We start from the raw sequence: 288,358 nt of genomic DNA, 5'->3' as shown, positions 1-288,358 counted from the left end.
GAAAACACCCCAGAAATGTTGGCAGCTCAGAAAAAGCCTTAAAATACATTTTAGGCCTACAAAAATGTTGAAAACTTTGGAGGCCCAAAAAGGGGTTTACAGGCATCCTAGACCCCCTAAAATCCAAAAAATGTTGGTGGACCAAAAAATGTGTCAAAGATCTCTGAATGTCCCAAAAACATTTACAGCCTGAAATGGGCAGTAACCTGCATCTTAGACCACTGAAATTCCCAAAAATATTTTTGCCACGAAAAATGCAACCTACACCCCTGAAAGTTCAGAATAGGTTAGCACCCCAAAAAAGACCTTAAAATGCATGTTAGGCCTTCAAAAATGTTGAAAACTTTGGAGGCCCAAAAAAGGGGTTTACAGGCATCTGCGCACACGTGCAAACTAATCACTGCTTGCCGCCCCTTCTTATCTACGGACAATTGCTTGATCCTTGCCAGAACTCTCATCTTATCCAAAATTGATTACTGCAATGCCCTTTACTTGGGAACCAGTCAAAAAAACATTGACAAACTTCAGGTAACCCAGAATAACGCCATCAGGGCTGCTCTTAATATACCTAGGCGCACCCACATCTCCTCCACTAGACGCAACTTACGATGGCTCACCATCTCACGGCGCATTGCCCTCAAAACACTGGTTCTTAGTTACAAAGCACAGAACAACGCTGCACCAGCCTACCTGTCAGAGCGCTTCACACAACACACAGCCCACAGACCCCTAAGATCTGCACAAGCTAATACACTCATCATTCCTAGCTTCAAGCTCCAGACTGCCAGAGGCTCGAGCTTCCCAGTCCTGGCAGCCAAGCTCTGGAACTCACTTCCCAATGATCTCAGGAATGTCCCCTCCCTTCAATCCTTCAAAAATAGAGCAAAACAATGGCTTTATGAGCAAGACGAAGCTTCAGCCTCCTTTTTGTAAACACTCACTGCACGCTGTACCAATCCTATCACCTCTGTATATATTGGGTCGACTAACTACCTTGTAAATATATGTATATTTCTTTGCCTTATGTATATTTATACTTTGTAATATGTAACTGCCTTCCTGTAACTGTCTTTCTGTAACTTCTCATTGTAACCCTTCCAAACATGCGCCCTGATGCCCTTGGGCAGGCTGCGCAATATAAATAAACAAATACAAAATACAAATGCATCCTAGACCCCCTAAAGTCCAGAAAATGTTGCTGGATCAAAAACGGTGTCAGAGAGCTCTGAATGTCCCAAAAACATTTGCAGCCTGAAAGGGGCATTAACCAGCATCCTAGAACTCTGAAATTCCCAAAAATATTTTGTGCACGAAAAATGCATCCTACACCCCTGAACGTTCAGAAAATGTTGGCAGCTCAAGAAAAGGCCTTAAAATGCATGTTAGGCCTTCAAAAATGTTGAAAACTTTGGAGGCCCAAAAAAGGGGTTTACAGGCATCCTAGACCCCCTAAAGTCCAGAAAATGTTGTTGGACCAAAATCGATGTCAGAGAGCTCTGAATGTCCCAAAAATATTTGCAGCCTGAAAGGGGCATTAACCCGCATCCTAGACCACTGAAATTTCCCAAAATATTTTTTGCATGAAAAATGCATGCTACACCCCTGAAAGTTCAGAAAACACCCCAGAAATGTTGGCAGCTCAAAAAAGGCCTTAAAATGCATCTTAGGCCTGCAAAAATGTTAACAACTTTGGAGACCCAAAAAAAGGGGTTTACGGGCATTCTAGACCCCTTAAAGTCCAGAAAATGGTTGTGGCCCAAAAACGGTGTCAGAGAGCTCTGAATGTCCCAACCACATTTGCAGTCTGAACGGGGCATTAACCTGCATCCTAGACCTCTGAAATTCCCAAAAATATTTTGTGCACGAAAAATACATCCTATACCCCTGAAAGCTCAGAATATGTTAGCAGCCCAAAGAAGGCCTTAAAATGCATTTTAGGCATACAAAAATGTTGAAAACTTTGGAGGCCCAAAAAGGGGTTTACAGGCATCCTAGACCCCCTGAAGTCCAGAAAATGTTGTTGGACCAAAATCGGTGTCAGAGAGCTCTGAATGTCCCAAAAACATTTGCAGCCTGAAAGGGGCATTAACCCGCATCCTAGACCACTGAAATTTCCCAAAATATTTTTGGCACGAAAAATGCATGCTACACCCCTGAAAGTTCAGAAAACACCCCAGAAATGTTGGCAGCTCAAAAAAAGCCTTAAAATGCATGTTAGGCCTTCGAAAATGTGGAAAACTTTGGAGGCCCAAAAAAGGAGTTTACAGGCATCCTAGACCCCCTAAAGTCCAGAAAATGTTGGTGGACCAAAATCGGTGTCAGAGAGCTCTGAATGTCCCAACAACATTTGCAGTCTGAAGGGGGCGTTAACCTGAATCATAGACCACTGAAATTCCCAAAAATATTTTTGGCACGAAAAATGCATCCTACACCCCTGAAAGTTCAGAATAGGTTAGCAACCCAAAAAAGGCCTTAAAATGCATGTTAGGCCTTCAAAAATGTTGAAAACTTTGGACGCCCAAAAAAGGGGTTTACAGGCATCCTAGACCCCCTAAAGTCCAGAAAATGTTGTTGTACCAAAATCGGTGTCAGAGAGCTCTGAATGTCCCAAAAACATTTGCAGACTGAAAGGGGCATTAACCCGCATACTTGACCTCTGAAATTCCCAAAAATATTTTGTGCACGAAAAATGCATCCTATACCCCTGAAAGCTCAGAATATGTTAGCAGCCCAAAGGCCTTAAAATGCATTTTAGGCCTACAAAAATGTTGAAAACTTTGGAGGCCCAAAAAAGGGGTTTACAGGCATCCTAGACCCCCTAAAGTCCAGAAAATGTTGTTGGATCAAAAAATGTGTCAAAGATCTCTGAATGTCCCAAAAACATTTACAGCCTGAAATGGGCAGTAACCTGCATCTTAGACCACTGAAATTCCCAAAAATATTTTTGGCACAAAAAAATGCATCCTACACCCCTGAAAGTTCAGAATAGGTTACCAACCCAAAAAAGGCCTTAAAATGCATTATAGGCCTGCAAAAATGTTTAAAAAAACTTTGGAGGCCCAAAAAAGGGGTTTACAGGCATCCTAGACCCCCTAAAGTCCAGACAATGTTGGTGGACCGAAAACTGTGTCAGAGAGCTCTGAATGTCCCAAAAACATTTGCAGCCTGAAAGGGGCATTAACACGCATCCTAGACCACTGAAATTCCCAAAAATATTTTGTGCACGAAAAATGCATCCTACACCCCTGAAAGTTCAGAAAATGTTGGCAGCTCAAGAAAAGGCCTTAAAATGCATGTTAGGCCTTCAAAAATGTTGAAAACTTTGGAGGCCCAAAAAAGGGGTTTACAGGCATCCTAGACCCCCTAAAGTCCAGAAAATGTTGTTGGACCAAAATCGGTGTCAGAGAGCTCTGAATGTCCCAACAGCATTTGCAGTCTGAAGGGGGCATTAACCTGAATCCTAGACCGCTGAAATTCCCAAAAATATTTTGTGCACGAAAAATGCATCCTGTGCCCTTAAAAGCTCAGAATAGGTTAGCAACCCAAAAAAGGCCTTAAAATGCATGTTAGGCCTTCAAAAATGTTGAAAACTTTGGAGGCCCAAAAAGGGGTTTACAGGCATCCTAGACCCCCTAAAGTCCAGAAAATGTTGTTGGACCAAAATCGGTGTGTCAGAGAGCTCTGAATGTCCCAAAAGCATTTGCAGCCTGAAAGGGGCATTAACCCGCATCCTAGACCACTGAAATTTCCCAAAATATTTTTGGCACGAAAAAAATGCATGCTACACCTCTGAAAGTTCAGAAAACACCCCAGAAATGTTGGCAGCTCAGAAAAAGCCTTAAAATACATTTTAGGCCTACAAAAATGTTGAAAACTTTGGAGGCCCAAAAAGGGGTTTACAGGCATCCTAGACCCCCTAAAATCCAAAAAATGTTGGTGGACCAAAAAATGTGTCAAAGATCTCTGAATGTCCCAAAAACATTTACAGCCTGAAATGGGCAGTAACCTGCATCTTAGACCACTGAAATTCCCAAAAATATTTTTGCCACGAAAAATGCAACCTACACCCCTGAAAGTTCAGAATAGGTTAGCACCCCAAAAAAGACCTTAAAATGCATGTTAGGCCTTCAAAAATGTTGAAAACTTTGGAGGCCCAAAAAAGGGGTTTACAGGCATCTGCGCACACGTGCAAACTAATCACTGCTTGCCGCCCCTTCTTATCTACGGACAATTGCTTGATCCTTGCCAGAACTCTCATCTTATCCAAAATTGATTACTGCAATGCCCTTTACTTGGGAACCAGTCAAAAAAACATTGACAAACTTCAGGTAACCCAGAATAACGCCATCAGGGCTGCTCTTAATATACCTAGGCGCACCCACATCTCCTCCACTAGACGCAACTTACGATGGCTCACCATCTCACGGCGCATTGCCCTCAAAACACTGGTTCTTAGTTACAAAGCACAGAACAACGCTGCACCAGCCTACCTGTCAGAGCGCTTCACACAACACACAGCCCACAGACCCCTAAGATCTGCACAAGCTAATACACTCATCATTCCTAGCTTCAAGCTCCAGACTGCCAGAGGCTCGAGCTTCCCAGTCCTGGCAGCCAAGCTCTGGAACTCACTTCCCAATGATCTCAGGAATGTCCCCTCCCTTCAATCCTTCAAAAATAGAGCAAAACAATGGCTTTATGAGCAAGACGAAGCTTCAGCCTCCTTTTTGTAAACACTCACTGCACGCTGTACCAATCCTATCACCTCTGTATATATTGGGTCGACTAACTACCTTGTAAATATATGTATATTTCTTTGCCTTATGTATATTTATACTTTGTAATATGTAACTGCCTTCCTGTAACTGTCTTTCTGTAACTTCTCATTGTAACCCTTCCAAACATGCGCCCTGATGCCCTTGGGCAGGCTGCGCAATATAAATAAACAAATACAAAATACAAATGCATCCTAGACCCCCTAAAGTCCAGAAAATGTTGCTGGATCAAAAACGGTGTCAGAGAGCTCTGAATGTCCCAAAAACATTTGCAGCCTGAAAGGGGCATTAACCAGCATCCTAGAACTCTGAAATTCCCAAAAATATTTTGTGCACGAAAAATGCATCCTACACCCCTGAACGTTCAGAAAATGTTGGCAGCTCAAGAAAAGGCCTTAAAATGCATGTTAGGCCTTCAAAAATGTTGAAAACTTTGGAGGCCCAAAAAAGGGGTTTACAGGCATCCTAGACCCCCTAAAGTCCAGAAAATGTTGTTGGACCAAAATCGATGTCAGAGAGCTCTGAATGTCCCAAAAATATTTGCAGCCTGAAAGGGGCATTAACCCGCATCCTAGACCACTGAAATTTCCCAAAATATTTTTTGCATGAAAAATGCATGCTACACCCCTGAAAGTTCAGAAAACACCCCAGAAATGTTGGCAGCTCAAAAAAGGCCTTAAAATGCATCTTAGGCCTGCAAAAATGTTAACAACTTTGGAGACCCAAAAAAAGGGGTTTACGGGCATTCTAGACCCCTTAAAGTCCAGAAAATGGTTGTGGCCCAAAAACGGTGTCAGAGAGCTCTGAATGTCCCAACCACATTTGCAGTCTGAACGGGGCATTAACCTGCATCCTAGACCTCTGAAATTCCCAAAAATATTTTGTGCACGAAAAATACATCCTATACCCCTGAAAGCTCAGAATATGTTAGCAGCCCAAAGAAGGCCTTAAAATGCATTTTAGGCATACAAAAATGTTGAAAACTTTGGAGGCCCAAAAAGGGGTTTACAGGCATCCTAGACCCCCTGAAGTCCAGAAAATGTTGTTGGACCAAAATCGGTGTCAGAGAGCTCTGAATGTCCCAAAAACATTTGCAGCCTGAAAGGGGCATTAACCCGCATCCTAGACCACTGAAATTTCCCAAAATATTTTTGGCACGAAAAATGCATGCTACACCCCTGAAAGTTCAGAAAACACCCCAGAAATGTTGGCAGCTCAAAAAAAGCCTTAAAATGCATGTTAGGCCTTCGAAAATGTGGAAAACTTTGGAGGCCCAAAAAAGGAGTTTACAGGCATCCTAGACCCCCTAAAGTCCAGAAAATGTTGGTGGACCAAAATCGGTGTCAGAGAGCTCTGAATGTCCCAACAACATTTGCAGTCTGAAGGGGGCGTTAACCTGAATCATAGACCACTGAAATTCCCAAAAATATTTTTGGCACGAAAAATGCATCCTACACCCCTGAAAGTTCAGAATAGGTTAGCAACCCAAAAAAGGCCTTAAAATGCATGTTAGGCCTTCAAAAATGTTGAAAACTTTGGACGCCCAAAAAAGGGGTTTACAGGCATCCTAGACCCCCTAAAGTCCAGAAAATGTTGTTGTACCAAAATCGGTGTCAGAGAGCTCTGAATGTCCCAAAAACATTTGCAGACTGAAAGGGGCATTAACCCGCATACTTGACCTCTGAAATTCCCAAAAATATTTTGTGCACGAAAAATGCATCCTATACCCCTGAAAGCTCAGAATATGTTAGCAGCCCAAAGGCCTTAAAATGCATTTTAGGCCTACAAAAATGTTGAAAACTTTGGAGGCCCAAAAAAGGGGTTTACAGGCATCCTAGACCCCCTAAAGTCCAGAAAATGTTGTTGGATCAAAAAATGTGTCAAAGATCTCTGAATGTCCCAAAAACATTTACAGCCTGAAATGGGCAGTAACCTGCATCTTAGACCACTGAAATTCCCAAAAATATTTTTGGCACAAAAAAATGCATCCTACACCCCTGAAAGTTCAGAATAGGTTACCAACCCAAAAAAGGCCTTAAAATGCATTATAGGCCTGCAAAAATGTTTAAAAAAAACTTTGGAGGCCCAAAAAAGGGGTTTACAGGCATCCTAGACCCCCTAAAGTCCAGACAATGTTGGTGGACCGAAAACTGTGTCAGAGAGCTCTGAATGTCCCAAAAACATTTGCAGCCTGAAAGGGGCATTAACACGCATCCTAGACCACTGAAATTCCCAAAAATATTTTGTGCACGAAAAATGCATCCTACACCCCTGAAAGTTCAGAAAATGTTGGCAGCTCAAGAAAAGGCCTTAAAATGCATGTTAGGCCTTCAAAAATGTTGAAAACTTTGGAGGCCCAAAAAAGGGGTTTACAGGCATCCTAGACCCCCTAAAGTCCAGAAAATGTTGTTGGACCAAAATCGGTGTCAGAGAGCTCTGAATGTCCCAACAGCATTTGCAGTCTGAAGGGGGCATTAACCTGAATCCTAGACCGCTGAAATTCCCAAAAATATTTTGTGCACGAAAAATGCATCCTGTACCCTTAAAAGCTCAGAATAGGTTAGCAACCCAAAAAAGGCCTTAAAATGCATGTTAGGCCTTCAAAAATGTTGAAAACTTTGGAGGCCCAAAAAGGGGTTTACAGGCATCCTAGACCCCCTAAAGTCCAGAAAATGGTGTTGGACCAAAATCGGTGTGTCAGAGAGCTCTGAATGTCCCAAAAGCATTTGCAGCCTGAAAGGGGCATTAACCCGCATCCTAGACCACTGAAATTTCCCAAAATATTTTTGGCACGAAAAATGCATGCTACACCTCTGAAAGTTCAGAAAACACCCCAGAAATGTTGGCAGCTCAGAAAAAGCCTTAAAATACATTTTAGGCCTACAAAAATGTTGAAAACTTTGGAGGCCCAAAAAGGGGTTTACAGGCATCCTAGACCCCCTAAAATCCAAAAAATGTTGGTGGACCAAAAAATGTGTCAAAGATCTCTGAATGTCCCAAAAACATTTACAGCCTGAAATGGGCAGTAACCTGCATCTTAGACCACTGAAATTCCCAAAAATATTTTTGCCACGAAAAATGCAACCTACACCCCTGAAAGTTCAGAATAGGTTAGCACCCCAAAAAAGACCTTAAAATGCATGTTAGGCCTTCAAAAATGTTGAAAACTTTGGAGGCCCAAAAAAGGGGTTTACAGGCATCTGCGCACACGTGCAAACTAATCACTGCTTGCCGCCCCTTCTTATCTACGGACAATTGCTTGATCCTTGCCAGAACTCTCATCTTATCCAAAATTGATTACTGCAATGCCCTTTACTTGGGAACCAGTCAAAAAAACATTGACAAACTTCAGGTAACCCAGAATAACGCCATCAGGGCTGCTCTTAATATACCTAGGCGCACCCACATCTCCTCCACTAGACGCAACTTACGATGGCTCACCATCTCACGGCGCATTGCCCTCAAAACACTGGTTCTTAGTTACAAAGCACAGAACAACGCTGCACCAGCCTACCTCTCAGAGCGCTTCACACAACACACAGCCCACAGACCCCTAAGATCTGCACAAGCTAATACACTCATCATTCCTAGCTTCAAGCTCCAGACTGCCAGAGGCTCGAGCTTCCCAGTCCTGGCAGCCAAGCTCTGGAACTCACTTCCCAATGATCTCAGGAATGTCCCCTCCCTTCAATCCTTCAAAAATAGAGCAAAACAATGGCTTTATGAGCAAGACGAAGCTTCAGCCTCCTTTTTGTAAACACTCACTGCACGCTGTACCAATCCTATCACCTCTGTATATATTGGGTCGACTAACTACCTTGTAAATATATGTATATTTCTTTGCCTTATGTATATTTATACTTTGTAATATGTAACTGCCTTCCTGTAACTGTCTTTCTGTAACTTCTCATTGTAACCCTTCCAAACATGCGCCCTGATGCCCTTGGGCAGGCTGCGCAATATAAATAAACAAATACAAAATACAAATGCATCCTAGACCCCCTAAAGTCCAGAAAATGTTGCTGGATCAAAAACGGTGTCAGAGAGCTCTGAATGTCCCAAAAACATTTGCAGACTGAAAGGGGCATTAACCAGCATCCTAGAACTCTGAAATTCCCAAAAATATTTTGTGCACGAAAAATGCATCCTACACCCCTGAACGTTCAGAAAATGTTGGCAGCTCAAGAAAAGGCCTTAAAATGCATGTTAGGCCTTCAAAAATGTTGAAAACTTTGGAGGCCCAAAAAAGGGGTTTACAGGCATCCTAGACCCCCTAAAGTCCAGAAAATGTTGTTGGACCAAAATCGATGTCAGAGAGCTCTGAATGTCCCAAAAATATTTGCAGCCTGAAAGGGGCATTAACCCGCATCCTAGACCACTGAAATTTCCCAAAATATTTTTTGCATGAAAAATGCATGCTACACCCCTGAAAGTTCAGAAAACACCCCAGAAATGTTGGCAGCTCAAAAAAGGCCTTAAAATGCATCTTAGGCCTGCAAAAATGTTAACAACTTTGGAGACCCAAAAAAGGGGTTTACAGGCATTCTAGACCCCTTAAAGTCCAGAAAATGGTTGTGGCCCAAAAACGGTGTCAGAGAGCTCTGAATGTCCCAACCACATTTGCAGTCTGAACGGGGCATTAACCTGCATCCTAGACCTCTGAAATTCCCAAAAATATTTTGTGCACGAAAAATACATCCTATACCCCTGAAAGCTCAGAATATGTTAGCAGCCCAAAGAAGGCCTTAAAATGCATTTTAGGCATACAAAAATGTTGAAAACTTTGGAGGCCCAAAAAGGGGTTTACAGGCATCCTAGACCCCCTAAAGTCCAGAAAATGTTGTTGGACCAAAAAATGTGTCAAAGAGCTCTGAATATCCCAAAAACATTTGCAGCCTGAAACGGGCATTAACCTGCATCTTAGACCACTGAAATTCCCAAAAATGTTTTTGCCACGAAAAATGCATGCTACACCCCTGAAAGTTCAGAAAACACCCCAGAAATGTTGGCAGCTCAAAGAAGGCCTTAAAATGCATCTTAGGCCTAAAAAAATGTTAAAAACTTTGGAGACCCAAAAAAGGGGTTTGCAGGCATCCTAGACCCCCTAAAGTCCAGAAAATGGTTGTTGCCCAAAAACGGTGTCAGAGAGCTCTGAATGTCCCAACAACATTTGCAGTCTGAAGAGGGCATTAACCTGCATCCTAGACCTCTGAAATTCCCAAAAATATTTTGTGCACGGAAAATGCATCCTATACCCCTGAAAGCTCAGAATATGTTAGCAGCCCAAAGAAGGTCTTAAAATGCATTTTAGGCCTACAATAATGTTGAAAACTCTGGAGGCCCAAAAAAGGGGTTTACAGGCATCCTAGACCCCCTGAAGTCCAGTAAATGTTGTTGGACCAAAATCGGTGTCAGAGAGCTCTGAATGTCCCAAAAACATTTGCAGCCTGCAAGGGGCATTAACCCGCATCCTAGACCACTGAAATTTCCCAAAATATTTTTGACACGAAAAATGCATGCTACACCCCTGAAAGTTCAAAAAACACCCCAGAAATGTTGGCAGCTCAAAAAAGGCCTTAAAATGCATCTTAGGCATGCAAAAATGTTGAAAACTTTGGAGACCCAAAAAAGGGGTTTACAGGCATCTTAACCCCTTAAAGTCCAGAAAATGGTTGTGGCCCAAAAACGGTGTCAGAGAGCTCTGAATGTCCCAACAACATTTGCAGTCTGATGGGGGCATTAACCTGCTAGACCCCTGAAATTCCCAAAAATATTTTGTGCACGAAAAATGCATCCTACACCCCTGAAAGTTCAGAATACGTTAGCAACCCAAAAAAGGCCTTAAAATGCATTATATGCCTGCAAAAATGTTTTAAAAAAACTTTGGAGGCCCAAAAAAGGGGTTTACAGGCATCCTAGACCCCCTAAAGTGCTTAAGTGAAGACAATGTTGGTGAACCAAAAAATGTGTCAGAGAGCTCTGAATGTCCCAAAATCATTTGCAGCCTGAAAGGGGCATTAACCCGCATCCTTTCCTAGAGCACTGAAATTTCCCAAAATATTTTTGGCATGAAAAATGCATGCTACACCCCTGAAAGTTCAGAAAACACCCCAGAAATGTTGGCAGCTCAAAAAAGGCCTTAAAATGCATGTTAGGCCTTCAAAAATGTTGAAAACTTTGGAGGCCCAAAAAAAGGGGTTTACAGGCATCCTAGACCCCCTAAAGTCCAGAAAATGTTGGTGGACCAAATGTGGTGTCAGAGAGCTCTGAATGTCTCAAAAACATTTGCAGCCTGAAAGGGGCATTAACCCGCATCCTAGACCTCTTAAATTCCCAAAAATATTTTGTGCACGAAAAATGCATCCTACACCCCTGAAAGCTCAGAATATGTTTGCAACCCAAAGAAGGCCTTAAAATGCATTTTAGGCCTACAAAAATGTTGAAAACTTTGGAGGCCCAAAAAAGGGGTTTACAGGCATCCTAGACCCCCTAAAGTCCAGAAAATGTTGTTCGATCAAAAACAGTGTCAGAGAGCTCTGAATGTCCCAAAAACATTTGCAACCTGAAAGGGGCATTAACCCGCATCCTAGACCACTGAAATTCCCAAAAATATTTTTGGCACGAAAAATGCATCCTACACCCCTGAAAGTTCAGAAAATGTTGGCAGCTCAAGAAAAGGCCTTAAAATGCATCTTAGGCCTTCAAAATGTTGAAAACTTTGGAGGCCCAAAAAAGGGGTTTACAGGCATCCTAGACCCCCTAAAGTCCAGAAAATGTTGTTGTACCAAAATCGGTGTCAGAGAGCTCTGAATGTCCCAAAAACATTTGCAGACTGAAAGGGGCATTAACCCGCATACTTGACCTCTGAAATTCCCAAAAATATTTTGTGCACGAAAAATGCATCCTATACCCCTGAAAGCTCAGAATATGTTAGCAGCCCAAAGGCCTTAAAATGCATTTTAGGCCTACAAAAATGTTGAAAACTTTGGAGGCCCAAAAAAGGGGTTTACAGGCATCCTAGACCCCCTAAAGTCCAGAAAATGTTGTTGGATCAAAAACGGTGTCATAGAGCTCTGAATGTCCCAAAAACATTTGCAACCTGAAAGGGGCATTAACCCGCATCCTAGACCACTGAAATTCCCAAAAATATTTTTGGCACGAAAAATGCATCCTACACCGCCAAAAGTTCAGAAAATGTTGGCAGCTCAAGAAAAGGCCTTAAAATGCATGTTAGGCCTTCAAAAATGTTGAAAACTTTGGAGGCCCAAAAAAGGGGTTTACAGGCATCCTAGACCCCCTAAAGTCCAGAAAATGTTGTTGGACCAAAATCGGTGTCAGAGAGCTCTGAATGTCCCAAAAACATTTGCAGCCTGAAAGGGGCATTAACCCGCATCCTAGACCACTGAAATTTCCCAAAATATTTTTGGCACGAAAAATGCATGCTACACCCCTGAAAGTTCAGAAAACACCCCAGAAATGTTGGCAGCTCAAAAAAAGCCTTAAAATGCATGTTAGGCCTTCGAAAATGTTGAAAACTTTGGAGGCCCAAAAAAGGAGTTTACAGGCATCCTAGACCCCCTAAAGTCCAGAAAATGTTGGTGGACCAAAATCGGTGTCAGAGAGCTCTGAATGTCCCAACAACATTTGCAGTCTGAAGGGGGCGTTAACCTGAATCATAGACCACTGAAATTCCCAAAAATATTTTTGGCACGAAAAATGCATCCTACACCCCTGAAAGTTCAGAATAGGTTAGCAACCCAAAAAAGGCCTTAAAATGCATGTTAGGCCTTCAAAAATGTTGAAAACTTTGGACGCCCAAAAAAGGGGTTTACAGGCATCCTAGACCCCCTAAAGTCCAGAAAATGTTGTTGTACCAAAATCGGTGTCAGAGAGCTCTGAATGTCCCAAAAACATTTACAGCCTGAAATGGGCAGTAACCTGCATCTTAGACCACTGAAATTCCCAAAAATATTTTTGGCACAAAAAAATGCATCTTACACCCCTGAAAGTTCAGAATAGGTTAGCAACCCAAAAAAGGCCTTAAAATGCATTATAGGCCTGCAAAAATGTTTAAAAAAAACTTTGGAGGCCCAAAAAAGGGGTTTACAGGCATCCTAGACCCCCTAAAGTCACGACAATGTTGGTGGACCGAAAACTGTGTCAGAGAGCTCTGAATGTCCCAAAAACATTTGCAGCCTGAAAGGGGCATTAACACGCATCCTAGACCACTGAAATTCCCAAAAATATTTTGTGCACGAAAAATGCATCCTACACCCCTGAAAGTTCAGAAAATGTTGGCAGCTCAAGAAAAGGCCTTAAAATGCATGTTAGGCCTTCAAAAATGTTGAAAACTTTGGAGGCCCAAAAAAGGGGTTTACAGGCATCCTAGACCCCCTAAAGTCCAGAAAATGTTGTTGGACCAAAATCGGTGTCAGAGAGCTCTGAATGTCCCAACAGCATTTGCAGTCTGAAGGGGGCATTAACCTGAATCCTAGACCGCTGAAATTCCCAAAAATATTTTGTGCACGAAAAATGCATCCTGTACCCTTGAAAGCTCAGAATAGGTTAGCAACCCAAAAAAGGCCTTAAAATGCATGTTAGGCCTTCAAAAATGTTGAAAACTTTGGAGGCCCAAAAAAGGGGTTTACAGGCATCCTAGACCCCCTAAAGTCCAGAAAATGTTGTTGGACCAAAATCGGTGTGTCAGAGAGCTCTGAATGTCCCAAAAGCATTTGCAGCCTGAAAGGGGCATTAACCCGCATCCTAGACCACTGAAATTTCCCAAAATATTTTTGGCACGAAAAATGCATGCTACACCTCTGAAAGTTCAGAAAACACCCCAGAAATGTTGGCAGCTCAGAAAAAGCCTTAAAATACATTTTAGGCCTACAAAAATGTTGAAAACTTTGGAGGCCCAAAAAGGGGTTTACAGGCATCCTAGACCCCCTAAAATCCAAAAAATGTTGGTGGACCAAAAAATGTGTCAAAGATCTCTGAATGTCCCAAAAACATTTACAGCCTGAAATGAGCAGTAACCTGCATCTTAGACCACTGAAATTCCCAAAAATATTTTTGCCACGAAAAATGCAACCTACACCCCTGAAAGTTCAGAATAGGTTAGCACCCCAAAAAAGACCTTAAAATGCATGTTAGGCCTTCAAAAATGTTGAAAACTTTGGAGGCCCAAAAAAGGGGTTTACAGGCATTCTAGACCCCCTAAAGTCCAGAAAATGTTGCTGGATCAAAAACGGTGTCAGAGAGCTCTGAATGTCCCAAAAACATTTGCAACCTGAAAGGGGCATTAACCCGCATCCTAGACCACTGAAATTCCCAAAAATATTTTTGGCACAAAAAATGCATGCTACACCCCTGAAAGTTCACAAAACACCCCAGAAATGTTGGCAGCTCAAAAAAGGCCTTAAAATGCATCTTAGGCCTGCAAAAATGTTAAAAACTTTGGAGACCCAAAAAAGGGTTTACAGGCATCTTAACCCCTTAAAGTCCAGAAAATGGTTGTGGCCCAAAAACGGTGTCAGAGAGCTCTGAATGTCCCAACAACATTTGCAGTCTGATGGGGGCATTAACCTGCTAGACCCCTGAAATTCCCAAAAATATTTTGTGCACGAAAAATGCATCCTACACCCCTGAAAGTTCAGAATACGTTAGCAACCCAAAAAAGGCCTTAAAATGCATTATATGCCTGCAAAAATGTTTTTAAAAAACTTTGGAGGCCCAAAAAAGGGGTTTACAGGCATCCTAGAACCCCTAAAGTGCTTAAGTGAAGACAATGTTGGTGAACCAAAAAATGTGTCAGAGAGCTCTGAATGTCCCAAAATCATTTGCAGCCTGAAAGGGGCATTAGCCCGCATCCTAGATCACTGAAATTTCCCAAAATATTTTTGGCATGAAAAATGCATGCTACACCCCTGAAAGTTCAGAAAACACCCCAGAAATGTTGGCAGCTCAAAAAAGGCCTTAAAATGCATGTTAGGCCTTCAAAAATGTTGAAAACTTTGGAGGCCCAAAAAAAGGGGTTTACAGGCATCCTAGACCCCCTAAAGTCCAGAAAATGTTGGTGGACCAAATGTGGTGTCAGAGAGCTCTGAATGTCTCAAAAACATTTGCAGCCTGAAAGGGGCATTAACCCGCATCCTAGACCTCTTAAATTCCCAAAAATATTTTGTGCACGAAAAATGCATCCTACACCCCTGAAAGCTCAGAATATGTTTGCAACCCAAAGAAGGCCCTAAAATGCATTTTAGGCCTACAAAAATGTTGAAAACTTTGGAGGCCCAAAAAAGGGGTTTACAGGCATCCTAGACCCCCTAAAGTCCAGAAAATGTTGTTCGATCAAAAACAGTGTCAGAGAGCTCTGAATGTCCCAAAAACATTTGCAACCTGAAAGGGGCATTAACCCGCATCCTAGACCACTGAAATTCCCAAAAATATTTTTGGCACGAAAAATGCATCCTACACCCCTGAAAGTTCAGAAAACACCCCAAAAATGTTGGCAGCTCAATAAAAGGCCTTAAAATGCATCTTAGGCCTTCAAAAACGTTGAAAACTTTGGAGGCCCAAAAAAGGGGTTTACAGGCATCCTAGACCCCCTAAAGTCCAGAAAATGTTGTTTGAACAAAATCGGTGTCAGAGAGCTCTGAATGTCCCAAACACATTTGCAGCCTGAAAGGGGAATTAACCCGCATCCTAGACCACTGAAATTTCCCAAAAATATGTTTGCCACGAAAAATGCATGCTACTCCTCTGAAAGTTCAAAAAACACCCCAGAAATGTTTGCAGCTCAAAAAAGGCCTTAAAATGCATCTTAGGCCTGCAAAAATGTTAAAAACTTTGGAGACCCAAAAAAGGGGTTTACAGGCATCCTAGACCCCCTAAAGTCCAGAAAATGGTTGTGGCCCAAAAACCGTGTCAGAGAGCTCTGAATGTCCCAACAACATTTGCAGTCTGAACGGGGCATTAACCTGCATCCTAGACCTCTGAAATTCCCAAAAATATTTTGTGCACAAAACATGCATCCTATACCCCTGAAAGCTCAGAATATGTTAGCAGCCCAAAGAAGGCCTTAAAATGCCTTTTAGGCCTACAAAAATGTTGAAAACTTTGTAGGCCCAAAAAGGGGTTTACAGGGATCCTAGACCCCCTAAAGTCCAGAAAATGTTGTTGGATCAAAAACGTTGTCAGAGAGCTCTGAATGTCCCAAAAACATGTGCAACCTGAAAGGGGCATTAACCCGCATCCTAGACCACTGAAATTCCCAAAAATATTTTTGGCACAAAAAATGCATGCTACACCCCTGAAAGTTCACAAAACACCCCAGAAATGTTGGCAGCTCAAAAAAGGCCTTAAAATGCATCTTAGGCCTGCAAAAATGTTAAAAACTTTGGAGACCCAAAAAAGGGGTTTACAGACATTCTAGACCCCTTAAAGTTCAGAAAATGGTTGTGGCCCAAAAACGGTGTCAGAGAGCTCTGAATGTCCCAACCACATTTGCAGTCTGAACGGGGCATTAACCTGCATCCTAGACCTCTGAAATTCCCAAAAATATTTTGTGCACGAAAAATACATCCTATACCCCTGAAAGCTCAGAATATGTTAGCAGCCCAAAGAAGGCCTTAAAATGCATTTTAGGCATACAAAAATGTTGAAAACTTTGGAGGCCCAAAAAGGGGTTTACAGGCATCCTAGACCCCCTAAAGTCCAGAAAATGTTGTTGGACCAAAAAATGTGTCAAAGAGCTCTGAATATCCCAAAAACATTTGCAGCCTGAAACGGGCATTAACCTGCATCTTAGACCACTGAAATTCCCAAAAATGTTTTTGCCACGAAAAATGCATGCTACACCCCTGAAAGTTCAGAAAACACCCCAGAAATGTTGGCAGCTCAAAGAAGGCCTTAAAATGCATCTTAGGCCTAAAAAAATGTTAAAAACTTTGGAGACCCAAAAAAGGGGTTTACAGGCATCCTAGACCCCCTAAAGTCCAGAAAATGGTTGTTGCCCAAAAACGGTGTCAGAGAGCTCTGAATGTCCCAACAACATTTGCAGTCTGAAGAGGGCATTAACCTGCATCCTAGACCTCTGAAATTCCCAAAAATATTTTGTGCACGGAAAATGCATCCTATACCCCTGAAAGCTCAGAATATGTTAGCAGCCCAAAGAAGGTCTTAAAATGCATTTTAGGCCTACAATAATGTTGAAAACTCTGGAGGCCCAAAAAAGGGGTTTACAGGCATCCTAGACCCCCTGAAGTCCAGTAAATGTTGTTGGACCAAAATCGGTGTCAGAGAGCTCTGAATGTCCCAAAAACATTTGCAGCCTGCAAGGGGCATTAACCCGCATCCTAGACCACTGAAATTTCCCAAAATATTTTTGACACGAAAAATGCATGCTACACCCCTGAAAGTTCAAAAAACACCCCAGAAATGTTGGCAGCTCAGAAAAAGCCTTAAAATACATTTTAGGCCTACAAAAATGTTGAAAACTTTGGAGGCCCAAAAAGGGGTTTACAGGCATCCTAGACCCCCTAAAATCCAAAAAATGTTGGTGGACCAGAAAATGTGTCAAAGATCTCTGAATGTCCCAAAAACATTTACAGCCTGAAATGAGCAGTAACCTGCATCTTAGACCACTGAAATTCCCAAAAATATTTTTGCCACGAAAAATGCAACCTACACCCCTGAAAGTTCAGAATAGGTTAGCACCCCAAAAAAGACCTTAAAATGCATGTTAGGCCTTCAAAAATGTTGAAAACTTTGGAGGCCCAAAAAAGGGGTTTACAGGCATCCTAGACCCCCTAAAGTCCAGAAAATGTTGCTGGATCAAAAACGGTGTCAGAGAGCTCTGAATGTCCCAAAAACATTTGCAGCCTGCAAGGGGCATTAACCCGCATCCTAGACCACTGAAATTTCCCAAAATATTTTTGACACGAAAAATGCATGCTACACCCCTGAAAGTTCAAAAAACACCCCAGAAATGTTGGCAGCTCAAAAAAGGCCTTAAAATGCATCTTAGGCATGCAAAAATGTTGAAAACTTTGGAGACCCAAAAAAAGGGTTTACAGGCATCTTAACCCCTTAAAGTCCAGAAAATGGTTGTGGCCCAAAAACGGTGTCAGAGAGCTCTGAATGTCCCAACAACATTTGCAGTCTGATGGGGGCATTAACCTGCTAGACCCCTGAAATTCCCAAAAATATTTTGTGCACGAAAAATGCATCCTACACCCCTGAAAGTTCAGAATACGTTAGCAACCCAAAAAAGGCCTTAAAATGCATTATATGCCTGCAAAAATGTTTTTAAAAAACTTTGGAGGCCCAAAAAAGGGGTTTACAGGCATCCTAGAACCCCTAAAGTGCTTAAGTGAAGACAATGTTGGTGAACCAAAAAATGTGTCAGAGAGCTCTGAATGTCCCAAAATCATTTGCAGCCTGAAAGGGGCATTAGCCCGCATCCTAGATCACTGAAATTTCCCAAAATATTTTTGGCATGAAAAATGCATGCTACACCCCTGAAAGTTCAGAAAACACCCCAGAAATGTTGGCAGCTCAAAAAAGGCCTTAAAATGCATGTTAGGCCTTCAAAAATGTTGAAAACTTTGGAGGCCCAAAAAAAGGGGTTTACAGGCATCCTAGACCCCCTAAAGTCCAGAAAATGTTGGTGGACCAAATGTGGTGTCAGAGAGCTCTGAATGTCTCAAAAACATTTGCAGCCTGAAAGGGGCATTAACCCGCATCCTAGACCTCTTAAATTCCCAAAAATATTTTGTGCACGAAAAATGCATCCTACACCCCTGAAAGCTCAGAATATGTTTGCAACCCAAAGAAGGCCCTAAAATGCATTTTAGGCCTACAAAAATGTTGAAAACTTTGGAGGCCCAAAAAAGGGGTTTACAGGCATCCTAGACCCCCTAAAGTCCAGAAAATGTTGTTCGATCAAAAACAGTGTCAGAGAGCTCTGAATGTCCCAAAAACATTTGCAACCTGAAAGGGGCATTAACCCGCATCCTAGACCACTGAAATTCCCAAAAATATTTTTGGCACGAAAAATGCATCCTACACCCCTGAAAGTTCAGAAAACACCCCAAAAATGTTGGCAGCTCAATAAAAGGCCTTAAAATGCATCTTAGGCCTTCAAAAACGTTGAAAACTTTGGAGGCCCAAAAAAGGGGTTTACAGGCATCCTAGACCCCCTAAAGTCCAGAAAATGTTGTTTGAACAAAATCGGTGTCAGAGAGCTCTGAATGTCCCAAACACATTTGCAGCCTGAAAGGGGAATTAACCCGCATCCTAGACCACTGAAATTTCCCAAAAATATGTTTGCCACGAAAAATGCATGCTACTCCTCTGAAAGTTCAAAAAACACCCCAGAAATGTTTGCAGCTCAAAAAAGGCCTTAAAATGCATCTTAGGCCTGCAAAAATGTTAAAAACTTTGGAGACCCAAAAAAGGGGTTTACAGGCATCCTAGACCCCCTAAAGTCCAGAAAATGGTTGTGGCCCAAAAACCGTGTCAGAGAGCTCTGAATGTCCCAACAACATTTGCAGTCTGAACGGGGCATTAACCTGCATCCTAGACCTCTGAAATTCCCAAAAATATTTTGTGCACAAAACATGCATCCTATACCCCTGAAAGCTCAGAATATGTTAGCAGCCCAAAGAAGGCCTTAAAATGCCTTTTAGGCCTACAAAAATGTTGAAAACTTTGTAGGCCCAAAAAGGGGTTTACAGGGATCCTAGACCCCCTAAAGTCCAGAAAATGTTGTTGGATCAAAAACGTTGTCAGAGAGCTCTGAATGTCCCAAAAACATTTGCAACCTGAAAGGGGCATTAACCCGCATCCTAGACCACTGAAATTCCCAAAAATATTTTTGGCACAAAAAATGCATGCTACACCCCTGAAAGTTCACAAAACACCCCAGAAATGTTGGCAGCTCAAAAAAGGCCTTAAAATGCATCTTAGGCCTGCAAAAATGTTAAAAACTTTGGAGACCCAAAAAAGGGGTTTACAGACATTCTAGACCCCTTAAAGTTCAGAAAATGGTTGTGGCCCAAAAACGGTGTCAGAGAGCTCTGAATGTCCCAACCACATTTGCAGTCTGAACGGGGCATTAACCTGCATCCTAGACCTCTGAAATTCCCAAAAATATTTTGTGCACGAAAAATACATCCTATACCCCTGAAAGCTCAGAATATGTTAGCAGCCCAAAGAAGGCCTTAAAATGCATTTTAGGCATACAAAAATGTTGAAAACTTTGGAGGCCCAAAAAGGGGTTTACAGGCATCCTAGACCCCCTAAAGTCCAGAAAATGTTGTTGGACCAAAAAATGTGTCAAAGAGCTCTGAATATCCCAAAAACATTTGCAGCCTGAAACGGGCATTAACCTGCATCTTAGACCACTGAAATTCCCAAAAATGTTTTTGCCACGAAAAATGCATGCTACACCCCTGAAAGTTCAGAAAACACCCCAGAAATGTTGGCAGCTCAAAGAAGGCCTTAAAATGCATCTTAGGCCTAAAAAAATGTTAAAAACTTTGGAGACCCAAAAAAGGGGTTTACAGGCATCCTAGACCCCCTAAAGTCCAGAAAATGGTTGTTGCCCAAAAACGGTGTCAGAGAGCTCTGAATGTCCCAACAACATTTGCAGTCTGAAGAGGGCATTAACCTGCATCCTAGACCTCTGAAATTCCCAAAAATATTTTGTGCACGGAAAATGCATCCTATACCCCTGAAAGCTCAGAATATGTTAGCAGCCCAAAGAAGGTCTTAAAATGCATTTTAGGCCTACAATAATGTTGAAAACTCTGGAGGCCCAAAAAAGGGGTTTACAGGCATCCTAGACCCCCTGAAGTCCAGTAAATGTTGTTGGACCAAAATCGGTGTCAGAGAGCTCTGAATGTCCCAAAAACATTTGCAGCCTGCAAGGGGCATTAACCGGCATCCTAGACCACTGAAATTTCCCAAAATATTTTTGACACGAAAAATGCATGCTACACCCCTGAAAGTTCAAAAAACACCCCAGAAATGTTGGCAGCTCAAAAAAGGCCTTAAAATGCATCTTAGGCATGCAAAAATGTTGAAAACTTTGGAGACCCAAAAAAGGGGTTTACAGGCATCCTAGACCCCCTAAAGTCCAGAAAATGTTGTTGGACTAAAATCGGTGTCAGAGAACTCTGAATGTCCCAAAAATATTTGCAGCCTGAAAGGGGCATTAACCCGCATCCTAGACCACTGAAATTTCCCAAAATATTTTTGGCACGAAAAATGCATGCTACACCCCTGAAAGTTCAGAAAACACCCCAGAAATGTTGGCAGCTCAAAAAAGGCCTTAAAATGCATCTTAGGCATGCAAAAATGTTGAAAACTTTGGAGGCCCAAAAAATGAGTTTACAGGCATCTTAAACCCCCTAAAGCCCAGAAAATGGTTGTGGCCCAAAAACGGTGTCAGAGAGCTCTGAATGTCCCCACAACATTTGCAGTCTGATGGGGGCATTAACCTGCTAGACCACTGAAATTCCCAAAAATATTTTGTGCACGAAAAATGCATCCTACACCCCTGAAAGTTCAGAATAGGTTAGCAACCCAAAAAAGGCCTTAAAATGCATTATAGGCCTGCAAAAAAGTTTTAAAAAAACTTTGGAGGCCCAAAAAAGGGGTTTACAGGCATCCTAGACCCCCTAAAGTGAAGACAATGTTGGTGAACCAAAAAATGTGTCAGAGAGCTCTGAATGTCCCAAAAACATTTGCAGCCTGAAAGGGGCATTAACCCGCATACTAGACCACTGAAATTTCCCAAAATATTTTTGGCATGAAAAATGCATGCTACACCCCTGAAAGTTCAGAAAACACCCCAGAAATGTTGGCAGCTCAAAAAAGGCCTTAAAATGCATCTTAGGCCTGCATAAATGTTGAAAACTTTGGAGACCCAAAAAAGGGGTTTACAGGCATCCTAGACCCCCTAAAGTCCAGAAAATGTTGTTGGATCAAAAACGGTATCAGAGAGCTCTGAATGTCCCAAAAACATGTGCAGCCTGAAAGGGGCATTAACCCGCATCTAGACCTCTGAAATTCCCAAAAATATTTTCTGCACGAAAAATGCATACTACACCGCTGAAAGTTCAGAATTTGTTAGCAGCCCAAAAAAGGCATTAAAATGCATTTTAGGCCTGCAAAAATATAGAAAACTTTGGAGGCCCAAAAAAGGGGTTGACAGGAATCCTAGACCCCTAAAGTCCAGAAAATGTTGTTGGACCAAAAATGGTGTCAGAGAGCTCTGAATGTCCCAAAAACATTTGCAGCCTGAAAGGGGCATTAACCCGCATCCTAGACCACTGAAATTTCCCAAGATATTTTTGGCACGAAAAATGCATGCTACACCCCTGAAAGTTCAGAAAACACCCCAGAAATGTTGGCAGCTCAAAAAAGGCCTTAAAATGCATCTTAGGCATGCATAAATGTTGAAAACTTTGGAGACCCAAAAAAAGGGGTTTACAGGCATCTTAGACCCCCTAAAGTCCAGAAAATGTTGTTGGATCAAAAACGCTGTCAGAGAGCTCTGAATGTCCCAAAAACATTTGCAGCCTGAAAGGGGCATTAACCCGCATCCTAGACCTCGGAAATTCCCAAAAATATTTTGTGCACGAAAAATGCATCCTATACCCCTGAAAGCTCAGAATATGTTAGCAGCCCAAAGAAGGCCTTAAAATGCATTTTAGGCCTACAAAAATGTTGAAAACTTTGGAGGCCCAAAAAGGGGTTTACAGGCATCCTAGACCCCCTAAAATCCAAAAAATGTTGGTGGACCAAAAAATGTGTCAAAGATCTCTGAATGTCCCAAAAACATTTACAGCCTGAAATGGGCAGTAACCTGCATCTTAGACCACTGAAATTCCCAAAAATATTGTTGGCACGAAAAATGCATCCTACACCCCTGAAAGTTCAGAATAGGTTAGCAACCCAAAAAAGGCCTTAAAATGCATTATAGGGCTGCAAAACTGTTTAAAAAAAACTTTGGAGGCCCAAAAAAGGGGTTTACAGGCATCCTAGACCCCCTAAAGTCCAGAAAATGTTGTTGGATCAAAAACGGTGTCAGAGAGCTCTGAATGTCCCAAAAACATTTGGAGCCTGAAAGGGGCATTAACCCACATCCTAGACCACTGAAATTTCCCAAAATATTTTTGGCATGAAAAATGTATGCTACACCCCTGAAAGTTCAGAAAACACCCCAGAAATGTTGGCAGCTCAAAAAAGGCCTTAAAATGCATTTTAGGCCTACAAAAATGTTGAAAACTTTGGAGGCCCAAAAAGGGGTTTACAGCCATCCTAGACCCCCTAAAAACCAAAAAATGTTGGTGGACCAAAAAATGTGTCAAAGATCTCTGAATGTCCCAAAAACATTTACAGCCTGAAATGGGCAGTAACCTGCATCTTAGACCACTGAAATTCCCAAAAATATTTTTGGCACGAAAAATGCATCCTACACCCCTGAAAGTTCAGAATAGGTTAGCAACCCAAAAAAGGCCTTAAAATGCATTATAGGCCTGCAAAACTGTTTAAAAAAAACTTTGGAAGCCCAAAAAAGGGGTTTACAGGCATCCTAGACCCCCTAAAGTCCAAACAATGTTGGTGGACCGAAAACTGTGTCAGAGAGCTCTGAATGTCCCAAAACCATTTGCAGTCTGAAAGGAGCATTAACCCGCATCCTAGACCACTGAAATTCCCAAAAATATTTTGTGCACGAAAAATGCATACTACACCCCTGAAAGTTCAGAATATGTTAGCAGCCCAAAAAAGGCATTAAAATGCATCTTAGGCCTGCATAAATGTTGAAAACTTTGGAGACCCAAAAAAGGGGTTTACAGGCATCCTAGACCCCCTAAAGTCCAGAAAATGTTGTTGGACTAAAATCGGTGTCAGAGAGCTCTGAATGTCCCAAAAATATTTGCAGCCTGAAAGGGGCATTAACCCGCATCCTAGACCACTGAAATTTCCCAAAATATTTTTGGCACGAAAAATGCATGCTACACCCCTGAAAGTTCAGAAAACACCCCAGAAATGTTGGCAGCTCAAAAAAGGCCTTAAAATGCATCTTAGGCATGCAAAAATGTTGAAAACTTTGGAGACCCAAAAAAGGAGTTTACAGGCATCTTAAACCCCCTAAAGTCCAGAAAATGGTTGTGGCCCAAAAACGGTGTCAGAGAGCTCTGAATGTCCCCACAACATTTGCAGTCTGATGGGGGCATTAACCTGCTAGACCACTGAAATTCCCAAAAATATTTTGTGCACGAAAAATGCATCCTACACCCCTGAAAGCTCAGAATATGTTAGCAGCCCAAAGAAGGTCTTAAAATGCATTTTAGGCCTACAATAATGTTGAAAACTCTGGAGGCCCAAAAAAGGGGTTTACAGGCATCCTAGACCCCCTGAAGTCCAGTAAATGTTGTTGGACCAAAATCGGTGTCAGAGAGCTCTGAATGTCCCAAAAACATTTGCAGCCTGCAAGGGGCATTAACCCGCATCCTAGACCACTGAAATTTCCCAAAATATTTTTGACACGAAAAATGCATGCTACACCCCTGAAAGTTCAAAAAACACCCCAGAAATGTTGGCAGCTCAAAAAAGGCCTTAAAATGCATCTTAGGCATGCAAAAATGTTGAAAACTTTGGAGACCCAAAAAAGGGGTTTACAGGCATCTTAACCCCTTAAAGTCCAGAAAATGGTTGTGGCCCAAAAACGGTGTCAGAGAGCTCTGAATGTCCCAACAACATTTGCAGTCTGATGGGGGCATTAACCTGCTAGACCCCTGAAATTCCCAAAAATATTTTGTGCACGAAAAATGCATCCTACACCCCTGAAAGTTCAGAATACGTTAGCAACCCAAAAAAGGCCTTAAAATGCATTATATGCCTGCAAAAATGTTTTTAAAAAACTTTGGAGGCCCAAAAAAGGGGTTTACAGGCATCCTAGACCCCCTAAAGTGCTTAAGTGAAGACAATGTTGGTGAACCAAAAAATGTGTCAGAGAGCTCTGAATGTCCCAAAATCATTTGCAGCCTGAAAGGGGCATTAACCCGCATCCTAGATCACTGAAATTTCCCAAAATATTTTTGGCATGAAAAATGCATGCTCACCCCTGAAAGTTCAGAAAACACCCCAGAAATGTTGGCAGCTCAAAAAAGGCCTTAAAATGCATGTTAGGCCTTCAAAAATGTTGAAAACTTTGGAGGCCCAAAAAAAGGGGTTTACAGGCATCCTAGACCCCCTAAAGTCCAGAAAATGTTGGTGGACCAAATGTGGTGTCAGAGAGCTCTGAATGTCTCAAAAACATTTGCAGCCTGAAAGGGGCATTAACCGGCATCCTAGACCTCTTAAATTCCCAAAAATATTTTGTGCACGAAAAATGCATCCTACACCCCTGAAAGCTCAGAATATGTTTGCAACCCAAAGAAGGCCTTAAAATGCATTTTAGGCCTACAAAAATGTTGAAAACTTTGGAGGCCCAAAAAAGAGGTTTACAGGCATCCTAGACCCCCTAAAGTCCAGAAAATGTTGTTCGATCAAAAACAGTGTCAGAGAGCTCTGAATGTCCCAAAAACATTTGCAACCTGAAAGGGGCATTAACCCGCATCCTAGACCACTGAAATTCCCAAAAATATTTTTGGCACGAAAAATGCATCCTACACCCCTGAAAGTTCAGAAAATGTTGGCAGCTCAAGCAAAGGCCTTAAAATGCATCTTAGGCCTTCAAAATGTTAAAAACTTTGGAGGCCCAAAAAAGGGGTTTACAGGCATCCTAGACCCCCTAAAGTCCAGAAAATGTTGTGGGACCAAAATCGGTGTCAGAGAGCTCTGAATGTCCCAAAAACATTTGCAGCCTGAAATGGGCATTAACCCGCATCCCAGACCACTGAAATTTCCAAAAATATTTTTACCACGAAAAATGTATGCTACACTCCTGAAAGTTCAGAAAACATCCCAGAAATGTTGGCAGCTCAAAAAAGGCCTTAAAATGCATCTTAGGCCTGCAAAAATGTTGAAAACTTTGGAGACCCAAAAAAGGGGTTTACAGGCATCTTAGACCCCCTAAAGTCCAGAAAATGGTTGTGGCCCAAAAGCGGTATCAGAGAGCTCTGAATGTCACAACAACATTTGCAGTCTGAAGGGGGCATTAACCTGCATCCTAGACCGCTGAAATTCCCAAAAATATTTTGTGCACGAAAAATGCATCCTATACCCCTGAAAGCTCAGAATATGTTAGCAGCCCAAAAAGGCCTTAAAATGCATTTTAGGCCTACAGAAATGTTGAAAACTTTGGAGACCCAAAAAAGGGGTTTACAGGCATCTTAGACCCCCTAAAGTCCAGAAAATGGTTGTGGCCCAAAAGCGGTATCAGAGAGCTCTGAATGTCCCAACAACATTTGCAGTCTGAAGGGGGCATTAACCTGCATCCTAGACCGCTGAAATTCCCAAAAATATTTTGTGCACGAAAAATGCATCCTATACCCCTGAAAGCTCAGAATATGTTAGCAGCCCAAAAAGGCCTTAAAATGCATTTTAGGCCTACAAAAATGTTGAAAACTTTGGAGGCTCAAAAAGGGGTTTACAGGCATCCTAGACCCCCTAAAGTCCAGAAAATGTTGGTGGACCAAAAAATGTGTCAAAGATCTCTGAATATCCCAAAAACATTTGCAGCCTGAAACAGGCATTAACCTGCATCTTAGACCACTTAAATTTCCCAAAATATTTTTGGCATGAAAAATGCATGCTACACCCCTGAAAGTTCAGAAAACACCCCAGAAATGTTGGCAGCTCATAAAAGGCCTTAAAATGCATCTTAGGCCTGCAAAAATGTTGAAAACTTTGGAGACCCAAAAAAGGGGTTTACAGGCATCCTAGACCCCCTAAAGTCCAGAAAATGTTGTTGGACTAAAATCGGTGTCAGAGAACTCTGAATGTCCCAAAAATATTTGCAGCCTGAAAGGGGCATTAACCCGCATCCTAGACCACTGAAATTTCCCAAAATATTTTTGGCACGAAAAATGCATGCTACACCCCTGAAAGTTCAGAAAACACCCCAGAAATGTTGGCAGCTCAAAAAAGGCCTTAAAATGCATCTTAGGCATGCAAAAATGTTGAAAACTTTGGAGACCCAAAAAAGGAGTTTACAGGCATCTTAAACCCCCTAAAGTCCAGAAAATGGTTGTGGCCCAAAAACGGTGTCAGAGAGCTCTGAATGTCCCCACAACATTTGCAGTCTGATGGGGGCATTAACCTGCTAGACCACTGAAATTCCCAAAAATATTTTGTGCACGAAAAATGCATCCTACACCCCTGAAAGTTCAGAATAGGTTAGCAACCCAAAAAAGGCCTTCAAATGCATTATAGGCCTGCAAAAAAGTTTTAAAAAAACTTTGGCGGCCCAAAAAAGGGGTTTACAGGCATCCTAGACCCCCTAAAGTGAAGACAATGTTGGTGAACCAAAAAATGTGTCAGAGAGCTCTGAATGTCCCAAAAACATTTGCAGCCTGAAAGGGGCATTAACCCGCATCCTAGACCTCTTAAATTCCCAAAAATATTTTGTGCACGAAAAATGCATCCTATACCCCTGAAAGCTCAGAATATGTTAGCAACCCAAAGAAGGCCTTAAAATGCATTTTAAGCCTACAAAAATGTTGAAAACTTTGGAGGCCCAAAAAAGGGGTTTACAGGCATCCTAGACCCCCTAAAGTCCAGAAAATGTTGTTGGATCAAAAACAGTGTCAGAGAGCTCTGAATGTCCCAAAAACATTTGCAGCCTGAAAGGGGCATTAACCCGCATCCTAGACCACTGAAATTTCCCAAAATATGTTTGGCATGGAAAATGCATGCTACACCCCTGAAAGTTCAGAAAATATCCCAGAAATGTTGGCAGCTCAAAAAAGGCCTTAAAATGCATCTTAGGCCTGTAAAAATGTTGAAAACTTTGGAGACCCAAAAAGGGGGTTTACAGGCATCTTAGACCCCCTAAAGTCCAGAAAATGGTTGTGGCCCAAAAGCGGTATCAGAGAGCTCTGAATGTCACAACAACATTTGCAGTCTGAAGGGGGCATTAACCTGCATCCTAGACCGCTGAAATTCCCAAAAATATTTTGTGCACGAAAAATGCATCCTATACCCCTGAAAGCTCAGAATATGTTAGCAGCCCAAAAAGGCCTTAAAATGCATTTTAGGCCTACAAAAATGTTGAAAACTTTGGAGACCCAAAAAAGGGGTTTACAGGCATCTTAGACCCCCTAAAGTCCAGAAAATGGTTGTGGCCCAAAAGCGGTATCAGAGAGCTCTGAATGTCCCAACAACATTTGCAGTCTGAAGGGGGCATTAACCTGCATCCTAGACCGCTGAAATTCCCAAAAATATTTTGTGCACGAAAAATGCATCCTATACCCCTGAAAGCTCAGAATATGTTAGCAGCCCAAAAAGGCCTTAAAATGCATTTTAGGCCTACAAAAATGTTGAAAACTTTGGAGGCTCAAAAAGGGGTTTACAGGCATCCTAGACCCCCTAAAGTCCAGAAAATGTTGGTGGACCAAAAAATGTGTCAAAGATCTCTGAATATCCCAAAAACATTTGCAGCCTGAAACAGGCATTAACCTGCATCTTAGACCACTTAAATTTCCCAAAATATTTTTGGCATGAAAAATGCATGCTACACCCCTGAAAGTTCAGAAAACACCCCAGAAATGTTGGCAGCTCATAAAAGGCCTTAAAATGCATCTTAGGCCTGCAAAAATGTTGAAAACTTTGGAGACCCAAAAAAGGGGTTTACAGGCATCCTAGACCCCCTAAAGTCCAGAAAATGTTGTTGGACTAAAATCGGTGTCAGAGAGCTCTGAATGTCCCAAAAATATTTGCAGCCTGAAAGGGGCATTAACCCGCATCCTAGACCACTGAAATTTCCCAAAATATTTTTGGCACGAAAAATGCATGCTACACCCCTGAAAGTTCAAAGTTCAGAAAACACCCCAGAAATGTTGGCAGCTCAAAAAAGGCCTTAAAATGCATCTTAGGCATGCAAAAATGTTGAAAACTTTGGAGGCCCAAAAAAGGAGTTTACAGGCATCTTAAACCCCCTAAAGCCCAGAAAATGGTTGTGGCCCAAAAACGGTGTCAGAGAGCTCTGAATGTCCCCACAACATTTGCAGTCTGATGGGGGCATTAACCTGCTAGACCACTGAAATTCCCAAAAATATTTTGTGCACGAAAAATGCATCCTACACCCCTGAAAGTTCAGAATAGGTTAGCAACCCAAAAAAGGCCTTAAAATGCATTATAGGCCTGCAAAAAAGTTTTTAAAAAACTTTGGAGGCCCAAAAAAGGGGTTTACAGGCATCCTAGACCCCCTAAAGTGAAGACAATGTTGGTGAACCAAAAAATGTGTCAGAGAGCTCTGAATGTCCCAAAAACATTTGCAGCCTGAAAGGGGCATTAACCCGCATACTAGACCACTGAAATTTCCCAAAATATTTTTGGCATGAAAAATGCATGCTACACCCCTGAAAGTTCAGAAAACACCCCAGAAATGTTGGCAGCTCAAAAAAGGCCTTAAAATGCATCTTAGGCCTGCATAAATGTTGAAAACTTTGGAGACCCAAAAAAGGGGTTTACAGGCATCCTAGACCCCCTAAAGTCCAGAAAATGTTGTTGGACTAAAATCGGTGTCAGAGAGCTCTGAATGTCCCAAAAATATTTGCAGCCTGAAAGGGGCATTAACCCGCATCCTAGACCACTGAAATTTCCCAAAATATTTTTGGCACGAAAAATGCATGCTACACCCATGAAAGTTCAGAAAACACCCCAGAAATGTTGGCAGCTCAAAAAAGGCCTTAAAATGTATCTTAGGCATGCAAAAATGTTGAAAACTTTGCAGACCCAAAAAAGGAGTTTACAGGCATCTTAAACCCCCTAAAGTCCAGAAAATGGTTGTGGCCCAAAAACGGTGTCAGAGAGCTCTGAATGTCCCCACAACATTTGCAGTCTGATGGGGGCATTAACCTGCTAGACCACTGAAATTCCCAAAAATATTTTGTGCACGAAAAATGCATCCTACACCCCTGAAAGTTCAGAATAGGTTAGCAACCCAAAAAAGGCCTTCAAATGCGTTATAGGCCTGCAAAAAAGTTTTTAAAAAACTTTGGCGGCCCAAAAAAGGGGTTTACAGGAATCCTAGACCCCCTAAAGTGAAGACAATGTTGGTGAACCAAAAAATGTGTCAGAGAGCTCTGAATGTCCCAAAAACATTTGCAGCCTGAAAGGGGCATTAACCCGCATCCTAGACCTCTTAAATTCCCAAAAATATTTTGTGCACGAAAAATGCATCCTATACCCCTGAAAGCTCAGAATATGTTAGCAACCCAAAGAAGGCCTTAAAATGCATTTTAAGCCTACAAAAATGTTGAAAACTTTGGAGGCCCAAAAAAGGGGTTTACAGGCATCCTAGACCCCCTAAAGTCCAGAAAATGTTGTTGGATCAAAAACAGTGTCAGAGAGCTCTGAATGTCCCAAAAACATTTGCAGCCTGAAAGGGGCATTAACCCGCATCCTAGACCACTGAAATTTCCCAAAATATTTTTGGCATGGAAAATGCATGCTACACCCCTGAAAGTTCAGAAAATATCCCAGAAATGTTGGCAGCTCAAAAAAGGCCTTAAAATGCATCTTAGGCCTGTAAAAATGTTGAAAACTTTGGAGACCCAAAAAAGGGATTTACAGGCATCTTAGACCCCCTAAAGTCCAGAAAATGGTTGTGGCCCAAAAGCGGTATCAGAGAGCTCTGAATGTCACAACAACATTTGCAGTCTGAAGGGGGCATTAACCTGCATCCTAGACCGCTGAAATTCCCAAAAATATTTTGTGCACGAAAAATGCATCCTATACCCCTGAAAGCTCAGAATATGTTAGCAGCCCAAAAAGGCCTTAAAATGCATTTTAGGCCTACAAAAATGTTGAAAACTTTGGAGGCTCAAAAAGGGGGGCATCCTAGACCCCCTAAAGTCCAGAAAATGTTGGTGGACCAAAAAATGTGTCAAAGATCTCTGAATATCCCAAAAACATTTGCAGCCTGAAACAGGCATTAACCTGCATCTTAGACCACTTAAATTTCCCAAAATATTTTTGGCATGAAAAATGCATGCTACACCCCTGAAAGTTCAGAAAACACCCCAGAAATGTTGGCAGCTCATAAAAGGCCTTAAAATGCATCTTAGGCCTGCAAAAATGTTGAAAACTTTGGAGACCCAAAAAAGGGGTTTACAGGCATCCTAGACCCCCTAAAGTCCAGAAAATGTTGTTGGACTAAAATCGGTGTCAGAGAGCTCTGAATGTCCCAAAAATATTTGCAGCCTGAAAGGGGCATTAACCCGCATCCTAGACCACTGAAATTTCCCAAAATATTTTTGGCACGAAAAATGCATGCTACACCCCTGAAAGTTCAGAAAACACCCCAGAAATGTTGGCAGCTCAAAAAAGGCCTTAAAATGCATCTTAGGCATGCAAAAATGTTGAAAACTTTGGAGGCCCAAAAAATGAGTTTACAGGCATCTTAAACCCCCTAAAGCCCAGAAAATGGTTGTGGCCCAAAAACGGTGTCAGAGAGCTCTGAATGTCCCCACAACATTTGCAGTCTGATGGGGGCATTAACCTGCTAGACCACTGAAATTCCCAAAAATATTTTGTGCACGAAAAATGCATCCTACACCCCTGAAAGTTCAGAATAGGTTAGCAACCCAAAAAAGGCCTTAAAATGCATTATAGGCCTGCAAAAAAGTTTTAAAAAAACTTTGGAGGCCCAAAAAAGGGGTTTACAGGCATCCTAGACCCCCTAAAGTGAAGACAATGTTGGTGAACCAAAAAATGTGTCAGAGAGCTCTGAATGTCCCAAAAACATTTGCAGCCTGAAAGGGGCATTAACCCGCATACTAGACCACTGAAATTTCCCAAAATATTTTTGGCATGAAAAATGCATGCTACACCCCTGAAAGTTCAGAAAACACCCCAGAAATGTTGGCAGCTCAAAAAAGGCCTTAAAATGCATCTTAGGCCTGCATAAATGTTGAAAACTTTGGAGACCCAAAAAAGGGGTTTACAGGCATCCTAGACCCCCTAAAGTCCAGAAAATGTTGTTGGATCAAAAACGGTATCAGAGAGCTCTGAATGTCCCAAAAACATGTGCAGCCTGAAAGGGGCATTAACCCGCATCTAGACCTCTGAAATTCCCAAAAATATTTTCTGCACGAAAAATGCATACTACACCGCTGAAAGTTCAGAATTTGTTAGCAGCCCAAAAAAGGCATTAAAATGCATTTTAGGCCTGCAAAAATATAGAAAACTTTGGAGGCCCAAAAAAGGGGTTGACAGGAATCCTAGACCCCTAAAGTCCAGAAAATGTTGTTGGACCAAAAATGGTGTCAGAGAGCTCTGAATGTCCCAAAAACATTTGCAGCCTGAAAGGGGCATTAACCCGCATCCTAGACCACTGAAATTTCCCAAGATATTTTTGGCACGAAAAATGCATGCTACACCCCTGAAAGTTCAGAAAACACCCCAGAAATGTTGGCAGCTCAAAAAAGGCCTTAAAATGCATCTTAGGCATGCATAAATGTTGAAAACTTTGGAGACCCAAAAAAAGGGGTTTACAGGCATCTTAGACCCCCTAAAGTCCAGAAAATGTTGTTGGATCAAAAACGCTGTCAGAGAGCTCTGAATGTCCCAAAAACATTTGCAGCCTGAAAGGGGCATTAACCCGCATCCTAGACCTCGGAAATTCCCAAAAATATTTTGTGCACGAAAAATGCATCCTATACCCCTGAAAGCTCAGAATATGTTAGCAGCCCAAAGAAGGCCTTAAAATGCATTTTAGGCCTACAAAAATGTTGAAAACTTTGGAGGCCCAAAAAGGGGTTTACAGGCATCCTAGACCCCCTAAAATCCAAAAAATGTTGGTGGACCAAAAAATGTGTCAAAGATCTCTGAATGTCCCAAAAACATTTACAGCCTGAAATGGGCAGTAACCTGCATCTTAGACCACTGAAATTCCCAAAAATATTTTTGGCACGAAAAATGCATCCTACACCCCTGAAAGTTCAGAATAGGTTAGCAACCCAAAAAAGGCCTTAAAATGCATTATAGGGCTGCAAAACTGTTTAAAAAAAACTTTGGAGGCCCAAAAAAGGGGTTTACAGGCATCCTAGACCCCCTAAAGTCCAGAAAATGTTGTTGGATCAAAAACGGTGTCAGAGAGCTCTGAATGTCCCAAAAACATTTGCAGCCTGAAAGGGGCATTAACCCACATCCTAGACCACTGAAATTTCCCAAAATATTTTTGGCATGAAAAATGTATGCTACACCCCTGAAAGTTCAGAAAACACCCCAGAAATGTTGGCAGCTCAAAAAAGGCCTTAAAATGCATTTTAGGCCTACAAAAATGTTGAAAACTTTGGAGGCCCAAAAAGGGGTTTACAGGCATCCTAGACCCCCTAAAATCCAAAAAATGTTGGTGGACCAAAAAATGTGTCAAAGATCTCTGAATGTCCCAAAAACATTTACAGCCTGAAATGGGCAGTAACCTGCATCTTAGACCACTGAAATTCCCAAAAATATTTTTGGCACGAAAAATGCATCCTACACCCCTGAAAGTTCAGAATAGGTTAGCAACCCAAAAAAGGCCTTAAAATGCATTATAGGCCTGCAAAACTGTTTAAAAAAAACTTTGGAAGCCCAAAAAAGGGGTTTACAGGCATCCTAGACCCCCTAAAGTCCAAACAATGTTGGTGGACCGAAAACTGTGTCAGAGAGCTCTGAATGTCCCAAAACCATTTGCAGTCTGAAAGGAGCATTAACCCGCATCCTAGACCACTGAAATTCCCAAAAATATTTTGTGCACGAAAAATGCATACTACACCCCTGAAAGTTCAGAATATGTTAGCAGCCCAAAAAAGGCATTAAAATGCATCTTAGGCCTGCATAAATGTTGAAAACTTTGGAGACCCAAAAAAGGGGTTTACAGGCATCCTAGACCCCCTAAAGTCCAGAAAATGTTGTTGGACTAAAATCGGTGTCAGAGAGCTCTGAATGTCCCAAAAATATTTGCAGCCTGAAAGGGGCATTAACCCGCATCCTAGACCACTGAAATTTCCCAAAATATTTTTGGCACGAAAAATGCATGCTACACCCCTGAAAGTTCAGAAAACACCCCAGAAATGTTGGCAGCTCAAAAAAGGCCTTAAAATGCATCTTAGGCATGCAAAAATGTTGAAAACTTTGGAGACCCAAAAAAGGAGTTTACAGGCATCTTAAACCCCCTAAAGTCCAGAAAATGGTTGTGGCCCAAAAACGGTGTCAGAGAGCTCTGAATGTCCCCACAACATTTGCAGTCTGATGGGGGCATTAACCTGCTAGACCACTGAAATTCCCAAAAATATTTTGTGCACGAAAAATGCATCCTACACCCCTGAAAGTTCAGAATAGGTTAGCAACCCAAAAAAGGCCTTCAAATGCATTATAGGCCTGCAAAAAAGTTTTAAAAAAACTTTGGCGGCCCAAAAAAGGGGTTTACAGGCATCCTAGACCCCCTAAAGTGAAGACAATGTTGGTGAACCAAAAAATGTGTCAGAGAGCTCTGAATGTCCCAAAAACATTTGCAGCCTGAAAGGGGCATTAACCCGCATCCTAGACCTCTTAAATTCCCAAAAATATTTTGTGCACGAAAAATGCATCCTATACCCCTGAAAGCTCAGAATATGTTAGCAACCCAAAGAAGGCCTTAAAATGCATTTTAAGCCTACATAAATGTTGAAAACTTTGGAGGCCCAAAAAAGGGGTTTACAGGCATCCTAGACCCCCTAAAGTCCAGAAAATGTTGTTGGATCAAAAACAGTGTCAGAGAGCTCTGAATGTCCCAAAAACATTTGCAGCCTGAAAGGGGCATTAACCCGCATCCTAGACCACTGAAATTTCCCAAAATATTTTTGCCATGGAAAATGCATGCTACACCCCTGAAAGTTCAGAAAATATCCCAGAAATGTTGGCAGCTCAAAAAAGGCCTTAAAATGCATCTTAGGCCTGTAAAAATGTTGAAAACTTTGCAGACCCAAAAAAGGGGTTTACAGGCATCTTAGACCCCCTAAAGTCCAGAAAATGGTTGTGGCCCAAAAGCGGTATCAGAGAGCTCTGAATGTCACAACAACATTTGCAGTCTGAAGGGGGCATTAACCTGCATCCTAGACCGCTGAAATTCCCAAAAATATTTTGTGCACGAAAAATGCATACTATACCCCTGAAAGCTCAGAATATGTTAGCAGCCCAAAAAGGCCTTAAAATGCATTTTAGGCCTACAAAAATGTTGAAAACTTTGGAGACCCAAAAAAGGGGTTTACAGGCATCTTAGACCCCCTAAAGTCCAGAAAATGGTTGTGGCCCAAAAGCGGTATCAGAGAGCTCTGAATGTCCCAACAACATTTGCAGTCTGAAGGGGGCATTAACCTGCATCCTAGACCACTGAAATTCCCAAAAATATTTTGTGCACGAAAAATGCATCCTATACCCCTGAAAGCTCAGAATATGTTAGCAGCCCAAAAAGGCCTTAAAATGCATTTTAGGCCTACAAAAATGTTGAAAACTTTGGAGGCTCAAAAAGGGGTTTACAGGCATCCTAGACCCCCTAAAGTCCAGAAAATGTTGGTGGACCAAAAAATGTGTCAAAGATCTCTGAATATCCCAAAAACATTTGCAGCCTGAAACAGGCATTAACCTGCATCTTAGACCACTTAAATTTCCCAAAATATTTTTGGCATGAAAAATGCATGCTACACCCCTGAAAGTTCAGAAAACACCCCAGAAATGTTGGCAGCTCATAAAAGGCCTTAAAATGCATCTTAGGCCTGCAAAAATGTTGAAAACTTTGGAGACCCAAAAAAGGGGTTTACAGGCATCCTAGACCCACTAAAGTCCAGAAAATGTTGTTGGACTAAAATCGGTGTCAGAGAGCTCTGAATGTCCCAAAAATATTTGCAGCCTGAAAGGGGCATTAACCCGCATCCTAGACCACTGAAATTTCCCAAAATATTTTTGGCACGAAAAATGCATGCTACACCCCTGAAAGTTCAGAAAACACCCCAGAAATGTTGGCAGCTCAAAAAAGGCCTTAAAATGCATCTTAGGCATGCAAAAATGTTGAAAACTTTGGAGGCCCAAAAAAGGAGTTTACAGGCATCTTAAACCCCCTAAAGCCCAGAAAATGGTTGTGGCCCAAAAACGGTGTCAGAGAGCTCCGAATGTCCCCACAACATTTGCAGTATGATGGGGGCATTAACCTGCTAGACCACTGAAATTCCCAAAAATATTTTGTGCACGAAAAATGCATCCTACACCCCTGAAAGTTCAGAATAGGTTAGCAACCCAAAAAAGGCCTTAAAATGCATTATAGGCCTGCAAAAAAGTTTTTAAAAAACTTTGGAGGCCCAAAAAAGGGGTTTATAGGCATCCTAGACCCCCTAAAGTGAAGACAATGTTGGTGAACCAAAAAATGTGTCAGAGAGCTCTGAATGTCCCAAAAACATTTGCAGCCTGAAAGGGGCATTAACCCGCATACTAGACCACTGAAATTTCCCAAAATATTTTTGGCATGAAAAATGCATGCTACACCCCTGAAAGTTCAGAAAACACCCCAGAAATGTTGGCAGCTCAAAAAAGGCCTTAAAATGCATCTTAGGCCTGCATAAATGTTGAAAACTTTGGAGACCCAAAAAAGGGGTTTACAGGCATCCTAGACCCCCTAAAGTCCAGAAAATGTTGTTGGATCAAAAACGGTATCAGAGAGCTCTGAATGTCCCAAAAACATGTGCAGCCTGAAAGGGGCATTAACCCGCATCTAGACCTCTGAAATTCCCAAAAATATTTTCTGCACGAAAAATGCATACTACACCGCTGAAAGTTCAGAATTTGTTAGCAGCCCAAAAAAGGCATTAAAATGCATTTTATGCCTGCAAAAATATAGAAAACTTTGGAGGCCCAAAAAAGGGGTTGACAGGAATCCTAGACCCCTAAAGTCCAGAAATTGTTGTTGGACCAAAAATGGTGTCAGAGAGCTCTGAATGTCCCAAAAACATTTGCAGCCTGAAAGGGGCATTAACCCGCATCCTAGACCACTGAAATTTCCCAAGATATTTTTGGCACGAAAAATGCATGCTACACCCCTGAAAGTTCAGAAAACACCCCAGAAATGTTGGCAGCTCAAAAAAGGCCTTAAAATGCATCTTAGGCATGCAAAAATGTTGAAAACTTTGGAGGCCCAAAAAAGGAGTTTACAGGCATCTTAAACCCCCTAAAGCCCAGAAAATGGTTGTGGCCCAAAAACGGTGTCAGAGAGCTCTGAATGTCCCCACAACATTTGCAGTCTGATGGGGGCATTAACCTGCTAGACCACTGAAATTCCCAAAAATATTTTGTGCACGAAAAATGCATCCTACACCCCTGAAAGTTCAGAATAGGTTAGCAACCCAAAAAAGGCCTTAAAATGCATTATAGGCCTGCAAAAAAGTTTTTAAAAAACTTTGGAGGCCCAAAAAAGGGGTTTATAGGCATCCTAGACCCCCTAAAGTGAAGACAATGTTGGTGAACCAAAAAATGTGTCAGAGAGCTCTGAATGTCCCAAAAACATTTGCAGCCTGAAAGGGGCATTAACCCGCATACTAGACCACTGAAATTTCCCAAAATATTTTTGGCATGAAAAATGCATGCTACACCCCTGAAAGTTCAGAAAACACCCCAGAAATGTTGGCAGCTCAAAAAAGGCCTTAAAATGCATCTTAGGCCTGCATAAATGTTGAAAACTTTGGAGACCCAAAAAAGGGGTTTACAGGCATCCTAGACCCCCTAAAGTCCAGAAAATGTTGTTGGATCAAAAACGCTGTCAGAGAGCTCTGAATGTCCCAAAAACATTTGCAGCCTGAAAGGGGCATTAACCCGCATCCTAGACCTCGGAAATTCCCAAAAATATTTTGTGCACGAAAAATGCATCCTATACCCCTGAAAGCTCAGAATATGTTAGCAGCCCAAAGAAGGCCTTAAAATGCATTTTAGGCCTACAAAAATGTTGAAAACTTTGGAGGCCCAAAAAGGGGTTTACAGGCATCCTAGACCCCCTAAAATCCAAAAAATGTTGGTGGACCAAAAAATGTGTCAAAGATCTCTGAATGTCCCAAAAACATTTACAGCCTGAAATGGGCAGTAACCTGCATCTTAGACCACTGAAATTCCCAAAAATATTTTTGGCACGAAAAATGCATCCTACACCCCTGAAAGTTCAGAATAGGTTAGCAACCCAAAAAAGGCCTTAAAATGCATTATAGGGCTGCAAAACTGTTTAAAAAAAACTTTGGAGGCCCACAAAAGGGGTTTACAGGCATCCTAGACCCCCTAAAGTCCAGAAAATGTTGTTGGATCAAAAACGGTGTCAGAGAGCTCTGAATGTCCCAAAAACATTTGCAGCCTGAAAGGGGCATTAACCCACATCCTAGACCACTGAAATTTCCCAAAATATTTTTGGCATGAAAAATGTATGCTACACCCCTGAAAGTTCAGAAAACACCCCAGAAATGTTGGCAGCTCAAAAAAGGCCTTAAAATGCATGTTAGGCCTTCAAAAATGTTGAAACCTTTGGAGGCCCAATAACAGGGGTTTACAGGCATCCTAGACCCCCTAAAGTCCAGAAAATGTTGTTGGACCAAAAATGGTGTCAGAGAGCTCTGAATGTCCCAAAAACATGTGCAGCCTGAAAGGGGCATTAACCCGCATCTAGACCTCTGAAATTCCCAAAAATATTTTGTGCACGAAAAATGCCTACTACACCCCTGAAAGTTCAGAATATGTTAGCAGCCCAAAAAAGGCATTAAATTGCATGTTAGGCCTTCAAAAATGTTGAAAACTTTGGAGGCCCAAAAAAGGCGTTTACAGGCATCCTAGAACCCCTAAAGTCCAGAAAATGTTGTTGGATCAAAAATGCTGTCAGAGAGCTCTGAATGTCCCAAAACATGTGCAGCCTGAAAGGGGCATTAACCCGCATCCTAGACCTCTGAAATTCCCAAAAATGTTTTGTGCACGAAAAATGCATCCTATACCCCTGAAAGCTCAGAATATGTTAGCAGCCCAAAGAAGGCCTTAAAATGCATTTTAGGCCTACAAAAATGTTGAAAACTTTGGAGGCCCAGAAAAGGGGTTTACAGGCATCCTAGACCCCCTAAAGTCCAGAAAATGTTGCTGGATCAAAAAGGGTGTCAGAGAGCTCTGAATGTCCCAAAAACATTTGCAGCCTGAAAGGGGAATTAACCCGCATCCTAGACCTCTTAAATTCCCAAAAATATTTTGTGCACGAAAAATGCATCCTATACCCCTGAAAGCTCAGAATATGTTAGCAACCCAAAGAAGGCCTTAAAATGCATGTTAGGCCATCAAAAATGTTGAAAACTTTGGAGGCCCTACAAGGTGTTTACAGGCATCCTAGACCCCCTAAAGTCCAGAAAATGTTGTTGGACCAAAATCGGTGTCAGAGAGCTCTGAATGTCCCAACAAAATTTGCAGTCTGAAGGGGGCATTAACCTGAATCCTAGACCGCTGAAATTCCCAAAAATATTTTGTGCACTAAAAATGCATCCTGTATCCTTGAAAGCTCAGAATATGTTAGCAGCCCAAAGAAGGCCTTAAAATGCATTTTAGGCCTACAAAAATGTTGAAAACTTTGGAGGCCCAAAAAGGGGTTTACAGGCATCCTAGACCCCCTAAAATCCAAAAAATGTTGGTGGACCAAAAAATGTGTCAAAGATCTCTGAATGTCCCAAAAACATTTACAGCCTGAAATGGGCAGTAACCTGCATCTTAGACCACTGAAATTCCCAAAAATATTTTTGCCACGAAAAATGCATCCTACACCCCTGAAAGTTCAGAATAGGTTAGCAACCCAAAAAAGGCCTTAAAATGCATTATAGGCCTGCAAAAATGTTTTTAAAACACTTTGGAGGCCCAGAAAAGGTGGTTACAGGCACCCTAGACCCCCTAAAGTCCAGACAATGTTGGTGGACCGAAAACTGTGTCAGAGAGCTCTGAATGTCCCAAAACCATTTGCAGCCTGAAAGGGGCATTAACCCGCATCCTAGACCACTGAAATTCCCAAAAATATTTTGTGCACGAAAAATGCATCCTACACCCCTGAAAGTTCAGAAAATGTTGGCAGCTCAAGAAAAGGCCTTAAAATGCATGTTAGGCCTTCAAAAATGTTGAAAACTTTGGAGGCCCAAAAAAGGGGTTTACAGGCATCCTAGACCCCCTAAAGTCCAGAAAATGTTGTTGTACCAAAATCGGTGTCAGAGAGCTCTGAATGTCCCAAAAACATTTGCAGACTGAAAGGGGCATTAACCCACATACTTGACCTCTGAAATTCCCAAAAATATTTTGTGCACGAAAAATGCATCCTACACCCCTGAAAGTTCAGAATAGGTTAGCAACCCAAAAAAGGCCTTAAAATGCATTATAGGCCTGCAAAAAAGTTTTTAAAAAACTTTGGAGGCCCAAAAAAGGGGTTTATAGGCATCCTAGACCCCCTAAAGTGAAGACAATGTTGGTGAACCAAAAAATGTGTCAGAGAGCTCTGAATGTCCCAAAAACATTTGCAGCCTGAAAGGGGCATTAACCCGCATACTAGACCACTGAAATTTCCCAAAATATTTTTGGCATGAAAAATGCATGCTACACCCCTGAAAGTTCAGAAAACACCCCAGAAATGTTGGCAGCTCAAAAAAGGCCTTAAAATGCATCTTAGGCCTGCATAAATGTTGAAAACTTTGGAGACCCAAAAAAGGGGTTTACAGGCATCCTAGACCCCCTAAAGTCCAGAAAATGTTGTTGGATCAAAAACGCTGTCAGAGAGCTCTGAATGTCCCAAAAACATTTGCAGCCTGAAAGGGGCATTAACCCGCATCCTAGACCTCGGAAATTCCCAAAAATATTTTGTGCACGAAAAATGCATCCTATACCCCTGAAAGCTCAGAATATGTTAGCAGCCCAAAGAAGGCCTTAAAATGCATTTTAGGCCTACAAAAATGTTGAAAACTTTGGAGGCCCAAAAAGGGGTTTACAGGCATCCTAGACCCCCTAAAATCCAAAAAATGTTGGTGGACCAAAAAATGTGTCAAAGATCTCTGAATGTCCCAAAAACATTTACAGCCTGAAATGGGCAGTAACCTGCATCTTAGACCACTGAAATTCCCAAAAATATTTTTGGCACGAAAAATGCATCCTACACCCCTGAAAGTTCAGAATAGGTTAGCAACCCAAAAAAGGCCTTAAAATGCATTATAGGGCTGCAAAACTGTTTAAAAAAAACTTTGGAGGCCCACAAAAGGGGTTTACAGGCATCCTAGACCCCCTAAAGTCCAGAAAATGTTGTTGGATCAAAAACGGTGTCAGAGAGCTCTGAATGTCCCAAAAACATTTGCAGCCTGAAAGGGGCATTAACCCACATCCTAGACCACTGAAATTTCCCAAAATATTTTTGGCATGAAAAATGTATGCTACACCCCTGAAAGTTCAGAAAACACCCCAGAAATGTTGGCAGCTCAAAAAAGGCCTTAAAATGCATGTTAGGCCTTCAAAAATGTTGAAACCTTTGGAGGCCCAATAACAGGGGTTTACAGGCATCCTAGACCCCCTAAAGTCCAGAAAATGTTGTTGGACCAAAAATGGTGTCAGAGAGCTCTGAATGTCCCAAAAACATGTGCAGCCTGAAAGGGGCATTAACCCGCATCTAGACCTCTGAAATTCCCAAAAATATTTTGTGCACGAAAAATGCCTACTACACCCCTGAAAGTTCAGAATATGTTAGCAGCCCAAAAAAGGCATTAAATTGCATGTTAGGCCTTCAAAAATGTTGAAAACTTTGGAGGCCCAAAAAAGGCGTTTACAGGCATCCTAGAACCCCTAAAGTCCAGAAAATGTTGTTGGATCAAAAATGCTGTCAGAGAGCTCTGAATGTCCCAAAACATGTGCAGCCTGAAAGGGGCATTAACCCGCATCCTAGACCTCTGAAATTCCCAAAAATGTTTTGTGCACGAAAAATGCATCCTATACCCCTGAAAGCTCAGAATATGTTAGCAGCCCAAAGAAGGCCTTAAAATGCATTTTAGGCCTACAAAAATGTTGAAAACTTTGGAGGCCCAGAAAAGGGGTTTACAGGCATCCTAGACCCCCTAAAGTCCAGAAAATGTTGCTGGATCAAAAAGGGTGTCAGAGAGCTCTGAATGTCCCAAAAACATTTGCAGCCTGAAAGGGGAATTAACCCGCATCCTAGACCTCTTAAATTCCCAAAAATATTTTGTGCACGAAAAATGCATCCTATACCCCTGAAAGCTCAGAATATGTTAGCAACCCAAAGAAGGCCTTAAAATGCATGTTAGGCCATCAAAAATGTTGAAAACTTTGGAGGCCCTACAAGGTGTTTACAGGCATCCTAGACCCCCTAAAGTCCAGAAAATGTTGTTGGACCAAAATCGGTGTCAGAGAGCTCTGAATGTCCCAACAAAATTTGCAGTCTGAAGGGGGCATTAACCTGAATCCTAGACCGCTGAAATTCCCAAAAATATTTTGTGCACTAAAAATGCATCCTGTATCCTTGAAAGCTCAGAATATGTTAGCAGCCCAAAGAAGGCCTTAAAATGCATTTTAGGCCTACAAAAATGTTGAAAACTTTGGAGGCCCAAAAAGGGGTTTACAGGCATCCTAGACCCCCTAAAATCCAAAAAATGTTGGTGGACCAAAAAATGTGTCAAAGATCTCTGAATGTCCCAAAAACATTTACAGCCTGAAATGGGCAGTAACCTGCATCTTAGACCACTGAAATTCCCAAAAATATTTTTGCCACGAAAAATGCATCCTACACCCCTGAAAGTTCAGAATAGGTTAGCAACCCAAAAAAGGCCTTAAAATGCATTATAGGCCTGCAAAAATGTTTTTAAAACACTTTGGAGGCCCAGAAAAGGTGGTTACAGGCACCCTAGACCCCCTAAAGTCCAGACAATGTTGGTGGACCGAAAACTGTGTCAGAGAGCTCTGAATGTCCCAAAACCATTTGCAGCCTGAAAGGGGCATTAACCCGCATCCTAGACCACTGAAATTCCCAAAAATATTTTGTGCACGAAAAATGCATCCTACACCCCTGAAAGTTCAGAAAATGTTGGCAGCTCAAGAAAAGGCCTTAAAATGCATGTTAGGCCTTCAAAAATGTTGAAAACTTTGGAGGCCCAAAAAAGGGGTTTACAGGCATCCTAGACCCCCTAAAGTCCTAAAAAATGTTGTTGGACCAAAATCGTGTCAGAGAGCTCTGAATGTCCCAACATTTCCAGTCTGAAGGGGGCATTAACCTAAATCCTAGACCGCTGAAATTCCCAAAAATATTTTGTGCACGAAAAATGCATCCTGTACCATTGAAAGCTCAGAATATGTTAGCAGCCCAAAGAAGGCCTTAAAATGCATTTTAGGCCTACAAAAATGTTGAAAACTTTGGAGGCCCAAAAAGGGGTTTACAGGCATCCTAGACCCCCTAAAATCCAAAAAATGTTGGTGGACCAAAAAATGTGTCAAAGATCTCTGAATGTCCCAAAAACATTTACAGCCTGAAATGGGCAGTAACCTGCATCTTAGACCACTGAAATTCCCAAAAATATATTTGGCACAAAAAATGCATCCTACACCCCTGAAAGTTCAGAATAGGTTAGCAACCCAAAAAAGGCCTTAAATTGCATTATAGGCCTGCAAAAATGTTTTAAAAAACTTTGGAGGCCCAAAAAAGGGGTTTACAGGCATCCCAGACCCCCTAAAGTCCAGACAATGTTGGTGGACCGAAAACTGTGTCAGAGAGCTCTGAATGTCCCAAAAACATTTGCAGCCTGAAAGGGGCATTAACCCGCATCCTAGACCACTGAAATTTCCCAAAATATTTTTGGCACGAAAAATGCATGCTGCACCCTTGAAAGTTCAGAAAACACCCCAGAAATGTTGGCAGCTCAAGAAAAGGCCTTAAAATGCATGTTAGGCCTTCAAAAATGTTGAAAACTTTGGAGGCCCAAAAAAGGGGTTTACAGGCATCCTAGACCGCCTAAAGTCCAGAAAATGTTGTTGGACCAAAATCGGTGTCAGAGAGCTCTGAATGTCCCAACAGCATTTGCAGTCTGAAGGGGGCATTAACCTGAATCCTAGACCGCTGAAATTCCCAAAAATATTTTGTGCACGAAAAATGCATCCTGTACTCTTGAAAGCTCAGAATATGTTAGCAGCCCAAAGAAGGCCTTAAAATGCATTTTAGGCCTACAAAAATGTTGAAAACTTTGGAGGCCCAAAAAGGGGTTTACAGGCATCCTAGACCCCCTAAAATCCAAAAAATGTTTGTGGACCAAAAAATGCGTCAAAGATCTCTGAATCTCCCAAAAACATTTGCAGCCTGAAAGGGGCATTAACCCGCATCCTAGACCTCTGAAATTCCCAAAAATATTTTGTGCACGAAAAATGCATCCTATACCCCTGAAAGCTCAGAAAATGTTGGCAGCTCAAGAAAAGGCCTTAAAATGCATGTTAGGCCTTCAAAAATGTTGAAAACTTTGGAGGCCCAAAAAAGAGGTTTACAGGCATCCTAGACCCCCTAAAGTCCAGAAAATGTTGTTGGACCAAAATCGGTGTCAGAGAGCTCTGAATGTCCCAAAAACATTTGCAGCCTGAAAGGGGCATTAACCCGCATCCTAGACCACTGAAATTTCCCAAAATATTTTTGGCACGAAAAATGCATGCTACACCCCTGAAAGTTCAGAAAACAAACCAGAAATGTTGGCAGCTCAAAAAAAGCCTTAAAATGCATGTTAAGCCTTCAAAAATGTTGAAAACTTTGGAGGCCCAAAAAAGGAGTTTACAGGCATCCTAGACCCCCTAAAGTCCAGAAAATGTTGGTGGACCAAAATCGGTGTCAGAAAGCTCTGAATGTCCCAAAAACATTTGCAACCTGAAAGGGGCATTAACCCGCATCCTAGACCACTGAAATTCCCAAAAAATATTTTTGGCACGAAAAATGCATCCTACACCCCTGAACGTTCAGAAAATGTTGGCAGCTCAAGAAAAGGCCTTAAAATGCATGTTAGGCCTTCAAAAATGTTGAAAACTTTGGAGGCCCAAAAAAGGGGTTTACAGGCATTCTAGACCCCCTAAAGTCCAGAAAATGTTGTTGGACCAAAACCGGTGTCAGAGAGCACTGAATGTCCCAAAAATATTTGCAGCCTGAAAGGGGCATTAACCCGCATCCTAGACCACTGAAATTTCCTAAAATATTTTTGGCATGAAAAATGCATGCTACACCCCTGAAAGTTCAGAAAACACCCCAGAAATGTTGGCAGCTCAAAAAAGGCCTTAAAATGCATGTTAGGCCTTCAAAAATGTTGAAAACTTTGGAGGCCCAAAAAAGGGGTTTACAGGCATCCTAGACCCCCTAAAGTCCAGAAAATGTTGTTGGACCAAAATCGGTGTCAGAGAGCTCTGAATGTCCCAACAGCATTTGGAGTCTGAAGGGGGCATTAACCTGAATCCTAGACCGCTGAAATTCCCAAAAATATTTTGTGCACGAAAAATGCATCCTGTACCCTTGAAAACTCAGAATATGTTAGCAGCCCAAAGAAGGCCTTAAAATGCATTTTAGGCCTACAAAAATGTTGAAAACTTTGGAGGCCCAAAAAGGGGTTTACAGGCATCCTAGACCCCCTAAAATCCAAAAAATGTTGGTGGACCAAAAAATGTGTCAAAGATCTCTGAATGTCCCAAAAACATTTACAGCCTGAAATGGGCAGTAACCTGCATCTTAGACCACTGAAATTCCCAAAAATATTTTTGCCACGAAAAATGCATCCTACACCCCTGAAAGTTCAGAATAGGTTAGCAACCCAAAAAAGGCCTTAAAATGCATTATAGGCCTGCAAAAATGTTTAAAAAAAACTTTGGAGGCCCAGAAATGGGGTTTACAGGCATCCTAGACCCCCTAAAGTCCAGACAATGTTGGTGGACAGAAAACTGTGTCAGAGAGCTCTGAATGTCCCAAAACCATTTGCAGCCTGAAAGGGGCATTAACCCGCATCCTAGACCACTGAAATTCCCAAAAATATTTCGTGCACGAAAAATGCATACTACACCCCTGAAAGTTCAGAATATGTTAGCAGCCCAAAAAAGGCATTAAAATGCATGGTAGACCTTCAAAAATGTTGAAAACTTTGGAGGCCCAAAAAAGGGGTTTACAGGCATCCTAGACCCCCCTAAAGTCCAGAAAATGTTGTTGGATCAAAAACGCTGTCAGAGAGCTCTGAATGTCCCAAAAACATTTGCAGCCTGAAAGGGGCATTAACCCGCATCCTAGACCTCTGAAATTCCAAAAATATTTTGTGCACGAAAAATGCATCCTATACCCCTGAAAGCTCAGAATATGTTAGCAGCCCAAAGAAGGCCTTAAAACGCATTATAGGCCTACAAAAATGTTGAAAACGTTGGAGGCCCAAAAAAGGGGTTTACAGGCATCCTAGACCCCCTAAAGTCCAGAAAATGTTGTTGGACCAAAATCGGTGTCAGAGAGCTCTGAATGTCCCAAAAACATTTGCAGCCTGAAAGGGGCATTAACCCGCATCCTAGACCGCTGAAATTCCCAAAAATATTTTGTGCACGAAAAATGTATCCTATACCCCTGAAAGCTCAGAATATGTTAGCAGCCCAAAAAGGCCTTAAAATGCATTTTAGGCCTACAAAAATGTTGAAAACTTTGGAGACCCAAAAAAGGGGTTTACATGCATCCTAGACCCCCCCTAAAGTCCAGAAAATGTTGCTGGATCAAAAACGGTGTCAGAGAGCTCTGAATCTCCCAAAAAAATTTGCAGCCTGAAAGGGGCATTAACCCGCATCCTAGACCTCTGAAATTCCCAAAAATATTTTGTGCACGAAAAATGCATCCTATACCCCTGAAAGCTCAGAATATGTTAGCATCCCAAAGAAGGCCTTAAAACACATTTTAGGCCTACAAAAATGTTGAAAACTTTGGAGGCCCAAAGAAGGGGTTTACAGGCATCCTAGACCCCCTAAAGTCCAGAAAATGTTGTTGGATCAAAAACGGTGTCAGAGAGCTCTGAATGTCCCAAAAACATTTGCAACCTGAAAGGGGCATTAACACGCATCCTAGACCACTGAAATTCCCCAAAAAATTTTTGGCACGAAAAATGCATCCTACACCGCTGAAAGTTCAGAAAATGTTGGCAGCTCAAGAAAAGGCCTTAAAATGCATGTTAGGCCTTCAAAAATGTTGAAAACTTTGGAGGCCCAAAAAAGGGGTTTACAGGCATCCTAGACCCCCTAAAGTCCAGAAAATGTTGTTGGACCAAAATCGGTGTCAGAGAGCTCTGAATGTCCCAAAAACATTTGCAGCCTGAAAGGGGCATTAACCCGCATATTAGACCACTGAAATTTCCCAAAATATTTTTGGCACGAAAAATGTATGCTACACCCCTGAAAGTTCAGAACATGTTAGCAACCCAAAAAAGGCATTAAAATGCATGGTAGGCCTTCAAAAATGTTGAAAACTTTGGAGGCCCAAAAAAGGGGTTTACAGGCATCCTAGACCCCCCTAAAGTCCAGAAAATGTTGCTGGATCAAAAACAGTGTCAGAGAGCTCTGAATGTCCCAAAAACATTTGCAGCCTGAAAGGGGCATTAACCCGCATCCTAGACCTCTGAAATTCCCAAAAATATTTTGTGCACGAAAAATGCATACCACACCCCTGAAAGTTCAGAATATGTTAGCAGCCCAAAAAAGGCATTAAAATGCATGTTGGGCCTTCAAAAATGTTGAAAACTTTGGAGGCCCAAAAAAGGGGTTTACAGGCATCCTAGAACCCCTAAAGTCCAGAAAATGTTGTTGGATCAAAAACGCTGTCAGAGAGCTCTGAATCTCCCAAAAACATTTGCAGCCTGAAAGGGGCATTAACCCGCATCCTAGACCTCTGAAATTCCCAAAAATATTTTGTGCAAGAAAAATGCATCCTACACCGCTGAAAGTTCAGAAAATGTTGGCAGCTCAAGAAAAGGCCTTAAAATGCATGTTAAGCCTTCAAAAATGTTGAAAACTTTGGAGGCCCAAAAAAGGGGTTTACAGGTATCCTAGACCCCCTAAAGTCCAGAAAATGTTGTTGGACCAAAATCGGTGTTAGAGAGCTCTGAATGTCCCAAAAACATTTGCAGCCTGAAAGGGGCATTAACCCGCATCCTAGACCACTGAAATTCCCAAAAATATTTTGTGCACGAAAAATGCATACTACACCCCTGAAAGTTCAGAATATGTTAGCAGCCCAAAAAAGGCATTAAAATGCATGGTAGGCCTTCAAAAATGTTGAAAACTTTGGAGGCCCAAAAAAGGGGTTTACAGGCATCCTAGACCCCCCTAAAGTCCAGAAAATGTTGTTGGATCAAAAACGCTGTCAGAGAGCTCTGAATGTCCCAAAAACATTTGCAGCCTGAAAGGGGCATTAACCCGCATCCTAGACCTCTGAAATTCCCAAAAATATTTTGTGCACGAAAAATGCATCCTATACCCCTGAAAGCTCAGAATATGTTAGCAGCCCAAAGAAGGCCTTAAAACGCATTATAGGCCTACAAAAATGTTGAAAACGTTGGAGGCCCAAAAAAGGGGTTTACAGGCATCCTAGACCCCCTAAAGTCCAGAAAATGTTGTTGGACCAAAATTGGTGTCAGAGAGCTCTGAATGTCCCAAAAACATTTGCAGCCTGAAAGGGGCATTAACCCGCATCCTAGACCACTGAAATTTCCCAAAATATTTTTGGCACGAAAAATGCATGCTACACCCCTGATAGTTCAGAAAACACCCCAGAAATGTTGGCAGCTCAAAAAAGGCCTTAAAATGCATGTTAGGCCTTCAAAAATGTTGAAAACCTTGGAGGCCCAAAAAAGGGGTTTACAGGCTCCCAGACCCCCTAAAGTCCAGAAAATGTTGGTGGACCAAAATCGGTGTCAGAGAGCTCTGAATGTCCCAACAACATTTGCAGTCTGAAGGGGGCATTAACCCGCATCCTAGACCGCTGAAATTCCCAAAAATATTTTGTGCACGAAAAATGCATCCTGTACCCTTGAAAGCTCAGAATATGTTAGCAGCCCAAAGAAGGCCTTAAAATGCATTTTAGGCCTACAAAAATGTTGAAAACTTTGGAGGCCCAAAAAAGGGTTTACAGGCATCCTAGACCCCCTAAAATCCAAAATATGTTGGTGGACCAAAAAATGTGTCAAAGATCTCTGAATGTCCCAAAAACATTTGCAGCCTGAAAGGGGCATTAACCCGCATCCTAGACCTCTGAAATTCCCAAAAATATTTTGTGCACGAAAAATGCATACTACACCCCTGAAAGTTCAGAATATGTTAGCAGCCCAAAAAAGGCATTAAAATGCATGTTAGGCCTTCAAAAATGTTGAAAACTTTGGAGGCCCAAAAAAGGGTTTACAGGCATCCTAGACCCCCTAAAATCCAAAATATGTTGGTGGACCAAAATCGGTGTCAGAGAGCTCTGAATGTCCCAACAACATTTGCAGTCTGAAGGGGGCATTAACCCGCATCCTAGACCGCTGAAATTCCCAAAAATATTTTGTGCACGAAAAATGCATCCTGTACCCTTGAAAGCTCAGAATATGTTAGCAGCCCAAAGAAGGCCTTAAAATGCATTTTAGGCCTACAAAAATGTTGAAAACTTTGGAGGCCCAAAAAAGGGTTTTACAGGCATCCTAGATCCCCTAAAGTCCAGAAAATGTTGTTGTACCAAAATCGGTGTCAGAGAGCTCTGAATGTCCCAAAAACATTTGCAGACTGAAAGGGGCATTAACCCGCATCCTAGACCACTGAAATTTCCCAAAATATTTTTGGCACGAAAAATGCATGCTACACCCCTGAAAGTTCAGAAAACACCCCAGAAATGTTGGCAGCTCAAAAAAAGCCTTAAAATGCATGTTAGGCCTTCAAAAATGTTGAAAACTTTGGAGGCCCAAAAAAGGAGTTTACAGGCATCCTAGACCCCCTAAAGTCCAGAAAATGTTGGTGGACCAAAATCGGTGTCAGAGAGCTCTGAATGTCCCAACAACATTTGCAGTCTGAAGGGGGCATTAACCTGAATCCTAGACCACTGAAATTCCCAAAAATATTTTGTGCACGAAAAATGCATACTATACTCCTGAAAGTTCAGAATATGTTAGCAGCCCAAAAAAGGCATTAAAATGCATGTTAGGCCTTCAAAAATGTTGAAAACTTTGGAGGCCCAAAAAAGGGGTGGGGTTTACAGGCATCCTAGACCCCCTAAAGTCCAGAAAATGTTGTTGTACCAAAATCGGTGTCAGAGAGCTCTGAATGTCCCAAAAACCTTTGCAGACTGAAAGGGGCATTAACCCGCATACTAGACCTCTGAAATTCCCAAAAATATTTTGTGCACGAAAAATGCATCCTATACCCCTGAAAGCTCAGAATATGTTAGCAGCCCAAAGGCCTTAAAATGCATTTTAGGCCTACAAAAATGTTGAAAACTTTGGAGGCCCAAAAAAGGGGTTTACAGGCATCCTAGACCCCCTAAAGTCCAGAAAATGTTGTTGGATCAAAAACGGTGTCAGAGAGCTCTGGATGTCCCAAAAACATTTGCAACCTGAAAGGGGCATTAACCCGCATCCTAGACCACTGAAATTCCCAAAAATATTTTTGGCACGAAAAATGCATCCTACACCCCTGAACGTTCAGAAAATGTTGGCAGCTCAAGAAAAGGCCTTAAAATGCATGTTAGGCCTTCAAAAATGTTGAAAACTTTGGAGGCCCAAAAAAGGGGTTTACAGGCATCCTAGACCCCCTAAAATCCAGAAAATGTTGTTGGACCAAAATCGGTGTCAGAGAGCTCTGAATGTCCCAAAAATATTTGCAGCCTGAAAGGGGCATTAACCCGCATCCTAGACCACTGAAATTTCCCAAAATATTTTTGGCATGAAAAATGCATGCTACACCCCTCAAAGTTCAGAAAACACCCCAGAAATGTTGGCAGCTCAAAAAAGGCCTTAAAATGCATGTTAGGCCTTCAAACATGTTGAAAACTTTGGAGGCCCAAAAAAGGGGTTTACAGGCATCCTAGACCCCCTAAAATCCAGAAAATGTTGTTGGACCAAAATCGGTGTCAGAGAGCTCTGAATGTCCCAAAAACATTTGCAGCCTGAAAGGGGCATTAACCCGCATCCTAGGCCACTGAAATTCCCAAAAATATTTTGTGTACGAAAAATGCATACTACACCCCTGAAAGTTCAGAATATGTTAGCAACCCAAAAAAGGCATTAAAATGCATGGTAGGCCTTCAAAAATGTTGAAAACTTTGGAGGCCCAAAAAAGGGGTTTACATGCATCCTAGACCCCTCCTAAAGTCCAGAAAATGTTGCTGGATCAAAAACGGTGTCAGAGAGCTCTGAATCTCCCAAAAACATTTGCAGCCTGAAAGGGGCATTAACCCGCATCCTAGACCTCTGAAATTCCCAAAAATATTTTGTGCACGAAAAATGCATCCTATACCCCTGAAAGCTCAGAATATGTTAGCAGCCCAAAGAAGGCCTTAAAACGCATTTTAGGCCTACAAAAATGTTGAAAACTTTGGAGGCCCAAAAAAGGGGTTTACAGGCATCCTAGACCCCCTAAAGTCCAAAATATGTTGGTGGACCAAAAAATGTGTCAAAGATCTCTGAATGTCCCAACAACATTTGCAGTCTGAAGGGGGCATTAACCTGAATCCTAGACCACTGAAATTCCCAAAAATATTTTGTGCACGAAAAATGCATACTACACCCCTGAAAGTTCAGAATATGTTAGCAGCCCAAAAAAGGCATTAAAATGCATGTTAGGCCTTCAAAAATGTTGAAAACTTTGGAGGCCCAAAAAAGGGGTGGGGTTTACAGGCATCCTAGACCCCCTAAAGTCCAGAAAATGTTGTTGTACCAAAATCGGTGTCAGAGAGCTCTGAATGTCCCAAAAACATTTGCAGACTGAAAGGGGCATTAACCCGCATCCTAGACCACTGAAATTCCCAAAAATATTTTGTGCACGAAAAATGCATCCTATACCCCTGAAAGCTCAGAATATGTTAGCAACCCAAAGGCCTTAAAATGCATTTTAGGCCTACAAAAATGTTGAAAACTTTGGAGGCCCAAAAAAGGGGTTTACAGGCATCCTAGACCCCCTAAAGTCCAGAAAATGTTGTTGGATCAAAAACGGTGTCAGAGAGCTCTGGATGTCCCAAAAACATTTGCAACCTGAAAGGGGCATTAACCCGCATCCTAGACCACTGAAATTCCCAAAAATATTTTTGGCACGAAAAATGCATCCTACACCGCTGAAAGTTCAGAAAATGTTGGCAGCTCAAGAAAAGGCCTTAAAATTCATTTTAGGCCTACAAAAATGTTGAAAACTTTGGAGGCCCAAAAAGGGGTTTACAGGCATCCTAGACCCCCTAAAATCCAAAAAATGTTGGTGGACCAAAAAATGTGTCAAAGATCTCTGAATGTCCCAAAAACATTTACAGCCTGAAAGGAGCATTAACCCGCATCCTAGACCACTGAAATTTCCCAAAATATTTTTGGCATGAAAAATGCATGCTACACCCCTGAAAGTTCAGAAAACACCCCAGAAATGTTGGCAGCTCAAAAAAGGCCTTAAAATGCATGTTAGGCCTTCAAACATGTTGAAAACTTTGGAGGCCCAAAAAAGGGGTTTACAGGCATCCTAGACCCCCTAAAGTCCAGAAAATGTTGTTGGACCAAAATCGGTGTCAGAGAGCTCTGAATGTCCCAAAAACATTTGCAGCCTGAAAGGGGCATTAACCCGCATCCTAGGCCACTGAAATTCCCAAAAATATTTTGTGTACGAAAAATGCATACTACACCCCTGAAAGTTCAGAATATGTTAGCAACCCAAAAAAGGCATTAAAATGCATGTAGGCCTTCAAAAATGTTGAAAACTTTGGAGGCCCAAAAAAGGGGTTTAAATGCATCCTAGACCCCTCCTAAAGTCCAGAAAATGTTGCTGGATCAAAAACGGTGTCAGAGAGCTCTGAATCTCCCAAAAACATTTGCAGCCTGAAAGGGGCATTAACCCGCATCCTAGACCTCTGAAATTCCCAAAAATATTTTGTGCACGAAAAATGCATCCTATACCCCTGAAAGCTCAGAATATGTTAGCAGCCCAAAGAAGGCCTTAAAACGCATTTTAGGCCTACAAAAATGTTGAAAACTTTGGAGGCCCAAAAAAGGGGTTTACAGGCATCCTAGACCCCCTAAAGTCCAGAAAATGTTGTTGGATCAAAAACGGTGTCAGAGAGCTCTGAATGTCCCAAAAACATTTGCAACCTGAAAGGGGCATTAACACGCATCCTATACCACTGAAATTCTCCAAAAAATTTTTGGCACGAAAAATGTATCCTACACCGCTGAAAGTTCAGAAAATGTTGGCAGCTCAAGAAAAGGCCTTAAAATGCATGTTAGGCCTTCAAAAATGTTGAAAACTTTGGAGGCCCAAAAAAGGGGTTTACAGGCATCCTAGACCCCCTAAAGTCCAGAAAATGTTGTTGGACCAAAATCGGTGTCAGAGAGCTCTGAATGTCCCAAAAACATTTGCAGCCTGAAAGGGGCATTAACCCGCATCCTAGACCACTGAAATTTCCCAAAATATTTTTGGCACAAAAAATGTATGCTACACCCCTGAAAGTTCAGAACATGTTAGCAACCCAAAAAAGGCATTAAAATGCATGGTAGGCCTTCAAAAATGTTGAAAACTTTGGAGGCCCAAAAAAGGGGTTTACAGGCATCCTAGACCCCCTAAAGTCCAGAAAATGTTGCTGGATCAAAAACGGTGTCAGAGAGCTCTGAATGTCCCAAAAACATTTGCAGCCTGAAAGGGGCATTAACCCGCATCCTAGACCTCTGAAATTCCCAAAAATATTTTGTGCACGAAAAATGCATACCACACCCCTGAAAGTTCAGAATATGTTAGCAGCCCAAAAAAGGCATTAAAATGCATGTTAGGCCTTCAAAAATGTTGAAAACTTTGGAGGCCCAAAAAGGGGTTTACAGGCATCCTAGAACCCCTAAAGTCCAGAAAATGTTGTTGGATCAAAAACGCTGTCAGAGAGCTCTGAATCTCCCAAAAACATTTGCAGCCTGAAAGGGGCATTAACCCGCATCCTAGACCTCTGAAATTCCCAAAAATATGTTGTGCACGAAAAATGCATCCTATACCCCTGAAAGCTCAGAATATGTTAGCAGCCCAAAGAAGGCCTTAAAACGCATTTTAGGCCTACAAAAATGTTGAAAACTTTGGAGGCCCAAAAAAGGGGTTTGCAGGCATCCTAGACCCCCTAAAGTCCAGAAAATGTTGTTGGATCAAAAACGGTGTCAGAGAGCTCTGAATGTCCCAAAAACATTTGCAACCTGAAAGGGGCATTAACACGCATCCTAGACCACTGAAATTCCCCAAAAACTTTTTGGCACGAAAAATGCATCCTACACCGCTGAAAGTTCAGAAAATGTTGGCAGCTCAAGAAAAGGCCTTAAAATGCATGTTAAGCCTTCAAAAATGTTGAAAACTTTGGAGGCCCAAAAAAGGGGTTTACAGGTATCCTAGACCCCCTAAAGTCCAGAAAATGTTGTTGGACCAAAATCGGTGTCAGAGAGCTCTGAATGTCCTAAAACATTTGCAGCCTGAAAGGGGCATTAACCCGCATCCTAGACCACTGAAATTTCCCAAAATATTTTTGGCACGAAAAATGCATGCTACACCCCTGAAAGTTCAGAAAACAAACCAGAAATGTTGGCAGCTCAAAAAAAGCCTTAAAATGCATGTTAAGCCTTCAAAAATGTTGAAAACTTTGGAGGCCCAAAAAAGGAGTTTACAGGCATCCTAGACCCCCTAAAGTCCAGAAAATGTTGGTGGACCAAAATCGGTGTCAGAGAGCTCTGAATGTCCCAAAAACATTTGCAACCTGAAAGGGGCATTAACCCGCATCCTAGACCACTGAAATTCCCAAAAATATTTTGTGCACGAAAAATGCATCCTATACCCCTGAAAGCTCAGAATATGTTAGCAGCCCAAAGGCCTTAAAATGCATGTTAGGCCTTCAAAAATGTTGAAAACTTTGGAGGCCCAAAAAAGGGGTTTACAGCATCCTAGACCCCCTAAAGTCCAGAAAATGTTGTTGTACCAAAATCGGTGTAAGAGAGCTCTGAATGTCCCAAAAACATTTGCAGACTGAAAGGGGCATTAACCCGCATACTAGACCTCTGAAAATCCCAAAAATATTTTGTGCACGAAAAATGCATCCTATACCCCTGAAAGCTCAGAATATGTTAGCAGCTCAAAGGCCTTAAAATGCATGTTAGGCCTTCAAAAATGTTGAAAACTTTGGAGGCCCAAAAAAGGGGTTTACAGGCATCCTAGACCCCCTAAAGTCCAGAAAATGTTGTTGGATCAAAAACGGTGTCAGAGAGCTCTGAATGTCCCAAAAACATTTGCAACCTGAAAGGGGCATTAACCCGCATCCTAGAGCACTGAAATTCCCAAAAATATTTTTGGCATGAAAAATGCATCCTACACCCCTGAAAGTTCAGAAAATGTTGGCAGCTCAAGAAAAGGCCTTAAAATGCATGTTAGGCCTTCAAAAATGTTGAAAACTTTGGAGGCCCAAAAAAGGGGTTTACAGGCATTCTAGACCCCCTAAAGTCCAGAAAATGTTGTTGGACCAAAATCGGTGTCAGAGAGCTCTGAATGTCCCAAAAATATTTGCAGCCTGAAAGGGGCATTAACCCGCATCCTAGACCACTGAAATTTCCCAAAATATTTTTGGCACGAAAAATGCATGCTACACCCCTGAAAGTTCAGAAAACACCCCAGAAATGTTGGCAGCTAAAAAAAAGCCTTAAAATGCATGTTAGGCCTTCAAAAATGTTGAAAACTTTGGAGGCCCAAAAAAGGGGTTTACAGGCATCCTAGACCCCCTAAAGTCCAGAAAATGTTGGTGGACCAAAATCGGTGTCAGAGAGCTCTGAATGTCCCAAAAACATTTGCAACCTGAAATGGGCATTAACCCGCATCCTAGACCACTGAAATTCCCAAAAATATTTTGTGCACGAAAAAAGCATCCTATCCCCTGAAAGCTCAGAATATGTTAGCAGCCCAAAGGCCTTAAAATGCATTTTAGGCCTACAAAAATGTTGAAAACTTTGGAGGCCCAAAAAAGGGGTTTACAGGCATCCTAGACCCCCTAAAGTCCAGAAAATGTTGTTGGATCAAAAACGGTGTCAGAGAGCTCTGAATGTCCCAAAAACATTTGCAACCTGAAAGAGGCATTAACCCGCATCCTAGACCACTGAAATTCCCAAAAATATTTTTGCCACGAAAAATTCATCCTACACCCCTGAAAGTTCAGAATAGGTTAGCACCCCAAAAAAGGCCTTAAAATGCATGTTAGGCCTTCAAAAATGTTGAAAACTTTGGAGGCCCAAAAAAGGGGTTTACAGGCATCCTAGACCCCCTAAAGTCCAGAAAATGTTGCTGGATCAAAAACGGTGTCAGAGAGCTCTGAATGTCCCAAAAACATTTGCAGCCTGAAAGGGGCATTAACCAGCATCCTAGAACTCTGAAATTCCCAAAAATATTTTGTGCACGAAAAATGCATCCTACACCCCTGAACGTTCAGAAAATGTTGGCAGCTCAAGAAAAGGCCTTAAAATGCATGTTAGGCCTTCAAAAATGTTGAAAACCTTGGAGGCCCAAAGAAGGGGTTTACAGGCATCCTAGACCCCCTAAAGTCCAGAAAATGTTGTTGGACCAAAATCGGTGTCAGAGAGCTCTGAATGTCCCAAAAATATTTGCAGCCTGAAAGGGGCATTAACCCGCATCCTAGACCACTGAAATTTCCCAAAATATTTTTGGCATGAAAAATGCATGCTACACCCCTGAAAGTTCAGAAAACACCCCAGAAATGTTGGCAGCTCAAAAAAGGCCTTAAAATGCATGTTAGGCCTTCAAAAATGTTGAAAACTTTGGAGGCCCAAAAAAGGGGTTTACAGGCATCCTAGACCCCCTAAAGTCCAGAAAATGTTGTTGGACCAAAATCGGTGTCAGAGAGCTCTGAATGTCCCAACAACATTTGCAGTCTGAAGGGGGCATTAACCTGAATCTTAGACCGCTGAAATTCCCAAAAATATTTTGTGCACGAAAAATGCATCCTGTACCCTTGAAAGCTCAGAATATGTTAGCAGCCCAAAGAAGGCCTTAAAATGCATTTTAGGCCTACAAAAATGTTGAAAACTTTGGAGGCCCGTAAAGGGGTTTACAGGCATCCTAGACCCACTAAAATCCAAAAAATGTTGGTGGACCAAAAAATGTGTCAAATATCTCTGAATGTCCAAAAACATTTACAGCCTGAAATGGGCAGTAACCTGCATCTTAGACCACTGAAATTCCCAAAAATATTTTTGGCACAAAAAAATGCATCCTACACCCCTGAAAGTTCAGAATAGGTTAGCAACCCAAAAAAAGGCCTTAAAATGCATTATAGGCCTGCAAAAATGTTTAAAAAAAACTTTGGAGGCCCAAAAAAGGGGTTTACAGGCATCCTAGACCCCGTAAAGTCCAGACAATGTTGGTGGACCGAAAACTGTGTCAGAGAGCTCTGAATGTCCCAAAAACATTTGCAGCCTGAAAGGGGCATTAACCCGCATCCTAGACCACTGAAATTCCCAAAAATATTTTGTGCACGAAAAATGCATCCTACACCCCTGAAAGTTCAGAAAATGTTGGCAGCTCAAGAAAAGGCCTTAAAATGCATGTTAGGCCTTCAAAAATGTTGAAAACTTTGGAGGCCCAAAAAAGGGGTTTACAGGCATCCTAGACCCCCTAAAGTCCAGAAAATGTTGTTGGACCAAAATCGGTGTCAGAGAGCTCTGAATGTCCCAACAGCATTTGCAGTCTGAAGGGGGCATTAACCTGAATCCTAGACCGCTGAAATTCCCAAAAATATTTTGTGCACGAAAAATGCATCCTGTACCCTTGAAAGCTCAGAATAGGTTAGCAACCCAAAAAAGGCCTTAAAATGCATGTTAGGCCTTCAAAAATGTTGAAAACTTTGGAGGCACAAAAAAAGGGGTTTACAGGCATCCTAGACCCCCTAAAGTCCAGAAAATGTTGTTGGACCAAAATCGGTGTCAGAGAGCTCTGAATGTCCCAAAAGCATTTGCAGCCTGAAAGGGGCATTAACCCGCATCCTAGACCACTGAAATTTCCCAAAATATTTTTGGCACGAAAAATGCATGCTACACCCCTGAAAGTTCAGAAAACACCCCAGAAATGTTGGCAGTTCAAAAAAAGCCTTAAAATGCATGTTAGGCCTTCAAAAATGTTGAAAACTTTGGAGGCCCAAAAAAGGGGTTTACAGGCATCCTAGACCCCCTAAAGTCCAGAAAATGTTGGTGGACCAAAATCGGTGTCAGAGAGCTCTGAATGTCCCAAAAACATTTGCAACCTGAAATGGGCATTAACCCGCATCCTAGACCACTGAAATTCCCAAAAATATTTTGTGCACGAAAAAAGCATCCTATCCCCTGAAAGCTCAGAATATGTTAGCAGCCCAAAGGCCTTAAAATGCATTTTTGGCCTACAAAAAAGTTTGAAAACTTTGGAGGCCCAAAAAAGGGGTTTACAGGCATCCTAGACCCCCTAAAGTCCAGAAAATGTTGTTGGATCAAAAACGGTGTCAGAGAGCTCTGAATGTCCCAAAAACATTTGCAACCTGAAAGGGGCATTAACCCGCATCCTAGACCACTGAAATTCCCAAAAATATTTTTGCCACGAAAAATGCATCCTACACCCCTGAAAGTTCAGAATAGGTTAGCACCCCAAAAAAGGCCTTAAAATGCATGTTAGGCCTTCAAAAATGTTGAAAACTTTGGAGGCCCAAAAAAGGGGTTTACAGGCATCCTAGACCCCCTAAAGTCCAGAAAATGTTGCTGGATCAAAAACGGTGTCAGAGAGCTCTGAATGTCCCAAAAACATTTGCAGCCTGAAATGGGCATTAACCAGCATCCTAGAACTCTGAAATTCCCAAAAATATTTTGTGCACGAAAAATGCATCCTACACCCCTGAACGTTCAGAAAATGTTGGCAGCTCAAGAAAAGGCCTTAAAATGCATGTTAGGCCTTCAAAAATGTTGAAAACTTTGGAGGCCCAAAGAAGGGGTTTACAGGCATCCTAGACCCCCTAAAGTCCAGAAAATGTTGTTGGACCAAAATCGGTGTCAGAGAGCTCTGAATGTCCCAACAACATTTGCAGTCTGAAGGGGGCATTAACCTGAATCTTAGACCACTGAAATTCCCAAAAATATTTTGTGCACGAAAAGTGCATACTACACCCCTGAAAGTTCAGAATATGTTAGCAGCCCAAAAAAGGCATTAAAATGCATGTTAGGCCTTCAAAAATGTTGAAAACTTTGGAGGCCCAAAAAAGGGGTTTACAGGCATCCTAGACCCCTTAAAGTCCAGAAAATGTTGCTGGATCAAAAACGGTGTCAGAGAGCTCTGAATGTCCCAAAAACATTTGCAGCCTTAAAGGGGCATTAACCCGCATCCTAGACCTCTGAAATTCCCAAAAATATTTTTGGCATGAAAAATGCATGCTACACCCCTGAAAGTTCAGAAAACACCCCAGAAATGTTGGCAGCTCAAAAAAGGCCTTAAAATGCATGTTAGGCCTTCAAAAATGTTGAAAACTTTGGAGGCCCAAAAAAGGGGTTTACAGGCATCCTAGACCCCTTAAAGTCCAGAAAATGTTGCTGGATCAAAAACGGTGTCAGAGAGCTCTGAATGTCCCAAAAACATTTGCAGCCTTAAAGGGGCATTAACCCGCATCCTAGACCTCTGAAATTCCCAAAAATATTTTGTGCACGAAAAATGCATACTACACCCCTGAAAGTTCAGAATATGTTAGCAGCCCAAAAAAGGCATTAAAATGCATGTTAGGCCTTCAAAAATGTTGAAAACTTTGGAGGCCCAAAAAAGGGGTTTACAGGCATCCTAGAACCCCTAAAGTCCAGAAAATGTTGTTGGATCAAAAACGCTGTCAGAGAGCTCTGAATGTCCCAAAAACATTTGCAGCCTGAAAGGGGCATTAACCCGCATCCTAGACCTCTGAAATTCCCAAAAATATTTTGTGCACGAAAAATGCATCCTACACCCCTGAAAGTTCAGAATAGGTTAGCAACCCAAAAAAGGCATTAAAATGCATGTTAGGCCTGCAAAAATGTTAAAAAAAAACTTTGGAGGCCCAAAAAAGGGGTTTACAGGCATCCTAGACCCCCTAAAGTCCAGACAATGTTGGTGGACCGAAAACTGTGTCAGAGAGCTCTGAATGTCCCAAAAACATTTGCTGCCTGAAACGGGCATTAAGCCGCATCCTAGACCACTGAAATTCCCAAAAATATTTTGTGCACGAAAAAGGCATCCTACACCCCTGAAAGTTCAGAAAATGTTGGCAGCTCAAGAAAAGGCCTTAAAATGCATGTTAGGCCTTCAGAAATGTTGAAAACTTTGGAGGCCCAAAAAAGGGGTCTACAGGCATCCTAGACCCCCTAAAGTCCAGAAAATGTTGTTGGACCAAAATCGGTGTCAGAGAGCTCTGAATGTCCCAAAAATATTTGCAGCCTGAAAGGGGCATTAACCCGCATCCTAGACCACTGAAATTTCCCAAAATATTTTTGGCATGAAAAATGCATGCTACACCCCTGAAAGTTCAGAAAACACCCCAGAAATGTTGGCAGCTCAAAAAAGGCCTTAAAATGCATGTTAGGCCTTCAAAAATGTTGAAAACTTTGGAGGCCCAAAAAAGCGGTTTACAGGCATCCTAGACCCCCTAAAGTCCAGAAAATGTTGTTGGACCAAAATCGGTGTCAGAGAGCTCTGAATGTCCCAACAACATTTGCAGTCTGAAGGGGGCATTAACCTGAATCTTAGACCGCTGAAATTCCCAAAAATGTTTTGTGCACGAAAAATGCATCCTGTACCCTTGAAAGCTCAGAATATGTTAGCAGCCCAAAGAAGGCCTTAAAATGCATTTTAGGCATACAAAAATGTTGAAAACTTTGGAGGCCCAAAAAGGGGTTTACAGGCATCCTAGACCCCCTAAAGTCCAGAAAATGTTGTTGGACCAAAAAATGTGTCAAAGAGCTCTGAATATCCCAAAAACATTTGCAGCCTGAAACGGGCATTAACCTGCATCTTAGACCACTGAAATTCCCAAAAATATTTTTGCCATGAAAAATGCATGCTACACCCCTGAAAGTTCAGAAAACACCCCAGAAATGTTGGCAGCTCAAAAAAGGCCTTAAAATGCATGTTAGGCCTTCAAAAATGTTGAAAACTTTGGAGGCCCAAAAAAGGGGTTTACAGGCATCCTAGACCCCCTAAAGTCCAGAAAATGTTGTTGGACCAAAATCGGTGTCAGAGAGCTCTGAATGTCCCAACAACATTTGCAGTCTGAAGGGGGCATTAACCTGAATCTTAGACCGCTGAAATTCCCAAAAATATTTTGTGCACGAAAAATGCATCCTGTACCCTTGAAAGCTCAGAATAGGTTAGCAACCCAAAAAAAGCCTTAAAATGCATGTTAGGCCTTCAAAAATGTTGAAAACTTTGGAGGCCCAAAAAAGGGGTTTACAGGCATCCTAGACCCCCTAAAGTCCAGAAAATGTTGGTGGACCAAAATCGGTGTCAGAGAGCTCTGAATGTCCCAAAAACATTTGCAACCTGAAATGGGCATTAACCCGCATCCTAGACCACTGAAATTCCCAAAAATATTTTGTGCACGAAAAAAGCATCCTATCCCCTGAAAGCTCAGAATATGTTAGCAGCCCAAAGGCCTTAAAATGCATTTTTGGCCTACAAAAAAGTTTGAAAACTTTGGAGGCCCAAAAAAGGGGTTTACAGGCATCCTAGACCCCCTAAAGTCCAGAAAATGTTGTTGGATCAAAAACGGTGTCAGAGAGCTCTGAATGTCCCAAAAACATTTGCAACCTGAAAGGGGCATTAACCCGCATCCTAGACCACTGAAATTCCCAAAAATATTTTTGCCACGAAAAATGCATCCTACACCCCTGAAAGTTCAGAATAGGTTAGCACCCCAAAAAAGGCCTTAAAATGCATGTTAGGCCTTCAAAAATGTTGAAAACTTTGGAGGCCCAAAAAAGGGGTTTACAGGCATCCTAGACCCCCTAAAGTCCAGAAAATGTTGCTGGATCAAAAACGGTGTCAGAGAGCTCTGAATGTCCCAAAAACATTTGCAGCCTGAAATGGGCATTAACCAGCATCCTAGAACCCTGAAATTCCCAAAAATATTTTGTGCACGAAAAATGCATCCTACACCCCTGAACGTTCAGAAAATGTTGGCAGCTCAAGAAAAGGCCTTAAAATGCATGTTAGGCCTTCAAAAATGTTGAAAACTTTGGAGGCCCAAAGAAGGGGTTTACAGGCATCCTAGACCCCCTAAAGTCCAGAAAATGTTGTTGGACCAAAATCGGTGTCAGAGAGCTCTGAATGTCCCAACAACATTTGCAGTCTGAAGGGGGCATTAACCTGAATCTTAGACCACTGAAATTCCCAAAAATATTTTGTGCACGAAAAGTGCATACTACACCCCTGAAAGTTCAGAATATGTTAGCAGCCCAAAAAAGGCATTAAAATGCATGTTAGGCCTTCAAAAATGTTGAAAACTTTGGAGGCCCAAAAAAGGGGTTTACAGGCATCCTAGACCCCTTAAAGTCCAGAAAATGTTGCTGGATCAAAAACGGTGTCAGAGAGCTCTGAATGTCCCAAAACATTTGCAGCCTTAAAGGGGCATTAACCCGCATCCTAGACCTCTGAAATTCCCAAAAATATTTTTGGCATGAAAAATGCATGCTACACCCCTGAAAGTTCAGAAAACACCCCAGAAATGTTGGCAGCTCAAAAAAGGCCTTAAAATGCATGTTAGGCCTTCAAAAATGTTGAAAACTTTGGAGGCCCAAAAAAGGGGTTTACAGGCATCCTAGACCCCCTAAAGTCCAGAAAATGTTGTTGGACCAAAATCGGTGTCAGAGAGCTCTGAATGTCCCAACAACATTTGCAGTCTGAAGAGGGCATTAACCTGAATCTTAGACCACTGAAATTCCCAAAAATATTTTGTGCACGAAAAGTGCATACTACACCCCTGAAAGTTCAGAATATGTTAGCAGCCCAAAAAAGGCATTAAAATGCATGTTAGGCCTTCAAAAATGTTGAAAACTTTGGAGGCCCAAAAAAGGGGTTTACAGGCATCCTAGACCCCTTAAAGTCCAGAAAATGTTGCTGGATCAAAAACGGTGTCAGAGAGCTCTGAATGTCCCAAAAACATTTGCAGCCTTAAAGGGGCATTAACCCGCATCCTAGACCTCTGAAATTCCCAAAAATATTTTGTGCACGAAAAATGCATACTACACCCCTGAAAGTTCAGAATATGTTAGCAGCCCAAAAAAGGCATTAAAATGCATGTTAGGCCTTCAAAAATGTTGAAAACTTTGGAGGCCCAAAAAAGGGGTTTACAGGCATCCTAGACCCCCTAAAGTCCAGACAATGTTGGTGGACCGAAAACTGTGTCAGAGAGCTCTGAATGTCCCAAAAACATTTGCTGCCTGAAACGGGCATTAAGCCGCATCCTAGACCACTGAAATTCCCAAAAATATTTTGTGCACGAAAAAGGCATCCTACACCCCTGAAAGTTCAGAAAATGTTGGCAGTTCAAGAAAAGGCCTTAAAATGCATGTTAGGCCTTCAGAAATGTTGAAAACTTTGGAGGCCCAAAAAAGGGGTCTACAGGCATCCTAGACCCCCTAAAGTCCAGAAAATGTTGTTGGACCAAAATCGGTGTCAGAGAGCTCTGAATGTCCCAAAAATATTTGCAGCCTGAAAGGGGCATTAACCCGCATCCTAGACCACTGAAATTTCCCAAAATATTTTTGGCATGAAAAATGCATGCTACACCCCTGAAAGTTCAGAAAACACCCCAGAAATGTTGGCAGCTCAAAAAAGGCCTTAAAATGCATGTTAGGCCTTCAAAAATGTTGAAAACTTTGGAGGCCCAAAAAAGGGGTTTACAGGCATCCTAGACCCCCTAAAGTCCAGAAAATGTTGTTGGACCAAAATCGGTGTCAGAGAGCTCTGAATGTCCCAACAACATTTGCAGTCTGAAGGGGGCATTAACCTGAATCTTAGACCGCTGAAATTCCCAAAAATGTTTTGTGCACGAAAAATGCATCCTGTACCCTTGAAAGCTCAGAATATGTTAGCAGCCCAAAGAAGGCCTTAAAATGCATTTTAGGCATACAAAAATGTTGAAAACTTTGGAGGCCCAAAAAGGGGTTTACAGGCATCCTAGACCCCCTAAAGTCCAGAAAATGTTGTTGGACCAAAAAATGTGTCAAAGAGCTCTGAATATCCCAAAAACATTTGCAGCCTGAAACGGGCATTAACCTGCATCTTAGACCACTGAAATTCCCAAAAATATTTTTGCCATGAAAAATGCATGCTACACCCCTGAAAGTTCAGAAAACACCCCAGAAATGTTGGCAGCTCAAAAAAGGCCTTAAAATGCATGTTAGGCCTTCAAAAATGTTGAAAACTTTGGAGGCCCAAAAAAGGGGTTTACAGGCATCCTAGACCCCCTAAAGTCCAGAAAATGTTGTTGGACCAAAATCGGTGTCAGAGAGCTCTGAATGTCCCAACAACATTTGCAGTCTGAAGAGGGCATTAACCTGAATCTTAGACCACTGAAATTCCCAAAAATATTTTGTGCACGAAAAGTGCATACTACACCCCTGAAAGTTCAGAATATGTTAGCAGCCCAAAAAAGGCATTAAAATGCATGTTAGGCCTTCAAAAATGTTGAAAACTTTGGAGGCCCAAAAAAGGGGTTTACAGGCATCCTAGACCCCTTAAAGTCCAGAAAATGTTGCTGGATCAAAAACGGTGTCAGAGAGCTCTGAATGTCCCAAAAATATTTGCAGCCTTAAAGGGGCATTAACCCGCATCCTAGACCTCTGAAATTCCCAAAAATATTTTGTGCACGAAAAATGCATACTACACCCCTGAAAGTTCAGAATATGTTAGCAGCCCAAAAAAGGCATTAAAATGCATGTTAGGCCTTCAAAAATGTTGAACACTTTGGAGGCCCAAAAAAGGGGTTTACAGGCATCCTAGAACCCCTAAAGTCCAGAAAATGTTGTTGGATCAAAAACGCTGTCAGAGAGCTCTGAATGTCCCAAAAACATTTGCAGCCTGAAAGGGGCATTAACCCGCATCCTAGACCTCTGAAATTCCCAAAAATATTTTGTGCACGAAAAATGCATCCTACACCCCTGAAAGTTCAGAATAGGTTAGCAACCCAAAAAAGGCATTAAAATGCATGTTAGGCCTGCAAAAATGTTAAAAAAAAACTTTGGAGGCCCAAAAAAGGGGTTTACAGGCATCCTAGACCCCCTAAAGTCCAGACAATGTTGGTGGACCGAAAACTGTATCAGAGAGCTCTGAATGTCCCAAAAACATTTGCTGCCTGAAACGGGCATTAAGCCGCATCCTAGACCACTGAAATTCCCAAAAATATTTTGTGCACGAAAAAGGCATCCTACACCCCTGAAAGTTCAGAAAATGTTGGCAGCTCAAGAAAAGGCCTTAAAATGCATGTTAGGCCTTCAGAAATGTTGAAAACTTTGGAGGCCCAAAAAAGGGGTCTACAGGCATCCTAGACCCCCTAAAGTCCAGAAAATGTTGTTGGACCAAAAAATGTGTCAAAGAGCTCTGAATATCCCAAAAATATTTGCAGCCTGAAAGGGGCATTAACCTGCATCTTAGACCACTGAAATTCCCAAAAATATTTTTGCCATGAAAAATGCATGCTACACCCCTGAAAGTTCAGAAAACACCCCAGAAATGTTGGCAGCTCAAAAAAGGCCTTAAAATGCATGTTAGGCCTTCAAAAATGTTGAAAACTTTGGAGGCCCAAAAAAGGGGTTTACAGGCATCCTAGACCCCCTAAAGTCCAGAAAATGTTGTTGGACCAAAATCGGTGTCAGAGAGCTCTGAATGTCCCAAAAATATTTGCAGCCTGAAAGGGGCATTAACCCGCATCCTAGACCACTGAAATTTCCCAAAATATTTTTGGCATGAAAAATGCATGCTACAACCCTGAAAGTTCAGAAAACACCCCAGAAATGTTGGCAGCTCAAAAAAGGCCTTAAAATGCATGTTAGGCCTTCAAAAATGTTGAAAACTTTGGAGGCCCAAAAAAGGGGTTTACAGGCATCCTAGACCCCCTAAAGTCCAGAAAATGTTGGTGGACCAAAATCGGTGTCAGAGAGCTCTGAATGTCCCAACAACATTTGCAGTCTGAAGGGGGCATTAACCTGAATCCTAGACCACTGAAATTCCCAAAAATATTTTTGGCACGAAAAATGCATCCTGTACCCTTGAAAGCTCAGAATAGGTTAGCAACCCAAAAAAGGCCTTAAAATGCATGTTAGGCCTTCAAAAATGTTGAAAACTTTGGAGGCCCAAAAAAGGGGTTTACAGGCATCCTAGAGCCTCTAAAGTGTAGAAAATGTTGTTGTACCAAAATCGGTGTCAGAGAGCTCTGAATGTCCCAAAAACATTTGCAGACTGAAAGGGGCATTAACCCGCATACTAGACCTCTGAAATTCCCAAAAATATTTTGTGTACGAAAAATGCATCCTATACCCCTGAAAGCTCAGAATATGTTAGCAGCTCAAAGGCCTTAAAATGCATTTTAGGCCTACAAAAATGTTGAAAACTTTGGAGGCCCAAAAAAGGGGTTCACAGGCATCCCAGACCCCCTAAAGTCCAGAAAATGTTGTTGGATCAAAAACTGTGTTAGAGAGCTCTGAATGTCCCAAAAACATTTGCAACCTGAAAGGGGCATTAACCCGCATCCTAGACCACTGAAATTCCCAAAAATATTTTTGGCACGAAAAATACATCCTACACCCCTGAAAGTTCAGAAAATGTTGGCAGCTCAAGAAAAGGCCTTACAATGCATGTTAGGCCTTCAAAAATGTTGAAAACTTTGGAGGCCCAAAAAAGGGGTTTACAGGCATCCTAGACCCCCTAAAATCCAGAAAATGTTGTTGGACCAAAATCGGTGTCAGAGAGCTCTGAATGTCCCAAAAACATTTGCAACCTGAAAGGGGCATTAACCCGCATCCTAGACCACTGAAATTCCCAAAAATATTTTGTACACGAAAATTGCATCCTGTACCCTTGAAAGCTCAGAATATGTTAGCAGCCCAAAGAAGGCCTTAAAATGCATTTTAGGCCTACAAAAACGTTGAAAACTTTGGAGGCCCGTAAAGGGGTTTACAGGCATCCTAGACCCACTAAAATCCAAAAAATGTTGGTGGACCAAAAAATGTGTCAAAGATCTCTGAATGTCCAAAAACATTTACAGCCTGAAATGGGCAGTAACCTGCATCTTAGACCACTGAAATTCCCAAAAATATTTTTGGCACAAAAAAATGCATCCTACACCCCTGAAAGTTCAGAATAGGTTAGCAACCCAAAAAAGGCCTTAAAATGCATTATAGGCCTGCAAAAACGTTTTAAAAAACTTTGGAGGCCCAAAAAAGGGGTTTACAGGCATCCTAGACCCCGTAAAGTCCAGACAATGTTGGTGGACCGAAAACTGTGTCAGAGAGCTCTGAATGTCCCAAAACATTTGCAGCCTGAAAGGGGCATTAACCCGCATCCTAGACCACTGAAATTCCCAAAAATATTTTGTGCACGAAAAATGCATCCTACAACCCTGAAAGTTCAGAAAATATTGGCAGCTCAAGAAAAGGCCTTAAAATGCATGTTAGGCCTTCAAAAATGTTGAAAACCTTGGAGGCCCAAAAAAGGGGTTTACAGGCATCCTAGATCCCCTAAAGTCCAGAAAATGTTGTTGGACCAAAATCGGTGTCAGAGAGCTCTGAATGTCCCAACAGCATTTGCAGTCTGAAGGGGGCATTAACCTGAATCCTAGACCGCTGAAATTCCCAAAAATATTTTGTGCACGAAAAATGCATCCTGTACCCTTGAAAGCTCAGAATAGGTTAGCAACCCAAAAAAGGCCCTAAAATGCATGTTAGGCCTTCAAAAATGTTCAAAACTTTGGAGGCCCAAAAAAGGGGTTTACAGGCATCCTAGACCCCCTAAAGTCCAGAAAATGTTGTTGGAACAAAATCGGTGTCAGAGAGCTCTGAATGTCCCAAAAGCATTTGCGGCCTGAAAGGGGCATTAACCCACATCCTAGACCACTGAAATTTCCCAAAATATTTTTGGCACGAAAAATGCATGCTACACCCCTGAAAGTTCAGAAAACACCCCAGAAATGTTGGCAGCTCAAAAAAAGCCTTAAAATGCATGTTAGGCCTTCAAAAATGTTGAAAACTTTGGAGGCCCAAAAAAGGAGTTTACAGGCATCCTAGACCCCCTAAAGTCCAGAAAATGTTGGTGGACCAAAATCGGTGTCAGAGAGCTCTGAATGTCCCAAAAACATTTGCAACCTGAAAGGGGCATTAACCCGCATCCTAGACCACTGAAATTCCCAAAAATATTTTGTGCATGAAAAATGCATCCTATACCCCTGAAAGCTCAGAATATGTTAGCAGCCCAAAGGCCTTAAAATGCATTTTAGGCCTACAAAAATGTTGAAAACTTTGGATGCCCAAAAAAGGCGTTTACAGGCATCCCAGTCCCCCTAAAGTCCAGAAAATGTTGTTGGATCAAAAACGGTGTCAGAGAGCTCTGAATGTCCCAAAAACATTTGCAACCTGAAAGGGGCATTAACCCGCATCCTAGACCACTGAAATTCCCAAAAATATTTTTGGCACGAAAAATGCATCCTACACCGCTGAAAGTTCAGAAAATGTTGGCAGCTCAAGAAAAGGCCTTAAAATACATTTTAGGCCTACAAAAATGTTGAAAACTTTGGAGGCCCAAAAAGGGGTTTACAGGCATCCTAGACCCCCTAAAATCCAAAAAATGTTGGTGGACCAAAAAATGTGTCAAAGATCTCTGAATGTCCCAAAAACATTTACAGCCTGAAATGGGCAGTAACCTGCATCTTAGACCACTGAAATTCCCATAAATATTTTTGCCACGAAAAATGCATCCTACACCCCTGAAAGTTCAGAATAGGTTGGCACCCCAAAAAAGGCCTTAAAATGCATGTTAGGCCTTCAAAAATGTTGAAAACTTTGGAGGCCCAAAAAAGGGGTTTACAGGCATCGTAGAACCCCTAAAGTCCACAAAATGTTGTTGGATCAAAAACGCTGTCAGAGAGCTCTGAATGTCCCAAAAACATTTGCAGCCTGAAAGGGGCATTAACCAGCATCCTAGAACTCTGAAATTCTCAAAAATATTTTGTCCACGAAAATTGCATCCTACACCCCTGAACGTTCAGAAAATGTTGGCAGCTCAAGAAAAGGCCTTAAAATGGATGTTAGGCCTTCAAAAATGTTGAAAACTTTGGAGGCCCAAAAAAGGGGTTTACAGGCATCCTAGACCCCCTAAAGTCCAGAAAATGTTGGTGGACCAAAATCGGTGTCAGAGAGCTCTGAATGTCCCAAAAACATTTGCAACCTGAAATGGGCATTAACCCGCATCCTAGACCACTGAAATTCCCAAAAATATTTTGTGCACGAAAAATGCATGCTACACCCCTGAAAGTTCAGAAAACACCCCAGAAATGTTGGCAGCTCAAAAAAAGCCTTAAAATGCATGTTAGGCCTTCAAAAATGTTGAAAACTTTGGAGGCCCAAAAAAGGGGTTTACAGGCATCCTAGACCCCCTAAAGTCCAGAAAATGTTGGTGGACCAAAATCGGTGTCAGAGAGCTCTGAATGTCCCAAAAACATTTGCAACCTGAAATGGGCATTAACCCGCATCCTAGACCACTGAAATTCCCAAAAATATTTTGTGCACGAAAAAAGCATCCTATCCCCTGAAAGCTCAGAATATGTTAGCAGCCCAAAGGCCTTAAAATGCATTTTTGGCCTACAAAAATGTTGAAAACTTTGGAGGCCCAAAAAAGGGGTTTACAGGCATCCTAGACCTCCTAAAGTCCAGAAAATGTTGTTGGATCAGAAACGGTGTCAGAGAGCTCTGAATGTCCCAAAAACATTTGCAACCTGAAAGGGGCATTAACCCGCATCCTAGACCACTGAAATTCCCAAAAATATTTTTGCCACGAAAAATGCATCCTACACCCCTAAAAGTTCAGAATAGGTTAGCACCCCAAAAAAGGCCTTAAAATGCATGTTAGGCCTTCAAAAATGTTGAAAACTTTGGAGGCCCAAAAAAGGGGTTTACAGGCATCCTAGACCCCCTAAAGTCCAGAAAATGTTGCTGGATCAAAAACGGTGTCAGAGAGCTCTGAATATCCCAAAAACATTTGCAGCCTGAAAGGGGCATTAACCAGCATCCTAGAACTCTGAAATTCCCAAAAATATTTTGTGCATGAAAAATGCATCCTACAACCCTGAAAGTTCAGAAAATATTGGCAGCTCAAGAAAAAGCCTTAAAATGCATGTTAGGCCTTCAAAAATGTTGAAAACCTTGGAGGCCCAAAAAAGGGGTTAACAGGCATCCTAGATCCCCTAAAGTCCAGAAAATGTTGTTGGACCAAAATCGGTGTCAGAGAGCTCTGAATGTCCCAACAGCATTTGCAGTCTGAAGGGGGCATTAACCTGAATCCTAGACCGCTGAAATTCCCAAAAATATTTTGTGCACGAAAAATGCATCCTGTACCCTTGAAAGCTCAGAATAGGTTAGCAACCCAAAAAAAGGCCCTAAAATGCATGTTAGGCCTTCAAAAATGTTCAAAACTTTGGAGGCCCAAAAAAGGGGTTTACAGGCATCCTAGACCCCCTAAAGTCCAGACAATGTTGGTGGACCGAAAACTGTGTCAGAGAGCTCTGAATGTCCCAAAAACATTTGCTGCCTGAAACGGGCATTAAGCCGCATCCTAGACCACTGAAATTCCCAAAAATATTTTGTGCACGAAAAAGGCATCCTACACCCCTGAAAGTTCAGAAAATGTTGGCAGCTCAAGAAAAGGCCTTAAAATGCATGTTAGGCCTTCAGAAATGTTGAAAACTTTGGAGGCCCAAAAAAGGGGTCTACAGGCATCCTAGACCCCCTAAAGTCCAGAAAATGTTGTTGGACCAAAATCGGTGTCAGAGAGCTCTGAATGTCCCAAAAATATTTGCAGCCTGAAAGGGGCATTAACCCGCATCCTAGACCACTGAAATTTCCCAAAATATTTTTGGCATGAAAAATGCATGCTACACCCCTGAAAGTTCAGAAAACACCCCAGAAATGTTGGCAGCTCAAAAAAGGCCTTAAAATGCATGTTAGGCCTTCAAAAATGTTGAAAACTTTGGAGGCCCAAAAAAGGGGTTTACAGGCATCCTAGACCCCCTAAAGTCCAGAAAATGTTGGTGGACCAAAATCGGTGTCAGAGAGCTCTGAATGTCCCAACAACATTTGCAGTCTGAAGGGGGCATTAACCTGAATCCTAGACCACTGAAATTCCCAAAAATATTTTTGGCACGAAAAATGCATCCTGTACCCTTGAAAGCTCAGAATAGGTTAGCAACCCAAAAAAGGCCTTAAAATGCATGTTAGGCCTTCAAAAATGTTGAAAACTTTGGAGGCCCAAAAAAGGGGTTTACAGGCATCCTAGAGCCTCTAAAGTGTAGAAAATGTTGTTGTACCAAAATCGGTGTCAGAGAGCTCTGAATGTCCCAAAAACATTTGCAGACTGAAAGGGGCATTAACCCGCATACTAGACCTCTGAAATTCCCAAAAATATTTTGTGTACGAAAAATGCATCCTATACCCCTGAAAGCTCAGAATATGTTAGCAGCTCAAAGGCCTTAAAATGCATTTTAGGCCTACAAAAATGTTGAAAACTTTGGAGGCCCAAAAAAGGGGTTCACAGGCATCCCAGACCCCCTAAAGTCCAGAAAATGTTGTTGGATCAAAAACTGTGTTAGAGAGCTCTGAATGTCCCAAAAACATTTGCAACCTGAAAGGGGCATTAACCCGCATCCTAGACCACTGAAATTCCCAAAAATATTTTTGGCACGAAAAATACATCCTACACCCCTGAAAGTTCAGAAAATGTTGGCAGCTCAAGAAAAGGCCTTACAATGCATGTTAGGCCTTCAAAAATGTTGAAAACTTTGGAGGCCCAAAAAAGGGGTTTACAGGCATCCTAGACCCCCTAAAATCCAGAAAATGTTGTTGGACCAAAATCGGTGTCAGAGAGCTCTGAATGTCCCAAAAACATGTGCAACCTGAAAGGGGCATTAACCCGCATCCTAGACCACTGAAATTCCCAAAAATATTTTGTACACGAAAATTGCATCCTGTACCCTTGAAAGCTCAGAATATGTAAGCAGCCCAAAGAAGGCCTTAAAATGCATTTTAGGCCTACAAAAACGTTGAAAACTTTGGAGGCCCGTAAAGGGGTTTACAGGCATCCTAGACCCACTAAAATCCAAAAAATGTTGGTGGACCAAAAAATGTGTCAAAGATCTCTGAATGTCCAAAAACATTTACAGCCTGAAATGGGCAGTAACCTGCATCTTAGACCACTGAAATTCCCAAAAATATTTTTGGCACAAAAAAATGCATCCTACACCCCTGAAAGTTCAGAATAGGTTAGCAACCCAAAAAAGGCCTTAAAATGCATTATAGGCCTGCAAAAATGTTTTAAAAAACTTTGGAGGCCCAAAAAAGGGGTTTACAGGCATCCTAGACCCCGTAAAGTCCAGACAATGTTGGTGGACCGAAAACTGTGTCAGAGAGCTCTGAATGTCCCAAAACATTTGCAGCCTGAAAGGGGCATTAACCCGCATCCTAGACCACTGAAATTCCCAAAAATATTTTGTGCACGAAAAATGCATCCTACAACCCTGAAAGTTCAGAAAATATTGGCAGCTCAAGAAAAGGCCTTAAAATGCATGTTAGGCCTTCAAAAATGTTGAAAACCTTGGAGGCCCAAAAAAGGGGTTTACAGGCATCCTAGATCCCCTAAAGTCCAGAAAATGTTGTTGGACCAAAATCGGTGTCAGAGAGCTCTGAATGTCCCAACAGCATTTGCAGTCTGAAGGGGGCATTAACCTGAATCCTAGACCGCTGAAATTCCCAAAAATATTTTGTGCACGAAAAATGCATCCTGTACCCTTGAAAGCTCAGAATAGGTTAGCAACCCAAAAAAGGCCCTAAAATGCATGTTAGGCCTTCAAAAATGTTCAAAACTTTGGAGGCCCAAAAAAGGGGTTTACAGGCATCCTAGACCCCCTAAAGTCCAGAAAATGTTGTTGGACCAAAATCGGTGTCAGAGAGCTCTGAATGTCCCAAAAGCATTTGCAGCCTGAAAGGGGCATTAACCCGCATCCTAGACCACTGAAATTTCCCAAAATATTTTTGGCACGAAAAATGCATGCTACACCCCTGAAAGTTCAGAAAACACCCCAGAAATGTTGGCAGCTCAAAAAAAGCCTTAAAATGCATGTTAGGCCTTCAAAAATGTTGAAAACTTTGGAGGCCCAAAAAAGGAGTTTACAGGCATCCTAGACCCCCTAAAGTCCAGAAAATGTTGGTGGACCAAAATCGGTGTCAGAGAGCTCTGAATGTCCCAAAAACATTTGCAACCTGAAAGGGGCATTAACCCGCATCCTAGACCACTGAAATTCCCAAAAATATTTTGTGCACGAAAAATGCATCCTATACCCCTGAAAGCTCAGAATATGTTAGCAGCCCAAAGGCCTTAAAATGCATTTTAGGCCTACAAAAATGTTGAAAACTTTGGATGCCCAAAAAAGGGGTTTACAGGCATCCCAGTCCCCCTAAAGTCCAGAAAATGTTGTTGGATCAAAAACGGTGTCAGAGAGCTCTGAATGTCCCAAAAACATTTGCAACCTGAAAGGGGCATTAACCCGCATCCTAGACCACTGAAATTCCCAAAAATATTTTTGGCACGAAAAATGCATCCTACACCGCTGAAAGTTCAGAAAATGTTGGCAGCTCAAGAAAAGGCCTTAAAATACATTTTAGGCCTACAAAAATGTTGAAAACTTTGGAGGCCCAAAAAGGGGCTTACAGGCATCCTAGACCCCCTAAAATCCAAAAAATGTTGGTGGACCAAAAAATGTGTCAAAGATCTCTGAATGTCCCAAAAACATTTACAGCCTGAAATGGGCAGTAACCTGCATCTTAGACCACTGAAATTCCCATAAATATTTTTGCCACGAAAAATGCATCCTACACCCCTGAAAGTTCAGAATAGGTTGGCACCCCAAAAAAGGCCTTAAAATGCATGTTAGGCCTTCAAAAATGTTGAAAACTTTGGAGGCCCAAAAAAGGGGTTTACAGGCATCCTAGAACCCCTAAAGTCCACAAAATGTTGTTGGATCAAAAACGCTGTCAGAGAGCTCTGAATGTCCCAAAAACATTTGCAGCCTGAAAGGGGCATTAACCAGCATCCTAGAACTCTGAAATTCTCAAAAATATTTTGTGCACGAAAAATGCATCCTGTACCCTTGAAAGCTCAGAATAGGTTAGCAACCCAAAAAAGGCCCTAAAATGCATGTTAGGCCTTCAAAAATGTTCAAAACTTTGGAGGCCCAAAAAAGGGGTTTACAGGCATCCTAGACCCCCTAAAGTCCAGAAAATGTTGTTGGACTAAAATCGGTGTCAGAGAGCTCTGAATGTCCCAAAAGCATTTGCAGCCTGAAAGGGGCATTAACCCGCATCCTAGACCACTGAAATTTCCCAAAATATTTTTGGCACGAAAAATGCATGCTACACCCCTGAAAGTTCAGAAAACACCCCAGAAATGTTGGCAGCTCAAAAAAAGCCTTAAAATGCATGTTAGGCCTTCAAAAATGTTGAAAACTTTGGAGGCCCAAAAAAGGAGTTTACAGGCATCCTAGACCCCCTAAAGTCCAGAAAATGTTGGTGGACCAAAATCGGTGTCAGAGAGCTCTGAATGTCCCAAAAACATTTGCAACCTGAAAGGGGCATTAACCCGCATCCTAGACCACTGAAATTCCCAAAAATATTTTGTGCACGAAAAATGCATCCTATACCCCTGAAAGCTCAGAATATGTTAGCAGCCCAAAGGCCTTAAAATGCATTTTAGGCCTACAAAAATGTTGAAAACTTTGGATGCCCAAAAAAGGGGTTTACAGGCATCCCAGTCCCCCTAAAGTCCAGAAAATGTTGTTGGATCAAAAACGGTGTCAGAGAGCTCTGAATGTCCCAAAAACATTTGCAACCTGAAAGGGGCATTAACCCGCATCCTAGACCACTGAAATTCCCAAAAATATTTTTGGCACGAAAAATGCATCCTACACCGCTGAAAGTTCAGAAAATGTTGGCAGCTCAAGAAAAGGCCTTAAAATACATTTTAGGCCTACAAAAATGTTGAAAACTTTGGAGGCCCAAAAAGGGGCTTACAGGCATCCTAGACCCCCTAAAATCCAAAAAATGTTGGTGGACCAAAAAATGTGTCAAAGATCTCTGAATGTCCCAAAAACATTTACAGCCTGAAATGGGCAGTAACCTGCATCTTAGACCACTGAAATTCCCATAAATATTTTTGCCACGAAAAATGCATCCTACACCCCTGAAAGTTCAGAATAGGTTGGCACCCCAAAAAAGGCCTTAAAATGCATGTTAGGCCTTCAAAAATGTTGAAAACTTTGGAGGCCCAAAAAAGGGGTTTACAGGCATCCTAGAACCCCTAAAGTCCACAAAATGTTGTTGGATCAAAAACGCTGTCAGAGAGCTCTGAATGTCCCAAAAACATTTGCAGCCTGAAAGGGGCATTAACCAGCATCCTAGAACTCTGAAATTCTCAAAAATATTTTGTGCACGAAAAATGCATCCTACACCCCTGAACGTTCAGAAAATGTTGGCAGCTCAAGAAAAGGCCTTAAAATGGATGTTAGGCCTTCAAAAATGTTGAAAACTTTGGAGGCCCAAAAAAGGGGTTTACAGGCATCCTAGACCCCCTAAAGTCCAGAAAATGTTGTTGGACCAAAATCGGTGTCAGAGAGCTCTGAATGTCCCAAAAATATTTGCAGCCTGAAAGGGGCATTAACCCGCATCCTAGACCACTGAAATTTCCCAAAATATTTTTGGCATGAAAAATGCATGCTACACCCCTGAAAGTTCAGAAAACACCCCAGAAATGTTGGCAGCTCAAAAAAAGCCTTAAAATGCATGTTAGGCCTTCAAAAATGTTGAAAACTTTGGAGGCCCAAAAAAGGGGTTTACAGGCATCCTAGACCCCCTAAAGTCCAGAAAATGTTGGTGGACCAAAATCGGTGTCAGAGAGCTCTGAATGTCCCAAAAACATTTGCAACCTGAAATGGGCATTAACCCGCATCCTAGACCACTGAAATTCCCAAAAATATTTTGTGCACGAAAAAAGCATCCTATCCCCTGAAAGCTCAGAATATGTTAGCAGCCCAAAGGCCTTAAAATGCATTTTTGGCCTACAAAAATGTTGAAAACTTTGGAGGCCCAAAAAAGGGGTTTACAGGCATCCTAGACCTCCTAAAGTCCAGAAAATGTTGTTGGATCAGAAACGGTGTCAGAGAGCTCTGAATGTCCCAAAAACATTTGCAACCTGAAAGGGGCATTAACCCGCATCCTAGACCACTGAAATTCCCAAAAATATTTTTGCCACGAAAAATGCATCCTACACCCCTAAAAGTTCAGAATAGGTTAGCACCCCAAAAAAGGCCTTAAAATGCATGTTAGGCCTTCAAAAATGTTGAAAACTTTGGAGGCCCAAAAAAGGGGTTTACAGGCATCCTAGACCCCCTAAAGTCCAGAAAATGTTGCTGGATCAAAAACGGTGTCAGAGAGCTCTGAATATCCCAAAAACATTTGCAGCCTGAAAGGGGCATTAACCAGCATCCTAGAACTCTGAAATTCCCAAAAATATTTTGTGCACGAAAAATGCATCCTACAACCCTGAAAGTTCAGAAAATATTGGCAGCTCAAGAAAAGGCCTTAAAATGCATGTTAGGCCTTCAAAAATGTTGAAAACCTTGGAGGCCCAAAAAAGGGGTTAACAGGCATCCTAGATCCCCTAAAGTCCAGAAAATGTTGTTGGACCAAAATCGGTGTCAGAGAGCTCTGAATGTCCCAACAGCATTTGCAGTCTGAAGGGGGCATTAACCTGAATCCTAGACCGCTGAAATTCCCAAAAATATTTTGTGCACGAAAAATGCATCCTGTACCCTTGAAAGCTCAGAATAGGTTAGCAACCCAAAAAAAGGCCCTAAAATGCATGTTAGGCCTTCAAAAATGTTCAAAACTTTGGAGGCCCAAAAAAGGGGTTTACAGGCATCCTAGACCCCCTAAAGTCCAGAAAATGTTGTTGGACCAAAATCGGTGTCAGAGAGCTCTGAATGTCCCAAAAGCATTTGCAGCCTGAAAGGGGCATTAACCCGCATCCTAGACCACTGAAATTTCCCAAAATATTTTTGGCACGAAAAATGCATGCTACACCCCTGAAAGTTCAGAAAACACCCCAGAAATGTTGGCAGCTCAAAAAAAGCCTTAAAATGCATGTTAGGCCTTCAAAAATGTTGAAAACTTTGGAGGCCCAAAAAAGGAGTTTACAGGCATCCTAGACCCCCTAAAGTCCAGAAAATGTTGGTGGACCAAAATCGGTGTCAGAGAGCTCTGAATGTCCCAAAAACATTTGCAACCTGAAAGGGGCATTAACCCGCATCCTAGACCACTGAAATTCCCAAAAATATTTTGTGCACGAAAAATGCATCCTATACCCCTGAAAGCTCAGAATATGTTAGCAGCCCAAAGGCCTTAAAATGCATTTTAGGCCTACAAAAATGTTGAAAACTTTGGATGCCCAAAAAAGGGGTTTACAGGCATCCTAGTCCCCCTAAAGTCCAGAAAATGTTGTTGGATCAAAAACGGTGTCAGAGAGCTCTGAATGTCCCAAAAACATTTGCAACCTGAAAGGGGCATTAACCCGCATCCTAGACCACTGAAATTCCCAAAAATATTTTTGGCACGAAAAATGCATCCTACACCGCTGAAAGTTCAGAAAATGTTGGCAGCTCAAGAAAAGGCCTTAAAATACATTTTAGGCCTACAAAAATGTTGAAAACTTTGGAGGCCCAAAAAGGGGTTTACAGGCATCCTAGACCCCCTAAAATCCAAAAAATGTTGGTGGACCAAAAAATGTCTCAAAGATCTCTGAATGTCCCAAAAACATTTACAGCCTGAAATGGGCAGTAACCTGCATCTTAGACCACTGAAATTCCCAAAAATATTTTTGCCACGAAAAATGCATCCTACACCCCTGAAAGTTCAGAATAGGTTGGCACCCCAAAAATGGCCTTAAAATGCATGTTAGGCCTTCAAAAATGTTGAAAACTTTGGAGGCCCAAAAAAGGGGTTTACAGGCATCCAAGACCCCCTAAAGTCCAGAAAATGTTGCTGGATCAAAAACGGTGTCAGAGAGCTCTGAATGTCCCAAAAACATTTGCAGCCTGAAAGGGGCATTAACCAGCATCCTAGAATTCTGAAATTCTCAAAAATATTTTGTGCACGAAAAATGCATCCTACACCCCTGAACGTTCAGAAAATGTTGGCAGCTCAAGAAAAGGCCTTAAAATGGATGTTAGGCCTTCAAAAATGTTGAAAACTTTGGAGGCCCAAAAAAGGGGTTTACAGGCATCCTAGACCCCCTAAAGTCCAGAAAATGTTGTTGGACCAAAATCGGTGTCAGAGAGCTCTGAATGTCCCAAAAATATTTGCAGCCTGAAAGGGGCATTAACCCGCATCCTAGACCACTGAAATTTCCCAAAATATTTTTGGCATGAAAAATGCATGCTACACCCCTGAAAGTTCAGAAAACACCCCAGAAATGTTGGCAGCTCAAAAAAAGCCTTAAAATGCATGTTAGGCCTTCAAAAATGTTGAAAACTTTGGAGGCCCAAAAAAGGGGTTTACAGGCATCCTAGACCCCCTAAAGTCCAGAAAATGTTGGTGGACCAAAATCGGTGTCAGAGAGCTCTGAATGTCCCAAAAACATTTGCAACCTGAAATGGGCATTAACCCGCATCCTAGACCACTGAAATTCCCAAAAATATTTTGTGCACGAAAAAAGCATCCTATCCCCTGAAAGCTCAGAATATGTTAGCAGCCCAAAGGCCTTAAAATGCATTTTTGGCCTACAAAAATGTTGAAAACTTTGGAGGCCCAAAAAAGGGGTTTACAGGCATCCTAGACCTCCTAAAGTCCAGAAAATGTTGTTGGATCAGAAACGGTGTCAGAGAGCTCTGAATGTCCCAAAAACATTTGCAGCCTGAAAGGGGCATTAACCAGCATCCTAGAACTCTGAAATTCTCAAAAATATTTTGTGCACGAAAAATGCATCCTACACCCCTGAACGTTCAGAAAATGTTGGCAGCTCAAGAAAAGGCCTTAAAATGGATGTTAGGCCTTCAAAAATGTTGAAAACTTTGGAGGCCCAAAAAAGGGGTTTACAGGCATCCTAGACCCCCTAAAGTCCAGAAAATGTTGTTGGACCAAAATCGGTGTCAGAGAGCTCTGAATGTCCCAAAAATATTTGCAGCCTGAAAGGGGCATTAACCCGCATCCTAGACCACTGAAATTTCCCAAAATATTTTTGGCATGAAAAATGCATGCTACACCCCTGAAAGTTCAGAAAACACCCCAGAAATGTTGGCAGCTCAAAAAAAGCCTTAAAATGCATGTTAGGCCTTCAAAAATGTTGAAAACTTTGGAGGCCCAAAAAAGGGGTTTACAGGCATCCTAGACCCCCTAAAGTCCAGAAAATGTTGGTGGACCAAAATCGGTGTCAGAGAGCTCTGAATGTCCCAAAAACATTTGCAACCTGAAATGGGCATTAACCCGCATCCTAGACCACTGAAATTCCCAAAAATATTTTGTGCACGAAAAAAGCATCCTATCCCCTGAAAGCTCAGAATATGTTAGCAGCCCAAAGGCCTTAAAATGCATTTTTGGCCTACAAAAATGTTGAAAACTTTGGAGGCCCAAAAAAGGGGTTTACAGGCATCCTAGACCTCCTAAAGTCCAGAAAATGTTGTTGGATCAGAAACGGTGTCAGAGAGCTCTGAATGTCCCAAAAACATTTGCAACCTGAAAGGGGCATTAACCCGCATCCTAGACCACTGAAATTCCCAAAAATATTTTTGCCACGAAAAATGCATCCTACACCCCTAAAAGTTCAGAATAGGTTAGCACCCCAAAAAAGGCCTTAAAATGCATGTTAGGCCTTCAAAAATGTTGAAAACTTTGGAGGCCCAAAAAAGGGGTTTACAGGCATCCTAGACCCCCTAAAGTCCAGAAAATGTTGCTGGATCAAAAACGGTGTCAGAGAGCTCTGAATATCCCAAAAACATTTGCAGCCTGAAAGGGGCATTAACCAGCATCCTAGAACTCTGAAATTCCCAAAAATATTTTGTGCACGAAAAATGCATCCTACAACCCTGAAAGTTCAGAAAATATTGGCAGCTCAAGAAAAGGCCTTAAAATGCATGTTAGGCCTTCAAAAATGTTGAAAACCTTGGAGGCCCAAAAAAGGGGTTAACAGGCATCCTAGATCCCCTAAAGTCCAGAAAATGTTGTTGGACCAAAATCGGTGTCAGAGAGCTCTGAATGTCCCAACAGCATTTGCAGTCTGAAGGGGGCATTAACCTGAATCCTAGACCGCTGAAATTCCCAAAAATATTTTGTGCACGAAAAATGCATCCTGTACCCTTGAAAGCTCAGAATAGGTTAGCAACCCAAAAAAAGGCCCTAAAATGCATGTTAGGCCTTCAAAAATGTTCAAAACTTTGGAGGCCCAAAAAAGGGGTTTACAGGCATCCTAGACCCCCTAAAGTCCAGAAAATGTTGTTGGACCAAAATCGGTGTCAGAGAGCTCTGAATGTCCCAAAAGCATTTGCAGCCTGAAAGGGGCATTAACCCGCATCCTAGACCACTGAAATTTCCCAAAATATTTTTGGCACGAAAAATGCATGCTACACCCCTGAAAGTTCAGAAAACACCCCAGAAATGTTGGCAGCTCAAAAAAAGCCTTAAAATGCATGTTAGGCCTTCAAAAATGTTGAAAACTTTGGAGGCCCAAAAAAGGAGTTTACAGGCATCCTAGACCCCCTAAAGTCCAGAAAATGTTGGTGGACCAAAATCGGTGTCAGAGAGCTCTGAATGTCCCAAAAACATTTGCAACCTGAAAGGGGCATTAACCCGCATCCTAGACCACTGAAATTCCCAAAAATATTTTGTGCACGAAAAATGCATCCTATACCCCTGAAAGCTCAGAATATGTTAGCAGCCCAAAGGCCTTAAAATGCATTTTAGGCCTACAAAAATGTTGAAAACTTTGGATGCCCAAAAAAGGGGTTTACAGGCATCCTAGTCCCCCTAAAGTCCAGAAAATGTTGTTGGATCAAAAACGGTGTCAGAGAGCTCTGAATGTCCCAAAAACATTTGCAACCTGAAAGGGGCATTAACCCGCATCCTAGACCACTGAAATTCCCAAAAATATTTTTGGCACGAAAAATGCATCCTACACCGCTGAAAGTTCAGAAAATGTTGGCAGCTCAAGAAAAGGCCTTAAAATACATTTTAGGCCTACAAAAATGTTGAAAACTTTGGAGGCCCAAAAAGGGGTTTACAGGCATCCTAGACCCCCTAAAATCCAAAAAATGTTGGTGGACCAAAAAATGTCTCAAAGATCTCTGAATGTCCCAAAAACATTTACAGCCTGAAATGGGCAGTAACCTGCATCTTAGACCACTGAAATTCCCAAAAATATTTTTGCCACGAAAAATGCATCCTACACCCCTGAAAGTTCAGAATAGGTTGGCACCCCAAAAATGGCCTTAAAATGCATGTTAGGCCTTCAAAAATGTTGAAAACTTTGGAGGCCCAAAAAAGGGGTTTACAGGCATCCAAGACCCCCTAAAGTCCAGAAAATGTTGCTGGATCAAAAACGGTGTCAGAGAGCTCTGAATGTCCCAAAAACATTTGCAGCCTGAAAGGGGCATTAACCAGCATCCTAGAATTCTGAAATTCTCAAAAATATTTTGTGCACGAAAAATGCATCCTACACCCCTGAACGTTCAGAAAATGTTGGCAGCTCAAGAAAAGGCCTTAAAATGGATGTTAGGCCTTCAAAAATGTTGAAAACTTTGGAGGCCCAAAAAAGGGGTTTACAGGCATCCTAGACCCCCTAAAGTCCAGAAAATGTTGTTGGACCAAAATCGGTGTCAGAGAGCTCTGAATGTCCCAAAAATATTTGCAGCCTGAAAGGGGCATTAACCCGCATCCTAGACCACTGAAATTTCCCAAAATATTTTTGGCATGAAAAATGCATGCTACACCCCTGAAAGTTCAGAAAACACCCCAGAAATGTTGGCAGCTCAAAAAAAGCCTTAAAATGCATGTTAGGCCTTCAAAAATGTTGAAAACTTTGGAGGCCCAAAAAAGGGGTTTACAGGCATCCTAGACCCCCTAAAGTCCAGAAAATGTTGGTGGACCAAAATCGGTGTCAGAGAGCTCTGAATGTCCCAAAAACATTTGCAACCTGAAATGGGCATTAACCCGCATCCTAGACCACTGAAATTCCCAAAAATATTTTGTGCACGAAAAAAGCATCCTATCCCCTGAAAGCTCAGAATATGTTAGCAGCCCAAAGGCCTTAAAATGCATTTTTGGCCTACAAAAATGTTGAAAACTTTGGAGGCCCAAAAAAGGGGTTTACAGGCATCCTAGACCTCCTAAAGTCCAGAAAATGTTGTTGGATCAGAAACGGTGTCAGAGAGCTCTGAATGTCCCAAAAACATTTGCAACCTGAAAGGGGCATTAACCCGCATCCTAGACCACTGAAATTCCCAAAAATATTTTTGCCACGAAAAATGCATCCTACACCCCTAAAAGTTCAGAATAGGTTAGCACCCCAAAAAAGGCCTTAAAATGCATGTTAGGCCTTCAAAAATGTTGAAAACTTTGGAGGCCCAAAAAAGGGGTTTACAGGCATCCTAGACCCCCTAAAGTCCAGAAAATGTTGCTGGATCAAAAACGGTGTCAGAGAGCTCTGAATATCCCAAAAACATTTGCAGCCTGAAAGGGGCATTAACCAGCATCCTAGAACTCTGAAATTCCCAAAAATATTTTGTGCACGAAAAATGCATCCTACACCCCTGAACGTTCAGAAAATGTTGGCAGCTCAAGAAAAGGCCTTAAAATGCATGTTAGGCCTTCAAAAATGTTGAAAACTTTGGAGGCCCAAAGAAGGGGTTTACAGGCATCCTAGACCCCCTAAAGTCCAGAAAATGTTGTTGGACCAAAATCGGTGTCAGAGAGCTCTGAATGTCCCAAAAATATTTGCAGCCTGAAAGGGGCATTAACCCGCATCCTAGACCACTGAAATTTCCCAAAATATTTTTGGCATGAAAAATGCATGCTACACCCCTGAAAGTTCAGAAAACACCCCAGAAATGTTGGCAGCTCAAAAAAGGCCTTAAAATGCATGTTAGGCCTTCAAAAATGTTGAAAACTTTGGAGGCCCAAAAAAGGGGTTTACAGGCATCCTAGACCCCCTAAAGTCCAGAAAATGTTGTTGGACCAAAATCGGTGTTAGAGAGCTCTGAATGTCCCAACAACATTTGCAGTCTGAAGGGGGCATTAACCTGAATCTTAGACCACTGTAATTCCCAAAAAATATTTTGTGCACGAAAAGTGCATACTACACCCCTGAAAGTTCAGAATATGTTAGCAGCCCAAAAAAGGCATTAAAATGCATGTTAGGCCTTCAAAAATGTTGAAAACTTTGGAGGCCCAAAAAAGGGGTTTACAGGCATCCTAGACCCCTTAAAGTCCAGAAAATGTTGCTGGATCAAAAACGGTGTCAGAGAGCTCTGAATGTCCCAAAAACATTTGCAGCCTTAAAGGGGCATTAACCCGCATCCTAGACCTCTGAAATTCCCAAAAATATTTTGTGCACGAAAAATGCATACTACACCCCTGAAAGTTCAGAATATGTTAGCAGCCCAAAAAAGGCATTAAAATGCATGTTAGGCCTTCAAAAATGTTGAAAACTTTGGAGGCCCAAAAAAGGGGTTTACAGGCATCCTAGAACCCCTAAAGTCCAGAAAATGTTGTTGGATCAAAAACGCTGTCAGAGAGCTCTGAATGTCCCAAAAACATTTGCAGCCTGAAAGGGGCATTAACCCGCATCCTAGACCTCTGAAATTCCCAAAAATATTTTGTGCACGAAAAATGCATCCTACACCCCTGAAAGTTCAGAATAGGTTAGCAACCCAAAAAAGGCATTAAAATGCATGTTAGGCCTGCAAAAATGTTAAAAAAAAACTTTGGAGGCCCAAAAAAGGGGTTTACAGGCATCCTAGACCCCCTAAATTCCAGACAATGTTGGTGGACCGAAAACTGTGTCAGAGAGCTCTGAATGTCCCAAAAACATTTGCTGCCTGAAAGGGGCATTAAGCCGCATCCTAGACCACTGAAATTCCCAAAAATATTTTGTGCACGAAAAATGCATCCTACACCCCTGAAAGTTCAGAAAATGTTGGCAGCTCAAGAAAAGGCCTTAAAATGCATGTTAGACCTTCAGAAATGTTGAAAACTTTGGAGGCCCAAAAAAGGGGTCTACAGGCATCCTAGACCCCCTAAAGTCCAGAAAATGTTGTTGGACCAAAATCGGTGTCAGAGAGCTCTGAATGTCCCAAAAATATTTGCAGCCTGAAAGGGGCATTAACCCGCATCCTAGACCATTGAAATTTCCCAAAATATTTTTGGCATGAAAAATGCATGCTACACCCCTGAAAGTTCAGAAAACACCCCAGAAATGTTGGCAGCTCAAAAAAGGCCTTAAAATGCATGTTAGGCCTTCAAAAATGTTGAAAACTTTGGAGGCCCAAAAAAGGGGTTTACAAGCATCCTAGACCCCCTAAAGTCCAGAAAATGTTGTTGGACCAAAATCGGTGTCAGAGAGCTCTGAATGTCCCAACAACATTTGCAGTCTGAAGGGGGCATTAACCTGAATCTTAGACCGCTGAAATTCCCAAAAATGTTTTGTGCACGAAAAATGCATCCTGTACCCTTGAAAGCTCAGAATATGTTAGCAGCCCAAAGAAGGCCTTAAAATGCATTTTAGGCATACAAAAATGTTGAAAACTTTGGAGGCCCAAAAAGGGGTTTACAGGCATCCTAGACCCCCTAAAGTCCAGAAAATGTTGTTGGACCAAAAAATGTGTCAAAGAGCTCTGAATATCCCAAAAACATTTGCAGCCTGAAACGGGCATTAACCTGCATCTTAGACCACTGAAATTCCCAAAAATATTTTTGCCATGAAAAATGCATGCTACACCCCTGAAAGTTCAGAAAACACCCCAGAAATGTTGGCAGCTCAAAAAAGGCCTTAAAATGCATGTTAGGCCTTCAAAAATGTTGAAAACTTTGGAGGCCCAAAAAAGGGGTTTACAGGCATCCTAGACCCCCTAAAGTCCAGAAAATGTTGTTGGACCAAAAACGCTGTCAGAGAGCTCTGAATCTCCCAAAAACATTTGCAGCCTGAAAGGGGCATTAACCCGCATCCTAGACCTCTGAAATTCCCAAAAATATTTTGTGCACGAAAAATGCATCCTATACCCCTGAAAGCTCAGAATATGTTAGCAGCCCAAAGAAGGCCTTAAAACGTATTTTAGGCCTACAAAAATGTTGAAAACTTTGGAGGCCCAAAAAAGGGATTTACAGGCATCCTAGACCCCCTAAAGTCCAGAAAATGTTGTTGTACCAAAATCCGTGTCAGAGAGCTCTGAATGTCCCAAAAACATTTGCAGACTGAAAGGGGCATTAACCCGCATACTAGACCTCTGAAATTCCCAAAAATATTTTGTGCACGAAAAATGCATCCTATACCCCTGAAAGCTCAGAATATGTTAGCAGCTCAAAGGCCTTAAAATGCATTTTAGGCCTACAAAAATGTTGAAAACTTTGGAGGCCCAAAAAAGGGGTTCACAGGCATCCCAGACCCCCTAAAGTCCAGAAAATGTTGTTGGATCAAAAACTGTGTTAGAGAGCTCTGAATGTCCCAAAAACATTTGCAACCTGAAAGGGGCATTAACCCGCATCCTAGACCACTGAAATTCCCAAAAATATTTTTGGCACGAAAAATGCATCCTACACCCCTGAAAGTTCAGAAAATGTTGGCAGCTCAAGAAAAGGCCTTAAAATGCATGTTAGGCCTTCAAAAATGTTGAAAACTTTGGAGGCCCAAAAAAGGGGTTTACAGGCATCCTAGACCCCCTAAAGTCCAGAAAATGTTGTTGGACCAAAATCGGTGTCAGAGAGCTCTGAATGTCCCAAAAACATTTGCAACCTGAAAGGGGCATTAACCCGCATCCTAGACCACTGAAATTCCCAAAAATATTTTGTGCACGAAAAATGCATCCTATACCCCTGAAAGCTCAGAATATGTTAGCAGCCCAAAGGCCTTAAAACGCATTTTAGGCCTACAAAAATGTTGAAAACTTTGGAGGCCCAAAAAAGGGGTTTACAGGCATCCTAGACCCCCTAAAGTCCAAAATATGTTGGTGGACCAAAAAATGTGTCAAAGATCTCTGAATGTCCCAACAACATTTGCAGTCTGAAGGGGGCATTAACCTGAATCCTAGACCACTGAAATTCCCAAAAATATTTTTGGCACAAAAAAATGCATCCTACACCCCTGAAAGTTCAGAATAGGTTAGCAACCCAAAAAAGGCCTTAAAATGCATTTTAGGCCCACAAAAACGTTGAAAACTTTGGAGGCCCGTAAAGGGGTTTACAGGCATCCTAGACCCACTAAAATCCAAATAATGTTGGTGGACCAAAAAATGTGTCAAAGATCTCTGAATGTCCAAAAACATTTACAGCCTGAAATGGGCAGTAACCTGCATCTTAGACCACTGAAATTCCCAAAAATATTTTTGGCACAAAAAAATGCATCCTACACCCCTGAAAGTTCAGAATAGGTTAGCAACCCAAAAAAGGCCTTAAAATGCATTATAGGCCTGCAAAAATGTTTTAAAAAACTTTGGAGGCCCAAAAAAGGGGTTTACAGGCATCCTAGACCCCGTTAAGTCCAGACAATGTTGGTGGACCAAAATCGGTGTCAGAGAGCTCTGAATGTCCCAAAAATATTTGCAGCCTGAAAGGGGCATTAACCCGCATCCTAGACCACTGAAATTTCCCAAAATATTTTTGGCATGAAAAATGCATGCTACACCCCTGAAAGTTCAGAAAACACCCCAGAAATGTTGGCAGCTCAAAAAAGGCCTTAAAATGCATGTTAGGCCTTCAAAAATGTTGAAAACTTTGGAGGCCCAAAAAAGGGGTTTACAGGCATCCTAGACCCCCTAAAGTCCAGAAAATGTTGTTGGACCAAAATCGGTGTCAGAGAGCTCTGAATGTCCCAACAACATTTGCAGTCTGAAGGGGGCATTAACCTGAATCTTAGACCGCTGAAATTCCCAAAAATGTTTTGTGCACGAAAAATGCATACTGTACCCTTGAAAGCTCAGAATATGTTAGCAACCCAAAGAAGGCCTTAAAATGCATTTTAGGCATACAAAAATGTTGAAAACTTTGGAGGCCCAAAAAGGGGTTTACAGGCATCCTAGACCCCCTAAAGTCCAGAAAATGTTGTTGGACCAAAAAATGTGTCAAAGAGCTCTGAATCTCCCAAAAACATTTGCAGCCTGAAAGGGGCATTAACCCGCATCCTAGACCTCTGAAATTCCCAAAAATATTTTGTGCACGAAAAATGCATCCTATACCCCTGAAAGCTCAGAATATGTTAGCAGCCCAAAGAAGGCCTTAAAACGCATTTTAGGACTACAAAAATGTTGAAAACTTTGGAGGCCCAAAGAAGGGGTTTACAGGCATCCTAGACCCCCTAAAGTCCAGAAAATGTTGTTGGATCAAAAACGGTGTCAGAGAGTTCTGAATGTCCCAAAAACATTTGCAACCTGAAAGGGGCATTAACAGGCATCCTAGACCACTGAAATTCCCCAAAAAATTTTTGGCACGAAAAATGCATCCTACACCGCTGAAAGTTCAGAAAATGTTGGCAGCTCAAGAAAAGGCCTTAAAATTCATGTTAGGCCTTCAAAAATGTTGAAAACTTTGGAGGCCCAAAAAAGGGGTTTACAGGCATCCTAGACCCCCTAAAGTCCAGAAAATGTTGGTGGACCAAAATCGGTGTCAGAGAGCTCTGAATGTCCCAACAACATTTGCAGTCTGAAGGGGGCATTAACCTGAATCCTAGACCACTGAAATTCCCAAAAATATTTTTGGCACGAAAAATGCATCCTGTACCCTTGAAAGCTCAGAATAGGTTAGCAACCCAAAAAAGGCCTTAAAATGCATGTTAGGCCTTCAAAAATGTTGAAAACTTTGGAGGCCCAAAAAAGGGGTTTACAGGCATCCTAGACCCCCTAAAGTCCAGAAAATGTTGTTGTACCAAAATCGGTGTCAGAGAGCTCTGAATGTCCCAAAAACATTTGCAGACTGAAAGGGGCATTAACCCGCATGCTAGACCTCTGAAATTCCCAAAAATATTTTGTGCACGAAAAATGCATCCTATACCCCTGAAAGCTCAGAATATGTTAGCAGCTCAAAGGCCTTAAAATGCATTTTAGGCCTACAAAAATGTTGAAAACTTTGGAGGCCCAAAAAAGGGGTTCACAGGCATCCCAGACCCCCTAAAGTCCAGAAAATATTGTTGGATCAAAAATTGTGTTAGAGAGCTCTGAATGTCCCAAAAACATTTGCAACCTGAAAGGGGCATTAACCCGCATCCTAGACCACTGAAATTCCCAAAAATATTTTTGGCACGAAAAATGCATCCTACACCCCTGAAAGTTCAGAAAATGTTGGCAGCTCAAGAAAAGGCCTTAAAATGCATGTTAGGCCTTCAAAAATGTTGAAAACTTTGGAGGCCCAAAAAAGGGGTTTACAGGCATCCTAGACCCCCTAAAGTCCAGAAAATGTTGTTGGACCAAAATCGGTGTCAGAGAGCTCTGAATGTCCCAAAAACATTTGCAACCTGAAAGGGGCATTAACCCGCATCCTAGACCACTGAAATTCCCAAAAATATTTTGTGCACGAAAAATGCATCCTGTACCCTTGAAAGCTCAGAATATGTTAGCAGCCCAAAGAAGGCCTTAAAATGCAATTTTAGGCCTACAAAAACGTTGAAAACTTTGGAGGCCCGTAAAGGGGTTTACAAGCATCCTAGACCCACTAAAATCCAAAAAATGTTGGTGGACCAAAAAATGTGTCAAAGATCTCTGAATGTCCAAAAACATTTACAGCCTGAAATGGGCAGTAACCTGCATCTTAGACCACTGAAATTCCCAAAAATATTTTTGGCACAAAAAAATGCATCCTACACCCCTGAAAGTTCAGAATAGGTTAGCAACCCAAAAAAGGCCTTAAAATGCATTATAGGCCTGCAAAAATGTTTTAAAAAACTTTGGAGGCCCAAAAAAGGGGTTTACAGGCATCCTAGACCCCGTAAAGTCCAGACAATGTTGGTGGACCGAAAACTGTGTCAGAGAGCTCTGAATGTCCCAAAAACATTTGCAGCCTGAAAGGGGCATTAACCCGCATCCTAGACCACTGAAATTCCCAAAAATATTTTGTGCACGAAAAAGGCAACCTACAACCCTGAAAGTTCAGAAAATATTGGCAGCTCAAGAAAAGGCCTTAAAATGCATGTTAGGCCTTCAAAAATGTTGAAAACCTTGGAGGCCCAAAAAAGGGGTTTACAGGCATCCTAGATCCCCTAAAGTCCAGAAAATGTTGTTGGACCAAAATCGGTGTCAGAGAGCTCTGAATGTCCCAACAGCATTTGCAGTCTGAAGGGGGCATTAACCTGAATCCTAGACCGCTGAAATTCCCAAAAATATTTTGTGCACGAAAAATGCATCCTGTACCCTTGAAAGCTCAGAATAGGTTAGCAACCCAAAAAAGGCCCTAAAATGCATGTTAGGCCTTCAAAAATGTTCAAAACTTTGGAGGCCCAAAAAAGGGGTTTACAGGCATCCTAGACCCCCTAAAGTCCAGAAAATGTTGTTGGACCAAAATCGGTGTCAGAGAGCTCTGAATGTCCCAAAAGCATTTGCAGCCTGAAAGGGGCATTAACCCGCATCCTAGACCACTGAAATTTCCCAAAATATTTTTGGCACGAAAAATGCATGCTACACCCCTGAAAGTTCAGAAAACACCCCAGAAATGTTGGCAGCTCAAAAAAAGCCTTAAAATGCATGTTAGGCCTTCAAAAATGTTGAAAACTTTGGAGGCCCAAAAAAGGAGTTTACAGGCATCCTAGACCCCCTAAAGTCCAGAAAATGTTGGTGGACCAAAATCGGTGTCAGAGAGCTCTGAATGTCCCAAAAACATTTGCAGACTGAAAGGGGCATTAACCCGCATACTAGACCTCTGAAATTCCCAAAAATATTTTGTGCACGAAAAATGCATCCTATACCCCTGAAAGCTCAGAATATGTTAGCAGCTCAAAGGCCTTAAAATGCATTTTAGGCCTACAAAAATGTTGAAAACTTTGGAGGCCCAAAAAAGGAGTTCACAGGCATCCCAGACCCCCTAAAGTCCAGAAAATGTTGTTGGATCAAAAACTGTGTTAGAGAGCTCTGAATGTCCCAAAAACATTTGCCACCTGAAAGGGGCATTAACCCGCATCCTAGACCACTGAAATTCCCAAAAATATTTTTGGCACGAAAAATGCATCCTACTCCCCTGAAAGTTCAGAAAATGTTGGCAGCTCAAGAAAAGGCCTTAAAATGCATGTTAGGCCTTCAAAAATGTTGAAAACTTTGGAGGCCCAAAAAAGGGGTTTACAAGCATTCTAGACCCCCTAAAGTCCAGAAAATGTTGTTGGACCAAAATCGGTGTCAGAGAGCTCTGAATGTCCCAAAACATTTGCAACCTGAAAGGGGCATTAACCCGCATCCTAGACCACTGAAATTCCCAAAAATATTTTGTGCACGAAAAATGCATCCTATACCCCTGAAAGTTCAGAAAATATTGGCAGCTCAAGAAAAGGCCTTAAAATGCATGTTAGGCCTTCAAAAATGTTGAAAACCTTGGAGGCCCAAAAAAGGGGTTTACAGGCATCCTAGATCCCCTAAAGTCCAGAAAATGTTGTTGGACCAAAATCGGTGTCAGAGAGCTCTGAATGTCCCAACAGCATTTGCAGTCTGAAGGGGGCATTAACCTGAATCCTAGACCGCTGAAATTCCCAAAAATATTTTGTGCACGAAAAATGCATCCTGTACCCTTGAAAGCTCAGAATAGGTTAGCAACCCAAAAAAGGCCCTAAAATGCATGTAAGGCCTTCAAAAATGTTCAAAACTTTGGAGGCCCAAAAAAGGGGTTTACAGGCATCCTAGACCCCCTAAAGTCCAGAAAATGTTGTTGGACCAAAATCGGTGTCAGAGAGCTCTGAATGTCCCAAAAGCATTTGCAGCCTGAAAGGGGCATTAACCCGCATCCTAGACCACTGAAATTTCCCAAAATATTTTTGGCACGAAAAATGCATGCTACACCCCTGAAAGTTCAGAAAACTCCCCAGAAATGTTGGCAGCTCAAAAAAAGCCTTAAAATGCATGTTGAAAACTTTGGAGGCCCAAAAAAGGAGTTTACAGGCATCCTAGACCCCCTAAAGTCCAGAAAATGTTGGTGGACCAAAATCGGTGTCAGAGAGCTCTGAATGTCCCAAAAACATTTGCAACCTGAAAGGGGCATTAACCCGCATCCTAGACCACTGAAATTCCCAAAAATATTTTATGCACGAAAAATGCATCCTATACCCCTGAAAGCTCAGAATATGTTAGCAGCCCAAAGGCCTTAAAATGCATTTTAGGCCTACAAAAATGTTGAAAACTTTGGAGGCCCAAAAAAGGGGTTTACAGGCATCCTAGTCCCCCTAAAGTCCAGAAAATGTTGTTGGATCAAAAACGGTGTCAGAGAGCTCTGAATGTCCCAAAAACATTTGCAGCCTGAAAGGGGCATTAACCCGCATCCTAGACCACTGAAATTCCCAAAAATATTTTTGGCACGAAAAATGCATCCTACTCCCCTGAAAGTTCAGAAAATGTTGGCAGCTCAAGAAAAGGCCTTAAAATGCATGTTAGGCCTTCAAAAATGTTGAAAACTTTGGAGGCCCAAAAAAGGGGTTTACAGGCATTCTAGACCCCCTAAAGTCCAGAAAATGTTGTTGGACCAAAATCGGTGTCAGAGAGCTCTGAATGTCCCAAAACATTTGCAACCTGAAAGGGGCATTAACCCGCATCCTAGACCACTGAAATTCCCAAAAATATTTTGTGCACGAAAAATGCATCCTATACCCCTGAAAGTTCAGAAAATATTGGCAGCTCAAGAAAAGGCCTTAAAATGCATGTTAGGCCTTCAAAAATGTTGAAAACCTTGGAGGCCCAAAAAAGGGGTTTACAGGCATCCTAGATCCCCTAAAGTCCAGAAAATGTTGTTGGACCAAAATCGGTGTCAGAGAGCTCTGAATGTCCCAACAGCATTTGCAGTCTGAAGGGGGCATTAACCTGAATCCTAGACCGCTGAAATTCCCAAAAATATTTTGTGCACGAAAAATGCATCCTGTACCCTTGAAAGCTCAGAATAGGTTAGCAACCCAAAAAAGGCCCTAAAATGCATGTAAGGCCTTCAAAAATGTTCAAAACTTTGGAGGCCCAAAAAAGGGGTTTACAGGCATCCTAGACCCCCTAAAGTCCAGAAAATGTTGTTGGACCAAAATCGGTGTCAGAGAGCTCTGAATGTCCCAAAAGCATTTGCAGCCTGAAAGGGGCATTAACCCGCATCCTAGACCACTGAAATTTCCCAAAATATTTTTGGCACGAAAAATGCATGCTACACCCCTGAAAGTTCAGAAAACTCCCCAGAAATGTTGGCAGCTCAAAAAAAGCCTTAAAATGCATGTTAGGCCTTCAAAAATGTTGAAAACTTTGGAGGCCCAAAAAAGGAGTTTACAGGCATCCTAGACCCCCTAAAGTCCAGAAAATGTTGGTGGACCAAAATCGGTGTCAGAGAGCTCTGAATGTCCCAAAAACATTTGCAACCTGAAAGGGGCATTAACCCGCATCCTAGACCACTGAAATTCCCAAAAATATTTTATGCACGAAAAATGCATCCTATACCCCTGAAAGCTCAGAATATGTTAGCAGCCCAAAGGCCTTAAAATGCATTTTAGGCCTACAAAAATGTTGAAAACTTTGGAGGCCCAAAAAAGGGGTTTACAGGCATCCTAGTCCCCCTAAAGTCCAGAAAATGTTGTTGGATCAAAAACGGTGTCAGAGAGCTCTGAATGTCCCAAAAACATTTGCAGCCTGAAAGGGGCATTAACCCGCATCCTAGACCACTGAAATTCCCAAAAATATTTTTGGCACGAAAAATGCATCCTACACCGCTGAAAGTTCAGAAAATGTTGGCAGCTCAAGAAAAGGCCTTAAAATACATTTTAGGCCTACAAAAATGTTGAAAACTTTGGAGGCCCAAAAAGGGGTTTACAGGCATCCTAGACCCCCTAAAATCCAAAAAATGTTGGTGGACCAAAAAATGTGTCAAAGATCTCTGAATGTCCCAAAAACATTTACAGCCTGAAATGGGCAGTAACCTGCATCTTAGACCACTGAAATTCCCAAAAATATTTTTGCCACGAAAAATGCATCCTACACCCCTGAAAGTTCAGAATAGGTTAGCACCCCAAAAAAGGCCTTAAAATGCATGTTAGGCCTTCAAAAATGTTGAAAACTTTGGAGGCCTAAAAAAGGGGTTTACAGGCATCCGAGACCCCCTAAAGTCCAGAAAATGTTGCTGGTTCAAAAACGGTGTCAGAGAGCTCTGAATGTCCCAAAAACATTTGCAGCCTGAAAGGGGCATTAACCAGCATCCTAGACCACTGAAATTCCCAAAAATATTTTGTGCACGAAAAAAGCATCCTATCCCCTGAAAGCTCAGAATATGTTAGCAGCCCAAAGGCCTTAAAATGCATTTTTGGCCTACAAAAATGTTGAAAACTTTGGAGGCCCAAAAAAGGGGTTTACAGGCATCCTAGACCCCCTAAAGTCCAGAAAATGTTGTTGGATCAAAAACGGTGTCAGAGAGCTCTGAATGTCCCAAAAACATTTGCAGCCTGAAAGGGGCATTAACCAGCATCCTAGAACTCTGAAATTCCCAAAAATATTTTGTGCACGAAAAATGCATCCTACACCCCTGAACGTTCAGAAAATGTTGGCAGCTCAAGAAAAGGCCTTAAAATGCATGTTAGGCCTTCAAAAATGTTGAAAACTTTGGAGGCCCAAAGAAGGGGTTTACAGGCATCCTAGACCCCCTAAAGTCCAGAAAATGTTGTTGGACCAAAATCGGTGTCAGAGAGCTCTGAATGTCCCAAAAATATTTGCAGCCTGAAAGGGGCATTAACCCGCATCCTAGACCACTGAAATTTCCCAAAATATTTTTGGCATGAAAAATGCATGCTACACCCCTGAAAGTTCAGAAAACACCCCAGAAATGTTGGCAGCTCAAAAAAGGCCTTAAAATGCATGTTAGGCCTTCAAAAATGTTGAAAACTTTGGAGGCCCAAAAAAGGGGTTTACAGGCATCCTAGACCCCCTAAAGTCCAGAAAATGTTGTTGGACCAAAATCGGTGTCAGAGAGCTCTGAATGTCCCAACAACATTTGCAGTCTGAAGGGGGCATTAACCTGAATCTTAGACCACTGAAATTCCCAAAAATATTTTGTGCACGAAAAGTGCATACTACACCCCTGAAAGTTCAGAATATGTTAGCAGCCCAAAAAAGGCATTAAAATGCATGTTAGGCCTTCAAAAATGTTGAAAACTCTGGAGGCCCAAAAAAGGGGTTTACAGGCATCCTAGACCCCTTAAAGTCCAGAAAATGTTGCTGGATCAAAAACGGTGTCAGAGAGCTCTGAATGTCCCAAAAACATTTGCAGCCTGAAAGGGGCATTAACCCGCATCCTAGAACTCGGAAATTCCCAAAAATATTTTGTGCCACGAAAAATGCATCCTACACCCCTGAAAGTTCAGAATATGTTAGCAGCCCAAAAAAGGCATTAAAATGCATGTTAGGCCTTCAAAAATGTTGAAAGCTTTGGAGGCCCAAAAAAGGGGTTTACAGGCATCCTAGACCCCCTAAAGTCCAGAAAATGTTGTTGTACCAAAATCGGTGTCAGAGAGCTCTGAATGTCCAAAAAACATTTGCAGACTGAAAGGGGCATTAACCCGCATACTTGACCTCTGAAATTCCCAAAAATATTTTGTGCACGAAAAATGCATCCTATACCCCTGAAAGCTCAGAATATGTTAGCAGCCCAAAGGCCTTAAAATGCATTTTAGGCCTACAAAAATGTTGAAAACTTTGGAGGCCCAAAAAAGGGGTTTACAGGCATCCTAGACCCCCTAAAGTCCAGAAAATGTTGTTGGATCAAAAAATGTGTCAAAGATCTCTGAATGTCCCCAAAACATTTACAGCCTGAAATGGGCAGTAACCTGCATCTTAGACCACTGAAATTCCCAAAAATATTTTTGGCACAAAAAAATGCATCCTACACCCCTGAAAGTTCAGAATAGGTTAGCAACCCAAAAAAGGCCTTAAAATGCATTATAGGCCTGCAAAAATGTTTAAAAAAAACTTTGGAGCCCCAAAAAAGGGGTTTACAGGCATCCTAGACCCCCTAAAGTCCAGACAATGTTGGTGGACCGAAAACTGTGTCAGAGAGCTCTGAATGTCCCAAAAACATTTGCAGCTTGAAAGGGGCATTAACACGCATCCTAGACCACTGAAATTCCCAAAAATATTTTGTGCACGAAAAGTGCATCCTACACCCCTGAAAGTTCAGAAAATGTTGGCAGCTCAAGAAAAGGCCTTAAAATGCATGTTAGGCCTTCAAAAATGTTGAAAACTTTGGAGGCCCAAAAAAGGGGTTTACAGGCATCCTAGACCCCCTAAAGTCCAGAAAATGTTGTTGGACCAAAATCGGTGTCAGAGAGCTCTGAATGTCCCAACAGCATTTGCAGTCTGAAGGGGGCATTAACCTGAATCCTAGACCGCTGAAATTCCCAAAAATATTTTGTGCACGAAAAATGCATCCTGTACCCTTGAAAGCTCAGAATAGGTTAGCAACCCAAAAAAGGCCTTAAAATGCATGTTAGGCCTTCAAAAATGTTGAAAACTTTGGAGGCCCAAAAAGGGGTTTACAGGCATCCTAGACCCCCTAAAATCCAAAAAATGTTGGTGGACCAAAAAATGTGTCAAAGATCTCTGAATGTCCCAAAAACATTTACAGCCTGAAATGGGCAGTAACCTGCATCTTAGACCACTGAAATTCCCAAAAATATTTTTGCCACGAAAAATGCAACCTACACCCCTGAAAGTTCAGAATAGGTTAGCACCCCAAAAAAGACCTTTAAATGCATGTTAGGCCTTCAAAAATGTTGAAAACTTTGGAGGCCCAAAAAAGGGGTTTACAGGCATCCTAGACCCCCTAAAGTCCAGAAAATGTTGTTGGATCAAAAAATGTGTCAAAGATCTCTGAATGTCCCCAAAACATTTACAGCCTGAAATGGGCAGTAACCTGCATCTTAGACCACTGAAATTCCCAAAAATATTTTTGGCACGAAAAATGCATCCTATACCCCTGAAAGCTCAGAATATGTTAGCAGCCCAAAGGCCTTAAAATGCATTTTAGGCCTACAAAAATGTTGAAAACTTTGGAGGCCCAAAAAAGGGGTTTACAGGCATCCTAGACCCCCTAAAGTCCAGAAAATGTTGTTGGATCAAAAAATGTGTCAAAGATCTCTGAATGTCCCCAAAACATGTACAGCCTGAAATGGGCAGTAACCTGCATCTTAGACCACTGAAATTCCCAAAAATATTTTTGGCACAAAAAAATGCATCCTACACCCCTGAAAGTTCAGAATAGGTTAGCAACCCAAAAAAGGCCTTAAAATGCATTATAGGCCTGCAAAAATGTTTAAAAAAAACTTTGGAGGCCCAAAAAAGGGGTTTACAGGCATCCTAGACCCCCTAAAGTCCAGACAATGTTGGTGGACCGAAAACTGTGTCAGAGAGCTCTGAATGTCCCAAAAACATTTGCAGCCTGAAAGGGGCATTAACACGCATCCTAGACCACTGAAATTCCCAAAAATATTTTGTGCACGAAAAATGCATCCTACACCCCTGAAAGTTCAGAAAATGTTGGCAGCTCAAGAAAAGGCCTTCAAAAATGTTGAAAACTTTGGAGGCCCAAAAAAGGGGTTTACAGGCATCCTAGACCCCCTAAAGTCCAGAAAATGTTGTTGGACCAAAATCGGTGTCAGAGAGCTCTGAATGTCCCAACAGCATTTGCAGTCTGAAGGGGGCATTAACCTGAATCCTAGACCGCTGAAATTCCCAAAAATATTTTGTGCACGAAAAATGCATCCTGTACCCTTGAAAGCTCAGAATAGGTTAGCAACCCAAAAAAGGCCTTAAAATGCATGTTAGGCCTTCAAAAATGTTGAAAACTTTGGAGGCCCAAAAAGGGGTTTACAGGCATCCTAGACCCCCTAAAATCCAAAAAATGTTGGTGGACCAAAAAATGTGTCAAAGATCTCTGAATGTCCCAAAAACATTTACAGCCTGAAATGGGCAGTAACCTGCATCTTAGACCACTGAAATTCCCAAAAATATTTTTGCCACGAAAAATGCAACCTACACCCCTGAAAGTTCAGAATAGGTTAGCACCCCAAAAAAGACCTTAAAATGCATGTTAGGCCTTCAAAAATGTTGAAAACTTTGGAGGCCCAAAAAAGGGGTTTACAGGCATCCTAGACCCCCTAAAGTCCAGAAAATGTTGCTGGATCAAAAACGGTGTCAGAGAGCTCTGAATGCCCCAAAAACATTTGCAGCCTGAAAGGGGCATTAACCAGCATCCTAGAACTCTGAAATTCACAAAAATATTTTGTGCACGAAAAATGCATCCTACACCCCTGAACGTTCAGAAAATGTTGGCAGCTCAAGAAAAGGCCTTAAAATGCATGTTAGGCCTTCAAAAATGTTGAAAACTTTGGAGGCCCAAAAAAGGGGTTTACAGGCATCCTAGACCCCCTAAAGTCCAGAAAATGTTGTTGGACCAAAATCGATGTCAGAGAGCTCTGAATGTCCCAAAAATATTTGCAGCCTGAAAGGGGCATTAACCCGCATCCTAGACCACTGAAATTTCCCAAAACATTTTTGGCATGAAAAATGCATGCTACACCCCTGAAAGTTCAGAAAACACCCCAGAAATGTTGGCAGCTCAAAAAGGCCTTAAAATGCATGTTAGGCCTTCAAAAATGTTGAAAACTTTGGAGGCCCAAAAAAGGGGTTTACAGGCATCCTAGACCCCCTAAAGTCCAGAAAATGTTGTTGGACCAAAATCGGTGTCAGAGAGCTCTGAATGTCCCAACAACATTTGCAGTCTGAAGGGGGCATTAACCTGAATCTTAGACCCCTGAAATTCCCAAAAATATTTTGTGCACGAAAAATGCATCCTGTACCCTTGAAAGCTCAGAATATGTTAGCAGCCCAAAGAAGGCCTTAAAATGGATTTTAGGCCTACAAAAATGTTGAAAACATTGGAGGCCCCTAAAGGGGTTTACAGGCATCCGAGACCCACTAAAATCCAGAAAATGTTGCGGACCAAAAAATGTGTCAAAGATCTCTGAATGTCCCAAAAACATTTACAGCCTGAAATGGGCAGTAACCTGCATCTTAGACCTCTGAAATTCCCAAAAATATTTTTGGCACGAAAAATGCAACCTACACCCCTGAAAGTTCAGAATAGGTTAGCACCCCAAAAAAGACCTTAAAATACATGTTAGGCCTTCAAAAATGTTGAAAACTTTGGAGGCCAAAAAAAGGGGTTTACAGGCATCCTAGACCCCCTAAAGTCCAGAAAATGTTGCTGGATCAAAAACGGTGTCAGAGAGCTCTGAATGTCCCAAAAACATTTGCAGCCTGAAAGGGGCATTAACCAGCATCCTAGACCTCTGAAATTCCCAAAAATATTTTGTGCACGAAAAATGCATACTACACCCCTGAAAGTTCAGAATATGTTAGCAGCCCAAAAAAGGCATTACAATGCATGTTAGGCCTTCAAAAATGTTGAAAACTTTGGAGGCCCAAAAAAGGGGTTTACAGGCATCCTAGACCCCCTAAAGTCCAGAAAATGTTGTTGGACCAAAATCGGTGTCAGAGAGCTCTGAATGTCCCAAAAATATTTGCAGCCTGAAAGGGGCATTAACCCGCATCCGAGACCACTGAAATTTCCCAAAATATTTTTGGCATGAAAAATGCATGCTACACCCCTGAAAGTTCAGAAAACACCCCAGAAATGTTGGCAGCTCAAAAAAGGCCTTAAAATGCATGTTAGGCCTTCAAAAATGTTGAAAACTTTGGAGGCCCAAAAAAGGGGTTGACAGGCATCCTAGACCCCCTAAAGTCCAGAAAATGTTGTTGGACCAAAATCGGTGTCAGAGAGCTCTGAATGTCCCAACAACATTTGCAGTCTGAAGGGGGCATTAACCTGAATCTTAGACCGCTGAAATTCCCAAAAATAGTTTTTGTGCACCAAAAATGCATATTGTACCCTTGAAAGCTCAGAATATGTTAGCAGCCCAAAGAAGGCCTTAAAATGCATTTTAGGCCTACAAAAATGTTGAAAACTTTGGAGGCCCGTAAAGGGGTTTACAGGCATCCTAGACCCACTAAAATCCAAAAAATGTTGGTGGACCAAAAAATGTGTCAAAGATCTCTGAATGTCCCAAAAACATTTACAGCCTGAAATGGGCAGTAACCTGCATCTTAGACCACTGAAATTCCCAAAAATATTTTTGGCACAAAAAAATGCATCCTACACCGCTGAAAGTTCAGAAAACACCCCAGAAATGCTGGCAGCTCAAAAAAGGCCTTAAAATGCATGTTAGGCCTTCAAAAATGTTGAAAACTTTGGAGGCCCAAAAAAGGGGTTTACAGGCATCCTAGACCCCCTAAAGTCCAGAAAATGTTGTTGGACCAAAAACGCTGTCAGAGAGCTCTGAATCTCCCAAAAACATTTGCAGCCTGAAAGGGGCATTAACCCGCATCCTAGACCTCTGAAATTCCCAAAAATATTTTGTGCACGAAAAATGCATCCTATACCCCTGAAAGCTCAGAATATGTTAGCAGCCCAAAGAAGGCCTTAAAACGCATTTTAGGCCTACAAAAATGTTGAAAACTTTGGAGGCCCAAAAAAGGGGTTTACAGGCATCCTAGACCCCCTAAAGTCCAGAAAATGTTGTTGGATCAAAAACGGTGTCAGAGAGCTCTGAATGTCCCAAAAACATTTGCAGCCTGAAAGGGGCATTAACCAGCATCCTAGACCTCTGAAATTCCCAAAAATATTTTGTGCACGAAAAATGCATACTACACCCCTGAAAGTTCAGAATATGTTAGCAGCCCAAAAAAGGCATTAAAATGCATGTTAGGCCTTCAAAAATGTTGAAAACTTTGGAGGCCCAAAAAAGGGGTTTACAGGCATCCTAGACCCCCTAAAGTCCAGAAAATGTTGTTGGACCAAAATCGGTGTCAGAGAGCTCTGAATGTCCCAAAAATATTTGCAGCCTGAAAGGGGCATTAACCCGCATCCGAGACCACTGAAATTTCCCAAAATATTTTTGGCATGAAAAATGCATGCTACACCCCTGAAAGTTCAGAAAACACCCCAGAAATGTTGGCAGCTCAAAAAAGGCCTTAAAATGCATGTTAGGCCTTCAAAAATGTTGAAAACTTTGGAGGCCCAAAAAAGGGGTTGACAGGCATCCTAGACCCCCTAAAGTCCAGAAAATGTTGTTGGACCAAAATCGGTGTCAGAGAGCTCTGAATGTCCCAACAACATTTGCAGTCTGAAGGGGGCATTAACCTGAATCTTAGACCGCTGAAATTCCCAAAAATAGTTTTTGTGCACCAAAAATGCATATTGTACCCTTGAAAGCTCAGAATATGTTAGCAGCCCAAAGAAGGCCTTAAAATGCATTTTAGGCCTACAAAAATGTTGAAAACTTTGGAGGCCCGTAAAGGGGTTTACAGGCATCCTAGACCCACTAAAATCCAAAAAATGTTGGTGTACCAAAAAATGTGTCAAAGATCTCTGAATGTCCCAAAAACATTTACAGCCTGAAATGGGCAGTAACCTGCATCTTAGACCACTGAAATTCCCAAAAATATTTTTGGCACAAAAAAATGCATCCTACACCGCTGAAAGTTCAGAAAACACCCCAGAAATGCTGGCAGCTCAAAAAAGGCCTTAAAATGCATGTTAGGCCTTCAAAAATGTTGAAAACTTTGGAGGCCCAAAAAAGGGGTTTACAGGCATCCTAGACCCCCTAAAGTCCAGAAAATGTTGTTGGACCAAAAACGCTGTCAGAGAGCTCTGAATCTCCTAAAAACATTTGCAGCCTGAAAGGGGCATTAACCCGCATCCTAGACCTCTGAAATTCCCAAAAATATTTTGTGCACGAAAAATGCATCCTATACCCCTGAAAGCTCAGAATATGTTAGCAGCCCAAAGAAGGCCTTAAAACGCATTTTAGGCCTACAAAAATGTTGAAAACTTTGGAGGCCCAAAAAAGGGGTTTACAGGCATCCTAGACCCCCTAAAGTCCAGAAAATGTTGTTGGATCAAAAACGGTGTCAGAGAGCTCTGAATGTCCCAAAAACATTTGCAACCTGAAAGGGGCATTAACACGCATCCTAGACCACTGAAATTCCCCAAAAATTTTTTGGCACGAAAAATGCATCCTACACCGCTGAAAGTTCAGAAAATGTTGGCAGCTCAAGAAAAGGCCTTAAAATGCATGTTAGGCCTTCAAAAATGTTGAAAACTTTGGAGGCCCAAAAAAGGGGTTTACAGGCATCCTAGACCCCCTAAAGTCCAGAAAATGTTGTTGGATCAAAAACGGTGTCAGAGAGCTCTGAATGTCCAAAAAACATTTGCAACCTGAAAGGGGCATTAACACGCATCCTAGACCACTGAAATTCCCCAAAAATTTTTTGGCACGAAAAATGCATCCTACACCGCTGAAAGTTCAGAAAATGTTGGCAGCTCAAGAAAAGGCCTTAAAATGCATGTTAGGCCTTCAAAAATGTTGAAAACTTTGGAGGCCCAAAAAAGGGGTTTACAGGCATCCTAGACCCCCTAAAGTCCAGAAAACGTTGTTGGACCAAAATCGGTGTCAGAGAGCTCTGAATGTCCCAAAAACATTTGCAGACTGAAGGGGGCATTAACCCGCATCCTAGACCACTGAAATTTCCCAAAATATTTTTGGCACGAAAAATGCATGCTACACCCCTGAAAGTTCAGAAAACAAACCAGAAATGTTGGCAGCTCAAAAAAAGCCTTAAAATGCATGTTAAGCCTTCAAAAATGTTGAAAACTTTGGAGGCCCAAAAAAGGAGTTTACAGGCATCCTAGACCCCCTAAAGTCCAGAAAATGTTGGTGGACCAAAATCGGTGTCAGAGAGCTCTGAATGTCCCGACAACATTTGCAGACTGAAGGGGGCATTAACCTGAATCCTAGACCACTGAAATTCCCAAAAATATTTTTGGCACGAAAAATGCATCCTACACCCCTGAAAGTTCAGAAAATGTTGGCAGCTCAAGAAAAGGCCTTAAAATGCATGTTAGGCCTTCAAAAATGTTGAAAACTTTGGAGGCCCAAAAAAGGGGTTTATAGGCATTCTAGACCCCCTAAAGTCCAGAAAATGTTGTTGGACAAAAATCGGTGTCAGAGAGATCTGAATGTCCCAAAAATATTTGCAGCCTGAAAGGGGCATTAACCCGCATTCTAGACCACTGAAATTTCCCAAAATATTTTTGGCATGAAAAATGCATGCTACACCCCTGAAAGTTCAGAAAACACCCCAGAAATGTTGGCAGCTCACAAAAAGGCCTTAAAATGCATGTTAGGCCTTCAAAAATGTTGAAAACTTTGGAGGCCCAAAAAAGGGGTTTACAGGCATCCTAGACCCCCTAAAGTCCAGAAAATGTTGGTGGACCAAAATCGGTGTCAGAGAGCTCTGAATGTCCCGACAACATTTGCAGACTGAAGGGGGCATTAACCTGAATCCTAGACCACTGAAATTCCCAAAAATATTTTTGGCACGAAAAATGCATCCTGTACCCTTGAAAGCTCAGAATAGGTTAGCAACCCAAAAAAGGCCTTAAAATGCATGTTAGGCCTTTAAAAAATGTTGAAAACTTTGGAGGCCCAAAAAAGGGGTTTACAGGCATCCTAGACCCCCTAAAGTCCATAAAATGTTGTTGTACCAAAATCGGTGTCAGAGAGCTCTGAATGTCCCAAAAACATTTGCAGACTGAAAGGGGCATTAACCCGCATACTAGACCTCTGAAATTCCCAAAAATATATTTTGTGCACGAAAAATGCATCCTATACCCCTGAAAGCTCAGAATATGTTAGCAGCTCAAAGGCCTTAAAATGCATTTTAGGCCTACAAAAATGTTGAAAACTTTGGAGGCCCAAAAAAGGGGTTTACAGGCATCCTAGACCCCCTAAAGTCCAGAAAATGTTGTTGGATCAAAAACGGTGTCAGAGAGCTTTGAATGTCCCAAAAACATTTGCAACCTGAAAGGGGCATTAACCCGCATCCTAGACCACTGAAATTCCCAAAAATATTTTTGGCACGAAAAATGCATCCTACACCCCTGAAAGTTCAGAAAATGTTGGCAGCTCAAGAAAAGGCCTTAAAATGCATGTTAGGCCTTCAAAAATGTTGAAAACTTTGGAGGCCCAAAAAAGGGGTTTATAGGCATTCTAGACCCCCTAAAGTCCAGAAAATGTTGTTGGACAAAAATCGGTGTCAGAGAGATCTGAATGTCCCAAAAATATTTGCAGCCTGAAAGGGGCATTAACCCGCATTCTAGACCACTGAAATTTCCCAAAATATTTTTGGCATGAAAAATGCATGCTACACCCCTGAAAGTTCAGAAAACACCCCAGAAATGTTGGCAGCTCACAAAAAGGCCTTAAAATGCATGTTAGGCCTTCAAAAATGTTGAAAACTTTGGAGGCCCAAAAAAGGGGTTTACAGGCATCCTAGACCCCCTAAAGTCCAGAAAATGTTGTTGGACCAAAATCGGTGTCAGAGAGCTCTGAATGTCCCAACAACATTTGCAGTCTGAAGGGGGTATTAACCTGAATCTTAGACCGCTGAAATTCCCAAAAATATTTTGTGCACGAAAAATGCATCCTGTACCCTTGAAAGCTCAGAATATGTTAGCAGCCCAAAGAAGGCCTTAAAATACATTTTAGGCCTACAAAAATGTTGAAAACTTTGGAGGCCCGTAAAGGGGTTTACAGGCATCCTAGACCCACTAAAATCCAAAAAATGTTGGTGGACCAAAAAATGTGTCAAAGATCTCTGAATGTCCAAAAACATTTACAGCCTGAAATGGGCAGTAACCTGCATCTTAGACCACTGAAATTCCCAAAAATATCTTTGGCACAAAAAAATGCATCCTACACCCCGGAAAGTTCAGAATAGGTTAGCAACCCAAAAAAGGCCTTAAAATGCATTATAGGCCTGCAAAAATGTTTTAAAAAAACTTTGGAGGCCCAAAAAAGGGGTTTACAGGCATCTAGACCCCGTAAAGTCCAGACAATGTTGGTGGACCGAAAACTGTGTCAGAGAGCTCTGAATGTCCCAAAAACATTTGCAGCCTGAAAGGGGCATTAACCCGCATCCTAGACCACTGAAATTCCCAAAAATATTTTGTGCACGAAAAATGCATCCTACACCCCTGAAAGTTCAGAAAATGTTGGCAGCTCAAGAAAAGGCCTTAAAATGCATGTTAGGCCTTCAAAAATGTTGAAAACTTTGGAGGCCCAAAAAAGGGGTTTACAGGCATATTAGACCCCCTAAAGTCCAGAAAATGTTGTTGGACCAAAATCGGTGTCAGAGAGCTCTGAATGTCGCAAAAGCATTTGCAGCCTGAAAGGGGCATTAACCCGCATCCTAGACCACTGAAATTTCCCAAAATATTTTTGGCACGAAAAATGCATGCTACACCTCTGAAAGTTCAGAAAACACCCCAGAAATGTTGGCAGCTCAGAAAAAGCCTTAAAATACATTTTAGGCCTACAAAAATGTTGAAAACTTTGAAGGCCCAAAAAGGGGTTTACAGGCATCCTAGACCCCCTAAAATCCAAAAAATGTTGGTGGACCAAAAAATGTGTCAAAGATCTCTGAATGTCCCAAAAACATTTACAGCCTGAAATGGGCAGTAACCTGCATCTTAGACCACTGAAATTCCCAAAAATATTTTTGCCACGAAAAATGCAACCTACACCCCTGAAAGTTCAGAATAGGTAAGCACCCCAAAAAAGACCTTAAAATGCATGTTAGGCCTTCAAAAATGTTGAAAACTTTGGAGGCCCAAAAAAGGGGTTTACAGGCATCCTAGACCCCCTAAAGTCCAGAAAATGTTGCTGGATCAAAAACGGTGTCAGAGAGCTCTGAATGTCCCAAAAACATTTGCAGCCTGAAAGGGGCATTAACCAGCATCCTAGAACTCTGAAATTCCCAAAAATATTTTGTGCACGAAAAATGCATCCTACACCCCTGAACGTTCAGAAAATGTTGGCAGCTCAAGAAAAGGCCTTAAAATGCATGTTAGGCCTTCAAAAATGTTGAAAACTTTGGAGGCCCAAAAAAGGGGTTTACAGGCATCCTAGACCCCCTAAAGTCCAGAAAATGTTGTTGGACCAAAATCGATGTCAGAGAGCTCTGAATGTCCCAAAAATATTTGCAGCCTGAAAGGGGCATTAACCCGCATCCTAGACCACTGAAATTTCCCAAAATATTTTTGGCATGAAAAATGCATGCTACACCCCTGAAAGTTCAGAAAACACCCCATCACTGTTGGCAGCTCAAAAAAGGCCTTACAATGCATGTTAGGCCTTCAAAAATGTTGAAAACTTTGGAGGCCCAAAAAAGGGGTTTACAGGCATCCTAGACCCCCTAAAGTCCAGAAAATGTTGTTGGACCAAAATCGGTGTCAGAGAGCTCTGAATGTCCCAACAACATTTGCAGTCTGAAGGGGGCATTAACCTGAATCTTAGACCCCTGAAATTCCCAAAAATATTTTGTGCACGAAAAATGCATCCTGTACCCTTGAAAGCTCAGAATATGTTAGCAGCCCAAAGAAGGCCTTAAAATGGATTTTAGGCCTACAAAAATGTTGAAAACTTTGGAGGCCCGTAAAGGGGTTTACAGGCATCCTAGACCCACTAAAATCCAGAAAATGTTGCGGACCAAAAAATGTGTCAAAGATCTCTGAATGTCCCAAAAACATTTACAGCCTGAAATGGGCAGTAACCTGCATCTTAGACCACTGAAATTCCCAAAAATATTTTTGGCACAAAAAAATGCATCCTACACCCCTGAAAGTTCAGAATAGGTTAGCAGCCCAAAGAAGGCCTTAAAATGCATTTTAGGCATACAAAAATGTTGAAAACTTTGGAGGCCCAAAAAGGGGTTTACAGGCATCCTAGACCCCCTAAAGTCCAGAAAATGTTGTTGGACCAAAAAATGTGTCAAAGAGCTCTGAATATCCCCAAAACATTTGCAGCCTGAAACGGGCATTAACCTGCATCTTAGACCACTGAAATTCCCAAAAATATTTTTGCCATGAAAAATGCATGCTACACCCCTGAAAGTTCAGAAAACACCCCAGAAATGCTGGCAGCTCAAAAAAGGCCTTAAAATGCATGTTAGGCCTTCAAAAATGTTGAAAACTTTGGAGGCCCAAAAAAGGGGTTTACAGGCATCCTAGACCCCCTTAAGTCCAGAAAATGTTGTTGGACCAAATACGCTGTCAGAGAACTGTGAATCTCCCAAAAACATTTGCAGCCTGAAAGGGGCATTAACCCGCATCCTAGACCTCTGAAATTCCCAAAAATATTGTGTGCACGAAAAATGCATCCTATACCCCTGAAAGCTCAGAATATGTTAGCAGCCCAAAGAAGGCCTTAAAACGCATTTTAGGCCTACAAAAATGTTGAAAACTTTGGAGGCCCAAAAAAGGGGTTTACAGGCATCCTAGACCCCCTAAAGTCCAGAAAATGATGTTGGATCAAAAACGGTGTCAGAGAGCTCTGAATGTCCCAAAAACATTTGCAACCTGAAAGGGGCATTAACACGCATCCTAGACCACTGAAATTCCCCCAAAAATTTTTGGCACGAAAAATGCATCCTACACCGCTGAAAGTTCAGAAAATGTTGGCAGCTCAAGAAAAGGCCTTAAAATGCATGTTAGGCCTTCAAAAATGTTGAAAACTTTGGAGGCCCAAAAAAGGGGTTTACAGGCATCCTAGACCCCCTAAAGTCCAGAAAATGTTGTTGGACCAAAATCGGTGTCAGAGAGCTCTGAATGTCCCAAAAACATTTGCAGCCTGAAAGGGGCATTAACCCGCATCCTAGACCACTGAAATTTCCCAAAATATTTTTGGCACGAAAAATGCATGCTACACTCCTGAAAGTTCAGAAAACAAACCAGAAATGTTGGCAGCTCAAAAATAGCCTTAAAATGCATGTTAAGCCTTCAAAAATGTTGAAAACTTTGGAGGCCCAAAAAAGGAGTTTACAGGCATCCTAGACCCCCTAAAGTCCAGAAAATGTTGGTGGACCAAAATCGGTGTCAGAGAGCTCTGAATGTCCCAACAACATTTGCAGACTGAAGGGGGCATTAACCTGAATCCTAGACCACTGAAATTCCCAAAAATATTTTTGGCACGAAAAATGCATCCTGTACCCTTGAAAGCTCAGAATAGGTTAGCAACCCAAAAAAGGCCTTAAAATGCATGTTAGGCCTTTAAAAAATGTTGAAAACTTTGGAGGCCCAAAAAAGGGGTTTACAGGCATCCTAGACCCCCTAAAGTCCATAAAATGTTGTTGTACCAAAATCGGTGTCAGAGAGCTCTGAATGTCCCAAAAACATTTGCAGACTGAAAGGGGCATTATCCCGCATACTAGACCTCTGAAATTCCCAAAAATATATTTTGTGCACGAAAAATGCATCCTATACCTCTGAAAGCTCAGAATATGTTAGCAGCTCAAAGGCCTTAAAATGCATTTTAGGCCTACAAAAATGTTGAAAACTTTGGAGGCCCAAAAAAGGGGTTTACAGGCATCCTAGACCCCCTAAAGTCCAGAAAATGTTGTTGGATCAAAAACGGTGTCAGAGAGCTCTGAATGTCCCAAAAACATTTGCAACCTGAAAGGGGCATTAACCCGCATCCTAGACCACTGAAATTCCCAAAAATATTTTTGGCACGAAAAATGCATCCTACACCCCTGAAAGTTCAGAATAGGTTAGCACCCCAAAAAAGGCCTTAAAATGCATGTTAGGCCTTCAAAAATGTTGAAAACTTTGGAGGCCCAAAAAAGGGGTTTACAGGCATCCGAGACCCCCTAAAGTCCAGAAAATGTTGCTGGATCAAAAACGGTGTCAGAGAGCTCTGAATGTCCCAAAAACATTTGCAGCCTGAAAGGGGCATTAACCAGCATCCTAGAACTCTGAAATTCTCAGAAATATTTTGTGCACGAAAAATGCATACTACACCCTTGAAAGTTCAGAATATGTTAGCAGCCCAAAAAAGGCATTAAAATGCATGTTAGGCCTTCAAAAATGTTGAAAACTTTGGAGGCCCAAAAAAGGGGTTTACAGGCATCCTAGACCCCCTAAAGTCCAGAAAATGTTGTTGTACCAAAATCGGTGTCAGAGAGCTCTGAATGTCCCAAAAACATTTGCAGACTGAAAGGGGCATTAACCCACATACTTGACCTCTGAAATTCCCAAAAATATTTTGTGCACGAAAAATGCATCCTATACCCCTGAAAGCTCAGAATATGTTAGCAGCCCAAAGGCCTTAAAATGCATTTTAGGCCTACAAAAATGTTGAAAACTTTGGAGGCCCAAAAAAGGGGTTTACAGGCATCCTAGACCCCCTAAAGTCCAGAAAATGTTGTTGGATCAAAAACGGTGTCATAGAGCTCTGAATGTCCCAAAAACATTTGCAACCTGAAAGGGGCATTAACCCGCATCCTAGACCACTGAAATTCCGAAAAATATTTTTGGCATGAAAAATGCATGCTACACCCCTGAAAGTTCAGAAAACACCCCAGAAATGTTGGCAGCTCAAAAAAGGCCTTAAAATGCATGTTAGGCCTTCAAAAATGTTGAAAACTTTGGAGGCCCAAAAAAGGGGTTTACAGGCATCCTAGACCCCCTAAAGTCCAGAAAATGTTGGTGGACCAAAATCGGTGTCAGAGAGCTCTGAATGTCCCAACAACATTTGCAGTCTGAAGGGGGCATTAACCTGAATCCTAGACCGCTGAAATTCCCAAAAATATTTTGTGCGCGAAAAATGCATCCTGTACCCTTGAAAGCTTAGAATATGTTAGCAGCCCAAAGAAGGCCTTAAAATGCATTTTAGGCCTACAAAAATGTTGAAAACTTTGGAGGCCCAAAAAGGGGTTTACAGGCATCCTAGACCCACTAAAATCCAAAAAATGTTGGTGGACCAAAAAATGTGTCAAAGATCTCTGAATGTCCCAAAAACATTTACAGCCTGAAATGGGCAGTAACCAGCATCTAAGACCACTGCAATTCCCAAAAATATTTTTGACACGAAAAATGCATCCGACACCCCTGAAAGTTCAGAATAGGTTAGCAACCCAAAAAAGGCCTTAAAATGCATTATAGGCCTGCAAAAATGTTTTAAAAAAACTTTGGAGGCCCAAAAAAGGGGTTTACAGGCATCCTAGACCCCCTAAAGTCCAGACAATGTTGGTGGATCAAAAACGGTGTCAGAGAGCTCTGAATGTCCCAAAAACATTTGCAACCTGAAAGGGGCATTAACCCGCATCCTAGACCACTGAAATTCCCCAAAAAATATTTGGCACGAAAAATGCATCCTACACCGCTGAAAGTTCAGAAAATGTTGGCAGCTCAAGAAAAGGCCTTAAAATGCATGTTACGCCTTTGAAAATGTTGAAAACTTTGGAGGCCCAAAAAAGGGGTTTACAGGCATCCTAGACCCCCTAAAGTCCAGAAAATGTTGGTGGAGCAAAATCTGTGTCAGAGAGCTCTCAATGTCCCAACAACATTTGCAGTCTGAAGGGGGCATTAACCCGCATCCTAGACCGCTGAAATTCCCAAAAATATTTTTGGCACGAAAAATGCAACCTACACCCCTGAAAGTTCAGAATAGTTTAGCAACCCAAAAAAGGCCTTAAAATGCATGTTAGGCCTTCAAAAATGTTGAAAACGTTGGAGGGCCCAAAAAGGGGTTTAAAGGCATCCTAGACCCCCTAAAGTCCAAACAATGTTGGTGGACCGAAATCGGTGTCATAGAGCTCTGAATGTCCCAACAACATTTGCAGACTGAAAGGGGCATTAACCCGCATACTAGAACTCTGAAATTCCCAAAAATATTTTGTGCACGAAAAATGCATCCTACACCCCTGAAAGTTCAGAATAGGTTAGCAACCCAAAAAAGGCCTTAAAATGCATGTTAGGCCTACAAAAATGTTGAAAACTTTGGAGGCCCCAAAAAGGGGTTTACAGGCATCCTATACCCCCTAAAGTCCAGAAAATGTTGTTGGATCAAAAACGGTGTCAGAGAGCTCTGAATGTCCCAAAAACATTTGCAACCTGAAAGGGGCATTAACCCGCATCCTAGACCACTGAAATTCCCAAAAATATTTTTGGCACGAAAAATGCATCCTACACCGCTGAAAGTTCAGAAAATGTTGGCAGCTCACGAAAAGGCCTTAAAATGCATGTTAGGCCTTCAAAAATGTTGAAAACTTTGGAGGCCCAAAAAAGGGGTTTACAGGCATCCTAGACCCCCTAAAGTCCAGAAAATGTTGCTGGATCAAAAACAGTGTCAGAGAGCTCTGAATGTCCCAAAAACATTTGCAGCCTGAAAGGGGCATTAACCAGCATCCTAGAACTCTGAAATTCCCAAAAATATTTTGTGCACGAAAAATGCATCCTACACCCCTGAACGTTCAGAAAATGTTGGCAGCTCAAGAAAAGGCCTTAAAATGCATGTTAGGCCTTCAAAAATGTTGAAAACTTTGGAGGCCCAAAAAAGGGGTTTACAGGCATCCTAGACCCCCTAAAGTCCAGAAAATGTTGTTGGACCAAAATCGGTGTCAGAGAGCTCTGAATGTTCCAAAAATATTTGCAGCCTGAAAGGGGCATTAACCCGCATCCTAGACCACTGAAATTCCGAAAAATATTTTTGGCATGAAAAATGCATGCTACACCCCTGAAAGTTCAGAATATGTTAGCAGCCCAAAGGCCTTAAAATGCATTTTAGGCCTACAAAAATGTTGAAAACTTTGGAGGCCCAAAAAAGGGGTTTACAGGCATCCTAGACCCCCTAAAGTCCAGAAAATGTTGTTGGATCAAAAACGGTGTCATAGAGCTCTGAATGTCCCAAAAACATTTGCAACCTGAAAGGGGCATTAACCCGCATCCTAGACCACTGAAATTCCGAAAAATATTTTTGGCATGAAAAATGCATGCTACACCCCTGAAAGTTCAGAAAACACCCCAGAAATGTTGGCAGCTCAAAAAAGGCCTTAAAATGCATGTTAGGCCTTCAAAAATGTTGAAAACTTTGGAGGCCCAAAAAAGGGGTTTACAGGCATCCTAGACCCCCTAAAGTCCAGAAAATGTTGGTGGACCAAAATCGATGTCAGAGAGCTCTGAATGTCCCAACAACATTTGCAGTCTGAAGGGGGCATTAACCTGAATCCTAGACCGCTGAAATTCCCAAAAATATTTTGTGCGCGAAAAATGCATCCTGTACCCTTGAAAGCTTAGAATATGTTAGCAGCCCAAAGAAGGCCTTAAAATGCATTTTAGGCCTACAAAAATGTTGAAAACTTTGGAGGCCCAAAAAGGGGTTTACAGGCATCCTAGACCCACTAAAATCCAAAAAATGTTGGTGGACCAAAAAATGTGTCAAAGATCTCTGAATGTCCCAAAAACATTTACAGCCTGAAATGGGCAGTAACCAGCATCTAAGACCACTGCAATTCCCAAAAATATTTTTGACACGAAAAATGCATCCGACACCCCTGAAAGTTCAGAATAGGTTAGCAACCCAAAAAAGGCCTTAAAATGCATTATAGGCCTGCAAAAATGTTTTAAAAAAACTTTGGAGGCCCAAAAAAGGGGTTTACAGGCATCCTAGACCCCCTAAAGTCCAGACAATGTTGGTGGATCAAAAACGGTGTCAGAGAGCTCTGAATGTCCCAAAAACATTTGCAACCTGAAAGGGGCATTAACCCGCATCCTAGACCACTGAAATTCCCCAAAAAATATTTGGCACGAAAAATGCATCCTACACCGCTGAAAGTTCAGAAAATGTTGGCAGCTCAAGAAAAGGCCTTAAAATGCATGTTACGCCTTTGAAAATGTTGAAAACTTTGGAGGCCCAAAAAAGGGGTTTACAGGCATCCTAGACCCCCTAAAGTCCAGAAAATGTTGGTGGAGCAAAATCTGTGTCAGAGAGCTCTCAATGTCCCAACAACATTTGCAGTCTGAAGGGGGCATTAACCCGCATCCTAGACCGCTGAAATTCCCAAAAATATTTTTGGCACGAAAAATGCAACCTACACCCCTGAAAGTTCAGAATAGTTTAGCAACCCAAAAAAGGCCTTAAAATGCATGTTAGGCCTTCAAAAATGTTGAAAACGTTGGAGGGCCCAAAAAGGGGTTTAAAGGCATCCTAGACCCCCTAAAGTCCAAACAATGTTGGTGGACCGAAATCGGTGTCATAGAGCTCTGAATGTCCCAACAACATTTGCAGACTGAAAGGGGCATTAACCCGCATACTAGAACTCTGAAATTCCCAAAAATATTTTGTGCACGAAAAATGCATCCTACACCCCTGAAAGTTCAGAATAGGTTAGCAACCCAAAAAAGGCCTTAAAATGCATGTTAGGCCTACAAAAATGTTGAAAACTTTGGAGGCCCCAAAAAGGGGTTTACAGGCATCCTATACCCCCTAAAGTCCAGAAAATGTTGTTGGATCAAAAACGGTGTCAGAGAGCTCTGAATGTCCCAAAAACATTTGCAACCTGAAAGGGGCATTAACCCGCATCCTAGACCACTGAAATTCCCAAAAATATTTTTGGCACGAAAAATGCATCCTACACCGCTGAAAGTTCAGAAAATGTTGGCAGCTCACGAAAAGGCCTTAAAATGCATGTTAGGCCTTCAAAAATGTTGAAAACTTTGGAGGCCCAAAAAAGGGGTTTACAGGCATCCTAGACCCCCTAAAGTCCAGAAAATGTTGCTGGATCAAAAACAGTGTCAGAGAGCTCTGAATGTCCCAAAAACATTTGCAGCCTGAAAGGGGCATTAACCAGCATCCTAGAACTCTGAAATTCCCAAAAATATTTTGTGCACGAAAAATGCATCCTACACCCCTGAACGTTCAGAAAATGTTGGCAGCTCAAGAAAAGGCCTTAAAATGCATGTTAGGCCTTCAAAAATGTTGAAAACTTTGGAGGCCCAAAAAAGGGGTTTACAGGCATCCTAGACCCCCTAAAGTCCAGAAAATGTTGTTGGACCAAAAAATGTGTCAAAGATCTCTGATTGCCCCAAAAACATTTACAGCCTGAAATGGGCAGTAACCTGCATCTTAGACCACTGAAATTCCCAAAAATATTTTTGGCACGAAAAATGCATCCTACACCCCTGAAAGTTCAGAATAGGTTAGCAACCCAAAAAAGGCCTTAAAATGCATGTTAGGCCTTCAAAAATGTTGAAAACTTTGGAGGCCCAAAAAAGGGGTTTACAGGCATCCTAGACCCCCTAAAGTCCAGAAAAAGTTGCTGTATCAAAAACCGTGTCAGAGAGCTCTGAATGTCCCGAAAACATTTGCAGCCTGAAAGGGGCATTAACCCGCATCCTAGACCTCTGAAATTCCCAAAAATATTTTGTGCACGAAAAATGCATACTACACCCCTGAAAGTTCAGAATATGTTAGCAGCCCAAAAAAGGCATTAAAATGCATGTTAGGCCTTCAAAAATGTTGAAAACTTTGGAGGCCCAAAAAAGGGGTTTACAGGCATCCTAGACCCCCTAAAGTCCAGAAAATGTTGTTGGACCAAAATCGGTGTCAGATAGCTCTGAAAGTCCCAACAACATTTGCAGTCTGAAGGGGGCATTAACCCGCATCCTAGACCGCTGAAATTCCCAAAAATATTTTGTGCACGAAAAATGCATCCTGTACCCTTGAAAGCTCAGAATATGTTAGCAGCCCAAAGAAGGCCTTAAAATGCATTTTAGGCCTACAAAAATGTTGAAAACTTTGGAGGCCCTTAAAGGGGTTTACAGGCATCCTAGACCCACTAAAATCCAAAAAATGGTGGTGGACCAAAAAATGTGTCAAAGATCTCTGAATGTCCCAAAAACATTTACAGCCTGAAATGGGCAGTAACCTGCATCTTAGACCACTGAAATTCCCAAAAATATTTTTGGCACAAAAAAATGCATCCTACACCCCTGAAAGTTCAGAATAGGTTAGCAACCCAAAAAAGGCCTTAAAATGCATTATAGGCCTGCAAAAATGTTTAAAAAAACTTTGGAGGCCCAAAAAAGGGGTTTACAGGCATCCTAGACCCCCTAAAGTCCGGAAAAGGTTGCTTTCAAAAACGGTGTCAGAGAGCTCTGAATGTCCCAAAAACATTTGCAGTCTGAAGGGGGCATTAACCCGCATCCTAGACCTCTGAAATTCTCAAAAATATTTTGTGCACGAAAAATGCATACTACACCCCTGAAAGTTCAGAATATGTTAGCAGCCCAAAAAGGCATTAAAATGCATGTTAGGCCTTCAAAAATGTTGAAAACTTTGGAGGCCCAAAAAGGGGGTTTACAGGCATCCTAGAACCCCTAAAGTCCAGAAAATGTTGTTGGATCAAAATCGGTGTCAGAGAGCTCTGAAAGTCCCAACAACATTTGCAGTCTGAAGGGGGCATTAACCCGCATCCTAGACCGCTGAAATTCCCAAAAATATTTTGTGCACGAAAAATGCATCCTGTACCCTTGAAAGCTCAGAATATGTTAGCAGCCCAAAGAAGGCCTTAAAATGCATTTTAGGCCTACAAAAATGTTGAAAACTTTGGAGGCCCAAAAAGGTGTTTACAGGCATCCTAGACCCCCTAAAATCCAAAAAATGTTGGTGGACCAAAAAATGTGTCAAAGATCTCTGAATGTCCCAAAAACATTTACAGCCTGAAATGGGCAGTAACCTGCATCTTAGACCACTGAAATTACCAAAAATATTTTTGGCACGAAAAATGCATCCTACACCCCTGGAAGTTCAGAATAGGTTAGCAACCCAAAAAAGGCCTTAAAATGCATGTTAGGCCTTCAAAAATGTTGAAAACTTTGGAGGCCCAAAAAAGGGGTTTACAGGCATCCTAGACCCCCTAAAGTCCAGAAAATGTTGTTGTACCAAAATCGGTGTCAGAGAGCTCTGAATGTCCCAAAAACATTTGCAGACTGAAAGGGGCATTAACCCGCATACTAGACCTCTGAAATTCCCAAAAATATTTTGTGCACGAAAAATGCATCCTATACCCCTGAAAGCTCAGAATATGTTAGCAGCCTAAAGGCTTTAAAATGCATTTTAGGCCTTCAAAAATGTTGAAAACTTTGGAGGCCCAAAAAAGGGGTTTACAGGCATCCTAGACCCCCTAAAATCCAGAAAATGTTGGTGGACCAAAATCGGTGTCAGAGAGCTCTGAATGTCCCAACAACATTTGCAGTCTGAAGGGGGCATTAACCTGAATCCTAGACCGCTGAAATTCCCAAAAATATTTTGTGCGCGAAAAATGCATCCTGTACCCTTGAAAGCTCAGAATATGTTAGCAGCCCAAAGAAGGCCTTAAAATGCATTTTAGGCCTACAAAAATGTTGAAAACTTTGGAGGCCCAAAAAGGGGTTTACAGGCATCCTAGACCCCCTAAAATCCAAAAAATGTTGGTGGACCAAAAAATGTGTCAAAGATCTCTGAATGTCCCAAAAACATTTACAGCCTGAAATGGGCAGTAACCAGCATCTAAGACCACTGCAATTCCCAAAAATATTTTTGACACGAAAAATGCATCCTACACCCCTGAAAGTTCAGAATAGGTTAGCAACCCAAAAAAGGCCTTAAAATGCATTATAGGCCTGCAAAAATGTTTTAAAAAAACTTTGGAGGCCCAAAAAAGGGGTTTACAGGCATCCTAGACCCCCTAAAGTCCAGACAATGTTGGTGGACCGAAAACTATGTCAGAGAGCTCTGAATGTCCCAAAACCATTTGCACCCTGAAAGGGGCATGAACCCGCATCCTAGACCTCTGAAATTCCCAAAAATATTTTGTGCACGAAAAATGCATCTTATACCCCTAAAAGCTCAGAATATGTTAGCAGCCCAAAGAAGGCCTTAAAACGCATTTTAGGCCTACAAAAATGTTGAAAACTTTGGAGGCCCAAAAAAGGGGTTAACAGGCATCCTAGACCCCCTAAAGTCCAGAAAATGTTGTTGGATCAAAAACGGTGTCAGAGAGCTCTGAATGTCCCAAAAACATTTGCAACCTGAAAGGGGCATTAACCCGCATCCTAGACCACTGAAATTCCCCAAAAAATATTTGGCACGAAAAATGCATCCTACACCGCTGAAAGTTCAGAAAATGTTGGCAGCTCAAGAAAAGGCCTTAAAATGCATGTTACGCCTTCGAAAATGTTGAAAACTTTGGAGGCCCAAAAAAGGGGTTTACAGGCATCCTAGACCCCCTAAAGTCCAGAAAATGTTGATGGAACAAAATCGGTGTCAGAGAGCTCTGAATGTCCCAAAAACATTTGCAGCCTGAAAGGGGCATTAACCCGCATCCTAGACCACTGAAATTTCCCAAAATATTTTTGGCACGAAAAATGCATGCTACACCCCTGAAAGTTCAGAAAACACCCCAGAAATATTGGCAGCTCAAAAAAGGCCTTAAAATGCATGTTAGGCCTTCAAAAATGTTGAAAACCTTGGAGGCCCAAAAAAGGGGTTTACAGGCACCCTAGACCCCCTAAAGTCCAGAAAATGTTGGTGGACCAAAATCGGTGTCAGAGAGCTCTCAATGTCCCAACAACATTTGCAGTCTGAAGGGGGCATTAACCCGCATCCTAGACCGCTGAAATTCCCAAAAATATTTTTGGCACGAAAAATGCATCCTGTACCCTTGAAAGCTCAGAATATGTTAGCAGCCCAAAGAAGGCCTTAAAATGCATTTTAGGCCTACAAAAATGTTGAAAACTTTGGAGGCCCAAAAAGGGGTTTACAGGCATCCTAGACCCCCTAAAAGCCAAAAAATGTTGGGTGGACCAAAAAATGTGTCAAAGATCTCTGAATACCCCAAAAACATTTACAGCCTGAAATGGGCAGTAACCTGCATCTTAGACCACTGAAATTCCCAAAAATATTTTTGGCACGAAAAATGCAACCTACACCCCTGAAAGTTCAGAATAGTTTAGCAACCCAAAAAAGGCCTTAAAATGCATGTTAGGCCTTCAAAAATGTTGAAAACTTTGGAGGCCCCAAAAAGGGGTTTAAAGGCATCCTAGACCCCCTAAAGTCCAAACAATGTTGGTGGACCGAAATCGGTGTCATAGAGCTCTGAATGTCCCAACAACATTTGCAGACTGAAAGGGGCATTAACCCGCATACTAGAACTCTGAAATTCCCAAAAATATTTTGTGCACGAAAAATGCATCCTACACCCCTGAAAGTTCAGAATAGGTTAGCAACCCAAAAAAGGCCTTAAAATGCATGTTAGGCCTACAAAAATGTTGAAAACTTTGGAGGCCCCAAAAAGGGGTTTACAGGCATCCTATACCCCCTAAAGTCCAGAAAATGTTGTTGGATCAAAAACGGTGTCAGAGAGCTCTGAATGTCCCAAAAACATTTGCAACCTGAAAGGGGCATTAACCCGCATCCTAGACCACTGAAATTCCCAAAAATATTTTTGGCACGAAAAATGCATCCTACACCGCTGAAAGTTCAGAAAATGTTGGCAGCTCACGAAAAGGCCTTAAAATGCATGTTAGGCCTTCAAAAATGTTGAAAACTTTGGAGGCCCAAAAAAGGGGTTTACAGGCATCCTAGACCCCCTAAAGTCCAGAAAATGTTGCTGGATCAAAAACGGTGTCAGAGAGCTCTGAATGTCCCAAAAACATTTGCAGCCTGAAAGGGGCATTAACCAGCATCCTAGAACTCTGAAATTCCCAAAAATATTTTGTGCACGAAAAATGCATCCTACACCCCTGAACGTTCAGAAAATGTTGGCAGCTCAAGAAAAGGCCTTAAAATGCATGTTAGGATTTCAAAAATGTTGAAAACTTTGGAGGCCCAAAAAAGGGGTTTACAGGCATCCTAGACCCCCTAAAGTCCAGAAAATGTTGTTGGACCAAAATCGGTGTCAGAGAGCTCTGAATGTTCCAAAAATATTTGCAGCCTGAAAGGGGCATTAACCCGCATCCTAGACCACTGAAATTCCCAAAAATATTTTGTGCACGAAAAATGCATCCTGTACCCTTGAAAACTCAGAATATGTTAGCAGCCCAAAGAAGGCCTTAAAATGCATTTTAGGCCTACAAAAATGTTGAAAACTTTGGAGGCCCGTAAAGGGGTTTACAGGCATCCTAGACCCACTAAAATCCAAAAAATGTTGGTGGACCAAAAAATGTGTCAAAGATCTCTGAATGTCCCAAAAACATTTACAGCCTGAAATGGGCAGTAACCTGCATCTTAGACCACTGAAATTCCCAAAAATATTTTTGGCACAACAAAATGCATCCTACACCCCTGAAAGTTCAGAATAGGTTAGCAACCCAAAAAAGGCCTTAAAATGCATTATAGGCCTGCAAAAATGTTTAAAAAAAACTTTGGAGGCCCAAAAAAGGGGTTTACAGTCATCCTAGACCCCCTAAAGTCCGGAAAAGGTTGCTATCAAAAACGGTGTCAGAGAGCTCTGAATGTCCCAAAAACATTTGCAGCCTGAAAGGGGCATTAACCCGCATCCTAGACCTCTGAAATTCTCAAAAATATTTTGTGCACGAAAAAATGCATACTACACCCCTGAAAGTTCAGAATATGTTAGCAGCCCAAAAAAGGCATTAAAATGCATGTTAGGCCTTCAAAAATGTTGAAAACTTTGGAGGCCCAAAAAAGGGGTTTACAGGGATCCTAGAACCCCTAAAGTCCAGAAAATGTTGTTGGATCAAAATCGGTGTCAGAGATCTCTGAAAGTCCCAACAACATTTGCAGTCTGAAGGGGGCATTAACCCGCATCCTAGACCGCTGAAATTCCCAAAAATATTTTGTGCACGAAAAATGCATCCTGTACCCTTGAAAGCTCAGAATATGTTAGCAGCCCAAAGAAGGCCTTAAAATGCATTTTAGGCCTACAAAAATGTTGAAAACTTTGGAGGCCCAAAAAGGTGTTTACAGGCATCCTAGACCCCCTAAAATCCAAAAAATGTTGGTGGACCAAAAAATGTGTCAAAGATCTCTGAATGTCCCAAAAACATTTACAGCCTGAAATGGGCAGTAACCTGCATCTTAGACCACTGAAATTACCAAAAATATTTTTGGCACGAAAAATGCATCCTACACCCCTGGAAGTTCAGAATAGGTTAGCAACCCAAAAAAGAACTTAAAATGCATGTTAGGCCTTCAAAAATGTTGAAAACTTTGGAGGCCCAAAAAAGGGGTTTACAGGCATCCTAGACCCCCTAAAGTCCAGAAAATGTTGTTGTACCAAAATCGGTGTCAGAGAGCTCTGAATGTCCCAAAAACATTTGCAGACTGAAAGGGGCATTAACCCGCATACTAGACCTCTGAAATTCCCAAAAATATTTTGTGCACGAAAAATGCATCCTATACCCCTGAAAGCTCAGAATATGTTAGCAGCCTAAAGGCCTTAAAATGCATTTTAGGCCTTCAAAAATGTTGAAAACTTTGGAGGCCCAAAAAAGGGGTTTACAGGCATCCTAGACCCCCTAAAGTCCAGAAAATGTTGGTGGACCAAAATCGGTGTCAGAGAGCTCTGAATGTCCCAACAACATTTGCAGTCTGAAGGGGGCAGTAACCAGCATCTAAGACCACTGCAATTCCCAAAAATATTTTTGACACGAAAAATGCATCCTACACCCCTGAAAGTTCAGAATAGGTTAGCAACCCAAAAAAGGCCTTAAAATGCATTATAGGCCTGCAAAAATGTTTTAAAAAAACTTTGGAGGCCCAAAAAAGGGGTTTACAGGCATCCTAGACCCCCTAAAGTCCAGACAATGTTGGTGGACCGAAAACTGTGTCAGAGAGCTCTGAATGTTCCAAAACCATTTGCATCCTGAAAGGGGCATTAACCCGCATCCTAGACCACTGAAATTCCCAAAAATATTTTGTGCACGAAAAATGCATACTACACCCCTGAAAGTTCAGAATATGTTAGCAGCCCAAAAAAGGCATTAAAATGCATGGTAGGCCTTCAAAACTGTTGAAAACTTTGGAGGCCCAAAAAAGGGGTTTACAGGCATCCTAGAACCCTTAAAGTCCAGAAAATGTTGTTGGATCAAAAACGCTGTCAGAGAGCTCTGAATGTCCCAAAAACATTTGCAACCTGAAAGGGGCATTAACCCACATCCTAGACCACTGAAATTCCCCAAAAAATCTTTGGCACGAAAAATGCATCCTACACCGCTGAAAGTTCAGAAAATGTTGGCAGCAGCTCAAGAAAAGGCCTTAAAATGCATGTTAGGCCTTCAAAAATGTTGAAAACTTTGGAGGCCCAAAAAAGGGGTTTACAGACATCCTAGACCGCCTAAAGTCCAGAAAATGTTGTTGGACCAAAATCGGTGTCAGAGAGCTCTGAAGGTCCCAAAAACATTTGCAGCCTGAAAGGGGCATTAACCCGCATCCTAGACCACTGAAATTTCCCAAAATATTTTTGGCACGAAAAATGCATGCTACACCCCTGAAAGTTCAGAAAACACCCCAGAAATGTTGGCGGCTCAAAAAAGGCCTTAAAATGCATGTTAGGCCTTCAAAAATGTTGAAAACCTTGGAGGCCCAAAAAAGGGGTTTACAGGCATCCTAGACCCCCTAAAGTCCAGAAAATGTTGGTGGACCAAAATCGGTGTCAGAGAGCTCTGAATGTCCCAACAACATTTGCAGTCTGAAGGGGGCATTAACCCGCATCCTAGACCGCTGAAATTCCCAAAAATATTTTGTGCACGAAAAATGCATCCTGTACCCTTGAAAGCTCAGAATATGTTAGCAGCCCAAAGAAGGCCTTAAAATGCATTTTAGGCCTACAAAAATGTTGAAAACTTTGGAGGCCCAAAAAAGGGGTTTACAGACATCCTAGACCCCCTAAAGTCCAGAAAAAGTTGTTGGACCAAAATCGGTGTCAGAGAGCTCTGAAGGTCCCAAAAACATTTGCAGCCTGAAAGGGGCATTAACCCGCATCCTAGACCACTGAAATTTCCCAAAATATTTTTGGCACGAAAAATGCATGCTACACCCCTGAAAGTTCAGAAAACACTCCAGAAATGTTGGCGGCTCAAAAAAGGCCTAAAAATGCATGTTAGGCCTTCAAAAATGTTGAAAACCTTGGAGGCCCAAAAAAGGGGTTTACAGGCATCCTAGACCCCCTAAAGTCCAGAAAATGTTGGTGGACCAAAATCGGTGTCAGAGAGCTCTGAATGTCCCAACAACATTTGCAGTCTGAAGGGGGCATTAACCCGCATCCTAGACCGCTGAAATTCCCAAAAATATTTTGTGCACGAAAAATGCATCCTGTACCCTTGAAAGCTCAGAATATGTTAGCAGCACAAAGAAGGCCTTAAAATGCATTTTAGGCCTACAAAAATGTTGAAAACTTTGGAGGCCCAAAAAAGGGTTTACAGGCATCCTAGACCCCCTAAAATCCAAAAAATGTTGGTGGACCAAAAAATGTGTCAAAGATCTCTGAATGTCCCAAAAACATTTACAGCCTGAAATGGGCAGTAACCTACATCTTAGACTACTGAAATTCATCCTACACCCCTGAAAGTTCAGAATAGTTTAGCAACCCAAAAAAGGCCTTAAAATGCATAATAGGCCTGCAAAAATGTTTTAAAAAAACTTTGGAGGCCCAAAGAAGGGGTTTACAGGCATCCTAGACCCCCTAAAGTCCAGACAATGTTGGTGGACTTAAAACTGTGTCAGAGAGCTCTGAATGTCCCAAAAACATTTGCAACCTGAAAGGGGCATTAACCCGCATCCTAGACCACTGAAATTCCCAAAAATATTTTTGGCACGAAAAATGCATGCTACACCCCTGAAAGTTCAGAAAACACCCGAGAAATGTTGGCAGCTCAAAAAAAGCCTTAAAATGCATGTTAGGCCTTCAAAAATGTTGAAAACTTTGGAGGCCCAAAAAAGGAGTTTACAGGCATCCTAGACCCCCTAAAGTCCAGAAAATGTTGTTGGACCAAAATCGGTGTCAGAGAGCTCTGAATGTCCCAAAAACATTTGGAGCCTGAAATGGGCATTAACCCGCATCCTAGACCACTGAAATTTCCCAAAATATTTTTGGCACGAAAAATGCATGCTACACCCCTGAAAGTTCAGAAAACACCCTAGAAATGTTGGCAGCTCAAAAAAAGCCTTAAAATGCATGTTAGGCCTTCAAAAATGTTGAAAACTTTGGAGGCCCAAAAAAGGAGTTTACAGGCATCCTAGACCCCCCAAAGTCCAGAAAATGTTGGTGGACCAAAATCGGTGTCAGAGAGCTCTGAATGTCCCAAAAACATTTGCAGCCTGAAAGGGGCATTAACCCGCATCCTAGACCTCTGAAATGCCCAAAAATATTGTGTGCACGAAAAATGCATGCTACACCCCTGAAAGTTCAGAATATGTTAGCAGCCCAAAAAAGGCATTAAAATGCATGTTAGGCCTTCAAAAATATTGAAAACTTTGGAGGCCCAAAAAAGAGGTTTACAGGCATCCTAGAACCCCTAAAGTCCAGAAAATGTTGTTGGATCAAAAACGCTGTCAGAGAGCTCTGAATGTCCCAAAAACATTTGCAGCCTGAAAGGGGCATTAACCCGCATCCTAGACCTCTGAAATGCCCAAAAATATTTTGTGCACGAAAAATGCATCCTGTACCCTTGAAAGCTCAGAATATGTTAGCAGCCCAAAGAAGGCCTTAAAATGCATTTTAGGCCTACAAAAATGTCAAAAACTTTGGCAGCCCAAAAAGGGGTTACAGGCATCCTAGACCCCCTAAAATCCAAAAAATGTTGGTGGACCAAAAAATGTGTCAAAGATCTCTGAATGTCCCAAAAACATTTACAGCCTGAAATGGGCAGTAACCTGCATCTTAGACCACTGAAATTCCCAAACATATTTTTGGCACGAAAAATGCATTCTACACCCCTGACAGTTCAGAATAGGTAAGCAACACAAAAAGGCCTTAAAATGCATTATAGGCCTGCAAAAATGTTTAAAAAAAACTTTGGAGGCCCAAAAAAGGGGTTTACAGGCATCCTAGACCCCCTAAAGTCCAGACAATGTTGGTGGACCGAAAACTGTGTCAGAGAGCTCTGAATGTCCCAAAACCATTTTCAGCCTGAAAGGGGCATTAACCCGCATCCTAGACCACTGAAATTCCCAAAAATATTTTGTGCACGAAAAATGCATACTACACCCCTGAAAGTTCAGAATATGTTAGCTGCCCAAAAAAGGCATTAAAATGCATGTTAGGCCTTCAAAAATGTTGAAAACTTTGGAGGCCCAAAAAAGGGGGTTACAGGCATCCTAGACCCCCTAAAGTCCAGAAAATGTTGCTGGATCAAAAACGGTGTCAGAGAGCTCTGAATGTCCCAAAACCATTTGCAGCCTGAAAGGGGCATTAACCCGCATCCTAGACCACTTAAATTCCCAAAAATATTTTTGGCACGAAAAATGCATCCTACACCCCTGAAAGTTCAGAAAATGTTTGCAGCTCTAGAAAAGGCCTTAAAATGCATGTTAGGCCTTCAAAAATGTTGAAAACTTTGGAGGCCCAAAAAAGGGGTTTACAGGCATCCTAGACCCCCTAAAGTCCAGAAAATGTTGTTGGACCAAAATCGGTGTCAGAGAGCTCTGAATGTCCCAAAAACATTTGCAGCCTGAAAGGGGCATTAACCCGCATCCTAGACCACTGAAATTTCCGAAAATATTTTTGGCAGGAAAAATGCATCCTGTACCCTTGAAAGCTCAGAATATGTTAGCAGCCCAAAGAAGGCCTTAAAATGCATTATAGGCCTGCAAAAATGTTTTTAAAAAACTTTGGAGGCCCAAAAAAGGGGTTTACAGGCATCCTAGACCCCCTAAAGTCCAGACAATGTTGGTGGACCGAAAACTGTGTCAGAGAGCTCTGAATGTCCCAAAAACATTTACAGCCTGAAATGGGCAGTAACCTGCATCTTAGACCACTGAAATTCCCAAAAATATTTTTGGCACGAAAAATGCATCCTACACCCCTGAAAGTTCAGAATAGGTTAGCAACCCAAAAAAGGCCTTAAAATGCATGTTAGGCCTTCAAAAATGTTGAAAAATTTGGAGGCCCAAAAAAGGGGGTTACAGGCATCCTAGACCCCCTAAAGTCCAGAAAATGTTGCTGGATCAAAAACGGTGTCAGAGAGCTCTGAATGTCCCAAAAACATTTGCAGCCTGAAAGGGGCATTAACCCGCATCCTTGACCACTGAAATTCCCAAAAATATTTTTTGCACGAAAAATGCATACTACACCCCTGAACGTTCAGAATATGTTAGCAGCCCAAAAAAGGCATTAAAATGCATGTTAGGCCTTCCAAAATGTTGAAAACTTTGGAGGCCCAAAAAAGGGGTTTACAGGCATCCTAGAACCCCTAAAGTCCAGAAAATGTTGTTGGATCAAAAACGCTGTCAGAGAGCTCTGAATGTCCCAAAAACATTTGCAGCCTGAAAGGGGCATTAACCCGCATCCTAGACCTCTGAAATTCTCAAAACTATTTTGTGCACGAAAAATGCATGCTACACCCCTGAAAGTTCAGAATATGTTAGCAGCCCAAAAAAGGCATTAAAATGCATGTTAGGCCTTCAAAAATGTTGAAAACTTTGGAGGCCCAAAAAAGGGGTTTACAGGCATCCTAGAACCCCTAAAGTCCAGAAAATGTTGCTGGATCAAAAACAGTGTCAGAGAGCTCTGAATGTCCCAAAAACATTTGCAGCCTGAAAGGGGCATTAACCCACATCCTAGACCTCTGAAATTCCCAAAAATATTTTGTGCACGAAAAATACATCCTATACCCCTGAAAGCTCAGAATATGTTAGCAGCCCAAAGAAGGCCTTAAAATGCATTTTAGGCCTACAAAAATGTTGAAAACTTTGGAGGCCCAAAAAGGGGTTTACAGGCATCCTAGACCCCTAAAATCCAAAAAATGTTGGTGGACCAAAAAATGTGCCAAAGATCTCTGAATGTCCCAAAAACATTTACAGCCTGAAATGGGCAGTAACCTGCATCTTAGACCACTGAAATTCCCAAAAATATTTTTGGCACGAAAAATGCATCCTACACCCCTGAAAGTTCAGAATAGGTTAGCAACCCAAAAAAGGCCTTAAAAAGCATTATAGGCCTGCAAAAATGTTTTAAAAAACTTTGGAGGCCCAAAAAAGGGGTTTACAGGCATTCTAGACCCCCTAAAGTCCAAACAATTTTGGTGGACCGAAAACTGTCAGAGAGCTCTGAATGTCCCAAAACCATTTGCAGTCTGAAAGGGGCATTAACCCGCATCCTAGGCCACTGAAATTCCCAAAATTATTTTGTGCACGAAAAATGCATACTACACCCCTGAAAGTTCAGAATATGTTAGCAGCCCAAAAAAGGCATTAAAATGCATGTTAGGCCTTCAAAAATGTTGAAAACTTTGGAGGCCCAAAAAAGGGGTTTACAGGCATCCTAGACCCCGTAAAGTCCGGAAAAGGTTGCTATCAAAAACGGTGTCAGAGAGCTCTGAATGTCCCAAAAACATTTGCAGCCTGAAAGGGGCATTAACCCGCATCCTAGAACTCTGAAATTCCCAAAAATATTTTGTGCACGAAAAATGCATACTACACCCCTGAAAGTTCAGAATATGTTAGCAGCTCAAAAAAGGCATTAAAATGCATGTTAGGCCTTCAAAAATGTTGAAAACTTTGGAAGCCCAAAAAAGGGGTTTACAGGCATCCTAGAACCCCTAAAGTCCAGAAAATGTTGTTGGATCAAAATCGGTGTCAGAGAGCTCTGAATGTCCCAAAAACATTTGCAGCCTGAAAGGGGCATTAACCCGCATCCTAGACCTCTGAAATTCTCAAAAATATTTTGTGCACGAAAAATGCATACTACACCCCTGAAAGTTCAGAATATGTTAGCAGCCCAAAAAAGGCATTAAAATGCATGTTAGTACTTCAAAAATGTTGAAAACTTTGGAGGCCCAAAAAAGGGGTTTACAGGCATCCTAGAACCCCTAAAGTCCAGAAAATGTTGTTGGATCAAAATCGGTGTCAGAGAGCTCTGAATGTCCCAACAACATTTGCAGTCTGAAGGGGGCATTAACCTGAATCCTAGACCGCTGAAATTCCCAAACATATTTTGTTCATGAAAAATGCATCCTGTACCCTTGAAAGCTCAGAATATGTTAGCAGCCCAAAGAAGGCCTTAAAATGCATTTTAGGCCTACAAAAATGTTGAAAACTTTGGAGGCCCAAAAAGGGGTTTACAGGCATCCTAGACCCCCTAAAGTCCAGAAAATGTTGCTGGTTCAAAAACGGTGTCAGAGAGCTCTGAATGTCCCAAAAACATTTGCAGCCTGAAAGGGGCATTAACCCGCATCCTAGAACTCTGAAATTCCCAAAAATATTTTGTGCACGAAAAATGCATACTACACCCCTGAAAGTTCAGAATATGTTAGCAGCTCAAAAAAGGCATTAAAATGCATGTTAGGCCTTCAAAAATGATGAAAACTTTGGAGGCCCAAAAAAGGGGTTTACAGGCATCCTAGAACCCCTAAAGTCCAGAAAATGTTGTTGGATCAAAAACGCTGTCAGAGAGCTCTGAATGTCCCAAAAACATTTGCAGCCTGAAAGGGGCATTAACCCGCATCCTAGACCTCTGAAATTCCCAAAAATATTTTGTGCACGAAAAATACATCCTATACCCCTGAAAGCTCAGAATATGTTAGCAGCCCAAAGAAGGCCTTAAAATGCATTTTAGGCCTACAAAAATGTTGAAAACTTTGGAGGCCCAAAAAGGGGTTTACAGGCATCCTAGACCCCCTAAAATCCAAAAAATGTTGGTGGACCAAAAAATGTGTCAAAGATCTCTGAATATCCCAAAAACATTTACAGCCTGAAATGGGCAGTAACCTGCATCTTAGACCACTGAAATTCCCAAAAATATTTTTGGCAAGAAAAATGCATCCTACACCCCTGAAAGTTCAGAAAATGTTGGCAGCTCAAGAAAAGGCCTTAAAATGCATGTTAGGCCTTCAAAAATGTTGAAAACTTTGGAGGCCCAAAAAGGGTTTACAGGCATCCTAGACCCCCTAAAGTCCAGAAAATGTTGTTGGACCAAAATCGTTGTCAGAGAGCTCTGAATGTCCCAACAACATTTGCAGTCTGAAGGGGGCATTAACCTGAATCCTAGACCGCTGAAATTCCCAAAAATATTTTGTGCACGAAAAATGCATCCTGTACCCTTGAAAGCTCAGAATATGTTAGCAGCCCAAAGAAGGCCTTAAAATGCATTTTAGGCCTACAAAAATGTCAAAAACTTTGGCAGCCCAAAAAGGGGTTACAGGCATCCTAGACCCCCTAAAATCCAAAAAATGTTGGTGGACCAAAAAATGTGTCAAAGATCTCTGAATGTCCCAAAAACATTTACAGCCTGAAATGGGCAGTAACCTGCATCTTAGACCACTGAAATTCCCAAACATATTTTTGGCACGAAAAATGCATTCTACACCCCTGACAGTTCAGAATAGGTAAGCAACACAAAAAGGCCTTAAAATGCATTATAGGCCTGCAAAAATGTTTAAAAAAAACTTTGGATGCCCAAAAAAGGGGTTTACAGGCATCCTAGACCCCCTAAAGTCCAGACAATGTTGGTGGACCGAAAACTGTGTCAGAGAGCTCTGAATGTCCCAAAACCATTTTCAGCCCGAAAGGGGCATTAACGCGCATCCTAGACCACTGAAATTCCCAAAAATATTTTGTGCACGAAAAATGCATACTACACCCCTGAAAGTTCAGAATATGTTAGCAGCCCAAAAAAGGCATTAAAATGCATGTTAGGCCTTCAAAAATGTTGAAAACTTTGGAGGCCCAAAAAAGGGGGTTACAGGCATCCTAGACCCCCTAAAGTCCAGAAAATGTTGCTGGATCAAAAACGGTGTCAGAGAGCTCTGAATGTCCCAAAACCATTTGCAGCCTGAAAGGGGCATTAACCCGCATCCTAGACCACTGAAATTCCCAAAAATATTTTTGGCACGAAAAATGCATCCTACACCCCTGAAAGTTCAGAAAATGTTTGCAGCTCTAGAAAAGGCCTTAAAATGCATGTTAGGCCTTCAAAAATGTTGAAAACTTTGGAGGCCCAAAAAAGGGGTTTACAGGCATCCTAGACGCCCTAAAGTCCAGAAAATGTTGTTGGACCAAAATCGGTGTCAGAGAGCTCTGAATGTCCCAAAAACATTTGCAGCCTGAAAGGGGCATTAACCCGCATCCTAGACCACTGAAATTTCCGAAAATATTTTTGGCAGGAAAAATGCATCCTGTACCCTTGAAAGCTCAGAATATGTTAGCAGCCCAAAGAAGGCCTTAAAATGCATTATAGGCCTGCAAAAATGTTTTAAAAAAACTTTGGACGCCCAAAAAAGGGGTTTACAGGCATCCTAGACCCCCTAAAGTCCAGACAATGTTGGTGGGCCGAAAACTGTGTCAGAGAGCTCTGAATGTCCCAAAAACATTTACAGCCTGAAATGGGCAGTAACCTGCATCTTAGACCACTGAAATTCCCAAAAATATTTTTGGCACGAAAAATGCATCCTACACCCCTGAAAGTTCAGAATAGGTTAGCAACCCAAAAAAGGCCTTAAAATGCATGTTAGGCCTTCAAAAATGTTGAAAAATTTGGAGGCCCAAAAAAGGGGGTTACAGGCATCCTAGACCACCTAAAGTCCAGAAAATGTTGCTGGATCAAAAACGGTGTCAGAGAGCTCTGAATGTCCCAAAAACATTTGCAGCCTGAAAGGGGCATTAACCCGCATCCTTGACCACTGAAATTCCCAAAAATATTTTTGGCACGAAAAATGCATCCTACACCCCTGAAAGTTCAGAATATGTTAGCAGCCCAAAAAAGGCATTAAAATGCATGTTAGGCCTTCAAAAATGTTGAAAACTTTGGCGGCCCAAAAAAGGGGTTTACAGGCATCCTAGACCCCCTAAAGTCCAGAAAATGTTGCTGGATCAAAAACGGTGTCAGAGAGCTCTGAATGTCCCAAAAACATTTGCAGCCTGAAAGGGGCATTAACCCGCATCCTAGAACTCTGAAATTCCCAAAAATATTTTGTGCGCGAAAAATGCATACTACACCCCTGAAAGTTCAGAATATGTTAGCAGCTCAAAAAAGGCATTAAAATGCATGTTAGGCCTTCAAAAATGTTGAAAACTTTGGAGGCCCAAAAAAGGGGTTTACAGGCATCCTAGAACCCCTAAAGTCCAGAAAATGTTGTTGGATCAAAAACGCTGTCAGAGAGCTCTGAATGTCCCAAAAACATTTGCAACCTGAAAGGGGCATTAACCCGCATCCTAGACCTCTGAAATTCCCAAAAATATTTTTGCACGAAAAATACATCCTATACCCCTGAAAGCTCAGAATATGTTAGCAGCCCAAAGAAGGCCTTCAAATGCATTTTAGGCCTACAAAAATGTTGAAAACTTTGGAGGCCCAAAAAGGGGTTTACAGGCATCCTAGACCCCCTAAAATCCAAAAAATGTTGGTGGACCAAAAAATGTGTCAAAGATCTCTGAATGTCCCAAAAACATTTACAGCCTGAAATGGGCAGTAACCTGCATCTTAGACCACTGAAATTCCCAAAAATAATTTTGGCACGAAAAATGCATCCTACACCCCTGAAAGTTCAGAATAGGTTAGCAACCCAAAAAAGGCCTTAAAATGCATTATAGGCCTGCAAAAATGTTTAAAAAAAACTTTGGAGGCCCAAAAAAGGGATTTACAGGCATCCTAGACCCCCTAAAGTCCAAACAATGTTGGTGGACTGAAAACTGTGTGAGAGAGCTCTGAATGTCCCAAAACCATTTGCAGTCTGAAAGGGGCATTAACCCGCATCCTAGACCACTGAAATTCCCAAAATTATTTTGTGCACGAAAAATGCATACTACACCCCTGAAAGTTCAGAATATGTTAGCAGCTCAAAAAAGGCATTAAAATGCATGTTAGGCCTTCAAAAATGATGAAAACTTTGGAGGCCCAAAAAAGGGGTTTACAGGCATCCTAGAACCCCTAAAGTCCAGAAAATGTTGTTGGATCAAAAACGCTGTCAGAGAGCTCTGAATGTCCCAAAAACATTTGCAGCCTGAAAGGGGCATTAACCCACATCCTAGACCTCTGAAATTCTCAAAAATATTTTGTGCACGAAAAATGCATACTACACCCCTGAAAGTTCAGAATATGTTAGCAGCCCAAAAAAGGCATTAAAATGCATGTTAGGCCTTCAAAAATGTTGAAAACTTTGGAGGCCCAAGAAAGGGGTTTACAGGCATCCTAGAACCCCTAAAGTCCAGAAAATGTTGTTGGATCAAAATCAGTGTCAGAGAGCTCTGAATGTCCCAACAACATTTGCAGTCTGAAGGGGGCATTAACCTGAATCCTAGACCGCTGAAATTCCCAAAAATATTTTGTGCACGAAAAATGCATCCTGTACCCTTGAAAGCTCAGAATATGTTAGCAGCCCAAAGAAGGCCTTAAAATGCATTTTAGGCCTACAAAAATGTTGAAAACTTTGGAGGCCCAAAAAGGGGTTTACAGGCATCCTAGACCCCCTAAAATACAAAAAATGTTGGTGGACCAAAAAATGTGTCAAAGATCTCTGAATGTCCCAAAAACATTTACAGCCTGAAATGGGCAGTAACCTGCGTCTTAGACCACTGAAATTTCCAAAAATATTTTTGGCACAAAAAAATGCATCCTACACCCCTGAAAGTTCAGAATAGGTTAGCAACCCAAAAAAGGCCTTAAAATGCATTATAGGCCTGCAAAAATGTTTTTTAAAAACTTTGGAGGCCCAAAAAAGGGGTTTACAGGCATCCTAGAACCCCTAAAGTCCAGACAATGTTGGTGGACCAAAAACTGTGTCAGAGAGCTCTGAATGTCCCAAAACCATTTGCAGCCTGAAAGGGGAATTAAGCTGCATCCTAGACCACTGAAATTCCCAAAAATATTTTGTGCACGAAAAATGCATACTACACCCCTGAAAGTTCAGAATATGTTAGCAGCCCAAAAAAGGCATTAAAATGCATGTTAGGACTTCAAAAATGTTGAAAACTTTGGCGGCCCAAAAAAGGGGTTTACAGGCATCCTAGACCCCCTAAAGTCCAGAAAATGTTGTACCAAAATCGGTGTCAGAAAGCTCTGAATGTCCCAAAAACATTTGCAGACTGAAAGGGGCATTAACCCGCATCCTAGACCTCTGAAATTCCCAAAAATATTTTGTGCACGAAAAATGCATCCTATACCCCTGAAAGCTCAGAATATTTTAGCAGCCTAAAGGCCGTAAAAAGCATTTTAGGCCTACAAAAATGTTGAAAACTTTGGAGGCCCAAAAAAGGGGTTTACAGGCATCCTAGACCCCCTAAAGTCCAGAAAATGTTGTTGGACCAAAATCGGTGTCAGAGAGCTCTGAATGTCCCAAAAACATTTGCAGCCTGAAAGGGGCATTAACCCGCATCCTAGACCACTGAAATTTCCGAAAATATTTTTGGCAGGAAAAATGCATCCTGTACCCTTGAAAGCTCAGAATATGTTAGCAGCCCAAAGAAGGCCTTAAAATGCATTATAGGCCTGCAAAAATGTTTTAAAAAAACTTTGGAGGCCCAAAAAAGGGGTTTACAGGCATCCTAGACCCCCTAAAGTCCAGACAATGTTGGTGGACCGAAAACTGTGTCAGAGAGCTCTGAATGTCCCAAAAACATTTACAGCCTGAAATGGGCAGTAACCTGCATCTTAGACCACTGAAATTCCCAAAAATATTTTTGGCACGAAAAATGCATCCTACACCCCTGAAAGTTCAGAATAGGTTAGCAACCCAAAAAAGGCCTTAAAATGCATGTTAGGCCTTCAAAAATGTTGAAAAATTTGGAGGCCCAAAAAAGGGGGTTACAGGCATCCTAGACCCCCTAAAGTCCAGAAAATGTTGCTGGATCAAAAACGGTGTCAGAGAGCTCTGAATGTCCCAAAAACATTTGCAGCCTGAAAGGGGCATTAACCCGCATCCTTGACCACTGAAATTCCCAAAAATATTTTTGGCACGAAAAATGCATCCTACACCCCTGAAAGTTCAGAATATGTTAGCAGCCCAAAAAAGGCATTAAAATGCATGTTAGGCCTTCAAAAATGTTGAAAACTTTGGCGGCCCAAAAAAGGGGTTTACAGGCATCCTAGACCCCCTAAAGTCCAGAAAATGTTGCTGGATCAAAAACGGTGTCAGAGAGCTCTGAATGTCCCAAAAACATTTGCAGCCTGAAAGGGGCATTAACCCGCATCCTAGAACTCTGAAATTCCCAAAAATATTTTGTGCGCGAAAAATGCATACTACACCCCTGAAAGTTCAGAATATGTTAGCAGCTCAAAAAAGGCATTAAAATGCATGTTAGGCCTTCAAAAATGTTGAAAACTTTGGAGGCCCAAAAAAGGGGTTTACAGGCATCCTAGAACCCCTAAAGTCCAGAAAATGTTGTTGGATCAAAAACGCTGTCAGAGAGCTCTGAATGTCCCAAAAACATTTGCAGCCTGAAAGGGGCATTAACCCGCATCCTAGACCTCTGAAATTCCCAAAAATATTTTTGCACGAAAAATACATCCTATACCCCTGAAAGCTCAGAATATGTTAGCAGCCCAAAGAAGTCCTTCAAATGCATTTTAGGCCTACAAAAATGTTGAAAACTTTGGAGGCCCAAAAAGGGGTTTACAGGCATCCTAGACCCCCTAAAATCCAAAAAATGTTGGTGGACCAAAAAATGTGTCAAAGATCTCTGAATGTCCCAAAAACATTTACAGCCTGAAATGGGCAGTAACCTGCATCTTAGACCACTGAAATTCCCAAAAATAATTTTGGCACGAAAAATGCATCCTACACCCCTGAAAGTTCAGAATAGGTTAGCAACCCAAAAAAGGCCTTAAAATGCATTATAGGCCTGCAAAAATGTTTAAAAAAAACTTTGGAGGCCCAAAAAAGGGATTTACAGGCATCCTAGACCCCCTAAAGTCCAAACAATGTTGGTGGACTGAAAACTGTGTGAGAGAGCTCTGAATGTCCCAAAACCATTTGCAGTCTGAAAGGGGCATTAACCCGCATCCTAGACCACTGAAATTCCCAAAATTATTTTGTGCACAAAAAATGCATACTACACCCCTGAAAGTTCAGAATATGTTAGCAGCCCAAAAAAGGCATTAAAATGCATGTTAGGCCTTCAAAAATGTTGAAAATTTTGGAGGCCCAAAAAAGGGGTTTACAGGCATCCTAGACCCCCTAAAGTCCGGAAAAGGTTGCTATCAAAAACGGTGTCAGAGAGCTCTGAATGTCCCAAAAACATTTGCAGCCTGAAAGGGGCATTAACCCACATCCTAGACCTCTGAAATTCTCAAAAATATTTTGTGCACGAAAAATGCATACTACACCCCTGAAAGTTCAGAATATGTTAGCAGCCCAAAAAAGGCATTAAAATGCATGTTAGGCCTTCAAAAATGTTGAAAACTTTGGAGGCCCAAGAAAGGGGTTTACAGGCATCCTAGAACCCCTAAAGTCCAGAAAATGTTGTTGGATCAAAATCAGTGTCAGAGAGCTCTGAATGTCCCAACAACATTTGCAGTCTGAAGGGGGCATTAACCTGAATCCTAGACCGCTGAAATTCCCAAAAATATTTTGTGCACGAAAAATGCATCCTGTACCCTTGAAAGCTCAGAATATGTTAGCAGCCCAAAGAAGGCCTTAAAATGCATTTTAGGCCTACAAAAATGTTGAAAACTTTGGAGGCCCAAAAAGGGGTTTACAGGCATCCTAGACCCCCTAAAATACAAAAAATGTTGGTGGACCAAAAAATGTGTCAAAGATCTCTGAATGTCCCAAAAACATTTACAGCCTGAAATGGGCAGTAACCTGCGTCTTAGACCACTGAAATTCCCAAAAATATTTTTGGCACAAAAAAATGCATCCTACACCCCTGAAAGTTCAGAATAGGTTAGCAACCCAAAAAAGGCCTTAAAATGCATTATAGGCCTGCAAAAATGTTTTTTAAAAACTTTGGAGGCCCAAAAAAGGGGTTTACAGGCATCCTAGACCCCCTAAAGTCCAGAAAATGTTGTACCAAAATCGGTGTCAGAAAGCTCTGAATGTCCCAAAAACATTTGCAGACTGAAAGGGGCATTAACCCGCATCCTAGACCTCTGAAATTCCCAAAAATATTTTGTGCACGAAAAATGCATCCTATACCCCTGAAAGCTCAGAATATTTTAGCAGCCTAAAGGCCGTAAAAAGCATTTTAGGTCTACAAAAATGTTGAAAACTTTGGAGGCCCAAAAAAGGGGTTTACAGGCATCCTAGACCCCCTAAAGTCCAGAAAATGTTGTTGGATCAAAAACGGTGTCAGAGAGCTCTGAATGTCCCAAAAACATTTGCAACCTGAAAGGGGCATTAACCGGCATCCTAGACCACTGAAATTCCCAAAAATATTTTTGGCACGAAAAATGCATCCTACACCGCTGAAAGTTCAGAAAATGTTTGCAGCTCAAGAAAAGGCCTTAAAATGCATGTTAGGCCTTCAAAAATGTTGAAAACTTTGGAGGCCCAAAAAAGGGTTTTACAGGCATCCTAGACCCCCTAAAGTCCAGAAAATGTTGGTGGACCAAAATCGGTTTCAGAGAGCTCTGAATGTCCCAACAACATTTGCAGTCTGAAGGGGGCATTAAGCCGCATCCTAGACCACTGAAATTCCCAAAAATATTTTTTGCACGAAAAATGCATACTACACCCCTGAAAGTTCAGAATATGTTAGCAGCCCAAAAAAGGCATTAAAATGCATGTTAGGCCTGCCAAAATGTTGAAAACTTTGGAGGCCCAAAAAAGGGGTTTACAGGCATCCTAGAACCCCTAAAGTCCAGAAAATGTTGTTGGATCAAAAACGCTGTCAGAGAGCTCTGAATGTCCCAAAAACATTTGCAGCCTGAAAGGGGCATTAACCCGCATCCTAGACCTCTGAAATTCTCAAAACTATTTTGTGCACGAAAAATGCATGCTACACCCCTGAAAGTTCAGAATATGTTAGCAGCCCAAAAAAGGCATTAAAATGCATGTTAGGCCTTCAAAAATGTTGAAAACTTTGGAGGCCCAAAAAAGGGGTTTACAGGCATCCTAGACGCCCTAAAGTCCAGAAAATGTTGCTGGATCAAAAACGGTGTCAGAGAGCTCTGAATGTCCCAAAAACATTTGCAGCCTGAAAGGGGCATTAACCCGCATCCTAGAACTCTGAAATTCCCAAAAATATTTTGTGCACGAAAAATGCATACTACACCCCTGAAAGTTCAGAATATGTTAGCAGCTCAAAAAAGGCATTAAAATGCATGTTAGGCCTTCAAAAATGTTGAAAACTTTGGAGGCCCAAAAAAGGGGTTTACAGGCATCCTAGAACCCCTAAAGTCCAGAAAATGTTGCTGGATCAAAAACAGTGTCAGAGAGCTCTGAATGTCCCAAAAACATTTGCAGCCTGAAAGGGGCATTAACCCACATCCTAGACCTCTGAAATTCCCAAAAATATTTTGTGCACGAAAAATACATCCTATACCCCTGAAAGCTCAGAATATGTTAGCAGCCCAAAGAAGGCCTTAAAATGCATTTTAGGCCTACAAAAATGTTGAAAACTTTGGAGGCCCAAAAAGGGGTTTACAGGCATCCTAGACCCCTAAAATCCAAAAAATGTTGGTGGACCAAAAAATGTGCCAAAGATCTCTGAATGTCCCAAAAACATTTACAGCCTGAAATGGGCAGTAACCTGCATCTTAGACCACTGAAATTCCCAAAAATATTTTTGGCACGAAAAATGCATCCTACACCCCTGAAAGTTCAGAATAGGTTAGCAACCCAAAAAAGGCCTTAAAAAGCATTATAGGCCTGCAAAAATGTTTTAAAAAACTTTGGAGGCCCAAAAAAGGGGTTTACAGGCATTCTAGACCCCCTAAAGTCCAAACAATTTTGGTGGACCGAAAACTGTCAGAGAGCTCTGAATGTCCCAAAACCATTTGCAGTCTGAAAGGGGCATTAACCCGCATCCTAGGCCACTGAAATTCCCAAAATTATTTTGTGCACGAAAAATGCATACTACACCCCTGAAAGTTCAGAATATGTTAGCAGCCCAAAAAAGGCATTAAAATGCATGTTAGGCCTTCAAAAATGTTGAAAACTTTGGAGGCCCAAAAAAGGGGTTTACAGGCATCCTAGACCCCGTAAAGTCCGGAAAAGGTTGCTATCAAAAACGGTGTCAGAGAGCTCTGAATGTCCCAAAAACATTTGCAGCCTGAAAGGGGCATTAACCCGCATCCTAGACCTCTGAAATTCTCAAAAATATTTTGTGCACGAAAAATGCATACTACACCCCTGAAAGTTCAGAATATGTTAGCAGCCCAAAAAAGGCATTAAAATGCATGTTAGTACTTCAAAAATGTTGAAAACTTTGGAGGCCCAAAAAAGGGGTTTACAGGCATCCTAGAACCCCTAAAGTCCAGAAAATGTTGTTGGATCAAAATCGGTGTCAGAGAGCTCTGAATGTCCCAACAACATTTGCAGTCTGAAGGGGGCATTAACCTGAATCCTAGACCGCTGAAATTCCCAAAAATATTTTGTTCACAAAAAATGCATCCTGTACCCTTGAAAGCTCAGAATATGTTAGCAGCCCAAAGAAGGCCTTAACATGCATTTTAGGCCTACAAAAATGTTGAAAACTTTGGAGGCCCAAAAAGGGGTTTACAGGCATCCTAGACCCCCTAAAGTCCAGAAAATGTTGTTGGTTCAAAAACGGTGTCAGAGAGCTCTGAATGTCCCAAAAACATTTGCAGCCTGAAAGGGGCATTAACCCGCATCCTAGAACTCTGAAATTCCCAAAAATATTTTGTGCACGAAAAATGCATACTACACCCCTGAAAGTTCAGAATATGTTAGCAGCTCAAAAAAGGCATTAAAATGCATGTTAGGCCTTCAAAAATGTTGAAAACTTTGGAGGCCCAAAAAAGGGGTTTACAGGCATCCTAGAACCCCTAAAGTCCAGAAAATGTTGTTGGATCAAAAACGCTGTCAGAGAGCTCTGAATGTCCCAAAAACATTTGCAGCCTGAAAGGGGCATTAACCCGCATCCTAGACCTCTGAAATTCCCAAAAATATTTTGTGCACGAAAAATACATCCTATACCCCTGAAAGCTCAGAATATGTTAGCAGCCCAAAGAAGGCCTTAAAATGCATTTTAGGCCTACAAAAATGTTGAAAACTTTGGAGGCCCAAAAAGGGGTTTACAGGCATCCTAGACCCCCTAAAATCCAAAAAATGTTGGTGGACCAAAAAATGTGTCAAAGATCTCTGAATGTCCCAAAAACATTTACAGCCTGAAATGGGCAGTAACCTGCATCTTAGACCACTGAAATTCCCAAAAATATTTTTGGCACAAAAAAATGCATCCTACACCCCTGAAAGTTCAGAATAGGTTAGCAACCCAAAAAAGGCCTTAAAATGCATTATAGGCCTGCAAAAATGTTTTTTAAAAACTTTGGAGGCCCAAAAAAGGGGTTTACAGGCATCCTAGAACCCCTAAAGTCCAGACAATGTTGGTGGACCGAAAACTGTGTCAGAGAGCTCTGAATGTCCCAAAACCATTTTCAGCCTGAAAGGGGCATTAACCCGCATCCTAGACCACTGAAATTCCCAAAAATATTTTGTGCACGAAAAATGCATACTACACCCCTGAAAGTTCAGAATATGTTAGCAGCCCAAAAAAGGCATTAAAATGCATGTTAGGCCTTCAAAAATGTTGAAAACTTTGGAGGCCCAAAAAAGGGGGTTACAGGCATCCTAGACCCCCTAAAGTCCAGAAAATGTTGCTGGATCAAAAACGGTGTCAGAGAGCTCTGAATGTCCCAAAACCATTTGCAGCCTGAAAGGGGCATTAACCCGCATCCTAGACCACTGAAATTCCCAAAAATATTTTTGGCACGAAAAATGCATCCTACACCCCTGAAAGTTCAGAAAATGTTTGCAGCTCTAGAAAAGGCCTTAAAATGCATGTTAGGCCTTCAAAAATGTTGAAAACTTTGGAGGCCCAAAAAAGGGGTTTACAGGCATCCTAGACCCCCTAAAGTCCAGAAAATGTTGTTGGACCAAAATCGGTGTCAGAGAGCTCTGAATGTCCCAAAAACATTTGCAGCCTGAAAGGGGCATTAACCCGCATCCTAGACCACTGAAATTTCCGAAAATATTTTTGGCAGGAAAAATGCATCCTGTACCCTTGAAAGCTCAGAATATGTTAGCAGCCCAAAGAAGGCCTTAAAATGCATTATAGGCCTGCAAAAATGTTTTTAAAAAACTTTGGAGGCCCAAAAAAGGGGTTTACAGGCATCCTAGACCCCCTAATGTTCAGACAATGTTGGTGGACCGAAAACTGTGTCAGAGAGCTCTGAATGTCCCAAAAACATTTACAGCCTGAAATGGGCAGTAACCTGCATCTTAGACCACTGAAATTCCCAAAAATATTTTTGGCACGAAAAATGCATCCTACACCCCTGAAAGTTCAGAATAGGTTAGCAACCCAAAAAAGGCCTTAAAATGCATGTTAGGCCTTCAAAAATGTTGAAAAATTTGGAGGCCCAAAAAAGGGGGTTACAGGCATCCTAGACCCCCTAAAGTCCAGAAAATGTTGCTGGATCAAAAACGGTGTCAGAGAGCTCTGAATGTCCCAAAAACATTTGCAGCCTGAAAGGGGCATTAACCCGCATCCTTGACCACTGAAATTCCCAAAAATATTTTTGGCACGAAAAATGCATCCTACACCCCTGAAAGTTCAGAATATGTTAGCAGCCCAAAAAAGGCATTAAAATGCATGTTAGGCCTTCAAAAATGTTGAAAACTTTGGCGGCCCAAAAAAGGGGTTTACAGGCATCCTAGACCCCCTAAAGTCCAGAAAATGTTGGTGGACCGAAAACTGTGTCAGAGAGCTCTGAATGTCCCAAAACCATTTTCAGCCTGAAAGGGGCATTAACCCGCATCCTAGACCACTGAAATTCCCAAAAATATTTTTGGCACGAAAAATGCATCCTACACCCCTGAAAGTTCAGAAAATGTTTGCAGCTCTAGAAAAGGCCTTAAAATGCATGTTAGGCCTTCAAAAATGTTGAAAACTTTGGAGGCCCAAAAAAGGGGTTTACAGGCATCCTAGACCCCCTAAAGTCCAGAAAATGTTGTTGGACCAAAATCGGTGTCAGAGAGCTCTGAATGTCCCAAAAACATTTGCAGCCTGAAAGGGGCATTAACCCGCATCCTAGACCACTGAAATTTCCGAAAATATTTTTGGCAGGAAAAATGCATCCTGTACCCTTGAAAGCTCAGAATATGTTAGCAGCCCAAAGAAGGCCTTAAAATGCATTATAGGCCTGCAAAAATGTTTTAAAAAAACTTTGGAGGCCCAAAAAAGGGGTTTACAGGCATCCTAGACCCCCTAATGTTCAGACAATGTTGGTGGACCGAAAACTGTGTCAGAGAGCTTCGAATGTCCCAAAAACATTTACAGCCTGAAATGGGCAGTAACCTGCATCTTAGACCACTGAAATTCCCAAAAATATTTTTGGCACGAAAAATGCATCCTACACCCCTGAAAGTTCAGAATAGGTTAGCAACCCAAAAAAGGCCTTAAAATGCATGTTAGGCCTTCAAAAATGTTGAAAAATTTGGAGGCCCAAAAAAGGGGGTTACAGGCATCCTAGACCCCCTAAAGTCCAGAAAATGTTGCTGGATCAAAAACGGTGTCAGAGAGCTCTGAATGTCCCAAAAACATTTGCAGCCTGAAAGGGGCATTAACCCGCATCCTTGACCACTGAAATTCCCAAAAATATTTTTGGCACGAAAAATGCATCCTACACCCCTGAAAGTTCAGAATATGTTAGCAGCCCAAAAAAGGCATTAAAATGCATGTTAGGCCTTCAAAAATGTTGAAAACTTTGGCGGCCCAAAAAAGGGGTTTACAGGCATCCTAGACCCCCTAAAGTCCAGAAAATGTTGCTGGATCAAAAACGGTGTCAGAGAGCTCTGAATGTCCCAAAAACATTTGCAGCCTGAAAGGGGCATTAACCCGCATCCTAGAACTCTGAAATTCCCAAAAATATTTTGTGCGCGAAAAATGCATACTACACCCCTGAAAGTTCAGAATATGTTAGCAGCTCAAAAAAGCCATTAAAATGCATGTTAGGCCTTCAAAAATGTTGAAAACTTTGGAGGCCCAAAAAAGGGGTTTACAGGCATCCTAGAACCCTTAAAGTCCAGAAAATGTTGTTGGATCAAAAACGCTGTCAGAGAGCTCTGAATGTCCCAAAAACATTTGCAGCCTGAAAGGGGCATTAACCCGCATCCTAGACCTCTGAAATTCCCAAAAATATTTTTGCACGAAAAATACATCCTATACCCCTGAAAGCTCAGAATATGTTAGCAGCCCAAAGAAGGCCTTCAAATGCATTTTAGGCCTACAAAAATGTTGAAAACTTTGGAGGCCCAAAAAGGGGTTTACAGGCATCCTAGACCCCCTAAAATCCCAAAAATGTTGGTGGACCAAAAAATGTGTCAAAGATCTCTGAATGCCCAAAAACATTTACAGCCTGAAATGGGCAGTAACCTGCATCTTAGACCACTGAAATTCCCAAAAATAATTTTGGCACGAAAAATGCATCCTACACCCCTGAAAGTTCAGAATAGGTTAGCAGCCCAAAAAAGGCATTAAAATGCATGTTAGGCCTGCAAAAATGTTTAAAATTTTGGAGGCCCAAAAAAGGGGTTTACAGGCATCCTAGACCCCCTAAAGTCCGGAAAAGGTTGCTATCAAAAACGGTGTCAGAGAGCTCTGAATGTCCCAAAAACATTTGCAGCCTGAAAGGGGCATTAACCCACATCCTAGACCTCTGAAATTCTCAAAAATATTTTGTGCACGAAAAATGCATACTACACCCCTGAAAGTTCAGAATATGTTAGCAGCCCAAAAAAGGCATTAAAATGCATGTTAGGCCTTCAAAAATGTTGAAAACTTTGGAGGCCCAAGAAAGGGGTTTACAGGCATCCTAGAACCCCTAAAGTCCAGAAAATGTTGTTGGATCAAAATCAGTGTCAGAGAGCTCTGAATGTCCCAACAACATTTGCAGTCTGAAGGGGGCATTAACCTGAATCCTAGACCGCTGAAATTTCCAAAAATATTTTGTGCACGAAAAAAAGCATCCTGTACCCTTGAAAGCTCAGAATATGTTAGCAGCCCAAAGAAGGCCTTAAAATGCATTTTAGGCCTACAAAAATGTTGAAAACTTTGGAGGCCCAAAAAGGGGTTTACAGGCATCCTAGACCCCCTAAAATCCAAAAAATGTTGGTGGACCAAAAAATGTGTCAAAGATCTCTGAATGTCCCAAAAACATTTACAGCCTGAAATGGGCAGTAACCTGCATCTTAGACCACTGAAATTCCCAAAAATATTTTTGGGACAAAAAAATGCATCCTACACCCCTGAAAGTTCAGAATAGGTTAGCAACCCAAAAAAGGCCTTAAAATGCATTATAGGCCTGCAAAAATGTTTTTTTAAAAACTTTGGAGGCCCAAAAAAGGGGTTTACAGGCATCCTAGAACCCCTAAAGTCAAGACAATGTTGGTGGACCGAAAACTGTGTCAGAGAGCTCTGAATGTCCCAAAACCATTTGCAGCCTGAAAGGGGAATTAAGCCGCATCCTAGACCACTGAAATTCCCAAAAATATTTTGTGCACGAAAAATGCATACTACACCCCTGAAAGTTCAGAATATGTTAGCAGCCCAAAAAAAGCATTAAAATGCATGTTAGGACTTCAAAAATGTTGAAAACTTTGGCGGCCCAAAAAAGGGGTTTACAGGCATCCTAGACCCCCTAAAGTCCAGAAAATGTTGTACCAAAATCGGTGTCAGAAAGCTCTGAATGTCCCAAAAACATTTGCAGACTGAAAGGGGCATTAACCCGCATCCTAGACCTCTGAAATTCCCAAAAATATTTTGTGCACGAAAAATGCATCCTATACCCCTGAAAGCTCAGAATATTTTAGCAGCCTAAAGGCCTTAAAATGCATTTTAGGCCTACAAAAATGTTGAAAACTTTGGAGGCCCAAAAAAGGGGTTTACAGGCATCCTAGACCCCCTAAAGTCCAGAAAATGTTGTTGGATCAAAAACGGTGTCAGAGAGCTCTGAATGTCCAAAAACATTTGCAACCTGAAAGGGGCATTAACCGGCATCCTAGACCACTGAAATTCCCAAAAATATTTTTGGCACGAAAAATGCATCCTACACCGCTGAAAGTTCAGAAAATGTTGGCAGCTCAAGAAAAGGCCTTAAAATGCATGTTAGGCCTTCAAAAATGTTGAAAACTTTGGAGGCCCAAAAAAGGGTTTTACAGGCATCCTAGACCCCCTAAAGTCCAGAAAATGTTGGTGGACCAAAATCGGTTTCAGAGAGCTCTGAATGTCCCAACAACATTTGCAGTCTGAAGGGGGCATTAAGCCGCATCTTAGACCACTGAAATTCCCAAAAATATTTTTTGCACGAAAAATGCATACTACACCCCTGAAAGTTCAGAATATGTTAGCAGCCCAAAAAAGGCATTAAAATGCATGTTAGGCCTTCAAAAATGTTGAAAACTTTGGAGGCCCAAAAAAGGGGTTTACAGGCATCCTAGACGCCCTAAAGTCCAGAAAATGTTGCTGGATCAAAAACGGTGTCAGAGAGCTCTGAATGTCCCAAAAACATTTGCAGCCTGAAAGGGGCATTAACCCGCATCCTAGAACTCTGAAATTCCCAAAAATATTTTGTGCACGAAAAATGCATACTACACCCCTGAAAGTTCAGAATATGTTAGCACCTCAAAAAAGGCATTAAAATGCATGTTAGGCCTTCAAAAATGTTGAAAACTTTGGAGGCCCAAAAAAAGGGTTTACAGGCATCCTAGAACCCCTAAAGTCCAGAAAATGTTGCTGGATCAAAAACAGTGTCAGAGAGCTCTGAATGTCCCAAAAACATTTGCAGCCTGAAAGGGGCATTAACCCACATCCTAGACCTCTGAAATTCCCAAAAATATTTTGTGCACGAAAAATACATCCTATACCCCTGAAAGTTCAGAATAGGTTAGCAACCCAAAAAAGGCCTTAAAAAGCATTATAGGCCTGCAAAAATGTTTAAAAAAACTTTGGAGGCCCAAAAAAGGGGTTTACAGGCATTCTAGACCCCCTAAAGTCCAAACAATTTTGGTGGACCGAAAACTGTCAGAGAGCTCTGAATGTCCCAAAACCATTTGCAGTCTGAAAGGGGCATTAACCCGCATCCTAGGCCACTGAAATTCCCAAAATTATTTTGTGCACGAAAAATGCATACTACACCCCTGAAAGTTCAGAATATGTTAGCAGCCCAAAAAAGGCATTAAAATGCATGTTAGGCCTTCAAAAATGTTGAAAACTTTGGAGGCCCAAAAAAGGGGTTTACAGGCATCCTAGACCCCGTAAAGTCCGGAAAAGGTTGCTATCAAAAACGGTGTCAGAGAGCTCTGAATGTCCCAAAAACATTTGCAGCCTGAAAGGGGCATTAACCCGCATCCTAGACCTCTGAAATTCTCAAAAATATTTTGTGCACGAAAAATGCATACTACACCCCTGAAAGTTCAGAATATGTTAGCAGCCCAAAAAAGGCATTAAAATGCATGTTAGTACTTCAAAAATGTTGAAAACTTTGGAGGCCCAAAAAAGGGGTTTACAGGCATCCTAGAACCCCTAAAGTCCACAAAATGTTGTTGGATCAAAATCGGTGTCAGAGAGCTCTGAATGTCCCAACAACATTTGCAGTCTGAAGGGGGCATTAACCTGAATCCTAGACCGCTGAAATTCCCAAAAATATTTTGTTCACGAAAAATGCATCCTGTACCCTTGAAAGCTCAGAATATGTTAGCAGCCCAAAGAAGGCCTTAAAATGCATTTTAGGCCTACAAAAATGTTGAAAACTTTGGAGGCCCAAAAAGGGGTTTACAGGCATCCTAGACCCCCTAAAGTCCAGAAAATGTTGCTGGTTCAAAAACGGTGTCAGAGAGCTCTGAATGTCCCAAAAACATTTGCAGCCTGAAAGGGGCATTAACCCGCATCCTAGAACTCTGAAATTCCCAAAAATATTTTGTGCACGAAAAATGCATACTACACCCCTGAAAGTTCAGAATATGTTAGCAGCTCAAAAAAGGCATTAAAATGCATGTTAGGCCTTCAAAAATGTTGAAAACTTTGGAGGCCCAAAAAAGGGGTTTACAGGCATCCTAGAACCCCTAAAGTCCAGAAAATGTTGTTGGATCAAAAACGCTGTCAGAGAGCTCTGAATGTCCCAAAAACATTTGCAGCCTGAAAGGGGCATTAACCCGCATCCTAGACCTCTGAAATTCCCAAAAATATTTTGTGCACGAAAAATACATCCTATACCCCTGAAAGCTCAGAATATGTTAACAGCCCAAAGAAGGCCTTAAAATGCATTTTAGGCCTACAAAAATGTTGAAAACTTTGGAGGCCCAAAAAGGGGTTTACAGGCATCCTAGACCCCCTAAAATCCAAAAAATGTTGGTGGACCAAAAAATGTGTCAAAGATCTCTGAATGTCCCAAAAACATTTACAGCCTGAAATGGGCAGTAACCTGCATCTTAGACCACTGAAATTCCCAAAAATATTTTTGGCACAAAAAAATGCATCCTACACCCCTGAAAGTTCAGAATAGGTTAGCAACCCAAAAAAGGCCTTAAAATGCATTATAGGCCTGCAAAAATGTTTTTTAAAAACTTTGGAGGCCCAAAAAAGGGGTTTACAGGCATCCTAGACGCCCTAAAGTCCAGAAAATGTTGCTGGATCAAAAACGGTGTCAGAGAGCTCTGAATGTCCCAAAAACATTTGCAGCCTGAAAGGGGCATTAACCCGCATCCTAGAACTCTGAAATTCCCAAAAATATTTTGTGCACGAAAAATGCATACTACACCCCTGAAAGTTCAGAATATGTTAGCAGCTCAAAAAAGGCATTAAAATGCATGTTAGGCCTTCAAAAATGTTGAAAACTTTGGAGGCCCAAAAAAGGGGTTTACAGGCATCCTAGAACCCCTAAAGTCCAGAAAATGTTGCTGGATCAAAAACAGTGTCAGAGAGCTCTGAATGTCCCAAAAACATTTGCAGCCTGAAAGGGGCATTAACCCACATCCTAGACCTCTGAAATTCCCAAAAATATTTTGTGCACGAAAAATACATCCTATACCCCTGAAAGTTCAGAATAGGTTAGCAACCCAAAAAAGGCCTTAAAAAGCATTATAGGCCTGCAAAAATGTTTAAAAAAACTTTGGAGGCCCAAAAAAGGGGTTTACAGGCATTCTAGACCCCCTAAAGTCCAAACAATTTTGGTGGACCGAAAACTGTCAGAGAGCTCTGAATGTCCCAAAACCATTTGCAGTCTGAAAGGGGCATTAACCCGCATCCTAGGCCACTGAAATTCCCAAAATTATTTTGTGCACGAAAAATGCATACTACACCCCTGAAAGTTCAGAGTATGTTAGCAGCCCAAAAAAGGCATTAAAATGCATGTTAGGCCTTCAAAAATGTTGAAAACTTTGGAGGCCCAAAAAAGGGGTTTACAGGCATCCTAGACCCCGTAAAGTCCGGAAAAGGTTGCTATCAAAAACGGTGTCAGAGAGCTCTGAATGTCCCAAAAACATTTGCAGCCTGAAAGGGGCATTAACCCGCATCCTAGACCTCTGAAATTCTCAAAAATATTTTGTGCACGAAAAATGCATACTACACCCCTGAAAGTTCAGAATATGTTAGCAGCCCAAAAAAGGCATTAAAATGCATGTTAGTACTTCAAAAATGTTGAAAACTTTGGAGGCCCAAAAAAGGGGTTTACAGGCATCCTAGAACCCCTAAAGTCCAGAAAATGTTGTTGGATCAAAATCGGTGTCAGAGAGCTCTGAATGTCCCAACAACATTTGCAGTCTGAAGGGGGCATTAACCTGAATCCTAGACCGCTGAAATTCCCAAAAATATTTTGTTCACGAAAAATGCATCCTGTACCCTTGAAAGCTCAGAATATGTTAGCAGCCCAAAGAAGGCCTTAAAATGCATTTTAGGCCTACAAAAATGTTGAAAACTTTGGAGGCCCAAAAAGGGGTTTACAGGCATCCTAGACCCCCTAAAGTCCAGAAAATGTTGCTGGTTCAAAAACGGTGTCAGAGAGCTCTGAATGTCCCAAAAACATTTGCAGCCTGAAAGGGGCATTAACCCGCATCCTAGAACTCTGAAATTCCCAAAAATATTTTGTGCACGAAAAATGCATACTACACCCCTGAAAGTTCAGAATATGTTAGCAGCTCAAAAAAGGCATTAAAATGCATGTTAGGCCTTCAAAAATGTTGAAAACTTTGGAGGCCCAAAAAAGGGGTTTACAGGCATCCTAGAACCCCTAAAGTCCAGAAAATGTTGTTGGATCAAAAACGCTGTCAGAGAGCTCTGAATGTCCCAAAAACATTTGCAGCCTGAAAGGGGCATTAACCCGCATCCTAGACCTCTGAAATTCCCAAAAATATTTTGTGCACGAAAAATACATCCTATACCCCTGAAAGCTCAGAATATGTTAACAGCCCAAAGAAGGCCTTAAAATGCATTTTAGGCCTACAAAAATGTTGAAAACTTTGGAGGCCCAAAAAGGGGTTTACAGGCATCCTAGACCCCCTAAAATCCAAAAAATGTTGGTGGACCAAAAAATGTGTCAAAGATCTCTGAATGTCCCAAAAACATTTACAGCCTGAAATGGGCAGTAACCTGCATCTTAGACCACTGAAATTCCCAAAAATATTTTTGGCACAAAAAAATGCATCCTACACCCCTGAAAGTTCAGAATAGGTTAGCAACCCAAAAAAGGCCTTAAAATGCATTATAGGCCTGCAAAAATGTTTTTTAAAAACTTTGGAGGCCCAAAAAAGGGGTTTACAGGCATCCTAGAACCCCTAAAGTCCAGACAATGTTGGTTGGCCCGAAAACTGTGTCAGAGAGCTCTGAATGTCCCAAAACCATTTGCAGCGTGAAAGGGGAATTAAGCTGCATCCTAGACCACTGAAATTCCCAAAAATATTTTGTGCACGAAAAATGCATACTACACCCCTGAAAGTTCAGAATATGTTAGCAGCCCAAAAAAGGCATTAAAATGCATGTTAGGACTTCAAAAATGTTGAAAACTTTGGCGGCCCAAAAAAGGGGTTTACAGGCATCCTAGACCCCCTAAAGTCCAGAAAATGTTGTACCAAAATCGGTGTCAGAAAGCTCTGAATGTCCCAAAAACATTTGCAGACTGAAAGGGGCATTAACCCGCATCCTAGACCACTGAAATTCCCAAAAATATTTTGTGCACGAAAAATGCATCCTATACCCCTGAAAGCTCAGAATATTTTAGCAGCCCAAAGGCCTTAAAATGCATTTTAGGCCTACAAAAATGTTGAAAACTTTGGAGGCCCAAAAAAGGGGTTTACAGGCATCCTAGACCCCCTAAAGTCCAGAAAATGTTGTTGGATCAAAAACGGTGTCAGAGAGCTCTGAATGTCCCAAAAACATTTGCAACCTGAAAGGGGCATTAACCGGCATCCTAGACCACTGAAATTCCCAAAAATATTTTTGGCACAAAAAATGCATCCTACACCGCTGAAAGTTCAGAAAATGTTGGCAGCTCAAGAAAAGGCCTTAAAATGCATGTTAGGCCTTCAAAAATGTTGAAAACTTTGGAGGCCCAAAAAAGGGTTTTACAGGCATCCTAGACCCCCTAAAGTCCAGAAAATGTTGGTGGACCAAAATCGGTTTCAGAGAGATCTGAATGTCCCAACAACATTTGCAGTCTGAAGGGGGCATTAAGCCGCATCCTAGACCACTGAAATTCCCAAAAATATTTTGTGCACGAAAAATGCATACTACACCCCTGAAAGTTCAGAATATGTTAGCAGCCCAAAAAAGGCATTAAAATGCATGTTAGGCCTTCCAAAATGTTGAAAACTTTGGAGGCCCAAAAAAGGGGTTTACAGGCATCCTAGAACCCCTAAAGTCCAGAAAATGTTGTTGGATCAAAAACGCTGTCAGAGAGCTCTGAATGTCCCAAAAACATTTGCAGCCTGAAAGGGGCATTAACCCGCATCCTAGACCTCTGAAATTCTCAAAACTATTTTGTGCACGAAAAATGCATGCTACACCCCTGAAAGTTCAGAATATGTTAGCAGCCCAAAAAAGGCATTAAAATGCATGTTAGGCCTTCAAAAATGTTGTAAACTTTGGAGGCCCAAAAAAGGGGTTTACAGGCATCCTAGACGCCCTAAAGGCCAGAAAATGTTGCTGGATCAAAAACGGTGTCAGAGAGCTCAGAATGTCCCAAAAACATTTGCAGCCTGAAAGGGGCATTAACCCGCATCCTAGAACTCTGAAATTCCCAAAAATATTTTGTGCACGAAAAATGCATACTACACCCCTGAAAGTTCAGAATATGTTAGCAGCTCAAAAAAGGCATTAAAATGCATGTTAGGCCTTCAAAAATGTTGAAAACTTTGGAGGCCCAAAAAAGGGGTTTACAGGCATCCTAGAACCCCTAAAGTCCAGAAAATGTTGCTGGATCAGAAACGGTGTCAGAGAGCTCTGAATGTCCCAAAAACATTTGCAGCCTGAAAGGGGCATTAACCCGCATCCTAGACCTCTGAAATTCCCAAAAATATTTTGTGCACGAAAAATACATCCTATACCCCTGAAAGCTCAGAATATGTTAGCAGCCCAAAGAAGGCCTTAAAATGCATTTTAGGCCTACAAAAATGTTGAAAACTTTGGAGGCCCAAAAAGGGGTTTACAGGCATCCTAGACCCCCTAAAATCCAAAAAATGTTGGTGGACCAAAAAATGTGCCAAAGATCTCTGAATGTCCCAAAAACATTTACAGCCTGAAATGGGCAGTAACCTGCATCTTAGACCACTGAAATTCCCAAAAATATTTTTGGCACGAAAAATGCATCCTACACCGCTGAAAGTTCAGAAAATGTTGGCAGCTCAAGAAAAGGCCTTAAAATGCATGTTAGGCCTTCAAAAATGTTGAAAACTTTGGAGGCCCAAAAAAGGGTTTTACAGGCATCCTAGACCCCCTAAAGTCCAGAAAATGTTGGTGGACCAAAATCGGTTTCAGAGAGCTCTGAATGTCCCAACAACATTTGCAGTCTGAAGGGGGCATTAAGCCGCATCTTAGACCACTGAAATGCCCAAAAATATTTTTTGCACGAAAAATGCATACTACACCCCTGAAAGTTCAGAATATGTTAGCAGCCCAAAAAAGGCATTAAAATGCATGTTAGGCCTTCCAAAATGTTGAAAACTTTGGAGGCCCAAAAAAGGGGTTTACAGGCATCCTAGAACCCCTAAAGTCCAGAAAATGTTGTTGGATCAAAAACGCTGTCAGAAAGCTCTGAATGTCCCAAAAACATTTGCAGCCTGAAAGGGGCATTAACCCGCATCCTAGACCTCTGAAATTCTCAAAACTATTTTGTGCACGAAAAATGCATGCTACACCCCTGAAAGTTCAGAATATGTTAGCAGCCCAAAAAAGGCATTAAAATGCATGTTAGGCCTTCCAAAATGTTGAAAACTTTGGAGGCCCAAAAAAGGGGTTTACAGGCATCCTAGAACCCCTAAAGTCCAGAAAATGTTGTTGGATCAAAAACGCTGTCAGAAAGCTCTGAATGTCCCAAAAACATTTGCAGCCTGAAAGGGGCATTAACCCGCATCCTAGACCTCTGAAATTCCCAAAAATATTTTGTGCACGAAAAATACATCCTATACCCCTGAAAGTTCAGAATAGGTTAGCAACCCAAAAAAGGCCTTAAAAAGCATTATAGGCCTGCAAAAATGTTTAAAAAACTTTGGAGGCCCAAAAAAGGGGTTTACAGGCATTCTAGACCCCCTAAAGTCCAAACAATTTTGGTGGACCGAAAACTGTCAGAGAGCTCTGAATGTCCCAAAACCATTTGCAGTCTGAAAGGGGCATTAACCCGCATCCTAGGCCACTGAAATTCCCAAAATTATTTTGTGCACGAAAAATGCATACTACACCCCTGAAAGTTCAGAATATGTTAGCAGCCCAAAAAAGGCATTAAAATGCATGTTAGGCCTTCAAAAATGTTGAAAACTTTGGAGGCCCAAAAAAGGGGTTTACAGGCATCCTAGACCCCGTAAAGTCCGGAAAAGGTTGCTATCAAAAACGGTGTCAGAGAGCTCTGAATGTCCCAAAAACATTTGCAGCCTGAAAGGGGCATTAACCCGCATCCTAGACCTCTGAAATTCTCAAAAATATTTTGTGCACGAAAAATGCATACTACACCCCTGAAAGTTCAGAATATGTTAGCAGCCCAAAAAAGGCATTAAAATGCATGTTAGTACTTCAAAAATGTTGAAAATTTTGGAGGCCCAAAAAAGGGGTTTACAGGCATCCTAGAACCCCTAAAGTCCAGAAAATGTTGTTGGATCAAAATCGGTGTCAGAGAGCTCTGAATGTCCCAACAACATTTGCAGTCTGAAGGGGGCATTAACCTGAATCCTAGACCGCTGAAATTCCCAAAAATATTTTGTTCACGAAAAATGCATCCTGTACCCTTGAAAGCTCAGAATATGTTAGCAGCCCAAAGAAGGCCTTAAAATGCATTTTAGGCCTACAAAAATGTTGAAAACTTTGGAGGCCCAAAAAGGGGTTTACAGGCATCCTAGACCCCCTAAAGTCCAGAAAATGTTGCTGGTTCAAAAACGGTGTCAGAGAGCTCTGAATGTCCCAAAAACATTTGCAGCCTGAAAGGGGCATTAACCCGCATCCTAGAACTCTGAAATTCCCAAAAATATTTTGTGCACGAAAAATGCATACTACACCCCTGAAAGTTCAGAATATGTTAGCAGCTCAAAAAAGGCATTAAAATGCATGTTAGGCCTTCAAAAATGTTGAAAACTTTGGAGGCCCAAAAAAGGGGTTTACAGGCATCCTAGAACCCCTAAAGTCCAGAAAATGTTGTTGGATCAAAAACGCTGTCAGAGAGCTCTGAATGTCCCAAAAACATTTGCAGCCTGAAAGGGGCATTAACCCGCATCCTAGACCTCTGAAATTCCCAAAAATATTTTGTGCACGAAAAATACATCCTATACCCCTGAAAGCTCAGAATATGTTAACAGCCCAAAGAAGGCCTTAAAATGCATTTTAGGCCTACAGAAATGTTGAAAACTTTGGAGGCCCAAAAAGGGGTTTACAGGCATCCTAGACCCCCTAAAATCCAAAAAATGTTGGTGGACCAAAAAATGTGTCAAAGATCTCTGAATGTCCCAAAAACATTTACAGCCTGAAATGGGCAGTAACCTGCATCTTAGACCACTGAAATTCCCAAAAATATTTTTGGCACAAAAAAATGCATCCTACACCCCTGAAAGTTCAGAATAGGTTAGCAACCCAAAAAAGGCCTTAAAATGCATTATAGGCCTGCAAAAATGTTTTTTAAAAACTTTGGAGGCCCAAAAAATGGGTTTACAGGCATCCTAGACCCCCTAAAGTCCAGAAAATGTTGTACCAAAATCGGTGTCAGAAAGCTCTGAATGTCCCAAAAACATTTGCAGACTGAAAGGGGCATTAACCCGCATCCTAGACCACTGAAATTCCCAAAAATATTTTGTGCACGAAAAATGCATCCTATACCCCTGAAAGCTCAGAATATTTTAGCAGCCCAAAGGCCTTAAAATGCATTTTAGGCCTACAAAAATGTTGAAAACTTTGGAGGCCCAAAAAAGGGGTTTACAGGCATCCTAGACCCCCTAAAGTCCAGAAAATGTTGTTGGATCAAAAACGGTGTCAGAGAGCTCTGAATGTCCCAAAAACATTTGCAACCTGAAAGGGGCATTAACCGGCATCCTAGACCACTGAAATTCCCAAAAATATTTTTGGCACAAAAAATGCATCCTACACCGCTGAAAGTTCAGAAAATGTTGGCAGCTCAAGAAAAGGCCTTAAAATGCATGTTAGGCCTTCAAAAATGTTGAAAACTTTGGAGGCCCAAAAAAGGGTTTTACAGGCATCCTAGACCCCCTAAAGTCCAGAAAATGTTGGTGGACCAAAATCGGTTTCAGAGAGCTCTGAATGTCCCAACAACATTTGCAGTCTGAAGGGGGCATTAAGCCGCATCCTAGACCACTGAAATTCCCAAAAATATTTTGTGAACGAAAAATGCATACTACACCCCTGAAAGTTCAGAATATGTTAGCAGCCCAAAAAAGGCATTAAAATGCATGTTAGGCCTTCCAAAATGTTGAAAACTTTGGAGGCCCAAAAAAGGGGTTTACAGGCATCCTAGAACCCCTAAAGTCCAGAAAATGTTGTTGGATCAAAAACGCTGTCAGAGAGCTCTGAATGTCCCAAAAACATTTGCAGCCTGAAAGGGGCATTAACCCGCATCCTAGACCTCTGAAATTCTCAAAACTATTTTGTGCACGAAAAATGCATGCTACACCCCTGAAAGTTCAGAATATGTTAGCAGCCCAAAAAAGGCATTAAAATGCATGTTAGGCCTTCAAAAATGTTGAAAACTTTGGAGGCCCAAAAAAGGGGTTTACAGGCATCCTAGACGCCCTAAAGGCCAGAAAATGTTGCTGGATCAAAAACGGTGTCAGAGAGCTCAGAATGTCCCAAAAACATTTGCAGCCTGAAAGGGGCATTAACCCGCATCCTAGAACTCTGAAATTCCCAAAAATATTTTGTGCACGAAAAATGCATACTACACCCCTGAAAGTTCAGAATATGTTAGCAGCTCAAAAAAGGCATTAAAATGCATGTTAGGCCTTCAAAAATGTTGAAAACTTTGGAGGCCCAAAAAAGGGGTTTACAGGCATCCTAGAACCCCTAAAGTCCAGAAAATGTTGCTGGATCAGAAACGGTGTCAGAGAGCGCTGAATGTCCCAAAAACATTTGCAGCCTGAAAGGGGCATTAACCCGCATCCTAGACCTCTGAAATTCCCAAAAATATTTTGTGCACGAAAAATACATCCTATACCCCTGAAAGCTCAGAATATGTTAGCAGCCCAAAGAAGGCCTTAAAATGCATTTTAGGCCTACAAAAATGTTGAAAACTTTGGAGGCCCAAAAAGGGGTTTACAGGCATCCTAGACCCCCTAAAATCCAAAAAATGTTGGTGGACCAAAAAATGTGCCAAAGATCTCTGAATGTCCCAAAAACATTTACAGCCTGAAAGGGGCATTAACCCGCATCCTAGACCTCTGAAATTCTCAAAAATATTTTGTGCACGAAAAATGCATACTACACCCCTGAAAGTTCAGAATATGTTAGCAGCCCAAAAAAGGCATTAAAATGCATTTTAGGCCTACAAAAATGTTGAAAACTTTGGAGGCCCAAAAAGGGGTTTACAGGCATCCTAGACCCCCTAAAGTCCAGAAAATGTTGCTGGATCAAAAACGGTGTCAGAGAGCTCTGAATGTCCCAAAAACATTTGCAGTCTGAAGGGGGCATTAACCTGAGTCCTAGACCGCTGAAATTCCCAAAAATATTTTGTTCACGAAAAATGCATCCTGTACCCTTGAAAGCTCAGAATATGTTAGCAGCCCAAAGAAGGCCTTAAAATGCATTTTAGGCCTACAAAAATGTTGAAAACTTTGGAGGCCCAAAAAGGGGTTTACAGGCATCCTAGACCCCCTAAAGTCCAGAAAATGTTGCTGGATCAAAAACGGTGTCAGAGACCTCTGAATGTCCCAAAAACATTTGCAACCTGAAAGGGGCATTAACCCGCATCCTAGACCACTGAAATTCCCAAAAATATTTTGTGCACGAAAAATGCATCCTATACCCCTGAAAGCTCAGAATATGTTAGCAGCCCAAAGGCCTTAAAATGCATGTCAGGCCTTCAAAAATGTTGAAAACTTTGGAGGCCCAAAAAAGGGGTTTACGGGCATCCTAGACCCCCTAAAGTCCAGAAAATGTTGTTGTACCAAAATCGGTGTCAGAGAGCTCTGAATGTCCCAAAAACATTTGCAGACTGAAAGGGGCATTAACCCGCATCCTAGACCACTGAAATTCCCAAAAATATTTTTGGCACGAAAAATGCATCCTACACCCCTGAAAGTTCAGAAAATGTCGGCAGCTCAAGAAAAGGCCTTAAAATGCATGTTAGGCCTTCAAAAATGTTGAAAACTTTGGAGGCCCAAAAAAGGGGTTTACAGGCATCCTAGACCCCCTAAAGTCCAGAAAATGTTGTTGGACCAAAATCGGTGTCAGAGAGCTCTGAATGTCCCAAAAATATTTGCAGCCCGAAAGGGGCATTAACCCGCATCCTAGACCAATGAAATTTCCCAAAATATTTTTGGCATGAAAAATGCATGCTACACCCCTGAAAGTTCAGAAAACACCCCAGAAATGTTGGCAGCTCAAAAAAGGCCTTAAAATGCATGTTAGGCCTTCAAAAACGTTGAAAACTTTGGAGGCCCAAAAAAGGGGTTTACAGGCATCCTAGACCCCCTAAAGTCCAGAAAATGTTGTTGGACCAAAATCGGTGTCAGAGAGCTCTGAATGTCCCAACAACATTTGCAGTCTGAAGGGGGCATTAACCTGAATCTTAGACCACTGAAATTCCCAAAAATATTTTGTGCACGAAAAATGCATCCTGTACCCTTGAAAGCTCAGAATATGTTAGCAGCCCAAAGAAGGCCTTAAAATGCATTTTAGGCCTACAAAAATGTTGAAAACTTTGGAGGCCCAAAAAGGGGTTTACAGGCATCCTAGACCCCCTAAAGTCCAGAAAATGTTGCTGGATCAAAAACGGTGTCAGAGAGCTCTGAATGTCCCAAAAACATTTGCAGCCTGAAAGGGGCATTAACCCGCATCCTAGACCACTGAAATTCCCAAAAATATTTTGTGCACGAAAAATGCATCCTATACCCCTGAAAGCTCAGAATATGTTAGCAGCCCAAAGGCCTTAAAATGCATGTTAGGCCTTCAAAAATGTTGAAAACTTTGGAGGCCCAAAAAAGGGGTTTACAGGCATCCTAGACCCCCTAAAGTCCAGAAAATGTTGTTGGACCAAAATCGGTGTCAGAGAGCTCTGAATGTCACAACAACATTTGCAGTCTGAAGGGGGCATTAACCTGAATCTTAGACCGCTGAAATTCCCAAAAATGTTTTGTGCACGAAAAATGCATCCTGTACCCTTGAAAGCTCAGAATATGTTAGCAGCCCAAAGAAGGCCTTAAAATGCATTTTAGGCCTACAAAAATGTTGAAAATTTTGGAGGCCCGTAAAGGGGTTTACAGGCATCCTAGACCCACTAAAATCCAAAAAATGTTGGTGGACCAAAAAATGTGTCAAAGATCTCTGAATGTCCCAAAAACATTTACAGCCTGAAATGGGCAGTAACCTGCATCTTAGACCACTGAAATTCCCAAAAATATTTTTGCCACGAAAAATGCATACTACACCCCTGAAAGTTCAGAATAGGTTAGCAACCCAAAAAAGGCCTTAAAATGCATGTTAGGCCTTCAAAAATGTTGAAAATTTTGGAGGCCCAAAAAAGGGGTTTACAGGCATCCTATACCCCCTAAAGTCCAGAAAATGTTGTACCAAAATCGGTGTCAGAGAGCTCTGAATGTCCCAAAAACATTTGCAGACTGAAAGGGGCATTAACCCGCATACTAGACCTCTGAAATTCCCAAAAATATTTTGTGCACGAAAAATGCATCCTATACCCCTGAAAGCTCAGAATATGTTAGCAGCCCAAAGGCCTTAAAATGCATTTTAGGCCTACAAAAATGTTGAAAACTTTGGAGGCCCAAAAAAGGGGTTTACAGGCATCCTAGATCCCCTAAAGTCCAGAAAATGTTGTTGGACCAAAATCGGTGTCAGAGAGCTCTGAATGTCCCAAAAACATTTGCAGCCTGAAAGGGGCATTAACCCGCATCCTAGACCTCTGAAATACCCAAAACTATTTTGTGCACGAAAAATGCATACCACACCCCTGAAAGTTCAGAATATGTTAGCAGCCCAAAAAAGGCATTAAAATGCATGTTAGGCCTTCAAAAATGTTGAAAACTTTGGAGGCCCAAAAAAGGGGTATACAGGCATCCTAGAACCCCTTAAGTCCAGAAAATGTTGTTGGATCAAAAACGCTGTCAGAGAGCTCTGAATCTCCCAAAAACATTTGCAGCCTGAAAGGGGCATTAACCCGCATCCTAGACCTCTGAAATTCCCAAAAATATTTTGTGCATGAAAAATGCATCCTATACCCCTGAAAGCTCAGAATATGTTAGCAGCCCAAAGAAGGCCTTAAAACGCATTTTAGGCCTACAAAAATGTTGAAAACTTTGGAGGCCCAAAAAAGGGGTTTACAGGCATCCTGACCCCCTAAAGTCCAGAAAATGTTGTTGGATCAAAAAATGTGTCAGAGAGCTCTGAATGTCCCAAAAACATTTGCAACCTGAAAGGGGCATTAACCCGCATCCTAGACCACTGAAATTCCCAAAAATATTTTTGGCACGAAAAATGCATCCTACACCGCTGAAAGTTCAGAAAATGTTGGCAGCTCAAGAAAAGGCCTTAAAATGCATTTTAGGCCTACAAAAATGTTGAAAACTTTGGAGGCCGAAAAAGGGGTTTACAGGCATCCTAGACCCCCTAAAATCCAAAAAATGTTGGTGAACCAAAAAATGTGTCAGAGAGCTCTGAATGTCCCAAAACCATTTGCAGCCTGAAAGGGGCATTAACCAGCATCCTAGAACTCTGAAATTCCCAAAAATATTTTGTGCACGAAAAATGCATCCTACACCCCTGAACGTTCAGAAAATGTTGGCAGCTCAAGAAAAGGCCTTAAAATGCATGTTAGGCCTTCAAAAATGTTGAAAACTTTGGAGGCCCAAAAAAGGGGTTTACAGGCATCCTAGACCCCCTAAAGTCCAGAAAATGTTGCTGGATCAAAATCGGTGTCAGAGAGCTCTGAATGTCCCAAAAACATTTGCAGCCTGAAAGGGGCATTAACCCGCATCCTAGAACTCGGAAATTCCCAAAAATATTTTGTGCCACGAAAAATGCATACTACACCCCTGAAAGTTCAGAATATGTTAGCAGCCCAAAAAAGGCATTAAAATGCATGTTAGGCCTTCAAAAATGTTGAAAACTTTGGAGGCCCAAAAAAGGGGTTTACAGGCATCCTAGACCCCCTAAAGTCCAGAAAATGTTGTTGTACCAAAATCGGTGTCAGAGAGCTCTGAATGTCCCAAAAACAATTGCAGACTGAAAGGGGCATTAACCCGCATACTTGACCTCTGAAATTCCCAAAAATATTTTGTGCACGAAAAATGCATCCTATACCCCTGAAAGCTCAGAATATGTTAGCAGCCCAAAGGCCTTAAATTGCATTTTAGGCCTACAAAAATGTTGAAAACTTTGGAGGCCCAAAAAAGGGGTTTACAGGCATCCTAGACCCCCTAAAGTCCAGAAAATGTTGTTGGATCAAAAACGGTGTCATAGAGCTCTGAATGTCCCAAAAACATTTGCAACCTGAAAGGGGCATTAACCCGCATCCTAGACCACTGAAATTCCCAAAAATATTTTTGGCACGAAAAATGCATCCAACACCGCTGAAAGTTCAGAAAATGTTGGCAGCTCAAGAAAAGGCCTTAAAATGCATGTTAGGCCTTCAAAAATGTTGAAAACTTTGGAGGCCCAAAAAAGGGGTTTACAGGCATCCTAGACCCCCTAAAGTCCAGAAAATGTTGTTGGACCAAAATCGGTGTCAGAGAGCTCTGAATGTCCCAAAAACATTTGCAGCCTGAAAGGGGCATTAACCCGCATCCTAGAACTCGGAAATTCCCAAAAATATTTTGTGCCACGAAAAATGCATACTACACCCCTGAAAGTGCAGAATATTTTAGCAGCCCAAAAAAGGCATTAAAATGCATGTTAGGCCTTCAAAAATGTTGAAAACTTTGGAGGCCCAAAAAAGGGGTTTACAGGCATCCTAGACCCCCTAAAGTCCAGAAAATGTTGCTGTATCAAAAACGGTGTCAGAGAGCTCTGAATGTCCCAAAAACATTTGCAGCCTGAAAGGGGCATTAACCCGCATCCTAGACCTCTGAAATTCCCAAAAATATTTTGTGCACGAAAAATGCATACTACACCCCTGAAAGTTCAGAATATGTTAGCAGCCCAAAAAAGGCATTAAAATGCATGTTAGGCCTTCAAAAATGTTGAAAACTTTGGAGGCCCAAAAAAGGGGTTTACAGGCATCCTAGACCCCCTAAAGTCCAGAAAATGTTGTTGGACCAAAATCGGTGTCAGAGAGCTCTGAATGTCCCAAAAATATTTGCAGCCTGAAAGGGGCATTAACCCGCATCCTAGACCACTGAAATTTCCCAAAATATTTTTGGCACGAAAAATGCATGCTACACCCCTGAAAGTTCAGAAAACACCCCAGACATGTTGGCAGCTCAAAAAAGGCCTTAAAATGCATGTTAGGCCGTCAAAAATGTTGAAAACCTTGGAGGCCCAAAAAAGGGGTTTACAGGCATCCTAGATCCCCTAAAGTCCAGAAAATGTTGGTGGCCCAAAATCGGTGTCAGAGAGCTCTGAATGTCCCAACAACATTTTCAGTCTGAAGGGGGCATTAACCCGCATCCTAGACCGCTGAAATTTCCAAAAATATTTTGTGCACGAAAAATGCATCCTGTACACTTGAAAGCTCAGAATATGTTAGCAGCACAAAGAAGGCCTTAAAATGCATTTTAGGCCCACAAAAATGTTGAAAACTTTGGAGGCCCAAAAAAGGGTTTACAGGCATCCTAGACCCCCTAAAATCCAAAAAATGTTGGTGGACCAAAAAATGTGTCAAAGATCTCTGAATGTCCCAAAAACATTTACAGCCTGAAATGGGCAGAAACCTGCATCTTAGACCACTGAAATTCCCAAAAATATTTTTGGGACGAAAAATGCATCCTACACCCCTGAAAGTTCAGAATAGGTTAGCAACCCAAAAAAGGCCTTAAAATGCATGTTAGGCCTTCAAAAATGTTGAAAACTTTGGAGGCCCAAAAAAGGGGTTTACAGGCATCCTAGACCCCCTAAAGTCCAGAAAATGTTGCTGGATCAAAAACGGTGTCAGAGAGCTCTGAATGTCCCAAAAACATTTGCAGCCTGAAGGGGCATTAACCCGCATCCTAGAACTCGGAAATTCCCAAAAATATTTTGTGCCACGAAAAATGCATACTACACCCCTGAAAGTTCAGAATATGTTAGCAGCCCAAAAAAGGCATTAAAATGCATGTTAGGCCTTCAAAAATGTTGAAAAGTTTGGAGGCCCAAAAAAGGGGTTTACAGGCATCCTAGACCCCCTAAAGTCCAGAAAATGTTGTTGTACCAAAATCGGTGTCAGAGAGCTCTGAATGTCCCAAAAACATTTGCAGCCTGAAATGGGCAGAAACCTGCATCTTAGACCACTGAAATTCCCAAAAATATTTTTGGGACGAAAAATGCATCCTACACCCCTGAAAGTTCAGAATAGGTTAGCAACCCAAAAAAGGCCTTAAAATGCATGTTAGGCCTTCAAAAATGTTGAAAACTTTGGAGGCCCAAAAAAGGGGTTTACAGGCATCCTAGACCCCCTAAAGTCCAGAAAATGTTGCTGGATCAAAAACGGTGTCAGAGAGCTCTGAATGTCCCAAAAACATTTGCAGCCTGAAGGGGCATTAACCCGCATCCTAGAACTCGGAAATTCCCAAAAAATATTTTGTGCCACGAAAAATGCATACTACACCCCTGAAAGTTCAGAATATGTTAGCAGCCCAAAAAAGGCATTAAAATGCATGTTAGGCCTTCAAAAATGTTGAAAAGTTTGGAGGCCCAAAAAGGGGGTTTACAGGCATCCTAGACCCCCTAAAGTCCAGAAAATGTTGTTGTACCAAAATCGGTGTCAGAGAGCTCTGAATGTCCCAAAAACATTTGCAGACTGAAAGGGGCATTAACCCGCATACTTGACCTCTGAAATTCCCAAAAATATTTTGTGCAGGAAAAATGCATCCTATACCCCTGAAAGCTCAGAATATGTTAGCAGCCCAAAGGCCTTAAAATGCATTTTAGGCCTACAAAAATGTTGAAAACTTTGGAGGCCCAAAAAAGGGGTTTACAGGCATCCTAGACCCCCTAAAGTCCAGAAAATATTGTTGGATCAAAAACGGTGTCATAGAGCTCTGAATGTCCCAAAAACATTTGCAGCCTGAAAGGGGCATTAACCCGCATCCTAGAACTCGGAAATTCCCAAAAATATTTTGTGCACGAAAAATGCATACTACACCCCTGAAAGTTCAGAATATGTTAGCAGCCCAAAAAAGGCATTAAAATGCATGTTAGGCCTTCAAAAATGTTGAAAACTTTGGAGGCCCAAAAAAGGGGTTTACAGGCATCCTAGACCCCCTAAAGTCCAGAAAATGTTGTTGTACCAAAATCGGTGTCAGAGAGCTCTGAATGTCCCAAAAACATTTGCAGACTGAAAGGGGCATTAACCCGCATACTTGACCTCTGAAATTCCCAAAAATATTTTGTGCACGAAAAATGCATCCTATACCCCTGAAAGCTCAGAATATGTTAGCAGCCCAAAGGCCTTAAAATGCATTTTAGGCCTACAAAAATGTTGAAAACTTTGGAGGCCCAAAAAGGGTTTACAGGCATCCTAGACCCCCTAAAGTCCAGAAAATGTTGTTGGATCAAAAACGGTGTCATAGAGCTCTGAATGTCCCAAAAACATTTGCAACCTGAAAGGAGCATTAACCCGCATCCTAGACCACTGAAATTCCCAAAAATATTTTTGGCACGAAAAATACATCCTACACCGCTGAAAGTTCAGAAAATGTTGGCAGCTCAAGAAAAGGCCTTAAAATGCATGTTAGGCCTTCAAAAATGTTGAAAACTTTGGAGGCCCAAAAAAGGGGTTTACAGGCATCCTAGACCCCCTAAAGTCCAGAAAATGTTGTTGGACCAAAATCGGTGTCAGAGAGCTCTGAATGTCCCAAAAACATTTGCAGCCTGAAAGGGGCATTAACCCGCATCCTAGACCACTGAAATTTCCCAAAATATTTTTGGCACGAAAAATGCATGCTACACCCCTGAAAGTTCAGAAAACACCCCAGAAATGTTGGCAGCTCAAAAAAAGCCTTAAAATGCATGTTAGGCCTTCGAAAATGTTGAAAACTTTGGAGGCCCAAAAAAGGAGTTTACAGGCATCCTAGACCCCCTAAAGTCCAGAAAATGTTGGTGGACCAAAATCGGTGTCAGAGAGCTTTGAATGTCCCAACAACATTTGCAGTCTGAAGGGGGCGTTAACCTGAATCCTAGACCACTGAAATTCCCAAAAATATTTTTGGCACGAAAAATGCATCCTACACCCCTGAAAGTTCAGAATAGGTTAGCAACCCAAAAAAGGCCTTAAAATGCATGTTAGGCCTTCAAAAATCTTGAAAACTTTGGACTCCCAAAAAAGGGGTTTACAGGCATCCTAGACCCCCTAAAGTCCAGAAAATGTTGCTGGATCAAAAACGGTGTCAGAGAGCTCTGAATGTCCCAAAAACATTTGCAGCCTGAAAGGGGCATTAACCCGCATCCTAGAACTCGGAAATTCCCAAAAATATTTTGTGCCACGAAAAATGCATACTACACCCCTGAAAGTTCAGAATATGTTAGCAGCCCAAAAAAGGCATTAAAATGCATGTTAGGCCTTCAAAAATGTTGAAAACTTTGGAGGCCCAAAAAAGGGGTTTACAGGCATCCTAGACCCCCTAAAGTCCAGAAAATGTTGTTGGATCAAAAACGGTATCATAGAGCTCTGAATGTCCCAAAAACATTTGCAACCTGAAAGGGGCATTAACCCACATCCTAGACCACTGAAATTCCCAAAAATATTTTTGGCACGAAAAATGCATCCTACACCGCTGACAGTTCAGAAAATGTTGGCAGCTCAAGAAAAGGCCTTAAAATGCATGTTAGGCCTTCAAAAATGTTGAAAACTTTGGAGGCCCAAAAAAGGGGTTTACAGGCATCCTAGACCCCCTAAAGTCCAGGAAATGTTGTTGGACCAAAATCGGTGTCAGAGAGCTCTGAATGTCCCAAAAACATTTGCAGCCTGAAAGGGGCATTAACCCGCATCCTAGACCACTGAAATTTCCCAAAATATTTTTGGCACGAAAAATGCATGCTACACCCCTGAAAGTTCAGAAAACACCCCAGAAATGTTGGCAGCTCAAAAAAAGCCTTAAAATGCATGTTAGGCCTTCGAAAATGTTGAAAACTTTGGAGGCCCAAAAAAGGAGTTTACAGGCATCCTAGACCCCCTAAAGTCCAGAAAATGTTGGTGGACCAAAATCGGTGTCAGAGAGCTCTGAATGTCCGAACAACATTTGCAGTCTGAAGGGGGCGTTAACCTGAATCCTAGACCACTGAAATTCCCAAAAATATTTTTGGCACGAAAAATGCATCCTGTACCCTTGAAAGCTCAGAATAGGTTAGCAACCCAAAAAAGGCCTTAAAATGCATGTTAGGCCTTCAAAAATGTTGAAAACTTTGGAGGCCCAAAAAAGGGGTTTACAGGCATCCTAGACCCCCTAAAGTCCAGAAAATGTTGTTGTACCAAAACGGTGTCAGAGAGCTCTGAACGTCCCAAAAACATTTGCAGACTGAAAGGGGCATTAACCCGCATACTAGACCTCTGAAATTCGCAAAAATATTTTGTCCACGAAAAATGCATCCTATACCCCTGAAAACTCAGAATATGTTAGCAACCCAAAGGCCTTAAAATGCATTTTAGGCCTACAAAAATGTTGAAAACTTTGGAGGCCCAAAAAAGGGGTTTACAGGCATCCTAGACCCCCTAAAGTCCAGAAAATGTTGTTGTACCAAAACGGTGTCAGAGAGCTCTGAACGTCCCAACAACATTTGCAGTCTGAAGGGGGCATTAACCTGAATCCTAGACCGCTGAAATCCCCAAAAATATTTTGTGCACGAAAAATGCATCCTGTACCCTTGAAAGCTCAGAATATGTTAGCAGCCCAAAGAAGGCCTTAAAATGCATTTTAGGCCTACAAAAATGTTGAAAACTTTGGAGGCCCAAAAAGGGGTTTACAGGCATCCTAGACCCCCTAAAATCCAAAAAATGTTGGTGGACCAAAAAATGTGTCAAAGATCTCTGAATGTCCCAAAAACATTTACAGCCTGAAATGGGCAGTAACCTGCATCTTAGACCACTGAAATTCCCCAAAAAATTTTTGGCACGAAAAATGCATCCTACACCCCTGAAAGTTCAGAATAGGTTAGCAACCCAAAAAAGGCCTTAAAATGCATGTTAGGCCTTCAAAAATGTTGAAAACTTTGGAGGCCCAAAAAAGGAGTTTACAGGCATCCTAGACCCCTTAAAGTCCAGAAAATGTTGGTGGACCAAAATCGGTGTCAGAGAGCTCTGAATGTCCCAACAACATTTGCAGTCTGAAGGGGGCATTAACCTGAATCCTAGACCGCTGAAATTCCCAAAAATATTTTGTGCACGAAAAATGCATCCTGTACCCTTGAAAGCTCAGAATATGTTAGCAGCCCAAAGAAGGCCTTAAAATGCATTTTAGGCCTACAAAAATGTTGAAAACTTTGGAGGCCCAAAAAAGGGGTTTACAGGCATCCTAGACCCCCTAAAGTCCAGAAAATGTTGGTGGACCAAAATCGGTGTCAGAGAGCTTTGAATGTCCCAACAACATTTGCAGTCTGAAGGGGGCGTTAACCTGAATCCTAGACCACTGAAATTCCCAAAAATATTTTTGGCACGAAAAATGCATCCTACACCCCTGAAAGTTCAGAATAGGTTAGCAACCCAAAAAAGGCCTTAAAATGCATGTTAGGCCTTCAAAAATCTTGAAAACTTTGGACGCCCAAAAAAGGGGTTTACAGGCATCCTAGACCCCCTAAAGTCCAGAAAATGTTGCTGGATCAAAAACGGTGTCAGAGAGCTCTGAATGTCCCAAAAACATTTGCAGCCTGAAAGGGGCATTAACCCGCATCCTAGAACTCGGAAATTCCCAAAGATATTTTGTGCCACGAAAAATGCATACTACACCCCTGAAAGTTCAGAATATGTTAGCAGCCCAAAAAAGGCATTAAAATGCATGTTAGGCCTTCAAAAATGTTGAAAACTTTGGAGGCCCGAAAAAGGAGTTTACAGGCATCCTAGACCCCTTAAAGTCCAGAAAATGTTGGTGGACCAAAATCGGTGTCAGAGAGCTCTGAATGTCCCAACAACATTTGCAGTCTGAAGGGGGCGTTAACCTGAATCCTAGACCACTGAAATTCCCAAAAATATTTTTGGCACGAAAAATGCATCCTGTACCCTTGAAAGCTCAGAATAGGTTAGCAACCCAAAGGCCTTAAAATGCATTTTAGGCCTACAAAAATGTTGAAAACTTTGGAGGCCCAAAAAGGGGTTTACAGGCATCCTAGACCCCCTAAAATCCAAAAAATGTTGGTGAACCAAAAAATGTGTCAGAGAGCTCTGAATGTCCCAAAACCATTTGCAGCCTGAAAGGGGCATTAACCAGCATCCTAGAACTCTGAAATTCCCAAAAATATTTTGTGCACGTAAAATGCATCCTACACCCCTGAACGTTCAGAAAATGTTGGCAGCTCAAGAAAAGGCCTTAAAATGCATCTTAGGCCTTCAAAAATGTTGAAAACTTTGGAGGCCCAAAAAAGGGGTTTACAGGCATCCTAGACCCCCTAAAGTCCAGAAAATGTTGTTGTACCAAAACGGTGTCAGAGAGCTCTGAACGTCCCAACAACATTTGCAGTCTGAAGGGGGCATTAACCTGAATCCTAGACCGCTGAAATCCCCAAAAATATTTTGTGCACGAAAAATGCATCCTGTACCCTTGAAAGCTCAGAATATGTTAGCAGCCCAAAGAAGGCCTTAAAATGCATTTTAGGCCTACAAAAATGTTGAAAACTTTGGAGGCCCAAAAAGGGGTTTACAGGCATCCTAGACCCCCTAAAATCCAAAAAATGTTGGTGGACCAAAAAATGTGTCAAAGATCTCTGAATGTCCCAAAAACATTTACAGCCTGAAATGGGCAGTAACCTGCATCTTAGACCACTGAAATTCCCAAAAATATTTTTGGCACGAAAAATGCATCCTACACCCCTGAAAGTTCAGAATAGGTTAGCAACCCAAAAAAGGCCTTAAAATGCATGTTAGGCCTTCAAAAATGTTGAAAACTTTGGAGGCCCAAAAAAGGAGTTTACAGGCATCCTAGACCCCTTAAAGTCCAGAAAATGTTGGTGGACCAAAATCGGTGTCAGAGAGCTCTGAATGTCCCAACAACATTTGCAGTCTGAAGGGGGCATTAACCTGAATCCTAGACCACTGAAATTCCCAAAAATATTTTGTGCACGAAAAATGCATCCTGTACCCTTGAAAGCTCAGAATATGTTAGCAGCCCAAAGAAGGCCTTAAAATGCATTTTAGGCCTACAAAAATGTTGAAAACTTTGGAGGCCCAAAAAAGGGGTTTACAGGCATCCTAGACCCCCTAAAGTCCAGAAAATGTTGCTGGATCAAAAACGGTGTCAGAGAGCTCTGAATGTCCCAAAAACATTTGCAGCCTGAAAGGGGCATTAACCCGCATCCTAGAACTCTGAAATTCCCAATAATATTTTGTGCACGAAAAATGCATACTACACCCCTGAAAGTTCAGAATATGTTAGCAGCTCAAAAAAGGCATTAAAATGCATGTTAGGCCTTCAAAAATGTTGAAAACTTTGGAGGCCCAAAAAAGGGGTTTACAGGCATCCTAGAACCCCTAAAGTCCAGAAAATGTTGGTGGACCAAAATCGGTGTCAGAGAGCTCTGAATGTCCCAAAAACATTTGCAGCCTGAAAGGGGCATTAACCCGCATCCTAGAACTCTGAAATTCCCAAAAATATTTTGTGCACGAAAAATGCATCCTATACCCCTGAAAGCTCAGAATATGTTAGCAGCCCAAAGAAGGCCTTAAAATGCATTTTAGGCCTACAAAAATGTTGAAAACTTTGGAGGCCCAAAAAGGGGTTTACAGGCATCCTAGACCCCATAAAATCCAAAAAATGTTGGTGGACCAAAAAATGTGTCAAAGATCTCTGAATGTCCCAAAAACATTTACAGCCTGAAATGGGCAGTAACCTGCATCTTAGACCACTGAAATTCCCAAAAATATTTTTGGCACGAAAAATGCATCCTACACCCCTGAAAGTTCAGAATAGGTTAGCAACCCAAAAAAGGCCTTAAAATGCATTATGGGCCTGCAAAAATGTTTAAAAAAAACTTTGGAGGCCCAAAAAAGGGGTTTACAGGCAATCTAGACCCCCTAAAGTCCAAACAATGTTGGTGGACCGAAAACTGTGTCAGAGAGCTCTGAATGTCCCAAAACCATTTGCAGTCTGAAAGGGGCATTAACCCGCATCCTAGACCACTGAAATACCCAAAAATATTTTGTGCACGAAAAATGCATACTACACCCCTGAAAGTTCAGAATATGTTAGCAGCCCAAAAAAGGCATTAAAATGCATGTTAGGCCTTCAAAAATGTTGAAAACTTTGGAGGCCCAAAAAAGGGGTTTACAGGCATCCTAGACCCCCTAACGTCCGGAAAAGGTTGCTGGATCAAAAACGGTGTCAGAGAGCTCTGAATGTCCCAAAAACATTTGCAGCCTGAAAGGGGCATTAATCTGCATCCTAGACCTCTGAAATTCCCAAAAATATTTTGTGCACGAAAAATGCATACTACACCCCTGAAAGTTCAGAATATGTTAGCAGCCCAAAAAAGGCATTAAAATGCATGTTAGGCCTTCAAAAATGTTGAAAACTTTGGAGGCCCAAAAAAGGGGTTTACAGGCATCCTAGACCCCCTAAAGTCCAGAAAATGTTGTTGGATCAAAATCGGTGTCAGAGAGCTCTGAATGTCCCAAAAACATTTGCAGTCTGAAGGGGGCATTAACCTGAATCCTAGACCGCTGAAATTCCCAAAAATATTTTGTGCACGAAAACTGCATCCTGTACCCTTGAAAGTTCAGAATATGTTAGCAGCCCCAAGAAGGCCTTAAAATGCATTTTAGGCCTACAAAAATGTTGAAAACTTTGGAGGCCCAAAAAGGGGTTTACAGGCATCCTAGACCCCCTAAAATCCAAAAAATGTTGGTCGACCAAAAAATGTGTCAAAGATCTCTGAATGTCCCAAAAACATTTACAGCCTGAAATGGGCAGTAACCTGCATCTTAGACCACTGAAATTCCCAAAAATATTTTTGGCACGAAAAATGCATCCTACACCCCTGAAAGTTCAGAATAGGTTAGCAACCCGAAAAAGGCCTTAAAATGCATTATAGGCCTGCAAAAATGTTTTAAAAAACTTTGGAAGCCCAAAAAAGGGGTTTACAGGCATCCTAGACCCCCTAAAGTCCAGACAATGTTGGTGGACCGAAAACTGTGTCAGAGAGCTCTGAATGTCCCAAAACCATTTGCAGCCTGAAAGGGGCATTAAGCCGCATCCTAGACCACTGAAATTCCCAAAAATATTTTGTGCACGAAAAATGCATCCTACACCCCTGAAAGTTCAGAAAATGTTGGCAGCTCAAGAAAAGGCCTTAAAATGCATGTTAGGCCTTCAAAAATGTTGAAAACTTTGGAGGCCCAAAAAAGGGGTTTACAGGCATCCTAGACCCCCTAAAGTCCAGAAAATGTTGTTGGACCAAAATCAGTGTCAGAGAGCTCTGAATGTCCCAAAAACATTTGCAGCCTGAAACGGGCATTAACCTGCATCATAGACCACTGAAATTTCCCAAAATATTTTTGGCACGAAAAATGCATGCTACACCCCTGAAAGTTCAGAAAACACCCCAGAAATGTTGGCAGCTCAAAAAAAGCCTTAAAATGCATGTTAGGCCTTCAACAATGTTGAAAACTTTGGAGGCCCAAAAAAGGAGTTTACAGGCATCCTAGACCCCCTAAAGTCCAGAAAATGTTGGAGGACCAAAATCGGTGTCAGAGAGCTCTGAATGTCCCAACAACATTTGCAGTCTGAAGGGGGCATTAACCTGAATCCTAGACCGCTGAAATTCCCAAAAATATTTTGTGCACGAAAAATGCATCCTGTACACTTGAAAGCTCAGAATATGTTAGCAGCCCAAAGAAGGCCTTAAAATGCATTTTAGGCCTACAAAAATGTTGAAAACTTTGGAGGCCCAAAAAGGGGTTTACAGGCATCCTAGACCCCCTAAAATCCAAAAAATGTTGGTGGACCAAAAAATGTGTCAAAGATCTCTGAATGTCCGAAAAACATTTACAGCCTGAAATGGGCAGTAACCTGCATCTTAGACCACTGAAATTCCCAAAAATATTTTTTGCACGAAAAATGCATCCACACCCCTGAAAGTTCAGAATATGTTAGCAGCCCAAAGGCCTTAAAATGCATTTTAGGCCTACAAAAATGTTGAAAACTTTGGAGGCCCAAAAAAGGGGTTTACAGGCATCCTAGACCCCCTTAAGTCCAGAAAATGTTGTTGGACCAAAATCGGTGTCAGAGAGCTCTGAATGTCCCAAAAACATTTGCAGCCTGAAAGGGGCATTAACCCGCATCCTAGACCACTGAAATTTCCCAAAATATGTTTGGCACGAAAAATGCATGCTACACCACTGAAAGTTCAGAAAACACCCCAGAAATGTTGGCAGCTCAAAAAAAGCCTTAAAATGCATGTTAGGCCTTCAAAAATGTTGAAAACTTTGGAGGCCCAAAAAAGGGGTTTACAGGCATCCTAGACCCCCTAAAGTCCAGAAAAAGTTGTTGTACCAAAATCGGTGTCAGAGAGCTCTGAATGTCCCAAAAACATTTGCAGCCTGAAAGGGGCATTAACCCGCATCCTAGAACTCTGAAATTCCCAAAAATATTTTGTGCACGAAAAATGCATACTACACCCCTGAAAGTTCAGAATATGTTAGCAGCTCAAAAAAGGCATTAAAATGCATGTTAGGCCTTCAAAAATGTTGAAAACTTTGGAGGCCCAAAAAAGGGGTTTACAGGCATCCTAGAACCCCTAAAGTCCAGAAAATGTTGTTGGATCAAAAACGCTGTCAGGGAGCTCTGAATGTCCTAAAAACATTTGCAGCCTGAAAGGGGCATTAACCCGCATCCTAGACCTCTGAAATTCCCAAAAATATTTTGTGCACGAAAAATGCATCCTGTACCCTTGAAAGCTCAGAATATGTTAGCAGCCCCAAGAAGGCCTTAAAATGCATTTTAGGCCTACAAAAATGTTGAAAACTTTGGAGGCCCAAAAAGGGGTTTACAGGCATCCTAGACCCCCTAAAATCCAAAAAATGTTGGTCGACCAAAAAATGTGTCAAAGATCTCTGAATGTCCCAAAAACATTTACAGCCTGAAATGGGCAGTAACCTGCATCTTAGACCACTGAAATTCCCAAAAATATTTTTGGCACGAAAAATGCATCCTACACCCCTGAAAGTTCAGAATAGGTTAGCAACCCGAAAAAGGCCTTAAAATGCATTATAGGCCTGCAAAAATGTTTTTAAAAAACTTTGGAAGCCCAAAAAAGGGGTTTACAGGCATCCTAGACCCCCTAAAGTCCTAGACCCCCTAAAGTCCAGACAATGTTGGTGGACCGAAAACTGTGTCAGAGAGCTCTGAATGTCCCAAAACCATTTGCAGCCTGAAAGGGGCATTAAGCCGCATCCTAGACCACTGAAATTCCCAAAAATATTTTGTGCACGAAAAATGCATCCTACACCCCTGAAAGTTCAGAAAATGTTGGCAGCTCAAGAAAAGGCCTTAAAATGCATGTTAGGCCTTCAAAAATGTTGAAAACTTGGAGGCCCAAAAAAGGGGTTTACAGGCATCCTAGACCCCCTAAAGTCCAGAAAATGTTGTTGGACCAAAATCAGTGTCAGAGAGCTCTGAATGTCCCAAAAACATTTGCAGCCTGAAACGGGCATTAACCTGCATCCTAGACCGCTGAAATTCCCAAAAATATTTTGTGCACGAAAAATGCATCCTGTACACTTGAAAGCTCAGAATATGTTAGCAGCCCAAAGAAGGCCTTAAAATGCATTTTAGGCCTACAAAAATGTTGAAAACTTTGGAGGCCCAAAAAGGGGTTTACAGGCATCCTAGACCCCCTAAAATCCAAAAAATGTTGGTGGACCAAAAAATGTGTCAAAGATCTCTGAATGTCCCAAAAACATTTACAGCCTGAAATGGGCAGTAACCTACATCTTAGACCACTGAAATTCCCAAAAATATTTTTGGCACGAAAAATGCATCCAACACCCCTGAAAGTTCAGAAGAGGTTAGCAACCCAAAAAAGTCCTTAAAATGCATGTTAGGCCTTCAAAAATGTTGAAAACTTTGGAGGCCCAAAAAAGGGGTTTACAGGCATCCTAGACCCCCTAAAGTCCAGAAAATGTTGTTGTACCAAACTCGGTGTCAGAGAGCTCTGAATGTCCCAAAAACATTTGCAGACTGAAAGGGGCATTAACCCGCATACTAGACCTCTGAAATTCCCAAAAATATTTTGTGCACGAAAAATGCATCCTATACCCCTGAAAGCTCAGAATATGTTAGCAGCCCAAAGGCCTTAAATGCATTTTAGGCCTACAAAAATGTTGAAAACTATGGAGGCCCAAAAAAGGGGTTTACAGGCATCCTAGACCCCCTAAAGTCCAGAAAATGTTGTTGGACCAAAATCGGTGTCAGAGAGCTCTGAATGTCCCAAAAACAAATGCAGCCTGAAAGGGGCATTAACCCGCATCCTAGACCACTGAAATTTCCCAAAACATTTTTGGCACGAAAAATGCATGCTACACCCCTGAAAGTTCAGAAAACACCCCAGAAATGTTGGCAGCTCAAAGAAAGCCTTAAAATGCATGTTAGGCCTTCAAAAATGTTGAAAACTTTGGAGGCCCAAAAAAGGAGTTTACAGGCATCCTAGACCCCTTAAAGTCCAGAATATGTTGTTGGACCAAAATCGGTGTCAGAGAACTCTGAATGTCCCAACAACATTTGCAGTCTGAAGGGGGCATTAACCTGAATCCTAGACCGCTGAAATTCCCAAAAATATTTTGTGCACGAAAAATGCATCCTGTACCCTTGAAAGCTCAGAATATGTTAGCAGCCCAAAGAAGGCCTTAAAATGCATTTTAGGCCTACACAAATGTTGAAAACTTAGGAGGCCCAAAAAGGGGTTTACAGGCATCCTAGACCCCCTAAAATCCAAAAAATGTTGGTGGACCAAAAAATGTGTCAAAGATCTCTGAATGTCCCAAAATCATTTACAGCCTGAAATGGGCAGTAACCAGCATCTAAGACCACTGCAATTCCCAAAAATATTTTTGACACGAAAAATGCATCCTACACCCCTGAAAGTTCAGAATAGGTTAGCAACCCAAAAAAGGCCTTAAAATGCATTATAGGCCTGCAAAAATGTTTAAAAAAAACTTTGGAGGCCCAAAAAAGGGGTTTACAGGCATCCTAGACCCCCTAAAGTCCAGACAATGTTGGTGGACCGAAAACTGTGTCAGAGAGCTCTGAATGTCCCAAAACCATTTGCAGCCTGAAAGGGGCATTAACCCGCATCCTAGACCACTGAAATTCCCAAAAATATTTTGTGCACGAAAAATGCATACTACACCCCTGAAAGTTCAGAATATGTTAGCAGCCCAAAAAAGGCATTAAAATGCATGGTAGGCCTTCAAAAATGTTGAAAACTTTGGAGGCCCAAAAAAGGGGTTTACAGGCATCCTAGACCCCCCTAAAGTCCAGAAAATGTTGCTGGATCAAAAACGGTGTCAGAGAGCTCTGAATGTCCCAAAAACATTTGCAGCCTGAAAGGGGTATTAACCCGCATCCTAGACCTCTGAAATTCCCAAAAATATTTTGTGCACGAAAAATGCATCCTACACCCCTGAAAGTTCAGAATATGTTAGCAGCCCAAAAAAGGCATTAAAATGCATGGTAGGCCTTCAAAAATGTTGAAAACTTTGGAGGCCCAAAAAAGGGGTTTACAGGCATCCTAGACCCCCTAAAGTCCAGACAATGTTGGTGTACCAAAAAATGTGTCAAAGATCTCTGAATGTCCCAAAAACATTTACAGCCTGAAATGGGCAGTAACCTGCATCTTAGACCACTGAAATTCCCAAAAATATTTTTGGCACAAAAAATGCATCCTACACCCCTGAAAGTTCAGAATATGTTAGCAGCCCAAAAAAGGCATTAAAATGCATGTTAGGCCTTCAAAAATGTTGAAAACTTTGGAGGCCCAAAAAAGGGGTTTACAGGCATCCTAGAACCCCTAAAGTCCAGAAAATGTTGTTGGATCAAAATCGGTGTCAGAGAGCTCTGAATGTCCCAACAACATTTGCAGTCTGAAGGGTGCATTAACCTGAATCCTAGACCGCTGAAATTCCCAAAAATATTTTGTGCACGAAAAATGCATCCTGTACCCTTGAAAGCTCAGAATATGTTAGCAGCCCCAAGAAGGCCTTAAAATGCATTTTAGGCCTACAAAAATGTTGAAAACTTTGGAGGCCCAAAAAGGGGTTTACAGGCATCCTAGACCCCCTAAAATCCAAAAAATGTTGGTCGACCAAAAAATGTGTCAAAGATCTCTGAATGTCCCAAAAACATTTACAGCCTGAAATGGGCAGTAACCTGCATCTTAGACCACTGAAATTCCCAAAAATATTTTTGGCACGAAAAATGCATCCTACACCCCTGAAAGTTCAGAATAGGTTAGCAACCCGAAAAAGGCCTTAAAATGCATTATAGGCCTGCAAAAATGTTTTAAAAAAACTTTGGAAGCCCAAAAAAGGGGTTTACAGGCATCCTAGACCCCCTAAAGTCCAGACAATGTTGGTGGACCGAAAACTGTGTCAGAGAGCTCTGAATGTCCCAAAACCATTTGCAGCCTGAAAGGGGCATTAAGCCGCATCCTAGACCACTGAAATTCCCAAAAATATTTTGTGCACGAAAAATGCATCCTACACCCCTGAAAGTTCAGAAAATGTTGGCAGCTCAAGAAAAGGCCTTAAAATGCATGTTAGGCCTTCAAAAATGTTGAAAACTTTGGAGGCCCAAAAAAGGGGTTTACAGGCATCCTAGACCCCCTAAAGTCCAGAAAATGTTGTTGGACCAAAATCAGTGTCAGAGAGCTCTGAATGTCCCAAAAACATTTGCAGCCTGAAACGGGCATTAACCTGCATCCTAGACCACTGAAATTTCCCAAAATATTTTTGGCACGAAAAATGCATGCTAAACCCCTGAAAGTTCAGAAAACACCCCAGAAATGTTGGCAGCTCAAAAAAAGCCTTAAAATGCATGTTAGGCCTTCAACAATGTTGAAAACTTTGGAGGCCCAAAAAAGGAGTTTACAGGCATCCTAGACCCCCTAAAGTCCAGAAAATGTTGGAGGACCAAAATCGGTGTCAGAGAGCTCTGAATGTCCCAACAACATTTGCAGTCTGAAGGGGGCATTAACCTGAATCCTAGACCGCTGAAATTCCCAAAAATATTTTGTGCACGAAAAATGCATCCTGTACCCTTGAAAGCTCAGAATATGTTAGCAGCCCAAAGAAGGCCTTAAAATGCATTTTAGGCCTACAAAAATGTTGAAAACTTTGGAGGCCCAAAAAGGGGTTTACAGGCATCCTAGACCCCCTAAAATCCAAAAAATGTTGGTGGACCAAAAAATGTGTCAAAGATCTCTGAATGTCCCAAAAACATTTACAGCCTGAAATGGGCAGTAACCTGCATCTTAGACCACTGAAATTCCCATAAATATTTTTGGCACGAAAAATGCATCCTACACCCCTGAAAGTTCAGAAGAGGTTAGCAACCCAAAAAAGTCCTTAAAATGCATGTTAGGCCTTCAAAAATGTTGAAAACTTTGGAGGCCCAAAAAAGGGGTTTACAGGCATCCTAGACCCCCTAAAGTCCAGAAAATGTTGTTGTACCAAACTCGGTGTCAGAGAGCTCTGAATGTCCCAAAAACATTTGCAGACTGAAAGGGGCATTAACCCGCATACTAGACCTCTGAAATTCCCAAACATATTTTGTGCACGAAAAATGCATCCTATACCCCTGAAAGCTCAGAATATGTTAGCAGCCCTAAGGCCTTAAATGCATTTTAGGCCTACAAAAATGTTTTGGGAAATTTCAGTGGTCTAGGATGCGGGTTAATGCCCCTTTCAGGCTGCATTTGTTTTTGGGACATTCAGAGCTCTCTGACACCGATTTTGGTCCAACAACATTTTCTGGACTTAAGGGGGTCTAGGATGCCTGTAAACCCCTTTTTTGGGCCTCCAAAGTTTTCAACATTTTTGAAGGCCTAACATGCATTTTAAGGCCTTTTCTTGAGCTGCCAACATTTTCTAAACGTGCAGGGTTGTAGGATGCATTTTTCGTGCACAAAATATTTTTGGGAATTTCAGAGTTCTAGGATGCAAAAAATATTTGCAGCCTGAAAGGGGCATTAACCCGCATCCTAGACCACTGAAATTTCCCAAAATATTTTTGGCATGAAAAATGCATGCTACACCCCTGAAAGTTCAGAAAACACCCCAGAAATGTTGGCAGCTCAAGAAAGGCCTTAAAATGCATGTTAGGCCTTCAAAAATGTTGAAAACTTTGGAGGCCCAAAAAAGGGGTTTACAGGCATGCTAGACCCCCTAAAGTCCAGAAAATGTTGTTGGACCAAAATCGGTGTCAGAGAGCTCTGAATGTCCCAACAACATTTGCAGTCTGAAGGGGGCATTAACCTGAATCTTAGACCGCTGAAATTCCCAAAAATATTTTGTGCACGAAAAATGCATCCTGTACCCTTGAATGCTCAGAATATGTTAGCAGCCCAAAGAAGGCCTTAAAATGCATTTTAGGCCTACAAAAATGTTGAAAACTTTGGAGGCCCGTAAAGGGGTTTACAGGCATCCTAGACTCACTAAAATCCAAAAAATGTTGGTGGACCAAAAAATGTGTCAAAGATCTCTGAATGTCCCAAAAACATTTACAGCCTGAAATGGGCAGTAACCTGCATCTTAGACCACTGAAATTCCCAAAAATATTTTTGGCACAAAAAATGCATCCTACACCCTTGAAAGTTCAGAATAGGTTAGCAACCCAAAAAAGGCCTTAAAATGCATTACAGGCCTGCAAAAATGTTTAAGAAAAACTTTGGAGGCCCAAAAAAGGGGTTTACAGGCATCCTAGACCCCCTAAAGTCCAGACAATGTTGGTGGACCGAAAACTGTGTCAGAGAGCTCTGAATGTCCCAAAACCATTTGCAGCCTGAAAGGGGCATTAACCCGCATCCTAGACCACTGAAATTCCCAAAAATATTTTGTGCACGAAAAATGCATACTACACCCCTGAAAGTTCAGAATATGTTAGCAGCCCAAAAAAGGCATTAAAATGCATGGTAGGCCTTCAAAAATGTTGAAAACTTTGGGGGCCCAAAAAAGGGGTTTAAAGGCATCCTAGACCCCCCTAAAGTCCAGAAAATGTTGCTCGATCAAAAACGGTGTCAGAGAGCTCTGAATGTCCCAAAAACATTTGAAGCCTGAAAGGGGCATTAACCCGCATCCTAGACCTCTGAAATTCCCAAAAATATTTTGTGCACGAAAAATGCATACTACACCCCTGAAAGTTCAGAATATGTTAGCAGCCCAAAAAAGGCATTAAAATGCATGATAGGCCTTCAAAAATGTTGAAAACTTTGGAGGCCCAAAAAAGGGGTTTACAGGCATCCTAGAAACCCTAAAGTCCAGAAAATGTTGTTGGATCAAAAACGCTGTCAGAGAGCTCTGAATGTCCCAAAAACATTTGAAGCCTGAAAGGGGCATTAACCCGCATCCTAGACCTCTGAAATTCCCAAAAATATTTTGTGCACGAAAAATGCATCCTACACCCCTGAAAGTTCAGAAAATGTTGGCAGCTCAAGAAAAGGCCTTAAAATGCATGTTAGGCCTTCAAAAATGTTGAAAACTTTGGAGGCCCAAAAAAGGGGTTTACAGGCATCCTAGACCCCCTAAAGTCCAGAAAATGTTGTTGGACCAAAATCGGTGTCAGAGAGCTCTGAATGTCCCAAAAACATTTGCAGCCTGAAAGGGGCATTAACCCGCATCCTAGACCACTGAAATTTCCCAGAATATTTTTGGAACGAAAAATGCATGCTACACCCCTGAAAGTTCAGAAAACACCCCAGAAATGTTGGCAGCTCAAAAAAAGCCTTAAAATGCATGTCAGGACTTCAACAATGTTGAAAACTTTGGAGGCCCAAAAAAGGAGTTTACAGGCATCCTAGACCCCCTAAAGTCCAGAAAATGTTGGAGGACCAAAATCGGTGTCAGAGAGCTCTGAATGTCCCAACAACATTTGCAGTCTGAAGGGGGCATTAACCTGAATCCTAGACCGCTGAAATTCCCAAAAATATTTTGTGCACGAAAAATGCATCCTGTACACTTGAAAGCTCAGAATATGTTAGCAGCCCAAAGAAGGCCTTAAAATGCATTTTAGGCCTACAAAAATGTTGAAAACTTTGGAGGCCCAAAAAGGGGTTTACAGGCATCCTAGACCCCCTAAAATCCAAAAAATGTTGGTGGACCAAAAAATGTGTCAAAGATCTCTGAATGTCCGCAAAACATTTACAGCCTGAAATGGGCATTAACCCGCATCCTAGACCTCTGAAATTCCCAAAAATATTTTGTGCACGAAAAATGCATACTACACCCCTGAAAGTTCAGAATATGTTAGCAGCCCAAAAAAGGCACTAAAATGCATGTTAGGCCTTCAAAAATGTTGAAAACTTTGGAGGCCCAAAAAAGTGGTTTACAGGCATCCTAGTACCCCTAAAGTCCAGAAAATGTTGTTGGATCAAAATCGGTGTCAGAGAGCTCTGAATGTCCCAACAACATTTGCAGTCTGAAGGGGGCATTAACCTGAATCCTAGACCGCTGAAATTCCCAAAAATATTTTGTGCACGAAAACTGCATCCTGTACCCTTGAAAGCTCAGAATATGTTAGCAGCCCAAAGAAGGCCTTAAAATGCATTTTAGGCCTACAAAAATGTTGAAAACTTTGGAGGCCCAAAAAGGGGTTTACAGGCATCCTAGACCCCCTAAAATCCAAAAAATGTTGGTGGACCAAAAAATGTGTCAAAGATCTCTGAATGTCCCAAAAATATTTACAGCCTGAAATGGGCAGTAACCTGCATCTTAGACCACTGAAATTCCCAAAAATATTTTTGGCACGAAAAATGCATCCTACACCCCTGAAAGTTCAGAATAGGTTAGCAACCCAAAAAAGGCCTTAAAATGCATTATAGGCCTGCAAAAATGTTTAAAAAAAACTTTGGAAGCCCAAAAAAGGGGTTTACAGGCATCCTAGACCCCCTAAAGTCCAGACAATGTTGGTGGACCGAAAACTGTGTCAGAGAGCCTTGAATGTCCCAAAACCATTCGCAGCCTGAAAGGGGCATTAAGCCGCATCCTAGACCACTGAAATTCCCAAAAATATTTTGTGCACGAAAAATGCATCCTACACCCCTGAAAGTTCAGAAAATGTTGGCAGCTCAAGAAAAGGCCTTAAAATGCATGTTAGGCCTTCAAAAATGTTGAAAACTTTGGAGGCCCAAAAAAGGGGTTTACAGGCATCCTAGACCCCCTAAAGTCCAGAAAATGTTGTTGGACCAGAATCGGTGTCAGAGAGCTCTGAATGTCCCAAAAACATTTGCAGCCTGAAACGGGCATTAACCCACATCCTAGACCACTGAAATTTCCCAAAATATTTTTGGCACGAAAAATGCATGCTACACCCCTGAAAGTTCAGAAAACACCCCAGAAATGTTGGCATCTCAAAAAAAGCCTTAAAATGCATGTTAGGCCTTCAACAATGTTGAAAACTTTGGAGGCCCAAAAAAGGAGTTTACAGGCATCCTAGACCCCCTAAAGTCCAGAAAATGTTGGTGGATCAAAATCGGTGTCAGAGAGCTCTGAATGTCCCAACAACATTTGCAGTCTGAAGGGGGCATTAACCTGAATCCTAGACCGCTGAAATTCCCAAAAATATTTTGTGCACGAAAACTGCATCCTGTACCCTTGAAAGCTCAGAATATGTTAGCAGCCCAAAGAAGGCCTTAAAATGCATTTTAGGCCTACAAAAATGTTGAAAACTTTGGAGGCCCAAAAAGGGGTTTACAGGCATCCTAGACCCCCTAAAATCCAAAAAATGTTGGTGGACCAAAAAATGTGTCAAAGATCTCTGAATGTCCCAAAAACATTTACAGCCTGAAATGGGCAGTAACCTGCATCTTAGACCACTGAAATTCCCAAAAATATTTTTTGCACGAAAAATGCATCCACACCCCTGAAAGTTCAGAATAGGTTAGCAACCCAAAAAAGGCCTTAAAATGCATGTTAGGCCTTCAAAAATGTTGAAAACTTTGGAGGCCCAAAAAAGGGGTTTACAGGCATCCTAGACCCCCTAAAGTCCAGAAAAAGTTGTTGTACCAAAATCGGTGTCAGAGAGCTCTGAATGTCCCAAAAACATTTGCAGACTGAAAGGGGCATTAACCCACATACTAGACCTCTGAAATTCCCAAAAATATTTTGTGCACGAAAAATGCATCCTATACCCCTGAAAGCTCAGAATATGTTAGCAGCCCAAAGGCCTTAAAATGCATTTTAGGCCTACAAAAATGTTGAAAACTTTGGAGGCCCAAAAAAGGGGTTTACAGGCATCCTAGACCCCCTAAAGTCCAGAAAATGTTGGTGGACCAAAATCGGTGTCAGAGAGCTCTGAATGTCCCAACAACATTTGCAGTCTGAAGGGGGCATTAACCTGAATCCTAGACCGCTGAAATTCCCAAAAATATTTTGTGCACGAAAAATGCATCCTGTACCCTTGAAAGCTCAGAATATGTTAGCAGCCCAAAGAAGGCCTTAAAATGCATTTTAGGCCTACAAAAATGTTGAAAACTTTGGAGGCCCAAAAAAGGGGTTTACAGGCATCCTAGACCCCCTAAAGTCCAGAAAATGTTGTTGGACCAAAATCGGTGTCAGAGAGCTCTGAATGTCCCAAAAACATTTGCAGCCTGAAAGGGGCATTAACCCGCATCCTAGACCACTGAAATTTCCCAAAATATGTTTGGCACGAAAAATGCATGCTACACCCCTGAAATTTCAGAAAACACCCCAGAAATGTTGGCAGCTCAAAAAAAGCCTTAAAATGCATGTTAGGCCTTCAAAAATGTTGAAAACTTTGGAGGCCCAAAAAAGGGGTTTACAGGCATCCTAGACCCCCTAAAGTCCAGAAAAAGTTGTTGTACCAAAATCGGTGTCAGAGAGCTCTGAATGTCCCAAAAACATTTGCAGCCTGAAAGGGGCATTAACCCGCATCCTAGAACTCTGAAATTCCCAAAAATATTTTGTGCACGAAAAATGCATACTACACCCCTGAAAGTTCAGAATATGTTAGCAGCTCAAAAAAGGCATTAAAATGCATGTTAGGCCTTCAAAAATGTTGAAAACTTTGGAGGCCCAAAAAAGGGGTTTACAGGCATCCTAGAACCCCTAAAGTCCAGAAAATGTTGTTGGATCAAAAACACTGTCAGGGAGCTCTGAATGTCCTAAAAACATTTGCAGCATGAAAGGGGCATTAACCCGCATCCTAGACCTCTGAAATTCCCAAAAATATTTTGTGCACGAAAAATGCATCCTATACCCCTGAAAGCTCAGAATATGTTAGCAGCCCAAAGAAGGCCTTAAAATGCATTTTAGGCCTACAAAAATGTTGAAAACTTTGGAGGCCCAAAAAGGGGTTTACAGGCATCCTAGACCCCCTAAAATCCAAAAAATGTTGGCGCACCAAAAAATGTGTCAAAGATCTCTGAATGTCCCAAAAACATTTACAGCCTGAAATGGGCAGTAACCTGCATCTTAGACCACTGAAATTCCCAAAAATATTTTTGGCACGAAAAATGCATCCGACACCCCTGAAAGTTCAGAATAGGTTAGCAACCCAAAAAAGGCCTTAAAATGCATTATGGGCCTGCAAAAATGTTTAAAAAAAACTTTGGAGGCCCAAAAAAGGGGTTTACAGGCATCCTAGACCCCCTAAAGTCCAAACAATGTTGGTGGACCGAAAACTGTGTCAGAGAGCTCTGAATGTCACAAAACCATTTGCAGTCTGAAAGGGGCATTAACCCGCATCCTAGACCACTGAAATACCCAAAAATATTTTGTGCACGAAAAATGCATACTACACCCCTGAAAGTTCAGAATATGTTAGCAGCCCAAAAAAGACATTAAAATGCATGTTAGGCCTTCAAAAATGTTGAAAACTTTGGAGGCCCAAAAAAGGGGTTTACAGGCATCCTAGACCCCCTAACGTCCGGAAAAGGTTGCTGGATCAAAAACGGTGTCAGAGAGCTCTGAATGTCCCAAAAACATTTGCAGCCTGAAAGGGGCATTAACCCGCATCCTAGACCTCTGAAATTCCCAAAACTATTTTGTGCACGAAAAATGCATACTACACCACTGAAAGTTCAGAATATGTTAGCAGCCCAAAAAAGGCATTAAAATGCATGTTAGGCCTTCAAAAATGTTGAAAACTTTGGAGGCCCAAAAAAGGGGTTTACAGGCATCCTAGAACCCCTAAAGTCCAGAAAATGTTGTTGGATCAAAATCGGTGTCAGAGAGCTCTGAATGTCCCAACAACATTTGCAGTCTGAAGGGGGCATTAACCTGAATCCTAGACCGCTGAAATTCCCAATAATATTTTGTACACGAAAACTGCATCCTGTACCCTTGAAAGCTCAGAATATGTTAGCAGCCCCAAGAAGGCCTTAAAATGCATTTTAGGCCTACAAAAATGTTGAAAACTTTGGAGGCCCAAAAAGGGGTGTACATGCATCCTAGACCCCCTAAAATCCAAAAAATGTTGGTCGACCAAAAAATGTGTCAAAGATCTCTGAATGTCCCAAAAACATTTACAGCCTGAAATGGGCAGTAACCTGCATCTTAGACCACTGAAATTCCCAAAAATATTTTTGGCACGAAAAATGCATCCTACACCCCTGAAAGTTCAGAATAGGTTAGCAACCCGAAAAAGGCCTTAAAATGCATTATAGGCCTGCAAAAATGTTTTAAAAAAAACTTTGGAAGCCCAAAAAAGGGGTTTACAGGCATCCTAGACCCCCTAAAGTCCAGAAAATGTTGTTGGACCAAAATCAGTGTCAGAGAGCTCTGAATGTCCCAAAAACATTTGCAGCCTGAAACGGGCATTAACCTGCATCCTAGACCACTGAAATTTCCCAAAATATTTTTGGCACGAAAAATGCATGCTACACCCCTGAAAGTTCAGAAAACACCCCAGAAATGTTGGCAGCTCAAAAAAAGCCTTAAAATGCATGTTAGGCCTTCAACAATGTTGAAAACTTTGGAGGCCCAAAAAAGGAGTTTACAGGCATCCTAGACCCCCTAAAGTCCAGAAAATGTTGGAGGACCAAAATCGGTGTCAGAGAGCTCTGAATGTCCCAACAACATTTGCAGTCTGAAGGGGGCATTAACCTGAATCCTAGACCGCTGAAATTCCCAAAAATATTTTGTGCACGAAAAATGCATCCTGTACCCTTGAAAGCTCAGAATATGTTAGCAGCCCAAAGAAGGCCTTAAAATGCATTTTAGGCCTACAAAAATGTTGAAAACTTTGGAGGCCCAAAAAGGGGTTTACAGGCATCCTAGACCCCCTAAAATCCAAAAAATGTTGGTGGACCAAAAAATGTGTCAAAGATCTCTGAATGTCCCAAAAACATTTACAGCCTGAAATGGGCAGTAACCTGCATCTTAGACCACTGAAATTCCCAAAAATATTTTTGGCACGAAAAATGCATCCAACACCCCTGAAAGTTCAGAAGAGGTTAGCAACCCAAAAAAGTCCTTAAAATGCATGTTAGGCCTTCAAAAATGTTGAAAACTTTGGAGGCCCAAAAAAGTGGTTTACAGGCATCGTAGACCCCCTAAAGTCCAGAAAATGTTGTTGGATCAAAAACGGTGTCAGAGAGCTCTGAATGTCCCAAAAACATTTGCAGACTGAAAGGGGCATTAACCCGCATACTAGACCTCTGAAATTCCCAAAAATATTTTGTGCACGAAAAATGCATCCTATACCCCTGAAAGCTCAGAATATGTTAGCAGCCCAAAGGCCTTAAATGCATTTTAGGCCTACAAAAATGTTGAAAACTTTGGAGGCCCAAAAAAGGGGTTTACAGGCATCCTAGACCCCCTAAAGTCCAGAAAATGTTGTTGGACCAAAATCGGTGTCAGAGAGCTCTGAATGTCCCAAAAACAAATGCAGCCTGAAAGGGGCATTAACCCGCATCCTAGACCACTGAAATTTCCCAAAATATTTTTGGCACGAAAAATGCATGCTACACCCCTGAAAGTTCAGAAAACACCCCAGAAATGTTGGCAGCTCAAAGAAAGCCTTAAAATGCATGTTAGGCCTTCAAAAATGTTGAAAACTTTGGAGGCCCAAAAAAGGAGTTTACAGGCATCCTAGACCCCTTAAAGTCCAGAAAATGTTGTTGGACCAAAATCGGTGTCAGAGAGCTCTGAATGTCCCAAAAACATTTGCAGACTGAAAGGGGCATTAACCCGCATACTAGACCTCTGAAATTCCCAAAAATATTTTGTGCACGAAAAATGCATCCTACACCCCTGAAAGTTCAGAATATGTTAGCAGCCCAAAAAAGGCATTAAAATGCATGGTAGGCCTTCAAAAATGTTGAAAACTTTGGAGGCCCAAAAAAGGGGTTTACAGGCATCCTAGACCCCCTAAAGTCCAGACAATGTTGGTGTACCAAAAAATGTGTCAAAGATCTCTGAATGTCCCAAAAACATTTACAGCCTGAAATGGGCAGTAACCTGCATCTTAGACCACTGAAATTCCCAAAAATATTTTTGGCACAAAAAATGCATCCTACACCCCTGAAAGTTCAGAATATGTTAGCAGCCCAAAAAAGGCATTAAAATGCATGTTAGGCCTTCAAAAATGTTGAAAACTTTGGAGGCCCAAAAAAGGGGTTTACAGGCATCCTAGAACCCCTAAAGTCCAGAAAATGTTGTTGGATCAAAATCGGTGTCAGAGAGCTCTGAATGTCCCAACAACATTTGCAGTCTGAAGGGGGCATTAACCTGAATCCTAGACCGCTGAAATTCCCAAAAATATTTTGTGCACGAAAAATGCATCATGTACCCTTGAAAGCTCAGAATATGTTAGCAGCCCCAAGAAGGCCTTAAAATGCATTTTAGGCCTACAAAAATGTTGAAAACTTTGGAGGCCCAAAAAGGGGTTTACAGGCATCCTAGACCCCCTAAAATCCAAAAAATGTTGGTCGACCAAAAAATGTGTCAAAGATCTCTGAATGTCCCAAAAACATTTACAGCCTGAAATGGGCAGTAACCTGCATCTTAGACCACTGAAATTCCCAAAAATATTTTTGGCACGAAAAATGCATCCTACACCCCTGAAAGTTCAGAATAGGTTAGCAACCCGAAAAAGGCCTTAAAATGCATTATAGGCCTGCAAAAATGTTTTAAAAAAACTTTGGAAGCCCAAAAAAGGGGTTTACAGGCATCCTAGACCCCCTAAAGTCCAGACAATGTTGGTGGACCGAAAACTGTGTCAGAGAGCTCTGAATGTCCCAAAACCATTTGCAGCCTGAAAGGGGCATTAAGCCGCATCCTAGACCACTGAAATTCCCAAAAATATTTTGTGCACGAAAAATGCATCCTACACCCCTGAAAGTTCAGAAAATGTTGGCAGCTCAAGAAAAGGCCTTAAAATGCATGTTAGGCCTTCAAAAATGTTGAAAACTTTGGAGGCCCAAAAAAGGGGTTTACAGGCATCCTAGACCCCCTAAAGTCCAGAAAATGTTGTTGGACCAAAATCAGTGTCAGAGAGCTCTGAATGTCCCAAAAACATTTGCAGCCTGAAACGGGCATTAACCTGCATCCTAGACCACTGAAATTTCCCAAAATATTTTTGGCACGAAAAATGCATGCTAAACCCCTGAAAGTTCAGAAAACACCCCAGAAATGTTGGCAGCTCAAAAAAAGCCTTAAAATGCATGTTAGGCCTTCAACAATGTTGAAAACTTTGGAGGCCCAAAAAAGGAGTTTACAGGCATCCTAGACCCCCTAAAGTCCAGAAAATGTTGGAGGACCAAAATCGGTGTCAGAGAGCTCTGAATGTCCCAACAACATTTGCAGTCTGAAGGGGGCATTAACCTGAATCCTAGACCGCTGAAATTCCCAAAAATATTTTGTGCACGAAAAATGCATCCTGTACCCTTGAAAGCTCAGAATATGTTAGCAGCCCAAAGAAGGCCTTAAAATGCATTTTAGGCCTACAAAAATGTTGAAAACTTTGGAGGCCCAAAAAGGGGTTTACAGGCATCCTAGACCCCCTAAAATCCAAAAAATGTTGGTGGACCAAAAAATGTGTCAAAGATCTCTGAATGTCCCAAAAACATGTACAGCCTGAAATGGGCAGTAACCTGCATCTTAGACCACTGAAATTCCCAAAAATATTTTTGGCACGAAAAATGCATCCTACACCCCTGAAAGTTCAGAAGAGGTTAGCAACCCAAAAAAGTCCTTAAAATGCATGTTAGGCCTTCAAAAATGTTGAAAACTTTGGAGGCCCAAAAAAGGGGTTTACAGGCATCCTAGACCCCCTAAAGTCCAGAAAATGTTGTTGTACCAAACTCGGTGTCAGAGAGCTCTGAATGTCCCAAAAACATTTGCAGACTGAAAGGGGCATTAACCCGCATACTAGACCTCTGAAATTCCCAAAAATATTTTGTGCACGAAAAATGCATCCTATACCCCTGAAAGCTCAGAATATGTTAGCAGCCCAAAGGCCTTAAATGCATTTTAGGCCTACAAAAATGTTTTGGGAAATTTCAGTGGTCTAGGATGCGGGTTAATGCCCCTTTCAGGCTGCATTTGTTTTTGGGACATTCAGAGCTCTCTGACACCGCTTTTGGTCCAACAACATTTTCTGGACTTTAGGGGGTCTAGGATGCCTGTAAACCCCTTTTTGGGCCTCCAAAGTTTTCAATATTTTTGAAGGCCTAACATGCATTTTAAGGCCTTTTCTTGAGCTGCCAACATTTTCTGAACGTGCAGGGTTGTAGGATGCATTTTTCGTGCACAAAATATTTTTGGGAATTTCAGAGTTCTAGGATGCAAAAAATATTTGCAGCCTGAAAGGGGCATTAACCCGCATCCTAGACCACTGAAATTTCCCAAAATATTTTTGGCATGAAAAATGCATGCTACACCCCTGAAAGTTCAGAAAACACCCCAGAAATGTTGGCAGCTCAAGAAAGGCCTTAAAATGCATGTTAGGCCTTCAAAAATGTTGAAAACTTTGGAGGCCCAAAAAAGGGGTTTACAGGCATCCTAGACCCCCTAAAGTCCAGAAAATGTTGAACCAAAATCGGTGTCAGAGAGCTCTGAATGTCCCAAAAACATTTGCAGACTGAAAGGGGCATTAACCCGCATACTAGACCTCTGAAATTCCCAAAAATATTTTGTGCACGAAAAATGCATCCTATACCCCTGAAAGCTCAGAATATGTTAGCAGCCCAAAGGCCTTAAATGCATTTTAGGCCTACAAAAATGTTGAAAACTTTGGAGGCCCAAAAAAGGGGTTTACAGGCATCCTAGACCCCCTAAAGTCCAGAAAATGTTGTTGGACCAAAATCGGTGTCAGAGAGCTCTGAATGTCCCAAAAACAAATGCAGCCTGAAAGGGGCATTAACCAGCATCCTAGAACTCTGAAATTCCCAAAAATATTTTGTGCACGAAAAATGCATCCTACAACCCTGCACGTTCAGAAAATGTTGGCAGCTCAAGAAAAGGCCTTAAAATGCATGTTAGGCCTTCAAAAATGTTGAAAACTTTGGAGGCCCAAAAAAGGGGTTTACAGGCATCCTAGACCCCCTAAAGTCCAGAAAATGTTGTTGGACCAAAATCGGTGTCAGAGAGCTCTGAATGTCCCAACAACATTTGCAGTCTGAAGGGGGCATTAACCTGAATCTTAGACCGCTGAAATTCCCAAAAATATTTTGTGCACGAAAAATGCATCCTGTACCCTTGAATGCTCAGAATATGTTAGCAGCCCAAAGAAGGCCTTAAAATGCATTTTAGGCCTACAAAAATGTTGAAAACTTTGGAGGCCCGTAAAGGGGTTTACAGGCATCCTAGACTCACTAAAATCCAAAAAATGTTGGTGGACCAAAAAATGTGTCAAAGATCTCTGAATGTCCCAAAAACATTTACAGCCTGAAATGGGCAGTAACCTGCATCTTAGACCACTGAAATTCCCAAAAATATTTTTGGCACAAAAAATGCATCCTACACCCTTGAAAGTTCAGAATAGGTTAGCAACCCAAAGAAGGCCTTAAAATGCATTACAGGCCTGCAAAAATGTTTAAGAAAAACTTTGGAGGCCCAAAAAAGGGGTTTACAGGCATCCTAGACCCCCTAAAGTCCAGACAATGTTGGTGGACCGAAAACTGTATCAGAGAGCTCTGAATGTCCCAAAACCATTTGCAGCCTGAAAGGGGCATTAACCCGCATCCTAGACCACTGAAATTCCCAAAAATATTTTGTGCACGAAAAATGCATACTACACCCCTGAAAGTTCAGAATATGTTAGCAGCCCAAAAAAGGCATTAATATGCATGGTAGGCCTTCAAAAATGTTGAAAACTTTGGAGGCCCAAAAAAGGGGTTTAAAGGCACCCTAGACCCCCCTAAAGTCCAGAAAATGTTGCTCGATCAAAAACGGTGTCAGAGAGCTCTGAATGTCCCAAAAACATTTGAAGCCTGAAAGGGGCATTAACCCGCATCCTAGACCTCTGAAATTCCCAAAAATATTTTGTGCACGAAAAATGCATACTACACCCCTGAAAGTTCAGAATATGTTAGCAGCCCAAAAAAGGCATTAAAATGCATGATAGGCCTTCAAAAATGTTGAAAACTTTGGAGGCCCAAAATAGGGGTTTACAGGCATCCTAGAAACCCTAAAGTCCAGAAAATGTTGTTGGATCAAAAACGCTGTCAGAGAGCTCTGAATGTCCCAAAAACATTTGCAGCCTGAAAGGGGCATTAACCCGCATCCTAGACCTCTGAAATTCCCAAAAATATTTTGTGCACGAAAAATGCATCCTACACCCCTGAAAGTTCAGAAAATGTTGGCAGCTCAAGAAAAGGCCTTAAAATGCATGTTAGGCCTTCAAAAATGTTGAAAACTTTGGAGGCCCAAAAAAGGGGTTTACAGGCATCCTAGACCCCCAAAAGTCCAGAAAATGTTGTTGGACCAAAATCGGTGTCAGAGAGCTCTGAATGTCCCAAAAACATTTGCAGCCTGAAATGGGCAGTAACCTGCATCTTAGACCACTGAAATTCCCAAAAATATTTTTGGCACAAAAAATGCATCGTACACCCTTGAAAGTTCAGAATAGGTTAGCAACCCAAAAAAGGCCTTAAAATGCATTACAGGCCTGCAAAAATGTTTAAGAAAAACTTTGGAGGCCCAAAAAAGGGGTTTACAGGCATCCTAGACCCCCTAAAGTCCAGACAATGTTGGTGGACCGAAAACTGTGTCAGAGAGCTCTGAATGTCCCAAAACCATTTGCAGCCTGAAAGGGGCATTAACCCGCATCCTAGACCACTGAAATTCCCAAAAATATTTTGTGCACGAAAAATGCATACTACACCCCTGAAAGTTCAGAATATGTTAGCAGCCCAAAAAAGGCATTAAAATGCATGTTAGGCCTTCAAAAATGTTGAAAACTTTGGAGGCCCAAAAAAGGGGTTTACAGGCATCCTAGAACCCCTAAAGTCCAGAAAATGTTGTTGGATCAAAATCGGTGTCAGAGAGCTCTGAATGTCCCAACAACATTTGCAGTCTGAAGGGGGCATTAACCTGAATCCTAGACCGCTGAAATTCCCAAAAATATTTTGTGCACGAAAAATGCATCCTGTACCCTTGAAAGCTCAGAATATGTTAGCAGCCCCAAGAAGGCCTTAAAATGCATTTTAGGCCTACAAAAATGTTGAAAACTTTGGAGGCCCAAAAAGGGGTTTACAGGCATCCTAGACCCCCTAAAATCCAAAAAATGTTGGTCGACCAAAAAATGTGTCAAAGATCTCTGAATGTCCCAAAAACATTTACAGCCTGAAATGGGCAGTAACCTGGATCTTAGACCACTGAAATTCCCAAAAATATTTTTGGCACGAAAAATGCATCCTACACCCCTGAAAGTTCAGAATAGGTTAGCAACCCGAAAAAGGCCTTAAAATGCATTATAGGCCTGCAAAAATGTTTTAAAAAAACTTTGGAAGCCCAAAAAAGGGGTTTACAGGCATCCTAGACCCCCTAAAGTCCAGACAATGTTGGTGGACCGAAAACTGTGTCAGAGAGCTCTGAATGTCCCAAAACCATTTGCAGCCTGAAAGGGGCATTAAGCCGCATCCTAGACCACTGAAATTCCCAAAAATATTTTGTGCACGAAAAATGCATCCTACACCCCTGAAAGTTCAAAAAATGTTGGCAGCTCAAGAAAAGGCCTTAAAATGCATGTTAGGCCTTCAAAAATGTTGAAAACTTTGGAGGCCCAAAAAAGGGGTTTACAGGCATCCTAGACCCCCTAAAGTCCAGAAAATGTTGTTGGACCAAAATCAGTGTCAGAGAGCTCTGAATGTCCCAAAAACATTTGCAGCCTGAAACGGGCATTAACCTGCATCCTAGACCACTGAAATTTCCCAAAATATTTTTGGCACGAAAAATGCATGCTAAACCCCTGAAAGTTCAGAAAACACCCCAGAAATGTTGGCAGCTCAAAAAAAGCCTTAAAATGCATGTTAGGCCTTCAACAATGTTGAAAACTTTGGAGGCCCAAAAAAGGAGTTTACAGGCATCCTAGACCCCCTAAAGTCCAGAAAATGTTGGAGGACCAAAATCGGTGTCAGAGAGCTCTGAATGTCCCAACAACATTTGCAGTCTGAAGGGGGCATTAACCTGAATCCTAGACCGCTGAAATTCCCAAAAATATTTTGTGCACGAAAAATGCATCCTGTACCCTTGAAAGCTCAGAATATGTTAGCAGCCCAAAGAAGGCCTTAAAATGCATTTTAGGCCTACAAAAATGTTGAAAACTTTGGAGGCCCAAAAAGGGGTTTACAGGCATCCTAGACCCCCTAAAATCCAAAAAATGTTGGTGGACCAAAAAATGTGTCAAAGATCTCTGAATGTCCCAAAAACATTTACAGCCTGAAATGGGCAGTAACCTGCATCTTAGACCACTGAAATTCCCAAAAATATTTTTGGCACGAAAAATGCATCCTACACCCCTGAAAGTTCAGAAGAGGTTAGCAACCCAAAAAAGTCCTTAAAATGCATGTTAGGCCTTCAAAAATGTTGAAAACTTTGGAGGCCCAAAAAAGGGGTTTACAGGCATCCTAGACCCCCTAAAGTCCAGAAAATGTTGTTGTACCAAACTCGGTGTCAGAGAGCTCTGAATGTCCCAAAAACATTTGCAGACTGAAAGGGGCATTAACCCGCATACTAGACCTCTGAAATTCCCAAAAATATTTTGTGCACGAAAAATGCATCCTATACCCCTGAAAGCTCAGAATATGTTAGCAGCCCAAAGGCCTTAAATGCATTTTAGGCCTACAAAAATGTTTTGGGAAATTTCAGTGGTCTAGGATGCGGGTTAATGCCCCTTTCAGGCTGCATTTGTTTTTGGGACATTCAGAGCTCTCTGACACCGATTTTGGTCCAACAACATTTTCTGGACTTTAGGGGGTCTAGGATGCCTGTAAACCCCTTTTTGGGCCTCCAAAGTTTTCAACATTTTTGAAGGCCTAACATGCATTTTAAGGCCTTTTCTTGAGCTGCCAACATTTTCTGAACGTGCAGGGTTGTAGGATGCATTTTTCGTGCACAAAATATTTTTGGGAATTTCAGAGTTCTAGGATGCAAAAAATATTTGCAGCCTGAAAGGGGCATTAACCCGCATCCTAGACCACTGAAATTTCCCAAAATATTTTTGGCATGAAAAATGCATGCTACACCCCTGAAAGTTCAGAAAACACCCCAGAAATGTTGGCAGCTCAAGAAAGGCCTTAAAATGCATGTTAGGCCTTCAAAAATGTTGAAAACTTTGGAGGCCCAAAAAAGGGGTTTACAGGCATGCTAGACCCCCTAAAGTCCAGAAAATGTTGTTGGACCAAAATCGGTGTCAGAGAGCTCTGAATGTCCCAACAACATTTGCAGTCTGAAGGGGGCATTAACCTGAATCTTATACCGCTGAAATTCCCAAAAATATTTTGTGCACGAAAAATGCATCCTGTACCCTTGAATGCTCAGAATATGTTAGCAGCCCAAAGAAGGCCTTAAAATGCATTTTAGGCCTACAAAAATGTTGAAAACTTTGGAGGCCCGTAAAGGGGTTTACAGGCATCCTAGACCCACTAAAATCCAAAAAATGTTGGTGGACCAAAAAATGTGTCAAAGATCTCTGAATGTCCCAAAAACATTTACAGCCTGAAATGGGCAGTAACCTGCATCTTAGACCACTGAAATTCCCAAAAATATTTTTGGCACAAAAAATGCATCCTACACCCCTGAAAGTTCAGAATAGGTTAGCAACCCAAAAAAGGCTTTAAAATGCATTACAGGCCTGCAAAAATGTTTAAAAAAAACTTTGGAGGCCCAAAAAAGGGGTTTACAGGCATCCTAGACCCCCTAAAGTCCAGAAAATGTTGTTGGATCAAAAACGGCGTCAGAGAGCTCTGAATGTCCGAAAAACATTTGCAACCTGAAAGGGGCATTAACCCGCATCCTAGACCACTGAGATTCCCCAGAAAATTTTTGGCATGAAAAATGCATCCTACACCGCTGAAAGTTCAGAAAATGTTGGCAGCTCAAGAAAAGGCCTTAAAATGCATGTTAGGCCTTCGAAAATGTTGAAAACTTTGGAGGCCCAAAAAAGGGGTTTACAGGCATCCTAGACCCCCTAAAGTCCAGAAAATGTTGTTGGACCAAAATCGGTGTCAGAGAGCTCTGAATGTCCCAAAAACATTTGCAGCCTGAAAGGGGCATTAACCCGCATCCTAGACCACTGAAATTTCCCAAAATATTTTTGGCATGAAAAATGCATGCTACACCCCTGAAAGTTCAGAAAACACCCCAGAAATGTTGGCAGCTCAAAAAAGGCCTTAAAATGCATGTTAGGCCTTCAAAAATGTTGAAAACCTTGGAGGCCCAAAAAAGGGGTTTACAGGCACCCTAGACCCCCTAAAGTCCAGAAAATGTTGGTGGACCAAAATCGGTGTCAGAGAGCTCTGAATGTCCCAACAACATTTGCAGTCTGAAGGGGGCATTAACCTGAATCTTATACCGCTGAAATTCCCAAAAATATTTTGTGCACGAAAAATGCATCCTGTACCCTTGAATGCTCAGAATATGTTAGCAGCCCAAAGAAGGCCTTAAAATGCATTTTAGGCCTACAAAAATGTTGAAAACTTTGGAGGCCCGTAAAGGGGTTTACAGGCATCCTAGACCCACTAAAATCCAAAAAATGTTGGTGGACCAAAAAATGTGTCAAAGATCTCTGAATGTCCCAAAAACATTTACAGCCTGAAATGGGCAGTAACCTGCATCTTAGACCACTGAAATTCCCAAAAATATTTTTGGCACAAAAAATGCATCCTACACCCTTGAAAGTTCAGAATAGGTTAGCAACCCAAAAAAGGCCTTAAAATGCATTACAGGCCTGCAAAAATGTTTAAGAAAAACTTTGGAGGCCCAAAAAAGGGGTTTACAGGCATCCTAGACCCCCTAAAGTCCAGACAATGTTGGTGGACCGAAAACTGTGTCAGAGAGCTCTGAATGTCCCAAAACCATTTGCAGCCTGAAAGGGGCATTAACCCGCATCCTAGACCACTGAAATTCCCAAAAATATTTTGTGCACGAAAAATGCATACTACACCCCTGAAAGTTCAGAATATGTTAGCAGCCCAAAAAAGGCATTAAAATGCATGGTAGGCCTTCAAAAATGTTAAAAACTTTGGGGGCCCAAAAAAGGGGTTTAAAGGCATCCTAGACCCCCCTAAAGTCCAGAAAATGTTGCTCGATCAAAAACGGTGTCAGAGAGCTCTGAATGTCCCAAAAACATTTGAAGCCTGAAAGGGGCATTAACCCGCATCCTAGACCTCTGAAATTCCCAAAAATATTTTGTGCACGAAAAATGCATACTACACCCCTGAAAGTTCAGAATATGTTAGCAGCCCAAAAAAGGGATTAAAATGCATGATAGGCCTTCAAAAATGTTGAAAACTTTGGAGGCCCAAAAAAGGGGTTTACAGGCATCCTAGAAACCCTAAAGTCCAGAAAATGTTGTTGGATCAAAAATGCTGTCAGAGAGCTCTGAATGTCCCAAAAACATTTGCAGCCTGAAAGGGGCATTAACCCGCATCCTAGACCTCTGAAATTCCCAAAAATATTTTGTGCACGAAAAATGCATCCTACACCCCTGAAAGTTCAGAAAATGTTGGCAGCTCAAGAAAAGGCCTTAAAATGCATGTTAGGCCTTCAAAAATGTTGAAAACTTTGGAGGCCCAAAAAAGGGGTTTACAGGCATCCTAGACCCCCTAAAGTCCAGAAAATGTTGTTGGACCAAAATCGGTGTCAGAGAGCTCTGAATGTCCCAAAAACATTTGCAGCCTGAAAGGGGCATTAACCCGCATCCTAGACCACTGAAATTTCCCAAAATATTTTTGGCACGAAAAATGCATGCTACACCCCTGAAAGTTCAGAAAACACCCCAGAAATGTTGGCAGCTCAAAAAAAGCCTTAAAATGCATGTTAGGCCTTCAACAATGTTGAAAACTTTGGAGGCCCAAAAAAGGAGTTTACAGGCATCCTAGACCCCCTAAAGTCCAGAAAATGTTGGTGGACCAAAATCGGTGTCAGAGAGCTCTGAATGTCCCAACAACATTTGCAGTCTGAAGGGGGCATTAACCTGAATCATAGACCGCTGAAATTCCCAAAAATATTTTGTGCACGAAAAATGCATCCTGTACCCTTGAAAGCTCAGAATATGTTAGCAGCCCAAAGAAGGCCTTAAAATGCATTTTAGGCCTACAAAAATGTTGAAAACTTTGGAGGCCCAAAAAGGGGTTTACAGGCATCCTAGACCCCCTAACTTCCAAAAAATGTTGGTGGACCAAAAAATGTGTCAAAGATCTCTGAATGTCCCAAAAACATTTACAGCCTGAAATGGGCAGTAACCTGCATCTTAGACCACTGAAATTCCCAAAAATATTTTTGGCACGAAAAATGCATCCTACACCCCTGAAAGTTCAGAATAGGTTAGCAACCCAAAAAAGGCCTTAAAATTCATGTTAGGCCTTCAAAAATGTTGAAAACTTTGGAGGCCCAAAAAAGGGGTTTACAGGCATCCTAGACCCCCTAAAGTCCAGAAAATGTTGAACCAAAATCGGTGTCAGAGAGCTCTGAATGTCCCAAAAACATTTGCAGACTGAAAGGGGCATTAACCCGCATACTAGACCTCTGAAATTCCCAAAAATATTTTGTGCACGAAAAATGCATCCTATACCCCTGAAAGCTCAGAATATGTTAGCAGCCCAAAGGCCTTAAATGCATTTTAGGCCTACAAAAATGTTGAAAACTTTGGAGGCCCAAAAAAGGGGTTTACAGGCATCCTAGACCCCCTAAAGTCCAGAAAATGTTGTTGGACCAAAATCGGTGTCAGAGAGCTCTGAATGTCCCAAAAACAAATGCAGCCTGAAAGGGGCATTAACCAGCATCCTAGAACTCTGAAATTCCCAAAAATATTTTGTGCACGAAAAATGCATCCTACAACCCTGCACGTTCAGAAAATGTTGGCAGCTCAAGAAAAGGCCTTAAAATGCATGTTAGGCCTTCAAAAATGTTGAAAACTTTGGAGGCCCAAAAAAGGGGTTTACAGGCATCCTAGACCCCCTAAAGTCCAGAAAATGTTGTTGGACCAAAATCGGTGTCAGAGAGCTCTGAATGTCCCAACAACATTTGCAGTCTGAAGGGGGCATTAACCTGAATCTTAGACCGCTGAAATTCCCAAAAATATTTTGTGCACGAAAAATGCGTCCTGTACCCTTGAATGCTCAGAATATGTTAGCAGCCCAAAGAAGGCCTTAAAATGCATTTTAGGCCTACAAAAATGTTGAAAACTTTGGAGGCCCGTAAAGGGGTTTACAGGCATCCTAGACCCACTAAAATCCAAAAAATGTTGGTGGACCAAAAAATGTGTCAAAGATCTCTGAATGTCCCAAAAACATTTACAGCCTGAAATGGGCAGTAACCTGCATCTTAGACCACTGAAATTCCCAAAAATATTTTTGGCACAAAAAATGCATCCTACACCCTTGAAAGTTCAGAATAGGTTAGCAACCCAAAGAAGGCCTTAAAATGCATTACAGGCCTGCAAAAATGTTTAAGAAAAACTTTGGAGGCCCAAAAAAGGGGTTTACAGGCATCCTAGACCCCCTAAAGTCCAGACAATGTTGGTGGACCGAAAACTGTATCAGAGAGCTCTGAATGTCCCAAAACCATTTGCAGCCTGAAAGGGGCATTAACCCGCATCCTAGACCACTGAAATTCCCAAAAATATTTTGTGCACGAAAAATGCATACTACACCCCTGAAAGTTCAGAATATGTTAGCAGCCCAAAAAAGGCATTAATATGCATGGTAGGCCTTCAAAAATGTTGAAAACTTTGGAGGCCCAAAAAAGGGGTTTAAAGGCACCCTAGACCCCCCTAAAGTCCAGAAAATGTTGCTCGATCAAAAACGGTGTCAGAGAGCTCTGAATGTCCCAAAAACATTTGAAGCCTGAAAGGGGCATTAACCCGCATCCTAGACCTCTGAAATTCCCAAAAATATTTTGTGCATGAAAAATGCATACTACACCCCTGAAAGTTCAGAATATGTTAGCAGCCCAAAAAAGGCATTAAAATGCATGATAGGCCTTCAAAAATGTTGAAAACTTTGGAGGCCCAAAAAAGGGGTTTACAGGCATCCTAGAAACCCTAAAGTCCAGAAAATGTTGTTGGATCAAAAACGCTGTCAGAGAGCTCTGAATGTCCCAAAAACATTTGCAGCCTGAAAGGGGCATTAACCCGTATCCTAGACCACTGAAATTTCCCAAAATATTTTTGGCACGAAAAATGCATGCTACACCCCTGAAAGTTCAGAAAACACCCCAGAAATGTTGGCAGCTCAAAAAAAGCCTTAAAATGCATGTTAGGCCTTCAACAATGTTGAAAACTTTGGAGGCCCAAAAAAGGAGTTTACAGGCATCCTAGACCCCCTAAAGTCCAGAAAATGTTGGTGGACCAAAATCGGTGTCAGAGAGCTCTGAATGTCCCAACAACATTTGCAGTCTGAAGGGGGCATTAACCTGAATCCTAGACCGCTGAAATTCCCAAAAATATTTTGTGCACGAAAAATGCATCCTGTACCCTTGAAAGCTCAGAATATGTTAGCAGCCCAAAGAAGGCCTTAAAATGCATTTTAGGCCTACAAAAATGTTGAAAACTTTGAAGGCCCAAAAAAGGGGTTTACAGGCATCCTAGACCCCCTAAAGTCCAGAAAATGTTGTTGGATCAAAAACGGTGTCAGAGAGCTCTGAATGTCCCAAAAACATTTGCAACCTGAAAGGGGCATTAACCAGCATCCTAGAACTCTGAAATTCCCCAAAATATTTTGTGCACGAAAAATGCATCCTACAACCCTGAACGTTCAGAAAATGTTGGCAGCTCAAGAAAAGGCCTTAAAATGCATGTTAGGCCTTCAAAAATGTTGAAAACTTTGGAGGCCCAAAAAAGGGGTTTACAGGCATCCTAGACCCCCTAAAGTCCAGAAAATGTTGTTGGACCAAAATCGGTGTCAGAGAGCTCTGAATGTCCCAAAAATATTTGCAGCCTGAAAGGGGCATTAACCCGCATCCTAGACCACTGAAATTTCCCAAAATATTTTTGGCATGAAAAATGCATGCTACACCCCTGAAAGTTCAGAAAACACCCCAGAAATGTTGGCAGCTCAAAAAAGGCCTTAAAATGCATGTTAGGCCTTCAAAAATGTTGAAAACTTTGGAGGCCCAAAAAAGGGGTTTACAGGCATCCTAGACCCCCTAAAGTCCAGAAAATGTTGTTGGACCAAAATCGGTGTCAGAGAGCTCTGAATGTCCCAACAACATTTGCAGTCTGAAGGGGGCATTAACCTGAATCTTAGACCGCTGAAATTCCCAAAAATATTTTGTGCACGAAAAATGCATCCTGTACCCTTGAATGCTCAGAATATGTTAGCAGCCCAAAGAAGGCCTTAAAATGCATTTTAGGCCTACAAAAATGTTGAAAACTTTGGAGGCCCGTAAAGGGGTTTACAGGCATCCTAGACCCACTAAAATCCAAAAAATGTTGGTGGACCAAAAAATGTGTCAAAGATCTCTGAATGTCCCAAAAACATTTACAGCCTGAAATGGGCAGTAACCTGCATCTTAGACCACTGAAATTCCCAAAAATATTTTTGGCACAAAAAATGCATCCTACACCCCTGAAAGTTCAGAATAGGTTAGCAACCCAAAAAAGGCTTTAAAATGCATTACAGGCCTGCAAAAATGTTTAATAAAAACTTTGGAGGCCCAAAAAAGGGGTTTACAGGCATCCTAGACCCCCTAAAGTCCAGAAAATGTTGTTGGATCAAAAACGGCGTCAGAGAGCTCTGAATGTCCGAAAAACATTTGCAACCTGAAAGGGGCATTAACCCGCATCCTAGACCACTGAGATTCCCCAGAAAATTTTTGGCATGAAAAATGCATCCTACACCGCTGAAAGTTCAGAAAATGTTGGCAGCTCAAGAAAAGGCCTTAAAATGCATGTTAGGCCTTCGAAAATGTTGAAAACTTTGGAGGCCCAAAAAAGGGGTTTACAGGCATCCTAGACCCCCTAAAGTCCAGAAAATGTTGTTGGACCAAAATCGGTGTCAGAGAGCTCTGAATGTCCCAAAAACATTTGCAGCCTGAAAGGGGCATTAACCCGCATCCTAGACCACTGAAATTTCCCAAAATATTTTTGGCATGAAAAATGCATGCTACACCCCTGAAAGTTCAGAAAACACCCCAGAAATGTTGGCAGCTCAAAAAAGGCCTTAAAATGCATGTTAGGCCTTCAAAAATGTTGAAAACCTTGGAGGCCCAAAAAAGGGGTTTACAGGCACCCTAGACCCCCTAAAGTCCAGAAAATGTTGGTGGACCAAAATCGGTGTCAGAGAGCTCTGAATGTCCCAACAACATTTGCAGTCTGAAGGGGGCATTAACCCGCATCCTAGACCGCTGAAATTCCCAAAAATATTTTGTGCACGAAAAATGCATCCTGTACCCTTGAAAGCTCAGAATATGTTAGCAGCCCAAAGAAGGCCTTAAAATGCATTTTAGGCCTACAAAAATGTTGAAAACTTTGGAGGCCCAAAAAGGGGTTTACAGGCATTCTAGACCCCCTAAAATCCAAAAAATGTTGGGTGGACCAAAAAATGTGTCAAAGATCTCTGAATGCCCCAAAAACATTTACAGCCTGAAATGGGCAGTAACCTGCATCTTAGACCACTGAAATTCCCAAAAATATTTTTGGCACGAAAAATGCATCCTACACCCCTGAAAGTTCAGAATAGTTTAGCAACCCAAAAAAGGCCTTAAAATGCATGTTAGGCCTTCAAAAATTTTGAAAACTTTGGAGGCCCAAAAAAGGGGTTTACAGGCATCCTAGAACCCCTAAAGTCCAGAAAATGTTGTTGGATCAAAAACGCTGTCAGAGAGCTCTGAATGTCCCAAAAACATTTGCAGCCTGAAAGGGGCATTAACCCGCATCCTAGACCTCGGAAATTCCCAAAAATATTTTGTGCACGAAAAATGCATCCTATACCCCTGAAAGCTCAGAATATGTTAGCAGCCCAAAAAAGGCCTTAAAATGCATTTTAGGCCTACAAAAATGTTGAAAACTTTGGAGGCCCAAAAAGGGGTTTACAGGCATCCTAGACCCCCTAAAATCCAAAAAATGTTGGTGGACCAAAAAATGTGTCAAAGATCTCTGAATGTCCCAAAAACATTTACAGCCTGAAATGGGCAGTAACCTGCATCTTAGACCACTGAAATGCCCAAAAATATTTTTGGCACGAAAAATGCATCCTACACCCCTGAAAGTTCAGAATAGGTTAGCAACCCAAAAAAGGCCTTAAAATGCATTATAGGCCTGCAAAACTGTTTAAAAAAACTTTGGAAGCCCAAAAAAGGGGTTTACAGGGATCCTAGACCCCCTAAAGTCCAAACAATGTTGGTGGACCGAAAACTGTGTCAGAGAGCTCTGAATGTCCCAAAACCATTTGCAGTCTGAAAGGGGCATTAACCCGCATCCTAGACCACTGAAATTCCCAAAAATATTTTGTGCACGAAAAATGCATACTTCACCCCTGAAAGTTCAGAATATGTTAGCAGCCCAAAAGAGGCATTAAAATGCATGTTAGGCCTTCAAAAATGTTGAAAACTGTGGAGGCCCAAAAAAGGGGTTTACAGGCATCCTAGACCCCCTAAAGTCCAGAAAATGTTGCTGGGTCAAAAACGGTGTCAGAGAGCTCTGAATGTCCCAAAAACATTTGCAGCCTGAAAGGGGCATTAACCCGCATCCTAGACCACTGAAATGTCCCAAAATATTTTTGGCATGAAAAATGCATGCTACACCCCTGAAAGTTCAGAAAACACCCCAGAAATGTTGGCAGCTCAGAAAAGGCCTTAAAATGCATTATAGGCCTGCAAAAACGTTTAAAAAAAACTTTGGAGGCACAAAAAAGGGGTTTACAGGCATCCTAGACCCCCTAAAGTCCAGACAATGTTGGTGGACCGAAAACTGTGTCAGAGAGCTCTGAATGTCCCAAAAACATTTGCAGCCTGAAAGGGGCATTAACCCGCATCCTAGACCACTGAAATTCCCAAAAATATTTTGTGCACGAAAAATGCATCCTACACCCCTGAAAGTTCAGAAAATGTTGGCAGCTCAAGAAAAGGCCTTAAAATGCATGTTAGGCCTTCAAAAATGTTGAAAACTTTGGAGGCCCAAAAAAGGGGTTTACAGGCATCCTAGACCCCCTAAAGTCCAGAAAATGTTGTTGGACCAAAATCGGTGTCAGAGAGCTCTGAATGTCCAAACAGCATTTGCAGTCTGAAGGAGGCATTAACCTGAATCCTAGACCGCTGAAATTCCCAAAAATATTTTGTGCACGAAAAATGCATCCTGTACCCTTGAAAGCTCAGAATATGTTAGCAGCCCAAAGAAGGCCTTAAAATGCATTTTAGGCCTACAAAATTGTTGAAAACTTTGGAGGCCCAAAAAGGGGTTTACAGGCATCCTAGACCCCCTAAAATCCAAAAAATGTTGGTGGACGAAAAAATGTGTCAAAGATCTCTGAATGTCCCAAAAACATTTACAGCCTGAAATGGGCAGTAACCAGCATCTAAGACCACTGCAATTCCCAAAAATATTTTTGACACGAAAAATGCATCCTACACCCCTGAAAGTTCAGAATAGGTTAGCAACCCAAAAAAGGCCTTAAAATGCATTATAGGCCTGCAAAAATGTTTAAAAAATACTTTGGAGGCCCAAAAAAGGGGTTTACAGGCATCCTAGACCCCCTAAAGTCCAGACAATGTTGGTGGACCGAAAACTGTGTCAGAGAGCTCTGAATGTCCCAAAACCATTTGCAGCCTGAAAGGGGCATTAACCCGCATCCTAGACCACTGAAATTCCCAAAAACATTTTGTGCACGAAAAATGCATACTACACCCCTGAAAGCTCAGAATATGTTAGCAGCCCAAAGAAGGCCTTAAAATGCATTTTAGGCCTACAAAAATGTTGAAAACTTTGGAGGCCCAAAAAGGGGTTTACAGGCATCCTAGACCCCCTAAAATCCAAAAAATGTTGGTGGACCAAAAAATGTGTCAAAGATCTCTGAATGTCCCAAAAACATTTACAGCCTGAAATGGGCAGTAACCTGCATCTTAGACCACTGAAATTCCCAAAAATATTTTTGGCACGAAAAATGCATCCTACACCCCTGAAAGTTCAGAATAGGTTAGCAACCCAAAAAAGGCCTTAAAATGCATTATAGGCCTGCAAAACTGTTTAAAAAAAACTTTGGAAGCCCAAAAAAGGGGTTTACAGGCATCCTAAACCCCCTAAAGTCCAAACAATGTTGGTGGACCGAAAACTGTGTCAGAGAGCTCTGAATGTCCCAAAACCATTTGCAGTCTGAAAGGGGCATTAACCCGCATCCTAGACCACTGAAATTCCCAAAAATATTTAGTGCACGAAAAATGCATACTACACCCCTGAAAGTTCAGAATATGTTAGCAGCCCAAAAGAGGCATTAAAATGCATGTTAGGCCTTCAAAAATGTTGAAAACTTTGGAGGCCCAAAAAAGGGGTTTACAGGCATCCTAGACCCCCTAAAGTCCAGAAAATGTTGCTGGATCAAAAACGGTGTCAGAGAGCTCTGAATGTCCCAAAAACATTTGCAGCCTGAAAGGGGCATTAACCCGCATCCTAGACCTCTGAAATTCCCAAAAATATTTTGTGCACGAAAAATGCATACTACACCCCTGAAAGTTCAGAATATGTTAGCAGCCCAAAAAAGGCATTAAAATGCATGTTAGGCCTTCAAAAATGTTGAAAACTTTGGAGGCCCAAAAAAGGGGTTTATAGGCATCCTAGAACCCCTAAAGTCCAGAAAATGTTGTTGGACCAAAATCAGTGTCAGAGAGCTCTGAATGTCCCAAAAACATTTGCAGCCTGAAAGGGGCATTAACCCGCATCCTAGACCACTGAAATTTCCCAAAATATTTTTGGCATGAAAAATGCATGCTACACCCCTGAAAGTTCAGAAAACACCCCAGAAATGTTGGCAGCTCAGAAAAGGCCTTAAAATGCATTATAGGCCTGCAAAAACGTTTAAAAAAAACTTTGAAGGCCCAAAAAAGGGGTTTACAGGCATCCTAGACCCCCTAAAGTCCTGACAATGTTGGTGGACCGAAAACTGTGTCAGAGAGCTCTGAATGTCCCAAAAACATTTGCAGCCTGAAAGGGGCATTAACCCGCATCCTAGACCACTGAAATTCCCAAAAATATTTTGTGCACGAAAAATGCATCCTACACCCCTGAAAGTTCAGAAAATGTTGGCAGCTCAAGAAAAGGCCTTAAAATGCATGTTAGGCCTTCAAAAATGTTGAAAACTTTGGAGGCCGAAAAAAGGGGTTTACAGGCATCCTAGACCCCCTAAAGTCCAGAAAATGTTGTTGGACCAAAATCGGTGTCAGAGAGCTCTGAATGTCCAAACAGCATTTGCAGTCTGAAGGGGGCATTAACCTGAATCCTAGACCGCTGAAATTCCCAAAAATATTTTGTGCACGAAAAATGCATCCTGTACCCTTGAAAGCTCAGAATATGTTAGCAGCCCAAAGAAGGCCTTAAAATGCATTTTAGGCCTACAAAATTGTTGAAAACTTTGGAGGCCCAAAAAGGGGTTTACAGGCATCCTAGACCCCCTAAAGTCCAGACAATGTTGGTGGACCGAAAACTGTGTCAGAGAGCTCTGAATGTCCCAAAAACATTTGCAGCCTGAAAGGGGCATTAACCCGCATCCTAGACCACTGAAATTTCCCAAAATATTTTTGGCACGAAAAATGCATGCTACACCCCTGAAAGTTCAGAAAACACCCCAGAAATGTTGGCAGCTCAAAAAAAGCCTTAAAATGCATGTTAGGCCTTCAACAATGTTGAAAACTTTGGAGGCCCAAAAAAGGGGTTTACAGGCATCCTAGACTCCCTAAAGTCCAGAAAATGTTGCTGGATCAAAAACGGTGTCAGAGAGCTCTGAATGTTCCAAAAACATTTGCAGCCTGAAAGGGGCATTAACCAGCATCCTAGAACTCTGAAATTCCCAAAAATATTTTGTGCACGAAAAATGCATCCTACACCCCTGAACGTTCAGAATAGGTTAGCAACCCAAAGAAGGCCTTAAAATGCATTATAGGCCTGCAAAAATGTTTAAAAAAACTTTGGAGGCCCAAAAAAGTGGTTTACAGGCATCGCAGACCCCCTAAAGTCCAAACAATGTTGGTGGACCGAAAACTGTGTCAGAGAGCTCTGAATGTCCCAAAAACATTTGCAGCCCGAAAGGGGCATTAACCCGCATCCTAGACTACTGAAATTCCCAAAAATATTTTGTGCACGAAAAATGCATCCCACACCCCTGAAAGTTCAGAAAATGTTGGCAGCTCAAGAAAAGGCATTAAAATGCATGTTAGGCCTTCAGAAATGTTGAAAACTTTGGAGGCCCAAAAAAGGGGTTTACAGGCATCCTAGACCCCCTAAAGTCCAGAAAATGTTGTTGTACCAAAATCGGTGTCAGAGAGCTCTGAATGTCCCAAAAACATTTGCAGACTGAAAGGGGCATTAACCCGCATACTAGACCTCTGAAATTCCCAAAAATATTTTGTGCACGAAAAATGCATCCTATAACCCTGAAAGCTCAGAATATGTTAGCAGCCCAAAGGCCTTAAAATGCATTTTAGGCCTACAAAAATGTTGAAAACTTTGGAGGCCCAAAAAAGGGGTTTACAGGCATCCTAGACCCCCCAAAGTCCAGAAAATGTTGTTGGATCAAAAACGGTGTCAGAGAGCTCTGGATGTCCCAAAAACATTTGCAACCTGAAAGGGGCATTAACCTGCATCCTAGACCACTGAAATTCCCAAAAATATTTTGTGTACGAAAAATGCATACTACACCCCTGAAAGTTCAGAATATGTTAGCAACTCAAAAAAGGCATTAAAATGCATGGTAGGCCTTCAAAAATGTTGAAAACTTTGGAGGCCCAAAAAAGGGGTTTTCATGCATCCTAGACCCCCCCTAAAGTCCAGAAAATGTTGCTGGATCAAAAATGGTGTCAGAGAGCTCTGAATGTCCCAAAAACATTTGCAGCCTGAAAGGGGCATTAACCCGCATCCTAGACCTCTGAAATACCCAAAACTATTTTGTGCACGAAAAATGCATACCACACCCCTGAAAGTTCAGAATATGTTAGCAGCCCAAAAAAGGCATTAAAATGCATGTTAGGCCTTCAAAAATGTTGAAAACTTTGGAGGCCCAAAAAAGGGGTTTACAGGCATCCTAGAACCCCTAAAGTCCAGAAAATGTTGTTGGATCAAAAACGCTGTCAGAGAGCTCTGAATCTCCCAAAAACATTTGCAGCCTGAAAGGGGCATTAACCCGCATCCTAGACCTCTGAAATTCCCAAAAATATTTTGTGCATGAAAAATGCATCCTATACCCCTGAAAGCTCAGAATATGTTAGCAACCCAAAGAAGGCCTTAAAACGCATTTTAGGCCTACAAAAATGTTGAAAACTTTGGAGGCCCAAAAAAGGGGTTTACAGGCATCCTAGAACCCCTAAAGTCCAGAAAATGTTGTTGGATCAAAAACGCTGTCAGAGAGCTCTGAATGTCCCAAAAACATTTGCAGCCTGAAAGGGGCATTAACCCGCATCCTAGACCGCTGAAATTCCCAAAAATATTTTGTGCACGAAAAATGCATACTACACCCCTGAAAGTTCAGAATATGTTAGCAGCCCAAAAAAGGCATTAAAATGCATGTTAGGCCTTCAAAAATGTTGAAAACTTTGGAGGCCCAAAAAAGGGGTTTACAGGCATCCTAGAACCCCTAAAGTCCAGAAAATGTTGTTGGATCAAAAACGCTGTCAGAGAGCTCTGAATGTCCCAAAAACATTTGCAGCCTGAAAGGGGCATTAACCTGCATCCTAGACCACTGAAATTTCCCAAAATATTTTTGGCATGAAAAATGCATGCTACATCCCTGAAAGTTCAGAAAACACCCCAGAAATGTTGGCAGCTCAAAAAAGGCCTTAAAATGCATGTTAGGTCTTCAAAAATGTTGAAAACTTTGGAGGCCCAAAAAAGGGGTTTACAGGCATCCTAGACCCACTAAAGTCCAGAAAATGTTGCTGGATCAAAATCGGTGTCAGAGAGCTCTGAATGTCCCAACAACATTTGCAGTCTGAAGGGGGCATTAACCTGAATCTTAGACCGCTGAAATTCCCAAAAATGTTTTGTGCACGAAAAATGCATCCTGTACCCTTGAAAGCTCAGAATATGTTAGCAGCACAAAGAAGGCCTTAAAACGCATTTTAGGCCTACACAAATGTTGAAAACTTTGGAGGCCCAAAAAAGGGGTTTACAGGCATCCTAGTCCCCCTAAAGTCCAGAAAATGTTGTTGGATCAAAAACGGTGCAGAGAGCTCTGAATGTCCCAAAAACATTTGCAACCTGAAAGGGGCATTAACACGCATCCTAGACCACTGAAATTCCCCAAAAGATTTTTGGCACGAAAAATGCATCCTACACCGCTGAAAGTTCAGAAAATGTTGGCAGCTCAATAAAAGGCCTTAAAATGCATGTTAGGCTTTCAAAAATGTTGAAAACTTTGGAGGCCCAAAAAAGGGGTTTACAGGCATCCTAGACCCCCTAAAGTCCAGAAAATGTTGTTGGACCAAAATCGGTTTCAGAGAGCTCTGAATGTCCCAAAAACATTTGCAGCCTGAAAGGGGCATTAACCCGCATCCTAGACCACTGAAATTCCCAAAAATATTTTGTGCACGAAAAATGCATACCACACCCCTGAAAGTTCAGAATATGTTAGCAGCCCAAAAAAGGCATTAAAATGCATGTTAGGCCTTCAAAAATGTTGAAAACTTTGGAGGCCCAAAAAAGGGGTTTACAGGCATCCTAGAACCCCTAAAGTCCAGAAAATGTTGTTGGATCAAAAACGCTGTCAGAGAGCTCTGAATCTCCCAAAAACATTTGCAGCCTGAAAGGGGCATTAACCCGCATCCTAGACCTCTGAAATTCCCAAAAATATTTGGTGCACGAAAAATGCATCCTATACCCCTGAAAGCTCAGAATATGTTAGCAGCCCAAAGAAGGCCTTAAAACGCATTTTAGGCCTACAAAAATTTTGAAAACTTTGGAGGCCCAAAAAGGGGGTTTACAGGCATCCTAGACCCCCTAAAGTCCAGAAAATGTTGTTGGATCAAAAACGGTGTCAGAGAGCTCTGAATGTCCCATAAACATTTGCAACCTGAAAGGGGCATTAACACGCATCCTAGACCACTGAAATTCCCCAAAAAACTTTTGGCACGAAAAATGCATCCTACACCGCTGAAAGTTCAGAAAATGTTGGCAGCTCAAGAAAAGGCCTTAAAATGCATGTTAGACCTTCAAAAATGTTGAAAACTTTGGTGGCCCAAAAAAGGGGTTTGCAGGCATCCTAGACACCCTAAAGTCCAGAAAATGTTGTTGGACCAAAATCGGTGTCAGAGAGCTCTGAATGTCCCAAAAACATGTGCAGCCTGAAAGGGGCATTAACCTGCATCCTAGACCACTGAAATTTCCCAAAATATTTTTGGCAAGAAAAATGCATGCTACACCCCTGAAAGTTCAGAAAACAAACCAGAAATGTTGGCAGCTCAAAAAAAGCCTTAAAATGCATGTTAAGCCTTCAAAAATGTTGAAAACTTTGGAGGCCCAAAAAAGGAGTTTACAGGCATCCTAGACCCCCGAAAGTCCAGAAAATGTTGGTGGACCAAAATCGGTTTCAGAGAGCTCTGAATGTCCCAAAAACATTTGCAACCTGAAAGGGGCATTAACCCGCATCCTAGACCACTGAAATTCCCAAAAATATTTTGTGCACGAAAAATGCATCCTATACCCCTGAAAGCTCAGAATATGTTAGCAGCCCAAAGGACTTAAAATGCATGTTAGGCCTTCAAAAATGTTGAAAACTTTGGAGGCCCAAAAAAGGGGTTTACAGGCATCCTAGACCCCCTAAAGTCCAGAAAATGTTGTTGTACCAAAATCGGTGTCAGAGAGCTCTGAATGTCCCAAAAACATTTGCAGACTGAAAGGGGCATTAACCCGCATACTAGACCTCTGAAATTCCCAAAAATATTTTGTGCACGAAAAATGCATCCTATACCCCTGAAAGTTCAGAAAATGTTGGCAGCTCAAGAAAGGCCTTAAAATGCATGTTAGACCTTCAAAAATGTTGAAAACTTTGGAGGCCCAAAAAAGGGGTTTACAGGCATTCTAGACCCCCTAAAGTCCAGAAAATGTTGTTGGACCAAAATCGGTGTCAGAGAGCTCTGAATGTCCCAAACATATTTGCAGCCTGAAAGGGGCATTAACCCGCATCCTAGACCACTGAAATTTCCCAAAATATTTTTGGCATGAAAAATGCATGCTACACCCCTGAAATTTCAGAAAACACCCCAGAAATGTTGGCAGCTCAAAAAAGGCCTTAAAATGCATGTTAGGCCTTCAAAAATGTTGAAAACTTTGGAGGCCCAAAAAAGGGGTTTACAGGCATCCTAGACCCCCTAAAGTCCAGAAAATGTTGTTGGACCAAAATCGGTGTCAGAGAGCTCTGAATGTCCCAACAACATTTGCAGTCTGAAGGGGGCATTAACCTGAATCTTAGACCGCTGAAATTCCCAAAAATATTTTGTGCACGAAAAATGCATCCTGTACCCTTGAAAGCTCAGAATATGTTAGCAGCCCAAAGAAGGCCTTAAAATGCATTTTAGGCCTACAAAAATGTTATAAACTTTGGAGGCCCGTAAAGGGGTTTACAGGCATCCTAGACCCACTAAAATCCAAAAAATGTTGGTGGACCAAAAAATGTGTCAAAGATCTCTGAATGTCCAAAAACATTTACAGCCTGAAATGGGCAGTAACCTGCATCTTAGACCACTGAAATTCCCAAAAATATTTTTGGCACAAAAAAATGCATCCTACACCCCTGAAAGTTCAGAATAGGTTAGCAACCCAAAAAAGGCCTTAAAATGCATTATAGGCCTGCAAAAATGTTTAAAAAAAACGTTGGAGGCCCAAAAAAGGGGTTTACAGGCATCCTAGACCCCGTAAAGTTCAGACAATGTTGGTGGACCGAAAACTGTGTCAGAGAGCTCTGAATGTCCCAAAAACATTTGCAGCCTGAAAGGGGCATTAACCCGCATCCTAGACCACTGAAATTCCCAAAAATATTTTGTGCACGAAAAATGCATCCTACACCCCTGAAAGTTCAGAAAATGTTGGCAGCTCAAGAAAAGGCCTTAAAATGCATGTTAGGCCTTCAAAAATGTTGAAAACTTTGGAGGCCCAAAAAAGGGGTTTACAGGCATCCTAGACCCCCTAAAGTCCAGAAAATGTTGTTGGACCAAAATTGGTGTCAGAGAGCTCTGAATGTCCCAAAAATATTTGCAGCCTGAAAGGGGCATTAACCCGCATACTAGACCTCTGAAATTCCCAAAAATATTTTGTGCACGAAAAATGCATCCTATACCCCTGAAGCTCAGAATATGTTAGCAGCCCAAAGGCCTTAAAATGCATTTTAGGCCTACAAAAATGTTGAAAACTTTGTAGGCCCAAAAAAGGGGTTTACAGGCATCCTAGACCCCCTAAAGTCCAGAAAATGTTGTTGGACCAAAATCGGTGTCAGAGAGCTCTGAATGTCCCAAAAACATTTGCAGCCTGAAAGGGTCATTAACCCGCATCCTAGACCTCTGAAATTCCCAAAAATATTTTGTGCACGAAAAATGCATACCACACCCCTGAAAGTTCAGAATATGTTAGCAGCCCAAAAAAGGCATTAAAATGCATGTTAGGCCTTCAAAAATGTTGAAAACTTTGGAGGCCCAAAAAAGGGGTTTACAGGCATCCTAGAACCCCTAAAGTCCAGAAAATGTTGTTGGATCAAAAACGCTGTCAGAGAGCTCTGAATCTCCCAAAAACATTTGCAGCCTGAAAGGGGCATTAACCCGCATCCTAGACCACTGAAATTTCCACAAATATTTTTGGCACGAAAAATGCATGCTACACCCCTGAAAGTTCAGAAAACACCCCAGAAATATTGGCAACTCAAAAAAGGCCTTAAAATGCATGTTAGGCCTTCAAAAATGTTGAAAACCTTGGAGGCCCAAAAAAGGGGTTTAGAGGCATCCTAGACCCCCTAAAGTCCAGAAAATGTTGGTGGACCAAAATCGGTGTCAGAGAGCTCTGAATGTCCCAACAACATTTGCAGTCTGAAGGGGGCATTAACCCGCATCCTAGACCGCTGAAATTTCCAAAAATATTGTGTGCACGAAAAATGCATCCTGTACCCTAGAAAGCTCAGAATATGTTAGCAGCCCAAAGAAGGCCTTAAAATGCATTTTAGGCCTACAAAAATGTTGAAAACTTTGGAGGCCCAAAAAAGGGGTTTACAGGCATCCTAGACCCCCTAAAGTCCAGACAATGTTGGTGGACTGAAAACTGTGTCAGAGAGCTCTGAATGTCCCAAAACCATTTGCAGCCTGAAAGGGGCATTAACCCGCATCCTAGACCACTGAAATTCCCAAAAATATTTTGTGCACGAAAAATGCATACTACACCCCTGAAAGTTCAGAATATGTTAGCAGCCCAAAAAAAGGAATTAAAATGCATGGTAGGCCTTCAAAAATGTTGAAAATTTTGGAGGCCCAAAAAAGGGGTTTACAGGCATCCTAGACGCCCCTAAAGTCCACAAAATGTTGCTGGATCAAAAACGGTGTCAGTGAGCTCTGAATGTCCCAAAAACATTTGCAGCCTGAAAGGGGCATTAACCCGCATCCTAGACCACTGAAATTTCCCCAAATATTTTTGGCACGAAAAATGCATGCTACACCCCTGAAAGTTCAGAAAACACCCCAGAAATATTGGCAGCTCAAAAAAGGCCTTAAATGCATGTTAGGCCTTCAAAAATGTTGAAAACCTTGGAGGCCCAAAAAAGAGGTTTAGAGGCATCCTAGACCCCCTAAAGTCCAGAAAATGTTGGTGGACCAAAATCGGTGTCAGAGAGCTCTGAATGTCCCAACAACATTTGCAGTCTGAAGGGGGCATTACCCCGCATCCTAGACCGCTGAAATTTCCAAAAATATTTTGTGCACGAAAAATGCATCCTGTACCCTTGAAAGCTCAGAATATGTTAGCAGCCCAAAGAAGGCCTTAAAATGCATTTTAGGCCTACAAAAATGTTGAAAACTTTGGAAGCCCAGAAAAGGGGTTTACAGGCATCCTAGAACCCCTAAAGCCCAGAAAATGTTGTTGGATCAAAAACGCTGTCAGAGAGCTCTGAATGTCCCAAAAACATTTGCAGCCTGAAAGGGGCATTAACCCGCATCCTAGACCTCTGAAATTCCCAAAAATATTTTGTGCACGAAAAATGCATACTACACCCCTGAAAGTTCAGAATATGTTAGCAGCCCAAAAAAGGCATTAAAATGCATGTTAGGCCTTCAAAAATGTTGAAAACTTTGGAGGCCCAAAAAAGGGGTTTACAGGCATCCTAGACCCCCTAAAGTTCAGAAAATGTTGTTGGACCAAAATCGGTGTCAGAGAGCTCTGAATGTCCCCAAAGTATTTGCAGCCTGAAAGGGGCATTAACCCGCATCCTAGACCACTGAAATTTCCCAAAATATTTTTGGCATGAAAAATGCATGCTACACCCCTGAAAGTTCAGAAAACACCCCAGAAATGTTGGCAGCTCAAAAAAGGCCTTTAAATGCATGTTAGGCCTTCAAAAATGTTGAAAACTTTGGAGGCCCAAAAAAGGGGTTTACAGGCATCCTAGACCCCCTAAAGTCCAGAAATTGTTGTTGGACCAAAATCGGTGTCAAAGAGCTCTGAATGTCCCAACAACATTTGCAGTCTGAAGGGGGCATTAACCTGAATCTTAGACTGCTGAAATTCTCAAAAATATTTTGTGCACGAAAAATGCATCCTGTACCCTAGAAAGCTCCGAATATGTTAGCAGCCCAAAAAAGGCCTTAAAATGCATTATAGGCCTGCAAAAATGTTTAAAAAAAACTTTGGAGGCCCAAAAAAGGGGTTTACAGGCATCCTAGACCCCCTAAAGTCCAGACAATGTTGGTGGACCGAAAACTGTGTCAGAGAGCTCTGAATGTCCCAAAAACATTTGCAGCCTGAAAGGGGCATTAACCCGCATCCTAGACCTCTGAAATTCCCAAAAATATTTTGTGCACGAAAAATGCATACTACACCCCTGAAAGTTCAGAATATGTTAGCAGCCCAAAAAAGGCCTTAAAATGCATGTTAGGCCTGCAAAAATGTTTAAAAAAAAACTTTGGAGGCCCAAAAAAGGGGTTTACAGGCATCCTAGACCCCCTAAAGTCCAGAAAATGTTGGTGGACCAAAAACGGTGTCAGAGAGCTCTGAATGTCCCAAAAATATTTGCAACCTGAAAGGGGCATTAACCCGCATCCTAGACCACTGAAATTCCCAAAAATATTTTTGGCACAAAAAATGCATCCTACACCCCTGAAAGTTCAGAAAATGTTGGCAGCTCAAGAAAAGGCCTTAAAATGCATGTTAGGCCTTCAAAAATGTTGAAAACTTTGGAGGCCCAAAAAAGGGGTTTACAGGCATCCTAGACCCCCTAAAGTCCAGAAAATGTTGTTGGACCAAAATCGGTGTCAGAGAGCTCTGAATGTCCCAACAACATTTGCAGTCTGAAGGGGGCATTAACCTGAATCTTAGACCCCTGAAATTCCCAAAAATATTTTGTGCACGAAAAATGCATCCTGTACCCTTGAAAGCTCAGAATATGTTAGCAGCCCAGAAAAGGCCTTAAAATGGATTTTAGGCCTACAAAAATGTTGAAAACTTTAGAGGCCCGTAAAGGGGTTTACAGGCATCCTAGACCCACTAAAATCCAGAAAATGTTGCGGACCAAAAAATGTGTCAAAGATCTCTGAATGTCCCAAAAACATTTACAGCCTGAAATGGGCAGTAACCTGCATCTTAGACCACTGAAATTCCCAAAAATATTTTTGGCACGAAAAATGCAACCTACACCCCTGAAAGTTCAGAATAGGTTAGCACCCCAAAAAAGAACTTAAAATGCATGTTAGGCCTTCAAAAATGTTGAAAACTTTGGAGGCCCAAAAAAGGGGTTTACAGGTATCCTAGACCTCCTAGAGTCCAGAAAATGTTGCTGGATCAAAAACGGTGTCAGAGAGCTCTGAATGTCCCAAAAACATTTGCAGCCTGAAAGGGGCATTAACCAGCATCCTAGACCTCTGAAATTCCCAAAAATATTTTGTGCACGAAAAATGCATACTACACCCCTGAAAGTTCAGAATATGTTAGCAGCCCAAAAAAGGCCTTAAAATGCATGTTAGGCCTTCAAAAATGTTGAAAACTTTGGAGGCCCAAAAAAGGGGTTTACAGGCATCCTAGACCCCCTAAAGTCCAGAAAATGTTGTTGGACCAAAATCGGTGTCAGAGAGCTCTGAATGTCACAACAACATTTGCAGTCTGAAGGGGGCATTAACCTGAATCTTAGACCCCTGAAATTCCCAAAAATATTTTGTGCACGAAAAATGCATCCTGTACCCTTGAAAGCTCAGAATATGTTAGCAGCCCAAAGAAGGCCTTAAAATGCATTTTAGGCCTACAAAAATGTTGAAATTTTTGGAGGCCCGTAAAGGGGTTTACAGGCATCCTAGACCCACTAAAATCCAAAAAATGTTGGTGGACGAAAAAATGTGTCAAAGATCTCTGAATGTCCAAAAACATTTACAGCCTGAAATGGGCAGTAACCTGCATCTTAGACCACTGAAATTCCCAAAAATATTTTTGGCACAAAAAAATGCATCCTACACCCCTGAAAGTTCAGAATAGGTTAGCAACCCAAAAAAGGCCTTAAAATGCATTATAGGCCTGCAAAAATGTTTTAAAAAAACTTTGGAGGCCCAAAAAAGGGGTTTACAGGCATCCTAGACCCCGTAAAGTCCAGACAATGTTGGTGGACCGAAAACTGTGTCAGAGAGCTCTGAATGTCCCAAAAACATTTGCAGCCTGAAAGGGGCATTAACCCGCATCCTAGACCACTGAAATTCCCAAAAATATTTTGTGCACGAAAAATGCATCCTACACCCCTGAAAGTTCAGAAAATGTTGGCAGCTCAAGAAAAGGCCTTAAAATGCATGTTAGGCCTTCAAAAATGTTGAAAACTTTGGAGGCCCAAAAAAGGGGTTTACAGGCATCCTAGACCCCCTAAAGTCCAGAAAATGTTGTTGGACCAAAATCGGTGTCAGAGAGCTCTGAATGTCCCAACAGCATTTGCAGTCTGAAGGGGGCATTAACCTGAATCCTAGACCGCTGAAATTCCCAAAAATATTTTGTGCACGAAAAATGCATCCTGTACCCTTGAAAGCTCAGAATAGGTTAGCAACCCAAAAAAGGCCTTAAAATTCATGTTAGGCCTTCAAAAATGTTGAAAACTTTGGAGGCCCAAAAAAGGAGTTTACAGGCATCCTAGACCCCCTAAAGTCCAGAAAATGTTGTTGGACCAAAATCGGTGTCAGAGAGCTCTGAATGTCCCTAAAGCATTTGCAGCCTGAAAGGGGCATTAACCCGCATCCTAGACCACTGAAATTTCCCAAAATATTATTGGCACGAAAAATGCATGCTACACCCCTGAAAGATCAGAAAACACCCCAGAAATGTTGGCAGCTCAAAAAAAGCCTTAAAATGCATGTTAGGCCTGCAAAAATGTTGAAAACTTTGGAGGCCCAAAAAAGGAGTTTACAGGCATCCTAGACCCCCTAAAGTCCAGAAAATGTTGGTGGACCAAAATAGGTGTCAGAGAGCTCTGAATGTCCCAAAAACATTTGCAACCTGAAATGGGCATTAACCCGCATCCTAGACCACTGAAATTCCCAAAAATATTTTGTGCACGAAAAATGCATCCTATCCCCTGAAAGCTCAGAATATATTAGCAGCCCAAAGGCCTTAAAATGCATTTTAGGCCAACAAAAATGTTGAAAACTTTGGAGGCCCAAAAAAGGGGTTTACAGGCATCCTAGACCCCCTAAAGTCCAGAAAATGTTGTTGGATCAAAAACGGTGTCAGAGAGCTCTGAATGTCCCAAAAACATTTGCAACCTGAAAGGGGCATTAACCCGCATCCTAGACCACTGAAATTCCCAAAAATATTTTTGGCACGAAAAATGCATCCTACACCGCTGAAAGTTCAGAAAATGTTGGCAGCTCAAGAAAAGGCATTAAAATACATTTTAGGCCTACAAAAATGTTGAAAACTTTGGAGGCCCAAAAAGGGGTTTACAGGCATCCTAGACCCCCTAAAATCCAAAAAATGTTGGTGGACCAAAAAATGTGTCAAAGATCTCTGAATGTCCCAAAAACATTTACAGCCTGAAATGGGCAGTAACCTGCATCTTAGACCACTGAAATTCCCAAAAATATTTTTGCCACGAAAAATGCATCCTACACCCCTGAAAGTTCAGAATAGGTTAGCACCCCAAAAAGGCCTTAAAATGCATGTTAGGCCTTCAAAAATGTTGAAAAATTTGGAGGCCCAAAAAAGGGGTTTACAGGCATCCTAGACCCCCTAAAGTCCAGAAAATGTTGCTGGATCAAAAACGGTGTAAGAGAGCTCTGAATGTCCCAAAAACATTTGCAGCCTGAAAGGGGCATTAACCAGCATCCTAGAACTCTGAAATTCCCAAAAATATTTTGTGCACGAAAAATGCATCCTACACCCCTGAACGTTCAGAAAATGTTGCCAGCTCAAGAAAAGGCCTTAAAATGCATGTTAGGCCTTCAAAAATGTTGAAAACTTTGGAGGCCCAAAAAAAGGGTTTACAGGCATCCTAGACCCCCTAAAGTCCAGAAAATGTTGTTGGACCAAAATCGGTGTCAGAGAGCTCTGAATGTCCCAAAAACATTTGCAGACTGAAAGGGGCATTAACCCGCATACTAGACCTCTGAAATTCCCAAAAATATTTTGTGCACGAAAAATGCATCCTATACCCTTGAAAGCTCAGAATATGTTAGCAGCTCAAAGGCCTTAAAATGCATTTTAGGCCTACAAAAATGTTGAAAACTTTGGAGGCCCAAAAAAGGGGTTTACAGGCATCCTAGACCCCCTAAAGTCCAGAAAATGTTGTTGGATCAAAAACGGTGTCAGAGAGCTCTGAATGTCCCAAAAACATTTGCAACCTGAAAGGGGCATTAACCCGCATCCTAGACCACTGAAATTTCCCAAAATATTTTTGGCATGAAAAATGCATGCTACACCCCTGAAAGATCAGAAAACACCCCAGAAATGTTGGCAGCTCAAAAAAGGCCTTAAAATGCATGTTAGGCCTTCAAAAAATGTTGAAAACTTTGGAGGCCCAAAAAAGGGGTTTACAGGCATCCTAGACCCCCTAAAGTCCAGAAAATGTTGTTGGACCAAAATCGGTGTCAGAGAGCTCTGAATGTCCCAACAACATTTGCAGTCTGAAGGGGGCATTAACCTGAATCTTAGACCGCTGAAATTCCCAAAAATATTTTGTGCACGAAAAATGCATCCTGTACCCTTGAAAGCTCAGAATATGTTAGCAGCCCAAAGAAGGCCTTAAAATGCATTTTAGGCCTACAAAAATGTTATAAACTTTGGAGGCCGTAAAGGGATTTACAGGCATCCTAGACCCACTAAAGTCCAAAAAATGTTGGTGGACCAAAAAATGTGTCAAAGATCTCTGAATGTCCAAAAACATTTACAGCCTGAAATGGGCAGTAACCTGCATATTAGACCACTGAAATTCCCAAAAATATTTTTGGCACAAAAAAATGCATCCTACACCCCTGAAAGTTCAGAATAGGTTAGCAACCCAAAAAAGACCTTAAAATGCATTATAGGCCTGCAAAAATGTTTAAAAAAACTTTGGAGGCCCAAAAAAGGGGTTTACAGGCATCCTAGACCCCGTAAAGTCCAGACAATGTTGGTGGACCGAAAACTGTGTCAGAGAGCTCTGAATGTCCCAAAAACATTTGCAGCCTGAAAGGGGCATTAACCCGCATCCTAGACCACTGAAATTCCCAAAAATATTTTGTGCACGAAAAATGCATCCTACACCCCTGAAAGTTCAGAAAATGTTGGCAGCTCAAGAAAAGGCCTTAAAATGCATGTTAGGCCTTCAAAAATGTTGAAAACTTTGGAGGCCCAAAAAAGTCCAGAAAATGTTGTTGGACCAAAATCGGTGTCAGAGAGCTCTGAATGTCCCAACAGCATTTGCAGTCTGAAGGGGGCATTAACCTGAATCCTAGACCGCTGAAATTCCCAAAAATATTTTGTGCACGAAAAATGCATCCTGTACCCTTGAAAGCTCAGAATAGGTTAGCAACCCAAAAAAGGCCTTAAAATGCATGTTAGGCCTTCAAAAATGTTGAAAACTTTGGAGGCCCAAAAAAGGGGTTTACAGGCATCCTAGACCCCCTAAAGTCCAGAAAATGTTGTTGGACCAAAATCGGTGTCAGAGAGCTCTGAATGTCCCTAAAGCATTTGCAGCCTGAAAGGGGCATTAACCCGCATCCTAGACCACTGAAATTTCCCAAAATATTATTGGCACGAAAAATGCATGCTACACCCCTGAAAGATCAGAAAACACCCCAGAAATGTTGGCAGCTCAAAAAAAGCCTTAAAATGCATGTTAGGCCTTCAAAAATGTTGAAAACTTTGGAGGCCCAAAAAACGAGTTTACAGGCATCCTAGACCCCCTAAAGTCCAGAAAATGTTGGTGGACCAAAATAGGTGTCAGAGAACTCTGAATGTCCCAAAAACATTTGCAACCTGAAAGGGGCATTAACCCGCATCCTAGACCACTGAAATTCCCAACAATATTTTTGGCACGAAAAATGCATCCTACACCGCTGAAAGTTCAGAAAATGTTTGCAGCTCAAGAAAAGGCCTTAAAATACATTTTAGGCCTACAAAAATGTTGAAAACTTTGAAGGCCCAAAAAGGGGTTTACAGGCATCCTAGACCCCCTAAAATCCAAAAAATGTTGGTGGACCAAAAAATGTGTCAAAGATCTCTGAATGTCCCAAAAACATTAACAGCCTGAAATGGGCAGTAACCTGCATCTTAGACCACTGAAATCCCCAAAAATATTTTTGCCACGAAAAATGTATGCTACACCCCTGAAAGTTCAGAATATGTTAGCGCCCCAAAAAAGGCATTAAAATGCATGGTAGGCCTTCAAAAATGTTGAAAACTTTGGAGGCCCAAAAAAGGGGTTTACAGGCATCCTAGAACCCCTAAAGTCCAGAAAATGTTGTTGGATCAAAAACGCTGTCAGAGAGCTCTGAATCTCCCAAAAACATTTGCAGCCTGAAAGGGGCATTAACCCGCATCCTAGACCTCTGAAATTCCCAAAAATATTTTGTGCACGAAAAATGCATCCTATACCCCTGAAAGCTCAGAATATGTTAGCAGCCCAAAGAAGGCCTTAAAACGCATTTTAGGCCTACAAATATTTTGAAAACTTTGGAGGCCCAAAAAAGGGGTTTACAGGCATCCTAGACCCCCTAAAGTCCAGAAAATGTTGTTGGATCAAAAACAGTGTCAGAGAGCTCTGAATGTCCCATAAACATTTGCAACCTGAAAGGGGCATTAACACGCATCCTAGACCACTGAAATTCCCCAAAAACTTTTTGGCACGAAAAATGCATCCTACACCGCTGAAAGTTCAGAAAATGTTGGCAGCTCAAGAAAAGGCCTTAAAATGCATGTTAGGCCTTCAAAAATGTTGAAAACTTTGGAGGCCCAAAAAAGGGGTTTGCAGGCATCCTAGACCCCCTAAAATCCAAAAAATGTTGGTGGACCAAAAAATGTGTCAAAGATCTCTGAATGTCCCAAAAACATTTACAGCCTGAAATGGGCAGTAACCTGCATCTTAGACCACTGAAATTCCATAAAATATTTTTGCCACGCAAAATGCAACCTACACCCCTGAAAGTTCAGAATAGGTTAGCACCCCAAAAAAGGCCTTAAAATGCATGTTAGGCCTTCAAAAATGTTGAAAACTTTGGAGGCCCAAAAAAGGGGTTTACAGGCATCCTAGACCCCCTAAAGTCCAGAAAATGTTGTTGGACCAAAATCGGTGTCAGAGAGCTCTGAATGTCCCAAAAACATTTGCAGCCTGAAAGGGGCATTAACCCGCATCCTAGACCACTGAAATTTCCAAAAAAATATTTTTGGCACGAAAAAAGTATGCTACACCCCTGAAAGTTCAGAATATGTTAGCAACCCAAAAAAGGCATTAAAATGCATGGTAGGCCTTCAAAAATGTTGAAAACTTTGGAGGCCCAAAAAAGGAGTTTACAGGCATCCTAGACCCCCTAAAGTCCAGAAAATGTTGGTGGACCAAAATCGGTTTCAGAGAGCTCTGAATGTCCCAAAAACATTTGCAACCTGAAAGGGGCATTAACACGCATCCTAGACCACTGAAATTCCCCAAAAAAATTTTGGCACAAAAAATGCATCCTACACTGCTGAAAGTTCAGAAAATGTTGGCAGCTCAAGAAAAGGCCTTAAAATGCATGTTAGGCCTTCAAAAATGTTGAAAACTTTGGAGGCCCAAAAAAGGGGTTTACAGGCATCCTAGACCCCCTAAAGTCCAGAAAATGTTGTTGTACCAAAATCGGTGTCAGAGAGCTCTGAATGTCCCAAAAACATTTGCAGACTGAAAGGGACATTAACCCGCATACTAGACCTCTGAAATTCCCAAAAATATTTTGTACACGAAAAATGCATCCTATACCCCTGAAAGCTCAGAATATGTTAGCAGCTCAAAGGCCTTAAAATGCATTTTAGGCCTACAAAAATGTTGAAAACTTTGGAGGCCCAAAAAAGGGGTTTACAGGCATCCTAGACCCCCTAAAGTCCAGAAAATGTTGTTGGATCAAAAAAAAATGTGTCAGAGAGCTCTGAATGTCCCAAAAACATTTGCAACCTGAAAGGGGCATTAACCCGCATCCTAGACCACTGAAATTTCCCAAAATATTTTTGGCATGAAAAATGCATGCTACACCCCTGAAAGTTCAGAAAACACCCCAGAAATGTTGGCAGCTCAAAAAAGGCCTTAAAATGCATGTTAGGCCTTCAAAAATGTTGAAAACTTTGGAGGCCCAAAAAAGGGGTTTACAGGCATCCTAGACCCCCTAAAGTCCAGAAAATGTTGTTGGACCAAAATCGGTGTCAGAGAGCTCTGAATGTCCCAACAACATTTGCAGTCTGAAGGGGGCATTAACCTGAATCTTAGACCGCTGAAATTCCCAAAAATATTTTGTGCACGAAAAATGCATCCTGCACCCCTGAAAGTTCAGAATAGGTTAGCAGCCCAAAGAAGGCCTTAAAATGCATTTTAGGCCTACAAAAATGTTATAAACTTTGGAGGCCCGTAAAGGGATTTACAGGCATCCTAGACCCACTAAAATCCAAAAAATGTTGGTGGACCAAAAAATGTGTCAAAGATCTCTGAATGTCCAAAAACATTTACAGCCTGAAATGGGCAGTAACCTGCATATTAGACCACTGAAATTCCCAATAATATTTTTGGCACAAAAAAATGCATCCTACACCCCTGAAAGTTCAGAATAGGTTAGCAACCCAAAAAAGGCCTTAAAATGCATTATAGGCCTGCAAAAATGTTTTAAAAAAACTTTGGAGGCCCAAAAAAGGGGTTTACAGGCATCCTAGACCCCGTAAAGTCCAGACAATGTTGGTGGACCGAAAACTGTGTCAGAGAGCTCTGAATGTCCCAAAAACATTTGCAGCCTGAAAGGGGCATTAACCCGCATCCTAGACCACTGAAATTCCCAAAAATATTTTGTGCACGAAAAATGCATCCTACACCCCTGAAAGTTCAGAAAATGTTGGCAGCTCAAGAAAAGGCCTTAAAATGCATGTTAGGCCTTCAAAAATGTTGAAAACTTTGGAGGCCCAAAAAAGGGGTTTACAGGCATCCTAGACCCCCTAAAGTCCAGAAAATGTTGTTGGACCAAAATCGGTGTCAGAGAGCTCTGAATGTCCCAACAGCATTTGCAGTCTGAAGGGGGCATTAACCTGAATCCTAGACCGCTGAAATTCCCAAAAATATTTTGTGCACGAAAAATGCATCCTGTACCCTTGAAAGCTCAGAATAGGTTAGCAACCCAAAAAAGGCCTTAAAATTCATGTTAGGCCTTCAAAAATGTTGAAAACTTTGGAGGCCCAAAAAAGGAGTTTACAGGCATCCTAGACCCCCTAAAGTCCAGAAAATGTTGTTGGACCAAAATCGGTGTCAGAGAGCTCTGAATGTCCCTAAAGCATTTGCAGCCTGAAAGGGGCATTAACCCGCATCCTAGACCACTGAAATTTCCCAAAATATTATTGGCACGAAAAATGCATGCTTCACCCCTGAAAGATCAGAAAACACCCCAGAAATGTTGGCAGCTCAAAAAAAGCCTTAAAATGCATGTTAGGCCTGCAAAAATGTTGAAAACTTTGGAGGCCCAAAAAAGGAGTTTACAGGCATCCTAGACCCCCTAAAGTCCAGAAAATGTTGGTGGACCAAAATAGGTGTCAGAGAGCTCTGAATGTCCCAAAAACATTTGCAACCTGAAATGGGCATTAACCCGCATCCTAGACCACTGAAATTCTCAAAAATATTTTGTGCACGAAAAATGCATCCTACACCCCTGAAAGTTCAGAAAATGTTGACAGCTCAAGAAAAGGCCTTAAAATGCATGTTAGGCCTTCAAAAATGTTGAAAACTTTGGAGGCCCAAAAAAGTCCAGAAAATGTTGTTGGACCAAAATCGGTGTCAGAGAGCTCTGAATGTCCCAACAGCATTTGCAGTCTGAAGGGGGCATTAACCTGAATCCTAGACCGCTGAAATTCCCAAAAATATTTTGTGCACGAAAAATGCATCCTGTACCCTTGAAAGCTCAGAATAGGTTAGCAACCCAAAAAAGGCCTTAAAATGCATGTTAGGCCTTCAAAAATGTTGAAAACTTTGGAGGCCCAAAAAAGGGGTTTACAGGCATCCTAGACCCCCTAAAGTCCAGAAAATGTTGTTGGACCAAAATCGGTGTCAGAGAGCTCTGAATGTCCCTAAAGCATTTGCAGCCTGAAAGGGGCATTAACCCGCATCCTAGACCACTGAAATTCCCAAAAATATTTTGTGCACGAAAAATGCATCCTATCCCCTGAAAGCTCAGAATATGTTAGCAGCCCAAAGGCCTTAAAATGCATTTTAGGCCAACAAAAATGTTGAAAACTTTGGAGGCCCAAAAAAGGGGTTTACAGGCATCCTAGACCCCCTAAAGTCCAGAAAATGTTGTTGGATCAAAAACGGTGTCAGAGAGCTCTGAATGTCCGAAAAACATTTGCAACCTGAAAGGGGCATTAACCCGCATCCTAGACCACTGAAATTCCCAAAAATATTTTTGGCACGAAAAATGCATCCTACACCGCTGAAAGTTCAGAAAATGTTGGCAGCTCAAGAAAAGGCCTTAAAATACATTTTAGGCCTACAAAAATGTTGAAAACTTTGGAGGCCCAAAAAAGGGTTTACAGGCATCCTAGACCCCCTAAAATCCAAAAAATGTTGGTGGACCAAAAAATGTGTCAAAGATCTCTGAATGTCCCAAAAACATTTACAGCCTGAAATGGGCAGTAACCTGCATCTTAGACCACTGAAATTCCCAAAAATATTTTTGCCACGAAAAATGCATCCTACACCCCTGAAAGTTCAGAATAGGTTAGCACCCCAAAAAGGCCTTAAAATGCATGTTAGGCCTTCAAAAATGTTGAAAACTTTGGAGGCCCAAAAAAGGGGTTTACAGGCATCCTAGACCGCCTAAAGTCCAGAAAATGTTGCTGGATCAAAAACGGTGTCAGAGAGCTCTGAATGTCCCAAAAACATTTGCAGCCTGAAAGGGGCATTAACCAGCATCCTAGAACTCTGAAATTCCCAAAAATATTTTGTGCACGAAAAATGCATCCTACACCCCTGAACGTTCAGAAAATGTTGGCAGCTCAAGAAAAGGCCTTAAAATGCATGTTAGGCCTTCAAAAATGTTGAAAACTTTGGAGGTCCAAAAAAGGGGTTTACAGGCATCCTAGACCCCCTAAAGTCCAGAAAATGTTGCTGGATCAAAAACGGTGTCAGAGAGCTCTGAATGTCCCAAAAACATTTGCAGCCTTAAAGGGGCATTAACCCGCATCCTAGACCTCTGAAATTCCCAAAAATATTTTGTGCACGAAAAATGCATACTACACCCCTGAAAGTTCAGAATATGTTAGCAGCCCACAAAAGGCATTAAAATGCATGTTAGGCCTTCAAAAATGTTGAAAACTTTGGAGGCCCAAAACAGGGGTTTACAGGCATCCTAGAACCCCTAAAGTCCAGAAAATGTTGTTGGATCAAAAACACTGTCAGAGAGCTCTGAATGTCCCAAAAACATTTGCAGCCTGAAAGGGGCATTAACCCGCATCCTAGACCTCTGAAATTCCCAAAAATATTTTGTGCACAAAAAATGCATACTACACCCCTGAAAGTTCAGAATATGTTAGCAGCCCAAAAAAGGCATTAAAATGCATGTTAGGCCTTCAAAAATGTTGAAAACTTTGGAGGCCCAAAAAAGGGGTTTACAGGCATCCTAGACCCCCTAAAGTCCAGAAAATGTTGTTGGACCAAAATCGGTGTCAGAGAGCTCTGAATGTCCCAAAAACATTTGCAGCCTTAAAGGGGCATTAACCCACATCCTAGACCACTGAAATTTCCCAAAATATTTTTGGCATGAAAAATGCATGCTACACCCCTGAAAGTTCAGAAAACACGCCAGAAATGTTGGCAGCTCAAAAAAGGCCTTAAAATGCATGTTAGGCCTTCAAAAATGTTGAAAACTTTGGAGGCCCAAAAAAGGGGTTTACAGGCATCCTAGACCCCCTAAAGTCCAGAAAATGTTGTTGGACCAAAATCGGTGTCAGAGAGCTCTGAATGTCCCAACAACATTTGCAGTCTGAAGGGGGCATTAACCTGAATCTTAGACTGCTGAAATTCCCAAAAATATTTTGTGCACGAAAAATGCATCCTGTACCCTTGAAAGCTCAGAATATGTTAGCATCCCAAAGAAGGCCTTAAAATGCATTTTAGGCCTACAAAAATGTTGAAAACTTTGGAGGCCCAAAAAGGGGTTTACAGGCATCCTAGACCCCCTAAAGTCCAGAAAATGTTGCTGGATCAAAAACGGTGTCAGAGAGCTCTGAATGTCCCAAAAACATTTGCAGCCTTAAAGGGGCATTAACCCGCATCCTAGACCTCTGAAATTCCCAAAAATATTTTGTGCACGAAAAATGCATACTACACCCCTGAAAGTTCAGAATATGTTAGCAGCCAAAAAAAAGGCATTAAAATGCATGTTAGGCCTTCAAAAATGTTGAAAACTTTGGAGGCCCAAAAAAGGGGTTTACAGGCATCCTAGAACCCCTAAAGTCCAGAAAATGTTGTTGGATCAAAAACACTGTCAGAGAGCTCTGAATGTCCCAAAAACATTTGCAGCCTGAAAGGGGCATTAACCCGCATCCTAGACCTCTGAAATTCCCAAAAATATTTTGTGCACAAAAAATGCATACTACACCCCTGAAAGTTCAGAATATGTTAGCAGCCCAAAAAAGGCATTAAAATGCATGTTAGGCCTTCAAAAATGTTGAAAACTTTGGAGGCCCAAAAAAGGGGTTTACAGGCATCCTAGACCCCCTAAAGTCCAGAAAATGTTGTTGGACCAAAATCGGTGTCAGAGAGCTCTGAATGTCCCAAAAATATTTGCAGCCTGAAAGGGGCATTAACCCGCATCCTAGACCACTGAAATTTCCCAAAATATTTTTGGCATGAAAAATGCATGCTACAGCCCTGAAAGTTCAGAAAACACCCCAGAAATGTTGGCAGCTCAAAAAAGGCCTTAAAATGCATGTTAGGCCTTCAAAAATGTTGAAAACTTTGGAGGCCCAAAAAAGGGGTTTACAGGCATCCTAGACCCCCTAAAGTCCAGAAAATGTTGCTGGATCAAAATCGGTGTCAGAGAGCTCTGAATGTCCCAACAACATTTGCAGTCTGAAGGGGGCATTAACCTGAATCTTAGACCGCTGAAATTCCCAAAAATGTTTTGTGCACGAAAAATGCATCCTGTAACCTTGAAAGCTCAGAATATGTTAGCAGCCCAAAGAAGGCCTTAAAATGCATTTTAGGCCTACAAAAATGTTGAAAACTTTGGAGGCCCGTAAAGGGGTTTACAGGCATCCTAGACCCACTAAAATCCAAAAAATGTTGGTGGACCAAAAAATGTGTCAAAGATCTCTGAATGTCCCAAAAACATTTACAGCCTGAAATGGGCAGTAACCTGCATCTTAGACCACTGAAATTCCCAAAAATATTTTTGGCACAAAAAAATGCATCCTACACCCCTGAAAGTTCGGAATAGGTTAGCAACTCAAAAAAGGCCTTAAAATGCATTATAGGCCTGCAAAAATGTTTTAAAAAAACTTTGGAGGCCCAAAAAAGGGGTTTACAGGCATCCTAGACCCCCTAAAGTCCAGACAATGTTGGTGGACCGAAAACTGTGTCAGAGAGCTCTGAATGTCCCAAAAACATTTGCAGCCTGAAAGGGGCATTAACCCGCATCCTAGACCACTGAAATTCCCAAAAATATTTTGTGCACGAAAAATGCATCCTACACCCTGAAAGTTCAGAAAATGTTGGCAGCTCAAGAAAAGGCCTTAAAATGCATGTTAGGCCTTCAGAAATGTTGAAAACTTTGGAGGCCCAAAAAAGGTGTTTACAGGCATCCTAGACCCCCTAAAGTCCAGAAAATGTTGTTGGACCAAAATCGGTGTCAGAGAGCTCTGAATGTCCCAAAAATATTTGCAGCCTGAAAGGGGCATTAACTCGCATCCTAGACCACTGAAATTTCCCAAAATATTTTTGGCATGAAAAATGCATGCTACACCCCTGAAAGTTCAGAAAACACCCCAGAAATGTGGGCAACTCAAAAAAGGCCTTAAAATGCATGTTAGGCCTTCAAAAATGTTGAAAACTTTGGAGGCCCAAAAAAGGGGTTTACAGGTATCCTAGACCCCCTAAAGTCCAGAAAATGTTGTTGGACCAAAATCGGTGTCAGAGAGCTCTGAATCTCCCAACAACATTTGCAGTCTGAAGGGGGCATTAACCTGAATCTTAGACCGCTGAAATTCCCAAAAATGTTTTTTGCACGAAAAAGGCATCCTGTACCCTTGAAAGCTCAGAATATGTTAGCAGCCCAAAGAAGGCCTTAAAATGGATTTTAGGCATACAAAAATGTTGAAAACTTTGGAGGCCCAAAAAGGGGTTTACAGGCATCCTAGACCCCCTAAAGTCCAGAAAATGTTGTTGGACCAAAAAATGTGTCAAAGAGCTCTGAATATCCCAAAAATATTTGCAGCCTGAAACGGGCATTAACCTGCATCTTAGACCACTGAAATTCCCAAAAATATTTTTGCCATGAAAAATGCATGCTACAGCCCTGAAAGTTCAGAAAACACCCCAGAAATGTTGGCAGCTCAAAAAAGGCCTTAAAATGCATGTTAGGCCTTCAAAAATGTTGAAAACTTTGGAGGCCCAAAAAAGGGGTTTACAGGTATCCTAGACCCCCTAAAGTCCAGAAAATGTTGTTGGACCAAAATCGGTGTCAGAGAGCTCTGAATCTCCCAACAACATTTGCAGTCTGAAGGGGGCATTAACCTGAATCTTAGACCGCTGAAATTCCCAAAAATGTTTTTTGCACGAAAAAGGCATCCTGTACCCTTGAAAGCTCAGAATATGTTAGCAGCCCAAAGAAGGCCTTAAAATGGATTTTAGGCATACAAAAATGTTGAAAACTTTGGAGGCCCAAAAAGGGGTTTACAGGCATCCTAGACCCCCTAAAGTCCAGAAAATGTTGTTGGACCAAAAAATGTGTCAAAGAGCTCTGAATATCCCAAAAATATTTGCAGCCTGAAACGGGCATTAACCTGCATCTTAGACCACTGAAATTCCCAAAAATATTTTTGCCATGAAAAATGCATGCTACAGCCCTGAAAGTTCAGAAAACACCCCAGAAATGTTGGCAGCTCAAAAAAGGCCTTAAAATGCATGTTAGGCCTTCAAAAATATTGAAAACTTTGGAGGCCCAAAAAAGGGGTTTACAGGCATCCTAGACCCCCTAAAGTCCAGAAAATGTTGTTGGACCAAAAACGCTGTCAGAGAGCTCTGAATCTCCCAAAAACATTTGCAGCCTGAAAGGGGCATTAACCCGCATCCTAGACCTCTGAAATTCCCAAAAATATTTTGTGCACGAAAAATGCATCCTATACCCCTGAAAGCCCAGAATATGTTAGCAGCCCGAAGAAGGCCTTAAAACGCATTTTAGGCCTACAAAAATGTTGAAAACTTTGGAGGCCCAAAAAAGGGGTTTACAGGCATCCTAGACCCCCTAAAGTCCAGAAAATGTTGTTGGATCAAAAACGGTGTCAGAGAGCTCTGGATGTCCCAAAAACATTTGCAGCCTGAAAGGGGCATTAACCCGCATCCTAGACCACTGAAATTTCCCAAAATATTTTTGGCACGAAAAATGCATGCTACACCCCTGAAAGTTCAGAAAACAAACCAGAAATGTTGGCAGCTCAAAAAAAGCCTTAAAATGCATGTTAAGCCTTCAAAAATGTTGAAAACTTTGGAGGCCCAAAAAAGGAGTTTACAGGCATCCTAGACCCCCTAAAGTCCTGAAAATGTTGGTGGACCAAAATCGGTGTCAGAGAGCTCTGAATGTCCCAACAACATTTGCAGTCTGAAGGGGGCATTAACCTGAATCCTAGACCACTGAAATTCACAAAAATATTTTTGGCACGAAAAATGCATCCTGTACCCTTGAAAGCTCAGAATAGGTTAGCAACCCAAAAAAGACCTTAAAATGCATGTTAGGCCTTCAAAAATGTTGAAAACTTTGGAGGCCCAAAAAAGGGGTTTACAGGCATCCTAGACCCCCTAAAGTCCAGAAAATGTTGTTGGATCAAAAACGGTGTCAGAGAGCTCTGAATGTCCCAAAAACATTTGCAACCTGAAAGGGGCATTAACCCGCATCCTAGACCACTGAAATTCCCAAAAATATTTTTGCCACGAAAAATGCATCCTACACCCCTGAAAGTTCAGAAAATGTTGGCAGCTCAAAAAAAGGCATTAAAATGCATGTTAGGCCTTCAAAAATGTTGAAAACTTTGGAGACCCAAAAAAGGGGTTTACAGGCATCCTAGACCCCCTAAAGTCCAGAAAATGTTGTTGGACCAAAATCGGTGTCAGAGAGCTCTGAATGTCCCTAAAGCATTTGCAGCCTGAAAGGGGCATTAACCCGCATCCTAGACCGCTGAAATTCCCAAAAATATTTTGTGCACGAAAAATGCATCCTGTACCCTTGAAAGCTCAGAATATGTTAGCAGCCCAAAAAAGGCATTAAAATGCATGTTAGGCCTTCAAAAATGTTGAAAACTTTGGAGGCCCAAAAAAGGGGTTTACAGGCATCCTAGACCCCCTAAAGTCCAGAAAATGTTGTTGGACCAAAATCGGTGTCAGAGAGCTCTGAATGTCCCTAAAGCATTTGCAGCCTGAAAGGGGCATTAACCCGCATCCTAGACCACTGAAATTTCCCAAAATATTATTGGCACGAAAAATGCATGCTACACCCCTGAAAGATCAGAAAACACCCCAGAAATGTTGGCAGCTCAAAAAAAGCCTTAAAATGCATGTTAGGCCTTCAAAAATGTTGAAAACTTTGGAGGCCCAAAAAAGGAGTTTACAGGCATCCTAGACCCCCTAAAGTCCAGAAAATGTTGGTGGACCAAAATAGGTGTCAGAGAGCTCTGAATGTCCCAAAAACATTTGCAACCTGAAATGGGCATTAACCCGCATCCTAGACCACTGAAATTCCCAAAAATATTTTGTGCACGAAAAATGCATCCTATCCCCTGAAAGCTCAGAATATGTTAGCAGCCCAAAGGCCTTAAAATGCATTTTAGGCCAACAAAAATGTTGAAAACTTTGGAGGCCCAAAAAAGGGGTTTACAGGCATCCTAGACCCCCTAAAGTCCAGAAAATGTTGTTGGATCAAAAACGGTGTCAGAGAGCTCTGAATGTCCCAAAAACATTTGCAACCTGAAAGGGGCATTAACCCGCATCCTAGACCACTGAAATTCCCAAAAATATTTTTGGCACGAAAAATGCATCCTACACCGCTGAAAGTTCAGAAAATGTTGGCAGCTCAAGAAAAGGCCTTAAAATACATTTTAGGCCTACAAAAATGTTGAAAACTTTGGAGGCCCAAAAAAGGGTTTACAGGCATCCTAGACCCCCTAAAATCCAAAAAATGTTGGTGGACCAAAAAATGTGTCAAAGATCTCTGAATGTCCCAAAAACATTTACAGCCTGAAATGGGCAGTAACCTGCATCTTAGACCACTGAAATTCCCAAAAATATTTTTGCCACGAAAAATGCATCCTACACCCCTGAAAGTTCAGAATAGGTTAGCACCCCAAAAAGGCCTTAAAATGCATGTTAGGCCTTCAAAAATGTTGAAAACTTTGGAGGCCCAAAAAAGGGGTTTACAGGCATCCTAGACCCCCTAAAGTCCAGAAAATGTTGCTGGATCAAAAACGGTGTCAGAGAGCTCTGAATGTCCCAAAAACATTTGCAGCCTGAAAGGGGCATTAACCAGCATCCTAGAACCCCTGAACGTTCAGAAAATGTTGGCAGCTCAAGAAAAGGCCTTAATATGCATGTTAGGCCTTCAAAAATGTTGAAAACTTTGGAGGTCCAAAAAAGGGGTTTACAGGCATCCTAGACCCCCTAAAGTCCAGAAAATGTTGCTGGATCAAAAACGGTGTCAGAGAGCTCTGAATGTCCCAAAAACATTTGCAGCCTTAAAGGGGCATTAACCCACATCCTAGACCACTGAAATTTCCCAAAATATTTTTGGCATGAAAAATGCATGCTACACCCCTGAAAGTTCAGAAAACACGCCAGAAATGTTGGCAGCTGAAAAAAGGCCTTAAAATGCATGTTAGGCCTTCAAAAATGTTGAAAACTTTGGAGGCCCAAAAAAGGGGTTTACAGGCATCCTAGACCCCCTAAAGTCCAGAAAATGTTGTTGGACCAAAATCGGTGTCAGAGAGCTCTGAATGTCCCAACAACATTTGCAGTCTGAAGGGGGCATTAACCTGAATCTTAGACCGCTGAAATTCCCAAAAATATTTTGTGCACGAAAAATGCATCCTGTACCCTTGAAAGCTCAGAATATGTTAGCAGCCCAAAGAAGGGCTTAAAATGCATTTTAGGCCTACAAAAATGTTGAAAACTTTGGAGGCCCGTAAAGGGGTTTACAGGCATCCTAGACCCACTAAAATCCAAAAAATGTTGTTGGACCAAAAAATGTGTCAAAGATCTCTGAATGTCCCAAAAACATTTACAGCCTGAAATGGGCAGTAACCTGCATCTTAGACCACTGAAATTCCCAAAAATATTTTTGGCACCAAAAAATGCATCCTACACCCCTGAAAGTTCAGAATAGGTTAGCAACCCAAAAAAGGCCTTAAAATGCATTATAGGCCTGCAAAAATGTTTAAAAAAAACTTTGGAGACCCAAAAAAGGGGTTTACAGGCATCCTAGACCCCCTAATGTCCAGAAAATGTTGTTGGACCAAAATCGGTGTCAGAGAGCTCTGAATGTCCCAACAGCATTTGCAATCTGAAGGGGGCATTAACCTGAATCCTAGACCGCTGAAATTCCCAAAAATATTTTGTGCACGAAAAATGCATCCTGTACCCTTGAAAGCTCAGAATATGTTAGCAGCCCAAAGAAGGCCTTAAAATGCATTTTAGGCCTACAAAAATGTTGAAAACTTTGGAGGCCCAAAAAGGGGTTTACAGGCATTCTAAACCCCCTAAAATCCAAAAAATGTTGGTGGACCAAAAAATGTGTCAAAGATCTCTGAATGTCCCAAAAACATTTGCAGCCTGAAAGGGGCATTAACCTGCATCTTAGACCACTGAAATTCCCAAAAATAATTTTGCCACGAAAAATGCATCCTACACCCCTGAAAGTTCAGAATAGGTTAGCAACCCAAAAAAGGCTTTAAAATGCATTATAGGCCTGCAAAAATGTTTTAAAAAAACTTTGGAGGCCCAAAAAAGGGGTTTACAGGCATCCTAGACCCCCTAAAGTCCAGAAAATGTTGCTGTATCAAAAACGGTGTCAGAGAGCTCTGAATGTCCCAAAAACATTTGCAGCCTGAAAGGGGCATTAACCCGCATCCTAGACCTCTGAAATTCCCAAAAATATTTTGTGCACGAAAAATGCATGCTACACCCCTGAAAGTTCAGAAAACACCACAGACATGTTGGCAGCTCAGAAAAGGCCTTAAAATGCATGTTAGGCCTTCAAAAATGTTGAAAACCTTGGAGGCCCAAAAAAGGGGTTTACAGGCATCCTAGATCCCCTAAAGTCCAGAAAATGTTGGTGGACCAAAATCGGTGTCAGAGAGCTCTGAATGTCCCAACAACATTTTCAGTCTGAAGGGGGCATTAACCCGCATCCTAGACCGCTGAAATTTCCAAAAATATTTTGTGCACGAAAAATGCATCCTGTACACTTGAAAGCTCAGAATATGTTAGCAGCCCAAAAAAGGCCTTAAAATGCATGTTAGGCCTTCAAAAATGTTGAAAACTTTGGAGGCCCAAAAAAGGGGTTTACAGGCATCCTAGACCCCCTAAAGTCCAGAAAATGTTGTTGTACCAAAATCGGTGTCAGAGAGCTCTGAATGTGCCAAAAACATTTGCAGCCTGAAAGGGGCATTAACCCGCATCCTAGAACTCGGAAATTCCCAAAAATATTTTGTGCCACGAAAAATGCATACTACACCCCTGAAAGTTCAGAATATGTTAGCAGCCCAAAAAAGGCATTAAAATGCATGTTAGGCCTTCAAAAATGTTGAAAACTTTGGAGGCCCAAAAAAGGGGTTTACAGGCATCCTAGACCCCCTAAAGTCCAGAAAATGTTGTTGTACCAAAATCGGTGTCAGAGAGCTCTGAATGTCGATAAAACATTTGCAGACTGAAAGGGGCATTAACCCGCATACTTGACCTCTGAAATTCCCAAAAATATTTTGTGCAGGAAAAATGCATCCTATACCCCTGAAAGCTCAGAATATGTTAGCAGCCCAAAGGCCTTAAAATGCATTTTAGGCCTACAAAAATGTTGAAAACTTTGGAGGCCCAAAAAAGGGGTTTACAGGCATCCTAGACCCCCTAAAGTCCAGAAAATGTTGTTGGATCAAAAACGGTGTCATAGAGCTCTGAATGTGCCAAAAACATTTGCAGCCTGAAAGGGGCATTAACCCGCATCCTAGAACTCGGAAATTCCCAAAAATATTTTGTGCCACGAAAAATGCATACTACACCCCTGAAAGTTCAGAATATGTTAGCAGCCCAAAAAAGGCATTAAAATGCATGTTAGGCCTTCAAAAATGTTGAAAACTTTGGAGGCCCAAAAAAGGGGTTTACAGGCATCCTAGACCCCCTAAAGTCCAGAAAATGTTGTTGTACCAAAATCGGTGTCAGAGAGCTCTGAATGTCGATAAAACATTTGCAGACTGAAAGGGGCATTAACCCGCATACTTGACCTCTGAAATTCCCAAAAATATTTTGTGCACGAAAAATGCATCCTATACCCCTGAAAGCTCAGAATATGTTAGCAGCCCAAAGGCCTTAAAATGCATTTTAGGCCTACAAAAATGTTGAAAACTTTGGAGGCCCAAAAAAGGGGTTTACAGGCATCCTAGACCCCCAAAGTCCAGAAAATGTTGTTGGATCAAAAACGGTGTCATAGAGCTCTGAATGTCCCAAAAACATTTGCAACCTGAAAGGGGCATTAACCCGCATCCTAGACCACTGAAATTCCCAAAAATATTTTTGGCACGAAAAATGCATCCTACACCGCTGAAAGTTCAGAAAATGTTGGCAGCTCAAGAAAAGGCCTTAAAATGCATGTTAGGCCTTCAAAAATGTTGAAAACTTTGGAGGCCCAAAAAAGTGGTTTACAGGCATCCTAGACCCCCTAAAGTCCAGAAAATGTTGTTGGACCAAAATCGGTGTCAGAGAGCTCTGAATGTCCCAAAAACATTTGCAGCCTGAAAGGGGCATTAACCCGCATCCTAGACCACTGAAATTTCCCAAAATATTTTTGGCACGAAAAATGCATGCTACACCCCTGAAAGTTCAGAAAACACCCCAGAAATGTTGGCAGCTCAAAAAAAGCCTTAAAATGCATGTTAGGCCTTCGAAAATGTTGAAAACTTTGGAGGCCCAAAAAAGGAGTTTACAGGCATCCTAGACCCCCTAAAGTCCAGAAAATGTTGTTGGATCAAAAACGGTGTCATAGAGCTCTGAATGTCCCAAAAACATTTGCAACCTGAAAGGGGCATTAACCCGCATCCTAGACCACTGAAATTCCCAAAAATATTTTTGGCACGAAAAATGCATCCTATACCCCTGAAAGCTCAGAATATGTTAGCAGCCCAAAGGCCTTAAAATGCATTTTAGGCCTACAAAAATGTTGAAAACTTTGGAGGCCCAAAAAAGGGGTTTACAGGCATCCTAGACCCCCTAAAGTCCAGAAAATGTTGCTGGATCAAAAACGGTGTCATAGAGCTCTGAATGTGCCAAAAACATTTGCAGCCTGAAAGGGGCATTAACCCGCATCCTAGAACTCGGAAATTCCCAAAAATATTTTGTGCCACGAAAAATGCATACTACACCCCTGAAAGTTCAGAATATGTTAGCAGCCCAAAAAAGGCATTAAAATGCATGTTAGGCCTTCAAAAATGTTGAAAACTTTGGAGGCCCAAAAAAGGGGTTTACAGGCATCCTAGACCCCCTAAAGTCCAGAAAATGTTGTTGTACCAAAATCGGTGTCAGAGAGCTCTGAATGTCGATAAAACATTTGCAGACTGAAAGGGGCATTAACCCGCATACTTGACCTCTGAAATTCCCAAAAATATTTTGTGCACGAAAAATGCATCCTATACCCCTGAAAGCTCAGAATATGTTAGCAGCCCAAAGGCCTTAAAATGCATTTTAGGCCTACAAAAATGTTGAAAACTTTGGAGGCCCAAAAAAGGGGTTTACAGGCATCCTAGACCCCCTAAAGTCCAGAAAATGTTGTTGGATCAAAAACGGTGTCATAGAGCTCTGAATGTCCCAAAAACATTTGCAACCTGAAAGGGGCATTAACCCGCATCCTAGACCACTGAAATTCCCAAAAATATTTTTGGCACGAAAAATGCATCCTACACCGCTGAAAGTTCAGAAAATGTTGGCAGCTCAAGAAAAGGCCTTAAAATGCATGTTAGGCCTTCAAAAATGTTGAAAACTTTGGAGGCCCAAAAAAGTGGTTTACAGGCATCCTAGACCCCCTAAAGTCCAGAAAATGTTGTTGGACCAAAATCGGTGTCAGAGAGCTCTGAATGTCCCAAAAACATTTGCAGCCTGAAAGGGGCATTAACCCGCATCCTAGACCACTGAAATTTCCCAAAATATTTTTGGCACGAAAAATGCATGCTACACCCCTGAAAGTTCAGAAAACACCCCAGAAATGTTGGCAGCTCAAAAAAAGCCTTAAAATGCATGTTAGGCCTTCGAAAATGTTGAAAACTTTGGAGGCCCAAAAAAGGAGTTTACAGGCATCCTAGACCCCCTAAAGTCCAGAAAATGTTGTTGGATCAAAAACGGTGTCATAGAGCTCTGAATGTCCCAAAAACATTTGCAACCTGAAAGGGGCATTAACCCGCATCCTAGACCACTGAAATTCCCAAAAATATTTTTGGCACGAAAAATGCATCCTATACCCCTGAAAGCTCAGAATATGTTAGCAGCCCAAAGGCCTTAAAATGCATTTTAGGCCTACAAAAATGTTGAAAACTTTGGAGGCCCAAAAAAGGGGTTTACAGGCATCCTAGACCCCCTAAAGTCCAGAAAATGTTGTTGGATCAAAAACGGTGTCATAGAGCTCTGAATGTCCCAAAAACATTTGCAACCTGAAAGGGGCATTAACCCGCATCCTAGACCACTGAAATTCCCAAAAATATTTTTGGCACGAAAAATGCATCCTACACCGCTGAAAGTTCAGAAAATGTTGGCAGCTCAAGAAAAGGCCTTAAAATGCATGTTAGGCCTTCAAAAATGTTGAAAACTTTGGAGGCCCAAAAAAGTGGTTTACAGGCATCCTAGACCCCCTAAAGTCCAGAAAATGTTGTTGGACCAAAATCGGTGTCAGAGAGCTCTGAATGTCCCAAAAACATTTGCAGCCTGAAAGGGGCATTAACCCGCATCCTAGACCACTGAAATTTCCCAAAATATTTTTGGCACGAAAAATGCATGCTACACCCCTGAAAGTTCAGAAAACACCCCAGAAATGTTGGCAGCTCAAAAAAAGCCTTAAAATGCATGTTAGGCCTTCGAAAATGTTGAAAACTTTGGAGGCCCAAAAAAGGAGTTTACAGGCATCCTAGACCCCCTAAAGTCCAGAAAATGTTGGTGGACCAAAATCGGTGTCAGAGAGCTTTGAATGTCCCAACAACATTTGCAGTCTGAAGGGGGCGTTAACCTGAATCCTAGACCACTGAAATTCCCAAAAATATTTTTGGCACGAAAAATGCATCCTACACCCCTGAAAGTTCAGAATAGGTTAGCAACCCAAAAAAGGCCTTAAAATGCATGTTAGGCCTTCAAAAATCTTGAAAACTTTGGACGCCCAAAAAAGGGGTTTACAGGCATCCTAGACCCCCTAAAGTCCAGAAAATGTTGCTGGATCAAAAACGGTGTCAGAGAGCTCTGAATGTCCCAAAAACATTTGCAGCCTGAAAGGGGCATTAACCCGCATCCTAGAACTCGGAAATTCCAAAAAATATTTTGTGCCACGAAAAATGCATACTACACCCCTGAAAGTTCAGAATATGTTAGCAGCCCAAAAAAGGCATTAAAATGCATGTTAGGCCTTCAAAAATGTTGAAAACTTTGGAGGCCCAAAAAAGGGGTTTACAGGCATCCTAGACCCCCTAAAGTCCAGAAAATGTTGTTGTACCAGAATCGGTGTCAGAGAGCTCTGAATGTCCCAAAAACATTTGCAGACTGAAAGGGGCATTAACCCGCATACTTGACCTCTGAAATTCCCAAAAATATTTTGTGCATGAAAAATGCATCCTATACCCCTGAAAGCTCAGAATATGTTGCAGCCCAAAGGCCTTAAAATGTATTTTAGGCCTACAAAAATGTTGAAAACTTTGGAGGCCCAAAAAAGGGGTTTACAGGCATCCTAGACCCCCTAAAGTCCAGAAAATGTTGTTGGATCAAAAACGGTGTCATAGAGCTCTGAATGTCCCAAAAACATTTGCAACCTGAAAGGGGCATTAACCCACATCCTAGACCACTGAAATTCCCAAAAATATTTTTGGCACGAAAAATGCATCCTACACCGCTGACAGTTCAGAAAATGTTGGCAGCTCAAGAAAAGGCCTTAAAATGCATGTTAGGCCTTCAAAAATGTTGAAAACTTTGGAGGCCCAAAAAAGGGGTTTACAGGCATCCTAGACCCCCTAAAGTCCAGGAAATGTTGTTGGACCAAAATCGGTGTCAGAGAGCTCTGAATGTCCCAAAAACATTTGCAGCCTGAAAGGGGCATTAACCCACATCCTAGACCACTGAAATTTCCCAAAATATTTTTGGCACGAAAAATGCATGCTACACCCCTGAAAGTTCAGAAAACACCCCAGAAATGTTGGCAGCTCAAAAAAAGCCTTAAAATGCATGTTAGGCCTTCGAAAATGTTGAAAACTTTGGAGGCCCAAAAAATGAGTTTACAGGCATCCTAGACCCCCTAAAGTCCAGAAAATGTTGGTGGACCAAAATCGGTGTCAGAGAGCTCTGAATGTCCGAACAACATTTGCAGTCTCAAGGGGGCGTTAACCTGAATCCTAGACCACTGAAATTCCCAAAAATATTTTGTGCACGAAAAATGCATCCTATACCCCTGAAAACTCAGAATATGTTAGCAACCCAAAGGCCTTAAAATGCATTTTAGGCCTACAAAAATGTTGAAAACTTTGGAGGCCCAAAAAAGGGGTTTACAGGCATCCTGACCCCCTAAAGTCCAGAAAATGTTGTTGGATCAAAAAATGTGTCAGAGAGCTCTGAATGTCCCAAAAACATTTGCAACCTGAAAGGGGCATTAACCCGCATCCTAGACCACTGAAATTCCCAAAAATATTTTTGGCACGAAAAATGCATCCTACACCGCTGAAAGTTCAGAAAATGTTGGCAGCTCAAGAAAAGGCCTTAAAATGCATTTTAGGCCTACAAAAATGTTGAAAACTTTGGAGGCCCAAAAAGGGGTTTACAGGCATCCTAGACCCCCTATAATCCAAAAAATGTTGGTGAACCAAAAAATGTGTCAGAGAGCTCTGAATGTCCCAAAACCATTTGCAGCCTGAAAGGGGCATTAACCAGCATCCTAGAACTCTGAAATTCCCAAAAATATTTTGTGCACGAAAAATGCATCCTACACCCCTGAACGTTCAGAAAATGTTGGCAGCTCAAGAAAAGGCCTTAAAATGCATGTTAGGCCTTCAAAAATGTTGAAAACTTTGGAGGCCCAAAAAAGGGGTTTACAGGCATCCTAGACCCCCTAAAGTCCAGAAAATGTTGCTGGATCAAAATCGGTGTCAGAGAGCTCTGAATGTCCCAAAAACATTTGCAGCCTGAAAGGGGCATTAACCCGCATCCTAGAACTCGGAAATTCCCAAAAATATTTTGTGCCACGAAAAATGCATACTACACCCCTGAAAGTTCAGAATATGTTAGCAGCCCAAAAAAGGCATTAAAATGCATGTTAGGCCTTCAAAAATGTTGAAAACTTTGGAGACCCAAAAAAGGGGTTTACAGGCATCCTAGACCCCCTAAAGTCCAGAAAATGTTGTTGTACCAGAATCGGTGTCAGAGAGCTCTGAATGTCCCAAAAACATTTGCAGACTGAAAGGGGCATTAACCCGCATACTTGACCTCTGAAATTCCCAAAAATATTTTGTGCACGAAAAATGCATCCTATACCCCTGAAAGCTCAGAATATGTTGCAGCCCAAAGGCCTTAAAATGTATTTTAGGCCTACAAAAATGTTGAAAACTTTGGAGGCCCAAAAAAGGGGTTTACAGGCATCCTAGACCCCCTAAAGTCCAGAAAATGTTGTTGGATCAAAAACGGTGTCATAGAGCTCTGAATGTCCCAAAAACATTTGCAACCTGAAAGGGGCATTAACCCACATCCTAGACCACTGAAATTCCCAAAAATATTTTTGGCACGAAAAATGCATCCTACACCGCTGACAGTTCAGAAAATGTTGGCAGCTCAAGAAAAGGCCTTAAAATGCATGTTAGGCCTTCAAAAATGTTGAAAACTTTGGAGGCCCAAAAAAGGGGTTTACAGGCATCCTAGACCCCCTAAAGTCCAGGAAATGTTGTTGGACCAAAATCGGTGTCAGAGAGCTCTGAATGTCCCAAAAACATTTGCAGCCTGAAAGGGGCATTAACCCACATCCTAGACCACTGAAATTTCCCAAAATATTTTTGGCACGAAAAATGCATGCTACACCCCTGAAAGTTCAGAAAACACCCCAGAAATGTTGGCAGCTCAAAAAAAGCCTTAAAATGCATGTTAGGCCTTCGAAAATGTTGAAAACTTTGGAGGCCCAAAAAAGGAGTTTACAGGCATCCTAGACCCCCTAAAGTCCAGAAAATGTTGGTGGACCAAAATCGGTGTCAGAGAGCTCTGAATGTCCGAACAACATTTGCAGTCTCAAGGGGGCGTTAACCTGAATCCTAGACCACTGAAATTCCCAAAAATATTTTTGGCACGAAAAATGCATCCTGTACCCTTGAAAGCTCAGAATAGGTTAGCAACCCAAAAAAGGCCTTAAAATGCATGTTAGGCCTTCAAAAATGTTGAAAATTTTGGAGGCCCAAAAAAGTGGTTTACAGGCATCCTAGACCCCCTAAAGTCCAGAAAATGTTGTTGTACCAAAACGGTGTCAGAGAGCTCTGAACGTCCCATAAACATTTGCAGACTGAAAGGGGCATTAACCCGCATACTAGACCTCTGAAATTCCCAAAAATATTTTGTGCACGAAAAATGCATCCTATACCCCTGAAAACTCAGAATATGTTAGCAACCCAAAGGCCTTAAAATGCATTTTAGGCCTACAAAAATGTTGAAAACTTTGGAGGCCCAAAAAAGGGGTTTACAGGCATCCTGACCCCCTAAAGTCCAGAAAATGTTGTTGGATCAAAAAATGTGTCAGAGAGCTCTGAATGTCCCAAAAACATTTGCAACCTGAAAGGGGCATTAACCCGCATCCTAGACCACTGAAATTCCCAAAAATATTTTTGGCACGAAAAATGCATCCTACACCGCTGAAAGTTCAGAAAATGTTGGCAGCTCAAGAAAAGGCCTTAAAATGCATTTTAGGCCTACAAAAATGTTGAAAACTTTGGAGGCCCAAAAAGGGGTTTACAGGCATCCTAGACCCCCTAAAATCCAAAAAATGTTGGTGAACCAAAAAATGTGTCAGAGAGCTCTGAATGTCCCAAAACCATTTGCAGCCTGAAAGGGGCATTAACCAGCATCCTAGAACTCTGAAATTCCCAAAAATATTTTGTGCACGAAAAATGCATCCTACACCCCTGAACGTTCAGAAAATGTTGGCAGCTCAAGAAAAGGCCTTAAAATGCATGTTAGGCCTTCAAAAATGTTGAAAACTTTGGAGCCCCAAAAAAGGGGTTTACAGGCATCCTAGACCCCCTAAAGTCCAGAAAATGTTGCTGGATCAAAATCGGTGTCAGAGAGCTCTGAATGTCCCAAAAACATTTGCAGCCTGAAAGGGGCATTAACCCGCATCCTAGAACTCGGAAATTCCCAAAAATATTTTGTGCCACGAAAAATGCATACTACACCCCTGAAAGTTCAGAATATGTTAGCTGCCCAAAAAAGGCATTAAAATGCATGTTAGGCCTTCAAAAATGTTGAAAACTTTGGAGGCCCAAAAAAGGGGTTTACAGGCATCCTAGACCCCCTAAAGTCCAGAAAATGTTGTTTTACCAAAATCGGTGTCAGAGAGCTCTGAATGTCCCAAAAACAATTGCAGACTGAAAGGGGCATTAACCCGCATACTTGACCTCTGAAATTCCCAAAAATATTTTGTGCACGAAAAATGCATCCTATACCCCTGAAAGCTCAGAATATGTTAGCAGCCCAAAGGCCTTAAATTGCATTTTAGGCCTACAAAAATGTTGAAAACTTTGGAGGCCCAAAAAAGGGGTTTACAGGCATCCTAGACCCCCTAAAGTCCAGAAAATGTTGTTGGATCAAAAACGGTGTCATAGAGCTCTGAATGTCCCAAAAACATTTGCAACCTGAAAGGGGCATTAACCCGCATCCTAGACCACTGAAATTCCCAAAAATATTTTTGGCACGAAAAATGCATCCAACACCGCTGAAAGTTCAGAAAATGTTGGCAGCTCAAGAAAAGGCCTTAAAATGCATGTTAGGCCTTCAAAAATGTTGAAAACTTTGGAGGCCCAAAAAAGGGGTTTACAGGCATCCTCGACCCCCTAAAGTCCAGAAAATGTTATTGGACCAAAATCGGTGTCAGAGAGCTCTGAATGTCCCAAAAACATTTGCAGCCTGAAAGGGGCATTAACCCGCATCCTAGAACTCGGAAATTCCCAAAAATATTTTGTGCCACGAAAAATGCATACTACACCCCTGAAAGTGCAGAATATTTTAGCAGCCCAAAAAAGGCATTAAAATGCATGTTAGGCCTTCAAAAATGTTGAAAACTTTGGACGCCCAAAAAAGGGGTTTACAGGCATCCTAGACCCCCTAAAGTCCAGAAAATGTTGCTGGATCAAAAACGGTGTCAGAGAGCTCTGAATGTCCCAAAAACATTTGCAGCCTGAAGGGGCATTAACCCGCATCCTAGAACTCGGAAATTCCCAAAAATATTTTGTGCCACGAAAAATGCATTCTACACCCCTGAAAGTTCAGAATATGTTAGCAGCCCAAAAAAGGCATTAAAATGCATGTTAGGCCTTCAAAAATGTTGAAAAGTTTGGAGGCCCAAAAAAGGGGTTTACAGGCATCCTAGACCCCCTAAAGTCCAGAAAATGTTGTTGTACCAAAATCGGTGTCAGAGAGCTCTGAATGTCCCAAAAACATTTGCAGACTGAAAGGGGCATTAACCCGCATACTTGACCTCTGAAATTCCCAAAAATATTTTGTGCAGGAAAAATGCATCCTATACCCCTGAAAGCTCAGAATATGTTAGCAGCCCAAAGGCCTTAAAATGCATTTTAGGCCTACAAAAATGTTGAAAACTTTGGAGGCCCAAAAAAGGGGTTTACAGACATCCTAGACCCCCTAAAGTCCAGAAAATGTTGTTGGATCAAAAACGGTGTCATAGAGCTCTGAATGTCCCAAAAACATTTGCAGCCTGAAAGGGGCATTAACCCGCATCCTAGAACTCGGAAATTCCCAAAAATATTTTGTGTCACGAAAAATGCATACTACACCCCTGAAAGTTCAGAATATGTTAGCAGCCCAAAAAAGGCATTAAAATGCATGTTAGGCCTTCAAAAATGTTGAAAACTTTGGAGGCCCAAAAAAGGGGTTTACAGGCATCCTAGACCCCCTAAAGTCCAGAAAATGTTGTTGTACCAAAATCGGTGTCAGAGAGCTCTGAATGTCCCAAAAACATTTGCAGACTGAAAGGGGCATTAACCCGCATACTTGACCTCTGAAATTCCCAAAAATATTTTGTGCACGAAAAATGCATCCTATACCCCTGAAAGCTCAGAATATGTTAGCAGCCCAAAGGCCTTAAAATGCATTTTAGGCCTACAAAAATGTTGAAAACTTTGGAGGCCCAAAAAAGGGGTTTGCAGGCATCCTAGACCCCCTAAAGTCCAGAAAATGTTGTTGGATCAAAAACGGTGTCATAGAGCTCTGAATGTCCCAAAAACATTTGCAACCTGAAAGGGGCATTAACCCGCATCGTAGACCACTGAAATTCCCAAAAATATTTTTGGCACGAAAAATACATCCTACACCGCTGAAAGTTCAGAAAATGTTGGCAGCTCAAGAAAAGGCCTTAAAATGCATGTTAGGCCTTCAAAAATGTTGAAAACTTTGGAGGCCCAAAAAAGGGGTTTACAAGCATCCTAGACCCCCTAAAGTCCAGAAAATGTTGTTGGACCAAAATCGGTGTCAGAGAGCTCTGAATGTCCCAAAAACATTTGCAGCCTGAAAGGGGCATTAACCCGCATCCTAGACCACTGAAATTTCCCAAAATATTTTTGGCACGAAAAATGCATGCTACACCCCTGAAAGTTCAGAAAACACCCCAGAAATGTTGGCAGCTCAAAAAAAGCCTTAAAATGCATGTTAGGCCTTCGAAAATGTTGAAAACTTTGGAGGCCCAAAAAAGGAGTTTACAGGCATCCTAGACCCCCTAAAGTCCAGAAAATGTTGGTGGACCAAAATCGGTGTCAGAGAGCTTTGAATGTCCCAACAACATTTGCAGTCTGAAGGGGGCGTTAACCTGAATCCTAGACCACTGAAATTCCCAAAAATATTTTTGGCACGAAAAATGCATCCTACACCCCTGAAAGTTCAGAATAGGTTAGCAACCCAAAAAAGGCCTTAAAATGCATGTTAGGCCTTCAAAAATCTTGAAAACTTTGGACGCCCAAAAAAGGGGTTTACAGGCATCCTAGACCCCCTAAAGTCCAGAAAATGTTGCTGGATCAAAAACGGTGTCAGAGAGCTCTGAATGTCCCAAAAACATTTGCAGCCTGAAAGGGGCATTAACCCGCATACTTGACCTCTGAAATTCCCAAAAATATTTTGTGCCACGAAAAATGCATCCTATACCCCTGAAAGCTCAGAATATGTTGCAGCCCAAAGGCCTTAAAATGTATTTTAGGCCTACAAAAATGTTGAAAACTTTGGAGGCCCAAAAAAGGGGTTTACAGGCATCCGAGACCCCCTAAAGTCCAGAAAATGTTGTTGGATCAAAAACGGTATCATAGAGCTCTGAATGTCCCAAAAACATTTGCAACCTGAAAGGGGCATTAACCCACATCCTAAACCACTGAAATTCCCAAAAATATTTTTGGCACGAAAAATGCATCCTACACCGCTGACAGTTCAGAAAATGTTGGCAGCTCAAGAAAAGGCCTTAAAATGCATTTTAGGCCTTCAAAAATGTTGAAAACTTTGGAGGCCCAAAAAAGGGGTTTACAGGCATCCTAGACCCCCTAAAGTCCAGGAAATGTTGTTGGACCAAAATCGGTGTCAGAGAGCTCTGAATGTCCCAAAAACATTTGCAGCCTGAAAGGGGCATTAACCCGCATCCTAGACCACTGAAATTTCCCAAAATACTTTTGGCACGAAAAATGCATGCACACCCCTGAAAGTTCAGAAAACACCCCAGAAATGTTGGCAGCTCAAAAAAAGCCTTAAAATGCATGTTAGGCCTTCGAAAATGTTGAAAACTTTGGAGGCCCAAAAAAGGAGTTTACAGGCATCCTAGACCCCCTAAAGTCCAGAAAATGTTGGTGGACCAAAATCGGTGTCAGAGAGCTCTGAATGTCCGAACAACATTTGCAGTCTGAAGGGGGCGTTAACCTGAATCCTAGACCACTGAAATTCCCAAAAATATTTTTGGCACGAAAAATGCATCCTGTACCCTTGAAAGCTCAGAATAGGTTAGCAACCCAAAAAAGGCCTTAAAATGCATGTTAGGCCTTCAAAAATGTTGAAAACTTTGGAGGCCCAAAAAAGTGGTTTACAGGCATCCTAGACCCCCTAAAGTCCAGAAAATGTTGTTGTACCAAAACGGTGTCAGAGAGCTCTGAACGTCCCAAAAACATTTGCAGACTGAAAGGGGCATTAACCCGCATACTAGACCTCTGAAATTCCCAAAAATATTTTGTCCACGAAAAATGCATCCTATACCCCTGAAAACTCAGAATATGTTAGCAACCCAAAGGCCTTAAAATGCATTTTAGGCCTACAAAAATGTTGAAAACTTTGGAGGCCCAAAAAGGGGTTTACAGGCATCCTAGACCCCCTAAAATCCAAAAAATGTTGGTGAACCAAAAAATGTGTCAGAGAGCTCTGAATGTCCCAAAACCATTTGCAGCCTGAAAGGGGCATTAACCAGCATCCTAGAACTCTGAAATTCCCAAAAATATTTTGTGCACGTAAAATGCATCCTACACCCCTGAACGTTCAGAAAATGTTGGCAGCTCAAGAAAAGGCCTTAAAATGCATCTTAGGCCTTCAAAAATGTTGAAAACTTTGGAGGCCCAAAAAAGGGGTTTACAGGCATCCTAGACCCCCTAAAGTCCAGAAAATGTTGTTGTACCAAAACGGTGTCAGAGAGCTCTGAACGTCCCAACAACATTTGCAGTCTGAAGGGGGCATTAACCTGAATCCTAGACCGCTGAAATCCCCAAAAATATTTTGTGCACGAAAAATGCATCCTGTACCCTTGAAAGCTCAGAATATGTTAGCAGCCCAAAGAAGGCCTTAAAATGCATTTTAGGCCTACAAAAATGTTGAAAACTTTGGAGGCCCAAAAAAGGGTTTACAGGCATCCTAGACCCCCTAAAATCCAAAAAATGTTGGTGGACCAAAAAATGTGTCAAAGATCTCTGAATGTCCCAAAAACATTTACAGCCTGAAATGGGCAGTAACCTGCATCTTAGACCACTGAAATTCCCAAAAATATTTTTGGCACGAAAAATGCATCCTACACCCCTGAAAGTTCAGAATAGGTTAGCAACCCAAAAAAGGCCTTAAAATGCATGTTAGGCCTTCAAAAATGTTGAAAACTTTGGAGGCCCAAAAAAGGAGTTCACAGGCATCCTAGACCCCTTAAAGTCCAGAAAATGTTGGTGGACCAAAATCGGTGTCAGAGAGCTCTGAATGTCCCAACAACATTTGCAGTCTGAAGGGGGCATTAACCTGAATCCTAGACCGCTGAAATTCCCAAAAATATTTTGTGCACGAAAAATGCATCCTGTACCCTTGAAAGCTCAGAATATGTTAGCAGCCCAAAGAAGGCCTTAAAATGCATTTTAGGCCTACAAAAATGTTGAAAACTTTGGAGGCCCAAAAAAGGGGTTTACAGGCATCCTAGACCCCCTAAAGTCCAGAAAATGTTGCTGGATCAAAAACGGTGTCAGAGAGCTCTGAATGTCCCAAAAACATTTGCAGCCTGAAAGGGGCATTAACCCGCATCCTAGAACTCTGAAATTCCCAAAAATATTTTGTGCACGAAAAATGCATACTACACCCCTGAAAGTTCAGAATATGTTAGCAGCTCAAAAAAGCTTAAAATGCATGTTAGGCCTTCAAAAATGTTGAAAACTTTGGAGGCCCAAAAAGGGGTTTACAGGCATCCTAGACCCCATAAAATCCAAAAAATGTTGGTGGACCAAAAAATGTGTCAAAGATCTCTGAATGTCCCAAAAACATTTACAGCCTGAAATGGGCAGTAACCTGCATCTTAGACCACTGAAATTCCCAAAAATATTTTTGGCACGAAAAATGCATCCTACACCCCTGAAAGTTCAGAATAGGTTAGCAACCCAAAAAAGGCCTTAAAATGCATTATGGGCCTGCAAAAATGTTTAAAAAAAACTTTGGAGGCCCAAAAAAGGGGTTTACAGGCAATCTAGACCCCCTAAAGTCCAAACAATATTGGTGGACCGAAAACTGTGTCAGAGAGCTCTGAATGTCCCAAAACCATTTGCAGTCTGAAAGGGGCATTAACCCGCATCCTAGACCACTGAAATACCCAAAAATATTTTGTGCACGAAAAATGCATACTACACCCCTGAAAGTTCAGAATATGTTAGCAGCCCAAAAAAGGCATTAAAATGCATGTTAGGCCTTCAAAAATGTTGAAAACTTTGGAGGCCCAAAAAAGGGGTTTACAGGCATCCTAGACCCCCTAACGTCCGGAAAAGGTTGCTGGATCAAAAACGGTGTCAGAGAGCTCTGAATGTCCCAAAAACATTTGCAGCCTGAAAGGGGCATTAATCCGCATCCTAGACCTCTGAAATTCCCAAAAATATTTTGTGCACGAAAAATGCATACTACACCCCTGAAAGTTCAGAATATGTTAGCAGCCCAAAAAAGGCATTAAAATGCATGTTAGGCCTTCAAAAATGTTGAAAACTTTGGAGGCCCAAAAAAGGGGTTTACAGGCATCCTAGAACCCCTAAAGTCCAGAAAATGTTGTTGGATCAAAATCGGTGTCAGAGAGCTCTGAATGTCCCAAAAACATTTGCAGTCTGAAGGGGGCATTAACCTGAATCCTAGACCGCTGAAATTCCCAAAAATATTTTGTGCACGAAAACTGCATCCTGTACCCTTGAAAGTTCAGAATATGTTAGCAGCCCCAAGAAGGCCTTAAAATGCATTTTAGGCCTACAAAAATGTTGAAAACTTTGGAGGCCCAAAAAGGGGTTTACAGGCATCCTAGACCCCCTAAAATCCAAAAAATGTTGGTCGACCAAAAAATGTGTCAAAGATCTCTGAATGTCCCAAAAACATTTACAGCCTGAAATGGGCAGTAACCTGCATCTTAGACCACTGAAATTCCCAAAAATATTTTTGGCACGAAAAATGCATCCTACACCCCTGAAAAAAAAGGGGGTTACAGGTATCCTAGACCCCCTAAAGTCCAGAAAATGTTGTTGGACCAAAAACGGTGTCAGAGAGCTCTGAATGTCCCAAAAACATTTGCAACCTGAAAGGGGCATTAACCCGCATCCTAGACCACTGAAATTCCCAAAAATATTTTTGGCACGAAAAATGCATCCTACACCCCTGAAAGTTCAGAAAATGTTGGCAGCTCAAGAAAAGGCCTTAAAATGCATGTTAGGCCTTCAAAAATGTTGAAAACTTTGGAGGCCCAAAAAAGGGGTTTACAGGCATTCTAGACCCCCTAAAGTCCAGAAAATGTTGTTGGACCAAAATCGGTGTCAGAGAGCTCTGAATGTCCCAAAAATATTTGCAGCCTGAAAGGGGCATTAACCCGCATCCTAGACCACTGAAATTTCCCAAAATATTTTTGGCATGAAAAATGCATGCTACACCCGTGAAAGTTCAGAAAACACCCCAGAAATGTTGACAGCTCAAAAAAAGGCCTTAAAATGCATGTTAGGCCTTCAAAAATGTTGAAAACTTTGGAGGCCCAAAAAAGGGGTTTACAGGCATCCTAGACCCCCTAATGTCCAGAAAATGTTGTTGGACCAAAATCGGTGTCAGAGAGCTCTGAATGTCCAAACAACATTTGCAGTCTGAAGGGGGCATTAACCTGAATCTTAGACCGCTGAAATTCCCAAAAATATTTTGTGCACGAAAAATGCATCCTGTACCCTTGAAAGCTCAGAATATATTAGCAGCCCAAAGAAGGCCTTAAAATGCATTTTAGGCCTACAAAAATGTTGAAAACTTTGGAGGCCCGTAAAGGGGTTTACAGGCATCCTAGACCCACTAAAATCCAAAAAATGTTGGTGGACCAAAAAATGTGTCAAAGATCTCTGAATGTCCCAAAAACATTTACAGCCTGAAATGGGCAGTAACCTGCATCTTAGACCACTGAAATTCCCAAAAATATTTTTGGCACAAAAAAATGCATCCTACACCCCTGAAAGTTCAGAATAGGTTAGCAACCCAAAAAAGGCCTTAAAATGCATTATAGGCCTGCAAAAATGTTTAAAAAAAACTTTGGAGGCCCAAAAAAGGGGTTTACAGGCATCCTAGACCCCGTAAAGTCCAGACAATGTTGGTGGACCGAAAACTGTGTCAGAGAGCTCTGAATGTCCCAAAAACATTTGCAGCCTGAAAGGGGCATTAAACCGCATCCTAGACCACTGAAATTCCCAAAAATATTTTGTGCACGAAAAATGCATCCTACACCCCTGAAAGTTCAGAAAATGTTGGCAGCTCAAGAAAAGGCCTTAAAATGCATGTTAGGCCTTCAAAAATGTTGAAAACTTTGGAGGCCCAAAAAAGGGGTTTACAGGCATCCTAGACCCCCTAAAGTCCATAAAATGTTGTTGGACCAAAATCGGTGTCAGAGAGCTCTGAATGTCCCAACAGCATTTGCAGTCTGAAGGGGGCATTAACCTGAATCCTAGACCGCTGAAATTCCCAAAAATATTTTGTGCACGAAAAATGCATCCTGTACCCTTGAAAGCTCAGAATAGGTTAGCAACCCAAAAAAGGCCTTAAAATGCATGTTAGGCCTTCAAAAATGTTGAAAACTTTGGAGGCCCAAAAAAGGAGTTTACAGGCATCCTAGACCCCCTAAAGTCCAGAAAATGTTGTTGGACCAAAATCGGTGTCAGAGAGCTCTGAATGTCCCAAAAACATTTGCAACCTGAAAGGGGCATTAACCCGCATCCTAGACCACTGAAATTCCCAAAAATATTTTGTGCACGAAAAATGCATCCTATACCCCTGAAAGCTCAGAATATGTTAGCAGCCCAAAGGCCTTAAAATGCATTTTAGGCCTACAAAAATGTTGAAAACTTTGGAGGCCCAAAAAAGGGGTTTACAGGCATCCTAGACCCCCTAAAGTCCAGAAAATGTTGTTGGATCAAAAACGGTGTCAGAGAGCTCTGAATGTCCCAAAAACATTTGCAACCTGAAAGGGGCATTAACCCGCATCCTAGACCACTGAAATTTCCAAAAATATTTTTGGCACGAAAAATGCATCCTACACCGCTGAAAGTTCAGAAAATGTTTGCAGCTCAAGAAAAGGCCTTAAAATACATTTTAGGCCTACAAAAATGTTGAAAACTTTGAAGGCCCAAAAAGGGGTTTACAGGCATCCTAGACCCCCTAAAATCCAAAAAATGTTGGTGGACCAAAAAATGTGTCAAAGATCTTTGAATGTCCCAAAAACATTAACAGCCTGAAATGGGCAGTAACCTGCATCTTAGACCACTGAAATTCCCAAAAATATTTTTGCCACGAAAAATGCAACCTACACCCCTGAAAGTTCAGAATAGGTTAGCACCCCAAAAAAGGCCTTAAAATGCATGTTAGGCCTTCAAAAATGTTGAAAACTTTGGAGGCCCAAAAAAGGGGTTTACAGGCATCCTAGACCCCCTAAAGTCCAGAAAATGTTGTTGGACCAAAATCGGTGTCAGAGAGCTCTGAATGTCCCAAAAACATTTGCAGCCTGAAAGGGGCATTAACCGGCATCCTAGACCACTGAAATTTCCCAAAATATTTTTGGCACGATAAATGTATGCTACACCCCTGAAAGTTCAGAATATGTTAGCGCCCCAAAAAAGGCATTAAAATGCATGGTAGGCCTTCAAAAATGTTGAAAACTTTGGAGGCCCAAAAAAGGGGTTTACAGGGATCCTAGAACCCCTAAAGTCCAGAAAATGTTGTTGGATCAAAAACGCTGTCAGAGAGCTCTGAATCTCCCAAAAACATTTGCAGCCTGAAAGGGGCATTAACCCGCATCCTAGACCTCTGAAATTCCCAAAAATATTTTGTGCACGAAAAATGCATCCTATACCCCTGAAAGCTCAGAATATGTTAGCAGCCCAAAGAAGGCCTTAAAACGCATTTTAGGCCTACAAATATTTTGAAAACTTTGGAGGCCCAAAAAAGGGGTTTACAGGCATCCTAGACCCCCTAAAGTCCAGAAAATGTTGTTGGATCAAAAACGGTGTCAGAGAGCTCTGAATGTCCCATAAACATTTGCAACCTGAAAGGGGCATTAACACGCATCCTAGACCACTGAAATTCCCCAAAAACTTTTTGGCACGAAAAATGCATCCTACACCGCTGAAAGTTCAGAAAATGTTGGCAGCTCAAGAAAAGGCCTTAAAATGCATGTTAGGCCTTCAAAAATGTTGAAAACTTTGGAGGCCCAAAAAAGGGGTTTGCAGGCATCCTAGACCCCCTAAAATCCAAAAAATGTTGGTGGACCAAAAAATGTGTCAAAGATCTCTGAATGTCCCAAAAACATTTACAGCCTGAAATGGGCAGTAACCTGCATCTTAGACCACTGAAATTCGATAAAATATTTTTGCCACGCAAAATGCAACCTACACCCCTGAAAGTTCAGAATAGGTTGGCACCCCAAAAAAGGCCTTAAAATGCATGTTAGGCCTTCAAAAATGTTGAAAACTTTGGAGGCCCAAAAAAGGGGTTTACAGGCATCCTAGACCCCCTAAAGTCCAGAAAATGTTGTTGGACCAAAATCGGTGTCAGAGAGCTCTGAATGTCCCAAAAACATTTTCAGCCTGAAAGGGGCATTAACCCGCATCCTAGACCACTGAAATTTCCCAAAATATTTTTGGCACGAAAAAAGTATGCTACACCCCTGAAAGTTCAGAATATGTTAGCAACCCAAAAAAGGCATTAAAATGCATGGTAGGCCTTCAAAAATGTTGAAAACTTTGGAGGCCCAAAAAAGGGGTTTACAGGCATCCTAGACCCCCTAAAGTCCAGAAAATGTTGTTGTACCAAAATCGGTGTCAGAGAGCTCTGAATGTCCCAAAAACATTTGCAGACTGAAAGGGGCATTAACCCGCATACTAGACCTCTGAAATTCCCAAAAATATTTTGTGCACGAAAAATGCATCCTATACCCCTGAAAGCTCAGAATATGTTAGCAGCTCAAAGGCCTTAAAATGCATTTTAGGCCTACAAAAATGTTGAAAACTTTGGAGGCCCAAAAAAGGGGTTTACAGGCATCCTAGACCCCCTAAAGTCCAGAAAATGTTGTTGGATCAAAAAAAAATGTGTCAGAGAGCTCTGAATGTCCCAAAAACATTTGCAACCTGAAAGGGGCATTAACCCGCATCCTAGACCACTGAAATTTCCCAAAATATTTTTGGCATGAAAAATGCATGCTACACCCCTGAAAGTTCAGAAAACACCCCAGAAATGTTGGCAGCTCAAAAAAGGCCTTAAAATGCATGTTAGGCCTTCAAAAATGTTGAAAACTTTGGAGGCCCAAAGAAGGGGTTTACAGGCATCCTAGACCCCCTAAAGTCCAGAAAATGTTGTTGGACCAAAATCGGTGTCAGAGAGCTCTGAATGTCCCAACAACATTTGCAGTCTGAAGGGGGCATTAACCTGAATCTTAGACCGCTGAAATTCCCAAAAATATTTTGTGCACGAAAAATGCATCCTACACCCCTGAAAGTTCAGAATAGGTTAGCAGCCCAAAGAAGGCCTTAAAATGCATTTTAGGCCTACAAAAATGTTATAAACTTTGGAGGCCCGTAAAGGGATTTACAGGCATCCTAGACCCACTAAAATCCAAAAAATGTTGGTGGACCAAAAAATGTGTCAAAGATCTCTGAATGTCCAAAAACATTTACAGCCTGAAATGGGCAGTAACCTGCATATTAGACCACTGAAATTCCCAAAAATATTTTTGGCACAAAAAAATGCATCCTACACCCCTGAAAGTTCAGAATAGGTTAGCAACCCAAAAAAGGCCTTAAAATGCATTATAGGCCTGCAAAAATGTTTTAAAAAAACTTTGGAGGCCCAAAAAAGGGGTTTACAGGCATCCTAGACCCCGTAAAGTCCAGACAATGTTGGTGGACCGAAAACTGTGTCAGAGAGCTCTGAATGTCCCAAAAACATTTGCAGCCTGAAAGGGGCATTAACCCGCATCCTAGACCACTGAAATTCCCAAAAATATTTTGTGCACGAAAAATGCATCCTACACCCCTGAAAGTTCAGAAAATGTTGGCAGCTCAAGAAAAGGCCTTAAAATGCATGTTAGGCCTTCAAAAATGTTGAAAACTTTGGAGGCCCAAAAAAGTCCAGAAAATGTTGTTGGACCAAAATCGGTGTCAGAGAGCTCTGAATGTCCCAACAGCATTTGCAGTCTGAAGGGGGCATTAACCTGAATCCTAGACCGCTGAAATTCCCAAAAATATTTTGTGCACGAAAAATGCATCCTGTACCCTTGAAAGCTCAGAATAGGTTAGCAACCCAAAAAAGGCCTTAACATGCATGTTAGGCCTTCAAAAATGTTGAAAACTTTGGAGGCCCAAAAAAGGGGTTTACAGGCATCCTAGACCCCCTAAAGTCCAGAAAATGTTGTTGGACCAAAATCGGTGTCAGAGAGCTCTGAATGTCCCTAAAGCATTTGCAGCCTGAAAGGGGCATTAACCCGCATCCTAGACCACTGAAATTTCCCAAAATATTATTGGCACGAAAAATGCATGCTACACCCCTGAAAGATCAGAAAACACCCCAGAAATGTTGGCAGCTCAAAAAAAGCCTTAAAATGCATGTTAGGCCTTCAAAAATGTTGAAAACTTTGGAGGCCCAAAAAAGGAGTTTACAGGCATCCTAGACCCCCTAAAGTCCAGAAAATGTTGGTGGACCAAAATAGGTGTCAGAGAGCTCTGAATGTCCCAAAAACATTTGCAACCTGAAATGGGCATTAACCCGCATCCTAGACCACTGAAATTCCCAAAAATATTTTGTGCACGAAAAATGCATCCTATCCCCTGAAAGCTCAGAATATGTTAGCAGCCCAAAGGCCTTAAAATGCATGTTAGGCCAACAAAAATGTTGAAAACTTTGGAGGCCCAAAAAAGGGGTTTACAGGCATCCTAGACCCCCTAAAGTCCAGAAAATGTTGTTGGATCAAAAACGGTGTCAGAGAGCTCTGAATGTCCCAAAAACATTTGCAACCTGAAAGGGGCATTAACCCGCATCCTAGACCACTGAAATTCCCAAAAATATTTTTGGCACGAAAAATGCATCCTACACCGCTGAAAGTTCAGAAAATGTTGGCAGCTCAAGAAAAGGCCTTAAAATACATTTTAGGCCTACAAAAATGTTGAAAACTTTGGAGGCCCAAAAAAGGGTTTACAGGCATCCTAGACCCCCTAAAATCCAAAAAATGTTGGTGGACCAAAAAATGTGTCAAAGATCTCTGAATGTCCCAAAAACATTTACAGCCTGAAATGGGCAGTAACCTGCATCTTAGACCACTGAAATTCCCAAAAATATTTTTGCCACGAAAAATGCATCCTACACCCCTGAAAGTTCAGAATAGGTTAGCACCCCAAAAAGGCCTTAAAATGCATGTTAGGCCTTCAAAAATGTTGAAAACTTTGGAGGCCCAAAAAAGGGGTTTACAGGCATCCTAGACCCCCTAAAGTCCAGAAAATGTTGCTGGATCAAAAACGGTGTCAGAGAGCTCTGAATGTCCCAAAAACATTTGCAGCCTGAAAGGGGCATTAACCAGCATCCTAGAACTCTGAAATTCCCAAAAATATTTTGTGCACGAAAAATGCATCCTACACCCCTGAACGTTCAGAAAATGTTGGCAGCTCAAGAAAAGGCCTTAAAATGCATGTTAGGCCTTCAAAAATGTTGAAAACTTTGGAGGTCCAAAAAAGGGGTTTACAGGCATCCTAGACCCCCTAAAGTCCAGAAAATGTTGGTGGACCAAAATAGGTGTCAGAGAGCTCTGAATGTCCCAAAAACATTTGCAACCTGAAATGGGCATTAACCCGCATCCTAGACCACTGAAATTCCCAAAAATATTTTGTGCACGAAAAATGCATCCTATCCCCTGAAAGCTCAGAATATGTTAGCAGCCCAAAGGCCTTAAAATGCATGTTAGGCCAACAAAAATGTTGAAAACTTTGGAGGCCCAAAAAAGGGGTTTACAGGCATCCTAGACCCCCTAAAGTCCAGAAAATGTTGTTGGATCAAAAACGGTGTCAGAGAGCTCTGAATGTCCCAAAAACATTTGCAACCTGAAAGGGGCATTAACCCGCATCCTAGACCACTGAAATTCCCAAAAATATTTTTGGCACGAAAAATGCATCCTACACCGCTGAAAGTTCAGAAAATGTTGGCAGCTCAAGAAAAGGCCTTAAAATACATTTTAGGCCTACAAAAATGTTGAAAACTTTGGAGGCCCAAAAAAGGGTTTACAGGCATCCTAGACCCCCTAAAATCCAAAAAATGTTGGTGGACCAAAAAATGTGTCAAAGATCTCTGAATGTCCCAAAAACATTTACAGCCTGAAATGGGCAGTAACCTGCATCTTAGACCACTGAAATTCCCAAAAATATTTTTGCCACGAAAAATGCATCCTACACCCCTGAAAGTTCAGAATAGGTTAGCACCCCAAAAAGGCCTTAAAATGCATGTTAGGCCTTCAAAAATGTTGAAAACTTTGGAGGCCCAAAAAAGGGGTTTACAGGCATCCTAGACCCCCTAAAGTCCAGAAAATGTTGTTGGACCAAAATCGGTGTCAGAGAGCTCTGAATGTCCCAAAAACATTTGCAGCCTTAAAGGGGCATTAACCCACATCCTAGACCACTGAAATTTCCCAAAATATTTTTGGCATGAAAAATGCATGCTACACCCCTGAAAGTTCAGAAAACACGCCAGAAATGTTGGCAGCTCAAAAAAGGCCTTAAAATGCATGTTAGGCCTTCAAAAATGTTGAAAACTTTGGAGGCCCAAAAAAGGGGTTTACAGGCATCCTAGACCCCCTAAAGTCCAGAAAATGTTGTTGGACCAAAATCGGTGTCAGAGAGCTCTGAATGTCCCAACAACATTTGCAGTCTGAAGGGGGCATTAACCTGAATCTTAGACTGCTGACATTCCCAAAAATATTTTGTGCACGAAAAATGCATCCTGTACCCTTGAAAGCTCAGAATATGTTAGCAGCCCAAAGAAGGCCTTAAAATGCATTTTAGGCCTACAAAAATGTTGAAAACTTTGGAGGCCCAAAAAGGGGTTTACAGGCATCCTAGACCCCCTAAAGTCCAGAAAATGTTGCTGGATCAAAAACGGTGTCAGAGAGCTCTGAATGTCCCAAAAACATTTGCAGCCTTAAAGGGGCATTAACCCGCATCCTAGACCTCTGAAATTCCCAAAAATATTTTGTGCACGAAAAATGCATACTACACCCCTGAAAGTTCAGAATATGTTAGCAGCCCACAAAAGGCATTAAAATGCATGTTAGGCCTTCAAAAATGTTGAAAACTTTGGAGGCCCAAAAAAGGGGTTTACAGGCATCCTAGAACCCCTAAAGTCCAGAAAATGTTGTTGGATCAAAAACACTGTCAGAGAGCTCTGAATGTCCCAAAAACATTTGCAGCCTGAAAGGGGCATTAACCCGCATCCTAGACCTCTGAAATTCCCAAAAATATTTTGTGCACAAAAAATGCATACTACACCCCTGAAAGTTCAGAATATGTTAGCAGCCCAAAAAAGGCATTAAAATGCATGTTAGGCCTTCAAAAATGTTGAAAACTTTGGAGGCCCAAAAAAGGGGTTTACAGGCATCCTAGACCCCCTAAAGTCCAGAAAATGTTGTTGGACCAAAATCGGTGTCAGAGAGCTCTGAATGTCCCAAAAATATTTGCAGCCTGAAAGGGGCATTAACCCGCATCCTAGACCACTGAAATTTCCCAAAATATTTTTGGCATGAAAAATGCATGCTACAGCCCTGAAAGTTCAGAAAACACCCCAGAAATGTTGGCAGCTCAAAAAAGGCCTTAAAATGCATGTTAGGCCTTCAAAAATGTTGAAAACTTTGGAGGCCCAAAAAAGGGGTTTACAGGCATCCTAGACCCCCTAAAGTCCAGAAAATGTTGCTGGATCAAAATCGGTGTCAGAGAGCTCTGAATGTCCCAACAACATTTGCAGTCTGAAGGGGGCATTAACCTGAATCTTAGACCGCTGAAATTCCCAAAAATGTTTTGTGCACGAAAAATGCATCCTGTAACCTTGAAAGCTCAGAATATGTTAGCAGCCCAAAGAAGGCCTTAAAATGCATTTTAGGCCTACAAAAATGTTGAAAACTTTGGAGGCCCGTAAAGGGGTTTACAGGCATCCTAGACCCACTAAAATCCAAAAAATGTTGGTGGACCAAAAAATGTGTCAAAGATCTCTGAATGTCCCAAAAACATTTAGAGCCTGAAATGGGCAGTAACCTGCATCTTAGACCACTGAAATTCCCAAAAATATTTTTGGCACAAAAAAATGCATCCTACACCCCTGAAAGTTCGGAATAGGTTAGCAACTCAAAAAAGGCCTTAAAATGCATTATAGGCCTGCAAAAATGTTTTAAAAAAACTTTGGAGGCCCAAAAAAGGGGTTTACAGGCATCCTAGACCCCCTAAAGTCCAGACAATGTTGGTGGACCGAAAACTGTGTCAGAGAGCTCTGAATGTCCCAAAAACATTTGCAGCCTGAAAGGGGCATTAACCCGCATCCTAGACCACTGAAGTTCCCAAAAATATTTTGTGCACGAAAAATGCATCCTACACCCTGAAAGTTCAGAAAATGTTGGCAGCTCAAGAAAAGGCCTTAAAATGCATGTTAGGCCTTCAGAAATGTTGAAAACTTTGGAGGCCCAAAAAAGGTGTTTACAGGCATCCTAGACCCCCTAAAGTCCAGAAAATGTTGTTGGACCAAAATCGGTGTCAGAGAGCTCTGAAATTCCCAAAAATGTTTTTTGCACGAAAAATGCATCCTGTACCCTTGAAAGCTCAGAATATGTTAGCAGCCCAAAGAAGGCCTTAAAATGGATTTTAGGCATACAAAAATGTTGAAAACTTTGGAGGCCCAAAAAGGGGTTTACAGGCATCCTAGACCCCCTAAAGTCCAGAAAATGTTGTTGGACCAAAAAATGTGTCAAAGAGCTCTGAATATCCCAAAAACATTTGCAGCCTGAAACGGGCATTAACCTGCATCTTAGACCACTGAAATTCCCAAAAATATTTTTGCCATGAAAAATGCATGCTACAGCCCTGAAAGTTCAGAAAACACCCCAGAAATGTTGGCAGCTCAAAAAAGGCCTTAAAATGCATGTTAGGCCTTCAAAAATATTGAAAACTTTGGAGGCCCAAAAAAGGGGTTTACAGGCACCCTAGACCCCCTAAAGTCCAGAAAATGTTGTTGGACCAAAAACGCTGTCAGAGAGCTCTGAATCTCCCAAAAACATTTGCAGCCTGAAAGGGGCATTAACCCGCATCCTAGACCTCTGAAATTCCCAAAAATATTTTGTGCACGAAAAATGCATCCTATACCCCTGAAAGCCCAGAATATGTTAGCAGCCCAAAGAAGGCCTTAAAACGCATTTTAGGCCTACAAAAATGTTGAAAACTTTGGAGGCCCAAAAAAGGGGTTTACAGGCATCCTAGACCCCCTAAAGTCCAGAAAATGTTGTTGGATCAAAAACGGTGTCAGAGACCTCTGGATGTCCCAAAAACATTTGCAACCTGAAAGGGGCATTAACACGCATCCTAGACCACTGAAATTCCCCAAAAATATTTTGGCACAAAAAATGCATATTACACCGCTGAAAGTTCAGAAAATGTTGGCAGCTCAAGAAAAGGCCTTAAAATGCATGTTAGGCCTTCAAAAATGTTGAAAACTTTGGAGGCCCAAAAAAGGGGTTTACAGGCATCCTAGACCCCCTAAAGTCCAGAAAATGTTGTTGGACCAAAATCGGTGTCAGAGAGCTCTGAATGTCCCAAAAACATTTGCAGCCTGAAAGGGGCATTAACCTGCATCCTAGACCACTGAAATTTCCCAAAATATTTTTGGCACGAAAAATGCATGCTACACCCCTGAAAGTTCAGAAAACAAACCAGAAATGTTGGCAGCTCAAAAAAGCCTTAAAATGCATGTTAAGCCTTCAAAAATGTTGAAAACTTTGGAGGCCCAAAAAAGGAGTTTACAGGCATCCTAGACCCCCTAAAGTCCTGAAAATGTTGGTGGACCAAAATCGGTGTCAGAGAGCTCTGAATGTCCCAACAACATTTGCAGTCTGAAGGGGGCATTAACCTGAATCCTAGACCACTGAAATTCACAAAAATATTTTTGGCACGAAAAATGCATCCTGTACCCTTGAAAGCTCAGAATAGGTTAGCAACCCAAAAAAGACCTTAAAATGCATGTTAGGCCTTCAAAAATGTTGAAAACTTTGGAGGCCCAAAAAAGGGGTTTACAGGCATCCTAGACCCCCTAAAGTCCAGAAAATGTTGTTGGATCAAAAACGGTGTCAGAGAGCTCTGAATGTCCCAAAAACATTTGCAACCTGAAAGGGGCATTAACCCGCATCCTAGACCACTGAAATTCCCAAAAATATTTTTGCCACGAAAAATGCATCCTACACCCCTGAAAGTTCAGAAAATGTTGGCAGCTCAAGAAAAGGCCTTAAAATGCATGTTAGGCCTTCAAAAATGTTGAAAACTTTGGAGGCCCAAAAAAGGAGTTTAAAGGCATCCTAGACCCCCTAAAGTCCAGAAAATGTTGTTGGACCAAAATCGGTGTCAGAGAGCTCTGAATGTCCCAAAAGCATTTGCAACCTGAAAGGGGCATTAACCCGCATCCTAGACCACTGAAATTTCCCAAAATATTTTTGGCATGAAAAATGCATGCTACACCCCTGAAAGTTCAGAAAACACCGCAGAAATGTTGGCAGCTGAAAAAAGGCCTTAAAATGCATGTTAGGCCTTCAAAAATGTTGAAAACTTTGGAGGCCCAAAAAAGGGGTTTACAGGCATCCTAGACCCCCTAAAGTCCAGAAAATGTTGTTGGACCAAAATCGGTGTCAGAGAGCTCTGAATGTCCCAACAACATTTGCAGTCTGAAGGGGGCATTAACCTGAATCTTAGACCGCTGAAATTCCCAAAAATATTTTGTGCACGAAAAATGCATCCTGTACCCTTGAAAGCTCAGAATATGTTAGCAGCCCAAAAAAGGCATTAAAATGCATGTTAGGCCTTCAAAAATGTTGAAAACTTTGGAGGCCCAAAAAAGGGGTTTACAGGCATCCTAGACCCCCTAAAGTCCAGAAAATGTTGTTGGACCAAAATCGGTGTCAGAGAGCTCTGAATGTCCCTAAAGCATTTGCAGCCTGAAAGGGGCATTAACCCGCATCCTAGACCACTGAAATTTCCCAAAATATTATTGGCACGAAAAATGCATGCTACACCCCTGAAAGATCAGAAAACACCCCAGAAATGTTGGCAGCTCAAAAAAAGCCTTAAAATGCATGTTAGGCCTTCAAAAATGTTGAAAACTTTGGAGGCCCAAAAAAGGAGTTTACAGGCATCCTAGACCCCCTAAAGTCCAGAAAATCTTGGTGGACCAAAATAGGTGTCAGAGAGCTCTGAATGTCCCAAAAACATTTGCAACCTGAAATGGGCATTAACCCGCATCCTAGACCACTGAAATTCCCAAAAATATTTTGTGCACGAAAAATGCATCCTATCCCCTGAAAGCTCAGAATATGTTAGCAGCCCAAAGGCCTTAAAATGCATTTTAGGCCAACAAAAATGTTGAAAACTTTGGAGGCCCAAAAAAGGGGTTTACAGGCATCCTAGACCCCCTAAAGTCCAGAAAATGTTGTTGGATCAAAAACGGTGTCAGAGAGCTCTTAATGTCCCAAAAACATTTGCAACCTGAAAGGGGCATTAACCCGCATCCTAGACCACTGAAATTCCCAAAAATATTTTTGGCACGAAAAATGCATCCTACACCGCTGAAAGTTCAGAAAATGTTGGCAGCTCAAGAAAAGGCCTTAAAATACATTTTAGGCCTACAAAAATGTTGAAAACTTTGGAGGCCCAAAAAAGGGTTTACAGGCATCCTAGACCCCCTAAAATCCAAAAAATGTTGGTGGACCAAAAAATGTGTCAAAGATCTCTGAATGTCCCAAAAACATTTACAGCCTGAAATGGGCAGTAACCTGCATCTTAGACCACTGAAATTCCCAAAAATATTTTTGCCACGAAAAATGCATCCTACACCCCTGAAAGTTCAGAATAGGTTAGCACCCCAAAAAGGCCTTAAAATGCATGTTAGGCCTTCAAAAATGTTGAAAACTTTGGAGGCCCAAAAAAGGGGTTTACAGGCATCCTAGACCCCCTAAAGTCCAGAAAATGTTGCTGGATCAAAAACGGTGTCAGAGAGCTCTGAATGTCCCAAAAACATTTGCAGCCTGAAAGGGGCATTAACCAGCATCCTAGAACTCTGAAATTCCCAAAAATATTTTGTGCACGAAAAATGCATCCTACACCCCTGAACGTTCAGAAAATGTTGGCAGCTCAAGAAAAGGCCTTAAAATGCATGTTAGGCCTTCAAAAATGTTGAAAACTTTGGAGGTCCAAAAAAGGGGTTTACAGGCATCCTAGACCCCCTAAAGTCCAGAAAATGTTGCTGGATCAAAAACGGTGTCAGAGAGCTCTGAATGTCCCAAAAACATTTGCAGCCTTAAAGGGGCATTAACCCGCATCCTAGACCTCTGAAATTCCCAAAAATATTTTGTGCACGAAAAATGCATACTACACCCCTGAAAGTTCAGAATATGTTAGCAGCCCACAAAAGGCATTAAAATGCATGTTAGGCCTTCAAAAATGTTGAAAACTTTGGAGGCCCAAAAAAGGGGTTTACAGGCATCCTAGAACCCCTAAAGTCCAGAAAATGTTGTTGGATCAAAAACACTGTCAGAGAGCTCTGAATGTCCCAAAAACATTTGCAGCCTGAAAGGGGCATTAACCCGCATCCTAGACCTCTGAAATTCCCAAAAATATTTTGTGCACAAAAAATGCATACTACACCCCTGAAAGTTCAGAATATGTTAGCAGCCCAAAAAAGGCATTAAAATGCATGTTAGGCCTTCAAAAATGTTGAAAACTTTGGAGGCCCAAAAAAGGGGTTTACAGGCATCCTAGACCCCCTAAAGTCCAGAAAATGTTGTTGGACCAAAATCGGTGTCAGAGAGCTCTGAATGTCCCAAAAATATTTGCAGCCTGAAAGGGGCATTAACCCGCATCCTAGACCACTGAAATTTCCCAAAATATTTTTGGCATGAAAAATGCATGCTACAGCCCTGAAAGTTCAGAAAACACCCCAGAAATGTTGGCAGCTCAAAAAAGGCCTTAAAATGCATGTTAGGCCTTCAAAAATGTTGAAAACTTTGGAGGCCCAAAAAAGGGGTTTACAGGCATCCTAGACCCCCTAAAGTCCAGAAAATGTTGCTGGATCAAAATCGGTGTCAGAGAGCTCTGAATGTCCCAACAACATTTGCAGTCTGAAGGGGGCATTAACCTGAATCTTAGACCGCTGAAATTCCCAAAAATGTTTTGTGCACGAAAAATGCATCCTGTAACCTTGAAAGCTCAGAATATGTTAGCAGCCCAAAGAAGGCCTTAAAATGCATTTTAGGCCTACAAAAATGTTGAAAACTTTGGAGGCCCGTAAAGGGGTTTACAGGCATCCTAGACCCACTAAAATCCAAAAAATGTTGGTGGACCAAAAAATGTGTCAAAGATCTCTGAATGTCCCAAAAACATTTAGAGCCTGAAATGGGCAGTAACCTGCATCTTAGACCACTGAAATTCCCAAAAATATTTTTGGCACAAAAAAATGCATCCTACACCCCTGAAAGTTCGGAATAGGTTAGCAACTCAAAAAAGGCCTTAAAATGCATTATAGGCCTGCAAAAATGTTTTAAAAAAACTTTGGAGGCCCAAAAAAGGGGTTTACAGGCATCCTAGACCCCCTAAAGTCCAGACAATGTTGGTGGACCGAAAACTGTGTCAGAGAGCTCTGAATGTCCCAAAAACATTTGCAGCCTGAAAGGGGCATTAACCCGCATCCTAGACCACTGAAATTCCCAAAAATATTTTGTGCACGAAAAATGCATCCTACACCCTGAAAGTTCAGAAAATGTTGGCAGCTCAAGAAAAGGCCTTAAAATGCATGTTAGGCCTTCAGAAATGTTGAAAACTTTGGAGGCCCAAAAAAGGTGTTTACAGGCATCCTAGACCCCCTAAAGTCCAGAAAATGTTGTTGGACCAAAATCGGTGTCAGAGAGCTCTGAAATTCCCAAAAATGTTTTTTGCACGAAAAATGCATCCTGTACCCTTGAAAGCTCAGAATATGTTAGCAGCCCAAAGAAGGCCTTAAAATGGATTTTAGGCATACAAAAATGTTGAAAACTTTGGAGGCCCAAAAAGGGGTTTACAGGCATCCTAGACCCCCTAAAGTCCAGAAAATGTTGTTGGACCAAAAAATGTGTCAAAGAGCTCTGAATATCCCAAAAACATTTGCAGCCTGAAACGGGCATTAACCTGCATCTTAGACCACTGAAATTCCCAAAAATATTTTTGCCATGAAAAATGCATGCTACAGCCCTGAAAGTTCAGAAAACACCCCAGAAATGTTGGCAGCTCAAAAAAGGCCTTAAAATGCATGTTAGGCCTTCAAAAATATTGAAAACTTTGGAGGCCCAAAAAAGGGGTTTACAGGCACCCTAGACCCCCTAAAGTCCAGAAAATGTTGTTGGACCAAAAACGCTGTCAGAGAGCTCTGAATCTCCCAAAAACATTTGCAGCCTGAAAGGGGCATTAACCCGCATCCTAGACCTCTGAAATTCCCAAAAATATTTTGTGCACGAAAAATGCATCCTATACCCCTGAAAGCCCAGAATATGTTAGCAGCCCAAAGAAGGCCTTAAAACGCATTTTAGGCCTACAAAAATGTTGAAAACTTTGGAGGCCCAAAAAAGGGGTTTACAGGCATCCTAGACCCCCTAAAGTCCAGAAAATGTTGTTGGATCAAAAACGGTGTCAGAGACCTCTGGATGTCCCAAAAACATTTGCAACCTGAAAGGGGCATTAACACGCATCCTAGACCACTGAAATTCCCCAAAAAAATTTTGGCACAAAAAATGCATATTACACCGCTGAAAGTTCAGAAAATGTTGGCAGCTCAAGAAAAGGCCTTAAAATGCATGTTAGGCCTTCAAAAATGTTGAAAACTTTGGAGGCCCAAAAAAGGGGTTTACAGGCATCCTAGACCCCCTAAAGTCCAGAAAATGTTGTTGGACCAAAATCGGTGTCAGAGAGCTCTGAATGTCCCAAAAACATTTGCAGCCTGAAAGGGGCATTAACCTGCATCCTAGACCACTGAAATTTCCCAAAATATTTTTGGCACGAAAAATGCATGCTACACCCCTGAAAGTTCAGAAAACAAACCAGAAATGTTGGCAGCTCAAAAAAGCCTTAAAATGCATGTTAAGCCTTCAAAAATGTTGAAAACTTTGGAGGCCCAAAAAAGGAGTTTACAGGCATCCTAGACCCCCTAAAGTCCTGAAAATGTTGGTGGACCAAAATCGGTGTCAGAGAGCTCTGAATGTCCCAACAACATTTGCAGTCTGAAGGGGGCATTAACCTGAATCCTAGACCACTGAAATTCACAAAAATATTTTTGGCACGAAAAATGCATCCTGTACCCTTGAAAGCTCAGAATAGGTTAGCAACCCAAAAAAGACCTTAAAATGCATGTTAGGCCTTCAAAAATGTTGAAAACTTTGGAGGCCCAAAAAAGGGGTTTACAGGCATCCTAGACCCCCTAAAGTCCAGAAAATGTTGTTGGATCACAAACGGTGTCAGAGAGCTCTGAATGTCCCAAAAACATTTGCAACCTGAAAGGGGCATTAACCCGCATCCTAGACCACTGAAATTCCCAAAAATATTTTTGCCACGAAAAATGCATCCTACACCCCTGAAAGTTCAGAAAATGTTGGCAGCTCAAGAAAAGGCCTTAAAATGCATGTTAGGCCTTCAAAAATGTTGAAAACTTTGGAGGCCCAAAAAAGGAGTTTAAAGGCATCCTAGACCCCCTAAAGTCCAGAAAATGTTGTTGGACCAAAATCGGTGTCAGAGAGCTCTGAATGTCCCAAAAGCATTTGCAACCTGAAAGGGGCATTAACCCGCATCCTAGACCACTGAAATTTCCCAAAATATTTTTGGCATGAAAAATGCATGCTACACCCCTGAAAGTTCAGAAAACACCGCAGAAATGTTGGCAGCTGAAAAAAGGCCTTAAAATGCATGTTAGGCCTTCAAAAATGTTGAAAACTTTGGAGGCCCAAAAAAGGGGTTTACAGGCATCCTAGACCCCCTAAAGTCCAGAAAATGTTGTTGGACCAAAATCGGTGTCAGAGAGCTCTGAATGTCCCAACAACATTTGCAGTCTGAAGGGGGCATTAACCTGAATCTTAGACCGCTGAAATTCCCAAAAATATTTTGTGCACGAAAAATGCATCCTGTACCCTTGAAAGCTCAGAATATGTTAGCAGCCCAAAAAAGGCATTAAAATGCATGTTAGGCCTTCAAAAATGTTGAAAGCTTTGGAGGCCCAAAAAAGGGGTTTACAGGCATCCTAGACCCCCTAAAGTCCAGAAAATGTTGTTGGACCAAAATCGGTGTCAGAGAGCTCTGAATGTCCCTAAAGCATTTGCAGCCTGAAAGGGGCATTAACCCGCATCCTAGACCACTGAAATTTCCCAAAATATTATTGGCACGAAAAATGCATGCTACACCCCTGAAAGATCAGAAAACACCCCAGAAATGTTGGCAGCTCAAAAAAAGCCTTAAAATGCATGTTAGGCCTTCAAAAATGTTGAAAACTTTGGAGGCCCAAAAAAGGAGTTTACAGGCATCCTAGACCCCCTAAAGTCCAGAAAATCTTGGTGGACCAAAATAGGTGTCAGAGAGCTCTGAATGTCCCAAAAACATTTGCAACCTGAAATGGGCATTAACCCGCATCCTAGACCACTGAAATTCCCAAAAATATTTTGTGCACGAAAAATGCATCCTATCCCCTGAAAGCTCAGAATATGTTAGCAGCCCAAAGGCCTTAAAATGCATTTTAGGCCAACAAAAATGTTGAAAACTTTGGAGGCCCAAAAAAGGGGTTTACAGGCATCCTAGACCCCCTAAAGTCCAGAAAATGTTGTTGGACCAAAATCGGTGTCAGAGAGCTCTTAATGTCCCAAAAACATTTGCAACCTGAAAGGGGCATTAACCCGCATCCTAGACCACTGAAATTCCCAAAAATATTTTTGGCACGAAAAATGCATCCTACACCGCTGAAAGTTCAGAAAATGTTGGCAGCTCAAGAAAAGGCCTTAAAATACATTTTAGGCCTACAAAAATGTTGAAAACTTTGGAGGCCCAAAAAAGGGTTTACAGGCATCCTAGACCCCCTAAAATCCAAAAAATGTTGGTGGACCAAAAAATGTGTCAAAGATCTCTGAATGTCCCAAAAACATTTACAGCCTGAAATGGGCAGTAACCTGCATCTTAGACCACTGAAATTCCCAAAAATATTTTTGCCACGAAAAATGCATCCTACACCCCTGAAAGTTCAGAATAGGTTAGCACCCCAAAAAGGCCTTAAAATGCATGTTAGGCCTTCAAAAATGTTGAAAACTTTGGAGGCCCAAAAAAGGGGTTTACAGGCATCCTAGACCCCCTAAAGTCCAGAAAATGTTGCTGGATCAAAAACGGTGTCAGAGAGCTCTGAATGTCCCAAAAACATTTGCAGCCTGAAAGGGGCATTAACCAGCATCCTAGAACTCTGAAATTCCCAAAAATATTTTGTGCACGAAAAATGCATCCTACACCCCTGAACGTTCAGAAAATGTTGGCAGCTCAAGAAAAGGCCTTAAAATGCATGTTAGGCCTTCAAAAATGTTGAAAACTTTGGAGGTCCAAAAAAGGGGTTTACAGGCATCCTAGACCCCCTAAAGTCCAGAAAATGTTGCTGGATCAAAAACGGTGTCAGAGAGCTCTGAATGTCCCAAAAACATTTGCAGCCTTAAAGGGGCATTAACCCGCATCCTAGACCTCTGAAATTCCCAAAAATATTTTGTGCACGAAAAATGCATACTACACCCCTGAAAGTTCAGAATATGTTAGCAGCCCACAAAAGGCATTAAAATGCATGTTAGGCCTTCAAAAATGTTGAAAACTTTGGAGGCCCAAAAAAGGGGTTTACAGGCATCCTAGAACCCCTAAAGTCCAGAAAATGTTGTTGGATCAAAAACACTGTCAGAGAGCTCTGAATGTCCCAAAAACATTTGCAGCCTGAAAGGGGCATTAACCCGCATCCTAGACCTCTGAAATTCCCAAAAATATTTTGTGCACAAAAAATGCATACTACACCCCTGAAAGTTCAGAATATGTTAGCAGCCCAAAAAAGGCATTAAAATGCATGTTAGGCCTTCAAAAATGTTGAAAACTTTGGAGGCCCAAAAAAGGGGTTTACAGGCATCCTAGACCCCCTAAAGTCCAGAAAATGTTGTTGGACCAAAATCGGTGTCAGAGAGCTCTGAATGTCCCAAAAATATTTGCAGCCTGAAAGGGGCATTAACCCGCATCCTAGACCACTGAAATTTCCCAAAATATTTTTGGCATGAAAAATGCATGCTACAGCCCTGAAAGTTCAGAAAACACCCCAGAAATGTTGGCAGCTCAAAAAAGGCCTTAAAATGCATGTTAGGCCTTCAAAAATGTTGAAAACTTTGGAGGCCCAAAAAAGGGGTTTACAGGCATCCTAGACCCCCTAAAGTCCAGAAAATGTTGCTGGATCAAAATCGGTGTCAGAGAGCTCTGAATGTCCCAACAACATTTGCAGTCTGAAGGGGGCATTAACCTGAATCTTAGACCGCTGAAATTCCCAAAAATGTTTTGTGCACGAAAAATGCATCCTGTAACCTTGAAAGCTCAGAATATGTTAGCAGCCCAAAGAAGGCCTTAAAATGCATTTTAGGCCTACAAAAATGTTGAAAACTTTGGAGGCCCGTAAAGGGGTTTACAGGCATCCTAGACCCACTAAAATCCAAAAAATGTTGGTGGACCAAAAAATGTGTCAAAGATCTCTGAATGTCCCAAAAACATTTAGAGCCTGAAATGGGCAGTAACCTGCATCTTAGACCACTGAAATTCCCAAAAATATTTTTGGCACAAAAAAATGCATCCTACACCCCTGAAAGTTCGGAATAGGTTAGCAACTCAAAAAAGGCCTTAAAATGCATTATAGGCCTGCAAAAATGTTTTAAAAAAACTTTGGAGGCCCAAAAAAGGGGTTTACAGGCATCCTAGACCCCCTAAAGTCCAGACAATGTTGGTGGACCGAAAACTGTGTCAGAGAGCTCTGAATGTCCCAAAAACATTTGCAGCCTGAAAGGGGCATTAACCCGCATCCTAGACCACTGAAATTCCCAAAAATATTTTGTGCACGAAAAATGCATCCTACACCCTGAAAGTTCAGAAAATGTTGGCAGCTCAAGAAAAGGCCTTAAAATGCATGTTAGGCCTTCAGAAATGTTGAAAACTTTGGAGGCCCAAAAAAGGTGTTTACAGGCATCCTAGACCCCCTAAAGTCCAGAAAATGTTGTTGGACCAAAATCGGTGTCAGAGAGCTCTGAAATTCCCAAAAATGTTTTTTGCACGAAAAATGCATCCTGTACCCTTGAAAGCTCAGAATATGTTAGCAGCCCAAAGAAGGCCTTAAAATGGATTTTAGGCATACAAAAATGTTGAAAACTTTGGAGGCCCAAAAAGGGGTTTACAGGCATCCTAGACCCCCTAAAGTCCAGAAAATGTTGTTGGACCAAAAAATGTGTCAAAGAGCTCTGAATATCCCAAAAACATTTGCAGCCTGAAACGGGCATTAACCTGCATCTTAGACCACTGAAATTCCCAAAAATATTTTTGCCATGAAAAATGCATGCTACAGCCCTGAAAGTTCAGAAAACACCCCAGAAATGTTGGCAGCTCAAAAAAGGCCTTAAAATGCATGTTAGGCCTTCAAAAATATTGAAAACTTTGGAGGCCCAAAAAAGGGGTTTACAGGCACCCTAGACCCCCTAAAGTCCAGAAAATGTTGTTGGACCAAAAACGCTGTCAGAGAGCTCTGAATCTCCCAAAAACATTTGCAGCCTGAAAGGGGCATTAACCCGCATCCTAGACCTCTGAAATTCCCAAAAATATTTTGTGCACGAAAAATGCATCCTATACCCCTGAAAGCCCAGAATATGTTAGCAGCCCAAAGAAGGCCTTAAAACGCATTTTAGGCCTACAAAAATGTTGAAAACTTTGGAGGCCCAAAAAAGGGGTTTACAGGCATCCTAGACCCCCTAAAGTCCAGAAAATGTTGTTGGATCAAAAACGGTGTCAGAGACCTCTGGATGTCCCAAAAACATTTGCAACCTGAAAGGGGCATTAACACGCATCCTAGACCACTGAAATTCCCCAAAAAAATTTTGGCACAAAAAATGCATATTACACCGCTGAAAGTTCAGAAAATGTTGGCAGCTCAAGAAAAGGCCTTAAAATGCATGTTAGGCCTTCAAAAATGTTGAAAACTTTGGAGGCCCAAAAAAGGGGTTTACAGGCATCCTAGACCCCCTAAAGTCCAGAAAATGTTGTTGGACCAAAATCGGTGTCAGAGAGCTCTGAATGTCCCAAAAACATTTGCAGCCTGAAAGGGGCATTAACCTGCATCCTAGACCACTGAAATTTCCCAAAATATTTTTGGCACGAAAAATGCATGCTACACCCCTGAAAGTTCAGAAAACAAACCAGAAATGTTGGCAGCTCAAAAAAAGCCTTAAAATGCATGTTAAGCCTTCAAAAATGTTGAAAACTTTGGAGGCCCAAAAAAGGAGTTTACAGGCATCCTAGACCCCCTAAAGTCCTGAAAATGTTGGTGGACCAAAATCGGTGTCAGAGAGCTCTGAATGTCCCAACAACATTTGCAGTCTGAAGGGGGCATTAACCTGAATCCTAGACCACTGAAATTCACAAAAATATTTTTGGCACGAAAAATGCATCCTGTACCCTTGAAAGCTCAGAATAGGTTAGCAACCCAAAAAAGATCTTAAAATGCATGTTAGGCCTTCAAAAATGTTGAAAACTTTGGAGGCCCAAAAAAGGGGTTTACAGGCATCCTAGACCCCCTAAAGTCCAGAAAATGTTGTTGGATCAAAAACGGTGTCAGAGAGCTCTGAATGTCCCAAAAACATTTGCAACCTGAAAGGGGCATTAACCCGCATCCTAGACCACTGAAATTCCCAAAAATATTTTTGCCACGAAAAATGCATCCTACATCCCTGAAAGTTCAGAAAATGTTGGCAGCTCAAGAAAAGGCCTTAAAATGCATGTTAGGCCTTCAAAAATGTTGAAAACTTTGGAGGCCCAAAAAAGGAGTTTAAAGGCATCCTAGACCCCCTAAAGTCCAGAAAATGTTGTTGGACCAAAATCGGTGTCAGAGAGCTCTGAATGTCCCAAAAGCATTTGCAACCTGAAAGGGGCATTAACCCGCATCCTAGACCACTGAAATTTCCCAAAATATTTTTGGCATGAAAAATGCATGCTACACCCCTGAAAGTTCAGAAAACACCGCAGAAATGTTGGCAGCTGAAAAAAGGCCTTAAAATGCATGTTAGGCCTTCAAAAATGTTGAAAACTTTGGAGGCCCAAAAAAGGGGCTTACAGGCATCCTAGACCCCCTAAAGTCCAGAAAATGTTGTTGGACCAAAATCGGTGTCAGAGAGCTCTGAATGTCCCAACAACATTTGCAGTCTGAAGGGGGCATTAACCTGAATCTTAGACCGCTGAAATTCCCAAAAATATTTTGTGCACGAAAAATGCATCCTGTACCCTTGAAAGCTCAGAATATGTTAGCAGCCCAAAAAAGGCATTAAAATGCATGTTAGGCCTTCAAAAATGTTGAAAACTTTGGAGGCCCAAAAAAGGGGTTTACAGGCATCCTAGACCCCCTAAAGTCCAGAAAATGTTGTTGGACCAAAATCGGTGTCAGAGAGCTCTGAATGTCCCTAAAGCATTTGCAGCCTGAAAGGGGCATTAACCCGCATCCTAGACCACTGAAATTTCCCAAAATATTATTGGCACGAAAAATGCATGCTACACCCCTGAAAGATCAGAAAACACCCCAGAAATGTTGGCAGCTCAAAAAAAGCCTTAAAATGCATGTTAGGCCTTCAAAAATGTTGAAAACTTTGGAGGCCCAAAAAAGGAGTTTACAGGCATCCTAGACCCCCTAAAGTCCAGAAAATCTTGGTGGACCAAAATAGGTGTCAGAGAGCTCTGAATGTCCCAAAAACATTTGCAACCTGAAATGGGCATTAACCCGCATCCTAGACCACTGAAATTCCCAAAAATATTTTGTGCACGAAAAATGCATCCTATCCCCTGAAAGCTCAGAATATGTTAGCAGCCCAAAGGCCTTAAAATGCATTTTAGGCCAACAAAAATGTTGAAAACTTTGGAGGCCCAAAAAAGGGGTTTACAGGCATCCTAGACCCCCTAAAGTCCAGAAAATGTTGTTGGATCAAAAACGGTGTCAGAGAGCTCTTAATGTCCCAAAAACATTTGCAACCTGAAAGGGGCATTAACCCGCATCCTAGACCACTGAAATTCCCAAAAATATTTTTGGCACGAAAAATGCATCCTACACCGCTGAAAGTTCAGAAAATGTTGGCAGCTCAAGAAAAGGCCTTAAAATACATTTTAGGCCTACAAAAATGTTGAAAACTTTGGAGGCCCAAAAAAGGGTTTACAGGCATCCTAGACCCCCTAAAATCCAAAAAATGTTGGTGGACCAAAAAATGTGTCAAAGATCTCTGAATGTCCCAAAAACATTTACAGCCTGAAATGGGCAGTAACCTGCATCTTAGACCACTGAAATTCCCAAAAATATTTTTGCCACGAAAAATGCATCCTACACCCCTGAAAGTTCAGAATAGGTTAGCACCCCAAAAAGGCCTTAAAATGCATGTTAGGCCTTCAAAAATGTTGAAAACTTTGGAGGCCCAAAAAAGGGGTTTACAGGCATCCTAGACCCCCTAAAGTCCAGAAAATGTTGCTGGATCAAAAACGGTGTCAGAGAGCTCTGAATGTCCCAAAAACATTTGCAGCCTGAAAGGGGCATTAACCAGCATCCTAGAACTCTGAAATTCCCAAAAATATTTTGTGCACGAAAAATGCATCCTACACCCCTGAACGTTCAGAAAATGTTGGCAGCTCAAGAAAAGGCCTTAAAATGCATGTTAGGCCTTCAAAAATGTTGAAAACTTTGGAGGCCCAAAAAAGGGGTTTACAGGCATCCTAGAACCCCTAAAGTCCAGAAAATGTTGTTGGATCAAAAACGCTGTCAGAGAGCTCTGAATGTCCCAAAAACATTTGCAGCCTGAAAGGGGCATTAACCCGCATCCTAGACCTCTGAAATTCCCAAAAATATTTTGTGCACGAAAAATGCATACTACACCCCTGAAAGTTCAGAATATGTTAGCAGCCCACAAAAGGCATTAAAATGCATGTTAGGCCTTCAAAAATGTTGAAAACTTTGGAGGCCCAAAAAAGGGGTTTACAGGCATCCTAGACCCCCTAAAGTCCAGAAAATGTTGTTGGACCAAAATCGGTGTCAGAGAGCTCTGAATGTCCCAAAAATATTTGCAGCCTGAAAGGGGCATTGACCCGCATCCTAGACCACTGAAATTTCCCAAAATATTTTTGGCATGAAAAATGCATGCTACATCCCTGAAAGTTCAGAAAACACTCCAGAAATGTTGGCAGCTCAAAAAAGGCCTTAAAATGCATGTTAGGCCTTCAAAAATGTTGAAAACTTTGGAGGCCCAAAAAAGGGGTTTACAGGCATCCTAGACCCCCTAAAGTCCAGAAAATGTTGTTGGACCAAAAAATGTGTCAGAGAGCTCTGAATGTCCCAAAACCATTTGCAGTCTGAAAGGGGCATTAACCCGCATCCTAGACCACTGAAATTCCCAAAAATATTTTGTGCACGAAAAGTGCATACTACACCCCTGAAAGTTCAGAATATGTTAGCAGCCCAAAAAAGGCATTAAAATGCATGTTAGGCCTTCAAAAATGTTGAAAACTTTGGAGGCCCAAAAAAGGGGTTTACAGGCATCCTAGAACCCCTAAAGTCCAGAAAATGTTGTTGGATCAAAAACGCTGTCAGAGAGCTCTGAATGTCCCAAAAACATTTGCAGCCTGAAAGGGGCATTAACCCGCATCCTAGACCTCTGAAATTCCCAAAAATATTTTGTGCACGAAAAATGCATACTACACCCCTGAAAGTTCAGAATATGTTAGCAGCCCACAAAAGGCATTAAAATGCATGTTAGGCCTTCAAAAATGTTGAAAACTTTGGAGGCCCAAAAAAGGGGTTTACAGGCATCCTAGACCCCCTAAAGTCCAGAAAATGTTGTTGGACCAAAATCGGTGTCAGAGAGCTCTGAATGTCCCAAAAATATTTGCAGCCTGAAAGGGGCATTGACCCGCATCCTAGACCACTGAAATTTCCCAAAATATTTTTGGCATGAAAAATGCATGCTACATCCCTGAAAGTTCAGAAAACACCCCAGAAATGTTGGCAGCTCAAAAAAGGCCTTAAAATGCATGTTAGGCCTTCAAAAATGTTGAAAACTTTGGAGGCCCAAAAAAGGGGTTTACAGGCATCCTAGACCCCCTAAAGTCGAGAAAATGTTGCTGGATCAAAATCGGTGTCAGAGAGCTCTGAATGTCCCAACAACATTTGCAGTCTGAAGGGGGCATTAACCTGAATCTTAGACCGCTGAAATTCCCAAAAATGTTTTGTGCACGAAAAATGCATCCTGTACCCTTGAAAGCTCAGAATATGTTAGCAGCCCAAAGAAGGCCTTAAAACGCATTTTAGGCCTACAAAAATGTTGAAAACTTTGGAGGCCCAAAAAAGGGGTTTACAGGCATCCTAGACCCCCTAAAGTCCAGAAAATGTTGTTGGATCAAAAACGGTGCAGAGAGCTCTGAATGTCCCAAAAACATTTGCAACCTGAAAGGGGCATTAACACGCATTTTAGACCACTGAAATTCCCCAAAAGATTTTTGGCACGAAAAATGCATCCTACACCGCTGAAAGTTCAGAAAATGTTGGCAGCTCAAGAAAAGGCCTTAAAATGCATGTTAGGCCTTCAAAAATGTTGAAAACTTTGGAGGCCCAAAAAAGGGGTTTACAGGCATCCTAGACCCCCTAAAGTCCAGAAAATGTTGTTGGACCAAAATCGGTGTCAGAGAGCTCTGAATGTCCCAAAAACATTTGCAGCCTGAAAGGGGCATTAACCCGCATCCTAGACCACTGAAATTTCCCAAAAATATTTTTGGCACAAAAAAATGCATCCTACACCCCTGAAAGTTCAGAATAGGTTAGCAACTCAAAAAAGGCCTTAAAATGCATTATAGGCCTGCAAAAATGTTTAAAAAAAACTTTGGAGGCCCAAAAAAGGGGTTTACAGGCATCCTAGACCCCCTAAAGTCCAGACAATGTTGGTGGACCGAAAACTGTGTCAGAGAGCTCTGAATGTCCCAAAAACATTTGCAGCCTGAAAGGGGCATTAACCCGCATCCTAGACCACTGAAATTCCCAAAAATATTTTGTGCACGAAAAATGCATCCTACACCCTGAAAGTTCAGAAAATGTTGGCAGCTCAAGAAAAGGCCTTAAAATGCATGTTAGGCCTTCAGAAATGTTGAAAACTTTGGAGGCCCAAAAAAGGGGTTTACAGGCATCCTAGACCCCCTAAAGTCCAGAAAATGTTGTTGGACCAAAATCGGCGTCAGAGAGCTCTGAATGTCCCAAAAATATTTGCAGCCTGAAAGGGGCATCAACTCGCATCCTAGACCACTGAAATTTCCCAAAATATTTTTGGCATGAAAAATGCATGCTACACCCCTGAAAGTTCAGAAAACACCCCAGAAATGTTGGCAGCTCAAAAAAGGCCTTAAAATGCATGTTAGGCCTTCAAAAATGTTGAAAACTTTGGAGGCCCAAAAAAGGGGTTTACAGGTATCCTAGACCCCCTAAAGTCCAGAAAATGTTGTTGGACCAAAATCGGTGTCAGAGAGCTCTGAATGTCCCAACAACATTTGCAGTCTGAAGGGGGCATTAACCTGAATCTTAGACCGCTGAAATTCCCAAAAATGTTTTGTGCACGAAAAATGCATCCTGTACCCTTGAAAGCTCAGAATAGGTTAGCAACCCAAAAAAGGCCTTAAAATGCATGTTAGGCCTTCAAAAATGTTGAAAACTTTGGAGGCCCAAAAAAGGAGTTACAGGCATCCTAGACCCCCTAAAGTCCAGAAAATGTTGTTGGACCAAAATCGGTGTCAGAGAGCTCTGAATGTCCCAAAAGCATTTGCAGCCTGAAAGGGGCATTAACCCGCATCCTAGACCACTGAAATTTCCCAAAATATTTTGTGCACGAAAAATGCATCCTATACCCCTGAAAGCTCAGAATATGTTAGCAGCCCAAAGAAGGCCTTAAAACGCATTTTAGGCCTACAAAAATGTTGAAAACTTTGGAGGCCCAAAAAAGGGGTTTACAGGCATCCTAGACCCCCTAAAGTCCAGAAAATGTTGTTGGATCAAAAACGGTGTCAGAGAGCTCTGAATGTCCCAACAGCATTTGCAGTCTGAAGGGGGCATTAACCTGAATCCTAGACCGCTGAAATTCCCAAAAATATTTTGTGCACGAAAAATGCATCCTGTACCCTTGAAAGCTCAGAATAGGTTAGCAACCCAAAAAAGGCCTTAAAATGCATGTTAGGCCTTCAAAAATGTTGAAAACTTTGGAGGCCCAAAAAAGGAGTTACAGGCATCCTAGACCCCCTAAAGTCCAGAAAATGTTGTTGGACCAAAATCGGTGTCAGAGAGCTCTGAATGTCCCAAAAGCATTTGCAGCCTGAAAGGGGCATTAACCCGCATCCTAGACCACTGAAATTTCCCAAAATATTTTTGGCACGAAAAATGCATGCTACACCCCTGAAAGTTCAGAAAACACCACAGAAATGTTGGCAGCTCAAAAAAAGCCTTAAAATGCATGTTAGGCCTTCAAAAATGTTGAAAACTTTGGAGGCCCAAAAAAGGAGTTTACAGGCATCCTAGACCCCCTAAAGTCCAGAAAATGTTGGTGGACCAAAATCGGTGTCAGAGAGCTCTGAATGTCCCAAAAATATTTGCAACCTGAAAGGGGCATTAACCCGCATCCTAGACCACTGAAATTCCCAAAAATATTTTGTGCACGAAAAATGCATCCTATACCCCTGAAAGCTCAGAATATGTTAGCAGCCCAAAGGCCTTAAAATGCATTTTAGGCCTACAAAAATGTTGAAAACTTTGGAGGCCCAAAAAAGGGGTTTACAGGCATCCTAGACCCCCTAAAGTCCAGAAAATGTTGTTGGATCAAAAACGGTGTCAGAGAGCTCAGAATGTCCCAAAAACATTTGCAACCTGAAAGGGGCATTAACTCGCATCCTAGACCACTGAAATTCCCAAAAATATTTTTGGCACGAAAAATGCATCCTACACCGCTGAAAGTTCAGAAAATGTTTGCAGCTCAAGAAAAGGCCTTAAAATACATTTTAGGCCTACAAAAATGTTGAAAACTTTGGAGGCCCAAAAAGGGGTTTACAGGCATCCTAGACCCCCTAAAATCCAAAAAATGTTGTTGGACCGAAAACTGTGTCAGAGAGCTCTGAATGTCCCAAAAACATTTGCAGCCTGAAAGGGGCATTAACCCGCATCCTAGACCACTGAAATTCCCAAAAATATTTTGTGCACGAAAAATGCATCCAACACCCCTGAAAGTTCTGAAAATGTTGGCAGCTCAAGAAAAGGCCTTAAAATGCATGTTAGGCCTTCAAAAATGTTGAAAACTTTGGAGGCCCAAAAAAGGGGTTTACAGGCATCCTAGACCCCCTAAAGTCCAGACAATGTTGGTGGACCGAAAACTGTGTCAGAGAGCTCTGAATGTCCCAAAAACATTTGCAGCCTGAAAGGGGCATTAACCCGCATCCTAGACCACTGAAATTCCCAAAAATATTTTGTGCACGAAAAATGCATCCAACACCCCTGAAAGTTCAGAAAATGTTGGCAGCTCAAGAAAAGGCCTTAAAATGCATGTTAGGCCTTCAAAAATGTTGAAAACTTTGGAGGCCCAAAAAAGGGGTTTACAGGCATCCTAGACCCCCTAAAGTCCAGAAAATGTTGTTGGACCAAAATCGGTGTCAGAGAGCTCTGAATGTCCCAAAAACATTTGCAGCCTGAAAGGGGCATTAACCCGCATCCTAGACCACTGACATTTCCCAAAATATTTTTGGCACGAAAAATGCATGCTACACCCCTGAAAGTTCAGAAAACACCCAAGAAATGTTGGCAGCTCAAGAAAAGGCCTTAAAATGCATGTTAGGCCTTCAAAAATGTTGAAAACTTTGGAGGCCCAAAAAAGGGGTTTACAGGCATCCTAGACCCCCTAAAGTCCAGAAAATGTGGTTGGATCAAAAACGCTGTCAGAGAGCTCTGAATGTCCCAAAAACATTTGCAGCCTGAAAGGGGCATTAACCCGCATACTAGACCTCTGAAATTCCCAAACATATTTTGTGCACGAAAAATGCATCCTATACCCCTGAAAGCTCAGAATATGTTAGCAGCCCAAAGAAGGCCTTAAAACGCATTTTAGGCCTACAAAAATGTTGAAAACTTTGGAGGCCCAAAAAAGGCGTTTACAGGCATCCTAGACCCCCTAAAGTCCAGAAAATGTTGTTGGATCAAAAACGGTGTCAGAGAGCTCTGAATGTCCCAAAAACATTTGCAACCTGAGAGGGGTATTAACCCGCATCCTAGACCACTGAAATTCCCCAAAAAATTTTTGGCACGAAAAATGCATCCTACACCACTGAAAGTTCAGAAAACACCCCAGAAATGTTGGCAGCTCAAAAATTAAAATGCATGTTAGGCCTTCAAAAATGTTGAAAACTTTGGAGGCCCAAAAAAGGGGTTTACAGGCATCCTAGACCCCCTAAAGTCCAGAAAATGTTGGTGGACCAAAATCGGTGTCAGAGAGCTCTGAATGTCCCAACAACATTTGTAGTCTGAAGGGGGCATTAACCCGCATCCTAGACCGCTGAAATTTCCAAAAATATTTTGTGCACGAAAAATGCATCCTGTACCCTTGAAAGCTCCCAATATGTTAGCAGCCCAAAGAAGGGCTTAAAATGCATTTTAGGCCTACAAAAATGTTGAAAACTTTGGAGGCCCGTAAAGGGGTTTACAGGCATCCTAGACCCACTAAAATCCAAAAAATGTTGTTGGACCAAAAAATTTGTCAAAGATCTCTGAATGTCCCAAAAACATTTACAGCCTGAAATGGGCAGTAACCTGCATCTTAGACCACTGAAATTCCCAAAAATATTTTTGGCACAAAAAAATGCATCCTACACCCCTGAAAGTTCAGAATAGGTTAGCAACCCAAAAAAGGCCTTAAAATGCATTATAGGCCTGCAAAAATGTTTTAAAAAAACTTTGGAGACCCAAAAAAGGGGTTTACAGGCATCCTAGACCCCCTAAAGTCCAGACAATGTTGGTGGACCGAAAACTGTGTCAGAGAGCTCTGAATGTCCCAAAAACATTTGCAGCCTGAAAGGGGCATTAACCTGCATCTTAGACCACTGAAATTCCCAAAAATATTTTTGGCACAAAAAATGCATCCTACACCCCTGAAAGTTCAGAATAGGTTAGCAACCCAAAAAAGGCCTTAAAATGCATTATAGGCCTGCAAAAATGTTTTAAAAAAACTTTGGAGACCCAAAAAAGGGGTTTACAGGCATCCTAGACCCCCTAAAGTCCAGACAATGTTGTTGTACCAAAATCGGTGTCAGAGAGCTCTGAATGTCCCAAAAACATTTGCAGACTGAAAGGGGCATTAACCCGCATACTTGACCTCTGAAATTCCCAAAAATATTTTGTGCACGAAAAATGCATCCTATACCCCTGAAAGCTCAGAATATGTTAGCAGCCCAAAGGCCTTAAAATGCATTTTAGGCCTACAAAAATGTTGAAAACTTTGGAGGCCCAAAAAAGGGGTTTACAGGCATCCTAGAACCCCTAAAGTCCAGAAAATGTTGTTGGATCAAAAACGCTGTCAGAGAGCTCTGAATGTCCCAAAAACATTTGCAGCCTGAAAGGGGCATTAACCCGCATCCTAGACCTCTGAAATTCCCAAAAATATTTTGGCACGAAAAATGCATACTACACCCCTGAAAGTTCAGAATATGTTAGCAGCCCAAAAAAGGCATTAAAATGCATGTTAGGCCTTCAAAAATGTTGAAAACTTTGGAGGCCCAAAAAAGGGGTTTACAGGCATCCTAGACCCCCTAAAGTCCAGAAAATGTTGTTCGACCAAAATCGGTGTCAGAGAGCTCTGAATGTCCCAAAAATATTTGCAGCCTGAAAGGGGCATTAACCCGCATCCTAGACCACTGAAATTTCCCAAAATATTTTTGGCATGAAAAATGCATGCTACACCCCTGAAAGTTCAGAAAACACCCCAGAAATGTTGGCAGCTCAAAAAAGGCCTTAAAATGATTTTAGGCCTACAAAAATGTTGAAAACTTTGGAGGCCAAAAAAAGGGGTTTACAGGCATCCTAGAACCCCTAAAGTCCAGAAAATGTTGCAGGATCAAAAACGGTATCAGAGAGCTCTGAATGTCCCAAATACATTTGCAGCCTGAAAGGGGCATTAACCCGCATCCAAGACCTCTGAAATTCCCAAAAATATTTTGTGCACGAAAAATGCATCCTACATCCCTGAACGTTCAGAAAATGTTGGCAGCTCAAGAAAAGGCCTTAAAATGCATGTTAGGCCTTCAAAAATGTTGAAAACTTTGGAGGCCCAAAAAGGGGGTTTACAGGCATCCTAGACCCCCTAAAGTCCAGAAAATGTGGTTGGATCAAAAACGCTGTCAGAGAGCTCTGAATGTCCCAAAAACATTTGCAGCCTGAAAGGGGCATTAACCCGCATACTAGACCTCTGAAATTCCCAAACATATTTTGTGCACGAAAAATGCATCCTATACACCTGAAAGCTCAGAATATGTTAGCAGCCCAAAGAAGGCCTTAAAACGCATTTTAGGCCTACAAAAATGTTGAAAACTTTGGAGGCCCAAAAAAGGCGTTTACAGGCATCCTAGACCCCCTAAAGTCCAGAAAATGTTGTTGGATCAAAAACGGTGTCAGAGAGCTCTGAATGTCCCAAAAACATTTGCAACCTGAGAGGGGTATTAACCCGCATCCTAGACCACTGAAATTCCCCAAAAAATTTTTGGCATGAAAAATGCATCCTACACCACTGAAAGTTCAGAAAACACCCCAGAAATGTTGGCAGCTCAAAAATTAAAATGCATGTTAGGCCTTCAAAAATGTTGAAAACTTTGGAGGCCCAAAAAAGGAGTTTACAGGCATCCTAGACCCCCTAAAGTCCAGAAAATATTGGTGGACCAAAATCGGTGTCAGAGAGCTCTGAATGTCCCAACAACATTTGCAGTCTGAAGGGGGCATTAACCTGAATCCTAGACCACTGAAATTCCCAAAAATATTTTTGGCACGAAAAATGCATCCTGTACCCTTAAAAGCTCAGAATAGGTTAGCAACCCAAAAAAGGCCTTAAAATGCATGTGAGGCCTTCAAAAATGTTGAAAACTTTGGAGGCCCAAAAAAGGGGTGTACAGGCATCCTAGACCCCCTAAAGTCCAGAAAATGTTGTTGTACCAAAATCGGTGTCAGAGAGCTCTGAATGTCCCAAAAACATTTGCAGACTGAAAGGGGCATTAACCCGCATACTAGACCTCTGAAATTCCCAAAAATATTTTGTGCAAGAAAAATGCATCCTATACCCCTGAAAGCTCAGAATATGTTAGCAGCCCAAAGGCCTTAAAATGCATTTTAGGCCTACAAAAATGTTGAAAACTTTGGAGGCCCAAAAAGGGGTTTACAGGCATCCTAGACCCTCTAAAGTCCAGAAAATGTTGTTGGATCAAAAACGGTGTCAGAGAGCTCTGAATGTCCCAAAAACATTTGCAACCTGAAAGGGGCATTAACCCGCATCCTAGACCACTGAAATTCCCAAAAATATTTTTGGCACGAAAAATGCATCCTACACCGCTGAAAGTTCAGAAAATGTTGGCAGCTCAAGAAAAGGCCTTAAAATGCATGTTAGGCCTTCAAAAATGTTGAAAACCTTGGAGGCCCAAAAAGGGGTTTACAGGCATCCTAGACCCCCTAAAGTCCAGAAAATGTTGTTGGACCAAAATCGGTGTCAGAGAGCTCTGAATGTCCCAAAAACATTTGCAGCCTGAAAGGGGCATTAACCCGCTTCCTAGACCACTGAAATTCCCAAAAATATTTTGTGCACGAAAAATGCATCCTGTACCCTTGAAAGCTCAGAATATGTTAGCAGCCCAAAGAAGGCCTTAAAATGCATGTTAGGCCTTCAAAAATGTTGAAAACTTTGGAGGCCCAAAAAAGGGGTTTACAGGCATCCTAGACCCCCTAAAGTCCAGAAAATGTTGCTGGATCAAAAACGGTGTCAGAGAGCTCTGAATGTCCCAAAACCAAATTGCAGTCTGAAAGGGGCATTAACCCGCATCCTAGACCACTGAAATTCCCAAAAATATTTTGTGCACGAAAAATGCATACTACACACCTGAAAGTTCAGAATATTTTAGCAGCCCAAAAAAGGCATTAAAATGCATGTTAGGCCTTCAAAAATGTTGAAAACTTTGGAGGCCCAAAAAAGGGGTTTACAGGCATCCTAGACCACCTAAAGTGCGGAAAAGGTTGCTGGATCAAAAACGGTGTCAGAGAGCTCTGAATGTCCCAAAAACATTTGCAGCCTGAAAGGGGCATTAACCCGCATCCTAGACCTCTGAAATTCCCAAAAATATTTTGTGCACGAAAAATGCATACTACACCCCTGAAAGTTCAGAATAGGTTAGCACCCCAAAAAGGCCTTAAAATGCATGTTAGGCCTTCAAAAATGTTGAAAACTTTGGAGGCCCAAAAAAGGGGTTTACAGGCATCCTAGACCCCCTAAAGTCCAGAAAATGTTGGTGGACCAAAATCGGTGTCAGAGAGCTCTGAATGTCCCAACAACATTTGCAGTCTGAAGGGGGCATTAACCCGCATCCTAGACCGCTGAAATTTCCAAAAATATTTTGTGCACGAAAAATGCATCCTGTACCCTTGAAAGCTCAGAATATGTTAGCAGCCCAAAGAAGGCCTTAAAATGCATTTTAGGCCTACAAAAATGTTGAAAACTTTCGAGGCCCAAAAAAGGGGTTTACAGGCATCCTAGAACCCCTAAAGTCCAGAAAATGTTGTTGGATCAAAAACGCTGTCAGAGAGCTCTGAATGTCCCAAAAACATTTGCAGCCTGAAAGGGGCATTAACCCGCATCCTAGACGTCTGAAATTCCCAAAAATATTTTGTGCACGAAAAATGCATACTACACCCCTGAAAGTTCAGAATATGTTAGCAGCCCAAAAAAGGCATTAAAATGCATGTTAGGCCTTCAAAAATGTTGAAAACTTTGGAGGCCCAAAAAAGGGGTTTACAGGCATCCTAGACCCCCTAAAGTCCAGAAAATGTTGTTGGACCAAAATCGGTGTCAGAGAGCTCTTAATGTCCCAAAAACATTTGCAACCTGAAAGGGGCATTAACCCGCATCCTAGACCACTGAAATTCCCAAAAATATTTTTGGCACGAAAAATGCATCCTACACCGCTGAAAGTTCAGAAAATGTTGGCAGCTCAAGAAAAGGCCTTAAAATACATTTTAGGCCTACAAAAATGTTGAAAACTTTGGAGGCCCAAAAAAGGGTTTACAGGCATCCTAGACCCCCTAAAATCCAAAAAATGTTGGTGGACCAAAAAATGTGTCAAAGATCTCTGAATGTCCCAAAAACATTTACAGCCTGAAATGGGCAGTAACCTGCATCTTAGACCACTGAAATTCCCAAAAATATTTTTGCCACGAAAAATGCATCCTACACCCCTGAAAGTTCAGAATAGGTTAGCACCCCAAAAAGGCCTTAAAATGCATGTTAGGCCTTCAAAAATGTTGAAAACTTTGGAGGCCCAAAAAAGGGGTTTACAGGCATCCTAGACCCCCTAAAGTCCAGAAAATGTTGCTGGATCAAAAACGGTGTCAGAGAGCTCTGAATGTCCCAAAAACATTTGCAGCCTGAAAGGGGCATTAACCAGCATCCTAGAACTCTGAAATTCCCAAAAATATTTTGTGCACGAAAAATGCATCCTACACCCCTGAACGTTCAGAAAATGTTGGCAGCTCAAGAAAAGGCCTTAAAATGCATGTTAGGCCTTCAAAAATGTTGAAAACTTTGGAGGTCCAAAAAAGGGGTTTACAGGCATCCTAGACCCCCTAAAGTCCAGAAAATGTTGCTGGATCAAAAACGGTGTCAGAGAGCTCTGAATGTCCCAAAAACATTTGCAGCCTTAAAGGGGCATTAACCCGCATCCTAGACCTCTGAAATTCCCAAAAATATTTTGTGCACGAAAAATGCATACTACACCCCTGAAAGTTCAGAATATGTTAGCAGCCCACAAAAGGCATTAAAATGCATGTTAGGCCTTCAAAAATGTTGAAAACTTTGGAGGCCCAAAAAAGGGGTTTACAGGCATCCTAGAACCCCTAAAGTCCAGAAAATGTTGTTGGATCAAAAACACTGTCAGAGAGCTCTGAATGTCCCAAAAACATTTGCAGCCTGAAAGGGGCATTAACCCGCATCCTAGACCTCTGAAATTCCCAAAAATATTTTGTGCACAAAAAATGCATACTACACCCCTGAAAGTTCAGAATATGTTAGCAGCCCAAAAAAGGCATTAAAATGCATGTTAGGCCTTCAAAAATGTTGAAAACTTTGGAGGCCCAAAAAAGGGGTTTACAGGCATCCTAGACCCCCTAAAGTCCAGAAAATGTTGTTGGACCAAAATCGGTGTCAGAGAGCTCTGAATGTCCCAAAAATATTTGCAGCCTGAAAGGGGCATTAACCCGCATCCTAGACCACTGAAATTTCCCAAAATATTTTTGGCATGAAAAATGCATGCTACAGCCCTGAAAGTTCAGAAAACACCCCAGAAATGTTGGCAGCTCAAAAAAGGCCTTAAAATGCATGTTAGGCCTTCAAAAATGTTGAAAACTTTGGAGGCCCAAAAAAGGGGTTTACAGGCATCCTAGACCCCCTAAAGTCCAGAAAATGTTGCTGGATCAAAATCGGTGTCAGAGAGCTCTGAATGTCCCAACAACATTTGCAGTCTGAAGGGGGCATTAACCTGAATCTTAGACCGCTGAAATTCCCAAAAATGTTTTGTGCACGAAAAATGCATCCTGTAACCTTGAAAGCTCAGAATATGTTAGCAGCCCAAAGAAGGCCTTAAAATGCATTTTAGGCCTACAAAAATGTTGAAAACTTTGGAGGCCCGTAAAGGGGTTTACAGGCATCCTAGACCCACTAAAATCCAAAAAATGTTGGTGGACCAAAAAATGTGTCAAAGATCTCTGAATGTCCCAAAAACATTTAGAGCCTGAAATGGGCAGTAACCTGCATCTTAGACCACTGAAATTCCCAAAAATATTTTTGGCACAAAAAAATGCATCCTACACCCCTGAAAGTTCGGAATAGGTTAGCAACTCAAAAAAGGCCTTAAAATGCATTATAGGCCTGCAAAAATGTTTTAAAAAAACTTTGGAGGCCCAAAAAAGGGGTTTACAGGCATCCTAGACCCCCTAAAGTCCAGACAATGTTGGTGGACCGAAAACTGTGTCAGAGAGCTCTGAATGTCCCAAAAACATTTGCAGCCTGAAAGGGGCATTAACCCGCATCCTAGACCACTGAAATTCCCAAAAATATTTTGTGCACGAAAAATGCATCCTACACCCTGAAAGTTCAGAAAATGTTGGCAGCTCAAGAAAAGGCCTTAAAATGCATGTTAGGCCTTCAGAAATGTTGAAAACTTTGGAGGCCCAAAAAAGGTGTTTACAGGCATCCTAGACCCCCTAAAGTCCAGAAAATGTTGTTGGACCAAAATCGGTGTCAGAGAGCTCTGAAATTCCCAAAAATGTTTTTTGCACGAAAAATGCATCCTGTACCCTTGAAAGCTCAGAATATGTTAGCAGCCCAAAGAAGGCCTTAAAATGGATTTTAGGCATACAAAAATGTTGAAAACTTTGGAGGCCCAAAAAGGGGTTTACAGGCATCCTAGACCCCCTAAAGTCCAGAAAATGTTGTTGGACCAAAAAATGTGTCAAAGAGCTCTGAATATCCCAAAAACATTTGCAGCCTGAAACGGGCATTAACCTGCATCTTAGACCACTGAAATTCCCAAAAATATTTTTGCCATGAAAAATGCATGCTACAGCCCTGAAAGTTCAGAAAACACCCCAGAAATGTTGGCAGCTCAAAAAAGGCCTTAAAATGCATGTTAGGCCTTCAAAAATATTGAAAACTTTGGAGGCCCAAAAAAGGGGTTTACAGGCACCCTAGACCCCCTAAAGTCCAGAAAATGTTGTTGGACCAAAAACGCTGTCAGAGAGCTCTGAATCTCCCAAAAACATTTGCAGCCTGAAAGGGGCATTAACCCGCATCCTAGACCTCTGAAATTCCCAAAAATATTTTGTGCACGAAAAATGCATCCTATACCCCTGAAAGCCCAGAATATGTTAGCAGCCCAAAGAAGGCCTTAAAACGCATTTTAGGCCTACAAAAATGTTGAAAACTTTGGAGGCCCAAAAAAGGGGTTTACAGGCATCCTAGACCCCCTAAAGTCCAGAAAATGTTGTTGGATCAAAAACGGTGTCAGAGACCTCTGGATGTCCCAAAAACATTTGCAACCTGAAAGGGGCATTAACACGCATCCTAGACCACTGAAATTCCCCAAAAAAATTTTGGCACAAAAAATGCATATTACACCGCTGAAAGTTCAGAAAATGTTGGCAGCTCAAGAAAAGGCCTTAAAATGCATGTTAGGCCTTCAAAAATGTTGAAAACTTTGGAGGCCCAAAAAAGGGGTTTACAGGCATCCTAGACCCCCTAAAGTCCAGAAAATGTTGTTGGACCAAAATCGGTGTCAGAGAGCTCTGAATGTCCCAAAAACATTTGCAGCCTGAAAGGGGCATTAACCTGCATCCTAGACCACTGAAATTTCCCAAAATATTTTTGGCACGAAAAATGCATGCTACACCCCTGAAAGTTCAGAAAACAAACCAGAAATGTTGGCAGCTCAAAAAAAGCCTTAAAATGCATGTTAAGCCTTCAAAAATGTTGAAAACTTTGGAGGCCCAAAAAAGGAGTTTACAGGCATCCTAGACCCCCTAAAGTCCTGAAAATGTTGGTGGACCAAAATCGGTGTCAGAGAGCTCTGAATGTCCCAACAACATTTGCAGTCTGAAGGGGGCATTAACCTGAATCCTAGACCACTGAAATTCACAAAAATATTTTTGGCACGAAAAATGCATCCTGTACCCTTGAAAGCTCAGAATAGGTTAGCAACCCAAAAAAGATCTTAAAATGCATGTTAGGCCTTCAAAAATGTTGAAAACTTTGGAGGCCCAAAAAAGGGGTTTACAGGCATCCTAGACCCCCTAAAGTCCAGAAAATGTTGTTGGATCAAAAACGGTGTCAGAGAGCTCTGAATGTCCCAAAAACATTTGCAACCTGAAAGGGGCATTAACCCGCATCCTAGACCACTGAAATTCCCAAAAATATTTTTGCCACGAAAAATGCATCCTACATCCCTGAAAGTTCAGAAAATGTTGGCAGCTCAAGAAAAGGCCTTAAAATGCATGTTAGGCCTTCAAAAATGTTGAAAACTTTGGAGGCCCAAAAAAGGAGTTTAAAGGCATCCTAGACCCCCTAAAGTCCAGAAAATGTTGTTGGACCAAAATCGGTGTCAGAGAGCTCTGAATGTCCCAAAAGCATTTGCAACCTGAAAGGGGCATTAACCCGCATCCTAGACCACTGAAATTTCCCAAAATATTTTTGGCATGAAAAATGCATGCTACACCCCTGAAAGTTCAGAAAACACCGCAGAAATGTTGGCAGCTGAAAAAAGGCCTTAAAATGCATGTTAGGCCTTCAAAAATGTTGAAAACTTTGGAGGCCCAAAAAAGGGGCTTACAGGCATCCTAGACCCCCTAAAGTCCAGAAAATGTTGTTGGACCAAAATCGGTGTCAGAGAGCTCTGAATGTCCCAACAACATTTGCAGTCTGAAGGGGGCATTAACCTGAATCTTAGACCGCTGAAATTCCCAAAAATATTTTGTGCACGAAAAATGCATCCTGTACCCTTGAAAGCTCAGAATATGTTAGCAGCCCAAAAAAGGCATTAAAATGCATGTTAGGCCTTCAAAAATGTTGAAAACTTTGGAGGCCCAAAAAAGGGGTTTACAGGCATCCTAGACCCCCTAAAGTCCAGAAAATGTTGTTGGACCAAAATCGGTGTCAGAGAGCTCTGAATGTCCCTAAAGCATTTGCAGCCTGAAAGGGGCATTAACCCGCATCCTAGACCACTGAAATTCCCAAAAATATTTTTGGCACGAAAAATGCATCCTACACCGCTGAAAGTTCAGAAAATGTTGGCAGCTCAAGAAAAGGCCTTAAAATACATTTTAGGCCTACAAAAATGTTGAAAACTTTGGAGGCCCAAAAAAGGGTTTACAGGCATCCTAGACCCCCTAAAATCCAAAAAATGTTGGTGGACCAAAAAATGTGTCAAAGATCTCTGAATGTCCCAAAAACATTTACAGCCTGAAATGGGCAGTAACCTGCATCTTAGACCACTGAAATTCCCAAAAATATTTTTGCCACGAAAAATGCATCCTACACCCCTGAAAGTTCAGAATAGGTTAGCACCCCAAAAAGGCCTTAAAATGCATGTTAGGCCTTCAAAAATGTTGAAAACTTTGGAGGCCCAAAAAAGGGGTTTACAGGCATCCTAGACCCCCTAAAGTCCAGAAAATGTTGCTGGATCAAAAACGGTGTCAGAGAGCTCTGAATGTCCCAAAAACATTTGCAGCCTGAAAGGGGCATTAACCAGCATCCTAGAACTCTGAAATTCCCAAAAATATTTTGTGCACGAAAAATGCATCCTACACCCCTGAACGTTCAGAAAATGTTGGCAGCTCAAGAAAAGGCCTTAAAATGCATGTTAGGCCTTCAAAAATGTTGAAAACTTTGGAGGCCCAAAAAAGGGGTTTACAGGCATCCTAGAACCCCTAAAGTCCAGAAAATGTTGTTGGATCAAAAACGCTGTCAGAGAGCTCTGAATGTCCCAAAAACATTTGCAGCCTGAAAGGGGCATTAACCCGCATCCTAGACCTCTGAAATTCCCAAAAATATTTTGTGCACGAAAAATGCATACTACACCCCTGAAAGTTCAGAATATGTTAGCAGCCCACAAAAGGCATTAAAATGCATGTTAGGCCTTCAAAAATGTTGAAAACTTTGGAGGCCCAAAAAAGGGGTTTACAGGCATCCTAGACCCCCTAAAGTCCAGAAAATGTTGTTGGACCAAAATCGGTGTCAGAGAGCTCTGAATGTCCCAAAAATATTTGCAGCCTGAAAGGGGCATTGACCCGCATCCTAGACCACTGAAATTTCCCAAAATATTTTTGGCATGAAAAATGCATGCTACATCCCTGAAAGTTCAGAAAACACTCCAGAAATGTTGGCAGCTCAAAAAAGGCCTTAAAATGCATGTTAGGCCTTCAAAAATGTTGAAAACTTTGGAGGCCCAAAAAAGGGGTTTACAGGCATCCTAGACCCCCTAAAGTCCAGAAAATGTTGTTGGACCAAAAAATGTGTCAGAGAGCTCTGAATGTCCCAAAACCATTTGCAGTCTGAAAGGGGCATTAACCCGCATCCTAGACCACTGAAATTCCCAAAAATATTTTGTGCACGAAAAGTGCATACTACACCCCTGAAAGTTCAGAATATGTTAGCAGCCCAAAAAAGGCATTAAAATGCATGTTAGGCCTTCAAAAATGTTGAAAACTTTGGAGGCCCAAAAAAGGGGTTTACAGGCATCCTAGAACCCCTAAAGTCCAGAAAATGTTGTTGGATCAAAAACGCTGTCAGAGAGCTCTGAATGTCCCAAAAACATTTGCAGCCTGAAAGGGGCATTAACCCGCATCCTAGACCTCTGAAATTCCCAAAAATATTTTGTGCACGAAAAATGCATACTACACCCCTGAAAGTTCAGAATATGTTAGCAGCCCACAAAAGGCATTAAAATGCATGTTAGGCCTTCAAAAATGTTGAAAACTTTGGAGGCCCAAAAAAGGGGTTTACAGGCATCCTAGACCCCCTAAAGTCCAGAAAATGTTGTTGGACCAAAATCGGTGTCAGAGAGCTCTGAATGTCCCAAAAATATTTGCAGCCTGAAAGGGGCATTGACCCGCATCCTAGACCACTGAAATTTCCCAAAATATTTTTGGCATGAAAAATGCATGCTACATCCCTGAAAGTTCAGAAAACACCCCAGAAATGTTGGCAGCTCAAAAAAGGCCTTAAAATGCATGTTAGGCCTTCAAAAATGTTGAAAACTTTGGAGGCCCAAAAAAGGGGTTTACAGGCATCCTAGACCCCCTAAAGTCGAGAAAATGTTGCTGGATCAAAATCGGTGTCAGAGAGCTCTGAATGTCCCAACAACATTTGCAGTCTGAAGGGGGCATTAACCTGAATCTTAGACCGCTGAAATTCCCAAAAATGTTTTGTGCACGAAAAATGCATCCTGTACCCTTGAAAGCTCAGAATATGTTAGCAGCCCAAAGAAGGCCTTAAAACGCATTTTAGGCCTACAAAAATGTTGAAAACTTTGGAGGCCCAAAAAAGGGGTTTACAGGCATCCTAGACCCCCTAAAGTCCAGAAAATGTTGTTGGATCAAAAACGGTGCAGAGAGCTCTGAATGTCCCAAAAACATTTGCAACCTGAAAGGGGCATTAACACGCATTTTAGACCACTGAAATTCCCCAAAAGATTTTTGGCACGAAAAATGCATCCTACACCGCTGAAAGTTCAGAAAATGTTGGCAGCTCAAGAAAAGGCCTTAAAATGCATGTTAGGCCTTCAAAAATGTTGAAAACTTTGGAGGCCCAAAAAAGGGGTTTACAGGCATCCTAGACCCCCTAAAGT

Source organism: Ambystoma mexicanum, chromosome 1p (genome assembly GCF_040938575.1).
Source record: "Ambystoma mexicanum isolate Mex_15411 chromosome 1p, UKY_AmexF1_1, whole genome shotgun sequence".
NCBI classification, from domain to species: Eukaryota; Metazoa; Chordata; class Amphibia; order Caudata; family Ambystomatidae; genus Ambystoma; species Ambystoma mexicanum.
Note: the sequence above shows the minus strand (reverse complement) of the source record.